Source organism: Phaethon aethereus, assembly GCF_964289735.1.
Source record: "Phaethon aethereus genome assembly, chromosome: 7".
Taxonomy (NCBI): Eukaryota; Metazoa; Chordata; class Aves; order Phaethontiformes; family Phaethontidae; genus Phaethon; species Phaethon aethereus.
The window spans coordinates 1,345,511-1,633,868 of record NC_138583.1 but is presented as its reverse complement, the minus strand read 5'-3'; the positions used below and the strand labels follow the sequence as shown (position 1 = coordinate 1,633,868).

The window sequence follows — 288,358 nt, the reverse complement described above, 5'->3', positions numbered from 1 at the left end:
ACAGGATTCGAGGTGCGGCCTCACCAGTGCCCAGTACAGGGGCACGATCCCTGCCCTGCTCCTGCTGGCCACACTAGTGCTGATACAGGCCAGGAAGCTGCTGGCCTTCTGATGAGGCACTCTTGCTGGATTATTAAAGAACCATTGTCCTCAAACCTAAAGGCTTTCATCAATATGTTTCACAGTTCCTTTCTAAAATACTGCCCCAGTATTTATAACATCTCCACCCCCCAGTACAACCGCATAATTAAAAGTTCACAGTTTTGTGGGGTGTGTTACTGGATTAGTTAAACAGAAAAAGGCAATTTACTTTCACAGGCTTCCTGTCCTTCCCAGGTGATAATTTTTGATCACTCTCAAGGCCTCCCTTCTCACTAAGAGAAGAAAGGAATGCTTTATCTTGCATGTTTGGTTTCGGTTTGGCTCAGATGGAGAGATTTCTTCCAAAGCAAACACTCCTGCAGCGTCACAGGGTGTATATATACACAGACACTCGCCAGAGGAGAAGGAGAAAGAAATGCAGCCCTTCTGTAGATATCCAGTTACATTAGGAAAGACGTAAGCAGCGGAGAATATGAGACAGAAATAAGGTCTTTATTTTTCTACATGCATAACGTTGATTCAGACACTAAAGCCAGGTTGAATGATTCAAACAAATACTGCATCCATCCAGTAATGGGTAATTTCTCACATATTCCTGGCTTTTGCTAGAAGACATGCTATTTCTGCTCAGCAAAGACTGCCATCCCGGCAGTTCACACACGTTTTCGCATGTCCAGCTAAACTTCAGGAAAGCCACCTGCACTCACACACCTGAAGCTATGTATGCAGATATCGAAGTGCCTGCGAGGCATCGTGGGGAAAGCTCTCATGCCCTTTTCTGGGAACTCGGCACCCTTGGGTGCCTCACCATAGGGCCCACACGCAGCACAGGGAACGGGCAGGGAGTCTGCCTGCACTTGCACGGCTACAGTCCTGTGATCACAGAGACATGGTGGGGTAAGTCACACAACCAGATGAGCATCTGGATGCACACAGGCTCTTTAGGAAGGTCAGGACAGGTCCTCATGGGGACTTTCACCACCTTGATACCTGCTGGAGGAATAACACAGCATGACAGAAGCAATCAAGAAGGTTTCTGGAGTGCATCGATGACGATGACATTTTCCTAACACAGTTGATCGAGAAGCCCACAAGGAGGGATGCTCTGCTGAACATACAAAGAAAAAAGAAAAACAAGAAATAGTCATCCTTCTCATCAGGGATGCGAAGGTGGGGGCAGCCTTGGCTGCAGTGACCATGAGATAGTGGAGCTCAGGACCCTGAGAGGAAGCAGCTGGGAAAAAAAAGGGGTCCAGAAGAGCTGGCTGATATTAAAGGGTCACCTCCTTCAAGGTGATGAACAGTCCATCCCAACAAGCCTGTAATCAAGCTGAGGTGGCAGGATGCTACATGGAGGAGCAAGGAGCTCCGGACCAAACCCAAGTGCAAACAACATGCAGCAGAAGGGGGGCAGGTGACCCAGGAGGAATCCAGGAACAGTGTCTGATCACAAAGGGATGGGGTTAAGAGAACCAAAGCCCATCTGGAGTTGAATCTGACAAGGGATGTGAAGGGCAACTGTTAACACCAACCTTCGGGAATTGCAGGCTTCTGAGACTACAGGGGAAGTTCAGAGCAAGGAAGACACACTCGGTGGAAGAGAATCAGGTTAGGGAACAGTAAACAGACTGGATGTACACCCCTCCATGGGACTGGATGGGATGGAACCACAAGTGCTGAGGGAGCTGGCTGATGTCATTGCAAGGCCACAGTCGATCATCTTTGAATAGTCATGGCAACTGGGAGAGGTTCCTGATGACTGGAGGAAAGCAAATGTCACCCCTGTCTTCAGGAAGGGCAAGGGAATGGATCTGGGGAACTACAGGCCAGTCAGCCTCACTTCATCCCTGGGAAAGAGCAGCTAATTCTGGAAACCATTTCCATGAAGGATGAGAAGGTGATCAGGAGTAGTCAGCATAGAGTTATGAAGGGGAAAAACCATGCTTCACAAGCTTGACCTCCTCCTGTGATGAAGCAACTGGCTTGGTGGATGAGAGGAGTGCAGAGCATGTTGTCTGTCTTGACTTTAGTAAGAATTTCAACACAGTCTCATCCACAGACAAGATGGCAAAGTATGGACTAGATAAGCGGGCAGGGAGGTGGACTGAAAACTGTCTGAAGGGCCAGGCTCAGAGGGTGGTCATCAGTGGCACAAAGTCAAGTTGGAGGCGAGACGCTAGTGGTCTGCTCATGGGTTGATATGAGAGAAATATTGTTTAACCTCTTCATTAATGACCTGGATGATGTGCAGACTGTGCCCTCAGCAAGTCTGCTGATTACACAAAACTAGGAGGAGTGGCCAATACACCAGACGGTCACATTGCCACTTGGCTGAACTTTGACAGGCTGGAACAAAGGGCAGACAGGAACCTCATGGTGTTCAAACAAAGGCAAAGTCCTTCACCTGAGGAAGAATGACCCCAAGTACAGGCTGAGGGCTGATGGACTGGAAAGCAGCTTTGCAAAGAAGGACCTGTGGTTCTGGGTGGCAACAAGCTACCGTGCCACCAGCATCCTTGGCTGCACTGGGAGGTGTGCTGCCAGCAGGTTGAGGGAGGTGATCCTTCCCCTCTGTTCAGCACTGGTGAGATCACACCTGGAGCGCTGGGTCCAGTTCTGGGCTTCTCACTGCAAAAGAGACATGGACACATTGGAGAGAGTCCAGCAAAGGGCCACTAAGATGGCTAAGGGACTGGAACATCTCTCCTATGAGGAATAGCCAAGAGAGTTGGGGCTATTCAGCTGGAGAAGAGAAGGCTCAGGGGGGATTTTAATCAATGTATACAAGTGCCTGAAGGGACGGTGCAAAGAGGAAGGAGCCAGGCTCTTCTCAGTGTTTCCCAGTGACAGGATAAGATGGCCCAAACTGAAACATACTGGACCATAAGAAAAAAAATGTTTTACTGTGAGGATGGTTGAACACTGCACCAGGTTGCTCAGAAACGTTTTAGAGTCTCCATCCTTGGAGATATTCAAAGCCCAACTGGACATGGTCCTGGGCAGCCAGCTCTAAGTGACCCTGCTTGACCACGGCAGGCTGGACAAGATGACCTCCAGAGGTCCCCACCAACTTCAACCAGCCTGTGATTCTGTGATGTATTGGGTTTGTGTGGCAGGGTTTTGGTAGCGGAGGGGGTTGAAGGGGTTGCTTCTGCGAGAAGCTGCTACAAGCTTCCTCTATGTCCAATGGAGCCAATGCCAGCCGGCTCCAAGAGGGACCCGCCGCTGGCCAAGGCCGAGCCCATCAGCGACGGTGGCAGCGCCTCTGGGAGAACAGAGTTAAGAAGGGGGAAAAAAAACCCCAGCTCACAGCATGTGCAGCCGGAGAGAGGAGTGAGAAGATGTGAAAACAACTTTACAGACACCAAGGTCGGTGAAGGAGGGACAGGAGGGGCTCCAGGCACCAGAGCAGAGGGTCCCCGGCAGCCCCTGGGGAAGCCCCTGGGGAGGCTGGCTGTGCCCCTGTGGCCATGGAGCTCCACGGGGGAACAGATCTCCACCTGCACCCGGGGCGGCCCCACGCCGGGGCAGGGGGATGCCCAAAGGAGGCCATGACCCCGTGGGCAGCCCGCGCTGGGGCCGGCTCCTGGCAGGCCCTGTGGCCCCGTGGGGAGAGAGAGGAGCCCCGGCTGGAGCAGGTTTGCTGGCAGGACCTGGGACCCTGCGGTGTCCCACACTGGAGCAGCCTGTTCCTGAAGGACGGCACCTGTGGGGGGACCCGGGCTGGAGCAGCTTGTGAAGAACTGCAGCCCGTGGGAAGGACTCGTGCCGGAGAAGTCCATGGAGCACTGTCTCCTGTGGGAGGGACCCCATGCCAGAGCAGGGCAGAGGGTGAGGAGTCCTCCCCTGAGGAGGAAGGAGCGGCAGAGACAACCTGTGATGAACTGACCACAACCCCCATTCCCTGTCCCCCTGCGCTGCTCGGAAATCAGGAGAGAAGTTGAGCCTGGGAAGAAGGGAGGGATGGGGGGAAGGTGTTTAAAGATTTGGTTTTAGTTCTCGTTATCCTACTCTGATTTGATTGGTAACAAATTAAACTAATTTCCCCAAGTCGAGTCTGTTTTGCCTGTGTTGGTAATTGCTGACTGATCTCTCCCTGTCCTTATCTTGACCCATAAGCTTTGTTGTATTTTTCTCCACCCTGCCCAGCTCAGGAGGGCAGTGATAGAGCAGCTTTGGTGGGCACCTGGTCTCTAGCCAAGGTCAACCCACCACATGTGATCATTGTGCCAGTTGATGTGTGCACTCAAGATATCGTTCATGATAAACACAAGTATTCGGAAGCATCATCTCAGTCCTGTCTAAGGTACCACCCATGGCAGAAACCCACAATGTCACTGTGTTGACAGATCACATACTAGCTCAGCAGGAAACAACTAACACATGCCATATCTCACTCTTGAGGCTGAGATTCAGTTTCCAGTACTTGCTAGCTCACCTTTGCTACAGTTTGGCTCAAACACTGCTTTCTCAATGTGACACAGGGGTCAGAGACTGGGAACTTCAACAGACCAGTCAGGAGGTGTTTCATCAGACTGCCTGGTATCATCAGATCCCTTAAATGTCTATTACAGTCTCCATCTCCCTCAAGTTTTGCCCTTCCCCCCTTTTTCTTAACACCACATTTTTGATGAATGCTTTAAAAAAACCTGTCAGCTCCACAAATGCTCTGTATCACCTCTCAAAACCAGAGGATGATTCTCCTGTTTTATAAGAAAGCAAGAGTCTGACATGGATACCCTCTAGGTTTACTAGCTAAAAATCTTCATTGACTTGGCAGGTACTTCGCTGCTGTAAGAGAACAGAAGTCGTAAAGATTTTGATTTTAAGTCCAAGAGCTAAACTAAAGTTGCAATTTCTTTAAATCTCCAACATTTCCTGTTCCCACAGCAGGAGGTGACAAAGAGAGGCCAGTGGGGGTCATAAGTAATAGAGCTGATCCTATCTACTGAGATTTCATCCTGAAAAGAAGCTCGGGAACAGGAAAGTCTCCATGGGGAATTCAGCATTTTGTACAAAAGCTCAAGATAAAAACATGTTTCTATCCAACTGTTAGCGCACTTGTCTTGACTGGTTCTCAGTTTAGCACACCTCCTCCTCCTTTTCCTCTCTGCAAATAGAGCGAGCACACCAGGGGCTGAGCAGGGAGAAGGAGAGCACAGCTGAGATCTACCATGACAGCTGTCACATTTGTGGCCAGAGCACTTGCGGTCTCTTCACCCAGCAAAGAAAGGCAGCACTACAATTTTCAAACTGACTTGCTGCATGTGTTTGTTCACAGGGATTTAAAGGCCATCCACAATTCTGGCTTCTTGCCATGGGTATTTTGCAACGTTAGCCTTGTGTCATCAAGTCCAGTGCCGAGACCCACTGAGCGGCCCAGGTTGCAAGAGACTTCTGGGGGTTGGCTAGTCCATCCCCGGCTCCAAGCTGGGCTAGCTCTGAAGCGAGGTCAAAGGTACATCTTCTGGTAGGGTCTACCACTCTAAGCAACACCGTGTTTCATACTGGAGCTAGAGAAGGTTTTTAGGGACTATTCCATTTGTAGCTGCCAAGCTAGGTTTCAGCATAATGCAAAACAGATGCACAAAGAGACAGCCCTGAAACAATATAAATTGGCTGCACTGATCTCCTTGTCTTAATGAGGGCACAGACTCTCAGCTCACCTACAGTTTTGTCTTTAGAAATCCCACAGCTGTGAACATGAAAATTAGACCACCGTCTCAAAACATCAAAGCAACTCATCCTAGTGAGGCTAAGGAGTCAGCTTCTTTGCACTTGCAGCACTCTTAGCACACAAGAAACTCCATTTATATGGTACTTTTCTCTTGGGTGGTATAAGCTACTGTTTCATATTGAACTAAAACTGATAAAGCAGAACCAACTAAACACAGAAATAACTACATAATCCTCTCTGGACTTGCAAGGAAAAGAGAAGCTGCTAATTACAGCCTACCATCTCCTCACTGACATAAAAGCATTAACAACTCTGCCTTTATAACGCACAACAGCACTGGTGTTTCATTAAATCCGGGATTTTAGTTGTCGCAAAAGGAACTGGAGTGGCAGCACCCCCAAACTCTATCTCCCTTGCAAAATAGTGAAGACGGGCTGTCCTCCGTAATAAAACTGCTCTTGGTTACTCCCAGTCAATTAATCTGCTGCTTAATCTCACCATTAGTGGCCACCACCACTAGGAAGCCACCCAATTTAGGCTGTAGGCAATGGAAAGAAGCCTCAGAGAGGGACTGCTTTGTATTCGCAATACTGCCATGAGCTGCTTTCATGAACAGCAGCATATTTTCTTGCCTGAAGGCTGGTAACACCGAGCCTCTACATTTGTATTAAATCTTTTTGATACTCTTGGCACTCTATTTCGGCAAAGAGTAGCTCAGATTATTTCTAAGGAGTACCATGCAGCAGGTTTCAAGGCTATTTACTGATCAAAGCAGACCCTTGGGCCCAGCCGGAAAGGTTTTGTACATGCTAACCTGCTTACAAAGCCAGTTGCCTTCCACAGTAATAGAGTGGCTCCTCTACAAGAGTCAAACTCAAGCCGTGAGATGCCAGCAGACTGCATCTGGCATTCAGAGGCTGCAGCTGCTCTGCAAAACCAACTGGGATGTCCAGCACATTACCGGTTTGCCACATCCACCCCAAGTTTCAGGGGTATTGTAGGTATTAGAGAAAAAAAAAAAACAAAAACATAGGTGCACACACACACACACAGAGCCAGGATGCCAGCCTGCCCCAAAGAAGCAGATCTGTGATACCCAGGCTCCAGCTAAGGCAGCTACAACCTGTCCCCCCATGTGTATTTTCTGAGCGGTCCTAAATCAGAAAAGCATAAACTCATGCCCAGGGAACATCCTTATACCAACACTGAGTGCATGAATAATGAACAACGTAAAACCCAGATAGCACAGCCAGCCTTTTCTTTATACATTCACCCAACAGGATCCTTGCTATAGTTTTGGATCATTCATCTAGTGACAAAAATAACTGCGTTACTTCCCTTAAATACACCATGCAACAGGACAGCATGACTAAGGCGGACACAGTAGCTTTTTCTCCTGGGTAAGAAAAGTTACAGGACTTTCTGTGATCAATGGTGTTATAAACTCAAGAAGATTTTGGCAGAATAGACCCACATTATTTATGAATTGCTCGCAATATCAAGATGTTCACCATAAGCCTCAGTAAGTCACTGCACTGCTCAGTGTCTCTTTAAGGGCATAACTATTTGTTAACACAGCAGAAGACTGTATTTGCTACACCACTAAGTAAAAGAAAACTCAAGTTTCCACAGCCACCACGCATCTCTCAAATAAAATGGTAAAAAAAAAGTGCAAAAAGGTAAAAAGATCTGCTGTGTTCTCTGGTGCCATGCTGAGGAGCTGTGCTTACTCAGTTTGTCTCCAGCATCCAAAAACGGACCATGGTTTTCCAGGGCTTTCAGTGCTAAATGAAAGCTGACTGCAGAAAAGTCACTGGTAGATGTTTATTTGGGGTTGCCATTCTAATTTTAACCTCTGTACATTCTTAGGGCCAATTAAAAAAAAAAAGAGATGAAAACCCAAAAGACCAAATAATCCATGTGCGGATTCTCTCCTGCCTGGGCTATTCCAAAAGTAATTCTGAGTTTCAGGGATTTTTTAAATTTTTTTTTTTTTAATCACTTTAACTTCTTGTACTGGAAGCATTAAATTACACCGCAACATCGGACCAGACTGTGCAAGAAAGCAAGTCCCTTAGAAAGGAAGGAGACATGGATTCCAATGGGAAATACTGGTGAAGTACTTGCACTGGAAACTCTTATTTTAATCCATAGTGGGGAACAGAAACACCTATTTCTTTGCCTTTCCACGTTGAAGGCTGCGGGACTCTAGGAATACAGAGGAGTACCCCACACCAGTACACTCTGTATAAGCTTTTCTGCATAAATACCTCCAGGCTCATACGACCTCTGTCAGTCCCCACAGAGCTGTTTCATCCATCCAAACTCTCAGTAAGTGTTCAAATTCCTTCTTCTCAAGCCTTAATTGCATCTTCATGCATCAAAACCAAACAGACTACTGTGGTTCAACAATAATTCTCCTGCCCAGGCCCACTCCTAGCAGCAGAAGAGACCATAAAAATCTTAACAGATGCAACTGCTCCAGCCCTGCCCTGTGCAGACCAGACTGGCCAATGTTCATAGCCACAGCTTCAGGACAGACTCTTTGTGCAGCTGGCAATACCTGCAGATGCTCATCACGGTGGTATGTGAGGTGTTGTTACCATGGAGTAGAACTAGTGCAAGATCTCCAGGTAGAAGCACAGATGCCTGAGAAGCAAGATATAGGTCTACTGGACAGCAGATGTGTTCTTCTTTATTTTCTTTCCCATAAAGGTAATTCCTTAGGTGCAACCCAGACATCCCAGGGGTGGGTTTTGGACAGTTACGAGGCCAACAGGGGAAAAAAAAAAACCAACCAAACAACAAAACACAAGAAAACTGTCCAGTCCCTGAGGTAAGCAGGTGTCTGCAAGGATACGCTTCACTTGCAGATAGTACCATGCTGTTGCCAGAAGGCTTTCCCCAGTAATCCTGACCACATTGGCACTTACCTTTATTCCTTGGCCAACCATGTCCAAAAAAACCCAGTGAGAAGCAGTATTCCTGAGTCTCACAACTCTGGCACTCTTGCTTGTACTATAGCCTACAGTCTTCCCTTCTTCCAAATGATCATCAGTCCAAGTAACAAGCCCTTAATTTAGCTTCCCTCTCCACCCCTACAAGCTCACCACAGACTTATGGGGTCCCATAAGCTGAGTGATACGTCTTTCTATACTTTCTGTGGTCTGACTCTTCAGTTTGAGCTAGACATGCTGCCTCTTATACTAGCTACTACTTGTTTTGTTCTACCTGCTACGTGAACAGGCATTTCCTTGTAAAATAAAAGCTAAATTCCCCTATTGTAAGTCTGCAGGGTGCGCATGAAGGCAAAGCGACAGCAGAGGATGCCCATGCAAGAGCTTGCCTTTCCCCTTGACCTACAGCTCAGAAAAGAGACGGTTCTCTGGGGGAATCATCCCTGCCTGTTTGGCCCCAAAGAAGTCCTCTCCTTATCTCACTCCAAAAGGTGACTGGCAGCCCTCTGCCTTTCTAGTCCAGTCACCCTACACCATCTCTCCCCTGGCTACGTTCAAGACCTTGAACAGTGCGCAGGGACAAGACAAGAAGTATGGGAGCCTACAGATCCTTAGGGGATCTCTGCACAGCCTAGACTCAACTACGGCAACACCACAGATGTACTCAGAGGCAAATCTACGGGACCAGCCGATCGAATACAGTGGTACCCATGACTTGGACATCTCAAAACCCAAAGGCACCGTGCATTATTCCCAATTTCACAGCTGCTCCCAGCACCCACAGTGGCACTACCGTAGGAAACCATCTCACAAGATGCTAATGCTGGGGCTGACAGAGCTGACCCCTCTGCCCTGGGGGTTTCCCTCTGACACAATATTTCCTAAACAAGGGAAGAGACCATGACAATTCTCCCTGGAGAATTGCGCAGGCCGAGCACAGTACCTACAGACCTCATTTCCTATCTGTGCTGGTGTAAGAGCTTGTCTTCTCTCTGTGTCAGAGCTATAGTTTGGTTACCGAGGACACAGTTTGGTTTGTTTTGAGGGTTCCCCCCCCTTGTTGTTTTTGTTGTTGTTGTTGTTTTTAAACCATAAACCTACAAACCAAAAATAAAAAGCTACGGCAAAGATCTTCACAACACAGCAAAAACTTAAGTACCTCATCGATACAAAAGCACTTTCTCAGATAGTAATTCAAAACCTCAACAGTACCAATGAAGTGCAATAATAGAATCTTTAAATGAGCCTAGGTTGTTAGATGCAATGCCAGTTAAAAATTACCTACATGACAAGTTGCAGTTGTTTGTTGGGGAAAAAAGTGCCACCTGCTCACAACATTTCAGATTCAGTTCCTCACTTGAATTCAAGATCCCTGTATTACTTGAATTTGCCACATATCACAGTCCTCCTCTCCCCAGCTTCAACTTTTCTAACTATCACTGCAACCTCTGGTTTCCTCAGGTGAGCACCTTGTTTCCATACAACAGGTCTAACACTTTTTAGCAGTGGCATATTAGTATTTTGCCTAAGGTAATATAGAGGAAATTGCTTACTGTTAACCATTTCAAGCAACTCTTAGTCAGCAGTTTAGTGTGTAAAAGCAATTGCAGGCTGATAAGCATGAGCAGCAGGAAACACTGGAGGTGAAAGGCACAGATGGGTCAGGCTTTCGTTGGGGAAAAGAAGTTTGACTTGTAAGGTAGCTGATAGTTTTTAATCTTATCCAGATGAAGGTAAAATCCAATTATTTTATCTACCTATTAAATATTCCACACTCAAAATTACTAAAATGTCAAACATCTGGTTACAGGGTGGCCATCCTCTGACATCGAACCCATGTCCACACAAATATTCCCATCTTCAAAGGATGTTAACCGACCTTCTTCTGAACTTAGGTACCATTTTCTGTCCTCAAAGGCAATCTTGCTCTTATTTGTTTTAATAATATTTAGTTGTGGAATTTAAACTTGTAACCTTTCTTTTGACACTTGTTTTTGTTTCCACCACAGTCACTGGCTGCATACAGTTTATATTATTTACATTACAGCAGCTTTCCACATGTATTACTCTATTCCTTCAGCACACTGCAAGTTCAGCCCTTTTTCTTTAGCACGATTCCTCCTCCTTTACCGCCATGGAAGCCTGGCCTGCTTGGGAAGGGCTCCTGAGCTCTCTCTGCTTCCAGCTAGCATTTGCCAGGTCAACATCACCATCCAAACGAGAACAAAACACACACCAAAAAGCGCATGGACTAGTTTTTGATACTGACTGGGCTACAAATCTACCGCCAGCAGATTCTACTGAACAAATCCTTAATTTTACCTTTTTTTTTTTTTTAAGAAGTCTTTAGCAAAAGCAGGTGTTTGTTCAGGAGATATGCTCAGAGACATGCACAAATGCACTCTCAAAATAAAATAGTTCTCACACACGCTGTCATCCTCAGAAGGGTATATCATTTCTTTATACCCCCAAGTCAAAGCTACTGCAATCAGTAACTAAAAGACGGGGCAAGTGCTTTTTCTGCCTAAGCAATTTATGCTTAAATAATCATAATCTATGCAGAAAATGCAGGGAAAAGAGTCAAGTATGACTTCATAAACTCCTGCTGATTCCTGTTGTAAACAGGCTTGCTTTTTTCCTGCAATTACAGAAGAGGGATTTTTTTTCCCCCACCACTTTCAGTTGCCACAAGCAGCCTATTGTTTGGATTTAACCATGCAGCACTCCTGATGCAAACACAGCTCACGTTGGCACGCCAGACTGCACATAACTAAAAATTGAACAGAAGGCAATTCAGTCCCATTACAGTAAGAACAGTGCTTTGTACTAAATACCTGTCTGGACCAAACAGAGACATACCCTGCTTTGGCACAGCTACAGAGGCGACGGAGCCCATGCATACCAGAGAAGTCTTGCAATGCTTCCAAATATCCAGGTGCCTGTACAGATGTTGTATATCAGGCGGCAGCTTAACAGCCTGTCAAGAGCGAACATCATGCAGATCAACTGCCCCAAATCCAGGAAGCCAAAAATTGCTTAAGACTATATCTCTACGCCTCCCCGCACAGAACCGCCACGGTCACATCCTCTCTCGTTGTCCAACTGATCTTTGAATTTTTTTTTGACACCAAAATGAGTCACATCTGTGCAGCGGTACCTTAACCCTGAAAACTCCTGCTCTGTCCCTCCACTAAGGGAACTGAAATGCTGTAAGCTCGCTCGTAGCTGTGGCAACAGCAAGTGTAAATCTTGCCATGCTGCGAAACTTCACCAACTCCCCTCCAGCACCGTAAGCTACATGTGAGAAAAACCACCCTTTCCCCACCAAGAACAAATCGGGTTTCTGAAAGCTGTTCCTTCCCCTAAAGCAAAAATGAAATTGGCAGGGCAAAGTTTAGCCAGACTGACAGTGCTTTAGCAGGATTTGCACTCGCTGTGCTTTAAGGCACTTGGAAAAGGGGCCCGGAAGAGTTTGGAAACAGCGTGCAAAAGAAGAGGTTCAAGGGCTCTCACGTACAGCTGCACAGGCTATACAGGAGCTACTGAGTTTGCAGCCTTGAGCTTCAGACTGACCAAATCATACCACTGCTGCTTTAATACAATAAAGTTAGTGGTGGATATTTAGGCATAGAAGAGAAAATGGGTTTAAGTGTCAGGTTTTTAAAAAATAATCAGATTTCTAAAGAATATCAGCATAGCTGAATGCAAAGATATGATCTCCCAAGAGCTCTTCTCAGGAGATATATCAGATATTTCTAATTAAGAGGCAGCCAGTAACTGCATATAACAATCAAAGGGTAAAAAACAACCAGAGGGGGCGGAGAGGAGGAACAAAAAAAAAAAAAAAAAGCAAGCACTACCTAACAAGTTTCCAGCAGCAAAGCCTGTGTGAACAGTAATACCTGAATTGCAAATTTAGCTTTGGTGAGAATTTTACCTCCAAGACCAACAGATGCTTGCAGGATATCCTGTTTTGGAAAAACTTCTCAGAAAAGCTTCAATATTCTGAATGGCAAACAGAGAGTAAAAGCCCCAACCAATGCTTCCTGCGTGTTGAAAATTAGGGTGGGGAGCTTCTAGTTTTCTGGGTTTGGTGGGAGTGTTGGTTTTGGTTTGGAACGGGGGTTGTTTGCATGTGTTTTGTTGTTTTGGGTGTTTGTTTTTAAAGGACAGTGTAGGTTACCATGTGCAAATACTTTTAGAGAGTAAAAACACTTACATCCTAACCTTCACCTATTTGTGAGCAAAGCAAATCTAACCTCACAGTCAGGTTATTCTAGCTGGTAGCAAAGCAAATGAGCTAAAAACAAGGGAAAGGGAGCGTTACCATGGGATACCAAGATGCGTCACTTCTCTTGGCTCTGTTGGCACCACGTGACATCTCAGCCCTGAGTGTAGAACTCAGCAGATGGGACAGGAAAAAAAAAAAAATGTAGAAAGGTCTCTAGATTATAGCAAAGTTTAGGCTTTTAAATCCAATTTGCTAAGTGATTATGGCTATGGAAACACAGGCAAACGATATTTTTCTATAAACCAAACTATTCATCTATACAGCTATTGCCACTGTGCAATTAAATGTATGTTTTCCCTTCCAACAGTTATCATCTACACTTTTTTGGTTCCTTACACTAAATTTAGTCCAGGCACGTTCACCCTTGCTACCTTCAGTAAGAACTATCACTCGCCTTTCAGAGGCAGCAAAGCGGGTCAGTAGTTTCCACCATGCTCACAAATACAGAAGCAGCCACTTCGCAGCAATAGATACAAGCCGTCAGAGTTCAAGAGAGATCAGAAGAGGGATAAATCAGTTTGAATGTACTCTCAAAGTTATCATGAAGGTCACCAAATCCGTGCTTTGGGATAGAGCCCACTGAACCAAGACTCTTGCCCCTTGCACAGGCAGCGCGCGAGCTGACCCCACCACATGCTTACCTATACTTTCATTCTCACCCCACTCGTCCAGTATAAATTTTAAACATCTCCTGCTCAGAGTCCTTCTTCTCTACACAAAATAATAGAGCAGGTCAACGTTTGACATTCCCCCCACTGCCGCCTTTTACAGCTGCCAATTTCTTTCTGGCATGTCAAAACAGCTCTGAATCAAAGGACATTATTCCACCTCCATCCTCCTCCACCTCCCAGAGCCTCCTAACACCTACACGCTGCCGAGTGCCAAAATCTCCACGGAAATTTGGTCCTTTCATATGCCAGCCAAGCAAACCACCTCTCTGTAGTAAAAACTGACGTACAGTGTAAGAAACCACCACCTTCCAAGCAGCCCCAGCAACTTCCATGGTGCAATCCCAGAGTTTCAGCTCTACTCAAACACTATGTCACGCTGAAAATCGAGCTTGCAGGGAAATACTGAAGCCCGTCTGTCTCCAGTGCATCATGGTAACCGGATCATTACCCCAGGCACCGGCTGGCAGGCTGCCCCTCCAGCCTCCCCAGCTATTAGCACTCTCCTGTTGGCTCCAGATTGCAAAATTTTGGTAAAGTAACACGGCAAATCATCCAAGACAACTGCTGCTATAATCTGCTCTTAAACACCGACTTTTTATCACCTGAATAATTTGCTACTATGCGCCTGTTTCCCATTAGCTACCAAAAATATCAAATAATCCAGAAGCCAAGAAATCCCACATTTAATCTGCTACTCCAGCTTGTAGCCCCTGCATTAGCACACATCTATCCGACATGGCATTTGAAAACAGCTAAGCAGTATTTAATACCTACTTACAAAATGAAGTTTCACATTTCTGCAGCAAGTTTAAGACAGATGGTGTTACCTTCTTCAAAACATTGCTTCAGTAACTGTTCCCTGAGCCAGGAAACGCTGTCCTTAGCCCTGGCTAGCTTTTATCCAGCCTGCTTTGAACCTCTAACCTTTCAGCAACACCCTGCAGCAGGGAATACCGTGGCATAACTGTGCACCACAAAGAAAAACATTACTGAAAGAAAAACTTTCCCTTGTTATAAGCTTGTTGCTTCCTTGTTTTATTTGACACTATTTTTTTGAATGGGGAGGGCCTGGGTGCAGTCATCCTCTGCTCACGCTTTGCATAGCATTCCTCTTCTCACTTTCTCCGTTCACAATTATTTCTTCACCACACTGAAAAGTCAAGGTTTATTTACCTCCTTTTATAGAACAGCTGCTCTGTGCCTTTGACTACCTTCATAATCCTTTTTCTTTTTGGAGATGGAGGGCAAGCTGGCATTCAAGAAACAGGGAAATCATGGAGAATGATTTTTTTTTTTCTTTACAGTAACTTGTTGTTTCTCTACCTCTTCATTAATAACATTCATTCATTTACTATTTTGACTTTACAGCTATTTTCGGCATATGGATCTCCAAATTCAGGAAGAAAAGCTTCCCAAGAGCAGAACAAAACCCAAACCTAATAACGTTTTTGCATCATGCCAGTGTTGCACGAACAAGCATTAGGTTCAGGCACAGGAAAGGGCCTGGAAAGTGCAGTTTCCAAAACTTCATTTCAACCAGAGCAGCAGAGCAAGGCATTAATCACATCCCTGGCTGTGCATGAAGAAGCCATCTTCCATCCTCTCGCTTCCTTCTGCTAAAGCGCCCACCCTCTGCCGCGCAGGCACAACTCAGGACCCCCCTGCTTCTATCCTACGCCCCAACCCAGGGCTCTCCATGCTTTTGCAAAGCACTCCCAACCCGGCGGGCACCCCCAGCCCCTCTTTTCTGCGCAGAGAGGCGGATCAGCATCCCACCCTCCTCGCACGTACCGTTGGCCCCTGCTCTGCACTGCTGCTCGGGCTTGCTCCAAGGGCCGCTCAGCACACAACACATCGGCTGGCACCTCGTCGCAGCAAGTCCTGGAGAAGGAGCAAAAGCACCAGTGCTCTGCAGGTGCTGAAGCCAAAAGAGCAGGAAGGAAGGGGGCAGGGGGGAGAAGGGAGCACGGATCTCACGTTCAGAGCTGGCAAGCCTAAACGGAGTGCCCACGGGCTCCGTATAAAACAGGTAGAACGTGCATATCAAGCTGCTTGTGCTTTGTAAAAAAAAAAAAATATATATATATACACACACACACACACACACACACTTTGGTCACCTGTATTTATTATTTCCTGATGCAGTACCAGCAAAATGACCTCTACTGAGGCACACAGGAAAAAAAACCCCAAAATAGTAATGTGGGCATTGGAACAGGCTGCCCAGGGAGGTGGTGGAGTCGCCATCTCTGGAAGTGTTCAAAAAACGTGTGGATGTGGCGCTTCAGGACATGGTTTAGGGGACATGGTGGTGCTGGATTAATGGTTGGACTTGATGATCTTAAAGGTCCTTTCCAACCTAGTGATTCTGTGATTCTGTGAAATCACTGCTTTTTCATTAGTAACCAAATTGCTGCTTTACAGCTTCATTGACCTTGTGCCACATACCACATTCCTTACCTCACCTATGCTCAGCGCACACTCATTTCCTCTTTTCATGTGGAAACAGAGTACTCAACACTTTCTGTGTCATTAATAATCACGGTATACCAAGGGGCTGAGCTGTATCCCGAAAATCCTGCCAGGCACACAGACTTTTTTCCCCAGTTTTCAGCACCTCAAACTCCTCCCAATACAGCAAAACAGTATTGTCATCCTGTGAAGTGTCCATTTTCACTTCATCCCAAATAAGCACAGACAAGCGGATACTGGCTGAATTTATGAATTTTCCACCTAAAACTAAAGAATCAGTGCAGAAACGTTACAAAATCCTTAGGCGGGCATTTTACTGACAAACAATGGGATTACAAATGCAGAGAGAAAGAAATTCAGATTTGGCACAACTTTTGCAGGGACAATACATCTTGCACAAGCATGAAGCAGCAGGACGCAGACGAAAATTTGCGGTTTATGTAAGTTCACTTAAAGAAACAGTATTCTAAGCTTTTAGAGTTACCCCTTGCAAGGCTGTGGGGTAAAAATAATGCTCTTCCTTGGGACAACCTCCCAAGTAGCCCTACAGCACAGTTTTGGATGCTGGTTGGAATAGACAGGAAAGACAGATTAATTTTGCTTGTGATAACTGGGCTTTCACTCAAGTGAACATCCAGCACCCCACCTTGAGAAGAAGGAGAATGAACAGGTCCAGAAACAGACTTTATTGGGTACTCCACCTGGAATTTCAGGTTTCAAAAGAGTTCTCGTTTGTAAAATTCAAATTATATGAATGTGGTCTGTGAAACAGCACTCCTTTGCTGGAGGCTACTCCTCAGGCATTCAGGTTGTCAGATGCTCTGCTCCCTCCTTTTTCCAGCAAGCCACTCCTTTCTAGACCATTTCTCCATCCAGTTTCCACGCTGTACAGGGACACCCTCCTGCCCACCCAGTATGCACTCCTGAACAGAGACACGTGCCGACTGGCGTGAGATTTTGACATGTAGATCTTACAACAAAGCATCAAATCTTGCAACATCTGAGTAGCCTTGTCCAAACATTCATCAAATGGATCGCCATCCTGAAAGGACTCGGCTGTTTCACGATACCCAACGTAAATCTTTTGGTGCAAGCTTCTGTGCTGCCTCTTTCTGAACAGTAAAACTTCAGCTGTCAGCATCATCTTCCTCCAACGTCCACGTCTCTCTCTCCAGGTCAAATCAAGCCAAACGGGAGTGAGGGACAGGAAAAGTAATAAGCCAAGGTGGGGATTAAATGATGTGCAATGGTTCTCCAAAGCAACAGACAGAAGAGCTGGGGATGGCAGGGTGTTACTGCATTGTCACTCACCCTCCACTCCCCCTTGAAACTCTCCCTTACCCTGAATTCCTCCTGTGCACTCTTTCCGTTCCAAGCTCAGCTCAACTCACGTTTTCATCTTATCTTCTGGGCCTTCCTACTGCCATCGCAGAGACTCAGAGAGATGACTGAAAATCCAGTAAAACTATACCGTGCTTGTTTTTTTCCCCTCCAGAGGAAGACAAAATTTGCAGAAAACTGACCGTTATGCTAGAAGCTGCAGAGAGGAGCTCCCTTTCCTTACCTTAACCCCAACATACGTGGTGCCTAATGTTGCAGGAGCAACAGGCTGACAGCTCCGTCCCAGGCCAGCAGTGGTATTTTGCACCATGCTCAGAGGGAAGCACTTCTCATTAAACACTGTTTTTAGGACAAGCGTACACCATGTCAAACTGCACAGCACGCAAGCTATGCCAATTTAAGACTGCCCAACTCACAGCACTGCAGGTATCACATTGTCACAAGACAATCAGTGCTGGAGCTCTTGAATTAACAAGTTGCGACAGCAACCCAAATGATCTGCGTTCGGTTCCCCTGGAAGTTTAAGATGACAACCCCAAAAATCATTAATTTAAGAGCTAAAGTTTTGATTGGGGTCTGGACTAGTAGTTAGCAGTACTCACGGCACAGGGGAAAGAGGCTCAGAATACAGTTTTCTAACTAAGGCACTGCTTTACAGTGGAGAAATACAAATAATGACTATCTGCTATTGCCCCCTTGACTTCTGCCTAGGCAATTCTGCATGCAAACAGTGGTGCATTTGAGTTGTGAAGCTGAGTACACAACATTATTTCCCTCTACACACAGAAATTAGCTCACTTTCATACTGGCTGCTTTGCCTGTGTAAATAAGAGCTAAAATACTGCCTTTTATATGTTCTGTAAAACTAAATCCTGCAGAATGTAGCCAAGTAAGAGTCACAAAATTTTTAAGCTCTTTATCCTTGTGGTATACTCCTTTATTTCATAATTCTATCATAGCATTCACCGTAGCTAACATCATTAAAATTTGATGAGGGAGCCGTCTATTCATTATAAAACCTTTCTCGACAGAATGCTTTGGGAAAATCTTGAGGGGGTGGGCACAAAATCAGTGTATTTTCATGCACCAGTTGCAATTTTGTGTTTATAATATTTGTGAACAAGTATCTTAGGATACTGCAAGTAACTTACCTGTGCTCTAAAACCAGAGCAAGTCAATGCACTTAAAGAAACTGGCCTTGGCTCAATGACATTACCACCTTGCTAACAAATCTGAAACCTAACTGGTAAGTGATGCTTCAGAGCTAGCAGTGATTTAAGGACAGAGCTGTCCTTCTGCTTTGATAGACCTGCCCACAGTATTAGTCCCCCCTTAGGGGTTACGAACGGAGAGCTCACATGTTGGCTTTGAGCAAGCTGACATCCTCACAAAGCACAAAAAGAACCTTGTGCTGAGTATCACTGGAGTATAAGAAAAATCATTTAGAGAAATAGCAGCTACGACAAGCTACTTGCATTATCTCCTTTGTAAACAGCTTTTAAACTGCCAGGTACGGCTAAGATTAAGGAGCAGCTGGAGATGAGAAGAGACATCCTCATAACTGCTGACAGGTAAGTCTATTTGAGCTTCAGCACAAGCGTTTGAAGACGAAAGAGCACGGTGAGGATGCTGAAAGACAACTGACAGCTTGAGGAATACACACCCGTTTTCAAGTAATTTCTGTGATGTAAGGGAATATTTACGATCACAGCATTCACTGGGAATTAGATCATCCATTTAGCAGCAAGTTTGCCGGATCAGCTGTCTGGGGACTTTAAAGAGGATGAGCAAAATCTGTAGAGCATTGCAAAACTGGAGTCAGTGCCTTTGTATTCTTGGTATTCAGCTGCCTTCCTGGAGAAACTTCACAAAAGACTAAAACACAGGGGTAACAAACAAAACAAAACATCAAGAGGAAGAGCAAGTCAAGTGCTTACAATTGATTTCAGGAGAGACACATGCTGTCTGTGCTGACTGCTACATCCAGACCTGTTAGACTACATCTGCCTTGTCGACACTGCTCAATTTCGCATCTGCTGCTGGCTTCACTTAAATGCTTTTCATGCAAGGTTATTATTTTTGGAGCAGACAGAGTTTGACGAACCAGTACTATGGCAGGGCGGTTATACTATCAGACGTACATCGTCCAGATCTTTGGCAAAGGGCAGACACAAGTAGCCGCATCGGGCCGAGGAGGGCATCAGTTAATTCGGGTCGGCGACAGCATTCATGAAGCATCTGAAGCAACCTTGTAAGCACAGTTAACGTATCCTAATAATAAAAACGGCACTTGTGCAAAGCCTGTTCCTTACCTTTACTGTTGCCCTTCAAGATGTGCCGTATAGCTCAGGGAGCTCCCAAGGCTATATTTACACGAGCTTTCCAATAAACTATTAGTAAAGCTTGGAGAATTTAGTGATACGTCAATGTCTGAAGATGGCTGCAACGAAGCTCCACAATGCAGAAGAGGGCAGAGAGGAACCTAAAGGTAGGAGCATGCTCTAGACAAGATGATATTTAAGTCTGCGTAGATGTAGCTTGGACACACACATGATTTGAACAGTTGGGACAGCCACAGAGGACTCTGGTGACAGAGCAGGCATCCTCCAGTGGGACTATAAAACCCCTCAGCATTTTAATAGCAAATGTTCTACCCATCCTTTGCTACATATTTATCACCATGGAGCAAAATATATTACGTATAACCTTTTGTCTTCCTAAGTAGTACATGGAAATCTATGAAAATAGTTGCTGACAGCCTTTCAGCCATACATTGGAAATGGAGACAGCAGAGGAAGGGGGAGCACAGGCCAGAAAAAAACCCCACCTTTTTGTTTTAACGCATCTTGAAAACAAATCTATGGAAATAGAGAAAAACATTTAACGAATTAACTGAAACAAAGCATCTTGTGCAAGAATCCAAATAACCATATCATCTGTGGAATAATAAAACTGCAAAACCGTGGAGTAATTTTAAAGAACTACACCTATCATTAAAATAATGAAAGAAGTAGTCAATACTTATTCAATAAGAGAAAGCTATTTAATAGGGTCCAATTCAACGTGAGAACAGAGCCTGTTGGATGCATCTAACAACTGAAGGTGGGGGAAAACAACCAATTAATAATGCAGCTTCCCAAAAGGCACAAAAACCAGAAGTATCACCATCAGTGTCTGTGTCTCCTGGGTTACAAACCAAGAGAATGTGCAGGTTCATGAAATGCTTCAGCACCGTTGGAATACAGGTTTGCTGAATGCAAAGAAACCAGATATAAAGCAGAGCACAAAACAAGATTAGAGATGAGCAAGATGGCATTCCCTTCGTGAATCCAAATACACAAGACATTTTGAATGATTTCCAGCATGACTTCAGCACAAAATAACATTTGCACTTCAACATAACAGATGCAGTTAAAACATCAACTAAGAGCTACGGGAACAGTCATGCACAGCAGCCCTGAGTTTACCATCAGCTGCTTCAAAGGAAGCGAAAAGAGTTGCAAAAGAGCCATGCCATACTTCAAAGCAGTAACCACCTTTCAGATAAAGACTAAAAGCATGTATGTGCACTTTTCAAGCACTTGAACCCAAGTAGAGCATGCTGGTCACTATCAAAAGTTTTGGTATTTGCTAGGTGCCTGGTCCCATCCTCAGATGTCTCAGGTAGATGATGTGTCACTTGAAAGGAGCTGGGATGGCATTAGCCATCAAACCCCAACTGAAACCTCACGTATACCAGAGTCAAGTAGTAAAAATTAAGCCAGGAGCACAAGCAAAGAGGATAGAAAGCAAGACAGAAAACTCTTTTTGTCTTTGAACACATGCAAGAACTGGTGAGCACACCCTTACGGGAAATCCTATTACTTAGGCCTGTAAGGTATGAATCAATCTCAAAGTAAGTCAGAGCCAGCCTCAGGACAAAGGAACAGTCATCTGCTCATTCAGCTGACACACAAATCCAGCAAAGGAAGATTCCCTCTTTGGATTAAGGATTAATCAGCAGCAGGTACAGCCTATTTTCATTAACTGTAGCCATTTGCTGCTAGCACATCCTTAGTCTTTTCCAAGAAACAGAGAAGCAGCTACGTGTCTGAGGGAAAATGAATTAGGAGACAAGAGTGAAACTATTGACAGCAACCTGCTTTATGCTACCCACTTACCAAGAACCAGCCAAGCTATTTAATAAGCAGCAATGGCTAGGAAATCTACCCAAGTCAAATCTGATCGATTCGAACAAACTGAGCAGAGGGAACATACAATATCTGCTCCAAAATCCAATTAAATCTTCAGGTTGCATAAGTGCCTCAGGGTGTTACGCCACCGCTTCTCCTTGGACTCCTCACTCCCCTCTTGGTATACAATTGCTCCATTAACATGGGAGAAAGCAGCAGCAGCAGCGGCACATCAGACCATAGGCTGGATTCAGGTACTCCCAGGGGATTCACTCTTCATTCTCCTCACTTCTCAAACACAACCTGCGGACTTTGTGTTTGTACCAAAACCACCTATGCAGATCCTGCAACATCCACTTGCCATTCCCACTTCTACAGGGCAGTTCTGATGCGTGCAGTTCACGTGCATCTGGAAAAAGTCAGGAGGGAGGTTAGTAGGGGGGGTGAAACAGGAGCTGAGAAGGATGCCCACCCAGAGAGAGAAGGTAAAAGCAGCAGCAGGTTGGCCAGGCGTTGCTGTAAAAGGTGTTGCCTGTTGTGTGCAGAAGGTGAAAATAGGCAGTGCTTACACAGCAGACGCCAGGCTTTCACCTGCCACGTCACCTCTTCAGTCATCAGTAACTGCAAGCTCAGGTGTTCCTAGCAGCAAAGGTATTACTTAAAAAGTCAATGTCACAATGAACTCATGTCCTACAGAGGAAACCGAAAAACTCTAAATTCACATTCAGTTACATACTTGATTAATGAATTTCCCCAAAAGTGCTTTTACATGTACAAGACAACACCCGGAAACCAGTTACCACTGTTAATGGCTATTATCTCCCATGCACTTGACATTTCACAGGGTGGTGGTTTGTTGGGATTTTGGGCTTTTTTTGGAGGTGTTTTTTGTTTGGGGTTGTTCGTTGTTTTTTTTTTTTTTTAAACATCTGCTCTAGCCAGATTTAATTGGGAAAATCCGATGGCTGAAAATCTTGGTGCCTGTTAAACTACTGAGTAGTCTGCACTGGAATTTCATTTTAAACATTCCAAGCCCTTGCTGTATTCATACACATTTTTATTTCTGAAGAAACAACTTAAGCAAAGATATTTTCAAAAGATATCACATACTGAGGCTCTGTTCCCATGGAGTTAAATTTGGTAGGTATAAGCATACCTGACAGTAACAAGCTTAAACAAAAAGCATTAAGAGATACAGAAACTGAGTTCCAGCCATAAACCACTGCTTCACACTGCACTATCTGCTTTAAATAGTCACTGTCACAGTGTGATTATACAGCAATCATTGTTTTGCTGTCCAAGTCCAGCGAGCTGCCATGGTCAGAACCATTAAGTGCTATATAAAAGTAATGTCAGGTTTCTCCTCCAAAGCCACTGAAGTTTAAATTTAAAAGAGAATTCAGCAAGCAGCTATATTAAGCACATACAGCGCCAAGCTGGAGGATGAGTATATTTATATAACAAAAGGCTTCCTGGATTATTTTAAGGCTCCAGTTCTGCAAAGCTAACAATTGAGGAAAGGGATGTTTCCCCTTTATTTAACAAAGCAATACTCATACTAAGAAGAACGGGAAAAGCACCATTGAAGAGACAGCAGTATCTTAATATCCCACTGTGTTAGATCCCTAGATTTCAGCAACAAGTTATCCATGTGCTTTGTGACCCCACGGGTTTTGAACGTACATTGCCATATACTGAGACAAATACACCAAAAATACAGAGGTCCCAGATACCAAGGCATCTGCAAGTAGTATCTTCACATAAATTACAAGGTATGCCACATTACCCAACAGTATTTGGTTTGAATCTTTTTTATTTAGCATGGAACAAAGCAGCCTTGCACCTCTTGTACTGTACCTGTTGATGTCCAACCCCTATTAAATCTGCATTAAGCTTTAAGTAATAGATTACTACATTATTCATCGCATCTGTGTATTGAACTGAGGGGAAACAAAAGTTGAATCAATACGGTGACATGAGCTTCTGGTGTCTGGTAAAAGTGTCTTCCACTCTTACTAATTATATAGGAAGGAAGGTGGGGAAAGTAGGAATTTTTCACTACTTATGAAAACAAGCCTAGGTATTACAGTTTGTCCAGAACAACTGTCACATAGATGCCAGCTTTCAGAAAGCAGCAACCGCAAAATTAAAACCTGCTCGTAAAAATTCACCTCACATGCGACACAAAAAAAACAACCAACCAAACAAACAAAAAAATCAGTTCCCTCAATTTCAGCAGCATTGATGTTTAGTTACAGTATTTTTCTCATTATTTCTAATTACTGATGGTATTTCTTACAGTATCTGTGGAAGTGCTACTCAATGCCTTAATTATGCAACACTTGAGATTTAGAGGCATGCAGTACTGTGACGTCTGTAGGAGAGGGGCTAGAACCAACTCTCCCAAAACCATTTGCTCGGGGCACCCGCAGGAAGAATTACAACTGCATTAGGAAGAATCACAGCTGAAAGCTGCTTTTCTGCTCTGTCCCTCACCACAGCCTCTCAGAATCAGCCACTCTAGTCTCACTGGTATTAAAAAAACATTTTGAGAAAAAGGCAGCAGCTTTCCCAACTAAGAACGGAAGGCACGTAAGGCTTGGTTCATTCAATGTGCTAGTCACTCAGGTGACACACAAACAAGTAACAGTTTTAAAAACACACTCTTTCTCAAAGCTCTATGCCCAATAGCTCCACTTTTATTTTCTGATTCTCATGACACCTCCCCCTCTAGCTCTTAAATCAGTCATGCAGCTTTCCAGCACAGATCAAACCCAACAAAACCACAAAAATCTTAAAATATGCCTTTCAGCAAAAACTCGCACAGCTTCAAAAGATTATTAAAAGACAAAAACATAACTACAAGCAGCAAGAAAGGGCATACGCCCCATTTATTTTCTCTTTGCAGGCCATTCATCTAAGTCAAAGCCAGATCTGGGAAGAGAAACCAGGTACTCCAGCCATCAGTCTGGTTGTCTACCATATCAATCCAGTTTCAACGGCCAGAAGGGCAAAGATTTACTTCCAAGTAGGGTTTTTGGAGCATTTATACACAACCTACATTTTCTCAAGTTTTGCTCTTAGTTATTCTTATCGGGAAGCAGGAGAAAGGAACCGATCTAAGTGATCTTTCAGTTGCCCTTTCTTAAGATTATACAATTTATACTGGAGTTAGACTGTTTGTGTAAATTTTTTTTTTCTTGAACAAAGAGTATGCCAGGCTGGCTTAAGCAACATCTAAGCTAACAGAAAATGAGGGGAATCATCATATTCTCTAAGCCATGCTTTTAAATTAAAACCTCACTTAAAAAAAACAGCCAGTACAGGTGCCAAAAGAAACAGTGCCACGCAACTGTAGGACAGTAAGTCAGATGATGCAAATACACAAGTGAGGATCATTGCTGCCAGTCCCAAACACTGCCATTGGCACACACGCAAAAAATTAACGCAAAGCAAAATGGGTATCTGCCTGTGCAATCCAAAACAAGAACTTGCCCAAATTCAGGTCACATTTAGTGTCACATTAGGTCACATTTAGTGACCTGAATTTTACAGTAAACAAAGTATTGAAAAAACGTACCACTCCAAAACATGTATGCTCGAAAATGCGAAATTTATTTACTTACCTGAAATTGCTTTTCTACCCAGAGCACTTGGTTCATCAGATTAGAAGCTCACTACAAATGAGAGTTGAAGCTCAGAAGACCTGCTGCTGGCTGCTTCTCATGTAGTCGTAAGAGTCACTATGAACAAAACAAAAGAAAACTAATTACATACTAAGAAGCAGAGCTAACAGCACAGAAGAAGTTTTTAATAGAAATTGTTAGAAGTTATTACAATGTGAAGATGACCTCAAGTTCTACCAATAGCTGGGATATACAGTAAAGACAGTGCTAACAGGGACAGGTGTATTTTAAAGAGTGTTTCCCGAAGGACGCAGAAGAGAGAAGATCCCTGCGTCCAAATAAGGCGTATAGGCAGCTTTCACTGGATCTGAAGGAGGCCTGGAGTGCTTCTTCATCCACTTTGTGGCATTCCACGGAGACCAGATCTGCTACTCCCCACATGCACCAGCCTTCCTGCAGGAGCGTATCTTGGACACACGCTCATTTTCCTCCCAGCCTGCACCAGGCAAGGATGGTTTGGGTGAGACTGTCACCGCCCAGAACAACGTGCGAAACGGAGCTGCTAGAAATGGGCCACTGACCCCCTGATTTGGTCCAGGGGCACCACAGACCTGAAGCCATCTACTCCAAATGTCATGGGAATATTAGTGTTTCACCCTTGAAAGCCATACCTAGTTCCAGTGATACCCAGAGCACTTTTTCTTTAACTAGAAGAGCAATCAGGCAGGACAACTCTTGGGACACACATTGCCACTTGGAGCACAAACTAAAGAAATAATTCTTGAAATTTGCTTTGAAGGGAGCTGGTAAAGTCACCCAGGCTCTGAACCAGGCACCACACAAGATAACGTGTTTTGCTGACAAATAAGCTGATGCAAGGGCAGTGAAAGAAGAAGACTGAAAGCCTTCTCTGCTAGTCTTCAAGACAACCAAGATCATTTATGAGAAAGAGGAAGCACTTGCACCAAAGAAAGAAACAAAATGTAAAAATCAAAATACGTGTCACCAAAATCCTCAAGTGGCAGCACCCAGGTAACAGGCTTCTCTCCATCCCTGTTATCTAAATTTTGCACAGCCAAACGTTAGAGCCAGCAGCGGTAGACAAACCACTCAGCCCCATGGCTGGGAAGCAAATACACACTTCATCCAAGCCCCCAGGTTTCAAGGAAGACAAAACCGGGAAGGGGGGAATTTGGAAGAGAATCAGCCCCCTTTTGCATGGGGCTCTGCAGAGCTATTTCAGTTAAACTTTTGGATACGGAAAAGCCAGATGGTCTCCCTGCTCCATTCACATTAGTTAGAAAACTGCAATTCATACATTTCCATTCAAATACTAGTTGGGGGTGGGGGGAATCAAATTCTTCTTGTTGAAGCAAAACCAAATCCAAATAACTGACTACCAGGAAGCAAGCAGCCTGCGGCACGGCAATTCTACTTTCTTGGACTCCTTTTTAGCTATGTTTAGGATTATTTGGAAATTTGCTTTTGGGTTTTACACTGCATTCTTGCCTCATCCTCAAGATTAATCCATCAAAGTGCTTCGGGGAGGGTGCCATCAGCACCCTCCACTATCCGAACACCTACACTAAGCACCCACTAGCCCAACCTCCAGCAGCCAGAAGACTCCTCTCTGTAACAGGCTGGAAGTTAAATGGCTTTTGTCCATCCGGATACAGCCATGGCGCGCTGCCAGCGGCAGAGCTGCTCAGTAAAAGCCTTGCCATCCTGCCCTGTTTGCTGTAGGATTGTAGCAATAAGAGCCAGTGTTTACAAAATGTAAGCGAAATTATCCATCCCATGAACACCCACCAGCATGTCTTGAGTTAAGGAGGAAGGCCCTGTTTCCATGAGTAACTGCACTCTTATCTGGTAACAACAGCCACCCGCTCAAACACATCATACCCTCTCTGCTCGCAGGTACTCGCTCATCTGCCAAGTTTTAGGAAGCCCCAAAAGCCGTCCATCTGCTGAGAGCAGCACCTGAGAGAACCGCGAGAAAGCCAGCCTGCCGTACCCCTCCCCGCATCCAGAGGGAAAGCTCCGACCTCTGCGTACCCACTCTTCTAGGAAGGATGGTTCCCCCCAATCCAAGAGACAACGGAGCGGCACTCAAACGTAAACACATGTTTTTGATGGGCAAGTCATGAATCAGCATGTGCCGCTGAGCGCCACGAGCGCTCCCAAGATGTTTGATACTGGTTGTAGCCTCTTACTCTCCGGTAAAAAACCATACAAACCCTGTAAGGACACGTTTTCTGCCACATACAGAATATTTCTGAGCCAGTTACAAGAAAGTAAAAGCAATTCACAGCGGCAGTTAGTTTCGCTTGCTACCAAAGTTACACTGACAGCAGAACTGTATGGCAAGGTTTGATTAGAGCTCCTTCCTATCTTTCTTGTGGCACACACGGCACTTCATTGTGGTTTTTTTTTAAACTCTAACATTCGTTATATGCTTTTCAGAAAATAAAAGGTCTATCTTACCTAAATCAATTAGCCTGTATGTCGAACTCCTCCATCCTCCGCTCCTTCCCCCAGAGGAAGACCCTTCGAATGTGGCACAGAGGTGGCTTCGGCTCTGCCGGGGTACTGGCTGCCAAGTTCAGGCCCCACTTCCCTTAAACTGCACGTTAGTATCTTTATGGAAGTAGTTCAGTTTCTGGAGTTGCTAAGCAATAGCGAGCCCTAACAGCACGAGAGAAACCCACTTCTATTTTAGCATATAACATGACAACGTTCAGCTCTGTGATACCACTTGCTCCAACATCCGCAGGATTTCTTTAATGCAGAAGCGCCAGCTGAGAAGCAGTTCTGATGGTTTTGATGCTACGAAGGTTAATGTCTGAAGTTACTTGCCAGTCTTGTTCTCCGTATCACAAGATGGCAAAGAACTACCAGTCATTGTCAACAGCACCCAAAGACCCTCTAGAGCATCACTAGCTTATTCAGAACTTTACAACACCTGATCTAATAAATTGCAACCAGCACAGCCTTGAGTTTAGGACAGGCTTAGAGTTGAAGCTGCATCTCTGACTACTGCATTTAAATAGATTACAGCTTGCAGAAACCTGCAGCATTTCCAGAAAGAGCAAATAATTTCTTTTATTAATAATTCAGATGTTTTTCAGGCGAATGCTACCATCCTTATTATCCATGCAGAATTATAAGCGAACCAACAGTCCACATGGTTCAGGAGAGCAAGTGCCCACATCTAAGTACTAAGGGACACTTTTTGAGACTTTACAGAAGTAAAAATGTCTCCTTGTGCTGTACATCAGCTGTGCCTGCAAAGCACAGACATGAAGCTCTGGAGTTGAGAGTCTTACTCTTTTCCTTCTCCCTGAACACTGCTGCAAGCAGTACTGTTGCAAAAGGAACAAGAGTAGGCTGTTGTCTTACTTTCTTATCCAACATAAACAGCAAGGATCAGGAATGTCTGCAAAGGCTGGATTAACCGGCTACTGACTGCTACTCAGAAAAGGCACCTCAATGATTAGAGCAGCATTTTCATTTTACACCCTAGTACAGGAAAGCAGGCGTATTTCCACATTTCACTGGCATGTTTGCTTCTCATTTGCCCAACACACTAAAGTACTCCTTAAAAAAATATGCTGGAGAAATTCAGCTTGAAGAGATCCCTTGCATGAGTCCACCAGCCCAGTATGCTTGTGGATTAAAGAAGTCAAATTAATTGATTTAAAAGACAACGTAACGGGTTTTCAGAGAATGTTTGGCTAATGTCTAAGATGTCATTTTAATCCTCCTCACAGTTAATTCTTTGAACATAGGAAGCCAGTAAAATTTGTGATGCAGTTCTCACACAGAAAACATCTCCAAAGGCATGCTAATCACTGAACTATTTCGCAAATTGCTCCCCATCTACAGTTGTTTGCCTCTGCACTCTTCCCATGGAGACAATAAAATCATCCAACTAATTGTAAAGTAGCACTCACTCCCAATGAAAGGGTATGTAAGAAAAGAATGATCCTCATTTGTTTCATGTAGACAGATCTGCAGTAGGGAACCGTTATCTAAATACTCCTCCCCCCACTCCCAGCTTCATGCTATTATATTTTAGGGTAACTTCCATTTTTGTCTTTAATTGTAAAAAAGGCAGAATATTTTTAGCTCCCATTTCCATTTTAGGAAGATTTAGAGATAATTCCCCCCTGCCAGACACACTGCATTTTTAATCAGTGCTTGGTGAAGGCACTAAGGGAGGCAGCCCAGAAACATCCCCTTCATCTTTCTTGTACGGAAAGATGGTGGCAAAACAGCTAGCACGCTGCAAACTCATTCCTAGCGTCCCAAAGGCCAGAGAAAACTGTTGTTATCATGACCAACAGCAACATAATTATGTGAATTAGCAAGATTTAGTCAGGGGATTACCTCTGTTTAGTTCCTCCAGTGTCCCAGCAACTTGAATGGGGGACTAGAAACAAAACTGAGGGGAGGAAGCTCAGAAGACTTCAGTGACAAGTGACAAATGCTGTTTGCAGCAAGCACACTTTCGTCGCTATTAACATTTGCACTTTTAGCAAAGAAGTACACAACTGTGCTCAGTCTCACATCTTAGACATCTGTGTACTTTCTGCACTAGTCTGTACAAAGTTAACCAATATGCCACCAGGTCTTCATTTCCATTTTATGCTGTAAAAAAGGTGAAGTATAATTTTTGCAAGTGTGGGGAAAAAAAAGACTGCATGAGCACCAGTTAAGACAACAAACTTTTGAGGTCTCTTACTAAGTAACTATGGCAGAGAGGAGGAGATACAACAAAGGGGGAATCCACTTCCAGTAAGAAACAAGCCGAACCAAAGCTCCCTTTGCCTCTTGCCTGGATTTACTTTTAGGTCATGTCATCAGGAGGTCTAACACTTGACTACACAACAAATAGCAATCCCATTAGCAGGAGATGGTCTCTCTCCCTCTTTGCCAGGACACAGAGAAGTGACTTGGTACATACTGATATTTTCAACTGTCCCTACAGGGTGAGATGCTCAAAATTTCCTAGATTCACCTGAAAACACTTTGAAGATAAAAAGCTAAAGATTAGGTAATTCTAAAAAAGCAAGTTATTACTAGGTTAGAAAACATCAATAAAATGAAACACACTGCAACTAACTCATAGTTAGGTAACTTTCACAATATTCACAGTCGAATCTATCTAGATAATTTCCCCAGGTTATAAAAACCCAAGGTCTGATTATTTAGACAGATCATATTTTCTGGATCAATATTCGAAAGGAAGTTTCCACTACATACAGGTCCCACTAGCAGTCCACTTAGTGCACATATACATTATTAGGACTTTCTTGAAAGCCTCAGCTTTGATTATCATCTCAAGGCATACTGTTATAACATCTCTCTGAATACAGTGCTGTCTGCTGCAACATTTGCTTCTGAAACACGTGCTCCTGGTTTACTGGCAAACCCACCAAGGGCTCCCTCAACATACGATCAGTAAACCTACTCATAAAACGTCATGTGCCTCTTCCCAAAAAGCAACTAGGAAATGACAAGCCTTCCTTTTAGCCCGTGACCTTTCGTACAACGTACCTTGTGAGTTCATTATGCAAACACGTTAGTGGTAAGGAATTCAGGGTACGACCAGCGTTACGGACATTGCAGCTGCTCTTTGAACAGACAATAACACACATGAAGTTTCCCATCTTCTGCCACTTCAAATTGCTTATTATTACTGCTTATTTTTACCAGTCAAACTGGTGTTTGGCATCTCACAGATCATCTTCCATTGGCTGGACCTATTCTGGCTTTACAGGAGCTGGAGGAGAATGGGATGAAAGCCGATGACTCCATGACAAGCATGGTCTACATAAGGGGATGGAGACAGGAACGGTTCAACTTGCAAGCAACATCACACATCAGAATTCACACTATATTTAAATACATAACTTCACATCCAAAAGCCTTACTGTCAAGTTATCTACTGACTAGGAAACAAACCACAGCACTTTAAACTTGGCTCTTCCCATTTTGCAAGTGCTTTGAAACAACAGGCCCTTAGACATCTTCCACCTTTGCAAACATCTTTAAGAAGTAATAGCTGATACAAAGCTATTACAAAGAGAGTAATCGGAATAACTGATTTGGCAAAAGGAGGTGCACCCTTCATTGACCAGAGAGTTGAGAAATTGTATTTCTCATGCTTAAGATTTTTCGGCCTCTCACATGAGAACAATTACTATGAGTATGAGACTTCACTAGTCAGAATATGGTTCTTGCAGCATAGTGGTGATGATGGCATGGGAAGAAGGGGAGACTGGAATGGATGCTGGTATGCTTACATGCAGATCTCGACAGGAGGATGGCCAGAACGGAGAGACAGGGTCATTTACAGACTGTGCAGTCTGGAGAGATTAAGGCAAATAAGCAGGGCACAAAACCGGATCCACTGGGTGTTTTTTCAGCTCCAGCAGGGTTAAGAGCATTAGTTCAGAATAGCTTCTGGAACATGATCCTCCGCTGGTGACTGAATGTCTCCTTTGTCAGCCGCCCTGTGTCACAGGCACGCAGCAGCTCACCCTGGCCTCGCTGCTCCTCCGAGGACACACGGTGCATTGCATGGAGTGCATCAAATTGGAGAAGTACCAGTGGGTGCCGATGGTTCTCCTGGCCAGGGAGGTCAGGGGATCCTTAGCAGGACAGCTGGAGAGATGTGCTGCCAAGTTTTGTGTTCACTGATAAAGCTTTGCAAGTAAGCTAAAAACTACCTGCTTCATGAAGCACACCAAGACCTCCACTGAAGTGGAAAAAAAAAAACCCCAAACACGTTCTCTGCTCATCTGGAAAATACACTCAAAATGTGCCCAAGCAGTTCTCCCTACATTACCACCACAGTTAAAGATCTTCTGAGTATACAAAAATGTGCTGTTAGCAACACTGAAACTTATAAAGGAGGCTTCTGTAAGCCTCTTTAAGCTCTTAAAATAACATTCAATACTTTGTATGTGGGTCTTTTCTAAACAGAAGATTTGCAAGGTAATTACATTGATATCAGAACAGCAAACATGGGCACACAAGCAATGCTTGGGCAGCTATCCCATTTTAACCTCCTTTTCAATTCACCTTACTGCCCCGGAAAACTTAGTGGAAGAAAGGCTGTAAAATGGAAAAACAGAAGGTATTGTTCCCACAGCACCTCTGGGCTGAAGCCAGCACACCCAAGATCAGGGGCTACTTTTTGCAGAGATTCCCTTCGGTGCTGCCATCACACAACTAAAAGGAGTTGGCATTTGCCTCCACTATTACAACCCTCAAGTTAGCCACCCCAAGCTTCAGGGTTTTTATTTTCACGATATCCTCATGCAACAACAACAACAAAAACAACCACCAAACCCTCAAAGGTCTTCTGCTACATCAGCTGAATCAACGTGCAAGAGCAGCCCTAGGTCAGCCAAGGCGCTGTCTGAGGCTTTGACTATCAGCTCCAGGAGTTTCCTGAGCCTGTATTTAGTAACCCTCAGGGAATCTCTCACCCAAATACTTGCCCAGCTTCCCCCACCCCGAATTTGATCCCATTTAAACTCTTTGTGTCCGTAACATTCTCTGGCAAGGAGTCCGACACGTCTGTCACTGTGCAGAGGGGAGTCTATGTGCCGCCGCCTGCTCCTTGGGATTCCAGTTACTGCTGCATCCCGCCTCCCACACAGATGGGGTGGAAAGAAATCCTAGTTTCTGGCTTCCAGGCTACTTATGGATTAAAGCAGGTATGTTTACACTACTACCTAACTTTTAAGTTGTCACAAGCTGTTGGGTTCCCTCCCTCAGCTCTGTCTCGTAAACAGAAGCCAGGTTACAACTCACAGGTTGAGAACACTCTTCTCCTCTCTAATAACATGTGGGAGACATTTTACGGTAATTTTTTTTCTGAAACAACAAATACCAAAAACGTCCCTTTCCTCTGAGAGAAAAATTATACAGAAACAGACTTTATCTCAATAGGTTACTCCATGATTCCTAAGATGACATACTAAGATTTTCAAGCACTAAAAGTGGCAGAACAACTGAATTTTACATTCTTCCATGAGGCATCACCTCTGGCAAAGCAAAAGTATCTCAGTATCCCAAAAAGCTGATTACTTTGGCCTCTAATGCCGCTAGCAATGTTCAACAAATGCCAACAACATACTTAATATTTCCTTTAGGATTAAAACAGCCTACAGAATAACAGGACAGGGCAGCAACCACCCCAACAGATGACAGAGCTGAGCACGGCACTGCCTAAATGACAACGCCACTGGCTAAGAGCAGGAGAACGCACATCTGTGGGTGTCAGTGCTATACCATACCAACCAGATGCACTTACTGATGCATTTCTGCCATCACTTGTGGTCTGTTTTTCTACAGCGAAACCTGATCGGGCTGGTGTTAAGCCAGCACTCCTCAAACATTTCTAGCTGCTCCTGCTTACTACGCAGCAATATTCAGTGGCAATTTTGGGGAGAAAAACTACTGTAAATTGTTCCATAAAGAAAAATTAATCTGGTTATGGGTACCAGTAATTTTTCATACAATAAACGGCTTGGAGTGCAATATGCTGATCAAAATTAACATTTAGATATGAAACTTTGCCCCACTCCATCCCACTCCTGGCCCTCAACTATGTTAGAGGCCCTTGTTCACACTGCAACGTTCACGATGGCTGCATTCCACTCCAAGGATAAAGGTTGCCTGTAAGCGGTTTATGTAGTATGTGAAATGCTTTGTTTATCCAAAAATATTTTAGCTCCGAGAAACATGAAAGCAAGACACAGATTTCAGCATTTGCACAGTAAAGAACTGCAACTCCTACAGACATTGCCAGGAACGCTCTTCCTTAAAGCTTTACAGCTATAAAAGACTATTTTGCTAAAGCAAAAATACAAACAAAAAGCAAAGTGTAATGCTCTTCGTAATATGCTGAAAAGGGTTCTTACAGCAAGGCTGAGAACAAGCAGAGGACAAAGCAAGGGTGCCATTTCACTCTTGCTCACTTTGTTCAGAGTGGATCATTGTATTAATCAGTAGGAAAAACCTGATGGTGCAGCAGGGCAAACCAAAACTTATGGGGTCTTCCCCAGTATAGTGGTTTTCCAGAGCCTGCTTAAAAGTAAAGGGAGCTTCCCTGCAGCCTGGTCTGCAATTTAACTTGTGGTAGTGAAATCCAGCTAGCCATCTGGATCATCTACTACACTAAGTCTTACTATAGTCATACACACCTTAAAAATAAACAACAGCATAATTAACGTGCTTTGGCCAGAGTTTTAAGACAAGACAAATTAATCACATCGCTCACCAGCGACAAAAGCATGACAGTTGACGGGAGATTTTCAAACAACAATCACAATTCAGCACAACCCAATTATCCCAAGGGTACAGAACTGGAAGACAGGAATACTAAAAATGTTATTGTTCAAAAGCAGCAAAGAAGCATCTCCTTTTCCAGCTCAAAGCTCTTCTCATTTAAAGACATGCTGTAAACATGCTGTCAACATATTTGACTCCTGATCCCGGTTTTAGTAGAGCAGCAAAGGCTAAATCAGATGTGCTGTACCCTCTTGCTAAGGCCAGGATACACAGCTTGCGGAAATAAACCCCAAAACAAAAACAAAAAGAGAGGGCAGGGGACAGTTATCTCCAGCCCCACTATACTGGTTCTGTAGTAGTTATTGATTAGTGCATTTTTATGTACGGTCTCCTTATTTAACTCTGCAAGCTGCCCATCCCAGAGCTCCAGGTGCATGCTTTTCTTGCGTTGTGGTTTCGTTGTTTGCCCCTGCCAGGGAATTCCCAACCACAAGCTCGTTCTGCACCAGTTTCTCGCTTCCATAAACTGCCTCATTAATCAATGGACTTACCTCAAGTTGCATTACAAACGCAGAATTAATCAAATCTAAACAGAAAAAAAAGTTAAGCTTTTAAAACAGTGATCTGGCAGGTAAGGAAAGTTTTCCTGCTCTGTTAACTTCACTACATGCAGGCTTACTGCAAGGTAACACTACTGCTTTTACATTTTTATGGTAAAAAATACTAGGAGACCTATACAGCACTGGGGCAATGAAGGAGCAAGCTTTGATATTACCAGAAATGTATGTGCAGAAAAATAAGCCCTACAGTTTGATAAGCCATTTCCTTCTAAGGTACTAAACTCATGGACCTTCACATAGGTGTTACTCATACTCCTTACAAGCTAGAATTTGTCTGGCATCAGAGACCTCAGACAAATAGGAACTGCAAGTAGTGAAACCCAGACAACCCAATACACCAAAAAAAACCCCAGAGAAAGTAAGTTGGAATAAACTTTGGTCAACAGGGTGGTTACCCTCCAAGAGGTTAACTTCAGTCCTACAGGATTGTTTTTCAAGCCTTGTCTTGTGCAACACTTAAAATATAACAACACTAGACAAGGCACAAGAGTTTAAGCAAAAGCTAGTAAGTTTATTATGGGTCCCTGATGAGACCCCTGGCACTAGCCTGCAGAAACAACGACAGCTTCTATGTGAGAACACAGATAATTTCATCTCGCTCTAAAAAGCCAAAGGGTGCATTATTGCTTAGTATTGAACAAGTTGCAAGACCAAGAGCACATCACAACCACCACATGACATAAAATCAAACAGATTTCATTTTCCAGCTTTTTCTTACACCAGGGAGAAAAGTAGTTAACAGCAGGTATATTAAGTGCCAAAATGAGCTGGTTTGCTTAGATGCAACACACAAAACCAAAAAAACTGCAAAAACTGCAGTACTTCCTGAGGTACGAACAACAAAAGCAGCAAGTCACACAAGATTTTAAAGTCTTAGTTCAAGGGAAAACAAAACAACAAAAAAAGGAAAAAAACTGTACTCCACCTTTGAAAGCACAGGAGGGGCAAAAACACAGGTTTCTCACATACCAAAAGGAACACACAGCACCTCCAGGTTTCACAAGACCCCTGCAATTTTTAAAAAATGAGATCTCTTTTTTCTTTCTCCAAAGACACATGCTTTACAAACCTGCTGGCTCATTCTGAAACGCATGTAAGTAGGTGTGCAAACAGCACCTGTGCTGTAGCAAGTTTCAAGCGTGTCAAACTAAAAGCCATAGAGATTTTAGTCTTTGCTGCCAGTCAGTACAAAGAGCAATAGGCAAAGCTGCCTTGTACTGTTGAAGTTACGTGTCAACACTAAAGTAGACAATGAGGTTGGAATATAGGAGCAACCCTCAACCTCCCTGTCCACTCAAATTCTTCTCCAAACACTTGTAAAATGACACAGCTATCCTGGTTTGTCCAATTAAGTCATTGGTCTACCACAGACAGACCAAACAGCCACTACCAGTGCCCTACCAGTGGTTTAAATTAGTGGCATAACTGTTCATCACTGCCTCACCAAGAGACCTTTTCAAGTCACTGCAGAACATGGTAGCATAGAAAATAAATCAATTCCCTTCACTTTCAGAGATTTACAAGGGTTATTCTCACCTCGGAGAAATTATAATAACCTTTGCCTTCTTCAACCCCTCTTTTTTTCTTTTTTTTCTTTATTTGGGGTCTGAATTAATTACAGGCCAGAGAGTGGATGAGCATTAGCTCAGTCTCAGTCGCGCGATGAACGGTCTGCACCGCTCTGACCTAGACAGATTTCATTGACCAGAAAGCCTCTCAGCACACAGTGAAAGCACTGGTGTGATGGTAATGAAAGCTGAAATCTGTCGTGCTACCTCATTTCCCATTCCTCTGCACAACACATTTTATTTTTAGGTTATATCATCTGATGCAGGAGGGAAAGAAAGGATGGGCACAGGCATAACAGCTGAAAACAAACTTGGAAACGAGTTCTGCCAAGAACGAGATATTTCCATTTCACCTTTAGTTACATTAGCTACACCTTCAACTCGCATTCAGCATTTCTGAAGTCACGGTGGCAAGATTTATACTGTCACACTGATGTCACCTTCACATGTGGTTTCCCTGCAGTCACAAGCTGCTTACAAAGAGCCTGTCACTATTCTTGCGAAGTAGATCAAATGCTGCTTTTTTGCCTGCTGCTTAGTAAGGAAACAATACGATTGAACAAGCTGGGTTGGGTACGAAGGAGGAAGACACAGGGGATATTGAGCAGGTGACTCCTGAGTGGTGGTCCAGCAAGGAAATCTCCTGTATGAGAATTTAAGAGTTAGCCAAGCTCTTTTATAACTGCAAGTTGCATGAGCCAAAGGCAGTAACAAAACTTGGCTCTGGGGAGAATCCAAAGGTCAGAAAGAGGGAGGTACAGAAGCATGCAATGCAGAACAGATCCCCGTTTTAAGCTCACAGAACATCTAGATACATGGACAAAGCGATCCTCAAGCTGTGGCCTGCTCCCTTCTTACACACAATGCTTCCTACAGCTAAGGAGTTTCTCACGTCACTGCAAAAGTACACCACAGGTATGTATCAAAGCAACAGAGCTACATAGTGAGACTCGGGCAGCAAGTTCTGCATAAGGGATGAAAGCAAAGCTAAGAAAAAAAGAAGAAAATTGGCTAATATCAAGCACACCTTTTCCTGAAGCAGCTTCTCTTGATAGAGAGCTGACTTTCACCTCAGGCAGCTAGTGACAAAGGGATGCACACCCAGAAGTACAAGCAGAGCCTCTAACAACCTGAAGCTCTGCTGCAGTTCCTTTCTCCCCTCTTTCACAGTGAGGCTTTTTCTTTTTTAAACTTACCACCCTCATACCCACTTAATATCAGGGGTTAAGTGGAGCTGAAGTGAGACAGCATATCTGCTATTACACTAGAATTGTCTTACATGTTCCCTTTTGCTAATTCTGTTGGTGCCATAGTTATCAATGGGAAGTAGGAGAAAGCTGGAAGGCAGATCTGTTCACCAGAGCAGCATGATACAGGTAATGGCATGGTAATTCAATACATACTTGCCCTCTGGGAGTATTAAATTCCACGTCCGGGTCTGCGGAGGAGCTTGGTGACCCGGCTGAGGTGCATCCTGCTCCCAAGTTTCACAAACTGTGGCTGTTTCTCCAGTCTCTGGAAGCCAAGCAAGCAGAGGATCTGCTATCAGAATGCTGGAAGTAGTTTATTCCCTCGTGGCTGTAAAAACAGAGCAGTTCAGCAGCAGCCATACTGACAATACACCATGCTCAGAGGAGCCACGGACCTCAGACTCCCAGCGAGGCTTTGCTGTCACCTGCCACACACACCAAATTCAGCAGAAAATTCTTTTTCCTGCCTTGATCTCCTGGGAAGAGAGATTCATTTATTCTTTCCTTGCAGTGGCCAGAAGAGAGACCTGCACATATATGCACCGAGGGCAATGAATTCAAGCTGGATTTGCACTTGACTAATTCACTGCAAGTAAAAAGTAAAGTTACAAGATGATATCTGGAAGAATGACAGGGATGCTTTAATTAGTCTACAAAGCAGTGTATAAGAGTGGCTGATGGGCAACAATTACTGTGTGTTAAAAATCAATACATCCCTAGTCTGACGCAAATGATATGTAAACCTCAGTAAGAGTGCTTTTGAAGTGGACTTACACACATTAACAAGTGGCAGATGACCTGCTAGGGAGCAGGGGGGAGTTGAGGGGTCACCTCTGTCGGAGGGCAGCACATGTGTCCATCAATAAAGCAACTCAGGTTTGCCTGCAACAAAGTACAGCTGAGCCCTAAGGAAGGGGAAAAAAAATAAAAAGATTTTGAAACTTCCAGCCACAAAAGTTATTCCAGCTCTCAAAGGTTCCCATAGGTCGCAGCAGAAATTTGTTTCACATACTTGAAGTTTTCTACCCTCTACCTTGACCTAAAAGCCATCAACTTGGGAATGGAATTTTCTGGACCACGCCCCTCTCAAGCTACAGTAATCGCTTTTTAATCTTGTTTCTTCTGGGCATTAAAAAGCATTTCTGCACTGCTGCAACATCCCTCCTATACAGTTAAATAAATGGTAAGAGATGGTTACCTCCCAGGCTGCAGCGAAATGATGATCAGTATTCATTTAGTAACTCCATATTAAAAAAAAAGATATACTTTCAATGTTTGCTGCTGTGTTTGTTAGGCCTCTGCCTTCAAGGCAGAGCAAAGCCCTTTAGGACAAGCAAACCTGGACCAGCACTTATAAAAGCAACTGACAGAGACAGACTTTAAGGCTCCTGTGTAGATATTTGGCACCTCGCAAACCCTCAGCTATTCTGCAGCAGGCTGTCTTTCCCAGAGGCAAGAGTTCAATACGGAGAATTGTCACCAATGGAACTAACGAATACACACTTTGAGTTTAAATACATAAAGATTCTGGTCTACCTTTGACCACTTCCAAAGAGGAGCCACACAAGAAGAGATCTGACAGCCCTTCCGCTGCACACACCAAATGCGCAGGGCTGGGGAAGGCAGAGCACAACCCGCTCTTTTGGATGGAGGAACTGCCATGCCACAGTCTCGCATCACCAACGTTATTTTAAAAGCCTCAGGCCCCAAAGTCAGGAGTATGACCAGCCCAGTTTTGACCTGCATGAGCAACTCTCCCTGGTGCCTCATCTGTTAGTCCTCATCATCTCCCCATTTTCACTATGCCACCTCAGTGTTGTTACACTTTGTTTTGAAGAGTTTTACCGTGGTTTCAGTATTTCAGCAAGAGCTGCATTCCCTTCTCCTTCTGACAGTTTCTGTGGTGAACTTCGATACCGTATCCAGTTACCAAACTGTGTTTTTTAAAAGATGAGCAAGTTCCCTGAAGAAACCACAGTACTTGATTGGAGAGGGAGTGGGGGGATTCCCTGCTGTGGTCTGCTCCTGCTAAAAATACTAATAGCCAGGAATCTGAAAACTGCATCTGCACAGATGGGAGGGATTAATAATCTCTTCCAAACAAGTTTGTCAATAAGGAAAACATCACTGGCTTTTGCACTAACTTCCCCTTTTGAGAGGCCATCTCCTATAACGCATCTGTTACTGAAGTTTTCCGTTAGCTTCATGAATGCCAAACAGCCTCTTCCAGTTTTAACAGTTAATCAAATGATTTATGAAAGGTGCAAAAACGCTAAATTGGCAGGAAAGAGAAAAAACTGAGCTCCAGCAATGTATTTGCTAATTTGACCTGAACAAAACAACATATTTTCTCTAAAAAATAATGGAAAAAAGGGGGAAACTTGAGCTACATCTTTCTCAAAAGGGAAAAGCGCTGCTGAAACTGCAGGGAAATCTTGTGCTTGGCAGCAAGGAGTCACTGTTAGTAGGGAGGACCTTCCCTCATATGCACAGAAGATCCCACGATGACTTGTTCAAATGGGTAACAGTAACCTAACATGAAAAAGAGCGCTGGTACCATAAAAACATCGAAATCACGACATTAAACAAACCCATTTGAAAATGGCTGTTTCTGCCCATTTCTGTTGAGCAGCCCAACAGGACTTTAACCCACCAGTCCGGCTTTACAGGATTTGTTTTTGGAGTTGCCCACTTTCAGTTCCCAATGTAAGCAAGAAATTTATGCGCCAGCTGCACCCAGGCCCTTAGAAACATCAGTAGTACAACATATTCCACTTTTTCAGTGAAAGAAATCTTTATACTGCAGCCTTAACAAGCTGGTTGACCTCGGATCTGTCAAAAGCTTGTTTTTTGGATCCACCTCCCCCCAAGCACAGGCCCCAAAACTAGACATAGCTCAGGGTCAGGAGCAGGAATCTGTTCCACCCCTGTAACAGCCATCTGCAAAGTCTTGGGGCTAGCCAAGCAACTGCTAATTCACCCTTAATTGCTGGAGTGGGATCATCCCCTCCGCAGGGAGAGAGGGGAGGGAGCCCTGCACAGCCAGGAATTGCAGCCAACTCTCCGTCCCCTGCCCTGCCCTGCCCTCGGGGGATGCTTATCCCCGACTCCAGCCTCACGCATACATTTGCTGGTAAAAGCCCATCTGCTTGAAACCCATAAATTGTGATCCTGCTTGCGGTTCTGGATGTAAACATGCACAGGTCGATCTCTTGCAGAGATCACAACACAGTGGCACGTATGACCTCGGTGGGAGCATAACTGGGATGCCTTCACTTACTAAGTCTTATTCTGGCTCATCACAGCTTGATGAAAAAAAAAAATCCAAACATGCACACTTGCAACAAGGAGGATGAGGATCCTCCCTCCTCTCCCTTGCAGCTCTGCACACTGTATGTTAGTTGTTAAAGGAAGGGGCGGTTAACCGCAGCAAAGCATCCTCCCATGGTCCCCCACAACTCCCCGCTTAGAGGGGTTTTTGCTGAACAGCCCGGAGGAAGAGTGAGAAACAACCCGGGTGGCACAACTAAAGGGTTTACTGTGATAGGCTCAACTGCTGAGCTGGTAGCTGCAAAAGGGGTATCTGAAGTGCCAAAAACACGAGCAGATTCTGCTCTCATCAGATGTAGCCGTGGGTCTCTCTATGTAGGATTAAAGATGGATTGACACACGTTGCAAAAGCAGTTTCATTAAGGAAAACAAGGAAACTTTCTGTATAAACTATAATACAAAAGAAAAATCAAGACAGACCCTAAATTTCTCATGTTGACTTTACCAAGCCAGGCTTTGTTTAGCACATTCAAAAAACAGCCCTCAGTTTAGGCTGGATCAGCTGGACATTTTACCAGTTGTTACAATCTACACCAACATGTTCATCCCCTCCCTGCAACTGCTAGGAAATTAATTGCATGTGAGCGTGAAAAGAGAATGCGAGTTTGACACCACTTGCCAGAACAATATTCCTACACCTGTGGTATATAAACACCACACACAAACCCAGTGACTGATCTAGCAACGTCAGCTGTTGTTTAAATATCAAGCTCCCCTTCCCTTCTCACCTTACCAGAAGCCACCTCTCAGGGACATCTATGAGCCAGGGGGAAGGTGGTGGCAGCAGAGGTCTCAGAGGACATGACAGGGCCTTGAGAAGGTGGGGACGGACAGGAGGAGGTGGAAGGTGTGAAGGAACGGTGAGAAGACCAGCCCAGGAAGGCCAGAAGGACTGCTCGAAGAGGTGATTTGAAACCGTATGATTTCAGCTGCATTCCTGAGCCTTGTACAAACCTCCACGGACTTTGATGCCAAGTACCACCGCAACTGGTAGGTTTAATTTGGGAATACTTGCAAAGTCATGCTGAGAATACTTCTGTTAAACACTGTGTTTAAAAACGTGTCGCTTCAGTGCATATATACCGCATATCAACACTTACACTTGAGGAATAAGTTAAGTACGCAGCTTTGTGAGTACGTAAGAAAGTCTCCAGATGAGGGAACAGCTCTCCCGGCAGAGTTAACATTGACATTTTTCTAAGCCACTGGAGGAACAGTGCTGCCCTCACCCTGCAAATGTAAATCATAGCAATAAAAATACCAACTGAAAAAAGACAGGTGCTTTGTTCAGGACAATCTAACATGCCCTGTACAAGAGAATGTGGCTTCCAAGAGGCTGACTAGAGCTGTTCATTTAAAAAAAAAAAAAAAAGTACAGCACAAATAAAGTATGTGGGTTATTATTAAGCATACAGCAAGTCATTTCACATAAATGACCAGAGAGTAATCCACCTCTGCTTTATAAAAAAGGAAATGTTTTTAAAGCAGTCCTTGAAAGAAAACAAATCCTTAAATCCAGAAGAGGATAATACTGCCTCCAGAGAAGCCAATGAAGAGACTGTTCCTCTTTTTATTTATTTTAATTCTTCCCCCCATTTTTAAAGCTGTAAATACAGAAAGATCAGCATGTTCAAATACTTCGGACATTTCACTTTGCAGTGTCTGTGGAAGTAAACAGACTATTCCTTCCTTCTAGCTGAAGTTTCTGTTGCCTCTTTTAGCAACATTAAGAGCAAAGACAAAAGGATGCAAGAACTATACACAGCTGCACACCTGTGAGCTCTGACCCTAAATTTTAGGCTGATTTCATACTTTTTTTGTGTCTAGAATAAACACCAAGGCAACACCCTCACACGCATACACACACACTTTACCTAAAATACTGAGAAGTGGCTCTGTAAGCAAAGAAGTCCCTTCCTAAAGGGTAGAGCACTCAAAGCTGCTACAGCAACAATGTAGTAGTATCAATGTCTTAGTTGTACCATACTAATAGTGAGGGCATCAAAAACACCCCCGTGGCATCTTCCCTGTGCCCTGCTCCTTTGCTTCCTCCCGTCACCACATCCTTTCCCAGGGATTTCCCCTTCATGGCAGCTCCGCTCGCTTCAGCCCCTTCTGCTGGAGGGAGAAGGTGGTGCTCCACCAGCACCTCACCATGTCCAGTGCCGGGGCACGGAGGCTGTGCAGTCTCTCATCCCACAAGGAAGAGATCTCGCAGCCCCACACCATGCTGCACTAGCACTAAGGCACTGCTCCAGCACCCCAAAAACCTACCAGGCCCAGGCAGAGAGACTCAGTGGCACTTGAGCACTTCTTTCTGACAGTGGCGAGTTGCACTAAGTGAACACAGCACAGCGCGTTTATGAGAGCTACACTAAAACGCACCCGCGAGCATCACATCTATCCCCATTCGGCAAAGTGCTGGGAAACAAGCAAGCTCAGGCATTTCCAGCTGTCTTCACAGGTCCTGTCACTGTGCTCACCATCAGCAAGTGCTTTAGTTGCCACCTTTTACAAAGCAATACCTGCTTCAGTTTAGCCTACTACAGACCCACAATTGCCTCTCATGGTGTGTTCAAAAAAAAAAAAAGTCAACACCACATCGGTCACAAACAATTCACTGCAGAAGTTACTCCACTTCAGTGGCACAGAGATTGCCATTAGTATTTTGCATGACCCAGACCTGGAAGAAAAGAAGTCAGTTACTACAACACTAGCGAGGGTGGAAAACGCGTGGCACGATCCCACATGCTGACATTCACCGCATTGCTGTTTCCCTCTCAGTAAGGTCCTACTCTGCCAGGTAAACCAAAATGTGTTTCTCCAAAATCTCCTGGGACACCCTGGAGAAACTGGGCAGATAAAGAGAAAGGGGGGGAAAAAAAATTAAACAAAAAAGTCACCTCTAGGACAGCCATGAATTAATGCAGCCCCAAAAGCTCATTTTGAACAGATGTACCTGAACCTCTGGTTTCTCTGGGAACTGAATCTGCAGTCTCTCAACCTAAAAGCAGGAATTTAGTGATAGCGATCAGAGCTTACAGCTCCAAGGCATTCACACCTCACCTGGGTCCCAGGGTGGGAAGCCTCCACCTGCCACAAGCCACTCTGCCACCGCAACCACCAGCTCAGAGAGTAATGCACCAGTGAAAACCAGTCTCCCTCACTCTTAAGAAATTCAAGCAGTTCATCTCCAGTGAACACATCAAAAAGATTTGCATTGCTACTTAAACGAAAACTCATATAATAAATCATCTAGGATCCTTTAGAAAGTAGCATGCCACCCTTATTAGCATTTGCATGCACAATTAAATACCATGCAATTAGTCAAAGTCTTAATGATCACATGTATGCACGAACTTACACAAGAGATGCGACTGAACTGTGTGCCCCAACTACGTCTGAGTAACCCAGACTATGAGGTGCAGTTACTTTTTCTGATGTTCAAAAAGGGGTAAGGTGTATTTATTCGATTGTGCATTTCTATACCCAGCTACTTTGAAATCACTTCACCCTCTAAGGTCGAACTATGCACATTGCATCTGGAAACACAAGGCAATTACAAGCAGTAGCACCCTACCTAAGAAAGATATAAAGGCTTCACTTGGATTCGTTTTTCTTGCGACCTGCATCATTCTCACACAGTGCAAAAATCGTCTTTCCAAACCTATTTGTGCTTTAAAGTGTTCAGATACAGTTTATTAATTACATTTATTAAGTCAAGACTATAGATTCATTTTTCTTGAAATCAGGTAAACCACCTCAAATATGACTTGGCTTTTCATGATTATCAAGCTGGTTTGGCTTTTTAATTTGCTATGATGACTTTTGCACGCGCAGTGAGACCAGACCTGGGAACCATCACCTTGAAAAGGTTGGAGCTTCAGTGTCCCCACAGCCACATATAACAGGAACACATGTACAACCCCATTCTCAACAGTGTCGGGATGTCTTTGCACAAATACGAAGATCGTACACCGTATCACATCATTTACCTGCTGAAAGTACAGCTAGACAGAGGCAGGCAAAGCATTATCCACTTCACAATTTTTGTGAAGATTATGGCAGAAGGACCAAACACTGACTGGGTTATATCCAATCTGCAAATAAACACAAGTAATTAATTTAGTAGCATGGTATCGCATCTTGCAGGCTGAATTTCAACACATATATTACAGTGGAACCACTTGAAGGAACAGACCAATTCCCTATGATTTCTAGCATAAAGTCTGCTTTCAGGGTACAATCATGAAAAGACCAAAAAAGATAGTTCTGAACATGGAAACAAGATCTCCAGGTCATTAACGAATAAAATACAAAACAATTTATGAAGCTGACGAACGTTTTTGTAGAGTAGACAGTTATTGTAGAGTGGACAATTATTTTAAATATTTGCTCATATCCAACTACAAATGGACAGTATTACGGCACTATTACCAGTGCGAGAGAGATTACAAAGTTAATGCAAACAATCTACTTTTAAGCTCTAAGTACTTTGTGCGATATTAGCAAAGAAGTCTAATGGGAAGAATCATAAAAGGATTTTAAAGATTGGCAGCCGCTCATTAAAATGGCCAAGAAAGTTCCCTGTAGGCAATTATAAAGTGATGCTGGTCAATTCACTCGTGCCATGATGAACTGCGAGTTAAGCAGCGCATTCAGAAGTTAAGATCTTTAAGGAGTAACTGGTAATTCATTGAAAACGTCGGCTCAGCTGGGCAGGCACAGAGAAGAAAACAGCTAGCAGCCTTTTCTATTGCATAAATCTGCTGCACCCATATCTTAAGTATCATCTGTATCTCAGGTTCTTCCCTCTCCTCTACTCCCATCCCACCTTGGCATCAAGAAACACTGAATAAAGCTTGCAGGTTGGACAGTCTCTATGCATGAGGTGGGAACCTCCTCCCCAAAGCCCCCATTAGGTTCTTACAGCAACAGATCGCCTTCCTTGGAAATTTTCAAAACCCAACTGGACCCTGAAAAACCTGACATGCCTTTGAGGTTAGTCTTGCTCCGAGCAGAAGGCTGGGGTAGAGACTCCCACAAGTCCCTTCTAACATAAATTTGTCTGTGATTGTCACCTCCACAAATATTCTCATTGCCATTTACACTTACTGAATTCTCAGCTAAACTCTGGCATTCCCTCTCAAATTCCCTCCCATCTCCCTCTTGGAGACAAGACACGTGGCTATGTGGGTCTGTGTCTTCTCAGCATAGATACTTGTTTTCTTGCAAGCATTCCCAAAGAAATTCTGAACAAAGTATCAGAATGCAAATAATCCGCTTCACACACTTAGGGCCTTGTTTTTGTTTTTAAAATGTCCTTTGATAAACCATCGATTTACATTTCGAAAGGGAGAAATACTGAAATAGGAAATTGCACATGCATGAAAACAAAGGCAATATCTGACAAGTCATTTAGTTAACTTGCGGATAATTGCTCATTACTGCAAAATAAGGCTTTTGCACTGTTTCATGAAGAGTAGATAAGAAACCCTAGCCTGTTACTAAGTATTGCTTTTGGCAAATGTGAGCTGCTCCTAGCACAGCAAGTCTCCATACTACCATGTTTCCCTTAAATGCATATCTTGGCACCCCAAAAGTACTGGTGGAAGCAGAACATGTCCTGTCAAGACATTTAGTAGGATCCTTCACGTGCTTGCATTCACCCTTTTCTGTCCATTCTTGCGTTGTTCACAGTGCTGCTTTGAACACCATCTACCCCCACGCTGCCCCTGCTCAGCACCCTGCCCCGCAATCACCCAACTTTAGCATTTTGAGAAGAACATGCACATTCCTCTTCCTTCCTCTAAGTCTTGTTTACTTAACTATTAGACTAAAAATGTATTCCCTAGACACTCAAAGTCCACAACCATTGGCACTTCATATTCTTCATGCCCTCTGGAAGCAGCAAAGCTCACCCTGAGCTCCCCGCTGCCCGATTTGCCTGCTGGCACTAGGTTTTCACTCCCATGTAAAGCAAGCGGACCTTGAGCCCTGATGCACCACCACTAGCCAAGCTGGCTAACAGCACCTGCGCTGAAGGTGGCCACCGGCCTTGGAGTTACTTCATCAGTGAACGGCGAGCGTGCTCTGAGAACTCTACACCATTCGCATAGCCAAGGAAATATTTTTGCCATAATTGCCCTCGAGGCACTTGCAAGGTCTTTTTCATCATCATAACAGCAGGAGTAATTTTTAAACCTTTCACATGGCTTTAAATTAACTTCTCTGACAAAGTTTTCCAGAGCGATATAATTCAACTACATAAAACTCTATGCAGAAGAGCAGGGGTGCAACAAAGACAAAGTACAGACTTCAGAGCAGAAGAGAAACTACAGCTCGATGTAGATGGAGCGGTTTCATTAGGGTGTAGATTCAAAGCCATTCCTATGCAGTTACTGAAGTGCTACTCAAGCCTTCCTACCAAGCAAAAATCCATTCTGTGTACAAATAGGGCTTTTACAGCTTGGCACAGTGCTCGACTCCGGAGTCAAACTTTTCAATGCCTGGTAAATTTTTACTTGAAAGTGGCAGGAGAGCTCATGCCAGAAGCTCACATGAAATGCCAGCTCAGTGGCAGAAGGTCAAAGCATGGTATCAAGAGATTTTATGGAAGTGTTTCAAGACAAACTTCTTAAAAGCATTGTGCTGTCTAGGGAGGCACAGATTTATACTGCTAGGAAAGCCTAGTAACAATCTTTATGACTCCTTTCCTATCAAGGGTAATACCTTTAACACTCTACCTTATGAAAAGCACAGCAGTAGAGTCTCCTGTAGGTGGTGAGAGCTGTTTCTGTGTCTATTTAATCCTTGGTTATCTTGCTGAAGTCAAGAATAAAAAAGTATTAACTACCAGAATTTTTGCGCAGACTGTCCTGTACAAAAAAACCCCAAACATCCAAACAAACCCCAAACCAAAAACAACAAACCATCAGGTGCAAAAGGTGCTATTTCATGCATAAAAACCCCAGAAGTCAGACCCATGGACAACTGAAGCAAGCACAACAGAGTTTAAAGACCAACGGCCCAAACGATTACCCTTTCTCGACTGGTACCTAAAACTGTGGCTGCAGGAGAAGGAGAAATTTAATTTGAACTGAAAGGCTGTATCTTCTCTACCATTTTTATAGAAGTATTTAAGTTAGTGTCAACAATGACCCTGAACAGATGTCAAGCATGAAGACTTTCAACATACCGGATTTTGTGAGCTGTCACCACATCATAATTAAAAAAGAGACAGTAAAGCCCCATTGAAACCTGATCTGTCCACTCAGGGTCTCCCCTTGCATCTACACAAATGCAGTTAGATTCACTTGTAACAGCAAATTTGCAAACGCTTATATACTCTCCCATTAAAGCATTTCAATTGTCTGAATCTGCCATCTTAACAAATTCAAGTATAAGACTTTAAATTCAATTAGCACAAATCTCAGCTCTCTCAACATTAAATTTGCAAGTGACATTTAATGGCATTCAACACACACGAAGCTAAGCTAATGCACAAATGGACCAGCAAGAAAAATTGTAAGACTCTCCAAAACATGATGCTCTTTTTTTACTGAAGAAAATTAAAGGTGTAGGCTGCACTGGACAGGAAGAGATGACATCTATTAAAAATCCTTCTTAAACCAAGGCTGCAAAAGCTCTCCTCTCCAGATACACCACAGAGCTACGTCTGCACATATGAGAGCAAAGAAGAAAAGTGGCTGCTTTATTCAGTAAGATCTCCTTCCAGACTGCTGGGTTTTGGGGGCAATATACCTAATGTAAGGCTGTTTCAGTTCTTAAGACAGGAATTACAACCTCTCCTGCCATTTTTACTTCTGTTTCCTCCTACCTCTTTCTGATGAAGGCTTAGGCAACGCAGCCCCACGCACCACCGTTCCCCGGACCCAACACCAACTGATGCTCATGGGAGCACTACATTTTGCAAGCCCCATCCCAGCTGGCTGATAAGGATGCAGCGCTGCACCCCAAGAAGCCATCCCAGCGAGCACGCCTGAGGAATTCTGCTACCCTGCCTCCCTGCTGCACACCCGCGCCTCACCCAGCTCAGTAAGAAAGCTGCCAGTTCTCACACAGCTGTGATTAGAAAAACCCAAAGCTACTGGACCTCAGGGATTCCTTTAAGTGGCAGTATGCTTTGTCTTAACTTCTTTAAAAAAAGCAAGCTACCTCCAGAAAGCTTCAAAACCAGGGAGACAGAAGGCAGACCACACTGGGAAGGCCAACAGAAAAAACATATTCAGACTCATGGTTGAGGAGAGGGAGATTTGTTTGTTTAATCAAATTGGCACAAGCAAAACCTACGGTTAGCGAAGATGCTTTCACAGTAAAGATTTATTAGTGGTTTTGTTTGAATGTGGATACCTGAGCAGCACCACACAAGCCGACAAAGGAAGCATCAACAAGACATGTTCTGCTCCACGCAAGTCTTGCTCCTCTGATTTGGGTAAGTGAACTGTAAAACCAGCAACAGCAACAACTACATTTTAAAAGCTGCATTTCTTTAAGAGACACATTACATTCTCCTACATTAGATTTTCTTTTCTCTGAACAGCTCTTGGTCAAGAGCTATCAGAACAAAACTCAGGTGGTACTTTCAAGGATTTTTTTCAAGGATTTTTTTTTTTTCCTCACCTACATTAACATGCTTGATAAGACCAAAAACAATACAAACATTTTAAAGATGTTTAAATATTCACTTACATTAATGAACCAGTTATACCTAGTAGCGTATTAGGATGGATGTTCTTTTCATCAACAAAAATCATGCCCATGTAAGCTGCATCAAACACTGTCTCTGCCAAGTAGATTTTTTCACGAGCATAAAATGTATTTGGGATGAAAGTATCACAAAATGCCAGTAGGTTTCATGCTTTCTTCAGTCTTCTGCATTTCCCCCAGGCTTTGGGGGGGTGGCAGGGTGGGAGAGGACTTAATTATTACCTTGAATGATGCCACACACTTTGGGAATTCAAACTGTGTTAAAAGCTGGAGTTTCCAATCCACAGACAGGAATCAGGCAGAACATCAGCCTTTGGAAGGCTGCCTGCTCCTACCTGCATGCTGGTGTCCCGGGTGCAAAAAGTCTCCGATGACACCAAAATCCTTCAGAAAACACTGACAGTACATGGGAGCTTGGTTCATGACCCGCAGATTCTAAAATAACCTCTCCAAACTCAGGTTTTTGAGCTCACCTCTACTTCAGAGCATTTTTTTATCCCACATACAGTTGTTTTTGATGTCTTGTACTTGAATTATGACTGAAATAGCATTCAGGTGCTCTGCTGTGTCCAAAGAACAGTTTGGACCTACCTCGCTGTGAAGCCTTAAAAATCCTTCCTGCACAACACGCATCTCTGGGAACCACACCGTGAGAGAAGGATCTCATGGCATGTTCAACAAAACCAGCATTCACAGCTACGTGCCAATCTCCTAGTTAATTTTTTGATGGTGCTATACAGATTTTTTTTTTTTTCTCTCCATACAGTCTCTTCCTGACATGCTGAAGAACAAGATTCTGGATTATTTTTGCCTAATCATTTTTTTACATGATGTCCTGTTGCCCCAATTAAAAAGCCTTTAATTCAGCAGCCGTTCCTTATGGCCAGACTGAAATTGCTATTAAATCTGAGTAAGTCCCAAGCCACCCATATTTAGCACACCAATTAACCAACGTTGAAGAACACACAGCGTCAGCCACCAGGACATGGGAAGAATTTTTAAGTTGCCATCGCTGATGGCACGTGCATTCTTCCTCCACATGTTCAGTTCAAGAGAACTCAATAATTATTTAATTAAAAGCAGCACCTATTCAAGCTTGACGAGCACCAAGAGAAGTAATGATATACATGGAGAATAGGTATACAAAAGGTGCTATTAACAAGCCACTGCCTTTTAAGGATACTGTTAACTTTGAGTAGTCAAGCGGTATTCATTAATACCTCCAAGTCCTGAAAACGATCTGCGTACTTCAATTTATTAAATTTAGAAGTGACCCAAGTCTTCATTAAAACTTAGTTAAACATGTGGAGACACATTTTCTCTAGGCTGATAAGTGAAAGACAAAAGAAGGTGATAAATGATTCGGGAATCACAGTTTGTTACACAGACCACAAACACAGTTTAAAGGCATCTGAGCTAAATTTAATTCTGCTCTACATGCACAAACCTCGGAAATCAAGGCAATGTCTCTGAACTTAAAGGGGGTTTATTACCTTTATTGTAAAAGTAGCATTTATCTTTCATCTGCCACCAACAGAGCTTGATTGCATTCTCTTTCCAAACACTAACCACCTTCACAAAGCTGAAGCAATTCCAATGCCCACCAAAATACTACATGAAATAAAATGGAAGTGCACATTACTCCAGTGCAAGATCCACCTCCCAAACAAATAAGCGTAGTCAAGCCCAAATCCATTCAGATCAACAGCAGAGCTTCCACTGACTTGAACTATCAGGCATCATGTCTGTATTTTGCACTGGTTCACACAGGGGCATGAAAGCCAACAAAAATCATTTTCATCCATGCGGGGCCTGAAGTGGCAGAACATAGTCTGAAGGAATCGCTACAAAACCTGTCGTCACACCGCGATGCGCCGATGCTGCCACCAGCCAAAGTGACACGAGGATGTTCATCGACATCCCATTTCCAGTTCTGCTAGGAGAGGCTGCCTGCATCAGCAAGCTTCATCAGCACCACATCAATATGGCAGAGCTCCCATTTTTTACAAATAATACTGTTTTCTCTTTCTTTCCATCCTTGCCTTGCGTTTTTACCGTGCCCCAAGGCATCAGGGCCTTCTTTAATGAGGTTTTCACACAAGACAGAATAAATTAGAAACCTTGATCAAAACAGGGCCTCCAGCAGGAACACAGTAAAAAAACAGCCACATGCGTTCTACACCCCCAAAAATCCAAACAATCCAGCCCGTCAATCAGCAACCAATGTCACAAGCAAACTGGGAGCACACCCACCTGCCGGGATGCCAATGATGGCGAGGCCTCTCCTTCTCGCCCCCCGTTCTGCCTTGCAGCCTCTTCATCCCCGAGACCCTCGGGCCGCTGTCACCCAGCAAACCTCAGACCCAGGGAGGCAGCACAGCCCTAACGCCACCGCCCTCGAAGCCGTTGGGACCAGACAGGTCCTCTCCCGCTTGCAGCGGGTGGCTCCAGCTTCTTTTGGAGCAGGAAGCAGCCTGCCTTCGCACCCCAGCAAGCTGAGGGGACCAGGCAACCCGCGGGCTGCAGTGGGGCCAGGCCTGGGCTGAGGGCACTGGGGATCCCCAGCGCCGAGGGGGCCGCAGCCCCCCGAGCTGAGGGGGCCAGGGATCCCCAGGGCTGAGGGGGCCGCAGCCCCCCGAGCTGAGGGGGACAAGGCTCCCCGGGGCTGAGGGGCCCAGATACCCCCGAGCTGAGGGGCCCAGAGCTCCCTCAGGCCCGTCGGGCTGAGGGAACCGCAGCCCCCCCGAGTCCCCAGCGCTGAGGGGACCGGAGCCCTTCCCGAGGCTGAGGGGGCCTGGACAGCCCCCACGGATCCCTCGGGGCTGCGAGGGCCGCCGCCAGGCTGAGGGGCCGGAACCCCCGAGCCGCGGCCCAGCCCCGCGGCTACACGGCCCCGCCTCGGGCGGCGGCGGCCGCGGCCCCGTCCCCGCTGTCACCCGCCGCCCCGTCCCGCCGCCGCACCCGGGCCTGCGCCCGGCCCCACCGCCCGGCCCCGCGCTGAGGCGGCGGCGCGACTCGCTGCTCACCGTGCGGCGCGGAGCCCCGCGACGGGTCGGGTCGGGACGGCGCGGCCGCCGGGCAGGCGGATCCCCTGGGCGGCGGCGGCGGCCCCGTGTCCCGTGCGGCGGCGGCGGCGGGGCGGGGCAGGCGGCACCGCGCGTCACGTGACCGCCGTGTCATCCCGCGCCGCCATCTTGTGCGCGGCGGCCCGGGGTCGGGGCCCGGTTCTGTCAGGGAGCACCGCTGGCAAAAGCCGTTTTTCCTGCGGGATTTATCTCCCCTCGCTGCTCGGCTAAAGCCCGGGACACGGGGGTGGGTCACCTGCCGCCGTGAAAACCACTATTTTTGCTTAAAGTAAGCTACCCGGAGGCTTTGAGTGCATGTAGCCAAAAAAGAATAGAGAAAATCTGTCATCAGCGTAACGTACTCCGAGCAGATGAGGTGTAGCAGGGTGTGAGAAGTTCTCGTGCCAAGTCTGGCCGGCATCGTGACAGAGCTGGGCCAGACGCGGCCTCGTCCTCCGGGAGGTGAGGCACCGCTCCGCACGGCATGAGGGAACGTTCCTTTCCCCAGGGAAAATGCAGTCCGGGGCTGGTCCTCGCCTGAGAACTGCAAGACCTGAGGGTGCGGTGTTGGAGCAAACCCTGGCATCTGCTTTTATTTCGGTCTCCAGGGGCTGTTTCTGGCTGTTGGACTTCTGCTTCTGTTGTAACATCAACAGCTCTGGAAACACGAGAAGTCAGTGGTTATTAATACAATCCTATTTAAAATAAAATCCCAGCACAGTTTAGCTTGGAAGCAATCTCTGGGCATCATCTCCAGGTAACAAGAGGATAAAATTTAGTTTCATGAAGACTAATGACACCTCATGTCCGATTTCAAACCTTGCACTTCACAAATTGTGCCTTGTTAATACCAAAAAAAGTTGGGTTTTTTTCTATCCAAAAAGGTCAAAAGCATTGTGCGGTGCCCAGAGCGGCAGCGGCGATACCCACGTGTGCTGAGCCTGGTTTCCTGTGGGTCTGTTCCCCAGCGTGGGAAGATCTGCAAGGTCTGATTAAAACTTTTCCCGTATTTCAGGCATTTGTTATCTCTCCAAGGCAGTTGCTAGCCAGCAGATTGTGGAGATAGCAGAGCCATACCACATCCAGCTGCCCCTCTCCCAGGCAGCAGGAGGATGAAAACACACATGGGAGGGACTGGATGCACTGGTATGTCACAGTAACATTGAGCAAGAGACAGTTTTTGCTGATCTTGGCACATAAACATACAGAAATGTAAAAAAACCCCAACCTTATGACTTATCCTAATCAACGAGTGATTGCAGACATTACCCAAGCAAAATCAAAATTAAGCTTGGATAAATAGTAATTTATGCACTGGGACAGGTGATGCACAATGGTCTCCTGGTCCTCTGTAAATAAATACCAATACTGCAATTTCTTATAATGTCATTTAGCCATTCAGAGGGAAAATTTTCGGTGTAATAAAACTCACACCTAGAGCCAGTGTGAAAGTTACATTTTGAGATCTGCCTTGACCTGCAGCTCGACACTTTTTCATCAATGCTGATGAAGAGGAAACAAAGTTTGTTTGACCTCAGGGTCCAGGCAACAGCTTTCACCCTGTGCAAACCACTTAGTAGTTAGGAAGGGAAAGGCAGGTGGAAGAGGATGACTTAGGAGAAGGGTGCTGAGGAAATTCAACATGAGATTTCGCCTGACTTTCCTCCCAGGCAAATAATTTAGACCTCAGCTTTTAAGTAGCTGTCTGTGCCCAGCACCCATGGGCAAAATGTAAATGCATTTTCTTCATCTGAAAAGGAAAACAGAGTCTAAGCATTGTATCAGCTGCTATTTCACCACTCTTTCTTGACATCTCCTGGATGTCGTTGTGGAAATGAGAAATGCAGGTGCTGTGTTGGGTCACCCAGTGTTTTGCTGAGCCAGTTAATGCAGGCAGAGAAGTTTCTGCACGCAAACGGAGAGGACCAGAATCCTCCAGAGCTGAGCCAGAACTCCTTGATCTTCTCCCTTACACCAAAAAAGCATCTCTGAGCTAACAAAATGCTACCCTGAACAAGGTGTCTTCAGAGAGGTCAAACCCCACATGTATCACCAGCGCAGCTTGGAAATGATTCTCTCCTGCATCCTTCCAGGCAGGTCCTTTCTTCCCCCTCGCCCTTCTTGCCATGACCTTGCTTTTAATCCAGTCACTGCATCTTTTTTGGGATTCATCACTGAAGCCAAAGCAGGCCTTGACAGCTTCAATTCTTTCATCCCTGAAGAGGGATTTATTTGTGAGTATATTTAATACGGGCCACTTGGTTCTGTTTTTTTCCCAGGTTGACCAGGCTTAAAATCTAATTTTTGCTGAAGCTTTGCAAAGCTGGCTTTCGTGAACGTGGACACACCAGGAGGGGTTTAGGAATAGGGAATAGATCTGATCACTGCTCCCTGCCTCATTCATCCCTGCTTCTTTTCTCCTTGGAAAACAGGAAAGCTGACGGCAAAGGTGGAGGGGGACTGTCATTTCTTGCGACCCCGCCCTACTAATGCTATAATAGGATTAATGTCGCTGACACTTCCCCCAGGGTAATCGTATAATAAATTCCCTCAAGGAATTTGTTCCCCTAGTATGGGCATTTTCCAGGAAATAATATGGACCTGAAGGCTGTGGAAATTGATTGCCGGGGAGCCTGACCTCCCTGTTGGGAATCACAAAGGGCTGTCTGAGAAGCTTAGAAATAGCTGTCCCGAGTTGCTGCCTGGGCTTAATCCTGGCTGAGCCACTTGTGTTCCTGAAAACAACCTTTCCTGACGGGCTACAGCCAGTCCCAAAGCGCCGAGGGTGGTGAGACATTGTGCCGGCACCAGATAACATCATTTCGGGGGGCTCCATTGTGGGACGGAGGTGCCCTTGCGGGAGCAGGAGGGGACGACCCACAGCTCTGCTCAGCTGGGGTTTTTTCCTGCCAGTGCTTTGATTTAATTGATGAATCAAAATTGATGTACACATGAATGAATCAACAGTGAAATGCTAATAGATCACTATTGTTAATAATCATTAGGCATTGATCAATAATTAATAATTTAATGATATTCAATTTGAAGAGATCTTTTTATTTAGATGCAATACATTTACTGTTAGCACATTAATACTTTATTAATGAACTAATAGTGAGCTACCTTAATTAAGATTTCAATAACCTTCTTCTCACACTCACTACAAGTACCTCTTTCGGTATGGCAATGACCGTATAGCCAGTGTATTCATTTATGAAATCACTGGATACCATATGACATAATTTACTCACTGGTTGTATTTATGACATCACTTGACATCAGCTGTCATCATTTATGTAGGTTGCATCATTTCAGTGGGTTGCGTCAGCTATTTAGTGGTTTTATCCATGACATCATTTAAAATTAAATGGCATCGTCGACTCAGTGCCTTCATGATATCATTTTGGTATCATTTTGACACCATATGACATCATTTATTCAGTAACTTATGCTAACCCTGACATTAGATGGAGTTGCACTGTCCATGACATTTTAAAATAGAAATAGGAGCGGCAGAAGCATTCATTGCTCCGAATTTGTACAGCGCATCGCAGTGTCCTGAGGGGCTTTGTCCCTGTCCCCTGATGGTGTTAAGGACAACAGTAGCTGCAGCAGAGCAAAAAATGAGAATTAAATACATCATGAATGGAGTCAAGCAGAGGGCACGTTGAATTCACGTGGCATGGTTTTAAGAAACTACAGAGCAGGGCTCTTAACTGCATTATAAATGGTAAAAGAGAGCAAAATACCTATTTCCAAAGGATGCAGTAGATTCCAATTCAGCTATTTTATTATTCAAGCAAGTGATTAATGGTGAGATGGCATCATCTTCTCAGATCAGCAGCGATACAATCCAGCGATCTGTTGCAGACAAACAGCATTATAAATGCAAGATTGTAGAGTTTTCCTCCTTGTTCATTTCAGATCATTAGAAAAATGTGTAAACTCATTTCTTTAATTAATCTGGTTTTAATGGCTGATTGCTCCTCATTAAAACAGCACGTGTCTTTGGGGGAAAATGCGTCAAAATTTGAAATAAAAGGAGATACGCTAAACAGAGGCAGGGCAATAGCAAGGATTTCCCCCATTTAAATAGAAGAAGAAAGAAAAATGAAAAAGAGGTGTGAAAGACAGTAAAAGGAGGAAGAAAAGACAATTCAGAGGAGACAACAAGCCAACAGTTATCAAGAGAGGACCGGCGGGGTTTTCCAGAGGCCAGCTGTGCTCAGCTCAGGGCTGTCACTGACTTGCCCAGAGCATCCCGCGTGCGAGTGGATCGTCCCGGCTGGCCTGGGCCGCTGCTCTCCCCAGGTCTGGGGACCGGACGTGTGCGTGGGCTTCAGGAGCAGCAATAGGAGAGCCCATGGCACCACCATTTCATCCCTTCAATGAAAAGAGTGACAGGGCATCCCGTAAAAATGGCTGGGGAGTAAAAGCTGCAGCTTGGGCTTGCCACCATGCAGACATGGGTGGGAGACGATGAGTAGCTGTGGGGCTGGGAGTGGGATGGAGCTGATGGTACTATGTCTCCCACCATGGATATCGCCACTCCTGGCCCCTTCAGCCAGCGACACGCTTCTCACTAGCATCCTGGGGCGACCCCGTGCCACAGCACATGACAACCACAGGAGGATATTCTCCTCCCTATTTCCATCGCCGCTAATGGGATTTGCTGCTCTTGTTAGATAAAAAAGGTGTTTTCAGGCAGCAGTGTGTTTCCTGAGAACGGTGACTCCCAGGCTTTTTGTATCCCTCACGCCCTTTTCTCCATTATCTTCAGCTCCGACGCGCTGTGGTGCCTCCTCTTTCAAGGAGCGAGCGCCTGCTCCCGACGAGGCTTGTCGAAACCCGCAGCGCTTTCCCACGTTGTCCATCGCTTCTCACCAGAACAGTCCACAGTGCCAGTTTATGGAGCGAATTGGTTTAGCCGTGCTTTGCGCCGGGAGGATTTTAACGCCAGCGCTGGCATGAGCGTTTCATCCCTCTCGCGGAGTCGAAAAGGAGGAGCGTGGGTGATGGAGGGTACTGTGCTACCCTCCCTCTGAGGGTAGCGAGTGATACAAGGAGACAGATACAGCAGCATTACAACAGCAGCTCAACAGGGCCATTTTGTCTGTGCTCTGGCAGGCTGTGGCAGGATTTTTGATCTGATTTGCTTTGAAACTCTTACCAAAACTGCACCTCACATGCTGCAGCCCATGATTTTTCCCATGATGCTAAAAAACTTTTTTTTTCCAAGACCCCTAACATTAATTGTAAATAAATAAACATAAAAGTGGATTTGAATCATTGCTGTGTTGCATGGCTCTGCTTGCCGATTACCTTGTAAAACCTATGCTTATCCCTGAAAGCGTAAATTGTATTTTTCTATACACACACACATTAGCAGGGCTCAGCTGAGCCTGGACTGGAGCTGACCCACTCCAAACCAGCACCGTCGTATCTTCTCCCTGCAGACAGTGCCTGCATGCTCAGGCAGGTCCGGCAGCACAGGGCTCTATAGCAGCCTCAGAAATGTTAATTACAGAATGGTTAAAACTTGATTACCTCAACCAGGCTGTGGGCAGGAGTTAGAAGAAGAAAACCTTGCTCTGCGAAATCAGCAGCACTGAGGTGGGATTTCACAGGGGCAGTGACACGGCTGTGTCTTTGCAGAGATTCGGGGAGCTCCCACTAGCTTTCAAAAGAGAAGATTACCTTGTGGATGCTCCTTGTATTCACTTTGCCAGCAGGCTTATTCTCAGAGCAGCATGCTAAAATCCTGGGAGAATGGGAGGAAATGGCTTTGCAAGTGCTCAAGGTGGAATTTGCAGTATGGCAGAGGCTGGGAAGAGGCAGATTTCTTGAGGCAAAGCGGTATCACAGTTAGTGTCATGGTTTCCATCTCCAGGAAAGCCGGGCTCCATCACACATAACAGTGACTTGGGGAGACAAATGCCATAACTCCAAATGTCCCTCCCTTCCTTCTTCTTCCCCCGGCTCTATGTGCTGAGCATGACGCCATATGGTACGGGATATCCCTTTGGGCAATGGGGGTCAGCTGTCCCAGCTGTGTCCCCTCCCAGCTGCCCGTGCGCCCCTAGCAGGCCCGCATGGGAAGCTGGACAGTCCTTGACTGCTCAGCAACAACTGAAAACATCAGCACGTTTTCAACATTTTTTCATCCCAAATCCAAAACATAGCCTCGTACTAGCTTCTATGAAGAAAACTAACTCTATCCCAGCTGAAACCAGGACAGTATCCACCCCTTATTCCATACCATTTACATCACTCTCAGGTACCACACTATCCAAAACAACCTCATTAACCAACCCCCCTTCCCATCCTTGGATATAATATACAGATATTATTTTATTCCCTTAGTCTATGGACCACCCCTGTGAAAGATCTGTAAAATGTCCATGAAATGTCCATTGAGTTCATCTAGTCCATGACTTTGGGCTCCATCTCTTACAGCAGTCACTCAACACAGGAGAGATGGTGCATTGTGTGGAGTTATTGGGCACTAAAGCCAGCTCAGGTCAGGTCACTGCTGTAAGGCTCCTCTATTGGTTCGGGTGGTTCCTGCTATAGTAATTCCTACAACATGCAACTCAAATCATGGGTTAAAACAATTTAAAGGTGTTTCCATTACAGTCTCCACCCCTGGCCCCTCTGGACCACGTCATAGGGTTTAACATTGCAATGAACTCCTCCCCTTGCCCTGCTCAGGCTTGGACTTATCCCCAGACTGCAGTCCCGTCCATGAGCCACAGTCTCTCCAGGGGCATATCTGCTGCAGCACAGACTTATCCACAGTCACTCTGAGGTGCACCTGCTCCAAAACAACCGCCTCCTCCATGGGCCACAATGACTTCAGAGATATACCTGCTCCAGCACGGCCTTACCCACAGCCACAGTCCCTTAAGAAGTAAACCTGTTCCAACATAGCCTTACCCATGGCTCCATTCCCTCCAGGGACGTACCTGCTCTGTCATGGGCTTACCCATGGCCACAAGTTTGAGGTGCTCCAACATGACCTCATATGGAGCCACTGATGCTTCAAGGTGTACGTGCTGCAACATGGACTTATCCACAGCCACAGATGCTTTGAGATGTACCTTCTCCAGCATGGACTGCTCCTTGTGCCACAATCCCATCAGAGGTACACCTGCTGTGGCACAGACACAAGCATGGCCACAGATGCTTCAAGATATACCTGCTCTGGCATGGGCTTATGCACGGCCACAGACGCTTTGGGGTGTCCTGCTCCCACATGGACTCATCCACAGGTCACAGTCCTTTCGACTCAAGCTCACGGTGGACTTCCAGCCTGTCCAGTACAGCAGCAGAGAAGGAGCAGCGATGCCCCAGCCATCTGCCAGCCCAGGCGCATCGCCGCGGCTGTTATCAAAGTGTTCCCAGGCCCAGCAGAGCCAGACGACCAGCAGTACAGCAGCATGGCAGCAGCGAAAGCAAAAAGCAGCCACTAACGAGCACTAGACTCTAATGTGCAGTAAAGAAAGCAAACCCATGGCAAGCACAGGAGCCTGCCAGCTAATAGCTAAACAGCAATAACAGCTATAAATTCGATCTAGCACATTCCAATCAAATCTGTTGTTATCTCGAACCCTTCGTGCCCCACGTTGGGCACCAAAAAGGACTGTTGTGGTTCAACCCCAGCCAGCCACTAAGCCCCACGCAGCCACTGGCACGCTCCCCCCGGTGGGATGGGGGAGAGAATCGGAAGAGTGAAAGTGAGAAAACTCGTGGGCTGAGATAAAGACAGTTTAACAGGGAAAGCAAAAGCCACACACACGAGCAAAGCAAAACACGGAATCTATTCACCACTCCCCCTGGGCAGGCAGGGGTTCAACCATCTCCAGGAAAGCCGGGCTCCATCACACGTAATGATGACTTGGGAAGACAAACACCATTGATCCAGACATCCCCCCTTTCCTCCTTTTTCCCCCACCTTTATGTGCTGAGCATGACGTCATATGGTACAGGATGTCCCTTTGGGCAGTGGGGGTCAGCTGTCCCAGCTGTGTCCCCTCCCAGCTGCCCATGCACCCCAGCCTCCTCTCTGGCAGGCCAGCACGAGAAGCTGAACAGTCCTTGACTGCTCGGCAACAACTGAAAACATCAGCACGTTATCAACATTATTTTCATCCCAAATCCAAAACACAGCCTAGCTTCTATGAAGAAAATTAACTTTATCCCAGCTGAAACCAGGACAGTTACATTGAAGGAAGACGAATGGGGACTGGGTGCTTCACAGATGCAGAAGTGGTGAAATTCCTGCCGCATCCCACCATAGTCATTCAGTAATTCCCTGGCTCCAACTGCTAGGAGTAGTTCCCAGCCAGCATGGAGCTCTGCGCTCTCCAGCAAGTCCTGGAGATGGTTACCTCAAAACTGATATCCCACCATGGGGCCAGATGTGCTGTCACAGGCTGGAGGTACCCTGGGGTGAGGGTCTCTGGCCCAGCCCCGCTCCCAGCAGGGCCAAGGCCACAGCAGCAGCAGGACACTGGTGTTCGTGTCCGAGTGAGTCGGGGCACTCGTGGGGATTGGGATCCTCCACTGCTCCCACGGGGACGGGCTGTTTCCTTGGGGCCGGCCGGGGTTTCCCGTGCTGCAGCTTGTGCTGGTGCCTCTGGGGCTCTCGCTGTGCCCCTCTGAGCACAGCCCGGCCCCGGCGCCTCCGGGACCTCTTTGGGCAGGGGGAGATGCTGTCGGATCATCACCTCCTCATCTCCAGCTGATCAAGACCAGCTCCTCCAGCCTCTCCTTGCATGCCCTGGCCCCCACCCACCACTGCCGAGGTGTCCCCAGGCTTGCTCTGCTCTGGAGATCCCTTGGAGCCCCAAACCGGTGCCGGTGCCCAGACGTGGCCTCCCCAGCGCAAAGCAGAAGGGCATGCTCCCCTCCTTGATCTGCCCTCCGGCCTGTGTCAGGTTGAAAAACGGGATGATGTCTCCAGATCATCTTCAAGTCACCTCATTTGGACACCCCAAAAAACATGACTGGAGTGAAACTGTGCACAGGTACAGGGCTGTCCACCTGTGTGGGCCACTGAGCTCCGGACCGTGTCACCTCCATGGTCTCTGAAGAGCAGGAGCAAAACAATACCTGGAGGCTCCTAGTCAAGCTCTCGTGTGGTTTTCCGCTGAGCCCAGAGACGTTGTGGTCACGTAGCAGTGGCTCTCCTTCCTGCTCAGTCCCAAGACCCGATCCTGGAGGCTTTTTACCCTGTATTTATCCTTCACCTGACATGATTTTGGGAATTGCCATTTCCAAAATGGTTTGGGGATTTTGTCCTCCTGTGCTGCTGGCACGCCCAGAGAGGGCAGACGTTTCTTCCTCACGCTGGATTTTCTCAGTTTTCCCTGTAGGGGCAGCACTTGCCTTTCAAGCCAGTCTAAAGGAAGAAAAAGATCTATTTAAAAACCAATTCCTGTTCCTAGTGAATGCAGCTCTGATAACAGGACTAACATCAGCATCAGCCTGTACTAAGTGGGTTTAGTAGTTATTTCTTTTTAATGTTCAACTCACTGCCTAAAGCTGCTTAGTGATTTGTGTCTTGCGTCGCCATGCGAGCTCTATTCCTCTAATTAGAATAAGGTCTATAAATTAAGCCTCCTTTTATGCTAATAATAATAATAAAAAAGATATTATGATTGTCCTGATCGAGTATGGGCAATAGTCTTGCCCTTGACTTGGAGATCCCTGGAACTCCTTTCCCAGCACCGCTGCTGTCATGCCACAGGCCAGGGAAATTAAGGATACATTTAAAACAGAACAAATCTCTGTCCAGATCCCCTCGTACCTTTCAGGGAAACACCAGATCCTCTCATAAAACAGACAGAGGTCTTTTACCAACTTGATAAACACATAAAATCGGAGAAATCTATAGGGCACCAGGTTCTCCATGTGAGGACGAGCATCTAACATTATTCCAGCCTCAGTACTAATACAGCTTTCACTGTAACAGCCTGCAGGTACAATAATCTGATGCTGCGTTTAGGCAAGGGAGAAGCGAGGAGGTGAGGAGAGACGCTGATGCTGAGGCTCTCATTTCGATGGCAAATTTTGGTAACTTGAAGATTTAAAACCAAAATCCAAGTGGAGCTAGCATTACTTGAGTAGGAATGGAATATAGTATAAACCGTATAAAACTCAGAACCGTATAACCTCCTCGCTACTGCCAAGCGTGGGAGAGAGCCTAACGCCTTCGAGGTGACTACAAAATGTGTCAGTGTAAAAAAATGATATGCTTCTGCTAAAGGAAGGAAAGGCAACCTCAAAGCGCATTTGTCCTATCGGTGGTTCAGATATTATTGCGGCTGAGGCCTCCCTCCCTTGCTCGCGCTGCGAGTGCCTTTCAGAGGAGACGATGGCAGAGGTTTTGAGGGAAGAACGCAGGAAGTGGAGCAGCTCCCATCAAATTCAACAGTAGTTTTGTCCCGCAGCGCCGGTCAGACGTGTCAATCCTATTAGCAGTATTATTCACGGGTCACGGCACAAGGGCTGAGAGTTGAATGTGTTTGTTCTGCAAATTAGACTAATATTGTGAAGACCGTAAAAGAGGATATGTAACATACGTGGCCTCTTGCTGGTATCTAAGATCACAGCTTATTATGTTTCCTTGAAATTACATTAGCTCAGGTCTAATTTTATGGTAATTTACGGCTAGGAAAGACTTCAATTTCATTAATGGCCACCACCTTTTTAACATTTAATAAATCATAAATCATAGCAAAAAATTTTTGCTCTTGATTTGGAATGAAACGGCTGGAACAAAATTAAATCTGAAGCCCTTTGAGTCAGCCAAGGCATGGGCTTGCTCCTGAAAGGTGCTGTGACACCCAGGTAGCCTGGCAGCTGGCAGAGCCAGAGGCTGCACCGAGTTTTTGGGTAAAAATGCAGATCATGGAGATGGCATCGCGAGAGGTCACCTAAAGCTCAGCTCTGAAGAGGTCAACACATCAGCCCCGTCCTAAAACAAGCTGTGGGCGCCTTAAACGCCTCTCGTTAGATGGGCTGTGGACATCAGTGCTGCACTGCTGGCTGGGGGACAGAGTCGGAGCCAGGGAATGTCACACAGCTCTACCAAAGGCCACCACCAGTGCGGCAGCTTCGCTGTTAGACCTCCTGGGGATCGTTTTCTTTGCTGCACTCACTTTCACGGTGACTTTGCTGTCGTGACACGCTCCAGTTGTGCAATTATCTCCGCAGCAGTAATTTCCATGCTTCACCATCACTGGGCATGACATCACTACTGTACGTGCACCCTTGGTGCAACAAGGATACATCAGGTACGATGAGTAAGCGCCAGCGAATAGCTCATCTGGCATCACCCACCGTCCCATGTCCCTCAGAGCTCAGCCTCGTACACCAAGTGTTGCAAACATCCTTCGACGCCTGCTTAAATATACAGCAGTAGTAACGCAGGGCTAAGTATTAAGCTGAGTGCTAAAACATGGGAAAGCTGTTTTTAACTGAGTGTGGTGTGGTATTTTTGATGCAGGAAGGATCAAAGCAAGTAAATGTTGCGAGAATAATTCATATTGGGTACGTACATGAATACAGATGTGATTTGGATGGCACGCATAGGATGTTTAGAAATGGAAATTCATGACTATTAGAGAGAAGCTTAGGGTCTTTAATCAGTAAGACTGTATTAGCATAACAGAGTTAATTGCAATAAAGATGCTGATTAAAGAACATATTTCTCCACCTAAGACCTGCTACCTACCATACGCAAAAACATCAGTGGACCATATCCTGCCTCTGATTTGCTGAACCCTTCTCCTTCTCGCTGAGTCAAGAAGAGAAAAGATGGGTTTGCCTCCTGTAAGGCTGGCCCTGAGCTGCATATCTTTTCCTTGGTCTCGGAGCGGGAGGAACGCAGGCTGCCCTTTGCGCTTGCTCGGCTTCCTGCTCCTGTGTGAGCATCCTTGCACTGAGACCAGAGGCTAAAGCCCCAGGTGAAAATGCGCAGCTCTTCTGGATAATGTGATGAAACTCCGGTGGGAGGAAATAGGAGGGTTTGGCCCTGCTGTTACTGGGTTGTGCCCAATCCCAGGGACAGCCTAGATTAACACCTGCACGTCTTCTTTTACCGAGCTGTAGAAACAGTGGCATCTCGTAGGGCAACAGCGACCAGCCGCAAGCGCAAGGGAGGGAACAGCCACAGGGCTGTAACTGAGACCAGGGACGCTGCTGTCCCTGCTAACCTTCTCCACTCCAAATCCACAATGTCACAAGTTTAAATTTGCAGCAAGTTCTGCTTGAGCCGCTGTTACCACAGAGTATTCTTGATACAGCATTTGCAAAAGTATCACTAGTGTTTATACTCTGCAAAGATACATTGCTTTGGGCCATGTGCTGCAGTCAGGGCATTATTGCTTATATCCCTGCAAAATATCCAAGGATCAAACAATTCATTCTAGATTATTCAAGATTTGGACCAAGATTTGAAGCCGTCTCTTTCATAGGATCATGGTGTCACCACAGTGCTGGACCTCTTGTGGTCCCTAATCCAAGGTACCTACACTAGGTACATATAAAACTGCATCTCTTCCTTGACCTGGATAGAAAGCCTCGCTGGGAGCTCAACATGCTGTTTCTTTCCTTTCGCTGCCACTTGAAGCCTTTCCTGGATGTTGTCTGAGATGGTCCTTGTATCCTTCTTCGCCTGATGCTCAGACCACAGCCGTGCTCCAAGGATGCAGCTGCCGTCAGGCTGGTTGCCCTCCTCTGTGCCCCAGAGCCGCTCTTTACAATTGGAGAGAACAAAGACACCTCAAGATAATTCGCTTTATTTAACTGTAATTTGTCCTGAAATTGTTGACTTGGGAAGATAGTTGGGTTCACGTTCTGGCCAAGCACTCCTGTGATGTTTCCTAGTCACGATGCTCCCTCTCAACCGACTCACACAGTTCAGTCTTAGCTCATCTCCTCGGAAACAGTGGCCCATAACTGTAGCCTTTCTTCTGGCAATGACCACAGATTTTTCAGGGTTGGTCTGCTTTGCTTTCAGTTCGAGTACAAGGACTTCAGTACTGGCGCTCTCATCATGGGGCTAGCTGCCCTCATCTTTTTCTGGGCTCTCCCACAAACCTCCTATATAACCTTTAGAAGACAGCTTAGAATAGATCCCAAGCTCCTCCCTTTGGAGACCAGAGCTCTGTATGGATACGGTGGCCATCTCCATGGAGAGCAGAGAACAAGCTGAAGCAATTTTGCTGACTCCTAATGTCTCCCTTCTGTCTCAAGAAATACCTCTTTTTGTTTGTTTCTAAATCATTTGAAAACAGGTATTTAGAACGGACTATTCGTCTTCCCTGGGTGACGCAAGCGTGTCTAGTTCATATAGGAATGGCCATATGTGGTCAGACATGAAGTCCCGTATGTCTCCACCAGTGTGTACGGAGCACAAAGCTGCTGCAGCGAGACTTTCCCGGTGCCGTGCTCAGTGCCACCGGGCTTCTCACAGGTTCTCTTTGTGTTTAACAGCCTGTGATCATTTTCAGCTAAAAATAACGTGCTCTAAGGTCTTGGAAGAATTAGCTGGCCTTCCTACACCAAGAAGAAGCGCCGACTTTCAATGTCAGTTCAAAGTTACTCTCGGTAATGAATTAGCCCTTGTTCAGACCACGCGTACTTTAATGGGTTCCTTGACTCTGCCTGCCTTGCTCACGGCTGCTTCAGGAGCCAAATGCCAATATCTGCTCAGGAGTCAAACACAGAGTGCTTTCATCTGGGAAAAGAAAACCTATCAACATTGCCAAATGATCCAAGAGGAGATCTCCAACCTTGGCTGGCGTAATGAAAGCTTTTGGAAAGCGTGTCTTTGTTGTACAGAATACGTAGGGGCTTAAAATCGTAACGATGTGATAGTTTCAAATGCAACCATCATTCCTCCTTATTAAATAAACAACTCATAAGAAAATACTTGTTCAACAGCAGGAAGATTTATAATGGGCACAGAAGCTACAAAAGGATATTCAGGCTGCCATCAGCAGCTTTGGTATGACCAGAAAAGCCCAGGGGGGATCTTTAAACACACAGACCCAAGTATTTTGTTCTGTGTCTACTTAAATCAGAGTAAAAATACACTGAGAACAGAGGGAGCAGATTGGCTTTTAAAATTTTCCATGAGATAAACAACAGCTTTTGCTAAGTACAACTGACTGAATTTTACCTTATGAAAAGTTTAAAGGTAGTTTTGGAGTTCAGAGGTGGTGTAAGGATGGCATAAGCCACTGTTTCAAATGAGCCTGTTTTGCAAACTTGCTCAGCAAAAATAGGCAACATCTGTTTGTAGTAAGACAGTCTGCTTCAACCTCAAAGTTTAGCTGGAATTCCTCAGGCCAAAATTATAGGGGAGCAAAACCAGAGGTTTTATGAAAGGAACAAGCTGCAACCTTTTAATGGAAGAGGGAATATTTTACAGCTAGCAACAAGATCCAAGTGTCACCTTTTTTTTATTTTAATCTTATTCCAACCCCATGATTTCCCAAAAATAGACTCACTCGCCAGGAACGTCACGTTCATCTTGATTCAGCTAATGATATTTATACTTTTACATTGGATGGGATTAATTTTCCTGTCCTGTTAATGCAGCATGTGATTATTACATATCTTTAAATGCATGCATAGACTTATATTTTCTGTGTCAGAAAGGAAAGCAACCGGCATTTTAAATTACTGAATGATAATTATAGATGGCTGTTTTTCATAAAGATTAAGGAATTCCTTTCAATATGAAAATGGTTATAAGACTCCACTTCATACTAAGTCAATCCACAAGTGAATTTATTCAAGAGTCACGGGTTGTGGGTCTATTGAAGAACATTTTCCGCCCCTCAAAGGCATATGTAGTGAATGTGTGTAACTTCATATCATGGAGTAAAGGTATTGAAACATCCCACATGATGGTTTTCGGTACTAATACCTTGTACAACTAATGCTACGGCTCAGATCTATCCAAATTTCAATAAGGCTCATTTCACATCCACATCTAAAGAAGTGCAGTCAGTGACTGATCAAAAGGGGATCCAATGACAAGCACTGAAGCAAAGTAAATTATTATCCTGCATTTTAAGTAAAAGGTTTTACAAAATCAATATGCAGCCATGTGCCATTGACATATCAAATGCAAAAAAAAATTAATTCCAACAAGGGAAGACTGCCAAGCAGAAAAGATTTTATCCTGACATGAGTGAAGAAAACACAGACATTTAATCAGGGTAAATGTCAAGAAAGCCAAAACAAGTAAGAACTCCTGTTCTGCACAGCACTATTTTCCCAGTCATAAAAGCAGTGACCTAAAGATGAGACCCTGCTGCTTATGAAACTCTGAAGCCTGACTTCAAGCCTCCTGAATGGGCTGGCTCGCTGCCTTCAACAAAACCGCAAGAGATCTCATAATCCCCCAAAGAAAGCAAGATGAAAAATGCTTGAATTTGACCATGTCACCAAGCAGCGCTGCCCCACGTACAGCTTGTTTCTGTATAAGAGCGTCCACCAAGATTCGCTTCCTCAAATATGTCAACAACAACGAAGAAAAACTTGCCCGGACCACTGTTTTTGCCTAGCATGCAGCGTCTGAGGAAGAGTAACACCCCCTCCAGTTTCGCTTCAAAAGCAGCTTTCCCCTCTCCGAGGCGTGGGGTTGCACCGGTCCCTCTTTCACGGGCTGTTTGCGGGTTTACCTGGGCGCCCCCGGGGTGGAGGGGCCGGCCCCGGGGCTGCTCCCTGCGCCGGGGGAAGGTGTGCTTCCCCCCTCGTCGCGCCGCCCGTCGCCGCCAGGAAAGGCTCGGCTCTGACCTCTCTGTCACCGAACGAGACTCTGCAGACACGCAGGAGTCTGGAGAGCATTTTCTAGATTAATTCTTTTTTTTTTTTTCTTTTGAGTGGATTATTCATACACATACAAAGAAAATAAGATGATTTTCGTAGCTGTTCGCTTTCAGCGCAAGACTCGAGGCATTCACGAAGCAGGACATGGTAGCACCGTTTCTCTACCCGCCCCCCGGCCCGTGCCGGAGGCACTGTTATTGTCCTGTGCAGCACTTTTCAACCTTGTGAAAAGAAGGGTAAATGAATTTACCTTAATGAATGGTAAATCCAGCCTACAGCTCCCTTTTCCTTTATCCAAGCTAAAAGCGTTACTGACACGAACTGATTTTGAGGGCCAAGCAGACAAAAGTTTTAATTTGTTACCACAGACTTCAATGGGGAAGTTAAGGATTTTCCAGACAAAAGATTAAGACTCGGCTAACTCCAGATGAATGCCTCTTTCTGTTCATTTTCCTTTTGTGTTGCAGCTGCTAATGGTGCTGAGAGAAAGACCCCGACGACCGGCGTGGCAGTTCATTCCTGTTATTGAAATCTGTGCTCTGAAATGCAGGGAGGATCAGCTGAGCTCTGGGCAAAGCTGCAAAGCAAATCAACATCTTTCCTCTGAAAGCTCTGTTTGCCATCAGCCTCAGCCTGGTTTTGGGTGGAGCAAAACGTTTCCAAATACATACACGGATTATATGGTTTGTTTGCAACCTGGAGAACATGAAAACCACTGAATATGCAAGAGCTAAAACTAAACAGTGAACGCGGAAAACAGATTTGCAGTCAGTTTGAGTGTGAGCTGGGAAACAAGCGTGGATCTTGCCCACATTTCAGGGCAAGTTCAGATCTTGCTTTGAATATGAGACCCACCAAATCAAAATAAACCCTCTGTTCATTTCAGTGGGCTTCTGTGCTGGATACAGCCCCAAGTAACAAAGATCACCAAACCGGAGAGGTCCCGGGGAGGCCCTGGCGATGGTAGGCAGATGCCAGGGCATACGAGGAGAGGCTGGAGGAGCTGGGATGCTCAGCTGGAGACCAAGAGGCAAAGGGGGATCCAACAGCATCTCTCCCTGCCCAAAGGGGACCTGGAGGTTTCCTGGCCAGCCCTAAGGAAACACAGAAGATTTGTTTATTATTCTGCAGCTCACAAAGGCTCTTTTCTCTTTCTAGCCATTCAGAGGCTGATTTTATCATATCTACTAATGGTACATATACTTTTGGGAGGACTAGTGGCATAAAGTCTAGCAAAATGCTGTTTATAAGAAATCATCAAGAATAAACCATGTGCACTGAAAGAAGGGTGTGTGAAAGAAAAGACTCTTTTGAAAAAAATTGCTTCTTGGTTAAAATGGGGTCTGGTACCTTCATAAACAAAGATGTACAGGCTCAGAACTCCTCCCAGCTGGATTTAGATTGTAGGAAGACGGTGCAGACCTCATCTTGCAGCCACTGGTGCAGACTTTACGACGGTCTCCAGGATGTTTCTCAGTTTTCACAAAAAAGCCTCTCCTTGCAGTCTTTGGGCTGGAGCCCACCACCCCACCACCTCTGTGGCCTCTGCTGGGCCCTCTCCAGTTTGCGGAGGTCCCTCTTGTACGGGGGCCCTGAGCCTGGGGACACTATCTAGATGTGGCCTCACCAGTGTCAAGGAAAGGGGAATAACCACTCCCTGTGATTTGCTGGTTATGTTCCTGCTAATGGGAGCCCATCTAGAAATATAATGACCACTTAGTTGCTCAGTCTATTTAATTTTAGCCCATCCACCAGATTTATCGACAACTGGTATGGACAACTGGTATGGGCTGCCCTTGCTACCATAACTGTGATGTAGCTTTGACACAGCTGCAGACTTTGGGGAGGACAGAACATCTGTCTTCATTTTAGCACTGAAGGGATGTAGGAGTTAATTCTTGATACTTGCTTCTCCTCCTATGTGGGGATATTGGAAAGTACAATAATCTCTCTGGCTTCTTAATGCTTCTCCATCTCTCAAGTCTAGATGAGAAGACAGCTAAGCTTCACATAACAGGACAGTGAAAAGCACATTGAGTTGTGTTCACTGTGTGCTCTCAGCAGTGAGTGGTTATCTCCCATGGAAAAATAAAAGTGACAAAGTTAACTAGTCCAGATAAGAAAGAAATTTTGAATGGAACTTAAACTGCCTCCAAACTCCTTGGAGTCCCTAGGAAATATCTGTAAAACAGCCTCTTACATCCATTAGCAGATAAAAGTTACCGTGGCCTAGGTGTTTTCTATGTTTTCTAATGATAATGTGGGTGATTGACACTTTTTTAAAGAAAAGAAAATTTCTGAACAGCAATAGAAAATGTAGAAGGAATTGAAAAGCAGTATCATAAGGATAATTTACTGCCTTAGGATTGGGAGGAATGTTACCGGACAACATTTTATTTACTGAATCTATTAATAAGGTGGCTTGGTCATGAAGGAAATCTGTCTTAGATGATTGTTGTAATTTTAGAAAGCTGCTGACCAGCCATGACTGTACATCTGCTGAATAAATTGGCAAACTGCCCCCTTTCCTTGTTCTTCATCCTGAATGATTTAACGAGATGTGGCTTTGAATGCAGTGCAGTACAGTTGGATTCGTTTCATGCCAACTCCTGACGCTGAATTTTTCTGAAGCTCTTTCAGAGTTTTTCTGTCCCTCTTTTCATGCGGAGATGGATGGCACTGGTCAGGGGAGGTCACGCTATCAGCTTTGTCACTACAATCCCTGTTGTCTTGGGCAAGAAGCTTGGCTGTAAAGGCGTGCTGTGGGCTCAAAGTTCTGGTCGCAAGCAGAGTAGAACAGGGCTCAGAACCGAAGCATCCTGTCTCACCGAGCTCAGTATCTGCCGTCAGAGGCAGGTAAACCACCTCACTCCTCTCACCGAGCTTGGTAAATTTATCTTGATCAGCTAGGTCATTTAGTCTTACCGGTGGAAGGCTGTTCCCAAAGCTGCCCTTTCCAGATTAGAAACCTCCTAGCATCCAGCCCACGTTTGTTCCTGTCCGGTTTGCACCCATCTGCGTGACCTCTCGTAAGACGTGCACCACCCCAGCAGCACCTCTGTGCAGCTTCTGCTCTTGGGCGAATGTGACTGTGGATGGCCAGCGCTGTGTACGCAGCTTCCCAGATGCGATCGCAGCAATACCCGCTGTGGGTAGTGTTAATCTCACCCTATCTCTCCTGATAATGTCTCTTCCGACCGGACTTTAACTCATATTTGCCGTTACGTGACCACGCCGCACGGACAGCTCACAGTTGCCCAGAGATCAGCCGGTCTGTTCAAGCTTTTCTCTTCCTTTGTTATTTTGAGCTGATGGGGAGTTTGCAGTTGTTTGCCACAAGAGCACAATTTCAGCTCATCTGCGCCTGGTCGTTGTCTGTACTTGGGTGACTGCCAAGCTTTCAGCTGTTAGCAAACTTCACTATTATGGCCTTCTTTTGGCCATCCAAGCCCAAACCCAGCCTGACAGAACCATAAAAAAAGGTCGCCTCTGGATTAATTATTACACTTGCCAATTCTTTCATGATTCACTGTTCTAGCTAGTCCCTTGCCTTGAGCATATTACAATCTTTGAGCTTTTTTTCTGCCTTCTATTTGGTGAAAATACAACCCAGAAGTTTACCTTTTCCATATATAAGCACACATCCACATTGTGTTGTTTCTCTCTTCCTCATTATTTATGTGGAAAAAGAAACAGTTGTTATTTATTTTTACTCTTGGAAAACCCAGTTTGGCTGGATTTTGAGGGTTTCTGAATTTATCTATGTGTTTTTCAACTTCCAAGCCGTTCCACGGCCTGAGTGTGTTTGCTGTGTGGGATCACGCTGCTCAAGAACTGGAAGGGCTTGACATGCTCCGGAAAGACACGCCACATAATTATGGGGTTGTCATGCTAATGGAGTTGCCCACACAGGGTGAAGCACACTGCAAGACCAGAAACCCTGCTTGCAAAGAGGTCAAAGGTCAAACCACTTGCGATCCCCAAAGGTTTCTATATTTTCTGGGAGAATAAGCCACGTGACACACAGCCTCAATTATGACATAGCTGTGCTGATGAGGCTGTTTAAACAATGGCACGCCAGGAGGGAGAGACCTGAGCCGTGATCCCAGGCATGTTGTAGCACTGAGGGTTTCCAAGGGGGCCATGTTCCTCATACATGACCAAATGGGACCGAAGTCCCAAGTGCTGGGTGGCCAACTGAAAAAGCAGTGGTGGAAGGCCACAAGAGCAGAGACGTAAACACAGTTATGGAGATGTAGTTGTACTCAGGGTTAGACGAGGTCAAGGATGACTGTGGCTCCACCCTAATTGTAAGCCATTTAAACAAACTGGCCAGATGGAAAAGCAGGCCGGGGGAGCTTGCCAAAAGACTCGGACCCCACCCTCAGGGAGATCACATGAAGCAGCTCTACAGCAGCCACCCTTCGCAATGGGAGGGACTGGAAGGGTGATCTCCAGACCAAGCAGCCCCGCCATAGACCTCCCACTGACAACTGTTGACAAGCTGCTGTGCTGCAAGTCCCAAACAGGAATGACATGCAAGTCAGATAGCAACCAAAAGTATTAGGAGATGGTTCCTCTCTCTCCATTAGGAAAGAAGGAATGAGATCCAAACACAACCCTTTCTGGTTCTCCGATTGCTAACCAAAATGTGGCATCAGAGAGGGAAAACACCATTGCTTTTCATATTAGTGACAAATACGTTTCTGCTCACATCCGCAGAAGACAAAGGACGCACCGAAAGAATAGAAAGTACCTCTGAAGAGCCTACACTTCAAAAGCAAGCAGCAAGGATCTGGCAGGGCCCCCAGATAAAAGCGATTTTGCACCTAGGGTACAAAAACATGCATCTAAAGTGAGTGCCACTCTGCTGGCATGGCTTTGCACTGGAGAGCAGAGATGTGATGCCAACTGACAGAGGTTCAACAGCCCGGGTTTCTGGATGCCACCATATCGCCCAGCAGCAGCAGCACCTCAGCTTTGCTTGCTGAGCACAAACACAAGCAGCTGCATGTGAGCCAGTGAAGTTCACAGGGAAGAGGGTCACCCTCCTTACAGGAGAAATAAAAGCAGCTCAGTTACTATTGACATTACAGAGTGCATAAGGAACTCCCAAAGCTAATGTGCTGCTGCATTATCTCTGAGCGTGAAGGCATGGCCCAAAAGCAGGCTGAGTTGGCCCAAAAGCAGGCCGAGTTGCTCCAAGCCCACACCCTCTGCCTCCTCTGAGTCTCCAGCACACCACCTCCCTCACCTTTCTGACCAGCTCTTTTATGCCAGATCAAACTCACCATCAGCTCATCTTTACCCTGCCCCATGCCTCCTGCCCAGGCCAAGAGCCAGAACAGTAACACATCTTATGTAGATCTTCATACCTGGGCTGCCGTCTCTGCCTTGGCTAGGCTGAGCCTAGCCCCAGCCTGCAGCCTCTCCACTGCTGCCGAAAGCCAACGACAGCATGTCTGCAGGGTTCATCCGGTTAAATAAGATAGAATTGGGTTGTCTGGAGTATGCAGTGCCTTTGTATCTTGTTGGTTTTGCTTTCTGCATTCAAAAGTTGAAATTTACTTATTTACAGAGAAGAAATAACACCAAATGAATAGAGGATGAGAGCTTTCAGCTCTGAGCTACCCCTGCTGAAGCTATGCAGACCTTATTCTGAAGATGGCAACCAATGATGAGGCCAGGGTGTCCAAACAGCACCACTCTGATGTTTCCTACATCCCTGTTGCTTTGGGACTGTGAAGCACAAAGGCTGACAAGAACTTCTCTTACTTCTCCTAAAACCATGGCTGGCCATCAGATAATAACTGGCTGGCAGCCAGCAGCAGGAGATCCTTGCCCGGAGATCTGTTCCTTGAAAGTAATGAAAATGAAAGGGCAGGTTGCATGAGAAAAAAAGCAGAACACAAAATTAGAGGTCAACACTTTTTCCTCCCTGGACCATGTAATTAATATCATTGTTTTAAGAGCTAGAACCGCTCCTCACTTCTACAGCTGCAGGCAGTGAATTCTGTACTATTTGAATGCTCAGACTTACAACAGGAGCAGTTTCTTTTCTCCTGAAAAGACCAGCTAATAACACACACTCAGCTGCGGACATATTAAAATATGTTTTCCCTGCCCTTCGACTGCTAAAGAAATATATTGCCATTAATGGTAAGGACAGGCTATCAAGGCACTGAGGAACAGGAAGGCTTTATAAGAAAAAAGGTGTTTCCAGAAGAGGTTAGTGCATTAGCTTTCTCAGTTGCATTTCAAATATAGCTTGGTTTGGCAATTAATGCACCTCTAAGGGAAATCCATAGAAGCAGCAGAAATAAGGAAATTGTGCAGGACAGTTCTTTGAACCAGATTTGGCTGCACTGTAAGAGAACAAAAAAAAAGCTAGTGAATGAAAATGTGACTTATGAATTAACCACCCCCAGCATCACCATAGTTGAAGATGGAAAGAAACAAAAAAGATAAAGGAGAACAAAAGAGAGAACAATTTGATATGGTCCCATTTGGAGCAGGCTTGTTTGTAATTAGTTTTGGCTTCTAATTTAAACATGAAGAAGACACAACAAGGACCAAAAAAGGACATCACAAAGGTGATATGACACGTGGAAGGTGAAAATGGCAACTTGGCTGCTATGTAAATGCTTTCTCTAGAGTTTTGGGGTATGAACTGGAGCCATTCTCCAGAGAGAAGATAATGCCCTATGTGAGGAAAAGCTTTGAAGGAGGAAAAGTGGTATTTTCAGAACCCAGACGCTGCACTTGACTAAGTGGCATCAGGCAGGTTGGCATCGACCCAATTTCTAACTCGGCCTGTTTTTCTCTGAGACATCATGGAGTAATGACGTACACATACCTCAATGTACGCTGCGTAGGCGCTACGCGTCCGAGTCATCTCGCCTGTCTTTATTTCTGAAGGTGACAAACATCCTGCGCAGAAATTCTGAAAAGAGCCCAACTTCAGGTGCAACCATGCGAATAATGCAACATTTTCAGCAGAAAGCAGTACTCAAAAATTTCCTGTGTGACCAGAGACCACAAAGGCCTCTATGGACTCAGACTCCATCAAATATGAAACATGTTGTAAAAGCAGGTCTTTCTCTTAATGTTTTCAAAAACATACTAAGAACTGGAAATAATTAGAGGTGACTCCTCACAGAATGGTATGTTATTGATGAGATTTTTCCCTGTTTTAACAGATATATTCTAGAAATCCTTTGAAAGCCACATGAAATACATAACTGAAAAATTTAATGTGATATGGTAGGATGTGACAATTTAATGTGATGTGATAGCAGCAAGTAAGGGATCACAGTGGGGGGTAACTGTCTTCACTTGACAATTCAGGACATAAAATTCCCTTTCTAGAACGGAAACTGTGATCACAAATCATTTTTTATTTAACTACCTTTTAAATTTACATTTTGAAAATCTGAGGATTTACAATCTCTAATGAAAAACTCTGAGTTCTCTTTTTCTCTCTCACACACATAAGCTCATGTGCACACTGCTGTAACATGCAAAGTCATTTTCCTACTAAACCCAATTACAGATTCTTTACAATGAATGAATAATTATGTAGAAGATGGAATTTATAATTTTTCTTGGTATTTTACAAAATACCCTCAATAGGTTTCAAAACAACCTAAGACAGTATTTACTGAAAACTGCACTGTAGGTAGTTTCATGCTGCTTTTATTACAAAAAATGATATGCTAGAAATGACTTGTGGTTAGATATGCCTAATATAAACTCAAGAAGATCATATGAAATGATGATGGAGTAGTTGCATTTTTTCCCCTCTGGTCCTCTTTTCAAACTGAAATCCGCATTACTTATCTGCACTGGTCTTGAAATGCTTACTTACAAATTTAATCCAGCCTTGTAAAATTGGAAAGCTCCCAGGAATAATTTTTGAGGAACCATTTACTAGAAAAAGAGCTGTACTAGACAAATGATCAAAACAGTTTTGTCTTTGTCACTGGTTTTGAATTACCACTGTTTTATAGTACAGTGTCCTTTTTTTTTTTGACAGTGACTAACTAGTCATTAGTCATTAGCCTCACCTTCTTGCACAAAATTGTATTTTCCATGTTTAACCTAAGCCCTTTTCAGCACAGCTCCAGTGAAATGCATATGCAATCATTAAGAGTTTGTTTACCTGCTTAATGTGCCAGCAATTAAAATGAGGCGCAGTGGGTGTTCCATCTCTCCACTGGGGAGATTGTCTTCTGAATCACCATGGGATTGCTCCTCCTTCTTTCAGATCCTTTAGTGTAGCTTTAAAAAAGCAGCAGGGTCTTGGTGATTGATACACACAACGATAGAAACTGGTACGAAGAACAGTAGTGTAAAGTCACCTTGTGCATGAAAACACTCCCTGGAATATTTTAAATACAAAATAAAAGTCTAGGAACTTTTAGGAATCCTGTGCAGAACTGGAAATACACTGTTAAGTTTGTATATGTTTGTTTTGTGTCCTGACAGAGAATCAGACTTTGTTCCTCTTTCCTGAAGTTACCATTTTGAATACTTCTGATCTCTAAAGGAGAGATGGAAATCTAACTTAGGTTATGAGTGCCAAACCTGTCTGCCTCTCAGCACTGTACTTGTTTGGTACTCACCTACAACCTGCCTCGAGATCCCGGTGCAGGAAGAGCTGCACGCTGGGCAAGGCTCAGCCAAAGAGGCCCCGACTGGCGACAGCAACAGTCAAGTACTTTGTGATGAGATGCGGCTGAAACAGAAGCCCCAAAAGAACAACTGAGTGCATTACCTCTCAAGTGAGATTAATTTGTTGACAGCTGACATACTTGCTGCTAGGTATTAAAAGCTCACGAATCCAATCCCTTAATAGTTGCATCTCTATGAAACATACAGAACAAAATCCTCACTGTCAACAATTTTTGCTATATACTCTAAAAGTCTCCATTATGCTTGGTAAGAAGTAACTTTTCACACTACAGAGGGTTGAGACAAATCCTTCAACAACTATTTCCTTTCCCAAAGCCACCGGGAAACATGGCAAGCAGCCCTGCACAAAATCACTGGGAGACAGCTAAGTCACACCACTCTGCTTTAACGCAGGGAGCCCATAACTTAGCCCAGAAGTTTTAAAACACTTAGTTATTACTATACTTTTCTTTCCCCTTTCTCTCTCAGCTTTACAGGCTTTGCCTGCCCTGACTGTTTAAGCATCAGCATGTCATCGCATTAACACTTTGTTTTGGTTATTGATGAGGTGGAAGACAGGCGAGATGCTTACTTTCCAACAGAATTTCACTAGTTGACTAAATATAGCATGAAAAATCTATTTATTCTGTGAAAATTCTCAACTGTGTAAGCAATAGTGTGACTGTGTAGGCAGGGAATAAAGTACCTGAGTTTTCTGTGTATAAAGCATAGGTCTCTCCCAGGATGTGCTGTGGGCCAAAAGCTAAACCCCTTTCCTGAGACTTGAGATGTTTTTGTTAACCTCAAGCCTTGTTTCTGCCACAAATAACTCAGTTTCCTCGGCTACAAGCTGACACCTATTTAGTAGTGAGGGATTTCTTTAAAAACTTCTTGAAAAAGTATCATCAGCAGTGGGGGACGTTTTGCTTACACTTTTGCCCAAGCAGTTTTACAACCCGATGCGTCACTGGCGTGGTCAGGCTTTTCCATGGGATGCCTCTTTTTATTCTTTGCTTTTCTAAGCCTTCCTAAGCTTTTCTGGATAGGTCATTACAATTGCTGCCATGCCATCCCACCAGCAATGCCAGCGGGATGTGAGGATTATAACCGGCACCGGTGGCTCTCTGTTCTCCGCTCCTGGCTGGATGCGCCGCAGGCTGCAAACTTCACATACCCAGCTCGTTCCGACTTTTCCACAGATGCGTATTTCCACCTGAATCCGCTCCTGTTGGAAGTGTATAAGCAGTGTTAAAAAACCGTAATGCCCCACACTGCCCGTGATCTGCGGTGCCATCCCAGGCAGCAGCGACCCACACACCACCCCTCCCAGCCCAACACTAACCTGTACTTTGAGCAGAATTCAACACCTTTTGGTCAAAAAGATCCAAAAATGCCCTTAAAAGCCATTTTTTGCCTTCACCTGCCCAATCCATCGGCCGGTGTGGAGGAGGACACAGGCCCATGGTTGGAAGTGAAGCCTTGCCGCGGTGGGGAGGCGGATTGGTGGCTTTAGCGTCGTGAGGGGCCCTCAATGGGTCAAAAAGGTGGGTTTTTTTCCCCACCAGGGTGCAGCCAGGCCTGAGGAGAGCCGCTCCCCTCAGGGCCTTCACCGCCCCTCCGCCTTGCCCGGGGCCGTCCCCTGGCCCAGCTCCAAGCCGCGGGGTTGGAGGCACGGAGGCACAAGCTCCCCTCACAGCCTCCGCCTCGCCCGGGGCCGTCCCCCCGCCCAGCTCCGACCCGCCTGGTTCGAGGCGCGGCCCCTGAAGCGAGGCGAGGCGGCTCCGCTCCGCCTCTTCCTGCGGGACCCGCGCAGTTTGCCGCCATGGCGCCGGGTCGGGTGGCCGCTGCGTTCCCCTCCGCCGCCCTCCTCCCGCTACTGCTGGCGGCGGTCAGCGCGGGATTGAGCGGCTATTTCGGCACCAAGTCCCGTTACGAGGAGGTGAACCCGTACCTGGTGCAGGATCCGCTGTCGCTGGGTCCCGCCGCGGCTGGGTCGCGGCTGCCCGCCGCCTGCGCGCCGCTGCAGCTCCGTGCCGTGCTCCGCCACGGCACCCGCTACCCCACGGCCGGGCAGATCCGCCGCCTTGGCGAGCTGCACGCCCGCCTCCTCCGCCGTCCCGCCGCCGCCGCGGCAGCCTGCCCTGCCGCCGCCGACCTGGCCGCCTGGCAGATGTGGTATGAGGAGAGCCTCGACGGGCGGCTGGCGCCGCAGGGCCGGCGCGACATGGAGCACCTGGCCCGCCGCTTGGCCGCCCGCTTCCCCGCCCTCTTCGCCGCCCGCCGCCGCCTGGTGCTGGCCAGCAGCTCCAAGCACCGCTGCCTGCAGAGCGGCGCCGCCTTCCGCCGCGGGCTCGGGCCTTCCCTCAGCCTCGGCAGCGACGGTAAGCGCGGACCCCCATTCCCTTCCTCGAGGGACCCCCGGCTCTCCCGGAGGGGCTGAGGGAGCCCCGCGCCTTCCCTGAGGGGCAGAGGGAACTCCGGCGCTCCCGGAGGAAGCCCCACAGACTGTGGAGGGGCTGAGGGACCCCCGGTGCTCCCTGAGGGAGCTCCATACACCTGGGAGGGCTGAGGGACCTCCAGTGCTCCCAGAGGAGCTGAGGGACCCCCGGCGCTCCCTGAGGGAGTACCACACACTCCCGGGCGCTGAGGGAGTCCCGGTGCTTCCTGAGGGAGCACCCCACACTCCGATGGGCTGAGGGACCCCCGGCGCTCCCTGAAGGATCTCCATACACCTCGGAGGGGCTGAGGGACCCCCGGTGCTCCCAGAGGAGCTGAGGGACCCCTCATGCTCCCTGAGGGAGCCCCACACACTCCAGAGCGGCTGAGGGAGCCCTGCGCTGTCCTGGGGCTGTGGGAAGCCGTGAGGCCAGTCCCATATCTCCCACACCTGAGGAGGTCCGGCACCCCACGCCCTTCTCCGTTAGGGACGCTGCCGTGGCAGGACTGTCTCCAGGAGGGTGTCAGGGTGGTGGGGCCCCGCTGCCCCTGGGCACAGCGATGCTTCCCGTGGCTGCACCCCTGAGGCCTGCCTTTGCTTTCAGAGGTGGAGGTTGAAGTTAACGATTCCTTGATGCGGTTTTTCGACCACTGCGCCAAGTTTGTTGCCTTGGTGGAAGACAACGAGGGGGCAATGTGCCAGGTGAATGCCTTCAAAGAGGGGCCGGAGATGAGGGAGGTCTTGGAGAAGGTGGCGCGTGCCTTGTGTTTGCCGGTGGAGGATCTGAACGCAGGTAATGAATGCCTGTTACGGGTGGCTTCGGCTCGGGTCTGGCTGAAAACAACTTCCAAGATGCCGTGTAGTTATGCAGAGTAGGTAATTTAAAACACACTGTAAATTGGAGGCGCAGTCTCTAATTAAATGTGTGAGGCTATAAACATATATTGGTGCTGCAGTAATGAATGCTTGTTAGTCGGGGGTCAGAAAGAAGGCAATGTTTGAAAGTATCTTTCCTACAGATGAAATTAACTTTACCTTTGTTTGGAGGGATACAAATGTTTTACTCTTTTAATTCTCCTTTGTCAAGTAGGTGTAGCTTTTGTAAAACCTGTTACAATTCAAATGCACAAATAACCTCAGGAAAAGGTGGATCTCTATGTCCATATTGTAACTTCACTTGTCCAGAAGAGAAGCGCCAGGTTTCCCTGCGTGGTCAAGCGGTAGGAGAGCCCCCCAAATAGGTGTTGCTGTTGTTTTCAGCATGTACCCAAAGCCTCTATCCCAAAGTTGCAGCGTGCTGCTGTTCAGCTCAGCCACGAATGTGGAGGGTGAGTAGTGGTAGTCGAAGACTGCTCTGCGTTGGACAGGCACACCTTCCACGTATTGCCTCTTCTGTCCTTTGTGGTGATGAGGATGCACTGGTGATCGATGCCTGTATCATGTACAGCAGCAGACGTGCAGCATTTGATGTGAAATGCTCTCCTTTTCCCCTCATAGCAATGTAATGTGAAAAGCTTGCAGTCTAAAATCTGGATTCTGCGTGATAATTCTGTTGAAAGCTGTTTGTTTTCAGTGCTTGGGCTTTGGACTGGTGATTACCTATTGGATTACATTGTTTGCATTGCTAATTTGTAATTGCGTTTCATTTTAGAGGCAAGTTGTGAGAAAGTTGCTACTTGTGTGGCAGTGGTTTATCTTTTGCTTGTTTGTTGGATTCATTGCAGATCTTGTTCAAGTGGCTTTTCTCACCTGCTCGTATGAGTTGGCTATAAAAAATGTGACCTCCCCATGGTGTTCGCTCTTCAGTGAAGAAGATGCCAAGGTAGGTGCTAAATGGGAGAGGTATTTGAGAAGCCTTCAGATACAACTTTTGACTGCGCAAGGAATTATAAGTTGTGTGCCCCTTATTCTTCAATCTAGTGAGGCACTTTGGTTTGCAAAGAGCACGGGATTAATCACACAGCAAGACTGAAATACCCTTTTTCATTCAGACTTAAATACTGGTGGAGTCTTGATTTGTCCTGACTAAAATAGTCTTTTCCTATTGTGCTTAATTCATATAATGCTTTTATTTCTGTAACATCAGAAATGCTCTGGACAGCTTTGTTTTGCATATGATAATCATATGATAAAATGCCTTGATTCCAGAGGTTTTTAAATGAGGTCTTGTAGGCCCTCTAAAACTCTTCTTTTTTTAAATGGTTTTGGGGACTGTCAGATCTCTAAACCTAATGCCTGTTAATAAGATTGGTAGAACCCAGCTAAATGAGACTTAGGTTGGTTTCTCTACTTTGAGAAAGTACCTGATGTACCTTTTGAAGGGATCAAGAGAGATAGGGGTTAAGAGTGATGTTATTTAGTTGGCACACCAAGATGTTTTCGGTCAGGGCCCCCCGAGGCTCTCGAGGAAACTTTGCACCCCTGGGAGAGAGGGGAGGCCTCCACAGATAGGTGGTTAGCTGAAGGGTAGGCAATGGAGTTAGGAGTAAATGCTCTCCCCTCAGGGGAGGAGGGTCACCATGGACTTCTGAGACCTGTGCTGTTCAATATTCTTATAAATAACTTCAGCAGTGAGGCGGGACAGCTTCCCAATTATCTGGGATTACTTGGGATAGTAAGAATGTGGGGTGTTGGGGAGGCTTTGCAGAGGGACCCTGTGAGAGTGGGTTACACAGCAATATGGTAGCAGATGGTGTTCGCTGCGAAGTGATGCGTGTGGGATAAGAAGTTGAAACCTCATGTACGAGGTGGCCAACTCTCAGATCCGTTGTGCCACTGAGAAGTGAAATTCTGATGGCATAGATCTGTGAAAATGTTGGGTCAGCTACAGTAAAATTAATGAACAAAAACTAAAAACCCTACCTTAATGCTAGGAATTGTAAGAAAAGGAACAGAGAACAAGGAGAGCATCGTGTGCTCTGACATAAGTCCAAGACACAGTTCTGTCTTTGAGATATGCACACATCTCTAGCGTGTAGGAACAGACCAACTCTGTTAAAGGTATGGGATTGCTTCCATCTGAAGAAGGATTAACTGAGCTAAGGATCTTTGACCTTCATAAGGCAAAATCAGAAATGCTAAAGAAGTGGTGGATAATGATTGTCTTGTCACGTGCAGTACCTAATGGGTACCAAATGAAGCTAGCAGCAGGCATGTTCACAACAAACTGTTTGGGTTTTTTACACAGTGTGTAGCCAAGCTGCAGGAGACTGTTAAGGCTAAAATTTGATGTGTTCAGAGGAGAGACTGGGTTATTGTGGGAGAGAAGCCACTGAACTCTACTAAATTTGTAGAAAACCACCTTAGGGCTCAAAGCTGAAAACTCCTGGCGTCTGGAGAAGTGTGCCCACTGTTTTCCCTGGGCCTGATTATGAGCATGACTGGAGACAACATGCTTAATTTGGTGTCTCTTTGGTCTGATCTATTACGTCTGGTTTTATGCTCAAGTGGTTTGAACTGGAGCTTTGATATTTGGGGTTGATTTTTGTGTGCCAAAAAATTGTTGGTTTTGTGTAGTGTGTGGTAGCATCATTGCTCCAGGTTGTGGGTTTTTTATTTTCCCTTAGTGCAATAAAAAAACTTGTGAACTCCATAACTTTAGGTACTGGAATACCTGAATGACCTGAAGCAATACTGGAAGAGAGGATATGGCTATGACATCAATAGTCGCTCCAGCTGCATTTTATTCCAGGATATCTTCCAGCATTTGGACAAAGCGGTGGAAGAGAGCAAAAGGTAAATAGAAAGGCTCTTGTGCTTTGCCTGCAAGCTTTCTGTGGTCAATCCTGAGTTGGATTTAATGTGAATAGAAGTTAAGTACTTTACTTCCAAACTTAACAATGTTAGGAGAGTTTGAGCTAGAATTTTAATGGAGAGAATCTAATTTTTAATAGAGCAGTATTACTGTAAAGAGAATATTTTTTTTTTTCTTCCGTTGATGCTCTTGTGCCCAGCTAATGTATTTCTGTCTTTAACTTACTTATCCACACAGGCCTTCAAGGGATAGCCAGCTGCTGTGTCTGGTAATGGTGTTCTCTTCCTGCACAGTTTGAGAAGAGGCTATTGAGTTAAAACAATGAGCGTTTTGTTTAAAATGTCCTTGTTAAAAATAATTTGTGGTGAAAATGGAAGACTGTAGGTTGAAGGAATCCTCATGATATATTCTGTTACCTGGTTACTTAAGCACTTTGGCGTGGCAGTCTGTCTTTCTCCATGTGTTTGATACGAGTATTTTGCATTATTAAAGCTTTCAGATTAAAGGTGTTGAAATCTAGTTATGGAAAAACAATTATTACAGATCAATTCAAACACTTACTGACTGTAGGCCAGAACGGCCTGTTGCAGGATCCAAGAGGCCGGAGTTGTGACAGGAAACCAGCCTTGTAACAAGCCCGCTTGGTTGTAACTACGGAGCAGTGGATTTGAGGAGATGTATTTGGGGCCCTGTAAGAACAGGAAAAAGACACTTCTGTCCTGATGTTGTTGTAAATACCTTAATTTGTTGCATGAATCCAAAGACAGTGGTTCAACCAGCCAGTCTGAGAACTCTGTCTAGGATCTTTAGTTTCACATCCTTATTCTTGTACAGCAAAGCTGTAGTTTGGGAACAACGCTGTAGCTGTGGGACGATATTAGGCCGTAGACTTGACGATACAATAACCAGGTGTCTTCAAAGGACGGTGGTCTGATTAAGTGGTTTGTCTTCATTATAGCCATGATTTGACAAATCATTTTGTGTCACTGGAAGAACAATAGTGTGGTGCTCCATCTGCTGAGTTGTGCGATCCTCGAAACTGCCTTTATAGTGTCATGGACGTAACCATGCCTTATATTTCCTTAAAAGAAGGAAGATGAGATGAGATGCCTGTGCTGGTCTTGTCTATTGTTTACTCCTGTGAGCTGGTATCAGTCAGCAGTTGTGATTCAGTATCTGTTTGGTATTGATCTTGTCTCATGTGAATTGGTATGATGGGGAGAAGCAAAATAGGAATGAAACTGGGATCTGTTGTGGTGTGGAGAAAACAAAGATTTCAGTTACAGGTTGGGATGTTTGTATCGCAGAACTACCTGCCTTTGCTTTCATGTGCTTGTAATCTATTTTTTTGAGAGCTGCTTTAGGCTTAAATGCAATGCATTCATATGAGGGATTAATTTACAACCTGTGTGCATGCTCCTCATGCAAACTGAGGAATTAGAAATTCATAGTTTAGTTCTCAGTCACATAAATTGATACCTTAGCAGGTAAGTGTGGGAATGTTTATAAAAAGTACACAAAGTCAAGGATATGATTGTAAGATTGTATAGATAGTGTGCCATTAAATACTTGATAGAAACTAATTTACAAGTAACTTTAACTTATAACCAGCAAATTCAGCTTTGGTGTTGATACATAAATGTTAGTTACATGTGGTGGATGGTCTTGCATTCCTAGCATCCATTTATTTCTATATTCAATATATTAAAGCAGATCTAGCTAACACCCAGCAGAATTATATTAATGGCATTTACATTTCAGAAACAAAAGCATGGCTCATGGTTGTTTGAGGCTGTGTGTATTTTTTTTTTTTAACATGATAACTTGTTGGAAACCTTTTTTCTTTTTAGTTGGCAGACTGAAATTAGAAGTAGCATTCACATTGGAGGAGCGATTAAGTTGATTATAGCAGGGAAGACAGCAAAGAAATTTTGCTCTTTTAAAAGTCTGCTGACTGAGGATCCAAGCTGGATGTTAACAGTGGTAGAAGAACTGTGTAGTAAGTCAGTTGAAGCATAATTCTCAAACACTGGGTTGGCTTTTTTGCTGTCCTTTAGTGTGGGATGCAGAGGGATATTGTGTGCTCGTCACTGGAGCTCTGAGTGACGCAGGAATATTGAGGTTGTGTTTAATACATGACATGGTTTCTTTAATCTACAGTGGAGTTATCACTAGGTAAACAGTACAAGTACTGTTTATCTTAATTACTTTTGGGATTCAGCTGGAAAATCAGGCTGACATGTCTGGTTTTAACAGAGTGTAGTCTTAGTACACGAGAAAGTAAATGTGTTGAAAATTTGCCTTTGAGATGTACATGTAGACTTTCCCAACACTTGCATCCAGATTAGTGCCTTGGTCCTGCGCTAGCGATTTGTGTGAGTCCAGGAAAGGGGGCTGTACAGGGTTGGAAATGAGAGCTGAGGATGGGAACGTATGGGACTCTGCAGCATTGCGTGGCAGTGACGGTCAGCAGCCTTTCTGATTCTTACCTGTGCTGTGCACCAGCCAACACGAAGGAGGCATCTCTGTTCATTTTGCCATGAACGGGTTAAAACCTGGCAGCTGCAAATGTGAAATAAGTTTGGCTTTGGGGAAGAGTTGCTGTGAATGAAATGTGGGCTGAAGGAAAGGCTGGGATAGTGACCCTTCTACAGCCAAGCTGGCTGAAGAAATTGTGCTGCCAAATGATCACTCTGGTGTCTGGTAACTTAAGGCATGTGTAGGAGCTGGTGATACCTCTCGCTTTGGTAGTGGTAGCATCAAAGCAGTGGTTATGCTAGATCACTGGTTAAATAAACTTCACTGCATCCTTTCCTCCACCTACGAGAGAGCTAAATGAAAAACACGTTAGGGCGCAGGTCAGTAACACCCAGCTGTGAACAGATGGACAGGCACGCTGCTGTGATTTCCCCTGTCATGTCCTGTGTCTGTCTCTATGAACGGAGAAAGTAACAACTGGGAAATGAGAAGATCAGGAAGAAGTGATGGTTGAACTTGATGATCCTAAAGGTCGTTTCCAACCTTAATGATTCTACGATTCTGTAAGTGCAGGTTAACAGAAAAGCAGACAAGCAAGGCCCTTAAGACCCCTCTGTCCTGAAATCTGAAAAATAACTTCTAATTGTAGGTTGACTGATGTAATGAGAGTGATCAATTTTGTTTCATTTTAGTGTTATTTACTCTTTGAACAGCGACAGCCTTTCAGTCCTTAAATTATATGCAGTGGTTGCAGCTGTGTGTCTCAATTGTGTATAAGATATCCCTGTGTGTTTAATAATAATAAAAGAAAAAAGCTGTAGTTGAAAAAAAAATCTATATCTGTGATTCTGATTTAATGAGAACTAGATCAGCAGTTGCTAAATTACAAGGTGGAGCAAGCTCCTTGGTGACCAGCAGGTGTTAGAGAGGCAGAGTATTAAAGGGCTGAGATAACTTCATCCTGTCTTTCAGCTTTGGCTGCAGAAGTTCAGCTGCGATCTCTGGGGTTCCGTGTTGTGTTGCAGCCACAGAGGGAAGCAGGTAGTGAGTTTATGTGTGCATGTAAAGGATTGGGACCCTAAAAACCTTGCAAAATTCAAAGCTGGGTGAGCGGTCTGTTTAGTCTGCATCATCCTAAATGGGAACTCAAAACTTCCCTTGTGCAAAAGGAGCGTGTCACTCCATCCCACAACGTAAGGTGGCAGTCTTAAAGCACTGAAAACGTGAGTGTAATATGACTCTGGTAGCCCAGTGCGCTTAAGAATATGTAGAAATCTGGCACTGCGATGTATTGGGACAGCTTGTGTCTCGTGATCTAGAGAGTGGAGGTGCAGCTAATGCTTTTTCATGTAGGGCAAGAGACTTATCCTGGATCCAGTGGCAATAGGAGAGTACAGATGAAAACAAGAAACCATACAAATAAAAAAATATGCCTGTGTTAATAGCAGTAAAAAATGTTTTGTTGTGCCTACGTGTGTACATCAGTGTCTTTTTTTTTTTATGGTATTGTGCAACGGGTTAAATACTTCTGCAGCAGTTTGTTATTCAGAAAATGAACCTTTGTGATGATGACATGTCTTTTAGAAGAATGTTGTAGAATGTAGAAGAATATTAGGAAAAATTTCATTACAGAGAGAGTGGTCAAGCATTGGAACAGGCTGCCCAGGGAGGTGGTGGAGTCACCATTACTGGAAGTGTTCAAAAAACGTGTGGACGTGGCACTTCGGGATATGGTTTAATGGGCATGGTGGTGTTGGGTTAACGGTTGGACTTGATCTTGAAAGTCTTTTCCAACCTTCCAATGATCTGTGATTCTGTTGTTTCAATTTAGCAATATTTAACGTTGATTTATAACTGGCTGTTTGCTTTAAAAATTTAAAACCAGCAAATTTACTTTTGGAGCATTATCGTTGCTCTAAGATCTCCTTTCTTTCTGGAAAGCTTAGACTGGGCTATCGAACAGTAGAAAGGGGAGCATTTCTGTTCCAGCAAGAAGCTGAGGGATCTGGATTATCTGTTCTGCTCCAGGCTTGGCAATGCAGAACAGTGTTGGCAATGCTGCATTTTTGTAGCATACTTTAAGTATTTATATTCAATAGCTCTGCCCTGCTTTCATTCCCAGTTACAGCTGAATTAAAAAGAGAAACTTTGCTTTTATTGCAGCCCTGTTTGTTCCATTAAGTGATTCTTGACCTTGCAATCGTGATTGCTCAATGAACTTAGTTGCCTTGTTAAAGCTCACTGTTCTTTCTTCTGGGGAAATAACTTCTGCTGATGAGTCTATCCTTAAGAAAATGAAGAAGGTGGTAATAAATACCTGTTGCTAATTAGTCCCACCTTCAATTTGCAGTGCGAAAGTTTCACGTGTTTTTAGGATCTTTCATCATGTGAATTCCAAGAGAATTCCTGGCTTAAACTAGCAGTAGTCTCCTCTGTGTAGGTCTTGCTGTACAGCAAGATGGTTTTGAAGGCTGTGAAAGGGATTTTCACTGTATGATTGCTCTGGTCAGCTGTCCCCATCCAGACAGCTGGTGGAGAGATGTTGGAATATCTATTCAGAAACTTGGGGGTGATGTTGAATTTATTGATAGTTGTAGCAGTGACCACTGTTAGCACACCTATGCATGGACCCTCTTCTTCTGCACCCTCAGTAGCAATGAAGTATAAATGTCTAATAAAGGCTAATTCTTCATTAGAAAGCATCTACTCCTTGACACCTTACCACAGTCCCAATGGGCCCTTCAGGACCACATTTCTCCATACCTTCTTACCGGTCTGTAAGGAAGTGTCATGGTCACATTTCTAGGGAGCAGTTGGGGGCCAGGACTCGTCTCTTCCATACAAATTTTCTTAATTACAAAAAAACCCAAATTGTATCACAAGAGTTGAATATAAAATTAAACCAGGTGATTTGTTGTACTGAAATGGCATACTTGGGCAGTTGTCTTCATCCATAAATAACTTTATTTTTGTGAAGACGAAAGAATTGAATTTTTCCCATGCCTTCCTGCTGTGGATAGTTGGATAGCCAGACTCTGTATTTTCTATGTGGCAAAGAAGCTAATGGGGAAATGCTCTTCACTAAACTGTTGGGTTTTCTCTCCACTGGAGCCCAGGGCTTGCTAAAAGTGTTCCTGCTCTTCATTGTATTGCTAAAACTGCCAGGTAGCAATGCATATGTGCACGTTCGCTTGCTGTTGTGCTACTATGGAGGAATTCTTGAAAGGCTACTTTTACCAGTCAGCATTTGTTTAAACAGTTAGAAAGTGTCCAATTTCCCAAAGCTGTGGTATTTAGAGAAGCTTCAACATCAGGATGTAGAGGAGCAATCAATGAGTATCACCTGAGCTCAGTAGAAGCATTGAGTTCTCTGTGGCTCATATGGGCTACGGCTAGTGACCAAAACCTGTTATGATTGGGTTTTTAATCCCATCTGGTGGAAAACCTATGATTTCCTACCATCATCCCCCATGGTGCTGATGGTGGGAATGACCTCAGACCTGATGGGCCTCCACCCCTCCCCAAGAAGCACATCTGGCCTGTGTGTTGCAGGGGACTGCCAGCTCAACCCCGTTGCTCACTGGCTTCTCGCCTCCTTGGGAGACTTGGGAGGAGAAAGGGGAAACGCTGCGGTTGCAGGAGGAAGCCCCTGTTGCTGCAGTGTAGGGTATGGATCTGCAGGAAAACTGTACATAGAAGGGATAAAGATGTGCATTGCTTCTCAGCTTCAGGTTTCTCTGAGATGCCCAGGTGAGCCTTACATCTGGGATCTGCGAGAGCTCTTCTGTCAACAGGAACTGGGTGTGTTGGTGAGAAATCCATGTATTTTGGTAGTTAATGCAATATGAAGCTGGTAATCTTATTAAAAACAAAACAAACCCCCCAAAATCAAACCTTAACAGCTACATACTTGGGCAGGGGTGAATTTGAATTTTCAAATTCAAATTTGTTGAACATTGGTTCAACAAACCACATGTGGTTGTGGCACACTTTATGGATATTGGCTATTCATTAAGGCTGTTTTATAGTTTTTTCTTCTAGCTTCAAATATCTAACAAGTTTGCCTTTCTTGCTCATGAAAGAGAGTATGAAATACCTGTTATTACTGGTACTGTCCAAATGGATTACCGTAAGGCTCTTGAAATCGGGAAGTTTGCATTGTGCAGCTATCTCAATATTTAAAGCATGTGGCTAATGATTGAAAATATGAACCTAGTTGCACATACACGTTGCAAAATATTTGGTGGTTTCCTCTGAGAGTAAGCAAGTTCAAGGTATTTAAAAAAAAAAAAAAATAATTTTTTTAATTTGAATGCAGTTCAAGATCAAGCGAAGGTGATCTTTGTAGTTATACCAGACTAAGCCATAAGGTAAACAGCTTACTTTGCCAATTTATTTGTAGCTTTTATTTTTCCATGTAATTTGCCTTTCCCTTTGCAGGTCAGTTCGCAACACAGTTGATAACCTTTCTGTAGTCATTTAGTGCTGTGCCCTGATCGCTCCTTTCGAGTCATAGTTCCAATACAAAGGAATTCAATATATGATGCAAAAATAATTAACTGTTCAAAACTTTTTTTGGTAGTACGTGCAAAGGGAAGAGAGCAAAAAGCTTCCAGGTATGCAGTGGAAGTGATATAGCTGGATTTTAAAAAAACCCCTTTTGCTCAGATCCAAATTGTTTGGTCATTTCTTGTAATAATACTCTTTGGTTGCTGCTGGGATCCCACGTTTACACAGTGCAGGTTCTTGGCTCTGGGTGCATCAGTCATTTCAGGATGTCCTGCGTCCCATGGTGGGAGTTGTCAACCAATGTGTTCGATCACCGGCCGAGTAGCAGAGGAGCTCCAGAGGAGAACCGAGGCTGTGATACAGAGAGATGTAACTTACATTATTCGAAGGGCAGGGCAGTTTGTAGCCAGAAGCGTGCTACATGGGCTTACTTGGAGGTGTGAAGCGGCGCTGGCAGAGCCAGGTCGGAGGTGTTGGTACTGTGCTCCCTGGAGGGTCCATTTCTCAAGAGAGCATGGAGGTGTGGGTGGCTCTGTGTGGGGCCACGTCAGGGTTGTCCCCACTGTGTCCCCTGGCTCTTTGGGGCACTGGGAGAGCCTGTGACGAAAGCTTCTGGACTAAGTGCTTGCCACCCCATCTGCTAATTGCATAGTGATATATAACTTATAAAAAAAAATAAAATTGCCTGACTTTAGTGTATCTGTTCACAGAGGAGAACAGGTGGTGTGCGTGAGATGGGTAAACTGATACCTGTAGTAAGATGTTAATGTATTGACAGAACAACGTGCCAGCTGTACAGGTCAATAGAGCACACAGTTTACATTAGTATACCCGAAAAATATGCAGGCCATGACTTCATTTCCAGGAAACCAGAGACATGGGATGACTTCTGCCAATGAACTGTAAATGTCTCAAACCGTATTGTATGGTTGGTTTTGATAGCTACATCTTTGAAATATGTTGATTAAAGGGTGCTTTTGGTGAAACCAGGTAGAGACATGAGATTCTCCATAGGTCCTTGTAGCACGTTCAGCAGCGTCCCTGTGTCTGCATTTCAGAATTGTGTGTGTTTGCCGACTTCTTTCAGATATCTGCGCGGTCCGGGGGACCTCCTCTGGGAATGTGTCTTTTCATCCATCTGCCTAGAACTAGATGCTTGAAGTGTTGCTTGTGCCTCTCACACCTCCCAGAACGTACTTGATCTCACATTAATTACCTAATACTTGCTTGCTCAGGATTGCTCTGAAAAGATGTCTCATCAACTTTTATGGAGTCATGTCCTTTTATCTAAGGAATTAAAAACCCAAGCAAAACAATACCTAGGCAACTAACACACAAATGAGCTGATAGAAACAATTTCACCTTGGGCAGGAAGGGTTTGACACGTGGCGTGATCCTCTTGATTTGGTTTTGGCTCGTCATGATGGTTCAACATTTAGCATCAGCACGATGCTGCTGCAGTAACACGTTTAATCTCTGAGGTCTATAAGAGTGGGAGAGGTGGGATCATTCAGAAAAGAACCTTTGGAACTGCAGAAGCTCTGAAGTGAAATGCAATGAAGCCTAGTTAGCTTTGGGTGATTAACTCCTGCGGGACTAGATAAGAGCTATTGCCTTTTAATCGGGGTTTTAAATGAGTTTTGCATAGTCTTGTCAGCTATTCAAGTTTGCTTTTGCCAATAGCGAGCTCATCTATGTCCTTGTTGGCGAAGAAGAAAATTTTTACCTTGTCAGTATTTGTGGTGGTATTGTGTTGTGTTGGTACTGATTCTGGAAATGAATGAGCACAGCTGTCTTCTGTTCTGCTCTTTAAGGTAGAAGTTTTGACACCTGAGCACTTAATACTGTTTGACAGATTTTTACTTTTTTTTTCCCCTTCTTCTCACTGGTGATAACACTCTGAGCAACACCACTGTTAAGTATTTCTGCTGCCCTCCGAGTCCCATCGCTGCCACTGCATTCCTTGATCTTTGCTGTTTCCTTGTGTAGATCTAGGGGTTCTTCAGCTGTTTTTTTCCCAGAAATAAATCACAGGGGGAGGTGGGAGGGATGGAGAATTCATCCCATAGCTGAAAGTGGAGGGTTTTGAGTCCATTGTCCTGGCTTTCGTACTGGGGAGAAAAAAGATAGAACGCTTGCTTGTTTAACAGTTGTTAAAACTTACCTCTTTGAAGCTGCTGGAGGGATTTTTACATGAGGTTTGAAGGTTGGCTGGTTAAGCTTTGCTATCCCAGTATCTCCCTAGGAGTTGCGTTATCTCGAGCTGAAAGTCACATTGGTGCTTAGGAATTAAACTTTGTCTAAAGGAAGGTTCACTTCTTCTATACCTAAAGTGATATATCGGTAGTCATAGAGTAGGAACGATCTACTGTTGAGGATGGGTGAGCTGATGCAGAAGATGCAGCGTTAAACCTGAGTCTGCTGAGATTAAGGAGAACTAGAATTTGCCTGAATGATAAATCCTGTGTCCATAGGTGCCTTTTTTTTCCCACGGTGAGACTTAGCTTTTGGGGTTGTGCTGATGAATTGTTCAGCAACTTCTTCATTTTCAGCTGTGGTGAGATTTACTTAGAGGGTTACAGCGTGGATGGTTCAGCAGGTGAAGTAGACATATCTCTTCAGTGAACCCTGCTCATGTTCTGCCTACTGACAGTCACTTCTGCCTGTTTGGAAGTGCCCCATAAAATGGATATGAAACCAATCGCCAGCAATCACTTTCAGACAAGCTCTTTCTGTTTTATGGCAAAGTTTTATGCACAGTCTCTTCATCTCCCTTTAAAGTTGGAAATGAGATTTATTTTTCCTGCTGATCAGTGTGCTTTCCCAAGTAATTTACTACTAAATAAAAATGAGGAAAAAAGAAGTGAAGTACCATTAGCAGTTTCCAGACTGTGATGTTGAGAACTTCGATGCTTCCATGTGATGCTGAGTCATTAATCGATTGTAAAGAAGATTGTGTGGAAACCTCAGGCCTTCCATTTAATATTTTATTAGCCTGTGCTACTGTTCTGAATTTATCAGTGTTTTGTGGATTATGCTTTGCGTTCCTGTCTTTATCAGAAATGTAGGGGCAGTAGTAACCTTTGCCTGGATACATGCTCTGAAGAGGCAATCTTCTGTGATTTCCTTGTAATTAAAAATATTACTGTTGCTGTTTTAACCTTGATGGTGATTTTTATGTTTGTTATTAGATGATAGGTAACCACATCTGAACTGGAGTCATGACCTCAGAGACTGAACAGGGAGTGCTTGAGTAGTCTTAGAAATCAGATATCCAGCGCTGGCGAGAAACTAAGTATACTCTGATAAAGAGGCTATTGAAAACTCAGGATTGTATCGTATAAGGAAATGATACAATTCTAATCCTTGTTAAAATAATACAGTGGGATAGCTGTGAGTGGGAGAGGTTTGTTTTGTCTCCCAAGGTGGTTTGTCAGCATGAGGATTTCATGAGACTAAAGCAGGTGAAATAATAACTCAAGTTACAGTGAGAATGAGCGCCTTGTTTATTCCCTCTTCTGTCTTCATGAGATGTTCCTTCCTTGTTCTGTCAAACTTCTGTCTGTGTGTATATGCTATAATCTGTTTCCTGTTTTTGAAACATACGTCTTTCTGGGTTTTTTTAAACTAAGAAGTTAAACATATTTTTTGTGATTTACTTCCATTTCAAAATTCCTGCTAGCATCAGCTGGAAAGTAAAGCCAAACCTTGCTGTAAAGCCAGTATGTTACTTTTTTTTTTTTCCCCTTAGCATCCCTGAAACCTTGTTTTTTTGGGGAGGTGGGTGTGTGAAATCCACTCCCTGTGGAGTGAATAATGCCTATATAACACCTGTTTTGGAGACTTCAGCAGCATATTTGCATTACTAGCTTCCTTGCCTAGTAAACTGTAAAATGACAGACTACCACGTTTGGAAGCAGGCATGTGTATAAGGGCGTGCAGCTGGGACGAACTGAAGGTGTGCTGAGTTGCTAGAGTGGGGTGACACTCCCCCAAGAGTGCTAAAAGAACTTCAGTGAAATAGCCAAAATAATAGCTGGTGTGTGTTGGTTTTGGCCAGAAAGCTTGTGGAGGCTGGCAGGTGTGATGATTTAAAAACAAATAATTAAATAAAGGAAAAATGCAAAAAGCAGCTCCAGTAGAGAATCAGAATTACAGTCTAGTAGAAATAACGACTGGGACTAGCATTGGTAAGCACCTTGATGAATATGATGTACCAGAGAAGTGTCAGTATAGCTCTTGGAAAGAAAAGCGTAGTTCTTGGAGCTCTTGGGAAGGATCAGCAAGTGCACAGATAGGATGACCTGGAAGACACAGTCATGATTTCCAAACATCTTTCAACAGGTTTCCTTATCAAAAGAAATCAAGCAGCCGGGGTTAAGAGGGGAGGTCCTTACATGGTTAAAAAATGAATAAAAATACAAAAAATGGAGGGTAGGGGTAGCTGGCTGATTTTCCTAGCAGAGACAGATCACTAGTGGAGAGACATCTGCAATGATCTGGGCTGCTCAGCGTGTTGTAAATGACTGGGAAAAAGAGGTGAGAAGTTAAGTGGCATTGCAAATGCAGCACTTTTGTTCAAGGTAAGTAAGATAAATTGTGTCTACTAGGAGGAACATAAAAGGACCTTGTGAGACTAACTGCGCTTGAAAATTGCAGATCTGTGAAGTAATCCACCTGGTAAAAATGATCTTATTGTCATCTGTCAGGTAGAATCTGGGATAACTCAGCTCAGGAGTTGACTTCTGAGGTTGTTATAGTTGTCTGGAAGTATCTCAAACTTCTGTAAGCTAACTAGAAAAGGTATTAAATGCTGTGAATTAAGAAAACGGAGAGCATCAATGGGTGCAGCATGGATTTACGATGTAGTTTACTGTCTTGAGTATTGTGCATTTCTAATATTCTGATCTAAAAGGATATTTGGAAAAATTGTGCAATGACTAAGGTAGGATTTCTCAACTTCGATGCAAAGTTGTAAGTAGAAAGGATTAAATGGTACAAATAGAAAAAAAATAAGCAGTGTGTGAAGCTGTGCAACTCCTTGCCAAAGGGTGTTGTGCATGCTAGAAACATACGTGGGTTTAAGGAGAGATTTGACCAAGGAAAGATTCATTGAGAGGTCCTACATTAGATATAGAAGCCACATTGGCTCAGGAGACCTCTGAGCTGGAAATTGTAGGAGGTCAAAGGAATAGCCTTCTGTCTTCTGTAGGCATATGTGTTTTTGCTGCTGTTCCTGTTTGTTGACTGACAGAAGGGATGTGACTGTGTCCTAAAACCTGAGGATACTTCCCTGAAGGTATGTGTGGAGGGGGAGGATAGAAATGAACTAGTCAAATGAGAAAGAGGAGGGAACAAAGAATGGAAGGGGAAGAGAAAGGGGTTGAAGGATCCAAAAACTTTACAATTTTGAAATGAAGGAAGGGGTCATAAGTAACAAGAGGAGAAATGTAGGCAGAACCAGTGATTTTGGAGATGCTGGAAGAATGTACACCTCTTGGTGCAGCAAAGGCATGGATGGAAAAAAATGTAACATCCTCCATACAGAACCTTTCTGTGGTTTTAATGCTTCTTTTGAACAGGAAACAGAGGCAGGTTTCTGATAGTGTGTGTTTTTTTTTTTTAAGTGATGTTTTGCCTAAGGGGAGAGTGTGTGCATGTATGTGCATACAAGTCTAAGGAGTGTAGTCAGAAGAGCTGGAGGCTCACCAGGGAGCAGAGCAGTACAAGGTGTGTTTCAGGTTGCACAAACACCATGGCCACATCGAGCTGGCCGTACAGAGCCCATCCTGTGCCTGTACTGAATTCCTGCTTATCTGATCAAAGTTCGAATCTACGGACAGGTCCCTCAGTTAACCATTTTTTCAGTTGCTTCAGACTTCGGGTTCAAGCGGAGGAAACGCCTCCTTTTCAGGCCAATCAAGATGTGTCTTACCTGTGGGTGGACTTTACTGGCAGCTGGAGTATTGCCAAAACATCACTTCTTGTCTCATGAAAGCTAAATGTGTATTTACATGTTCTAGAACAAGTGACCTGGGCTTCCCACTTGGAGGTGGTCCCAAAAAGCCATCATGCTTCTCTGGTGCAAGGGACAGATTTTCATCTTGGCTGATGCTTCTTGGTGCAGCAAGCCAGCTCTTACCTTTCCTTTGGTTGAACAATGTGTCACCTTTTGTTGCACAAACTGTCTTCGTTTCAGGCTTTGTTCCTGGTGTGAACCAGTGGCTTCATTTGCTCACCTGTGTGCTGAGGGAGTATAATCTTTTTGACTAGTTGATATTCTTGAGAATTAGTAATAGCAGCAGTCCTGCTTATAATTTGGCTAATAAAATGCAGAGGGACAACTGGTTTCCTCCAACAGCTGGATCACTGTCTTCAGACCAAACTTTGGTGAATGCTGATGTACCTTCTAGACAGCAGAACTGTACTATAGGGGGAAAAAAAATAAAAAGGCAGTATTTTGCTATCAAAGCATGATTCTTATTCGCAGTTAAAAGCATTGGTGGTCATAGAGGTAGGCAAGCAACACTGCTTGAAATCCTGCACTGGTGGTATGCAGAGAGGGAAGCAGTTGATGTGTTAAATCAGTAATTTGTTTGCCTGTGCAGGCAATGATGTGGTTGTAGTTAGGTCAGAGGGTAGTAAGGGATTACTGTAGTTTCCTAATGTGGCAATAAGTTTGTACTTAGACTTAGTTTTCATCTTAAAACTGAATGGTCGCTGTCCTTTATTATGGCAGTTGGAAAAGGTTTTTGATCTTCAAATCTGGCAAAATTAATGCTGAAAACTTTAAAACTTTGCAGGTCTAAAATGATGATAATGTGGGGACTTCTCTTTGCTGCACTTTGGATTAATTTAGGCAGAAGCTCGTTAAAAAGACTTCTAAAAATTCTGTGTCATTTGAAGTATTTAGAATAGCTAAAGAAAAGCGGTATGTTTTAATAATAAACCATTGATTTTTGTGAAGTGGATTGTGTCCTGGGTGATCTCACTTAATAGTTCGTTATGCTTTGTCATTCAGGTACTTTTTGCATCTTCCAGGGAGCAACAAAAAAAAATTACTAACTCCAATCAATTCTATTAAGCACAGCTCAGCATCCTGGGAAAAGCTGTTCTATTTTAGCTGTAGGTTTGTACTAAAGAAAATCTGTGAAACTTGTAGTAAAAATTTTATTTGGTTTAAAAAAAACCCCAACAACAAAAAAAACAGTCTCAGGGAGTTTTTCCAAACACAGCCCATGATGGGAGAATGTCTATACATATTTGCAATGGATCTGCATTACAGAAATTATGAGTTACTGCAGTGTCCTTGAGCCTTCCCACGTGCTGACAGTGGAAGGAGATGCTGTCGCGTCTGATGAAGGGCTTGACTTGGTTTGGATGTTAACAAAGCCTTGCAGGTGTCTTGGGGATTTGCTGTCCTCCTTTCAAATTCCTGATGGGAGCAGGCAATGCTATTTAAGCCTTATATTTAATCCAAACCCAGTATATTAACTGTAGCGTGGTCACTGGATCTTCCCACACCTGGAAACCTGTGACCAGGTTCACACAGGGAGCCTGAGAGATGTACTGAGTGTATGGCTGCACACCGTTAATCTGTTTCTCGCTTTTGTTTACCATATTTATGTTAGGCTCTAGCTGTAGCCTAACCACACTTACTACAACTTCTTACATTATGTGTAAGAGCCAATACCTTAAATTGGGACAAAATTTAGGAAGCTTGGATGCTTTAAAAAAAGTCTGTAACATACTGACATTCCCAACAAGCAGATTTTTATCGGGCATTGGAGTAGAACAAGTTCAAAGTCTACTTCTCCAAGCCTTTGTTGCTGACAGCTGTGCAATATGTTGGTACATTTGTTTTAAAGCACAGGCTCTTGCTCATCCTCTGCGCTTTTTTCTTTTTTAGTTCAAAACCCATTTCTTCACCTCTGATTGTACAAGTTGGACATGCAGAGACACTTCAGCCACTGCTTGCCCTTATGGGTTTCTTCAAAGATGACGAACCGCTCAAGGCAAACAATTACGTCAGGCAAATGCATCGGAAATTTCGCAGTGGCCGGATTGTGCCTTATGCAGCCAACCTGGTATTTGTGCTTTACCACTGTGATCAAGTGAAATCCTCTGAAGAAGAGTATCAAGTGCAGATGCTGTTGAATGAAAAACTGATGTCGTTTCATCACTCGAACGAAACAGTCTCTACGTACGCGGACCTCAAGGACTATTACAAGGACATCCTGGAAAACTGCCACTTCCAAGAGGAGTGTGAATTAGCAAAAGTTAATATTACCGCTGTCGATGAACTTTGAGGGAATGAAGCGGAGTGGGTGTTCTGCAAAATGATCTCGGTTCTGTTTGACAGATGTTGTGAACAAGCACTTTTGATTTGCTGCTGCTGTGACTTTCTAAACTTGCAGATTTGATGGGTTATCTCAGTTAGCTCAATGCACTGTTTATTTATTAGATAAGCAGAATTACAAAAACAAATGCTGTAACAGGGATGTTGCTGAGCGTTTGTAACAAATAACGTGACGCAAGATGAAGCGTACCTCTATGCTTATATGTACAAATAAGTAATTTCATTGGTCATTCCTCTTATGAGTGTGCCGTAGAAGGATTTAAGAGCTGAGGCAACTTCTATTTTATTGGAGCTGAAGGTGGTTGGACTGATTCAGTATTTCTTTGTGCTGCCTGTTTTGCTAGCTACTGTTTCACTATGGCAGGTATGAATTCAAACCTGTGAGCTTTTTTGCTCCTTGTCCTGAGCCTCTAGGAGGGAGAGGGTACATAGTCTTTCTTCACCGCTTCCCAACATCTGCCTGGACAGCACCATGCAAACATCTCTTTCTTGGGCATTTAAAGCAGGAGGAGTTGCGGTGTTCCTGCATGCATTATCTGCCTGAAAAAGGTCCAGGATTTAAAATTCTTAAAGTCATCATCAACCCATACCACATAGCAAGTTAGTCTCCAGGGTAAGTAAATGATCTTTAAAAAGGAGTTTAAAAAAAAAAAAAAAAAGTGGGGGAATGGGAAGTAACCACTCTTCCTTTAAGGTGCTCTGGGAGATGCAGCAGTTCTTTAAGTAATCTGGTGTTTCCTTTGACTTGACACCATCAATTTCTTGTGTTAAGTGTTTGGGCTAAGGCATGCATGTTAGGCTTTGCTACAAGAGTGAACATCTTGGTCCAGTTCAGGTGCTGACAGTTTTCCTAGCAGCTCTAGTTGGAAGAGACCTCTGCAGGTCTCCAGTCCAGCCTCCTGCTTGAAATGAGATTGCTGCTAGCTCTAAATCCAGGCAGGTTTTGGACTGTAGAAGGTGTCTGGCTGAGACTTGACTTCTGCTACCTTTAAGGCACCAAATGTGGTGTCGCTTACATAGGCCTTATGCATTTGATGTGCTGCCTTGTTTGTGAGATGAAGCTGGTTTTAAAGAAATGGATTGTGTACAAGTACCGGTGATCTTTTAAAGCAGCTGCACTTAAAGTAGGTTTACTTGCTACAGAAAATTGGAAAGTATTTTAGAGCTCTGCAGCATGGCAGAAAAAAGAAGAAAAAGAAGATAATTGTCCAGAAATGTCTGAAATGCAGTGTCAGATAAAAATTCCTTCATTGCCCAGAAGGGAATGGCAGTGTGAACAAGTAGTCCCAAAGCAAATGAGGGTGTGGATTTATGGTGCTGGTAGCTCCTGAAGCGTGTGCTCACTCCCTGTGCGTACTCCAGAGCTCACCCTGTAAAGTGAGACATAGTTTTGCTGTGTTTACTGGGGAGGGGGTGAAAAGGTTGGTATGAGCGATTACCACAGAGTATCAGGTGCAGTAGAAACATTTGCCTCAGGGTAACTTCTCTTTGTAGCCTCATCTTCAGAACTGGGAACTTAACTGCTGCAAAACCAGAAAGCCAAACTGCCTCAAAGTTGGGGAGTTAAACTTAGAGTATTTTTTAATTTTTATTTTTCTTGAGAACTTAGGCTTCTGTCACTTTTATCTTGTTTTTTAATATGGCTTGTGTAAAAGCACTTAAGGTTTATATACCTGTAAGTTAAGGACCAACTGAAAGCCTGTTTTTTACTGTTATACTCTGAGTTAAGGGCTCTTCCTACACTGGGACGTAGGGCCCATTAATGCACTGATTTCTTTGGAGACCGTGGTTCTGATCACTGAAGATATTGATTAAGACTGGTGGATATTTCAGCATTCATGTCATGGTGAAATACATGTCATGGTGAAATACATGTCATGGTGAAATACATGTCATGGTGAAATACATGTCATGGTGAAATACATGTCATGGTGAAATACATGTCATGGTGAAATACATGTCATTGTGAAATACTGTGTTAGCTCTGCAGATCTTTTTCTGAAACTGTTTGGGCCCCTCACTACAAGAAGGATGTTGAGGTGCTGGAGCGTGTCCAGAGAAGGGCAACGAAGATGGTGAAGGGTCTGGAGCACAAGTCTTGTGAGGAGCGGCTGAGGGAACTGGGGTTGTTCAGTCTGGAGAAGAGGAGGCTGAGAGGAGACCTTATCGCTCTCTACAACTACCTGAAAGGGGGTTGTGGCGACGAGGGTGTTGGTCTCTTCTCCCAAGTAACTAGTGATAGGACGAGAGGAAATGGCCTCCAGTTGCGCCAGGGGAGGTTTAGATTGGATATTAGGAAAAATTTCTTCACTGAGAGAGTGGTCAGGCATTGGAACAGGCTGCCCAGGGAGGTGGTGGAGTCACCATCTCTGGAAGTGTTCAAAAAACGTGTGGATGTGGCGCTTCAGGACATGGTTTAGGGGACATGGTGGCGCTGGATTAATGGTTGGACTTGATGATCTTGAAGGTCCTTTCCAACCTAGTGATTCTGTGATTCTGTGTGATGGTTAGGGAGGAGTATCAATCCTGAATCAAATGTAGGCATATAGGTCAGGGTTAATTGTCAGCACCAGCATACGACTTTTACTGCTTTATCAACTTTGCATGCCTGCCTCTTTTTTTTTTTTTTAACATGATCCTATCTTGAGACTAAGTCAACTGATCATAAATACTGTGACAGATGCCTGTTATGAACTTTATTGCAACATTTGAGGCAAGCTACAAAGAAATGAACCTTTGTGTAAAGGCAGTTAAGTTTGGTAAATAAAAGATACAAAGGTGAGAAAATCCACCTTTGAACAAATATTTTTTTTTTTCTGTGAGTCAGTCATCCTGTGATGATTCATGACTTGAGCAGAAGGGATGAAAGCCTGACCATTGGAGATGAATGGAGGACTTCAGTTTGTCAGAAATATAATGACTTTAAGACATCATGTTTGTTTAAAAGATACTTCCTTCCTTATGGAGGAGGAATACGTTGCACTTGACTGCTTTTTTGATCATGTGCCAGATGAGGTGGAAGAAGCAAAAAAATTCTTTCTACCGTGAAGTATCATTTACTTCTGCATTGCCAAGTTGATTGTATGCTTCTGTGCAAAGGGCTTCAAGGATGACTCTTCAGAGCCTGTTTCCTATTTTGCCTTGGAGTACAGGTCCATCATACCTCCAGCATAACAGATATATCTTCAGTGGCTGCCAGCAATTAACTGAAAAGGCAAATGTGCTATTTGGTTTCTGATATGTTTTTAAAGGATGCGTTGACTCACTCCTTTGGCAGAATTAGAGCGTGAATGTGGAAACTGTGCACAATTGTAGCAATAGAAGTGTTTGGGTGTGTAAATGTTCTAGGTGCTTGTTCATGTGACTGATTCTTGCCATTAGGCAGGTGACTTCAGTTATGACCCTTTTATTTAGTAAATACATAAATTTGTTTATATACTAAAAAGGAAAACTAAAATGGATCAAAATATTTCCATAAAGTTGGGCACTAGCTCAGTGAGCAGGATTTGAACAGGCTGCCGTATCTCATGGTGTTACAGATTACCACATCCTGAAAGTTCTGCAAGAAAAATAATGCTTTCTCTTCCTTCATGTGGCTCTGGACAAAACAACTCATCTCATTCTGTAACTTCTCTCCCACTGGAAGCTTTCATTGATGAAAAATAACAACAATGTTCCTGGATGCTGGCCTTAACAAAATAAAATACATTTAAAATGTATTTAAATGCCTAAAGCTTAACTAATCTTTTCCACCTAGTAAGTACTGTTGCTGTAATTCTGGTTAGCATTGAGCTGTCAAATCGCTGGACACAATGTGAATTTGTAATAATATGGTACTAACTGGATGAATTTTGAGAACTTGTTTTGGATTTTTAGTGCTGTGAAATAAAACTGCACGCTTTCTTCGTATCTTTTATGAGCAGTAATAATGAGATGATCTTTAGTGTCATGGCTATGTGCTGCTTCAAAATACATTTGGTAGGTTGCTATTACTTGCATTGGTGTCTCTGATTATTCTCAGTCGTCAAGCTGCTTGGTGATTAATATAAAATGCCTTAATTAGGTTTTTATACTCTTACATTTTGAGGTTAAGTGAAAATTTACTCTTGTTTCCAGGAGCCTGGGGTTTAAAAACAGCAATAGCTTCCTGACAAGGTGCTTGCAGATACTACTACAGTATGTAAAATGTCTGGAAATGTCCTGTGTTTTGAAGTGGAGTGAGGGTTACACACACATTTTTGTGCAGCCCAGAATCTGCTGCAGTGTTATTTTTCTAAACATTATCATTCTCTCAAGAGACTGACACCGTTGATTTGATAAAGAATTAGAAACATACATAATACAATACTTTCTAAGATGTCATTTCTTGCAGGTATTTAGCAATACAGCCTTGTTATTGAGTATCCATTAGCTACTAAGTTTATTAATTCTCTGATTACCTGTACATAAAAAATTAAGCTTTGCCTGCAGCATGCTCAGGTGCTGAGGATGCACTGCTTTTTTAAGTGTGCTGGGACTGGATTGGCATCATCTTTGATCAAGGCTGTTTCTTCCTTTTCAGAAGTGTGAGTCTGTAAGACAGTTTGAAATAAACAAAGCAGCATCAATTGTTTTCTAAAACAAACACCACCCCCCCCCCCGACTGTATAGTTACAGGAAAAGGAGTGAAATGTCTCTAAAATTAAGCTACCAAACCCAGGTATAACCGTCTAGGGGAAGAACATGACCACCACCATCCCTTCCCCCCACCTTTTTTTAGGTGCATAATATATTAAATGGTCATTTTGTTAGTTGCCTAACTTTTAACTAAATAGTTGTAGTCTATATAGCTACAGTTATATTACTTAACTAAATAGTTACAGACTAGTTCTCCTGATCGTCAGAGTCATTTCAAACCTGGCCATCCTAAGGACTGACCATACTGGATTGGAGAGAAGCTCTCTTGTGTCCTCCACAGTCTCTGAAGGGTGGTCAGTTATGGGCCATCAGAAGAAGAACGATACACAAATGCCACCAGAAGCATTGGTAAGCCCACCAAAGAGTGGTGCTGGGAGCGGGTGAGCCAGGGAGAGCTCGTAACTTCAAAATTTCTGGGGAGATTTTTTTTCCCCCACCCTTCCTCCTATGAATTTGTTGTCTTGATGCCAGATGCGCTTTTGTCATCCGTGTCATTGTGTCATGGTGAGGCCATGATTTGCTTTTGTGCATGGTGTAGTGGGCTTCTTTGTTTTAAAAGTCCTTTTTTTTTTTTGCATTGCTTTGACTGATGGGTGTGTGGGTGCCACCTTCAAATTCGTCTTCATCATGGAGACTCAGCAACTCCTGTCTATCCAGCTCAGCTGATGAGTGCTGTTTTTCTGCCTGGTTTCTCAGGATTTGTGGTTCCAGTAAGTAGAAAACTATTTCTAAATTGCTTTGTTTCTGGTGTTGATAAAGTTTTTGAAGAGGGTTTCATTGACTCTGAAATATATGCCAGGTCAGAGCCTAGGTTCTGCTTCCAGATCTGATAGAGGCAGATGTTTGTAAAGGCTGTATGGCTTTTTTCCGCTCCCTTGTTTGCTTCCAGAAGTGGAAAATGAAGATTATGTATAGATTAACCTGCATTTGCAGCTTTTTTTTTTCCTACTTACTTCAATACTGTAAAAAGATATTTTTACTTAAGACAGGGGAGGTGGGGAGGTTCAGGCTGACAGCATGTGGCCTTTATGGTGGTGGATTTATTTTTTCTTTTTTTTTTTTAAACAATTTCTTTGAAAACAGGTTTAAAGCAAGCATTGTTTTTCTGACATTCTGTTGAAAAGTTTCAGCACACCTCTTACTGTGTTTTATTAACAAAACCCAAATAATTGGTGCTCAGGGAAGGGACTATTGTTGAAGGACTAGGATAGAAGGAGCTAGCGGAATTATTATTATTAAATTATTATTAAATTTTATTTATTTAGGGATCAGAAAACCTCTGCAGACGTTTCCCACACTCGTGACCTGTAGCTCTCAAACGCTTCACTGGATGCAATAACAAATCCTGAACCCCTTACAGAAACAGAAGGTGCCCAGCTGACCCTGGGAAGCAAAGTATGCACCCCAGAAAGAGGAACCAGGTTGGATCAGGCTGAAGGTCCTTTTGGCTGGTGACCTCTGGCCTTTGGTAGGATGTGGTGCCTAAGCAAACGCATAGGGATAGAGCAAATACGTCCCTATATGCTCCCGATTACCGGCCACTTGTGACTACAGGGTTTTTTTGAATTAAGGAAAGTGGGTTTGTGTTTAGCTTTATATATAGCTCTTAATGAATTTCTCTTCCACACGGTTCTCCTGTTGCTTTCCGAACCCAAAGGCTTAGATTGCGATGTGGCGGATGCTAGAGCTCAGCTGTAGGCTTCGTGAAGGTTCAGCTCCTTTCGTTTTATTTGAGCCTGTCACCTGCTAGACGGGAAATTCAGTCACGTTTCTAGGAGCCGTGATTTTAAAACCAGTAATAGCTTTCTGACATACTCAGCTGGGTTAGTTACCATATGCAAATGCTAAAGCTTGGCATGTACTCTGGAGCAGTTCAGTCATTTTGTGTGATACAGATCTTGTTTCAGTACTGTGTTTTGCTGAACACCAGCAGCTCATCTTGATTTCTTGGAGCAGAGGAGTTAAACACTTGATCTCTTTTCATCCTGCCTGTACTACTTATGGCATGTATTTGCTTTTCCCTGGATGCCGGAGGCTCATTTTGCTTATTTCTTCCTTGTGCTGAAATCATTCTGATCTTCTAGTTGTTATCTAGTTGTTATATTTTTGGCTTGGTATTACCCTGTGCCTATAAATCGATTTATTGGACCACCCTTACACACAGTATTCAAGGTGAGGGTGCACCATTGACTTGAAAAGGGGCGAAATGATGATTCTTGTTAAATTCTCTAGATTTTCATTTCACACTTCCCTCCCCCCCCCCCCCCCCAAATGGCATTCCATTTCTTCCCTTGATAGGCGGTGAGCATCAGGCTGGTGTGTGTGGAGCTCTTCACTGGTACCTCTGTCTCACTCCTGACAGTAGTTAGAAGTATCATCAACCAATGTTCTACGGTTGTTTCTCAAAGACAGCACTGTCCTCCATGTGTAATGTATTCCTTCTTGCTGTTAGAAGTTATTTATTGCTCTCTGAGTATTTGGTTATGCAAAATTACCTGTGAAAATTGGAACAGATTTGTATTCTACTGTTTATGAATTTACAATATCCTGTATTTTTAATTGTGGTAATGTTTAATGAATAATCAGTTCATTAAAATAAATTTAGGAGAGATGAATGGTAGAGGGAATATTTTTAAACAATCAGTTGCACAGCTTCAAAGCATGGCTTTATAGGAAAATAAGGTAGAAAGGAGTTTTTGAGAGGTCATCTACTCCACCCTCCTGCCCTTTATGGCATCCTCTATCCTGCTGATGGTTTGTCAAGGGCGTTTGTTATTCTTGTCTATCGTTCAGCACATCTGCTACGTGGTGCCAGCTGCAAATTCAGTAAGCACTGATTTTTATTCCCCCCCCCCCATATATTGAACAGTGCTGTACTCAGATCCTGGTAGGACTCTGCTGGATACCTTTTCCAGCTGGAGGGTGAAGTATCCTCTATGTCTGGTCTTCCAAGTTCTGTATCTGGCTTTCTTTGCCTTTTATGTGTGTAGGCATCACTAGCCATGTCATCTGAAAGAGCAGCCCAGAGCTTTTCCAGCCCTTGTTGTAGTCTGGCATCCCCAGGTTTTATTTCTGCTGTAGAACAAAACTGACTTGTTTGCAGTGTGATTGGCATTGGGCAGCGTTGCAAGCTGTTACTGTGCCGGCTTCTTCATGCCTACAAAGAGTTTGAGTTTGATCGTTCGTTCTGTTACTTTTCTGGAAATGACAATCAAGCAGTGTTATCTGTAATCACCATTTCCTCTTACAGAGGAGATAGATTGGCCAGATAGTTACAGCCAAAGCACAGGGAGATGGCTCTTAATCCTCTCTGGTCACTCTGTTTTGCTTATTTACTGTAATGCTTTTAATTAGGTGTATTTTATTTAATGCATTTGAAGCATTACCACTCAGTTTACAGAACTGAATGACGACTCTTAGTCAGATGGACAATGTGCTGTTCTAAGAGACACGTCACAATTGTCCTGACGTTGCAGGGAAAGAGATGCCATAGGCTGTCACGTGTCCTCCGCAGCCACTGTTTCACGGAATGTCTTTCACAACCGTATCCAGCTATTGATTTAAAAAAAACCCCAAACCCTAAGCTGCTAGTTCCTGGTATATCTGCCAAAAGAGAGATTTGAAAACCTTTGTGTTTTGATTTCCAGCCTATAACTCTCTACTTGGCCTTTGTGTCCCAATTCTGCCTTCAAAACATATGCTCATTGACCCGCCTGGCACCTTTGGAGATGCCACTTGCATCTCATTTCAGTCTTTGCTTTGCCAGATCTGATAAGTCGATCCCTCTTAATCTCTCCTCCTGACTCTTCTCACCTGACTTACTTCTGTGTACTGGCTCTTGTTTCACTTCAGTTCTTTTGAACTTAAATGACCACAATTGTACTTGGTTTTCCAGATGAGATCTTAAAAAATGGCTCGCTGGCAGTGAGATTTCCCTTACCTTCCCTCTCGGGAAGGTTAATCATTATGCAAGTGAGATTTTTATATTTATTTGGCTGGTTGAGGGCTGTTTTCTGTGGCGCTGTGGAGGTTTTGTGCTCTGGCTCCCATCTTCTGCTACAGAACACTTTCACCAGGTGTCACAGGTCATTTCTTGTGCATGGATTTGCGTATAACAAATTTGTTTATATTATAGAGAGTGTTACTAATTATATTCTGCATTTCTCTATTTGCCTTGCGCTGCTGTATAAAACCCAGTGCCTGGGGCCTTGCGCTTCCAGCCCTCTCAAGCATGAAGCATATGCAAAGTCCTGCTGTGGCTCGGCTTTGCAGAAAAAAGCCTTTGGGGTTCGGATTTCATTTCACATAACCCAGAATTATAGGGCTGTTCTTCAGCCCTCATGAGCCTTTGTGCGGCAAAGAATGGCATGTTTTTCCTCTGTAGGGAATAATGCACGCTCTGCCGTGAATCCACCAGCTGGGAGGTTTGGGTTTGCAGCTAAGCTCCCCAGGGATTGATTATCCACTGCCTCAACAGCTAATATCAGAAGGTTCCCCCTTTGCCTTTCTTCTTCTGGGGCTGAGGTCAGGCGAGATGGATACTCCTGTGTTGCCCCACAGCAGATCTCTCCGTTCTCTGTCTCCGTGCTTTCTGCTTGTAAAACCTCGCTGTGCAAAATCAGTGGTGGATGTCGCTCCCAGTGTGGCATGGCCTGACTGTCCTGCGCCCGTGTTCCCTATGTCCCTGCTCAGACAGGAAGGAGGTGGTAAATCAAACCAGGTTCTTGATAAGTTAAAGTTGTCTTTTTTTTTTTTTTCTTTCCCCAGAAGGTGCTGCATCTGCTGCTTCAAACCAGCTTTCGTCATGGGGCTCGAGATGGGTATAAAAGCCAAATCTGGAGATGGTGCTTTGAGCCACAGGCTACCACCTGAATGAGGCAAGACAAAATTAACTGCAGAGGCTCATGTGACCTACTTCTTAAACTCTCACGTGCAGCCTTCAGACCAGAAAACTAAACAGGAGAAGACAGCTTTCATGGTAAATGAGAAATTGTTTCCATCCAGTATGACAATAGAGAGCTTTCAGGTGGTTTTTAACTGTATCGTGGTTATTGGGGCCACTTAGTTTGCTGTAGGATGAATGCCAACTGATATCTGATCCCACTGAAAGTTAAAGGGCTGTTAACCCATTTTGAGAAAGAGGCTTTTTTTTACGTCCCGAGGTTCTTCCCAAGCAGTTCAATCTGACTGAGCAAGTTACCTTTTTGCTGCCAGGTGCCCCCAGTGCCCCAAACTCAGTTTTCTTTGATGATGACATAAAACAGTAGCTCAAGGCCAGCACAAAAAGACCTCAGCTGGGTTGCTGTGGAAGTCCAGTGGCTGTGCATGACGTTGGACTTGGGGTGAGGAAAGGTTACTGGAGGGGGGTGAGAAAGAAAGTTTTCCTTCAAGTCAGAGAAGCACAATGGGAGGGTGGCTAAATGGATGTATATGCTTCATAAAAGCTGAGCAGAGAGTGGCCTTTGCGTAGGAGGAGGATGGACAGTCCCCTTCAGATGGGCTGAGGGCTGAGCCAACATCTCCACAGAAGCCTGTGGAAACTCAGGTGGAAGGATGAGGGAAGCAGCACAGGTCGCATAATTGCAACAAAGCAGGATGAAAAAATAAACAAAATTATCTCCTTTGTCCATCTCCCTTTCTTATACTGACAGCAAGGGTTGCTGGGCTCGGTCAGCAGGGTAACTCCAGGTGAAGTGCTCTGCTGAAGCCCAAATAGAACTGAACGCTCAGCGCAGGAAAGCTGTTGTTCAGTCAAGTCTCGGTTTCTTTTCAGCAAGCAGAACGTGCCTTATAGTTGTTGCTTTGGTTCAGTGCACTGTATTCTTTTAACTTTTAATGGCTTTTTAAAGGTGGGCTGTGAGGGAGGGGAGAGCGAATCATTGAAGCATACCTTGAGGAGGTACATGGTCAGTCTAATGCCACCTAAGACTTACAAATGCAGGTCCCTCCACTACCTAAGTATGCCCTGTTTTGGGAATTGAGCTGATGTGAACCACCAAAGTGCTAGTGTCATCTGCCTTTTGGCTGGATGTGGGGTGAGCTAACACAAAACTGTGTGTTGAGACGTACCCACGGCCCTTTTATGAAATGTCCTGGTAGAACGTCGGTTCTGCTGGGCCCGGCCACTACAAAATAAGGTGTTCAATATGTCTCTTCTCCCTCATAACGGCTGCCAGGAGCCACGTGGTTGTTTGGTCAGCTCCACTGGGTTGCAAGTGCTGAAGATGTGCTTGTTCTCATTGCTCTTTGCTTGTTCCTCTGTTCCAGTGATTCAAGTTCATGTTTGAAGTTCATGGGAGGAGATACCACTTGCTGTTCCTTTGCCAAGGGACTCCTAGTACACAGTTGGCAATGTGGGCTTGGACATTTTTGTAGTGACTTGAAGGAAATGGCTAAGAAGAAAAGAAACATTATTTTCTGGTATTTCCTTGTATGCAATATGCATTTTCAAAGACACTACTTATCATGTAGAAAATCAGAGTGTTTGGATAATGTACCCAACATGTTTCACAACTAGTAAATAATGACACCCTGATTTCTTTTTTAAAGCTTATCACCTACAATTAAGGATGGCTTTTCTAGGAGAATGGTAAAAAGACTTCTCTACCTTATTCTAAAAATTACAAACCTGAGATACAAGTTCACCAAACCTTGCAAAAGTTTTCCTTAATGAGGTTTCCTGTAGGAATGGTCATTTGTCTTGGTGGCAGCATATGACTGTCTTGGTTAGATAGTTTGCCTGGTAACCTGTGTAACAAATTACACTAGGAAACAGCACGGAGAAAAAGTGCTAAAACTCGGTAGTGTATTGCAGATCCTAAAACATCTGTCCTTGCATAGGTGCAAATACAGATGAAAATGGGTGAACAACAAAGCCAGTGAATACAGTGGGGCTGTTACTGCGCGGGCTGAAAAAGTGCTTGGTGCTAGAGAGAGCTTATGTTCATAACTGCCCAGAGTCTGCAGAACAGAGGGAGTGATGGGTAGGAACTGCTCTCATGCAGTGCTCGTTTCTTTGCAAGAGGATTAGGATGAACTTAAACTTCAAAATGATGTGATAGGATCCAACTTTGCTACCCAGCTGTGCTTGTCCAGCTGTAACATTACCTGGCCCTAGAAAGGTTGGGTTTCCTTGGCCCTTCCTTAACCTCTATTGACTCTCCTTTGATAGTGACTGCTTTGGTGACAGTTTTATCTACAAAGGTATCAGGCTGGCCCTCTTACGTCTTTTTCTGTGCTGACCTGCTTTTGGAAGAAGACATATGTGGCTTTTAATCTCCTCAGCTGAGTTCCCAGATTGCAGCAGTCTGCAGGGAAAGTGAGTCTGTGAAAATGAGCCTTTGGGTTTTTTTCGGGAACAGAGATCTTTATTCCAGTATTGTAAAGGGGACAAGGTAGGGATATGGGCCAAAGTCTGAGAGAGGGACAAGCCGTCACATAGGGCAAAGGCAACGGATCTATAGCAGAAAATTACACACAATAAATAAATATCTTTACTGCAATAAGACACACCACAAAAAGATATGAACCTTTGCCTTGCTTCCAAAAAGATTTGTAAAGTTGGTTGTTACTAATTCATCATTCAAGGTAAGTGCAAAGAAAATAGTGCACTTCAAAGAGTAGAGCAAACTGCAGCGTCAAAGACTTGCCTCGGCAGAGCTCCTCCATGTTTGGATCTACAAGCTGCCCTGACCAGCTGTGGAAAGTCAGCCAGACAGAAATTGCTGGCTATTTCTGCTGCCATTTTCCTGTCAAATATTCCTTTCCTTGTAGTAAATCATCCAAGCCCCGGTAGGGATGTATTTTATACTTGTCTTGCTGAGATCCAACCGGAAGATGAGGCAGTGCCAGCAGCCTTCAGGCAAATAAAAGCCCTTTCGGTTCTCATTCTGCGTTTGCCCAATGGCTTTTTGCTCCATCACCTGCAAACATCTCTGCGTTGTGTTTTCAGAACCCCAACCTGCGTGTCTGTGTCCCGAGATGGACACCAGCTCCTCTGCTCAGAAAGCAGATCATCTCTGTGCATGGTACAGCACAGCATCCGCGCTGGGACATCGAGCCATTCGGATTGTGGTTTGAAGCCTCACATCTGCCCTGAGTGGGTGATGGCTTGGGTTTGTAATGCAGTTTGAATTGCCTGCTCCTTGGAGTGAAATCCTTTGCTGTCGTGGTTGCATCACTGGTTGTTGCTCTTGTAGCTGTGGCGTACAAACACAAGGAGAGCGTGCGGTCTGTCTGCAAAGCGGACCTGAGATTGCTCTGGCCTCTGCAGGGCTGGCAGAGAAATCTCTAAGGCACTGTAGGTTTTTAAAGACAGGCAAAGGAAAAAATAGGAATAAGGGAAAAAATAAGAAATAAGAATAGAGGGTTGAGTGAGAAAAAATCAAGGACCCCTGTCAGAATTTAGAAATCTGGGTGTTGAGTGGTCCTCACAGGATAGGGCAAATGTTTGTACCTGCTCTAAAAAGGGGAGTGAAAGAAGCAGCTGTGTGATTGTACATTTTTCATTATTACCATTTCCCTAATGATTATTATGGGGATTTGCTACATATGGGCTTGCTGTGTAGGGATGTCATCCCAACGGCTGGACCAGTTGCACTGGAACCTTCAGAGCTGTCAGTTACAGACCGGAGGGTGTGTAGGAAAGTACGAGCCTGATGGCGAGCACTAGTGGTGGTGTCACTGAGGCACAATGGTGAAAAAAACCGCCTGGAAATCCCAGATCTGGGTTGTTCAAGGTGAGCTCTGAAGCTCTGTGAGAAGTGGGTAGGTGGATAGAGGGCAGTGCATGTGGCCATCAGTGGGAATTGTGTGGAGCATGAAGGTAGCTGTGCAATTGTCATTAGAGGCAGAGACAGTTGTGCAGATAGCAGCTCGTTAAAAGCTCTCTCCTCACCCTTGTCCTGCTATGTGGTGGTGAGCTACAGAAGGATGCAAAGATGTTTGAGAACTTAAGCTGAAGTTTAATCTATCTCCTGCTTTGGTGATCAGAAGACACTGATTACTATTATATTCTTCTTCTCTTCTCCCTCCCATCTTTATTCTAAAATGAGAGCAGTGTTTTGTTTTCCTGACTTCTGGATGGTGCTTTAAAGATGCAAAGACCAAGTTGGTGCAAAGCTTGTTCATGGTTTGGGCTTATTTCTCTCCTTGTGAAATCTTGGTAAACTGGTTTTGAACTTACAGTTTCTGGCTGGCTGTAGCAGTCCCCAACAGCAGTGAGTGTTTCCAATGCGGGAGGTTTCTGTGGCTGATATGTTGTCACTTCTGGAGGTTTTGTTTATCTCCAACAGCTTTCCAAAAGTTGGGGCTGATCCCACATATTTGAATTATAGAACAGGGAGAAGAAAAAATAATGTTTCCTGCTCTCATTAAAAGGCCTACTTGCTTATGCCAGCAGTTGGTGCCCTACTGGCCTGTACCTCTGGTGCTTCCAACATACTGTTCTTCGCTTTTGTAGTTTGTAAAACTTTCTGATTTGATGTTTCATGAGTGAGATTTTTAGGGCTGCAGACCCAGACTTGACTTATACACAGGATTCAGAAGTATTTGTGAAAAGCCACGGGTGAAAGGTGAGGTAGATAAGCTGGAACTGCTTGTTGGGGCAGTTCAGTATCGGAGCTGGTATCTTTGCAGGCTGATGCCAAAGGTATTACATATGTTAATTTGTGGAATATTTAATTTTCAGAGGTACCGATCTTAACGCATTCGGTATTCGATGAGTAGAATTTGTTAGACTCCTGGTGACTGAAGGATGCTCCATTAACTGGGGTGACAGCCTCCCCTGGGGCTTTGTTGTCTGCATAAGACCAAAAGCTGCTGAGCCTGGGTCTGCCTTTCTTAGATGTTTCTCCACTGATTTCCCCCGTGGGCACCCTCCTGAGAGCTGTCTTTAGGCTGTTTGTCCTCTGTAGGATCTCTTCCTCCCTGCTTGCAGGTGGTGAGTGAACTTGCAGAGCAATGCTGTGGCGGCTCTGGACTGGAGGAGCATGGAAGTGCAGGCGCTTTGCTGACCACGTAGGAAAACGTCATCCAAGCAAAGCTGGAGAAGCTGAGAAGAAACAGTGCTGAAGGTCACAGCTTTGTCTCCACCACTTGAAAAACTAAGCAAGGCCCTGAAGCGGAAGCCTTCATCTGCAGGTTCCCCAATGCTAGGAAAGCAAATAAAACAGAGCAGAGGCAGTCTAGTAGTGGAGTAGTTTGAGTGCAGGGAGGATCGCTGACCTGGCATAGCCGTGGCATGCAGGAGAGCTTGGCTTCCATGGCACACAAATTCAAGCTTGGCCACCCTTCGTGCGTCCTCCACCCTTTGCTCCTGCTTTGCCAAATGCACAGCGCAGAGCAGGTGGGAGCTGTGGAGGGAATGGTGTCACTAATAACATTGCAGCTCATTGTTGGGCTCCTTCTCCTGAGGTTGTGATGTTGGTTTGGGCGATGCTTTTCTAGCTAGATGTCAGCAAGGTAAGGGAATTCGTGTAAGGATTTAAGAGTACATAGCTGTGCAAAATCAGGGACTGTGACCTCCCCTTTTGTCTCTTTCACGTGGGAGAACACTGCAAAGGACACCCTTCTCCTTCCATGACTCTTGCCCAAAGGCTGCTGTGGTCGTTCTGGGGTTGATACTATCCTGTGAGCAAAAAGGATGTGGCCTGTCTTAATTTCCACCTCTGCGGCCTTGCAGGTGGGCAGGGGGCTGCACATGCCGTTTCGTTGTTGAACTTGAACTAGGTGTGGCCAGGTGGGTATTGAGGAAACCATCAGTCATGCCTGGCTTGCAAGCATTCACGTGAGTCTTGGCACTTTGGGGTAATTTCTTGGGTTATGCTGGGATGGGATTTTTGATCAGGAAGGTGCTGCCGTGGGTTTTGACCTGGGAAGATGGCTGTAGCAAACAGCTCACAAGCAGCTGCTCACCGGGCCTGTTTGGTGGAGTTATATATAGATTTTGCTCTCTGTGGGTCCTGTTAGTGGAAGAGTAGGTTGCACAATGGGCTCTTAAGAAAGCTTTTTGTCTGGAGATTTATTGCCTCTTTGAGATCTGGGTGTCAGGGAAATACAGACTTTCCAAGGGAGTGCTTAATAATCCCCGTTCTGTGTGCAGAAGGGCAGATACCTGGGGCATAACTTTCCCCTGTCCCTCCCAGTAAGGTGAGGAACAAAAGTCCCTGATCCTGTATGCAAAGCAAGAATACCTGCAAATAAAAATACTACCTGTAACGCTTTAGCATATGTAATAGGGCCTGAAAGTTGTCAGATCATTCCTGAAGCTGCTTTTTACCGAGCAGGGAGGCTGCTCAAGTGCCCTTTTTTTCCATCTGGAGAGATTTTGACCCCCTGCCTGCTTTGCTGTGGTGCTGCTTCTCTCCCCAGCAGCAGCAGGCTGAGGCTCTTACAGCTTGTTAAATAGCCCAAGAAGTTCTTTAATGAAAATTAATTGAGTGTTGCTAATTTGCATGTCTCTTGAGGTAGGCAACTAGATTTCTGCTTTTTTTGCTTTATTTCTGATCGTTTCATCAATTACTTCCTTGAAAAGCACACGCAAATTAAAACTTGAGGCAATAGCCGTATATACTTAATTATTAGAATTTAATGTTACAGAAGTTCATACCACTTTCCGTATTCTGCTTGGGGAAAATAGAGGAGAAAAAAACCTTTATCTTTTATATACAAAATGTTTCGTATTTTCTGAGATTCTCAGGCAGGTTATGAGCAGTCAATTTAATTCCTAGAAGGGAGATAACTGTGTTGAAGTACGAAATTAAGAATGACGCAACAAAAAGAGATAACGTTGATTCGTTTTCTGTCTCACTGATAGAAATCTAGGGGAAACATGGGGGTGTTACATGCTCTCAATGCTGTTTTTTCTGTTATGTAGTAACACAAGTTTTCTGTCTTTCCACTGACCTTTCTACTGTTAATTTTTAATGAGAAAGAACTGTTTTTCCTTCAAAAATGTCCTCACTGGAACTAGTTGCATATCAGGCCAGAATGGTTTATAGTGGTCTGTGGTTACAGAAACCCATCTTTCTGCCTTTTCTTTTACACAGACCCCTTCTTGCTGCTTCTCTTTCTTCAGTAAATGTATTCCCCTGCTTGCTTTGGTCTGTCGGGCATGTTTTTAACAATTTTTCTTTACTGAAGATACTGAAAGGGAAGGTAACATGGTGAGGCTGTAAAGATATGAATTTAAAATTCATCCCACAGAAGGAGAACATAAAATGTTTTTATCCAATTAAACAAAAAACCCCTAAAAATAATACTTAGAGAAATTAAGATGCATAATTAACTCATCAGAGATAATAACAGGCTCTCCTATGCTCCTGTAGAGCAGAGCCACAAATACAATGATAACTATGGCTAATCTGTAATCACCTGTATTTTCCCTTGAGATTTTACATACTTTTCCTGCCAGGTCAACACTGATTTGATCAGTTCTGAATCTCTCACATTAACAAATTTACCCAAATTCGTGCGCACATATAAAATGAGATGCTGACTCTGGGTGCTCTGATTTGGGCACGGCATACAGTCGCTTCTGAGCAACAGCTAAACAGATGAAGCAGCCTTGGATAATGCTTGGATGCCACTGTGTTTGCGGGAAAGCGTAGGAGCTCGTGCCATTTTGCCGTGCACCCCTGGGTTTTTGGTCATTTAACGTGTCCTTCTACTGCTGCCCTCCAGGGAACAAGGTGTAGCCTTGTGTCCTGGCTAGGCAAGGTTGTGGGAGGGTTCCTTGTACCAGGATGTGCTTTTCCAATGGACACTCTGTTCGGGCTTGTTTGCCTGTTCTTCCAACCATGCTATATTGTTTTTCTGGCAGGAACTTAATCTACAGCTGGACAATCGTGAAAAAAAACAGTCTAAGGAAAGGCTCAAAATGAGAGATGCTAAAAAGTGACCCTGGCATTATGTAGCTGTGTTAATCCCAAATGTAATACCATGGATTTAACTGGAATTACACTGGGGATTAGTTCAGCTGATAGCTGATCGCCCTGTAATAGCTGCCTGGCTTGAGGAGTTGGTTGAGCAGGTGCTGCTTGTCTCCTTCCAGCCCCATTCCTTCACCTCCACATCATCCCTGCTCCTCCTTCCCCACACTGGGTTCCTCCCCCAGCAAGACCTCATTCGAGGAACCCCATTTATTCCCCTGTCTTTACTTTCATCTCTCCCTTGGGATTTCCCATTTTCTGTTTTAAGGGTCCTCCTCCCACTTATGTCAGGGAGCTTTGCAAAATCCCACCTTTTTTTTTTTTTTCTTTCTTTTCCACCACAGGGCTTCATTCAGGGCACCAGCATTTTAAACTCGTCTGGAACGAAGGGCAGAGATGAAATAGGACTATTTTTTCGGTGAAGGACATGCATGACTGCTGGTGATTGTGTGATGAACAGGTACCAGGAGATGCCCACAACTCCCATGCTCAAAGCAGGCTCTTCATATGGGCCTTAGAGAGAGCGCTTGCTCTTCTGGGCATCATTAGAAGTGAGTTATCTCCTCCTCGAGGAGAGGCAGCACTGTTTGCATAGCTGTCCTCATCGCCCTGGGCTAGATTCATGGATAGACAGGTAGGGATCAGGAGGAAGTGGTCAGAGTGGTCAGTGCTGGATCGGGCCGTGCATCCCCAGACGCACACAAATAACACGATGTGCAGAATGGCATGCCCACAGGGAACACTTCTTCCTTCGTCGCTGGCTCATGGGCCATCCCAAGGATGTAGCGTGGCTTCCCTCCATGACGATGTTGCCTGTCCTCCCGTTCAGCAACGTTCTGGGATTTGAGCTTTTCCAACGGTGGAAAATGGAGGATTTTGGGCATGGGCTTCTCTTTCCCTCACATGCTGAGCTTTATGTGCTGGTGGACTCCTGTGTGTTTCTTTCTAACCTTTTTGGCATTTTGGCCAAAGGGTCGGCATTCAGCCTACAATACTGCTTGGTTTTTAGACATTAATACTATCTTCTGGAGGTGATTTTTTTCTGCCTTGTTTTGTGTGGGATCCTGTTCCTCCTCTCCTTCCTTGAACACAGGTGTGGCTCCTGGCCGGGAGCAGGCCCTGTCCTTACCTGGATGATGGCTTTGACCCTAGAGCGGCGGCTGGGCCTGATGCCCCTGTTTTGGTGGTGAAACGGGCCTTTCCCCGCTGCGTGCCCCGACGGGGGGAAGCCAGCTTGCCTGCCGGCTGTCTGTCTGCAGGCAGGATGCCACAGCTGAGCCCCAAGTCCTTCATTTTAAGGGAATTTTAGACTGGCATCGTTAAGCCAGCGCGCTGGAGGGTTCCGTCGCGGTGTGTTACCCGCTCGGGCGCCAGTGGTGAGGGGGTGCTTGAGGGGCGCCGGACCCCGCACCGCCATGAGGCATGCCCGCCTCAGCGCCCCTCGCCTCAGCGCCCCTCGCCTCAGAGCCCCTCGCCTCAGCGCCCCTCGCCGGGCCCTTGCTCCCCGCCCGGGGGCTGCCGGCTTCCCCTCGCCGCGGGCCGGGGCGGAGGAGGAGGCGGGGGCGGGGGCGGGCGCAGGGCGAGAGGGGCCGGCCCAGGGACGCGCTACGTGTCGCGGGAGCCCTTATAGCCCCGGCCCGGCGCGGCCCGGCTCCGCCGCCCGTCACCATGTCGAGCCGGCAGGAGACGGTAGGGCAGGGCCGGGCCGCGCCGCGGGGCGGGCGGGCGGGGGCCGGGGCCGAGGGGGCTGTGAGGCGCGGCTGGCTCCCCCGGGAAACCCCGCTCCTTAGAGCCCTGGCGTCGCCGCTCTCCCCGCGGGCGCGGGGGCCGGCAGCCGGGCCGGCAGCGCCGGGGAGCTGCGGGCTGCCCTGGCGCCCGATGGTCGAGCCCCGCCGGTCACACCGGCGGCTAGCGGGCGCCTTCAGCTCAACGCCGGCACCAGACCCGGCGTTCTCCTCTTGGGGCACGGCCACCACCTCCCGGGAGGAGGTGAAAGCCACCACGGTAGGGTAGCTGGTAGGGTAGTGCTGGGTGCTGGGGGTGACCGCTCTCGTTGCGGCACGTCGGTGCAAACGCGTGGGCGAGCTGCGCGTCCAGCGAGCGCCTGGGCAAGGGCCTGGCTCGTCCCGCAGGTTGGTCAACGCATCCCTCCACCGGCATCCAGCAGATACGCCGTCCCGCATGTGCCCCGCATGGCTGTGCCAAAAGCTGCCGAGTTCGCGGCTCGCCACGCTGGCGCTCGCGGAGAGCGGCCACCCCTGCGGCCTCCCGGGCGAGGCCGAAGGTTGAGGCAGCGGGAAGGCTGGGCCACTGCCTCGCTCACGGCTTTTCGGGTGTCCTCTGCCCGCGTCCCGCCTGCGGGAGAAGCGGGTGAGACAGCCGCCGTCGCTGCCGATCGGCTTTCAGCGCTGCTGCAGAGCCAGGTTTTAAAAACGATAAAACACACAGCAAAGAAAAATAATAATAGCCGGAGTGTAATTCAGTTAGAAATTAAAGTTGCAATTCACGGTCATGGCCAGAAATAGTTTACCACTTGCCGGCTGCCCTCCCTTCTTGGATTTGGGATGCGAGATCTGGGTCCCTCTGACTGCACATACGTTTTCCAGGTTTTAAATCAGCACCGTAAGAAATCTTGACATAAGTCTTTCGGGCTGCTTTTGCTGCTTGATTTTTATTTTTTTAATTTTTTTTTACCTCGTCTTAAATTTTTCAGATGGATTTAATGCATTTCGAACACACTGGTAATCTGTCTGGGTAGGAATGCAACCAAAACCACACGTAACAAAGCACGCCTGTGCGGCAGGGTGTTCTTGGAAACGCGAAAACCTGTGGTTTAGGGATTATTTCAGGGAGGGGAGGTGCAAGACATGAGCCGTGTATGGGAGTTTTGTTTATTGCTGTGACAGGAGAGAGGCATTACTGAACTTCCAGAATAATCCCTCTCCTTTGCCTCCACCCTGGCCTTTATAAGCAAGATTGTGGCTGACCTTTGTACTGTGACTGTCAAAACAGATGCTATCTGGTTGACAGTTGTAGGCGTATTTTCATGTGCTTATCTGCCAGGTATGTGATAGAATGAGAAAAGGCATGATTTCACTAATTGCGAGAGGTTTTGGTAATTATGATGAAACAGCGATGATATCCCATTTAGTGAGCCTGCTGGTCTGTCGCCAGGGAGATGTGTCGCACAGAGCATAGATGAAGTTCTCGCTCCTAACGGGGTCTCGGCGCCTCTGTGGTTTCAGCCGTCTCAAGTGGACATCGAAGGTACGGGATAAGGCACTTCCCTTTGATAGGGGTCCCTTGATCGGCACGACTATTTGCATACGCACGCGGATGATTGCGTTCAGTCTCAGTGCAATTACACGGTGTGGTTCAGGAGGGTTGAGGCATTGGCAGCGCGTCAGAGGTTTTGCCTAACGAAGGAGCAGGCGACAACGTGCGCCCACAGCTAGCAGCCTAAGTGTTGTAGCTCAGAGGTGTTTTAACGTGGCGGAGGTGAATTTTTCATGACACCTTTTGTAGCTGCAACAGCCAAGGTGGGTCCACTGGAAAATGAAGATGGGATGAACAGAATAATTTGCCCTACTGAGATCCTCATTAGTACAGCAGCTTGTCTCTCTTGTCCCTTACTTAATCCCTGTTTGCATTCACCCAGTAACATGGATCCTTATTACTCGTAAAAATCCTTATTACTAATAAAATCTAATTAAAATAATTAAAATAATTTTAAAAAGAAGTTTTTACCACTTCTTCATAGTGTGGGTGATGTGTTGTTAATCTTTGTCCTGCAGACAAGGTTTTGTGAGGCTGGATGTTTCCAGCATTATTCACTGTCCGAGAATACGTCAAAAATGGGTTTTGCAGGCGATGTTGATTAGCTGTCAGCTTTTGAAAGGCACGGTAGCGCTAGCTGTTGCGAGACGGACTGGCTGTGTTGTTTGACTATGCTCCTCATTTTGAAAATTGAAGAATTATTAAGCCCAAGATTTGAAACCCAAATTTAGCCAGAATGCTCTCTGGAGTTAGAGGCTAGTTCGGGGAGTTTTAATTGCGCACCCGTTTATTGATACAAGCCTAGAGTAAGATACAAAGAAGAAAACTTAATTTTTTTTTTACGTCTGCTTGTATCATCCTTAAAAATGAACAAGGCACCTTAATTCTGCTGAAGACCCAAGACTCGGTGTGCAGGAATTGCTCTTTTGCTGGTTAGTACGGAAATGCTCTCTTCGTTTCTGCTCATGACATTGCAAGAGGCATGAAGTTCTCTACATGCCAGGCAGTGTCCTTCTGTTCAAAGACCTCATTGACAGAAAGCATTTATTTCTGACCAGTTTCAGGACTGGTTTTTTGAGGAGAATGGTCTTTAACGATGACCTTAAAGACTTAATGTTCCTTACACAGGCCTCCTGTGTGCCCCAGCGGCGAAATCCTGCTCTGGGGAGTAAGCGCGCCGTAAAGCACTCGCAGTCTAGCGTGGAGCTGTGGGACTGCCCTTGTTTATTGTGTGGGCTCTTGCACAGCGCGGCATTCAGGGCTGAGCTGTTCTTTTAGCCCCATCGAAATAGCAGCTTGTTCTCCCCACACCTGCGGCGTCGCTGGTATTTCCGCACTCGGTACCTCTTCCTGCCGAGCAGCGTTTTCATAACGAGCAGGAGGGTACAGATGGTGCGGTGTTCTCCGGGGAAACAGCTTGTCATGGAGCCCAAAGCCACGGGCACGGCCCTGCCCTGGAAGAGCTGGCCCCTCGCCCGGGTGGCCGGCCGCGTGGCTTGCATGTCCCCGTGGTGTGTGGAAAATGCCACGCAACGGATCTCATGAGGTGTTCAGAGCTGGCTGCCAGAGCCCTGCCCCAGCAGCGGGCGGACGTCGTGCTTGCCGGCTGCTTCCAGTGGGTTTCTCCTCACAGGGGCTTAGGGGAGATTGAAAGCCCAGTACTGCAACTGCCTTTCTCAGGGTAAGTGTTACAGCTTTGTCATCTGTCTGGTCTTGTGACAGTGCCTCCAGGAAGCTGAATGGCGTGGTGCACGGCATCCCTTGCTTTTACCGAGATGCTGTTTCCATAGCCTGGTGGATCACAAAGCTGTACCTTCTGATAGTTCAGTTTTGCTTGTGTAGGGCTTACGTGCACGGTCGCAAATTATGTGGTCTTTTTTAAAGATAAATTAACATGTAAAAATAATGTAAATTTTTTTTTATTACTTATTTAAAGAGAAGGAAAAAACCCACAAGATCAGATGACAGCCCTGAGGAGATATGAACAGGCTTAGTTTCTTTGGCTAAAAACTGTTCTCATGTTGAAGAAACTGTAGCCACAGGGCAGAGTTCAGATGGACTCAGTGATATCACAGGCTATGCGGTAACATATGTACAGCTTCATCCGTTTAATTGCAAAGGAATGTAAAATAAAAAGTTTATTAGAAAAAAACAAGCCGTGTGTTCATCTCCTCGCATGCTTACTCTTTACTATTGCCTTGAACATAAAGAACAAAACATCTTTAAGGATGTTTATGTTCAAAGCAGTTCTGGGTAGCTCATCACAGCGACGCTTGCACAGACGACAGTGCAGCAGGCAGCAGAGCCCTGATTTCAGGGAATTAGCGTGGCTTGGTCTGGGTTGAATTACTCACGACAGTGTTTCTGATGTTTTATCCAGCAATTCAGAAGTCTTGGGTTTACAGCCGTGATTTATTTTGTGAAACGCAGTGCCTAACTCATTGCACTGTGACAGTGAAAGGTGATTGTTTTCTAGTTGCTCATCGTGTGCTTAGCGTTTCTTCTTTTATTTTCTATTGCTTTTTTTGCTTTGTATCTCTTTACTTTGAATATCAGAGAAAGGTCAGCAGATTAACTATCTCGATAGGCTGTTAGTTTGACTTCCGTTGTTTCCTGTAGCTCTCCCCCCTTTTCTCCCTATTTCGTTTTGAAGTCCTTTGCTATTAAAAAGTTACCTTTCCAGACTGTTGCCCTCACCTTGCCATTTCATTCACTTGCGCTGTTTTGCGGGGCTGCCAGTGTGCCAGATCTGTGTTTATTAACCACACTCTGCTCTGTAAGGGCAGGGATGTTAAATTTGAGGTATTTCAGGGAAGAAAAGCCAGAAAAAGTGGCAGGCTCTTAAATATGAATGTCTCTCTCTTTCCATGGTTTCAGGGAGGCTGAGCCCTCGAGGGAGTGGAGAACAAAATAATCAGCTTGGTGCAGTCCAGCCCTAGAAGCTGCAAGCTGGCGACTTTGGTGGACCTTCCCCAAGTGCAGGAAGGCTTCTCTGGTGTCCCCTGGTAGTTCCAAGGCAGCAGGAGCAGCAGGGTATGTTTTCCAGGAGACTGCAGGGACAGAGCATCTCTCAGGGCTGTAGAAGGGTGTGCATCTGGAAAAGTGGATGGCTTTTTCTGCTGGGGTGGGTGGTTCCTGCCTGAACCCCCCTTCCTTCTAAGGGGAGAGGCAGGTAGGTCAGACCTGATCCCTGCCAGGTGTGCTTGGAGCAAAAGCAAAAGACTTTTTTTTTGCTTTCCCAACAGGACTAGTGGCTCTTCGGGATGTCTCTTCACCGCTGCTGCTGGTGGTGGTTGGCATGGTGGGTGCCATCTGGGGTGGTGGCCGGGCACCTAAACCTGAGCGTAATTTGTCCAGCTCTGAGTCAAAGCGCTTTGAGTCAGCACGTTGTTTCCTTCCCTGCTGCTGGACTCCTGCATAGAGATTCCAGCCTCCTCTCGTTTTCAGGTTGTACTGATTAAGTCACGGCCAGTTACAAATCTGTGCCGAAACCCGTAACTCAGGCATAGGTTTCCATCCATGTTCTCCTTGGGCAGCCTCTACAAGTGGTTTTAGGCAAGACAGCGAATGATTTTGAAGACCCCATGCTACACAGACATGTGTGCTGCAGCTGCAGCTTAAGCTTTAGGCCACGAGGATTTTGTTTTTGTGGAGGCTGTTCAAAAGCAGTACTGGCATACTTGCTCTTTTTTTTTTTTTTTTTTAACTGGGCTGACGTTGATCCTGGAGGGTGTCTTTAAACAGCCTTTAAAAATGAAAAGACCTTGCCTACCTGAAACCAGGTGTTTTAGATAAACTTGCAGCTGTACGCACCCATAAAAGATAAGTGGCATGCAGGGCCCGTTTTAATGCTCCTAATGATATGTCCTGCCTTGAACTTGTACTTTGGTCGCAGTGCTCGTACACTTTGGTATCTTAAAAGTCCATTAAGAGAAACACCATGTAATTCAAGTTACTGTTTATTAATTTACTATTATCATGAGTGGGGTGACTAATGGTTATCTCTAATTTAGCTCTGAATCATAGCTGTAGTAAGTGAGAAATAGTTCCTTAATGGTCTTGCAGCTTAATAATTTCTGAGTGAAAATTTACTTGGAGTGTATCATTAACAAAAGGAGGGATGCCAAAAAGCCTGGTCAAGGCATTTGGCGTGGGTGTGCGTCACGAAATGGGGTGCTGGGAAGTTAGGATTTTGCCCGCAGGGCTGGTAGCTCATTGCTAGTGCTGCCTCCCTTCCCTCGCAGAGCGGTCCTTTTTCATTTACTTACAGCTTGGCTCAGTTACAACTATGTGTGTCAAAAGTTGTATCTACTGAGCGGGTGCCAAAATGTGTTGGCCTGTTTGGAGAGCAGAGCTTGAGAAAGGAGCCGGTTTGCATAAATTTTATTTTATTTTATTTTTTTTACGTGCCTTCTCTTTAGATGCAGCGCTTTGGGGTTTGTTGTCATGAGCCTTTTTGTGCTCTTTGGAAAATGACCATTTGTACCTACATTTCCAAGACTTTCTGACCTTGAGGTTTTCATGGCCTGTCTGGCAGCACAAAATGGTTTCTTCAGTCTCAAACCATTTTTCAGCTTTCCATTGTGGTGCGAAAAAGTGTGTTGCGCGGGAGGTCATTTTTCAGGTCTGCCCAGCCCTTCTGACGGGAAGATCATTTGTTTGTGTTGCCAATGGATGTGGAAAGGGGGGAAAAAACTTTCCGGTCAGAGAAGGTGACTGCTGGTGCAGGGGGCTGAGTTGCATGCTTGGGACTCTTGGCATGATGCTAGATGAGGCACCTTAACCATGGCTGGGGCAGCTCATTGCATCTGCCCCCATCTTTGCAAAGCGGGTCTGAGACCACGGGGATGGATGTGAGCAGCATCGAGCTTCTTGGAGGTGCAGCCTGAAGTCCAGGGGAGCTGCTCTTCAAACACATGTCATTTTTATAGGGCTTAAATATTACAGGAGCTCAAATCGTCTTCTGCTCTTTGCCTTACTCTCTGCTACTTTTCTGTGGCTATAAAATTGGGGATGATGCCACCCTCAGAGAGATGCTGGGAGTTTGCATGAACTCTGAGGGACCAAGTAACAATAATCCCTAAGGAAAATGCATAACTGTCCTTCGACCAGCCTTTGAGTGGCATGTAATGACTAAGACCTGTGCCTACACCTGGTTAAGGGAGGGGTGAGGGAAATGGTGAAGAGCCGCTTGTTCAAGAAGAGTACAGCGTTCTTGGTGCTGACTTAAGCAAGGGTCTAGGTAACCCTGTATCTGCTCACATAATTAAAAGCCTATCTTGCAGCTTGTATGGGTCAGATGCACAGGTAGATGGGGCAGGAAACCTTCATCCTGGTGTCTCTGAACTTGAGCCCTCAACTTGGACTTGGCTCATGCAGCTTGTTGTGTAGGGTAGCACGTTCAATGGTATGATGATGAAAACAAGCCCGCCGTCAGCCAGCAGGAATACCGAGGGGCCTGAGGAGGTATTGAGTGAGGGGAAGGTCTGTTTGGCCCTGTCTGTAGTTTCCAGCAGCAGCCAAGAGTGGGAGCCAGGAAAGAGTTTAAGGTTGGGACGCCATAGTGCATTTTCCCAGCTTCCATTGATTTACAACGTGAGATACCCGAGGTCATGCCTTTCTTCCTGATAGCCCTTGATGAACTTTCCTTCCATGAATTCATCTTAATGATTTTTTTTTCCAGCCAAATGAACTTTCAGTCTGCCTAGCAGAGTTCACCTATTTAACCATGTCCTGTGTGGTGGTTCTGGCTGAGTTTCCCCACAGTCCTTCCTGCTCCTGCTTTTGTACTTTGCAAACCTTAAAAAAAATCACCGAGGTGGAGAGAGGTCTCCTGTTGCCTGCTGGCAACCATTGACCATTGCAAAGCCAAGCGCTTGGGGTTTAAGACAACAGGTTCAAGACTGCGTGCCCATCCCAGGTGCGGAATGAGGCAGGGAGAGGCAGCATGTGGCTGCGATGCTGAGCCCCCACCAGCCTGGGCTCGTGTCCAGCTTTATTCTTTCAGCAGGCTGCCACGATGTCCTGTAGAGAAGTGATGCAAGATGATTAGTTCTCTTATGGAAGTCTCTCTCTCTCTCTCTCTCTCAAAACCTGGTGAAACTGCTTGAAATGCAGATCCTCTGTAGCTCCCACTGCTTACGAAATCACTAGAGCTTCTCAAAAGGTACAGAATTTCTTTCCTGAGAGGGATATGATGGACATGTTAAAAACAGGTATCTTGTCCCCATATCGTTTAGCTCCAAGATGGGCTTGGTTCCACCTGGGCTAGCTTATGGGGGTGGAAGGAGATTCTGCTTTCTTACTTCGCAGAAGATGGAGCTGGTGTCCCACCTGCCTGCTCATAGCCATGGTTAGATGTCGGCCTCCAAGTTTGAAAACCTGTTGCAAACTGAGTTAATAGGGACACAAAACTGCTGAATGTGGCTCGCTGTGTTTTTTGTTTAGAGCAATGCCACCATGCCAGTTCAGCTTTTAAAGGTATGTTAGTGACGATCTTGGTTTGTTGAACTAATTTCTGGAGCTCTCAAAGGGAACAGTTTTGATGAAATGGGATATCTCTCTGACACGTTGGCTCCTGACATTTGCTGGAGGACCCCCTGGGTAAGCCGGTGCTGTGTGGCATCTCTGAACAGCAGAGCTTGTGTGTTTGATTGTATCTTACAACTGAACAAAATTTAGCTCAGCTGACAATCTCCTGACACTATACTGGAAGTTTTTCTTTGTACGGTACTTGGTTCAGGAGTCCTGGCTGGCTGTCTTGCTTGTATTAAGGGGTAGAGTACCTGCCTTGCCACAGTCAGAGACGGGACGTGTACGGTGGTTTATTTACCATAGAGAGCCACAACCCATTAATTAAATTCCTAAATCTCATATGTAAGAAGAGAAATGTTTACATGTACGTACAATTCCTCTCTGGAAATTTTTTTGATACTGAATTTAATGTGTAGTCAAAATACGTACCCTTGTCCTCCTTTCCTCTTGTCCCCGAAACCTGAGGGACTGATACTCAGTTCACTATTTCCGTAACCTGGTATTTGTCTCCCAAAGAAGATACAGAAGCATGGCTGTGTGTAACAGGTAGCTTTTCCTGGTCGGGGAGCGGTGGTGTGCTGCTCTCTTTTGGTGCAGCATTTCTCACACCGATGCCGTTGCACCATGCAGAGCAGCTCAGCTGGCTGTCAGTCTGGGCTCTGTGCGCCACCGAGCACTGGCTTTGCTGGTGGAGGTCACTGGGCTACACCATCTCTGCGTTTTTTAACTAGTCACCTACCTTCTGGTCACATAATTCCCTTCTTTTTGCTTTTCTTGGAGGTTAAATAGATGTGCTTGATTGCTTTCTGTGGGTGTTCAATCCCAAAACTTATCCACACTGCAGTGAGAACATCATTTATGTTCCCTCTTTTTGCAAGATAACTGGTTTTTGCATTGTCGGTGGTGCCGCGGTCTTGGCGTGATCCAGAGCAGCCTTGTAACAGACCCCAGGCATCAAAGCAAAGCAGTTTTCCTTTTGCAATGTCAAACCTATTGTTTGCAAAATGAGCATGAGCCAAATTGCTGAAACGGGCTCATCTAGGGGGGGTAATTTAGTAGAAATGCTCTGAATATAAAAAATAGGGCAACCATGGAAGGATTTCTTGTTTAAATTGTTATTTTTGTCAGCAGCTGACAAAAATTTGTTTGTCAAATATTTGTTGCCCATGCAGCTGTCCCTTGTGATTTCTGGAATGAAGACGGGAAGATTGTTTTTATAACATCTGTCCTGGCCTTGCAAATTCGTCCTGAAAATGCAGGAGCAAAGGATGACTCACTAGTTCATGCGTTGAGGAAATTGGAGTAGTGGCATCATCTAATTCAGAGATAAAGAAACACCTGATCTGGGTGCCTTCAGAGAGGCAGATTTTGATGCCCAACCTGCTGGTTTAAGTCACACGGTCTAGAAATCAACATCTGGTTTGCAAGGTGATTGGAATGTGAGCTCATACACTGAGCCTGGTTTGGGGTTGGGTTTTTTGGTTTTGGTTTTTCTTGCCAGGGTTGTATAAAACTTGATTATGGCAACCCAAACCATGCAAATTTATACCCAAAAAAATATTTTAGCTTATATTTAATACATTAAGTCTTGCTAAGGGCTCAAAAGTTCCTGTGGGTTAATTAAAAAAAAAAACACTTTAGCTAAGACCACCTTGAAAGCCTTGTGTGTTAGTGATGTTTGGCATCTCCAACCGTCTGTCTCCAAGCTGAAAGACTGCTTGTTTCGGGTAACTGGGATGTCTCTGCTGTTCTCCTTAAGATTTCTGTGTTACGTTCCTGGCAGGGGAGAGGGGCCGAGGCAGCGATGCCAAAAGGAACAAGCGTCAAAGGTGGAGGGTGCCAAGGAGCAAGTGAGGTCTGCTGTGGTTTAGTCAGAGCGTTGAATGAAGAAAGGGAGCCCAGTTCAGCATCCTCCCTGGTGTGAGGGAATGCTGGCAACCCCAGCCCCGAAACCTCTGCAGGGTATGTGGTGACACATTGCTGTGTTACTCAGCTAAGTCTAAAAAGAGAACAACATTATTTCAGCTCACGTACGGGTGGTGGGAGAGGAGATGAGTCCTGCATGCAGGCAAGAGGGGGGACAATGGCACGGAAAGCAGGAAGGTGGGTGGTATGGTAACGTGTTGGGTGTTTGAGAAGTCCGACCTCCCTGTCTGGAGCTCCGGGCCAAGCTCCGTGTCGTGATGCTGGAATCCTGGGAGGTGAAATGGGCAAAATTTCCAGGGTAACTCCATCTTGGTGGAGTTTTCCCATGGGAAAGAGTGGAGCTGATTTTGAAGCATTAACTGCCTTAGTCCATTCAGTGAATGAAACTCAAGTTTGGGAAGGGTCTATGGGTTTAGGGTTACAAGAGCTAAAGAGGGACTTCAGAGACTCTGAGGTTTCTCCATTGGTTTTCAGTATGATTGTAATCAAATCTTTGCTTCCACAAGCAAAACCCCCCTCTTCCCTCTCTTCCTCCTTTTCTTTTGAGTGTAATGGTTTCACTTTTCTGCAGCAAACGACTCTCTTACAGAAGGTTTTCCCCCCGTGTTGGTGATGGACACTTTATCTTCTCCATGATGTCAGCTCACCCATTTGTAAGAGCAGCCATGGGAATTACGCTGATAGGAGAAAATAATTTTTTAAGGAAAAGTCCCACAAACTTAAATTTTATGCATCAAATTCAACTGATATGACAAAACTTTTTTTTTTTTTTTTTAGTAAGATGGCAGGATTTGGGAGGGGATTTTAAACAGTAAGTTACATCAGTCTCTGGAGGCTTAAGCAGGTGTTTGAAGTCAAACTTGAAAGCTTGCTTGATCATTTTATCATTTTAAAAGCCTATTTTACCATTTGCAAATATGATCAGCTGAAAACATTTTGAAAGCCTCCATGGAGAGATATCCAGGCTGCAGTACCAAAATAGGGTGTGTATTAAATGCTTGACTGGAAGAAAATGAATCATATTCCTAATGATGTGAGATAGCCCTATAAATAACAATGCAGCTGGGGGAGTCCTGACCCCAGCCTCGCTGTTGGGTCAGGGTTTCCCCGGGACCGCGAGCGCTGCCAGCTGGATGCTGACCGTGTTCGTACGAGGCTGGCCCTCCTGCTAAGTGAGCCGGACGTGTGACTAACGTGCCCTTAATAGCACTGCGCTACAGGAGCGTTTCTGCGCTGGCACCGTTTTTGGGCTGATCTCTGCTGCGTTTTCAGGAGGGAGTCCCTCTCCGGAGCAGGACGTTGCTGCAGCCTGCCACGAGCTGTGGCTCTTGGACAGCTTCCAAGCTGTGCAAGCTACAGCAGGCAGAGGTACTCCGGCGGCGGGGAATTAAGGGCACGGTAAGGACATTGGTTTAGACCCTATCGGCCATCGCGACGACCAGCACCGCTTTCTAATGACAAGTCTTTCCTCCTGCAGCACTGGAGAGCTCTGCCTTCTATGGATGGCTGAGCAAGGGTTGGCCTGAGGATGTCGTTTGTGCTTAGGGGATCTCTTGAATGTCCTGCTCAGCTCCTGTCCTTCCTCCTTTGTTTCTACCCCTCAGCTGGTTGGAACACTCCGTTCTTGCCCTGGTCCCATTCATTATGCAGCTGTGTGGATGCTGGATGAAGAAATAGGTAGATGGGGGCAGGAGGAGATGCTGCCTTGTGTCCTAAGGTTCCAGAGCTTGTACATACTTGAATTTGTAGTGGAAGACAGCAAATCATCCATGTAATTCATTGAGACGACCTAAATGTTGTTCGTGTAGTGCATTTTCTGTTAATTGTGTAGTGGCTCTGCTCCTAACAAATGTCAGCCATGGTTGGGAGAGGTCACCCAGATATGGTGCATTTAGCTCTCAGGTGAGAGAAGATGCTCCCTGATAGCACCTCTCCTGTGGGTAGTCACGCACAATCTTCCCTTCATGTGGGCAAGCACAGCTGCTCCCTTTCAGGGCCAAATACTTAAGGAAGACCTGAGGTTACTTTTTCAGACACCATGAGTTGAGCAGTGGTAGCTCTCTGAGCAGAGGACACTGGTTCCTGATTTCCAACAGGTCTGTGGTACGGTGGACTCTCTTGTTTCAGAGGCCCCCATCTCTTTATTCAGGAGGAGCACTAAGGAAAAGCCTCCTGCCTCTGCCTGCAACCTGCTTTCACAAAGCTGGGGAGCATCTTGCTCTGCCAGGGTGGTGGCCAAAAAAACCTCATTCCTTTTGGAAGCTGGGCCAGGAAACACTTAGCAGGTGACTTAGTCACGCCCGATCTTAAAGATGCCCGAGATCCTGGTGTCTCCCAGTTTGTCAGCCTCATGGAAAGGTTCAGTAGGAGGGAAGGCCAAAAGCAGAGCTAGGATTTGGCTTCTTGGTCTGCTGCAGCCTCGGCACAAGGTTTGAAGCCATGTCTTTATTTTTTTCTCATTTCCTGGATGAGGTAAGCCAGGGTGGGCTGAGGAATGAGATCATGCAGACGTGGCCAAACAGCAGATTTCCAAGGAAAGGAGAAGAGTGTGGCAATGTCCTGCTTATCCATCTGGCTGGCAGAAGCTGCATGGCTCTTCTTTGGAGGTGCTGCCAGGTCATTTATTGCCTTGCTTGGAGCCTTGTTTGGGGCTGAATTGTAAGTAGGAAGTTCCTCTCCCAAACCTCACTTCTTTGATCTAGGCTATTTGCAAGAAATGCTTACCAGTGTCCCTAAATTGGCCCTGCTGAGGGCCTAATATTCAGGTGCAAACGTGTTGTGGTGATGATTGGATTATCTCTTTTAAATCTTTGGTTTATGATGACAAGCTTAAAACCATGAGGATAAAATCAGTAGGACAGCCCCACATCTGATTAAACTCCATCCACTGCTTCTCTCTGCCTCTCCATGGTCTTGCAGTATATGCTCTTTCTCGATTAAATCTCGCCATGGTTTGCTCTTGGGCCGCTGATGCTTATTTTTGGTGGTGCCTTTGCCCTGTTTGATGTGCTTCAGCTCCAGCTTCCCCAGCCGTGTCCCAGCTGGTGGATGATTAGGTGTGAAGTTAGTGTTTCCTGCCCAGTCCTGGCGAAGCAAGCTCCCAGCCCAGCCATCCGCCACGTGCTCGCATTTCTCTCTGCCTTTTTTCACTCTCAGTGTAGCCGGCGACGAGAATTTGGGTTGGCGTGTGGCATGCAATTGTGCAGGGTTAGGAAGAGTTCACCGGCAAGATTATTAATATAGCAGAAAAAGCAGAGGGATTTGGTACTGCTGGGAGTTCCCGGCAGATAGCAGAGGTCTGACAGCGTTGCTGAATTGCAAAAATGCCCTCAGTGATTCTTTCCCAAGCCCTAAAAGATGCCAGCGTGCAAAATAAAAGCTCTGAGATGCTTGCACAGTGCAGATTTACAGCACAGCAACATGTACTTTTAACATAACAATCTCCTTACGTCAGCCACGTAGGAATGTGTTAGCTCCCGCATCTTCCCAAGGCACGGATGTTATCGTAGTTCATCTCCTGCAGGACAGATCCAGCAGACCAACAGTTTGCAAGAGCAAGTGTGCAGCTGGAGTTCCTACGGATGCAGAGGGCCTGAAGGAGAGATTTGAAGCGTGCAGGTTCATTTCTCCATGCAGAAATATCAGTCTTGTCTGTTGTGGTTTGCAAACAAATTGCAAAATACCTGCTTTCTGTTCTCCGGAGTGCTGCACTTGAGGGGTGTGTAATCCCCAGGCCTGCGTTCTGCTGCAGCACAGGAGGTCTCGCTCGGGGCTGGGGGGTGGCCAGCTCTGGGGAAGGTGAGTTTGGGCACTCGGGCTTTGCTGAGGGGCCTTGGCCAGGTGACAGTAATTTCAGAGCGGTGCCAGAGCTCAACCGGGAGTAAACACAGCAGAAACACACCCGTGCCTCTTGGGAGAAGGGATTATTTTTGGCTGCTGGGACTTCTGCGTGCGCTCATTTAGTCTCGCTGCCGAAGCCTGAACCCCTGGAGATGGGTGCAAATTAAACCTCAGTGGTGCTGTCTCACCGTTGCAAGCTCAAAATGTTCGAACAGGCTTTGGACAACCCCTTGCAAAAAAGACAGAACAAAACACAAAACCCAAATCTTGAGCTACTTACCTTTTACTTTTCTGAGTGACCAGGATGTGTTGGGCTCGCTCACTTTTTCAAGCTCAGGTCTAGAGAGGTTTTGGGTTTTTGTTTTGCTGTGGTACCCAGGCTCTGTGTTTTAGACAGCGTCTTGTCTGTCCACTACACTCCAACCCCCAAGTAATTCATTTTATCCTTTGAAACAACTGCAGAAGGGGGAAGCGATGTCAGGGACCCACTCTGGTGGCTGCGGCAACGAGAACGGGAAGCCCCGAAAACCTTTGTAGCCCCGGACTTCCCGCCAAGTCGTATGGTGGTGGCTCAGGGTGGGCATTGGCCACCTCGGGCCAGTTCTGGAGGACCGCTTCTCCCTCCCAGAGCCTCTTCCAGTGCAATCTCACAGTCGTGGCACCGACGTTGAGGCTTACTGAGTGTTAGCCTCGGAGGCGAGATTTATGGCCATTATTATGATTATTTTGGACACAGCTACTCTTACCCGTATGTTAAAACGTTCTGGAGTGGGGTAGCTGGTTGGTGTGCCTGCAGGCGATTGCAGTTGGCATGTTTGCAGGCCTGAAGAGGCCTAATTTTGGAGACTCTCACTAAAATTAAATTGAAAATGGGCATGAAATTCTTGAGTATAAATCGCAGTGGTGGGAGATTGGTGTCTGCTGGGATGCTGGCCTCTGAAAGATAATAAAAACAGGTGAGGAAAGGAGGGTAATTTTTCTCTCCTGTTGCAGAATAATTTTTACCCAGATTTCTGTGCAAGCAGAGTCCTCTGCATACAAAGTACCAGGTCTCCAATGAATGCTTATGCCTTTGCTGAATCGTGTTAATGGCCCAGCAAGCCGGGGGGGCGGGGAAATCAGGCTATTTTGCTAACACATTTAAAAGTGACCTTTTACTTCATTGTCTCTCCCATTCCTCTCTTTTTTTTTTTTTTTTCCTTGCCAGAATCTTTTTCTTGGACAAATGAAAGATGATCACTTCCCTGCTGTGTCTTCAGGCGTAGAAATATTTATATAGCAAGATGTAAATCATGGGAAAGCCCTGACCCGCTCTTGTACTCGTGGTACAAAATGGGTAAATCTACGTTCGTGAAGAATCCGGCTGGGGAGAAAATATTTATATCCTCTCTCCCTCTCAAGACTTTTCCCTTGGCTGCCTCAGTTGGAAACATAATCCTCACAATTAATAACATCTTGTAGATATTTAATATGCAAAAAGTCTTTGTCAAAGTCTGTTGCTGGAGCTGCAGGGCGCAGACAGGCTTTTTTAGTCTGCGTTCCAGCGGGGAGGCTGGGGTGGCTCTGCCCGCAGCAGTTTGACCTTAGGAAGCAGCAAAATTCAGACCTCGGGCTCAGCATCACGCTGGTCCCTCGCTTGCACCGGGAAGTGCACGCGTACACGTTAGGTGTTGTTTTCTCTGCCTCCCATCCCACCATCTTCCCTGGCCGGGTCCCAGTCTCGCTCAGCTCAGCCCTGCTATGTCGCCGTTTCTTGCCCCAGCTGCAATTATTAGCAGCCGTGTTATGTTAAACACAGCAAGTAAATTAGCACCTTAAGTTGCTTTTGTTTTGCAAGCGTAATTAAAATAATAGTCGAGCCTGCCTGTGTTTTCAAACGCCAAAGAGGCAGGGAGTGTGCTGCCTGTGTCTCTGCGTGGACTCCGTGTCCTCCCCTGCCCGCCTGCGGGTGTATCGGTCACCTGGCAGCGCTCCTGCGGCAAAGCAAGCTGCCTTCTGCCGCTGCCGGCAGCGGCGGGCACAACGCCGCTGCCACCAGAAGGGCTCTGAGCGGGGGCAAATACTGTCTTCAAAAAATGAGCACGTGCTGTTCAGACAAAAATCCAACTTACGCCAAAGGCAGCTCTTTTCTTCGCCGTTTTCCCTTGTGTACCAAATTGCCAAAGTTTGCTGCAATGGCTTATGCAGATTTTTAATGAATTTGTGTTTCTCTCCTTTATATTAGTCCCAGCTGAGATTTTCTTTTGCAGAGAGCAATGAGATAACAAAAGTGTTTTGTTTTGCTTTGTTTTTATCAGGGATCAACCAATGTGGTTTACCAAGCCCATCATGTCAGCAGGAGTAAGAGAGGACAAGTTGTCGGTACCAGGGGTGGATTTCGCGGCTGCACGGTTTGGCTAACAGGTATTTTCATCTGGGTGTGAAAGCGTGGCTTCACGTGTGAAACCCACTTGCATACATGAGTATGGCTTGGAGGTGAGGATTTGGGATCCGCAGGAAACGTCAGCGTACCTTGTGAACTGGGAATTGCAAAACATTTACATGCGGAAAACACCGACGTGCGGTGCTGGCACAGCAAGATACTCTCCCTGGCAGCTGCTGCCCGTAACTAATGTTTTTATGAATTTCACAGCTGTTATCAGGCTCCTTTGAACACGTCAGAAGCCCTAAGGGTCACACTTGTTGTTCTCAAGTGTGTGGCTGAGGAAGCCTTGGCTCAAATCCAGCCAGTCCTTGGCAGTAAAACATGCCCGGGGTTGTCCAAAACAGCATGCGGATGTTTTCATTCTGGGTTGTTGGGAAGTTTATTGGGACACCTAAGTTTACTGTTTTTAAAGTGAACTCATGAGCAACACAACAAGGCAGTCATCCTGTCTGAAGAACAAATACTCCCAGTCAGCGAGTCGCAGTGGAAGCGATTCCTTGCGCAGCCATTGCGCGTTTCTTATGCTATTTCTCATTTTGTCCGCCTTCCAATGTGTTGCCCTTCTCTTCTGCTTTGAAAGACAACTCATTGTTTGGGGATTAGGGGCTGCTAAAAAGGACAATTGCATTTATTTTGCTCAGCTAATATTTACACAACTCTATCTTTTGCAGCTTGTCCAGTTGTTTCTTTGCTTGTTAAATATTGGTATTTTCTTTGACTGCCGGAAGATGTTGAAAGATGTATTTGGAAGAGTTTATAAAGCCATTCTGATTTGCCTTCATATCAGATTTTGTGCTAGATGTTGGATTAAAACACATTTCTGTTTTGTCCTCCTCTTTAATTTTGAAAAGGTGGACGATGCCTAATCTGCTTTAATGTCATTTCTGAAGCCAAAAAACCCATCCGAGACAATTGCCTTCTTTTTCGAATATCACTCAAAGATCCTCTCTGAAAGGTTGTAGCTTCTGTGACTGACGATTATTCTTTGAAACAGACAGTGGTCTCCTAACTCTCTGTCAGTTTAACTTTAAGAGACTATATGGAAGGACATTTCATTGCATGGACTATGTGTATTAAAATGGAAGGGCATTTGAATGCCCTACACTGCCAGCTCAGGAGAGCTATCAGTCTGTTGTACTACAAAAAAACGAAGGCACAGCCAGCAGAATTCATCTCTGCCCAGCCAGATTTCCTCTCCAGCACAAACATGGCTGTTCTGCATCAGACCAAATGTCCACCTTGCCCAGGGTCTTGTCTCCCTGAGTGGTAAATAGCAGATGTCATGCAAAGGGTATATAAACAGGTGAGCAGATGATGCTATCTTCATAGGAGATTCTCCAAGGCTAAGTGTTTCCTGAGACAGGTGTGGTGTTTGGAGGTGTTATCTCTCCTAAGTCAAGGTCCTCTTCAGATGGAAGGAGTTTTCAACACATGGATCCCCAGTCAAGGGAAAGGAGGAGTTTAGTGCTCCAGGTGCACTTGCTGCTTTCAGTAGCAAGTGCTTTTTGTGCAAGTGGATGGAGCTGGGATGGGAAGGGGAAACCTCATTTTGGATTGTCTTTCTGGCTGATGACTCCAGGAGATTGCGGGCAGCAGATGATGTGCTGCTTGTCTACACAACTGTCCTGCTCCTGCTCACTCGGATCTGTGGGTGCTGCTTCTGCAGAAGGAGGTGTCCGTGGGACAATTGCTGCTGCTGGAGCCTGTCCCACCACACACAGTTGTGGCAAGAACCTGTCCTTGGGTTCAGCCTGGGACAGCATTTGGCTGTCATAGGGGGAACAGTAGGAGGAAGAGGAAGATGCTGAGAGACTCGCAGCCAACAGCATCCTTTCGGGCTTCCCCTACTTACTGGTACCTATTTGTCCCACCACGGCCCAGCAAGAGATGCTTTTGCAACACTGCTGGGTGGTACCCCTCCAGATGTTAGGATATAGCAGCTTTTCTCATGGCATTAATGCCACCCTTTCAATAAGAGGAGGGTTAGCCAAGGCTCTGTCATGGTAACCGTGTGCTAAAAAGATGAATCCAACTTCCCTACCTCATTCCTTCCTTAAAGCAACTTCAGACAAGAAGGGGTTTCGTTGCCAGTGTCCCAGGAGGTATTGCGTTACACTGTCATTTTCACTCTTTTGACCTCAAAGCTAAACCTCACTTTTCTGTCTCCAACAGGCCTTTCTGGAGCTGGCAAGACAACCATTGGCTTTGCTCTGGAAGAGTACTTGGTCTCTCATGGCATCCCTTGCTATTCTCTGGATGGCGATAATGTTCGGCACGGCTTGAATAAAAACCTGGGTTTCTCGGCTGGGGACCGCGAAGAGAACATCCGCCGCATCGCAGAGGTGGCCAGGCTGTTTGCTGATGCTGGGCTTGTCTGCATAACTAGTTTCATTTCTCCTTTCGCAAAGGTAAACTCGCTGCATCATATTCTGCTCTTTTCAGGGCAGCCTTGGTCTCATGGTTGTTCTTAGGGAAGAGAGATTTACGTGGAGGATTTCCTATATATTTGCCATCAGGTGCTTCTTTTGACTTTTTCTCTGTTCTTTTGTAAAACACCACCGATACCCAGAACTACATGCGCTCAGTACAGATTTCTGGAGAGCGGTTTGACGTGACCTCTTTGAATATATTCAATATTACAAATTGATCAAAAGCTAAGAGAAGTTTAAAAACTCCTTACAGAAGCTCCTACTATTAACTCATTAGGAGGCAGAAAAGAAGCACAGAAGGAATAGCCTGTCATAGTGTTATCACTACTCTGTCTGAAGAAGTATTGATTGTGTTTTTATGCTTCCTGAGAATACCAAGTAGCTGCTGATGCAAGCAGTTCCTTTTTTTTTTTGACACAGGGCAGGTAATTATTCACATTCTAAAGTTCTGCTGTCCTGCTTAACAAAGAGATGTTCTTGATATTTTGGAAAACAGATCAAAGTTGTAGATTTTTAATTTTTTTTTTGAAGTATCTTCAAAGAAAAGAGGGGAAGGAAGATGAAAACCCCTTATTAGAATTATCATAAATGCAGTAAATCTATACCAGAGACAAATTTACCTGTGTGAATTACAGGGCACGTCATGTAGTAGGAAGGCGCTTGCTGCAATACGGACACATGAAATTTTCTTGTCTGTCTTCTAACAGGATCGTCAAAATGCACGGAAAATTCATGAGGCAGCTGGACTTCCTTTCTTTGAAATCTTTGTAGATGCTCCTCTAAATATTTGTGAAAGCAGAGATGTGAAGGGCCTGTACAAAAAGGCAAGAGCTGGAGAGATCAAAGGTATGGAAGAGGGAGCTCTTATTTTGCCTTTTGTGTTGGATAGCTTGTCGTTGTGGCTCTGCACGTAGAGGTGTGTTACTAAAGGCTCTTTGTAGCGCACAAGAGTATCCTGTTTCCCTAATTTTGCTGTCACAAGTGTCACTTGTAGTACCCAGTATGGTTGAATGCTCACTGGTTGTTTGTACAGCTTTGTTGGCTCTAGGGCACAGAGTATCACATTAAATAAATTTAGTTTGGGTTTAATTGTCCATAGGATTCACGGGGATTGACTCAGAGTATGAGAAGCCCGAATCTCCTGAACTAGTGTTGAAAACAAATGTTGCATCGGTGTCCGAATGTATTCAGCAGGTCGTGGAGCTCCTCCAATCGCAAGTAGGTAATTTGTATGCCACCGCTGCCAGCACCTTGTAAACCTGCTTTTGGATACTGAGTTTTTGGTGTGCATTTAAAAACCAGCATTATTTACAATTGCTGTCTCTCTCTCTCTCTTTCAGAACATCGTGCCCCATGGCTCAATTAAGGATGTTCTTGAGCTGTTTGTACCTGAAAATAAACTCAATAGTGTCCAAGCTGAAGCAGAGATGCTGCCGTCCGTAGAGATCACTAAGGTACCATGTTTCGTGGATGCTGCGCTGCAGTTCACTCGTTTAGCTGCTTGAAGGGTAGAAGCTTCAACGGGGATGTTGCTGGAGGGGGCTGTGTTCCTCTGACGGCTGTATGCTTCTGTGGCTGTGGTTTCTGGCAAGCTGAAGTGTGGTCCTGACCTTCAGCCGTTGTCTGCCGTGTCTCCACCCCGCGCTGTCTGCCTCCTTTGTTGCGTTAGTACAGCCCTGCAAGCAGTTGTGCTATGAAAGCACATGAGTCTGGCTTAAAAAAAGCACCAAACTAGCCCCCCATGGTTATGAATGGCCCCTCCATGGTCCCCCTTTATGAATGTCCTATATTTGAAGCAAAACAAATGAGAGTGCTGTTGCAGCAGAAGGGAAGGAGAAGCAACCTCTGAGCGTGACCTGGTGACAGGAGTGCTGTCTGGGTTTGTTTTGCAGCTGGATCTGCAGTGGGTGCAGGTGCTGAGCGAAGGCTGGGCCACTCCGCTGACCGGCTTCATGCGCGAGGCGGAGTACTTGCAAGTGATCCATTTTGGCACCCTGCTGAATGGTACGAATCCCCACGCTTTGCGTTAACGCTGGCTGGCAAGCCGCGGCGGGACTTGATGCTTACCCTGCGGTTGTCTCGGCACGCAGCCGTGTGGAGAAGCTTAATGCTCGGCCGTGTTGTCCTCCTTCTTTCCTCTTGCGTGTTAAATGTGAGGGCTCGTAAAGGACTGTGGGGGCCAGGGAGCTGTGCACCGACATGCACCAGAGCGCACGAGAGGTGTCAGAGTTCGCCGTGCTGTGGCCAAGGCTCTGGCTTACAGCTTTGACATCTCGCATGTTGCTGATCAAACATTTTGGTAGCCATTGTGTAGGTCTTTTCATGCTTGTTATACCGGGGTAAATAAAGATGCAAACACAAAGCTAAGCAAGCAGGGAGGATGCCAGGCTGAATTCAAGCTGGGAGAAGGCAGCTGTTCCTTAGAAACAGGAGCAGAGCCGATTTCACTTCCCCCGTTTTCCTTCTTATCTGTTACCATAACTTGAAATAATTCATATTTACTTATTCATTAGCAGCACGTTCGAGGTGCTTCGTCCCTGAAGGGAGAGTATTCAGGCAGTGATCGTCTACAGCTGAGACCGGGGCCATAGATATTTCTGTCCCGCTTCCCAGCTGTAGATGCCGTCGCTGTGACTTCACATGCACACAGGGCCCTCACTTTGGGTTTTGTAGACCTGATAGCGACCTCTGGCCTTGGGGATTTGGGATCTTAGTGAGCGAGTCCCTTTGAGTCTTGCCCTCCTTCTAGAGGATCCCATGGTTGCGCAGGACAGTGACTTGCTGCTGCTGTTAGGATTTGGGCACCATGCAGCAGATGCAGAGCTCAGGACTGCTTGCTTTTGGACCAGAGGAGTGTCTGTGTGGGGGCTTCTGCTTTCAGACATGTCATAGCCTTATCCCTACCAACTAGAGTGCAAACAGTGTTCAAAAGCACCCTGATCTGTGGTCTGTGAGCTGCCTGTTGTGCCTGATGAGGTCACAGAGGTGCCCCGTAATCACTACCTTGCTCCAGAGCACCACACTTTGCACCGGAGGCTTGTCTCAGCAAACGTCCGTTTTTGGGGCACTCCCTCAAACTTGTCAGCATCACTGAGCACAGCTCCTCCAGGGTCCGCAGGCTTATGGTCAGAATTTGCAGAGCTCCGCAGGGTCAGGGACAAAGCCCAGGACACCTGCTTTTAGTGGGGGATGAGCTCTGCAGAGCAAGGTCTTTGCAGTAGGGAGCATCAGCATCAGACCCTGGTCCACCTTGTCTCCATGGAGGTCTCCAAACTCAACATCTGTGTGGTCAGGCCTAGATCAGGCCTGCAGGGTGACATCTGGGCAGGAAGGAGAACATCCCTGGTTTGCTTGGATGAGCTTTAGGAAACGGTGGAGGGTTTCCATCTCATGGTGCCGAGGCTGGAATGCATGTTGCCGAAGAGAGGTTTGCGCCTGGTCTTTCTGGAGTCATTGATCCAGCCCTTTTGCTCTGGGATGCAGGTGATTTTTGGCAGCTCCAGCTGTGCCTGGAAGGGCTGCGATCCATTTTGGTGGACTTGTGCAAGTTAGTGCTCCTCTTGCTCAGACTTTGAGCAGTAAATCCCACCTTGAGACTACCAGCAGGTGCGTGGATGAGGTGCTTTGTGTAGAGGCATGATGGCCACCAGAAAGAAAGGTGGACCTGCACGTCGTAGGGCAGCAGGAGCTCCACCGAGTCTCCAGCGCTCTGCCCTCCGCACCAGCGACGTGTGCCTCTGTCAGGACTGGGCCACAACGAAAGCGTAGGTGTGTTGTACATCGCTCCCGGCCAGCGCGACCCGTCTTGGACGGGTGAGCGCTGGAGAGGCTGGGGCAGCGCCGTGGAGGACCGCGGCTGCGCCAGCAGGCACCCTGCCTGTGGTTAGGTGCTGCTTGCTGGAGGTTTTAAATAAGCGGCTTTGGTTCTTAAAACGGCTACTGTAACTGGTGCCTGTGAGTGTTAATTATCTTAATTGTGTTTGTATTCTCCAGGAGGGAATTACTCTGTAGCCGATATGTATATAACTGTTCTTAGGTTGTGCAGAAATCACTTCAATTTATTTTTTTTTGCTATAAAGTAATTTTTTTTAATTAAAAAAAAGAAAATTATTAAGATTAGGCACAACCACAGCCTGTTTATGATTCAGCTGCTTACAAGGTGGTATGACACACCTTGTATCCTACCGACCAGTTTTCACCAAAATCCCGAGTTGTGTAATTTTGTAATTACCTTCGCTGGAGTGGTTCCCCCCGCCCCCTTCATTTTTTTAACTCTGCATCTTCCATTTGGGAATGGAGCGTGAGATCCTCAGCTTCAGCATCATTTGTTGGTTTCATAATCCGGCTTTTTCCACGCTGACTTTATTGACTGATTGCTGGTTAATATAATTTAAATGTATAAAGTTGGTATTGATTGTCTCCCATGTGACTGTAGTTACGATTATTCATGAAGATGCTTGAAAATTCCTGTCTGGCAGACAAATGATACCTAGTCATGAATTAAAAGTAAATGCAAACATTTTAATAAAGACTTTTAAAAAAAATCTACATCATAGTCAAAATCATCAAATTAAGACTCTCAAAAGTCCAAAATTATTTCAGTGATTGAATCAGTGATTTGTTCATTCTTGTTTGTGAATGGAAGTCCATGCGAGAGACTGATTCTTCTGTATTAGTACCTGGATATCCAAGGAGAAATGGGAGGACCTTAGTGGAGAACCGGGAAATAGGGGGAGTAGGAATAAAACCAACATGACTTTGAGGTATTTGGGGACAACACTGAAATTAGAAACTACACATGCAAATGTGGACTTGCTTTTACCACACAGAAAATAGATTAATAATGGAGTCTGCAGAGGTATAGAGGAAGAAGAGTAATTATAGAGATAGCCAGAAAAAAACAAAGAAACACAGCAAAGCGTGACGGTGTTTTCCCTGTTGGAAGAGGCAGTTCAGCAGGTGTGCAGGGAATGAGATACCCCAGGGAACACCAAGCCAGAGCTGTCTTAACAGAGGCTGTTCTCCTGGCAGAGGAGGTAGGGGTTATACTCAGGGTTGCACTTTCCAAGTATGCTTAAATTTTTCAGAGAGACTTTACAACCAGCTAACTGGAGGAGAACCGATCTTTCCAGGGGGACAGAGGGTCCAGAAAGTATTGAAATGCTCCAGGTGTCTTCTGAGACATCTCTGGCTCCAAGATAAGGAGGTTTTGTATTCCACCACCATAGCTATTTATTAACAGTGCAGAAAAAAATGGAGCAGTGAATAAATTTACATGACTGATGGTGAATCCCCGAGCTAGTCCTGGAAGATTTGGCTCTCCAAAGGGAGAACGTGTGCCCCTGAAAGCCTCTGTTTACGTAGTACGCAAGGCCAGAGGACGTTAAAATCCTCCCTCTCTCTTGCCAGACGGCGTTGTCAACCTGAGCATCCCCATCGTGCTGCCGATCTCCACGGAGGACAAGGAGCGGCTGGAGGGCTGCGAGGCGCTGGCGCTCAGCTACGCGGGGCGGCGGGTGGCGGTCCTGAAGAGCCCCGAGTACTTCGAGCACAGGAAGGAGGAGCGCTGCGCCCGCGTCTGGGGCACCACCTGCGCGAAGCACCCGCACATCAAAGTAAGTTTGTCCCCGTGCTGCTCTGGGGAACCTGGCTGGGATGGGAGGTGCGGGCGAGGGCTGGAGAACCCAACCTTTCCAAAGTTTTGAGGTCTGTGGGTGTCCTGTTTGCTGTCCGAGCCCAGCTCCTCTCTGGGAGCCATCATGTGCCAAGCAGGCAGGACTGACTTTTTAGGCCCGTGAGTCAATGCTGCACTTGCTGCTTAACAAGAGCATCAGATCGTAAGCGCAAGGTGAAAGGGAAAGTGAGCATGCTGCTGAGGAGCTGCTCCTTTCATTCACTCGTCTGCCTACATCCAAACGTTTTTAGCATGACCACCTACTTAGCCCCCAGAATTTTCCTGCACTTGGCCTGTGACGATCTCAGTGATGCTGCCAAACCCTAATGCTGCAGGTCACTGACTCGTGCTCCTTTAAGCTACTCAATTTGGCTGTTTCGTACAGGCAGCCAACAAGGGTGTTTATATTTTTACAGCTTATCTCTTCCCACTTACTCTCGGGCAGTACAAAGAACATCATCCCTTAGAAAGGGAGAGCTCCAGGTTACACAGAGTGACTTGAGCTGCCTGCTTAAAAAGACTAAAGCTGTGTTAATTCTTTTCCCTTTCCCTACCTAAATCCCTCTTTCCCTGCCTAAAATTACTCTTTTAACTATTCAGCAGCAGTTGCTCGCCTTGCAACAGGCTTATTCCTCCTGCATATTCCCAGGAGGAAAGAGCAAAGAGTGAGGCGGAGGAAGGTCTTGTGCCATTACTTGTAGACCCCCAGCTGCCAGAGAGGAGTCCAGCACCCAGCTGGGTGCAGTGGTAGGGGCTCGGTGGCTGATGCCTCGCTTCATGGGGTTGCGCTGCTCGTGATGGTCAGTTCACATGGTCAGTGTAAGAACGTTTTCAAAGGAGACTGGGAAAGGGAAGAGGAGGTATTTTGCTATCCCCTCCGTAATGCACGTGTGCATAATTCACAGATGGTGATGGAGAGTGGAGACTGGCTGGTTGGTGGAGACCTCCTCGTGCTGGAGAAGATCAAATGGAATGATGGGCTGGACCAGTACCGCCTGACGCCACTCGCTCTCAAGCAGAAGTTCAGAGAAATGAACGCTGGTGAGTGCCCTGGGTTAGAACCGGTGCCGCGGCTTTTTTCGCCCTACCTGGCGCTGGGAGATTTCTGTGATCTGTGATTACTTGCTCTCAAACTCACAGCACTTGCCAGATTGCTTCTGCATGCTCCGAAAATGGGACTATTCAGGTAGGGCGAGCAGTAAGAGGGACGCATGGCATGGCACAAAAAGTGGCGCGGCGTCTCCTTGGTTAGGGACGGTGCTTGCAGTGGGCTGCGTCCTCAATGGGTGTCTCCAAGCGTGGGACTGGAAAGCATCGAGCGTCCTTGCTTGTGTCCTCCCTGGCAGGTCGGAGCCTCTTTTTCTGCACCCTGGGCATTTAAAGCCCTGTGCTGAAGCGCTTGGCCTTCACACATGGGGGACAGGACAGGTGTCTTCTCCCAGGTGTCTGTCCCAGCAGACTGGCAGGTGTCGGACACCTACCCTCACTTTGGGGAGAGAGCATTGGCCTTCCTGAAGGTGCCATCGAGCTTGAGGAGGTGGCACATCACGTAAGAAGTCAGGGAACTTCGTGGAGGTGTCCAGTGGCATCTAAAAACATTGTAGGAGAGCTGATAGGACTGAAATTGGCCCCCAAAGGGAGGATGTGCAATGAAAATAAACTTGTCAGAGTGATGAAGAGACACTGTACGTATATGAAACACTCGGGTATTTAAGGTCTCGCTCATGTGAAGATAGGGCACACATCTTATGAAATACATATCTTATGACTGTGTTGAAATGTATAGTGTGTAAATGAAGTCCGATGGTCAGCACAGTGACCCTCTGAATCTTTCCCTTTTAGATGCTGTCTTTGCATTTCAGCTGCGCAACCCTGTCCACAATGGGCATGCCCTGCTCATGCAGGACACGCAGCGCCAGCTTTTGGAGAGGGGTTACAAAAACCCCGTGCTTCTCCTGCACCCACTGGGAGGATGGACCAAAGATGACGATGTTCCGCTGGAGTGGCGGATGAAGCAGCATGCAGCAGTGTTGGAGGAGCAAGTCCTGGACCCCAAGTCGACCATCGTTGCCATCTTCCCCGCTCCCATGCTCTATGCTGGCCCCACGGAGGTAATGTAGCCGTTGGCTGCTCACTGCGACAAGGCGTGAAGCCTGTCCGTGGGAATGCCGGCTGCCAGGCTGCCTGCGCAGCTCCAGAAAGCCGCAGGGCAGGGAGTCAGTAGCTGGTGCCCTGCTGTTAGCTCCCTTGGTGGTTCTCCTGCAGCTTGCTGTGGCAGCCGTCTCGCAGCAGAGCTCGGCTCCGTGGTCTTTCACAAGCTGTGTGGAGAGCTGGGGAGAAAGGGGCTAGAAGCAGACTTCACCGCTGTGACCATTTTCAGTTGAGCAGGAACACTCGTTGGTTTTCTCCTGGTGGTTTCCTTTCTGTCCCTAAATTGGTGGGATGAAAGCAGCAGACACTGAACCTCCCCCGAAGGAGGAAGGAGGGGGATACATGGGCAGCTCTTGCCTGTGCAGGGCTGGTGGGCACTGTCTTTGCACGTTCAGAAAGCAAACCGCTACTTCCATTCGCTGCCAAATTAGAAGACGACCAGTTCCCTTGAAATACAGATCTTTGGGAGAACTGTGATGTTGCATCAGGTCCACGCAGTGGAAGACAAGCCTTATTGCTATGACAAACTGCAGCAAGGCTGTTGACGCGTCTCCTTCCTTCCTTCCTTCCTTCCTGTGTGTGGATCGCCAGGATCTCGTCTGCAGCCTGGGGCAGGCGGCTCAGTTGCTGCTCAGCCCTCAGCCAGTGCTCCTGGCGTCTCTCCTTTGCAGGTGCAGTGGCACTGCCGAGCTCGCATGATTGCCGGGGCCAATTTCTACATTGTGGGGCGTGACCCTGCAGGCATGCCTCACCCCGAGACCAAGAAGGACCTCTATGAGCCCACGCAGGGAGGGAAGGTCCTCAGCATGGCGCCAGGCCTGACCTCGGTGGAAATCCTCCCCTTCCGGGTGGCTGCTTACAATAAATTGAAAAGGGCCATGGATTTTTATGACCCGAAAAGGTAACGCAGGCAGCAGCGTCGCTGTTTCTTCAGCCTGCACGGCGCGTGCGGTTTGCGATCACGTCTGGCTTGCAGCTTGCCAGGGGAGAGCGAAAAGCAGTCGTCATTGGAGAGGAATGGGGGAAGAACCTATGAAAGCCACCGGCTTTCCCCCTCAAGAGCTGACACCAGGTCAAGGGTGGGTCACAGGAAACTAAAGACGCGCCTTTGTAGCTGCCGGGGAGGATAAGAAACACGGTCTGGGGACTGAGTGGGAGTAGAAATACAGCCTCTCGTGGCTGGCGAAGTGCGTTACATGCAACTCCAGCTCCTCTCAAAAGAGCAACCCTGTCGCTGCCGATCGCAAACCTAAGCGTGAAGCCACGGTCGGGTGCTGCCAGCGCCGGGGGGGTTCTGACCGCGCGCTTGGCACGGTGGAGGAGCTGCGCTGGGGACGACTCGGGCCGGTTGTGCTTATTTCACCCCTGTCTCTGTTTTGCCGCAGGCACGACGATTTTGACTTCATCTCAGGAACACGCATGAGGAAGCTTGCTCGCGAAGGTGAAAACCCACCAGATGGCTTCATGGCACCCAAAGCTTGGAAAGTCCTAACCGAGTACTACCAGTCGCTGGAAAAAAAGAATTAGCGCTACTCCTCCTCCCTAGGAATTCTTGTATTAAGAGTGAGCAATGATTGATTGATTCCCTATGACAGATCAGTTACTTGGCATTTCCAATGCTCTGACTGTACCTGGGTCAGAGTGTTTTTTACTAATCAGAAATACTTTGAGCCTGGTCCTTCTCCCCTTGAAGCTGCCAGGAGCATCCCCACGGAGCTGGAAGGGGAGGGTGACGGGCCCTTCGTTCCAGCTGAGCACGGCTGTGGGAAGCCCGGCACAGCCTCTGGACGGGCCAGCTGGATCATTTTGGTGCCGCCAGGGCCACGCACCAGCCCCTGGTGCAGAACTGGGACCTCAGCATCAGGATAAAAACGTGCCTGTCCTCTGCGTGGAGCAGAAATGAAGAAGTGCCTTTCCGCTACCCCTTGCCCAGCGCTGCCCCAGGAGGCAGGAGCAGCCACTGAAGCGAGGAGTGGTTGCTGCTGCCAGGGTGGGAGAGGGAAATGGGCACTTGATGCTTGGATCCAGTCACTGCGCTCCGGGTTTGTGCCTTAGACAATTTTTGCTAACAAACAGCAGGTTTTTTTTAACGCCTTTTTTTAAAAACAATTTTCTTTAATCAGCCTTGACCGTCACCAGTTCCTTGTGCCCGAGTTTGTTGGTCACTGTTCCTCCTTGCTTCCTTCGGTCAAAACAAAACCTGGGCTGAGGGTTACTGGTGCTCCCAGTTCAGCTTTCCACAGGGACTCTGCGGTGGTGATCCCTGCGCTCGCAGTCTGCTGGGCCCACGGGTGGGGGAAGCTGTCCTGGGAGGCACCGTAAAGCCCGGGAGCTCTCTGAGAAAGCTCCAGACAGCAGGCAGAAACCTGGCATGCTGTTCATGTGCTTTTTGTGGGTATCCTCCCCCCTGGCAGGATTGGATCCCCCTTTCCTCTGCCCGCCCCCCTCCCACTAGAAGAAAGGCCGAATTAAAGGCAAAACAGCAAAGTCGCAGTGCAAGGTGGGTCGGAGCAGCTGTACCTGGGCAAGAGATGGCTCAAGCACCTGCCCTCCTCCATACCCATACCCTGTGTGGGTACAGGTGACCTGATTTTATTTGGTATCTGTGGGATGGTGACGCTGGCTCCGGCTGGGGGATGGCCAGAGGACGGCAGAAAAGCCCCCAGGTCACCCCCAGCCACATGGGGTGCTGCTGGGGCTGAACCAAGAGCCGGTGGCTGGTGCTTGCTCCCAGCTCTGGCTGGTGGAACGTTACTGCAGACCTCGTCTTCTTCCGCACCCCGACGTGGACTTTGCTGCGGCGCACGAGGCTTTCCCGCTGACTCGCAGATCTCGCGGTGACCTGCGATGGGGCTGAGTGACTCGACACCGAAACTTTGCCTGGCCCCATCTGCGTCTCGCCCTGAGCGCATTTGGCCGGGACCGGTGCCCATCTCAGTGGTGGTTGAGGTTTGAGCACAACGCCCTGCGTGGCTGGGAGCCCCTCAGCCTCCTGCCTGCCCCTGCCTGTGCCTCTGTGCCCTGCCTGCGGTCAGCGGTGGCTTTCCCAGGGAAAAGGCTGATCCTGTGGCCGCTGCGCTCAGGCGTGGGGTTTTCAGGGTGGGAGGAGAGCTGTGGACTTGTTAGTTACTGCAACAACCTGAACTGATGATTTTTGTACTCGTCCTTTTTTAGTAGACGCCCTAGGACTGGTCAGAATGTGTTTCAAATGAAATGGAAATGGCATTTTCCTCCTCTTCAGTTTTAATCACAAATGGATCTATGCTCTGTAAAAACAGTTGTGCTTCTGCTTATAACTTAGGCTAGTGAGCTACATCTCAAGCGAAAACCCATTTTGCTATGGCCATGGTACAGGATCTGAGACTACGTATGAGACAGATTGGGAATATTTTGGCAAAAAGGTTTTTTTCATTTGTCAACTGTTTTGGGGTTTGTTTTTGTAATTTTTTTTAAGTATTCTGAGCAAAGAGCCCACAGCTGTATTATACCTCAAGAAGAATGCTGCAAGGTCTATAGCAGTAGCTGGAAGCACACTAGCACTGGTGCCTTTTATACTCGGGCCCTCTGGCAGGGACCTGGGAGATAAGAGCAATACTCCCACTTACAGTTGCGATATTTGTCATTTTTAAGTAGTGAAATAGTGCTGTTGCCACTTACCATAAAATAATGGGTTAAAAAAAAACCTGCCATAAATCCAAATGGTTACAGCAAAACACAAATGTTGTATTATCCTTTTAAAATAGCGTAGTGAACTGATTACCTCTGATTATAAAATAAGAGTATGTGGACTAGTTGTTTTTTTTAAAGTGTATTTATTAAAGACATGAGACTGGAATTTGTACCTCAACCGATTCATCTCATGATTTAATATATTCTGAACTTGATACTCTGCTACAAAACACTCACTTTTAGTACAAATAAATATTTATAAGTAAGTGTAACTAGCTCTCACTTTGTAATTTTTGGGGGGAAAATTACCACCCTGTGGTTCATCTGGGGCTGCGACAGCTCCGTAGCCCTAGGAGCCCCACCGGGTCCCAGCCTTGCAGGCACGGTGCCTGGCGTAGGGTGAGGCTGACCATGGAGCCCGTGTCTTTTTGGAAACCTCAACTAATTTGCCTTCTTCCGTGCGGGCTGTGTGGTGTTGAGCAAGTCACAGGTGACGAGCGTGGCAACTGCCCCATCTTCTGCTGCCCTGCCGTGCTGTTCAGCCAGCCCCCGTGCAGCCCCACGCTAAAGCCCCGCAGACACGGCCGTCGCTCGCTGTCTTCCCAACGGCCCTGCTGCGGCCGGGCTCGCAGGGCGCAGCAGCCCGTGCTTCCCCGCGTGGGCAGAGACAAGGGGAGAGCGTGTGGCCCTGCCAGTTTCCGTCCTGTGGGGCTGGAGGCCCCTGGCCGCCGGCTGGCACCCGCCCCTGCTCCCAGCACCCTTGCCCGCAGCCCCGGGCTCCCGAGCACCAGCCAGGGGAAAAGGCGCCCACCCAAGCTGGTCTCCTAAAAAGGAAAAAAAGGTGTATTTACAAAATTCAAGCGTGGACACAGTGGTGAAGGTTACAGAAAACAGAACAACAAAACTGCAGAGCAAACAAACTGCACATTTATTTACCTGTTAAAGACTACGCCAAAGGTTTCTGTTTGCGCTGCAGTATCGGACTGGCACCATCAGCTGCTTTACAGCCCGGGGACAATTTGGGTACGGGCTGTACTGTACACACAGCCTACCCATGACTGCTATGGCTGCTGGGAACGTCTATGCCTCTTCCTGCCAGAGGATTCGACCTTTAAACCCCAAGAAAGCCCCGTTTCACATGAAACTTTGCATTACAACTCAACTCGGAGCTCAGTACTGGAGCCTGGATCAGCCTCAGCCCACGCCTGTGAAACGACGCTCGGTTTGAGCAGCTGGCCCCAGAGCCGCAGCAGAGGGCTCGGGCTTGCCCCCGCTTTAGCGAGAGGCAGGATCCAGTGGCGAGGAGCCTGGACCAAAGCCCTGGAGACGTGGCATTAAAGCAGCCACGTTCCTGCATGATGAACCGTGCCGCTTCCCCAGCCTGCTGGGAGGGTCTGTGCTTTCACAGGGACGCCGGAAGCGGCAGCAGGAGTGGCAAGTACGGAAAAGTCCTTGGAAAAGTGGAAATTGCACTCCAGGCATGGGAACTGTCCTCGGGGGCAATTAGAAATAACCCCTTGTGCCTAAAGCCTGCAGTGCTGCATTACGGGCAAGATCCAGCCAGCACACGAACAGCCAGGTTTTCAGAGAAACATGGAAAAAGGGAGAGCGGAGCTCAGCAGTGAGGAGAATGCCCCCAGCATCTGCCAACAGTCAAGGGTTTGTTCCTGTTCCCGTGCACTCCCTTTGACATTTAAACTCGCTCAGGGACACGCTTTACCCTGACTCTGTTAGAAGCAAGTCAGATGGCATTCTTCAGCTGCCCGTACCAGATCTTTACCAAGTAGGAAGCTCCCTGAAAACAGGACCGAGGCGCAGGATGGCACACGAGCTGTGTTACTGCACCGGCCTGACATGTTTCTGGTGTAACAGCTACTGCCAGGGCCTGGGAGAACCTCAGTGTCGGAGCAGGCACGGAAAAGAAACCGAAGAGCTGGAGAACTGCATTTGGCCCACACGTAACTCAAACCTTCCAAGAAAACAGCTTCCAGTAACAGCAGCATTCTTTGCATGTTTAATTTTAAGGCTAGTCCTTGCACCGGGGCTCTCCCAGCGCTAGCACTGGCTTACATCGCTGCTTTCTGCCCCATCACTCACGTGACTTGTGGCATCCCGCAGCCCCATCTTTCTAGATTTCCATAGCCCAGGAGTTCTGGTATGTGCCGTTTCCCTACATCCTTCTGTCAGCACAATACACATTTACCATCAACCTCTTTTCCCCTGTATCAAAAAGCAAAGTAACTATTAAATTATTAAAAAAACCCCATGTTTGGTACCGAAGGAGATTAAATTGGGTCAAACTAAGACCTACTGCAGCTGGTGCATTACACAGCCCGTGTGCCAGAGAAAAGGACACCAGGGAGAAAGCTGTGCTTAAGGGGAACTGTCATCAGCACCCGATGCTGCCCCACGGCTGGCTAAGGCTGTCATTTATTTTACTTCACCGCACATTTTGTTTTACATCATTATCTTGCTTTCATTGCTGACCTTCCCGTGACAGCCAGCAGTGCTGTGATGCAGTGCACCACACCGGGGGTTTGAACAATTTCAGTTACACATTTGTGTTGAATTAATGCACAATTCGTAGTGGTATAAGAAGAAAAAATCAAGTTATTGGAAACCGACTGACAGTAACTTTACCAAAACACTTTTGCCACTTACATTTTTAACCCTTTGCCTTTATCACTACATAACATTACATGGATTTACTAAAACTGTTACCAGCAAGTACAGCAGAACATTGTTAAACCACATTTATAAAGCTAAAACCCATTCCCTTCTCTCCCATGTCACAGATCAGAGCACGTGACAGAGCAAAACATCACCAAACCTGCGCCTCAGAGCAGGTACTTCATGGTACAATGCCACAGTGCAGCAGTGGGTCTTCCACAGGAGATTAAAATAGCAGCAAGCCCTCATTACAATGCATAATAGATCAGAAAGCCACAATTTCAGAGAGCTTATAGTATCTGGGGCTTCATGAAAGGCCAGTGAAGATTCTACTCTAATTACTTGCATCAAGGGAAAAATAAAAATAAAACCAGCATTCATTTAAAAAGCCTCAAAAAGCAGAATTCATACAAAATGAAAAGTATTCGAACATTTTTACAGTAGTTTACTACCTTTACTAAATGGCACCAGATTTCAAGTGGTCATGTGAAAGAAAAAAAAAAAATCAGTAACATTTCACATTTTGCCTGAACGTTATTCTAGAAGCAGAATTTCTATCTTTGTATTTGCTGCTAAAAGGAAGAAGTAAATGTGAACTGAGTATCGACGAATCTTTAATCTATACATCTTCTCATTTGGTTTGACTCAGTAAGTAGAAAAGATTTTCCATACTCAAGTTATCTACAGATTATGTCTATATATAAAAAAATGTGTGGATATATACATTTAATACATACACACACACTCATACGTATATACACAAACTGGTAATGGATCCTCTCCTCTCCACCGCAGTGACCTGCTGAACCCCTGCACCGCGTCAGAACCCGCTTTAAGGCTGCACAGGGTATCCATTATGGGACAAGACACAGGCAGTTGCTCTTGGTCTGGGCTATAATTGTTCCACCTCATGATCTATTGTTACACTTCTAGTTGTGCATGACGAGATTTCAATAACTTAGAATTTGTTGTATAAAAACAATTCCAGAAACAGAACTCCCTTACTCAAGGAAGATCCCCGCTCCCACCCCCAACATTGTTTTTGCTAACTGATTACAGAAGTCAAACTAAATCACATCAGAAACCGCAAACACACTCTTTTGTCTTAATCTAAACTAACGTGCATCAGAACATTCTGCAGCGTGGCGTCCTTCGATTTTCTCATCTTCTCAATTGCCCTGTGGAGATCCTGCTGCTGCACAGGCCGAATTTCATCTTCGTCATGACTTCAAAAGAAAGAGAGAAAGAAAAAAAAGCAAGATAATTATTCAGGTGCTGTGTAACAGCTATGCAAACGATGAGAAGTAATCGCTGGAAGTAGCAGCTCTGTCATGGATCCAGCATTACACTGGAAACACGCCTCTGTCCACGCACGTATTACCTGCAAGTATGGGAGATAATCAGAGGAACATCACAGCAAGCGGAGTTAGGCATGTGCAAGAGTGTTACCAGCATTTAAGCCTGGTAATACAGCACAGTAATATGACTCTCTTGTTAGTTCATGCCACCTCCAGCTTGACACCTTGGAACAAATACTCTTATTTTCATAGTCAAAATGAATGGAGGTAACTTATTTGTTGGGTTTTTTCATTGTATAGTGGCAATTTGTCAGGAAAAAAAAGAGAACCTCCTGCTTTCTCCTGTGAATCAAGCAAGGTTTTTCAAACTTCCATAAATTTGCAATTCAAATCAGAAAATACAAACTAATAATTGAGCAGCATGTAGCACCCAACCCCAGAGCATTCAAAATTGCTGTTCAGTTATCATAAGAGACAGAATAAAGGCACATACGTCTCTTCTTCACAGGCGGAATTAACATATTCCCTGACACAGAGGAGTGCTGCATCCCGGCACATTTCTTTCAGGTCACTGCCCGAGAAGCCATCAGTCTCTTTAGCAACTTCGAGGAGATCTACACGCCTGTCCACCTGTCCAAAAACAAGAGGTAAGAGCATGAAAACTGAAGTCTTTTTTCTACACAGACAAGAAACAGTCACCTCTAAGTATTTTTACCTGCCCTAAGAACATCTTTTTCAGTCTTGACTTTTTTTTTTTTGAGAGCTAAAAGCAAGTTATTTCATTAACTTATAGTTTGAACCCTCCAAGTAGTTAATTTAATGAAATGAAACTGATGCTTCACCTAACAAAACTCTGTAGCTGATGGGAAAAAGAGAATGAACAGGCAACTGAAAGCGCACCACCATATTGGTACATTCTGTTACTGACAAAGCTCCTATGTGGTTTTGGAAGCCTACTGGGTGGCAAAAACTGGATCACAGAAATATCAACCCATTTTCCCAAATTCCCACATAAGTTTCCTGCAACAGCACTGCTTTTTTTGGTAAAGGGCTCAATCAGACCCTGCGTGCAGGGTAATTGTCTACAGATCTCTTTATCTGTAGACACAGAACACTACCCAGCGCACCACCCTTCACAGCCAAAGACTCTTTTTTTTTTTTTTAATACATTATTTGAAAGAGTACATTTTGTTTTCATAAACATTTCCTTTGACCAGTAATGCAGCAAGGCTGGAAAACGTTCCCGTTACATTTACATTGTGTTGTTGCCACCCATCAGTGCAAAATACGAACTTCAAAAGCAGTTGTTCACTACATCAGCAATTCGGTTGTTTGTTGAGTTACTGAACAACTGCTCCTACTTTATACAACCATGAAATGGGGAACTGTGAGGCAAAATAACGTGCCTAACTCCACACACTGGATCAGAGGCTGAACTCATTCCAGCCAGGACCCCATGTTTATTCAGACTGTTCACAGAACCTCTGGTAACAGCCCCTTCTGGCACATTTCCCAATGCATCAGTATTTTATTTTCAAACAGCTGAAGCCAAACTAGTCTAATAAAAGGCTGAACTGAAGAGGTGACTTCTAAGAGGGAAACTATTCTGTGGTCATGAAGGTAAAGTCCCAGTTGTAGTCTTTGCTGCTTCCAGCTACCCCTTCAACCCATGTACTCCCCAGGATAACCCAAGAACACGCCGACATCCACCAAGCACTTTTCCAATTCCCCACCATCCCTCCCACTCTCCTTGAAGGACAAGGGTTACAGTCATACTCTCCTGTTGGCTCAGATCTTGAGTTTGTAGTTGAGCCCCAGCTGCCTGACCTACAACGTTGCACGCAGCACTCTGGTTTGGGTCTGGAGCAAGCCATCTGGCTCTCCAGGCATGGAAATTAAGGCAAAAGCAGCAGCTGGCTTACACCGAAGTGCCTCCTACAGACACTACAGTTTGGCTGCCTTGAAGTGCTTTGCTTAAGAGTGCGATCCTGCACACAAATACTGAAGTCAGTAACAGTCAGCTGTCGATATGCAATGCATTTGCTCAGTGTGGGCCTGAAGGCCATCAAGAATTGAACAGAGCAGTGCAGCTGGCTAAGAATAAATAGAAAACGGCATGTTGTGTAGCAGGCATGAACAAGGATTTCCCTTTGAGTGAGAAAAGAAGAAAAAAGATTTTCAGACAGGCAGGGAAAACGGAGGACATGACTACACATGTCATGTGAAGGACTGCAGGAAGTTTGTCAACATGGCTGAAAATAAGCTGGGCTTTGAGAGATCCAATTCTTCCTCCTATGGGATAACAATACAGGCTGATTTTTTTCTCCCCTGAAAAACGTTATTTGTCTGGCTGTGATTCACTGCCAGGTGCTTGATATACCTTGCCTTCTTTCAGGTCCATATTCAGGAGCTGATCTAGGTTTTTGCTGAAGGCTTTAAGGCCAAGGTGCTGCAACTCCCAGGCCCAGCTGCAGATGCAAAGGAGCCACAAAGCCCACTTGCGTGCAAGGACTGGGTGGCTGCAGATACTCAGGGAGCCTGTATAGAGGTCTATTATCTGGCATACCTCCCTAACAGCTCCTGAAGAGACATTTGAGTCTGAAATCACCACTGGCAAGAGATGCTTTAGTTTGAGAATTCCTGCAAACAGGTCAGCTCTTCCTCCACAACTCCTTTGGCATTTCGTAGCAGTTCCATTTTCACGTCTATGTCTAGTATTTTGTGAAAAAGCCAACCTATATTCTAATCCCATACAAACAATCCAAAATGACCATTTGCAAAGCAGTGGAGCTCCCCAATACCTCAGCCATTTGCAATAAGCTGTGATTTTTAGGCCTCTTAAAAAATGTAAGTTGATGTTACTAATGAATGATATTTTTTAGGATAGACCTCAACCAAGAGACACTTTGCAACATTAACTTCAAGACAATTAGTGCTGCAGGCTAAATTTGGCAGGAACCTCCGATAACACGGGTCCCGTATGCTGCCAACAGACACTACCAGATGTGCTCACACCTACCCCTTCCCCTCACCTTGGAATGCAGATAGCAACATGAACACCATACAATATTAGTAACAACATCTATAGTAGTTTTCCTCTAAAGGAAATAGGAACTATGGATGAAAGTGCAAAAAGCAGCACTGTCAAAAAATGTCATTCCTCCTTTCTTGACTTGAGCCAATAGACTGCATGGAGTTAAAAAAAAAAAAAAAAAATCAGTATTTCTTCTCCCTGCTTCATGATGTCTTGAAATTTCTTTCACTGATCAAAGTGATTTCCAAACAAGATTCACCTTCATCATCTTTAGGGAGACAAATATATTATCTTGTTATGTAACAAGAAAATGGAGACAGAGAAATTAAGTAATTTTCTTCAGATGGTGATTCACCACAGAATCCAAGCCTGCTGCTCTGACTGAGGCTCATGCTTAAACCAGGAGGCAACTCTACTGCTTTAATTTAACACCACATCTAAACCCACAAAAGATTCCTAAATTATAATCAGAAATATCCTGGTAGATAACCTCTACCTTTCTCCAAGGCAGTCAATTATAAAACGTGTTTTCTACAACTCCAGAGCTTGCACTCATGAAAACAAGTAATACAGGAAACTAACCATTAGAAGAAGTCTACTTACGTTTTCATTTTTCAAAATTAGCTTCAAGATTGCTTCTCTTTGTTTCAGAGCCTTAAACAAAAGAGACTAAAGTTATGAGAGTACAAAAATGAACATATCTAACACCTATCTCAATTTCGCACAGTGTGGGTTTTCAGTGACACAAGCTGACCCCTCAAGTGGGAGATGTGATACACACTAAGGAAAACTATCTGATGGCAAATCACTCAGCAAAATGAGATCTAGGGTACTCAGACTCCAGGAGCACATGAAACTAAACATTTGAGCATACACATTTACATTAACTACAGGGAAGGAGAAAATACACTGACATTTAGTCTTACTTTGCACTAAGTGAAAGCAGCTGCCTCCTAAGATTTCCCATTATCTTTAACAGAGGGCAGGCGCTCTAGATCTAGAGGATGCCTTCCATACTTTGCTAAATCAGACGAAGAGGATAAATTTTTTTTTTTTTAAGCTGAATAGTTCTACAGATGATGCTTAGGAAATTTTAAGCAATATAATTCCCATACTGTGATAATGTTACTGAAAGAAACAGTTAAGTCCTGAGCATATCCTTAATAGAATGTGAAACACAGGCAGCAAAGAGACTCTTTTTTTGCATCTCCCAAAATCAAAACTTATCCTAAATTCACTTTTGTTGTTAAAAAGGGAAAAACCTACCCCATAGATACTCTGGCAGCTGAACAGTTGATCCTCTGTCTCAAAAAATACTTCTTCCATTTCCCCCTGCCTTGCAGATAACTTCTTATGAGCAATTTTGGGCATTTTAATCTCAAAGTTAGTTATAAAATCTGCGAGGCTTTAGCTACTCAGCAGCCATACTACCTGTGCACACTTCCAATCCACAGCACATAAATTATCTTGGCCCTCAATAAAAGAGCTGTAACCAATCTTGGTTGTATCACAAAGTACCACAGGCAAGAAGAAGCGGCAAGTCTGCGAGATGGCTGAAGTGGGGTAAGGCAAGTTAGGTGCCCGCGCTCTACATGACACCTCCCGTTCTAATTCTGATCCTGGGAGAGGGAGCCAGCCCCTGTAATATCCCGAGGCACTGCTGCCTGCAGATAATTCACCCTTCTAATGATGGATCTCAATAGAAAGACATGATAAAGTACTAAAATACACATCCTTGCCCCTTACTAATTCAAGGAAAACTTGCAGATGAGTCAGGTGCCTGCTCATAGGGTTTCATACATAGCAGAAAAGCAGTTACTAGGTTATGAAGGCTTTGTTTCGAAAAGTATCCACCCACAAGGAGTGAAAGCCAGTTCAAACAAGATGGGTCTGGGAACACGACTACTCTCTTGCACAATCAAGAAGAGTTCTCCTCCTCCAGTTTTGTCTCTATGTCTATGCAAAAAATTAATAATGAAGGGTATTTCTGTAGCCAGAAGGGAATACAGACAACCACGACTGAAGTCTTTATAATATTGATATCAAACTGTCTTGTGATATCGCTAAGTGTTTGAAGGTGACTAAAATACCTTGAAAAGGATGGCAACAGCAAAATTTATAGTAAGGGTAACTGTGTTGTGGCTGGCATAATTGACAAAGACCTTAATTACTGTCTGTTTGGCATAAAACATCAGTGGAATAAAAAGAGTTTTCCAGATTGCTTGTAGTGCCTGACTATGGAAAGGCTCGAGAAGAATGTAGGCTTTGGTATGTGGATTTCATTCCCTCTTCTCTCCTCGAGAACTAAATACTGTGTATCGGGAAGGTATAAATGGTAGTCAGTATGTACCTGCTTCTTGACACTATCTGACCTGGGTGCCACTCTCCCCGTAGGCAAGTGTGTGCAGTCACTTCTGTGCTTTTTGTGGTTGTTTTCAACTAGAACTAAGCTCTTTGCAGAGTGCAGCATCTAAGCCACTTCACTCTTACAGATGAAGAAAATGGGTGGGAAGCTCTCAGAGCACATGGAGCTGTTTCAGATAGAACACCCAAGGAATCAAGATTTCTGTGAGAAACTTCACCTTAAAAAGCAAAGTTACATATGTGTTCCTGAAAAACTAAAAGCAGATCAAAATAATACAGTATTTCTTTGAAATAAACAAAACCAGAGACGTGCATTTCCTGGCTGATAAAGGCACCTGCTTGTAGCTCAGCCACTAGGCACATTGTTCAGGCAAACCTGGCAAGACTTACAGGTTGGTTGATGTGAAACCGGGTCGGCATTCTTCTCATGATTGCAGAGTCAAGATCCTGAGGACGGTTGGTGGCTCCCATCACTATTACCTGTACACACCAAGAGAAAAAACTAGTCAACCTGAAACCAGCTTTTGAAAACATCGCTGTATTGGAGTTTCAAAACCAAACACGTGACTCTTCCACTCTTGATCAAGAACATCAACATTTAAAGAAGTTACATAAGGTTTCCTGGTGATTTCAGCAAATGGATTTAAACAGGCAGCTTAAAAGAGCACTGGTACCACAGAGTACCATCTGGCTGGAGATTTTTCACAGCAGTCTGAAGCCTTCTGAGCCCAATCTCACAGCTCAAACGCTAAGCAGTAACCCAAAACCTCTGCTTGTAAGTCTTGCTGATGTCTCTTTAGTTCGTGGTGGTCTGGAAGGAACTTGAAAGGATACGTTTTAGTAAGGTATAAAAAGTGTGGCATTTTTGTGCTGTGTTTTAAAAAAGAAAGGCAATCAGTTCACCAGGACAACAAAACTGGCAGCTTTTGCATGTACTAAAATGTTGTTTCTTTTTTTTAAGCATTCAGAAAAGCACTAGAAGTCAGTAAGAACCTATATGCACTGGTATACTGTAACGGCAGCACATTAGATTGTATAAGCCAAGTTCAATAGAAGGAGAGTATTTACCCCATTTGGCTGCACTCCAGTTATTAGTTTAAGAACAAATTTACTTACCATTCACATCAGCCTTGTTTTCTCATTTGTTATTGTAAGTTATGTACATTGCAAACATCCAGTCACAAAAGTGAAAAATGTCAGGGAAATTAATCTCCTACCCATACAGTTTCCTGACATGGTTCTGGTCTTTTGCCTGGGATCACTGTTTCGCAGCCAGCCCTGGCAGCTCCAGCAGCCCCTGGCCAGGCTGGCTTGTACGTCCCGGAGCAGAGTCACCCTGCCACCTAGAGGTTTAATTATACGGTGGCAAATTGCTACGCGTGGAAAAAGCCAAAAGGCGCATTTTTCTCCCAGGCTCCTGCAGCCTTCACCTTCTAGGAAGCGTTAGGCGTGCCAGCGCTTTGCGCTTGCCTCCGTGCCAAACGCAAGCCACTGTTTGGCTGAGCTACGTCTTGCAAAGAGGCATCGCTGTACCCACGCTGTGCTTCCCTGGCCCAACGCTGGACCCGAAGTGCTACGGCAGCTGAGAGGCCTTCCCAAAAATCATAGAATCACAGAGTGGTCTGGGTGGGAAGGGACCTTTACAGGTCATTTAGTCCAACCCTCTGCAGCAAGCAGGGGCATCTTCAACTAGAGCAGCGTGCTCAGAGCCCCGTCCAACCTGACCTGGGATGTTTCCAGGGATGGGGCATCAACCACCTCTCTGGGCAACCTGGGCCAGGGTTTCACCATCCTTGTCAAAAATTTCTTCCGTGTATCTAGTCTGAATCTACCCTCTTCTAGGTTAAAACCTGTCCTGGTTTCAGCTGGGTTAGAGTTAATTTTCTTCCTAGTAGCTGGTATAGTGCTGTGTTTTGGATTGGGGATGAAAATAATGTTGATAACGTGCTGATGTTTTCAGTTGTTGTTGAGCAGTCAAGGACTGTCCAGTTTCCCATGCGGGCCTGCCAGAGAGGAGGCTGGGGGGCACGGGAAGCTGGGAGGGGACACAGCCAGGACAGCTGACCCCCACTGCCCAAAGGGATATTCCATACCATACAGCGTCGTACTGAACGTATGAACTGGGGGAGTTGCCTGGGGGAGGCCACTGCTCAAGAACTGGCTGCACATCGGTCGGCGGGTGGTGAGCAATTGCACTGTGCATCACTTGTTTCGTACACCCTTTTACCATTACTATTTCCGCCCCCCCCCCCTTCCTGTCCTATTAAACTGTCTTTATCTCAACCCATAAATTTTACTTATTCTTTTCCCCCCAATTCTCTCCCCCATCCCACTGGAGCAGGGGGGGAGTGAGCAAAGGGCTGTGTGGTGTTTACCTGCCTGCCAGGTTAAACCACAAAAAACAACATTACCCCTTGTCCTGTCGCTACAGGCCCTGCTAAAGAGTCTGTCCCCATCTTTTCTGTAAGCCCCCTCCCAGCCCTGGCAGCTGCAGTGAGGTCTCCCCAGAGCCTTCTCTGCTCCAGGCTGAGCCCCCCCAGCTCTCCCAGCCTGTCCTCCCAGCAGAGCTGTTCCAGCCCTCGGAGCGTTGCTGGGGCCTCCTCTGGCCCCGCTCCAGCAGGTCTGTGTATGCAGGTTCTGTGAACATGGGACCCCCCCCAGGGCACAAATGTGGCTGTACGGGGCTTCCAGACTTAAACTGTCCCTTCAAGCAGCACAGCTCTGTTTTCCAGGCACTGTGCCCCCAAGTTCCTGTCGGGCTCAAGACTATATCCTCGGCAGGTTTAGCCGAAAGCTGAACATGCTTTTCAGGTGCAATCAACACAGGAACAAATAACATTCATCGCAACACATTTTCTACTAGCATTTGGAATTTTCATTACTGTAACAAAAGCCAAATTTAATCCTTATTCAAAGGAAATTTGTTTGGCAAGAATCAGACAAGCAACCCAAAGCTCCCACGTAAACATTTGTAATTAACAAAAGAGCCCAGCAAGCTGGTTGTCAAAAACTGAGACAATGCAAATGTCAAAGCTGTCACTTAAAAAACACTTCCTGAATTACAATGACTTCTCAGGGAGGAGCCTGAAATACGGTATTGAAACAAGACATTGCTGCTGAAAAACCTCCCAGAAACCTGATCAACCCCTGCAGTGTCTCCAGCCAGTGGTTTGCATTGCATTTTACTTCAGTGGGTCCCCACCCTGCAGAGGCAGACGAGGAAAGGACAAGAGTACCTTGTTCAGGCTCTGCACACTCAACTCTAGACATGGGTAAGACCACAGATTGTCTTACTGCAGGGAATGAACAACTTGACTTGCTCCAAGAAGTTGTTGGTATATTGGGAGAAAAGATATAAATTCAAACACTGGAAGAAAAGTGTGCTCGCAAGATCACATTAGCTTCCAGTTAAGCGTTCATACCATTGGCCTCTTTTAATGGTAAGCAAACACTCTGCTTTAAAGCTCCTCAGTATATATATTCACTGTGTTCAAATCAGTTTAAAAAACAAAAATTAACCAAAAAAAATCTTTAGCACAAACTTGAGAGAAGAGAAAAAGCAGATTTTACAACAAAAGAACTAATGGAGGTCAGAGCATCAGAACCCATTCACAGAAAAATACAGACTAGAAAGGCTGAAAAATTTAAAATTGGAGAATAATCAGCCTTTTTAAAGTCCTTAAAAAGATTGCTCCAGGCAACAGTTCAGAAACATACCAAGCAGGCTTTCATCTATGCTACATTCAAGTGATTTATTTCATAAGTGGTTTTGTTTGTTTGTTTTTACAGCATCAGCCTCTTCGCCCCCCCCCACTCACCCCTCCAAAATACAATACTTCTGTTGAGATTATGGGAGGGGAACAAGAAGCATACAGGAATAATGGGATGGAAGCTCAGCTCTATTACAATTTGGCTTTTGATAACATCAACTTATCTACCCTTTCAGATTAACTCCAGAGTCTAGTGCTTGTCTAATGCTAGTGTAATGCTTTTCTGGAAACAAACCAAGCAACCTGCAACTGGGATGAATCTTTCTCAGATCTTTCAATAGCTTTCCTGAAATCAAAGTTTCCTTTCACCTAAAGAAAACATTGTTGACAAAAAGTTTTTCAAAACAGTTTAAAAATTCCCAATTTTGACAGCTCAAACTATACAGCTATATTATCGAGACTTAAAACACTTCTGAAAATAACACCTCTTAATTAAAATCAAAATACCCACAGAAACAGTCTTCTCAAGAAGAAAAATGATCTATTAATATAACTCATCTCATTCCCATAATATACTGGTCATCACTAACACTGACAGGTAAAGAAACTCTTTTGGCAATTATTACTACATACGATCTGCTACTCTTCCCAAATGGCTCGACACACAATAACTGAGAGGGAAGAATCACGTTACTTTTCTCGTCACCCTTTGTACTTACTTGGCAGTTATAATCAGTGTCCAGTCCATCCCACAGACTCATGAACTGAGCTTTCATCATAGCTGTAGCTTCATGGTCAGAACTCGATCGACTTCGTAAGAAGGAGTCTGTATTAAAGGATTCAGTAAAGCAGTTTATTTTCAATCCTGCCATGGAAACTATGCTGTTTGATTTCTCATGTGCAGACTTGTGCTATTCTCTACCGTATAAATACATTTTTAATAAACATTGTCAACAAATGAAACACTTCTTACAATGAAGAATACAAAAGTGAAATCTCACTATATTTGAAAGCACATCTTTTAAACTACATTACACGAGTATGTACCTATCGCATGAGATTGTCCCAAATCTTGTGCTGCCAATTTTCACTTTCCTGAATTCATGGAAAGTGTAACGTTCATCTTAATGTCTCATGCAGAGATGGAAGCATTCAGAGTCTGGTAAGCTAGAAGACACCAAAGCACAGGAGAACAGCAAGCTGCAGGACTGACGTAAAGTAAGGTATATACTTTGTTATGCAGAGCTCTAACTCTGCTAGTGGTTGCCTAAAGAATTTCCAACAGCTGGAAGAACACCACATTTTTTCACACCTATACAAAAGGATAAAAAGCAGCTTAAGAATGTAGCCCCTGCATAAACCTAAACTGTGGAGAGGGTAAAAGCTTTGTCAGGCTCTGTTTCTGCAAACTGTACAACTCACTCTAGGAAGCGCCAGTGCTATGAGACACAGAGCAATTTTAACCGAACTGCTCAAGTTCACAGGGACTCAAACACTAATGTGACAAGTCCAAATGTGCTGAACAACTGGCAGCTTTGCTGTCTTCCTAGCTAAACTTCCCCACCTACTTCTTCAGCCGTATTAAACTGTTATTCCTGAGCTCTCCTAAACCTTTATTTTATTTTCCATTACGTGCCCTCACGGCAGAAGCATTGAAGTGTGTCTGGTGTTGGGTTTCCTGGATAAGTAGTTCCCTTGACAGAAGAAAAAGCTTTCCTCTTAAACCACCTTAGCCCAACCAAAAAAAAGCAGCAACTTGTTCTACTTGTAATTTCCTCCACTAACACGAGAAAGAAATACACTGTTTGTCCTAATTTGCCATCATTACTTTGCAATACTATTTATATTACTAAACCTTGCTCCATTATCACTCTTTTTAAGGCACAGATGACAGCAGATCAATATACCCATCAACTTGAACCTAGAGTTTAATGTCATTCTGCTATAGTTACTTACAAAAAAAAAAAAAGATAGATTTTTACCTATTTCATCAATAAAAATGATGGACGGTTGGAGTTTTATAGCAAGGGAGAAGACAGCAGCAGCCAGTTTTTGAGACTCTCCATACCATTTGTCCGTCAGTGTTGAAGGCTGGAGGTTAATAAATCGACAACCTGCTTCCTTTGCTGTAGCTTTGGCGATCAGTGTTTTGCCACAACCAGGAGGGCCATAGAGAAGTACTCCTGAAAAAGTAACGACATTAATGCTCTCTGGTCGCTGTACAGAAAACATGCTTTGGTATGACAGATCAGATAGCGTCCAGGCTTCTATTTTATCCAAGTTTTGAAAGATAAGAAACCAAGTTACACGCTATTCCATCAAAACAAATATAGAGTTATTTAAAATATCCTTATTATAAAATTAAAGCTAAGAATATCTAAAAATGGGTATGGTGAAATTGAAGGGAGACGTTTGTCTGAAAGATGACTTTTATTACTATGATTATAAAGGTTACATAAAACTAAAACCCTATTTATTTCCTGTAAGCCTTTGACAGGCCTTGTTTATAGCCAGTTTCAGCCTTGCTAATAAAACTTAGCACAGAAAGGGCAGAAAAAAAAAGTGCCCACAAACATTTTAAAGACATTACCCACAATTATATATGACATCTCATATTATTTTTAAACTTGTCATAGTGAAAGAATTCACAGTAGTGTTTTTCTAACATAGTTGTAAAGAAAATAATTTAAAGAAAAAAAAAGTCAAACAAGCCTGAAATACAGAGAATTACTATGTTTTTTTTCTGTTTCTGTGACTGATGACCACAAACATAATTACTCTGAAGGAATGACTTCCTATTAACACACGGTGCAACCCACTAATAAGACTGGGGAGCTTGCCCTGTATGGAAAGTCTGCTTTAAAAAGATAAATAAAAAATAATTTTTTCCTTCAACTTATTAGATCATGACATTAAAGCAATTTTCCAGACAGTTTCAATTTGTGACTTAACAGAAAGTAGCCTGGAAAAACTAATCTAAAAGTGCCTCATTTTCCATCCCTTAGGACATGAAACTGAGATGGTCACAGATACAGGCAGTAACTCATAGTTTTCAGCGAATTTTCAGAAGACAATATTGCAGAGAACAGAGCAGTAAAGATAAACTTTGGCATTTTGGCCAACATTTTAGGTTCAAATTCTGCTAGTTTGCAATAACACGCAGCAAATATGGCTGTAAGCACTCCAGCGGAGAGAGTCCAACTTTTGGTTTACTGTTGGAAAGTTAATTTGTCACTTGCTTAGTTTCCTTACTGCCTCAATACGGTGCAGCTCAACTCCAGCGAAAATTAAAGGGTCTCCAGAATAAAAATGGGATCTCTGCCTCTTTGAATGACTGGACTTTCTAGGACTAAAACAGGGAGATGTCTGCAAGACTAGCTTACATTGACATCTCATGTTTATGACTTATGTTTCTATGACACCGTAGAAATATTAACCAAGCATACAAAGTTGCACAGCAGAGTTATAGCTCACCTCTGCCAAAGGATGGGGTATAAGAAGAAAACAAATAGACAATTTAGGCAGTTAAAAATGCAGGCTACATAGACTAGTGCACCAAAATGTAGCATCAGAAACTAAAAAGCAATTATCCCTTCATTATGAAGATGAAACTTATTCACTAGAACTTGATTTCATGGCAAGAGAGGAGGAAAAACCTGAGGGTTTTCCCTGGCATCAGTCCTGATGGTTGCACTTTGGACTGGCAACCCACTTCCTCTTTCCTTTCTGGGTAATTTTTTTTCCTTTTTTTTTTTTTTTAATACCAACATATAAATCTGTAACATTTCCTTCCTACCTTTTGGTGGCTGTAAGAGCCTGGAATTCTCAAACAAATATTTCTTCTTGATGGGCAAAATGACAGTGTCTTTCAAATCTGTAATAACATCATCTAAGCCTGCAATATCACTCCAGGTTACCTAATATGGAAAAACAGCATTAGAAATGATCATCGTAGTCCCTGCTAACAAAAAATATCCACAAGCTTCAAAGTAGTGCAAGGCCTCAAAAATAAAAAATGCAAGTGATTAAAAAAACCTCTGCTCTCAAAAATGCAATTTTAGTTTTAAATTACAGAAATATTTTATATGTATTTCCATAGCTACATATATATAACAAATAATGTAATCCAAAGTCAAAAATCAAGATCTTCCATGTCTGAAGTGCTTTCATCAGAGCAACATGGAAAACAGTTTCTTACATGCATGCTAAGTGGGTCTACGAGATGTGCAGCAATACTCATTTCGTATTCAGTAAGCTTGACATTCTTCACTCCAATTTGCTTCATTAGTTTTTCAGCCTGGGGGAGATAAAACACCAAGAAAATCAGAGAAAGAAATTGAACGCTTACTTCAAAAATTAGTTTTTAAGGGACTGCTATTTGGAGTCTGAAAAGCTCCTCCAAAAGTCACATATGAAAAGAGGTTAAATCTTTCTGAAGAAGAAGGTTCTGCTATTTCCTAATGACGTGTTGTCACTTGAGTCAAACTAAGTCATATGTCTCAGTTGCCATCAAGTAAGTGTCACACCAGCCCTCCCACTCCCAAAATCCACAAGTCATACACTATGGCCTGAAAGGCAACCAAAATAAACATTAAAACACGGAGTCTGCTGTTTCAGAACAGGTCTGCAGACACACAGGTAACCTCAATAACAAAATCATTCCCATAATCTCTCCAGGAGTTTCCAAAGCCAATATAGGTATGTTACACTCAAAAAAATCCCGTTAGTCCTTATAAACTTCGTACAGGATTCAGATGAAAAGCCTGAAACTTGTTATTAAATAGAATTCTAGAGTTCCTTCACGTGCTTAATTATCTTAATTCACAACACTGCAAATAATACACACACAGCATGCCCCCCCAACCTCCACAGCACTGTATCAATGAAAGATTAATAGATTTAAAAAAAAAAGAAAAGATAATTCACAGAAGCCAGCTAATTTTTTCTATGTATTCAATGTTTTCTTTTTCCCAATTTAAAAGGAAAAGTCATTTGTTATGTCAACACGCTTTCACAATTCAGTTTCTCTTTATACTCAAACTTGCGGTTAAATCTGACATGCTTTTGCGATATTGCAACCTCTTATATAATAGCTGGCACTAGCACAGATTGTGAAAGCTGATTTTTAAAGTGGGGCCAATTTTTTAACTAACAATTTCATTAAAGAAGAAAAGCCACACAAAACAGAATTAGGTTGCTCAAAACTGCTGTTTGAATCTGTGAAATTTGTTTCAGACAGAAAACAAACACAAGTTGTGACATTTCCTTCAATACTTTCCAAAGGAAACGTTTAACTTTTGGTTCTGAAACGCACCTAAATCTTTTACCAGAGTGTTAACTTCCATAAATCATTCTAGTTCAACATAAGGAATGAGGCTTTTCACTTTTTTCTCCCCTTTCCAGGGCATTTTGACTGCTACTGGAGGTGGGGGGGAGAAGAGAGGGAGAGCGACAAAGTACAAGCTATTCTTAAAAAACGCATTTGGACAGCAGTGTTCCTCTTTGTCATGAGTAACTATAGTCCCTGCCTCTGCCATTAAGTCACCAAAAAGCAGCAGAAAATTAAGTTATTTCTGCTCAAGGTTTTAAAAAGCAACCAACAGACTGATGAGAGCATTATTTAACGTGACTGCTGCTTAGCAAAGTTGTCGGAAGCAGAAACGGCAACAGGACCACACGCTTGCAGATAATTAGAGACAACATCACACTCCAGTTCAACAGTTTTTCCACCACTTCAAGCTAGAAATTTTAACATGTTATAAAATGAAAACACTAACAGCCTGGATCCTCAGATTTACTAAAAAATAATTCTAGTTTTTTTGATTATTCCATGAGCTGTTGTCGATTAATTCGTTGGCTATTGCAAGTCCAGTTTTCAGTTAGTGGATTTGTCTGTCTGAACAGTAATGTACAAGACAGCATTTCACAGAAATATTTATGAGTAAAATCCTACCTGTTTCTGAGCTTCTACTTTTTGCTTTCTGGTTGGATCAATGGCATCAACCATCCATTTAATGGTAAAATATGTTACAGCACCAAATATGGTTAAACGAAAAATTAATCCGACCACTTCATTCCGGCTCAGGGGACGTGAGAATGCTTCAGCATGGACCATTTTGCCTCTCAACACTGAATGTAAAAAAACGCAGGGGCAGACAGAAAGAAATAAAATTAAAGCTGAGAAAACATCTGCCTCACATTTAAACCACATTTTATAAAAACTATTTCCCATGCGCACAGTCAGCATAAAGCTTACCATGAATTTATAATGAAACATCTCAACAATAGCACAACCCCAACATATAAAACTGCGTAAGATTAAAATGTGCAGCGCTGAGTATAACAATGGTTTCATTTCTACTTTCAGTAAGCAGAGAAGAAATGGCAGTGACAATTTGAGGCCTTACTTCTTGATTGACTACATGCAAAAAGGTCCTGATTTCACTCCTCCCTCAAGACACCTGAATTCTTTTTCTAATATACAATACCCTAATAAAGTAAAAGTAAAGATCACTTTATTTCAGTGCCAAGATTACATTCCCTTAATGGAATTACTGACTTAAATGACTAACACTTTGTGACTGTTATTGACCCAAGAATGCTAAGTCATGGAGACAAAGATTACATTATTTAAACAGGGACTACTTTTCCCTGAGAGGAAGTTTAAAGGAAAGGCACCCAACTGCCATATTAAGGAGCGATCGACAGCTTGTATTTGAAGAAAATGAGGTTAAGACCTGGAGCCTGCACCTAGCAGAATAATATATTTTGAGTTATTAATATCCCTGGAAAACGGAAAATGCTGGATGTGGCACACAGCTATCAAGGGAAAAGGCTGGCTGCTGTACGACACAAACCCAGAAAGTACAGCACTGGGAGCGTGCTGCAGAGAGGGAAAAATCTCTTCCTAAAACATTGAAAAATTACTTATGAAGTCGGGGTCGTCTTTTCCTAATCTATTTTCCCCTCAAGTGGCAGTGTTTCGTTTGAGAATCCCCAACGCTCGCCTTGTTCACTGCCCAATTTTCCTACTACAAGGGCAAAATCAGTGGCAATTCCTTTGGCAGCTTCCAACACTCCTTGGCTGGTCTCCAAACTGAGCTGTCAGCCAGGGAAAAGCCGGACTACCTACAGCCAAGATATCCTTGAATTCCCCCTTGCTTGGCTAGCGGTCGCGTTATGTCGACCGTGTATTCAACCCAAGGCGATGCCATACCATAGATTCTGTTTACAAGGATTCAGCAGATTAGAATTAAGAGCAGCACTGCAACATGCTTACCAAAAAAACATCAATGGCTCGCTGCTATATTCCAGTGCAGATGCCTAAAATAGTTCTGGGTTTTTTAACTCTTCATTCGCTGTTTAGAAATTTAAAAATCAAGGCTGTTGCTGCGCATACCTGCTTGGAACTCAAATGAAATTTGTCTGCTTAGGCATCTAAGCAAGTAATACAGATCTAGGATATTCTTAATGTTTCCTTACCCTGATTTATTAAAATAAAAGGGATTTATATTCAGTGAACCAGGAAAAAAGCTTCCAAAAAAGCCCCACAACCCAATGAAAAAAACCCACTTCTTATGCAATCCTTGCCCTGAATACCGATTGTAAGAAAAATGCTTTAATAGGAGAGAATTTTAAGCGTAACCTTTCCAAACGAAGTACTGCTTACCCTGCACGAATTTTAGCTTTTATTTTCTAGGCAGATCGCCGAGATAACGAGAAGGACAGTAACCGCACAGCAAACCTTAGGTCCGTACGGCTACCACTGCATTTTGTTTTCGCTCTGCCTACCTTGCCAACGCTTCAAACACTCAAACAGAAAGCAAAAGGAGAAGCGGTGCTGGTTCCCCTTCTGCTACCACGGCGCGGCCGGAAAGCTCAGTCACGGGTGGGAAACTCCCGCCTCTCCCCGGGCCCTCGGGCCAGAGCTACCGCTTCCCTCTCAAGGACTCCCCCTTACCCCCACGCAGCCCCTGCGACCGCCGGGGGGGCTCAGAGCGGGGGGCCGGTTCCCCGCCAGGCCGCCGGGACCGGAGCTGACGGGAGGGAAGGTGCAAGGCCGCCCCGCCGAGCCAAGCCGTGCCGGCAGCGGGGCGCACCGCGCCGCCTGGCCTCTCGGGCCGCCCGCTGGGCCCCAGCGCGGGCAGGAGCGGGCTTCGGGGAGCCCCCGGCCCCGCCGAGGACCCGGCGGCGGCCGCCCGCGGCTCAGCTATGGCGGCGCGGGGCGGCGAGGGGGAGGCGGCACCGGTGAGGGCCGGGCCAGACCAGCCGCCCGTGACCTTCCCGCTGCCCGGCAGGTGCCGGCGCGGCGGCGGGCGGCCGCTCGCTCTCCCACCGTGTCACTCACCACTCGGGATGGTGTCTCAGACAGGCGCGCGGCGGGTCACGGCGCGGAGGCGGCCGCACGGGCGGAGGAAAGCAGCGGCGGCGGCAGCAGCAACACGGGCCCTCACTCGGCAGCGGCGCGTCCCGCACTTAGCCGCTCCGGCCGGCTCCCGCCGCCCCGCACGAAGGTTCCGCCCGCCCGGCCCGGCACCGGCCCTCAGCCCGCCGGGACCGGAGCCCCCGCTCCCCGGGCCCCTCCCCGGCGGCACAGAGCCTGGCCCTGCACGGCGTCGAGCCTGCCCCGGCACCCGCCTCCTAATAAACACGGGCCATCCCCTCTGTGAAGCAGCGACATTTCAGAAGTTAATAGCTCAAGTCTGGAAAATGCGGTGTTTGGCAGATTCTGGATGCTACAGGGATCTGCCCGAAGTGGAAATCACCGAAATTTAAGAATTCATCAGTCGTTTACTAAGAGATATTCAGGTGATAGTTTTCCAGTTTCAACTTGTAATGAAAACAGTAACTTCACTCTCTCTCTATATAGTAACCGAAAAACGTCCAGAAAAAGGTTAAAATAAGGGGATCTCTGCAATAAGTGTAATTAACCCAAAGTTTTGGCAACTTGTCTTCTACCCTTCTGCTCTTGTGTCAAGGCCACTGAAATTTTAAAGCCTTTCAGACCTAGCTTTGCTCTGGCGAGAGCGCCTTACCACTGTGTTTTATTCTTACCTGCTGTTCATATGTTGTCAGCGGGCTTCCTAACAAAATTCAGCCCGCTCGCTTGGGATCCTAATTTGTTCGTCAAGAGCGGTTACTTTTTTATACAACACTAGTTTTATAATGGGCCATTACTGAACATGACCCCTTGCACACGAACACAGATACTTCAGCGACCACCAAGGAGCCTACTGAACTCCTGGGGGCCATCACAGACAAGAACCCGCAGAGCAGACCCGCCACTGCTGCTGCTCTGTGGTTTCTCCGCCATACCCACTCCACCAACACCGCCTCAAGTAGAGAACGTGACGCCGAACTTCCTCCCCGCAGCCGATCCAGCTTGTGCCGAAACCCAGGCGCGCTCTCCAGCGACACGAGTGGGATGTCATCCACCCCACCAGTGTCCGTCCAACATTGCGTCAGTGGTGCGTGGTGTTTCCGGCATTAAATCCACGTGCAAAAAAATACTCACATTCTCAAAGGATTGTGATTTTAGCAAAGTACTATTCCATCAGTTTTGTTTCAGTTCCATTTATTGGATTAATACGCACCAACCCCCCAATTAAAATTTTTTTTTTAAACAACTTTTGCTGCTTCATCAGTATTGACAAATTATTATTCCCTTTTATTGCTCTGTGTGCTACAGCTCTTCCAAATAAAAAGTGTATTTGATCAGAAAATAAATGTATCAATGTCTAAATGCACCCATTGATTTACAGAAGGCCTTCCTTTTCTCCTGCTCCTCCAGTCTTTGATGGTAAATAAGATTATAATCTACAGAGTTTGTTTTTTTTTTTTTCAATCTATACAGAATATGCGAACAGTTTCTCTTCTATGTTTTAAAAATGAACTAGATATAATCAGTGATGCTGGAAGCTTTTGCTATTAATTTGAGGCTTACGCTCGTTCTTGCAATCACCCGTTTTGAATAGAAAAAGGACAATCAATCATTTCACTGTCTGCGTTTCTTGCACTAGGAAAAGGCTATTGTCTTCAAATTACCATTACCATAGGAAAATATTTAGGATCCTTCTATTTTTTCTCCCACTCTTAAAAAAGTGACATCTGTTTTGCTGCAGTTAAGGAGAAATTCAAACACACACACACAAGTAATAAAAGCTTGAAACCTATGTTTTGTCACTGCTTTTTGACAGCGTGGCGGTAACCTTTGAAAGAAATCCTCTGCTGAAAAACTTAAAAGAAGCCAACGAGGGTTGGGCTGAAGATGAGGTTGATGCAGAATGCATAAACTGGATTGGGTCCTAATTTCTCAAAATACCGATGAAAATTTCTTGAACAAGCATTTCTTAAATATAGTGAGAAACATCAAATTCATCCTGCTTTCCTAGAGTCTCAAAACTTTTACATTGCTGAAGGCTCCACGTAGGACTTAACTCATTCTAGAAGCTGATCCTACAAAGGTCTCCATGAAGTTTACATCCCTCCGATACCTCTGGAGCTTTCCCTGTTTGCGCGGAGCTGGCTGCGGTGAGGTGTTGCTTTGCCTTTGCTTGTGCTGTCTGCACCGGGCTGATCAGGAGCTGGAGGAACGAGGAGAGACTACCACCCTACGGCTGACTGACCGTTTCTTTCCAGTGTTGATGTGAATTGGGCCTTAGTTTTCAATTTGTATCTTCTAGTAAAAGTATCTGTCTGCAAGAGCAATGTACTGGAAATCATGGGTTTAGACTGGGGAAAAAACCCCCATCTTTGTGGCAGCTGCTGTAGCGCTTGGCTACTTTGGATCATGGAGTATGCTTCCTACTTATGGACAGACCTAGAAAGTGGTAAATGAGTTGAAACTCATTTGGCATACTTTTTTATCAATTTTGGTTTTGCAGCTGTGAAAAAGAGAACATTTTGCTGGTTTTTTTGATTGATATTCAAAAATGAGATTGCAAATTTCCCCCCAAATTCAAAAATTTGAAATCGAATGTATGGATGACTTGGACTCTAGGAGATTGTAGCTCATGAATACAGCACTAGAAGGGCACCGGAAAGACCTAGCATAGTTGGAAAACTCATTAGAGAAGGTAAGGTGATGTACTGTTTTGCCTTTGACTGCTGGGTGCTTTGCTATGAAACATGTTATTTTTGGTGAACTTTTCTCCAGTCAGTGCAGGCTGACCTGAGCTTTGCCAGTGGCCTGAACAGGAGCAACATGGGAAAGGAGTGGTTATATTAAAATCAGAAGGGTCTGTGGTGGTTGGCAGTAGAAAGGGGGTTTGCAAGACACAGGGAACAACAAAACACAAAGAGAGAGAATAGGGTTGAAATGAGATAAATCGAAAACAAGGCCAAGTGTATGGAAAGAACAAAATGAGAGATGGGAAAGTAAAGAACAAGCTGGAGGAAACGGGGTACCTAGGAACAGCTTCCTAGTTGGGCAAATGCATGTAGTGGTTTTTCCCCAGAAGACTCTTCCGAGCTTCACCAACTTGCACATCAAAGACTTCCCAAGTCAGAGGATGTGTTGTATTTTGTAGCCAATTTTTTCATTAATTTCTGTGCTCTCTCCTTAAATACTTTGGGAATCTGTGGCATTTTGTAGCCAAGCCCCACAATTTAACGTCACACCACCACACTAACTACCTCTATATCGTTTTAAGCCTGTCACCAGCTGGTTTCATCTGGAACCCCTACATTTTATACTTAAGAAATAGCAAAGCAAGCAGTCCCTGAGCAACCTCTTCAGTAACTTAGTATTTTATAGACCTCAAGCTAACTTTTTAAAGTGGGTCCTCAACTGTAGGCAGAGTTGAAGATGGAGGCACAGCATGAATATTAATGGTGGCATAATTACCTTTCTTTATCCTACAGATTGTTTGCATCCTGCAGTTTGGATCATGAGATTTCAGCAGTGGTTGTTGTTGCAAAGATATTTACTGCGTGGTGTGATGAAAATCTGCCCCAGGCCTTGCTGACACAATGGTCACCAATATATACCTCCTGCTCAGCCTGCTTTTTAGCCTTGGTCTTACTTAGAATTGGGAATCTAGCAAAAGGACTTTCCATTAAGCCATATGAACTTCCTAGCAACATATATGTAGCTGGATGTTAGAAAGAGAGGGACAGTCTTAGAACTTAATTGAGGCCTTTCAGAAATGTTTTCAAAGACAGTCTTGATTTGCTAGCCACATCTGTATTTGTCTATGGATAAGCTCTGAGCCCAGGACCTAAAAGTAGGTTTCATGGGTTCATTTCATACATTTGAAGTTTGAGAAAGGGACGGTACGATCTTACTGCACACACACAAGTTGATCCCAAAATAACTATGAGCTGCCAATGCGATCATGAAAACAAGGCCCTGAGAGGTCTTCGGAGCAATGTTCCTAGCAGAGTTTGGAAGGGATTAATACCATTGTCCTTGGCGCTGGCAAGATACCCTCAGGAACACTGCATGCCATTCTGGTCATCTCTATTGAAGATAAATAAATAATAGCGAAACTGGAACAGAAAGTCGCTGCTGAGATGAGGGAGAGTGGAAGGTTAGGGGAGTGCAGCTAGCTTAGCGCAGTCAGATGATGGCTAAGAGGGACATTTCTGCCTGGAAGCGCATAAAGGGTAAAAAGGGTAAATGCTATGGAGTAGGAGCTATTTAAGGCCAATGCTGGCATAAGAATAAATGGATACAAACCAGTCACAAATATATTTAGCATGAAAATCAGAAGAAGGTTCTGGGAACAGCTTTCCAGTGGGAATAATGGTGGCAAAAGATCTTAACATGAAACTTGATACATTTATGAAAGGAATTCTATAATATAGCATTTGCAAAAGCTGAAGGCTGCAGCAACCCAGGGAATCCCTCCACCTTATGTTCCAGTTTATTTTGAGCCTTTAAAGGCAAAGCATAGCATTTCACCCTCTCATTCCTCTTCCTGCTCCAGCCATCTGCAGATGGACTTCTGCACCTCTCTTAAAAGCTGTTTAAAGATCGAACAAGATGCTGAACTTATCTTGCACTTTTGAATTCCTATTTGCTGTTCCTCAGAAAGGAAAAGGAAAGTTTTGTAAATTATTGCCTGATTTGTATATGCAAAAATTGATATTTAATAAATCTTTTCATATGCAGAGTACTATGTTTGATCCAATTTTTCCTACTTGCCAGACTTGCTTATTGACCAATTTCCCATAGCATCCAACCAATATGCAAGTGAGTGCCATTTTTCTTCAAGTTGCGCTGCTCAAACATATTTGATAGCCATTCCCTGGGTAATGCAATTACTAAGTGAACCACAGAAAAAATTCCTGCTTGTGTTCCTGCGAGCGCCATCTTCACTGCGGTCTGATAGGTCTAGCAAGATACAAAACCTCTTTGGCAAGGTGTCTTTCCCTGCCAGCCTTAAAAACATTTGAGGTAGGCTTAGGAATTAAGCCCAGGATCTGTTCTTTAGGGAGATACCTGCCTGGTTTATGTCATCTGCTTTTCATGGAGAGAAGGGAAGAAGGGGTGCGTGGGTTCAACTCTTCCTATCGGGCTGGTCCCTTCTACGGTGTCTCTTTAACAGTTGTATAGGAAGTGGCTTCATTTTCCTTTTGTTTCTGTTCCTCACAGATTTTTTGAGATGTCCATCACCCCTTAATAACAAACTGCCTTCTCACTCCCTTTAAGTAGGCTTCCTTTGACGGTATGTTATCATTGACTTCCCGGGGATATCCCTCACATTACTTACTGTCCAACAAGAGAATGACATGAAGATCGTGTATTTGAGAAAGGCAAATTTACAACTTTATTTCCCTAATAACCCCGTTTTTTCAAATGTATTATCTGACAAGCTCTCTCTTGATCCCTTAGCAGTTGGGGCAGATGCTGATCTCCAGCAGACTCCATTCCTGATGATTTTACAGAAGTCATACATTCCAAGCTGCCTTAAAATTTTGTTCTGTATGACCTCAGTAAGACAATATTTCACCTGTCTGCACACAAAAGGAAAAAAAATCACACACAAAACCCCAAAATCAGCCCTACCAATCTACAAGAAAGATGGAAGCTGATAACCGAGACTGCAGCCAGTGTTCATATTCAGCAGCTCAGGCTGTGACAGGCTACCTGATGGTCATTTTCCTTCAAATCATTAACACCGGCAATTCCAAAAGACTTCAAGCAGTTTTTAAAAGGCTGATTTGGAGATTCAGAGGCAGCACTTTCCCTCCTCCTTCCACGTCAGGGTCGTTGTAATCAATGGGGGAAGGACAGAAAGCTCCACGAAAACAGCGTGGCCACGACCGGTGATCCAGCCGGCGTGACCCAGGGGGGCACTTTCACGTCCCTACCCTCCTGCTCGGTTGCCGGGGGCCCCGGCGGGCGCCGGAGGCAGCAGGAGGCCCGCACCCCCGCTCCCCTCCGGGCCTGGGCGGCTGCAGGGGGCGGTAGGTGCTCGCATACCGCGGCGGGCGGGCGGGCAACGGCTCCGAGCCAGCCCGGATCGCTCGGCCTTTAGGCCAAACCGCACAACGGCGGCCCGGGGGCTGTGAAGGACGAGGCCCCTAGCGCCAGGCTGACCCCCGCCTCTCCCCGCCGGGCTCAGGGCCACACTGTGCCCGTTACCCCCACAAACCTCGCCGGTTACAGCTCGCCCGGTCACCTGGCCGGGGCGGCCGCAGCCGCTGTGGCACCTACCCGCGCTACGGGGCGGCCTGACTAGAGAGGAGGCGGAGGGGGGAAGCCCCGTCCTCTCGCCCGTCGCGGGCCCCGAGCGCCGGCAGGCCGCGGGACCACAAAGGGGCCCGGCTCCCGCTCCGCTCGGGACTCGGGCAGGCTCCTGCGGGCCGGCCCAGTACCGGCAGGAGAGGGGAAACCAGCCCGAGCCCGCTCCGCTCCTCACCTCACCTCACGGCCCGGACCGGCCACTTCCGCCCGCGGGGGGAGGGGCCGCCGCGAGCGCCGCGGGCCGCCCACGTGACCGGTCGCAGCACCGCAGCTCGGCACGGCGACAGCAGCGGCGTCTCCCTGCGCCGCCCGTATCCCTCCGCCCGTAGCCTCCTCGTTGCCGCGGGGCGGCGGAAGCCGGGGAGTGCGGCGCGGCGAGGGGCGGGGGGCCGGCGGGCGGGAGCGAGGGAGACGACGGGGCAGCGGGGCGGGGCGGCGGCTCGGCGCTTCGTCGGGGACTACTTTCTCGGGGCGGCGGAGGCGGCGGAGGGGGCGGGGCGGTGCTGCCTCCCCTCTCGGAAGCTGCAGCCATGATGGGAGTCTAGCGCTGGCGCGGCGCTGCTGGGCGCGGAGCAGGCCGGGGGGGATGAGCCAGGCCGCGCCGCCGGCCCGCACGCCCTGAGGAGCCGCCGCCGCCGCCCCGCCGCGGAGCGCCGGCCCGCCCGCCCGCCCGGCGGCGCGGCCCCACCGCGCGGCTCCGGGCCCGCCGCCGCTACCGCCGCCGCCGCCCCGGGCGGGGAGCGGAGCGGGGCGGAGCGGGGCCGGGCCGGGGGGGCGCCTCGCGCCGCTGTCACCATTGCTGGGGCCCGGAGCGCCGGAGAGCTGCTCTCTCCGCCTCCGCCTCGCTCGCCTCAAAGACGGCGGCGGCGGCGGCACTCTCAGGGACTCGGCCCGGCTCCGGACCCTCTCTGCTCGGCCGCCGCCGCCGCTGCTCCCGCCCCGCTCGGCGCAGCGGCGGCAGGAGGAGGAGGAGGAGGGGGCAGCCGCCGCCGCCGGGAGCCGCCGCCGCCGCCGCGGGGGGAGGCGGGCCCGCCTGGGGCTGAGCCGCCGGCGCAGCAGGCCCCGCGCCCGGGGCCGCCCGGCGGCCGCCGGCCCACCGCTGCCTCCCGGCCCCGCGCTCCGCCGCTGCCGTCCGGCCCCTGCGCGCTGTCCCGGAGCGGCCCCCGGCTGCCAGACATGACCGCCATCATCAAAGAGATCGTCAGCAGGAACAAAAGGCGATACCAGGAGGATGGCTTCGACCTGGACCTGACCTGTATCCTGCCGCCGGGGACGGGGCCCGGCACCGGGCGCTGCACGTACAGCTATTGCATCAGACCTGCGCGGCGGTTACCTAACGCGCTTCCCCGGTGCCGCTCCGCCGGGAGGCCGGCGGCTGCCGCCGGGGCTCGCCCGGGCCGCCGCGCCCTCCCCTGCCGCCGCCTCGGCCTCCTTTTGTCCGGGCGGCCGCCGAGATTAACGGGGAGCTCCGTGATGGCGAGGATTAACGTTGGCGTTCCTCGGCGACTGCGGCCGGCCTTGCGTGCGGCCCCCGCCGCGGCGCGGGGGTGCTGTCCCCCCCCGGGCCGGGGTGCTGTCCCTGCCTGCTCCGGAGCAGCGTGGGTCTGCCGCTTATCTCTGGCTGTGTTGATTTTTCGGCTCGCATAGCAAATACGCCTGTCCCGCTGTGACTCACGTCCAGGCACTTTTTTTTTTTAATTTAGTTACTCGTCTTGAATTGCAAATATAATCGTGGCAGGCCTATCGCTTTACTCGGCTCGGCTCAGTCTGCGCGGCAGGAGATGCAAAGCCTGTGTCCTCTGCCCTGATTTTCATACATTCAGTAAGGCAGAGCTCCTGCTTGCTTGCCGTGCGATGCAGCAAGGCTCTCGATGACAAGAGGTGGCAATCGCTTCTTCTAAATTAAAAAATACCTGTTTTTCCTAATCCAATGCATGAGCTGCGCTTTGGCGTAATCTCGGATACGGTAAACACGAGGATGCATTACAAACGAGAGCGCATTGGGCCTCGTTGAGGAGGATTGTGAGGAGTGTAGTTCTGGAATATGTAATTCGTATGCAGTTACGACTAATGGGTCAAACCATAGAGAAGCATCACTAGTGCATAGTTTTGGTGGCCTTTCAAGCATATGTGCTGTAGCGGTGGCAGGCAGATGTTAGCTTTGAATGCCTTGCAGAGTTAATGGTATGTAAGGGCTGCACTGTGGGCATGGTCTTTGTGGTGAAGAAAGATCATGACTGTTTGAGAGGCTTTGGTGCAAGAACCTCACTTAAAAGTTGGAACTGTCCTAGGAAAAATGAATATCAACACTAGTATACGGAGCTATACATAGTCCTATAGAGAGGGTGCTTCCTGTTCTGCAGCAGGATTGGGGTGAAATTCATTGGGTTTTAGAGCAATTACACTCATGTCATAGCAAGTGCTACAAATCTGTTTCTTGAGTGGGATCAAAACCAGTAACGGTTATAACTAGTGCAGAGCTTGTGCTGTTGCATTGAGTCTTGACCTGAAATGTTGGTGGCTTTAAAATGGCCTGAAAGGTTCTTGACTTTAGCAGGTGGCTACTGAGCTTTTCATTGAAAAGCAGCAGCTCTAGTACATAATTCCTGCTTTCTGTTTGTGGTGGTGATAAAATAGAATTTTAGGCTTGCGTTTTTTAAATGTCTGCGCTTGGCTGTTCCGTTGGCGTATGACTAGGGCAGCTGTAACGCTGACATAGGCCAGCGCAGCACTTACTGCTGACCTAACGACAGAAGTCTGAGGTAGATTTTTTTTTTTTTGATGCTCTGAGCGATGGGTTTGCCGGGAGCTTTGGAGTCATGGAAGGAGTTAAGTGGTGGCAAAACCATGAGGTTTCAGCTTCACAGTTGAAGACTTTTGGTGTTTCAGATGTCTTTGCCCGGATGTGCCATTGGTAGGGAGAGGTTTTTTTTGACCCAAACAGATCTTTTTAACTAGTCATCTGCTTCTGGCTAGAAAATTGGTGAATGTTGAACCTGGATTTTCTTGCTCAAGCTTGCTAGTGTGATATGCCAAATAGAGTTTATTGCTTATTCTTTACATTTTCTCTTGTTAATTTTATTCTTAGAATTTTGCATTAGAAGTAGGCCACTGAACACTGGGCTTAGGCTAGTTTTTCTAAAAGGAGTATCTGACTGCAATTCTGTAACAAAATTTATAGAAAAGGTGGGTTTTTTCATGATTGCAGAAATATCTTTGGAAGAAGCTTATACGCAGTCCTTTTTTTTGTAGCTGCACATTTTGAACAGATAATTAATGAATGAAGACTGCTGCCTGTACAGTATAATGGCTTTGCTTGAAGGCTGATGTTGCTGCAGAAGTGAAAGTTTAATTTTTTATCACTTTGTGCAGGCTTCTTGGAGACGTTCTTTTTGCCGGACTTTGATGGAATTGTTGCTCATCATAACTAGTAGCTGGAAAATAACCTATTTATTTCTTACACGTGTAGACAGAGGACTGAGCTGGGAGTTAGCTCTCCAACCATGCGATGTTAGATGAAGAAAGAGAAAACTGGAAACCTAAGTGAGCTATTTTGGAAGGCATGTGTGCACGGTAGGAGGACCAGGATTTAAGTTCTCAAAGGTACTTCTTACTGTGTGCTGGAGCTTAACATTTTGAGAAGAACAAGGCACCGGCTGTATGTCTGCTGTTGGTTAGCTTTGGTTCCCTGCACACCCATATCTACAGGAATGTCCTCTGTTACAGATTACTGGTTATTTCAGGGTAGCTGCTTCTGTCAAGCTAAAAGAGAAAGATCAACACGGGTAGGATAGGCCAGTGATTTGGGCATTTAGACGGGATATGGGAAATGGAGGTGTGAATTCCTCCTGCGGTAAATGTTTCTGTACAAGTAGTTCAGTGGTGGTGGCGGCTCCAGGATGCTCAGTAGCTGGTGATTACTACATTGGCTTTGGAAGGTGGAGAATAAAATGAATCTACAGTGAATCCAGGTGAGGTGCCTGATCTCCAGCCTATATTCTGTGGGCTGTCTTCTCTTCTACTCATCTTTGAGGGAGGGATCGTGTTTCTGTGTGCCAGGTGGACAAAGACTTGCAGTCTTTATATTTTGGTCATGGCTGATTCTCCCAAGGCATTGCAGGGTACACCTGAGTGCCAAAAGGCAGGCTGGGCTGGGCACTGGAGTGCCAAAGTCCCCTTCAAGGACCTTGGTTTTTTTTTTTCCTTCTCTGTTGGGCTGTGTCAAATCATTTTAAAACTGGTGCTGATGTATGTATGTACAGTGCATCATGCTTGGGACTCTCGGTTCCTGACGAGTTGCTAAGAATTCTTCTTCCATGGATAACGTAGGATTTTAGGAAAGGGAAATAGCAACTTCTCAAAATCAGTAGCTTTAGATATGCAATATGAGAATAGTCCTGTGTGCTGATTATGAAACCAGTGTCTTTAAAAAACATATTGACAATACTTTTCATCTAATCAGGTGTTCTTTTCTCTCTGAACAACTTTTTATGTGCTGCTTGGAAAGAAGATATTTTGAAATTAGAAGAGGAAAGGGTTTTAAAGGTGGAGACATCAACCAGCTTTTTAATACTTTATTTCAGATATTGTATTTATTCCTGGTTTATTTGGGTTTCTATTTCATTTCTATAATACTGGATACCTTTCGGTGCAAATGGGTGAGAAGGAAAGTTTGGATTCATGGCTTGCTTTTAAGATGGCTGCATTTCTTTATGATGCAATGACCAGTATATTTCCTGAGGTACTATAATCTTTGGTTATTTCTGAAATTGTGCAGCTTGTCTGTTGACCATTTTACTGCAGGGAGTGGTGAAGAGAGGATGCTTGCATGCAAGTCTTGCACATTGCATTGATTGCCTGTGTCTTAAGAGGTCTGTGTGTAACTGAGTTTAGCAAGTGGCTTAACTATTTCAAACTAAAGTGAAAAAAATCATATATCAGCTTCTTGTGCTCATTATAGCTTTGGCTACAGTTTGGCTTGTGTTTCCTGGCGTTCTGAAAATGGCCATCCAGCCTGAGCATAGGATAGACCATGCCTACCCTGATGCTTAATTGAAGCATGTGTAGCTCATGACCTACATAGTCATACAAACTGCAGCAATATTCAGTAAAGATTAGATGTTGGGTGCAGTTTATTTACACATCTCACATGTAGTTTGTCTCATATAATGAAAGGCAGAGCATGCTAAAATTGAAAGTGGAAGCTTCTTATAATATCATATTGCGTTATACTATTTGCAGTCCTAAAGCTCTTTGCATTTTTAATGAAATCTTAAATTATGTGACTTCACTCAAAGTGGCTCAGCTTCCAGTAAAAAAATGAATTAGTGGCATGAGGTACATATAAAAATAGAGCCCAAGTTGGAAATGCCATTCGTTTAAAATATTTGGTTTCATTTTGAAATTGAAGTTTGTTAGATGTTTTGTAACAAGTTTTTCTTGCACTCAAGCACAGTAAGGGCTGGTAAGGGTTTAGAAGAAACTAGAAGAAACCAACTGGCAACGCATTTTATTGGTGGAAAAGTATTTCTTTGTTCTGTAGTAAACCATATTACTTAGCAGTGTTAAGAGCCCGACAGACTTGTTTTCCTTCTGGAGCCTGGGATGATCTTGCGTTTTGGACAAGAAAATTAGTGCCAGTTTTGCTCTGAACTCATCTAAGAAGTCTGAATAGACAGCAGTAAAATGGTATTGGTTGGGGACTTCTCGGAGTTTGATTGAGTTACGTGGTTGCTGTAGGATGTATTTGATCCTGGGAAAACTGATCTTTCTGCACTTATCAAGGGTAAAGATTTTTGAATTGTCCAGGTGGAGAAAGCAAGGTGGTAATAGATGCAACTGTGTTCATGCATTTTCTCTTCTGGGGTTGGAGATGTGCTGGATCACTTACTTTTCCTCACAACCTAAAAAAAAGCCCTTTGACATACTGGCATAGTACGTGCATATTTGTGGATAGAGTTGTTTGGCAGGTGAAGCCTACACACAAAACCCCCACCATTCCAGCAAGTGCTCTGTTGTGCAACCCTCACTGCATCCATTCAAAGTAACCCCAGCTCCTTTATGCCCTATTTTTTGACTTCAGTTGCTCAGAAAGGGACTCAAAAGATGCTTGACAAATCACAGCTCATCTCTTTGCGCTTGCTTAAATGTTATGCAGGCTTCCTAGTGAACTACTTGATCTTGCATCATCAGAAATTTTTAATCAATGTGCAGTGTTGCTGGAGACTGTTTGCACAAGCTGAGCACGGAGTTAAAAAATAACTACCTGTGCACACTTCTAAATCGACTAAAGCTGCAGGCTGATTCTTGGTTTCATGTAGCTCTGCTGTTGAAGTGATGGCTCTGTGTTCTCCTGGTGGGTTGACCCTGGCTGGATGCCCGGTGCCCACCAAAGCTGCTCTATCACTCCCCTCAGCCATACAAGGGATAATGAAGGGCTCATGGGTTGAGATAAGGACAGGGAGAGATCATTCACCAATTACCAACACAGGCAAACCAGACTCGACTTGGGGGAATTAGTTTAATTTGTAACCAATCAAATCAGAGTAGGATAATGAGAACTAAAACCAAATCTTAAAACACCTTCCCCCCACCCCTCCCTTCTTCCCAGGCTCAACTTCTCTCCCGATTTCTCTTTCCCCCCCGCAAGCGGCGCAGGGGGACGGGGAATGGGGGTTGTGGTCAGTTCATCACAGGTTGTCTCTGCCGCTCCTTCCTCCTCAGGGGGAGGACTCCTCACGCTCTGCCCTGCTCCGGCGTGGGCCCTCCCCGGGTGAGGGTGGAGATCTCCCCCGTGGAGCTCCATGGCCGCAGGGGCACAGCCGGCCTCCCCGGGGGCTTCCCCGGGGACTGCCGGGGACCCTCTGCTCCGGCGCCTGGAGCCCCTCCTGCCCTGAGCTGGGGGCTGCAGGGCTGCTCCCCTCATGCATTTTCATTCCTCTCTCCAGCTGCAGTTGCTGTTGTGCCTTCTTCCCCCCTTCTTAACTCTGTTCCCTAGAGGTGCTGCCACCCTCGCGGATGGGCTCGGCCTTGGCCAGTGGTGGGTCCGTCTTGGAGCCGGCTGGCGTTGGCTCTGTCGGCCACAGGGGAAGCTTCTGGCAGCTTCTCTCGGAAGCCATCCCTGTCGCCCCCCCTGCTACCAAAACCTGGCCAGGCAAACCCAATACAGTTCTTTCAAGGTGAGGAAAGAAATGAGTACAGCTAATGTGGACACTTTATTAAATTTTCTTATATGGTGACCTTTTGGGAAAAACACAACTGAAGCTAATCTTCACTGAAATCTGTTTGTAAGCTTGGTTAATTCAGAATATCCAAAACTTTACCGTTAAACTTTGAGGGTAATGCTGAATCAAGTGTAAACTTTAATAGGACTGGTACTGGTTTTGAGCATTTTTATTACTTTTTTTTTTTTTTTTTTAGAAAAACCCAAGTTCATCTTCATTATCTCTTACAATAAGACTGATGAGGTGTTGGCACTTGAGGTGGTTGGGAAATTATCTTTGTTGAGGCTCGTCAGTGACTTTGGTGAGGGCTGTTAGGTCAGTGTTGAGGACTCCTGAAAATCCCACCTGTTAAGCTCCTGGCTTAGCTCTCGGTGTAATTGGCTGGCCATGTGTCAACACTGGGTCCAACTTGAGTCTTGAAGAAGGTTAATGAATTTTGAAAGTGCATCTTTCTAGGAACTTGTGCTGATCAGGAAGGCCTTTCTGTCCTCAAGATAATTACATGTGACTTCCACTGACTGCATGGGACGGTTACAGCATATTTAGGGAAAGGATCTAGCCTTGAGTGTGGAGCTTATGCAGCACTTGAAATCGCTATTATTGCCATGGTATAATACAAGTGGAAAGATTAGTTGGCTCTTGATGGCTGCTAGGCTGGTGATCAGCAGATATCTGTGGAACAAAAATGTGTTTTTTCCTGTGCTATCCAGTGCTACACTTATATCTCATTTAAGAACCTTTTTTTTTTTCCCTACCAAAAGGTTTTGAAGTACAGTGACTGCTGTAGAGAAAGCTAGTATTTGCTAAATGACCTGTTAAAACATTGTGTAGAGGAGTACAGAATTTTCTAATTTTCTTCCAGAAGAGAGGTGACTGTATTTTCCATTTTCTTCCTTGTAGGATGCTTTGGACACCTAAATCCTCTTTATTGTGGAAGCAATGGATATAATTTGTTCACTAATAATATGACTGAAAGAATGTGTTTTATTAACACATTACGTTAAAAACCCCTGTCCTAAAAAACATAAAGCCATGCCAAAATTAAACTTCAGAATGTAATAACTACAAAATTGAGATTTTATATATAAAGTTTCTGTCTACAGAGTTGCTTTTGCCAGTTGTGAATCTCTGAATAGTTTCTTAAATGAAATTATATTTTTAATGGATTAATGTTGTTGCCACATTAATACTGCATAAGCTGACAAATTATACCTGTGGTACCTTAGCCTAGAGTCTTCCCTTACAACGTGTTTAAACAAGAAAGTGGTTCTTGTATAATGATTTAAGGGACAATGGTTGTGTTCTGACAAACTAGAAGAAAAGGGAGGGAATACGCAGTTGAGCTGTCAAATCCCTTAATTACATTACAGACCAAAGTTGCTGTCATTAGTCATAACTAACTCCCTTTGAAAGCCCACCTCCTTTCTAGTTCGAGTACCCAGCAAGTAATCTGGAACTCGGAGCTACGCGTGATTTTGATTCATTTACTGTGCCTAATGTAGGGTGGATATTGAAGGTTAATTATTGCATAGCTTTTTCAGTGGGGGTAAATGGGATATAGCCTGGAGTTGTGAGTAGTGATTGCTGGATATGCCTGATGCCTCATCTTAAATACTAGGGTAGTTGTATACTTCTTTGGTTTGGCACTTCTGTGAAGGTTTTTGGGATTAAAGCTGTGCACGTTTGTGCGTTCATATGAGTTTTTGGGTTGGTGATTTCAGACTGTAGGAAGGGAATTTTATTTGAAAATACGGAAACGTTCGTAAGTGTCCCTGTAGAGCAGGATCTCTTCTGAAACACGAATGCTTTGTGGGTGGTTGATTCTACTTCGGGTTCAGAGATTGCTGTTAGTTTTTGAATGTATCTTAGTCTCAGATTGATATTTCAGATGTAAACAAATCCTTGTTCCAGTTTCTAATTCAAGCTAGCATCCTCTTTGCTTTGATCGTCATCTGCCTCATTTACCATCTCGCCTCTGAGATCCTGAATAAAAGTAGTTTTGTAGAATGGAAGTAAATAATCGTGCAATTAGGCCGTGTATCATGCTGCATAAATCTAGGTTATCTTAATAATGATTTTTAGGCAATGTAGCTAAAGTAGTGGGCTCCGTGATTCAAAAGGTAATTGATTGTGCAGCTAAAAAATTAAATTCAACTGCTCTGTTTGGGGTGATGATTCTTGCAAAAGCTGGCATTGTTCCCTCTAAAGATGAAGTCCCAGCTTCACAGCCCCAACGTGCAGCAGTGCATAAAAAATGCTTAATACCCATTTTTTTGTAGTGAAGGGCTTAAGAAATGTTTTTATAAACTTAATTCTGCCTTTGTGGAGCTGTAGTATAGTAGCTTTTAATTGCATAATGAATTTTCTTAGAGGCCTCTGCTTAATTCATTGCATTGCCTGGGTATGTATCGGGCTAGAATTGAAGTAGTTGTGTATTTTCTGTTCTTTAATTTCTTGTGTGAGTGAGTTAGAGAAGTAATGTCCTTCTTTTGCATTGACACTTAGAGGAGGAAAATGCTAGATCGCATTAGAATGAAAATAATATTATCTACTCAGGGCTTGTTGGTTGAGAAATGGTTTTATTAGGATGACCTTTTGTCTTGTTTTGCCACTTACCTTTATCTTCTCTTGGCTTACTACCCTCTCCCCCCGAAAATTAAGGGTACATAATACAAATCCTAGTTTTTGTAGCTTACGTTTTATAAAGCTTTTTAGTGTGACATATTTGTCCTCCAGCCTGATAGCTATGTTAGATTCCCTTGTCTCTGAAAGTTTTGGATGTCCTTTCAGACTTGCAAAAATTTGAGACTGAGCCATTTTTCACTTCCTGTCAGTAAATATCAAAGTAGTGAGTCTCTGTGCTGACTTCTTTTTACTGAATAAAATTCTTGTATTTTTCTGTGGGCGTTTGGGGTTAGGATATGCTTAAGTACACGTCACTGCTTCTTTAAAGGAGATTCTGCAAAGCATGGTAGTGTGCTGGGAACACGTACAAGGGAGATCCCGTACTCTGTCTTGCAAAAGTTCATGCTGAATTTGCTTCATGGGTTAAAATAGGTAAATTTGTCACTTTGGAAATCTCAAACTGAGATGTGACAGTCAAGCTTCTCATGTACATTGCCTCCTACTGAGAAGATCCACTCAGTGAATGTGTTACCTTGAGGATGGCTGCTCAGCCTCACACGTAGAGTTGTCTTTTGCCATTGGCGCAGCTCTTGGCCTCGAGCCGCTGTGTGTTGCTGCGGGTAGTTGGGATACCAGGGTACCTAAGATAAGATGGGATGTGGCTTCTTCCAAAGCGTGAGCAGAAACAAAAAGTCTTAAGTAGACCTCTGCATGTTTTCACCTAGAAACTTCTTGGGATTGTAGGGTTTTGTTCAGTGCTGTAGATCTGGACTTGAAGTAGGAGTTGAAGCCTGATCTTTGACTCCTCAGCTGAAGAGCTTTTTCTATCAAATTTTATATGAATAATGTAGTGTGCTGTTGCATCATTTGTTATGCTCCTGTTGCTCTTGGCTTTTTCTTAATGGGAAGGGTAGCTTTTTTTGTGCCCTGTAATACTGTCAGCTATTTTAGAGGGATTTGCAGCTCTTCGCAACAAGCTCATGTTTCCTTTACTATCTGCATGCTTTCCTACCTTTATTTGTGATTCCAAACCATGTTGAAATGGAAGTTTAAGGTATCTCTTAGTCTTTGTCAGAACAAGCTCTTCTGTGGAGAAGACATCATCTTTTCATGCTTCTCTGTTACCATTGTTTTGTATTTATGCTGTGAGGTTTATGAGGTTGATACCATGTTTTGCAAAAAAAATTGGTGCCTGCTTATTATGTAGATTATGTGTGGGTTTTTTCCAATCTTCTTGACCCTATTAGCTGTTCAGCAAAGCCTCCATATGGCTGAGAGCTCCAGGACACATTTCATACGCCTCACAGATGAAGGGAGAGACTCTTGCTCTGGGAATACTTCCCAAATGCAGTATAGTAAGCAGGTCCAAAAGCCCTGCTATGGGATGGAAGTGAGTTGAGGATGTAGCTGGTTCCCGAGACAACCTGGCAGTATCAACTTCAAGCATCTTCTGATTTACTACTTTGCGCTGCGGGAATTTGAGTTCCCCTCCAGACCTGTTGTCAGGCCCATGACCTCGTCTGGACAGGTTTGCCTCCTGCATACAAAGGAGCTGCAGTTTTGTTGTTCTTCGTCTAGGTTGCTGTGTTTAAATTAGAAGCTGAAAGATGAAAAAATAAAAAAAAAAAGAAGAGAAGAAGGGAAAAAAAAGGGTTGTAGTTGAAATACTGAGCATTAAGGGGTTAAACACATTTCTTCTAAATCATAAAATGTTTCTCTGAGCCACATCTGAGTTGGTCTCTTTTCTTGTTCTTTAAGGCACAGATGGTAGAGTTGGCAAGTGCAGCTGGCTGGCTACAAGGAATCCTCCTTTGCTCTGAAGAACTTTCTTCCTGTTCATTTCCTCTATACTTCCTGATTATCCAGACCGAGAGAAAAATAGTAAACTTGCTTTGCGTTTCATGCTGGCTAATGGAAATGCTGCATGTTAAAAAAAAAAAAAAAGGTATGCATGTGTACAGGCTAAACAGTATATATGCTAGGAAACTTTTCTAGATTTGGCTGGGTATATTTTCTTATGTCTGTTTTTTTTTTTAGGGATACTGTCAAAAAAACGGCACTAATAAGAGCTTGGCCATTTGTCAGGACTTTAAAATCTGTTTGAGGACGGAGTGTGGACACTTCTCGTAACACTCTCCCCATAGCTTCAGGCTGTCAAGCTGTTGAACAGCAAGAACGTTTTTTTTCTTGCCGTTGCTATACAGACTTGTTTAAGCTGGAGTTAAAGGGCTTGAGGTTAGCACGCTAACATTTCATAGCTGGTAGGGCCAGATGTGCCACTAGATCACATTGCATGGTTACTGAAGTCAGAGTTCCTGAAAATTGCAGACAAATTGAGACAACAAAGCAACTTTCGGAGACTTCGCAGTCACATTGTTCCTCTGCTCTTCGGTGTTGCTATCAAATGGGACTTAGCAGTTGACAGCTGGGCCACCTCATGCTAGAGGCTGGTTTCCTTTGCATGGTGGCTCTCCGCAGCCAGGAGGGTGATGGGTGATGCATAGTGGAGCAAAACTGACAGCAGCTTGTGTGCGAATGAGGAGTGGGCTGTTCAGGAGCAGATTAAAGCAGGTACATACCTTGCTTGCCTGAACTGGAAGTGGAAATTTGCATTCCTGGCAGTTGTGAAGCTTTTTTTCAGGCCATAGATTCACTGATTTAAATCTGTTCTTTGTTAAATAAGATTCATATTTGGAAGCTGGAGACCGAGGGTTGGGAAAAATGGACTGTTGTCCTTTTATTTGCAGGTGTCAGGTTCAAGATTTGCAGTAAGTTTTTAGCTCCAAAGCATGACTTGAACAGTGACCATCATTCACAGCTTCAGGAACACTCAGCTTGTTTTAAATTTCCTTTTTAAAGAAAGATGAAGTCTAATGCCTGGTAGGTCTTCCTGAACCCTTTGATTGTAAAGGGCTAATAGTTTTAAAGTTGTTTTTTATTTGTGTTTTGATTTAAAGTCTGTCCTCAGTGCTGGGTTTAAAAAGTAAAGCTATATGTAAATTCTTAAGCACTGCATGCTCTAGCATGCTTATAGAATAGGAAGATTAGGTCATTTGCTCTCTGTTTTTCTGTTATAGCTGCCTTCATGAGTGGAACGAGAATAAGGGATTAAGTATTTTGTTTGAAACAGGACTTCATGAAATTACTTAGAAATTCTAATGACTCATGTTCTAGATGTTAATTGAGAATGTTTGATCAGTGCAGGAAAAGCTATAGCTGGCTATTTTTGCAACTTTCTTGTGGCTGTATAAGAGCTTAAGAATGGGCAAATATTTCGGTATGCTTTTTTGGCCACCTTCCATTATTAGGAGAAAGGCTGAATTTGTGAGCAGAATCGGTTACAGGACCAACATGAGTAATTTGCTTTAAATCAGTATGTGTCTGTACGTATAATTTAAAGCATATACTGCATATTCTTTAATTTGATCTTGGCATAATGTGAATATATAGACAGCTATTTTTGAAAGTGATTATAACTGCTGATTTGCATAATGATACAGGCTTTTTCTCATAGAAACTGGAAAGACTATCATCTTTAGCATGTGGGAATGATTTCAGGCTTTAAGAGCAGTGTTTTGTTAAATCTACGAACAGCATTAGAGCAAAGGCGTTTCTGAAGTGGCATGTGGATTATTTGCTTTAGTATGTCTTCAATACTGATGAAGCATCGCTTTTTCATTGTGGCATTTGGTAACTTAGCAAATTATTGGATGCTTTCATTTTAAGGTTCCTTGGGTATAGCATAGCATTGTCTTTGTTCATTTGAAAGCTGAAGTTTTGTAGTTAGTAAGAAGTATGAACGTGAGTAGAAGATGGCATTTTAGTGTTTTGCTGTTGTGTATCATGAGTTTCTCTCACGTATTTTTTATTATGCTTGCTAACTAAAATCCTAGCCTCCATGTTTACAAGATTGAGAAAGGAATGAATGCTTTAAAAACTTTGAAACCATTCCTGGGAATGGGTTTCTTGGGGAAAGAGCTACTTTGGCAAAATGTGGCAGGGTTTATTTTATGTTTAGTGTTTTGGTTTGGTGTTTTTTTTTGAAAGACCATTTCAAATTTAGGAAGCTGCGACAGTTCGGTTCACTTTGTTTTGCATGTGTTGTAGAACTGCCTCAATAAATGGCTGAGGCTTTTTCCATTTTCATTTGCCTGTTTCAAAACAAAAAAAAGCTTGGAATTGATAACGAACTTGTTGTATGTTTTAAATCATCAGTTCTTCCAGATTTCTAAAATTATCGGTATCATTACCGATTTTGTGATGACTCAGAATTCTTGCTTTGAATATAAGCCCAGCTTCCAAGCTCCTTTGTAAGAAGTCTCGTCTTGGTAGTGAATATCTTAAATTAACATTGATTTCCAAAGCTGAAATTAACTGAGGTGTGGAAAGCAGTGTCTCTGAACTGTTGAGCATGGCTGGTGATAGCAGAACTTGCTTAAGATGATGCTTAGTGGACTGTTGCTCCCCTAACTGGTTCAGCTCCGTACCCTTCCATGCAGCTATCAGAGGCTGTCCCTGAGTGGAGGACTGTTTCGTTCCCCAGCATCAGGAAAAAAGCAAGCTAGTACTGATGCAGTAACAGCCAGCCCCTTCACTTGCTGCAGATCTTGGGGTATCTTTTCACAGGAGAGGAAAGGGTGGAAGAGCTTGGGTTTTATGGCAGCTTTTTCAATTACATGACGAAACTGCTATTTCTGCTCAGATGTTTGGATCATCTGTGCAAACAGCAACAGCACTTCCACTCTGTTCTTCCATCTTGCGTTGCTCCTTAAAGCAAAAGGCATTCTTCAGTTGCTTGAACCAACAAAAGAGTTTCAAAGCAACATGCTGCTTCAGCATGCTTGTCAGAAGTATATATTAAAATGACATAAAACGATCTTCACCAGCAATATGAATGCGTTTGTCATAGTTGTCGCTTGCTTTCATTCGGTGCAGGTGAAGCCTGCAGCCTTGCATGCGTGCCGTGGATGGGTATAGTTTGCTTGCTGAGGCTGGTGTCCTTTAACGCCAGATCTGTTGCAGGCAGAAGCGTGAGTCAGCAGTGGTGTGTGAATTGCATTCCAGTCCAGTACTTTGAGATAATAAGTAAGGTACTCCAGGATGCTTATATTTAGGTGGGGGAGAAATTGGCTTGCCTATTTAAAAAACAATCATGCTTTTCTAAAAACAGTGTTGTCCTGTGTTGTTGTGTGTGTGTCCGTCCCCCCCCCCCCCCCCGCCTTGGATGTTTGTTTTTTGGCAACTTCAGTTTTTGTGCTGTCAGGTTGCAAAACCCCAGAGCATACAGCACTTTTATTGAATCAGCATCAGTAAGTTGATTCATACTCTTCCCCCCTACCCTGCCTTTGAGTGTTTTTTCATTTTCTTTACTTACTGGCATATTGTGGAACACCTTTTTGCAATACCAGCTCTCGGTTTTAAAATGCAGCTGTAATGATGGATGGTTTAGCTTAAGCATTCAATTCTACTGGCTTGCTCCTGTTTAAAAGAATAAATGCATGCAAGCTGTGCAGGTACTGCTTGTGCATCGCCCTTGAGGAGCGAGGGCGGGGAGAGCAGTCACATGAGATGCAGGAGCCAAAAGGGGATTGCACTTTCCAAAAGACCGCCCCGGTTATTTTGGAACTTTTTATCTCTCTCTGCCTGCATGTTTTCAGGCTTTGGTGTTTGGAGAAGTCTGTGAGCCTGCAAACTTGGAAACGCTGTTGTTAAGATGTTCTGTTCCCTTCGCTTGGGATGTCTGTCTGCTTCACTTCCATCTTGCACCAGCTGGGAATCCTGGAAAGTATCTTATTTCTTAGCCTCTTGGAGAGGAAAAGCCAACAGCAGAAGAAAAGCATCTGAACATAAACTGCAGGCGGAAATGTGTGAAAAAAATGTGTAGTAAAGCTCACGGTTGTGAGTAGAAATTTGAGCAAGTTACACGGTAATTTGGTGAAGTCTGGACATCTGTTTCATGGGTGATACTATAGTTGAAATTGAGTTTTGTTTTGTGTCAAAATTAATTTCTTTTACCCCTGTTGCTAGCATGAATACTTGTCTTCTATGGAGAAGTGCTGTGGAAAGCAGGCTAATGTACTGGATTATTTTGCTATGGTAATTTTTATAGCCCTGCTGCTCAGAGCAGGACGTAAAAGGAGGTGCTTTTAAGTATAAATGCTAGAACTGGCAGTAGGTAGAAATCAGGTTGAAATCGAGAACGAGGAGGGAGTGATGGGGTGTGCTAGCTGAAAGGTAATTCACTGTTAATAGGCATGGAGCAGGTGCACGTGATTTACAACCAGTTTCTTCTGCTTATGGCAAGTATTAACTGCTGAAATAGTAAATACATTGCTAATTATATAGAGCCTTTTGTTAATTTAACAGAGAGGTGTGGACTGTTTGTGAGGTAAGATATGTTCAGAGTGAAGTTCAAAGTTTAAGACTTATGTGACTTGATAGTATCTGAAGTTATCACAAGCTCTGAAAGTTCAGCAACTTATTTTTTTTTTTTTCCCAAGATAAACTTTTTTTAGGATTTGGGTAAGTACAGAATAAATTGGAAACCAGACATGAACCCCTTTCAGTGTCTGTATTTAAGGCAGCTACAGATATTTATTTGTATTTCTCAAAAACTTTCGTATTTTTCTCATTGTCTGCATAAATCATCTTTTGAATAGTCCAAGCAGACCAATATCTATTAATACTTGGATTACAACATAGTAAATACTAATTCTTTTTTTGAGAATAGAAAACATTATTTCCATGTATTCAGTTCTTAATGTTTTCCTTAAGTCTTCTAGTTAACTATGTAAATGCGGAACTTGGTCCATGCTGCTTCCCTGTGAGTACTTAAGCTTGTGGCAATTCTTCAAGGATGGAGTAAAGTAGTTTGTATCCTACTTCAGGCTTTTCTTTGTGTAGAGGTAGCTTGGAAGCTGCTGCAATGTCTTCCATTCTGATGACTACTCTTTGGAGCTTTGTTATATTTTAACCATAAAAATAAAAATTATTCTTAAAATTGTGGAATAATGTAGGGACCTCTGGAAATCACCTGTTTCAGCCCCCTTGTTTAAAGCAGGGCCAGCTTCAAACATACCATGCTTTGTTCTTACTCCTGCTAAAAATAGTTTGAGGAGGAGTATGTTAATGCGGTAGGGTATGGTCTGTTTTCGAGCTCCTAGTTTCATTTCTGTTTTGCTTTTCAGTGAAGCTTCTTCACTAGACTATAATTTCTAATAATGTTTAAAACTTGGGAGTACTTTCTTTTCTTAACTTCTATTTAAAAAAAAAAATCCATATCTCACTACACCACCAGGAAAACAAATACCAGTAATTTTCTAACAATTTGTTGTGAATTCATTACTACATTGGCTCTAGATGTAACGTTACAATTTTCTTATTTGGCCTTTTTCCTTAGCACTAACAAAAAAAAATTGTTTTTGCTAAGAGGTACTTTTTCGGAGTTCTTTATCTCAGGTTGCTTTTGGCAAGTGAATTACATGTAGTTCAGAATAAGAATCTAGAATATTTTTGCAGAAATAGGGAATTGTTTTTTAATAAACAAGATATATAATCCTTTGCAGATCTGTAAATTCCCATCTATTGCAATATCTTAACATTTAGGCTTCAGAGCTACTTTAGCAGCTGCTATGGTGGTCTGTTGCATAGAAATCATGGAAGGTGATAAAAATGTTAGTGTTTGTGTGGCCTTGCCAGGGCTTGCATGCCTGAAATGCACTTTTCTGTTTGTTTTGCTGTTTTGTGTGGTATACCTGTTTTGGGTTCACTGGGGACATGAGCATGGGTTTTAATTTGGAAAAATCTTGCAATTTAGTCGCAGAAGACCATTTTAATAGTTTGACATTGGATTTAATACGGCACTCAAACTGTAGAGGAAGACCAGTATGTAGCATCTGTGTGATTCTGGTGAGATAATGTATGATGTACGTGGATTACTTGAGTCTGCTTTTCTAGTGGATTGCCTTCCTAATGGATGTTAACCATCAGCTGCCCAATAGCATAGACATCTAACATTATCTGTTTGAGATGTAAGGAAATTTCTGTTATAGTGGCTGTGGTCAAAGTACTGTGTTTTCAAAACTTTCCCTCCTGATTTCCCCCCACACCACCTTTTTGTAAGGTTTTTTTTTTTTTGGTTTGGGGTTTTTTGGTTTTGGTTTTTTTTTTTTTTTTAAAGATGGCTTATTACTGCACATACAAAGCTGAACTGTTTGCATATGGGAGTCGGAGTTGTTGCTCTGACTTCAATACAGTTAAATGTTGATTAATGTCCATTTAATGCCCTTGTAGAAATTTTGTATGCTTTACAAACGTTTCCATAACTTGCATATTCAGATATTTATCCAAACATAATTGCTATGGGTTTTCCTGCGGAGAGGCTTGAAGGAGTATACCGGAACAACATTGATGATGTAGTAAGGTAAGGCTTTATTTTTCTTAACTTATTGTTGTAAATCTTAGGTATCCTTTTCTGTACTCCTGTTCTGCTAAGGAAAGGATGTGTGTTCAGACTTGTAGAAATGGCAAGATTTTTGCATCTCGTATATGTTGCCTTACTTGCTTTCCTGAAAATTGTTGGAAGCAACAAAAATGGTATTTTCAAGAATTTAAGGCCAGGCTGCTGTTCTCTGTTGATCTCAAATGCATGTAATTTGATTTTTAGTGTCAAAAACTGATTTCAGTAAATTGCGTTGTAGTAAAAGGAGGTTCTTTGCTTTTTGAAAGATGTTAGTCCATGTGTCTGTTCACGGTGTTGAGAGTTTCCTCAGATGGCTGATGGCATTTCAGAGTATGTTTGCCCATATCCTTTCTTCAATCAATAAATGAAGTGCTTGATATGTTAATTTTGAGTTAAAGTAGTAAATATAGGTAACTTATCTCTAAAGGCTTTTACATCTGGCTGTCTTCAATAATTGTGGATGAAGAGAAAAATCAGCTAATATTATTGCTGGTGATGCTTTGTAGCACATTTTGTAAAATAAAAAAAACCCAACCCAACCTACAGGTTGTCATTTTTAACATCAAAAAAAGTTATCTACTGTGAACTGCTGGATACAACTGTGGAAGGTGTACTTAGTGTTTTAGGAACAGTGTTGTAATTTTAGTTGACACCCTACCTGGAGAACGTAGTGTGAGAGGTTGCAGCAGCTGCCAGATGTTAGTGTTCTTAGGATCCCAAGTTCTGGTTTTTAAGTCATGTGTGATGCTTTTGAGGTCTTGGGCATTTGAGGTCATAAGTTACTGAACTTATGAACTTTCTCTCTCTCCAAGAGACTTGATGTTTGGGGATGGGGGGATAATGCAGTAAGGGGTGTGGTTATGCAGCGAAGTTAGCAGTAGGTGTATCTGGGCAAGAAGGTGCTGCTCACAGGTTTAAGATGCCACAGAAAGTTTCTCATAGTTGTTGGCAGGCAGAATTAGCACTGCTTGAATTTCACTGGTAATTGTTTGCATCCAGGTTTGTACAGAAATGAGTTGAGACAGCTCCTCAGTTCCCACACTGGGAGGAATCGTAACCCTCAACTGAGACTTGGTCGTCTGGAGGCAGCGACTTCCCCATGCAGCTGCAGTTAGCTTCAGATGAGTTGGAGGGGGTTTCGTTTTTGCATATTTAACCATCGTGACGAAGTTCACTATCCACGAATAGCACTGAAAATGCCAGAAGCTTGCAGAAATGACCTTGTTCTGTCATGCAGTAGTGAGAAGTCGTCACTTTTCCAGAGCTGGTCGTATCAGTAAGGTTCAGCGTAGCAATCTGTAAATACTCTTGCAGAGTGTGTATTTCTCTCCTAGAATTGTTAAGAGGCATGAAGTTGTGTTTTCTAATCGTATCATTGCACACAGCTTGCACAAAAGAAAAAGCTTTTGCTGTGGTTTTGGGACAGTTAAGGGCTATCCCACAAACTCAAACTATCTAGCCATCTTTCTTTACCAGCAGTCAGAGCCACTGTTTCATTAAGTTGATGTGAGCATTGCATCTGCTGTGTGAAGTATGTGGTCCCTGATGGACTCCACCTTTGCAAGTTGTAGGATAGGGACAAAGGCTGGACTTGGAATAAATGACATGGGAATAATCCGAATAAATAATAATAGGCAGTACTCTTTGAAGACTCTCTTCCATTCACAGCATTGATTTCAGTTGCTTCTGTATGAAGGAAAATACGTTTTAGTGGTTAAGTATGTAGATATGTGTAAATTAGCCTTTTGAAAGGGGATGACTATATAATTATTAAGTTGTCCATAAACACTCTGATCAAAAGGAGTAGTGATCACCTAAGAGTGTAATCAACCAAATTAAGATACGGAGAGATGTAAATTAAGTGGCTGTAGGGAACTGGATGCTAAAGTAGCATTAGGTTTATTGCCCCCTATTTTTAAATGAGAGTAACGCACAAAATGTGATCATGAAGCATTCTGCATGTTGCAATCAGCAGGTTCTCATCTGCCTCTGTCTTTTTATTGTGGAATTTTTTTTCCAAGAGCTTTTTATGCAGAAATTCAGCGTGTTTGAGCTCTGGAGCAATTGGTATTGAGCCAGGATATGCCAGTGGGCTTTTACTGAATAGCTGCTATCCTGACAAATGTAATGCTAATACTGTATGAGAAGTACAGCATGGACTTACGCATGTCTCCTGTGACTGATGCTTTTGAGAGGTTTTGGATGGAATTATGTCCTTAGAAAAATACTTGCATGAAAGCTTATACTTAGCTTTGTGGATATTACTGGCAGAAGCGGTGTCAACTGTCCTTGCTCTTCAGTGTGTTTTAAACAAGCAGGGACATCTCCTGGAACAAATCTCCATGTCCACCATCTTCCTTAATCTCTCGAAGTCTGCCAACAGGGGCACCAGTGGGAGTCATGACATATTTTTGCCGGTGAAATTGGAATCTTACACTCAATGCTGCACAAGGAGCGTTCACATCTGTTCTTATTTGAATGCATCGGTTTAACCACAGAGTTCTTCTAGGTTCTTCTGGAATATTATGACTGATAACCAGAGCTTGTTTTTGCTTGAGCTTTCCAGGATTTTAGCAGCTAGTGTTTCTTTTCAATTTGAACAGCATGTTCTGTCATGGCTAATTAAATTCCTTCTGGCTGATGTGCAGATACACACTGTTGATGATGTTAAGTGTAAACATTTGTATGTTATTTCTTGAACATTGCCAGGTGACACATCATATATAATCACAGCAATTTTGATGAATCATGTTTGCAGTTTGGCTCTCCCAAGTATGGGAAGTTTTTGTTACAAAGTGAGCATGAAAATGAAATGAGTGTGAAGAATTATAGTGGTCTTCTTTTCCCCCCCTCCCCCTTCTGAATCCAGAGCATCATTGGGCACTGTCCTCAGACTTCAGTGGCAAATAACGACCATTGAAAAAAAAAGGTATTAAAAGAAATGATTCTGGCTGTTCTAACTGGAATACAAAAGTTATTTAACTGCTTTTTTCATTGGAAATACCACTGTGGCAAAATATTTTGCGCAGATGATTAAAATGGAAGTAAGCATTTACAGATACCTTGTGTAATCAATACTTTCTGCTTTAAAAATAAACAAACCTTCCTTGGCTTAATATACTGATGTGCAGGTATCTTAGAAATCAGTGCAGATTGGTCCACACAATAAATACTTCAGTTGCAGGTCAAATCTTGGTCTCCTCAGCTGCATAAGTAGTCTTATTCATAGTACTGGATTACTTGTATGAATGAGGTTTGCAATGCACTCCCACCTTGACTTTGAGGCAGTGCGGTGCCCGCTGAGGCCTGGAATGCACTGCTTTAAGGATGCTGCAAATTAAGGTCACCATTACTGCAATGTATATTAATACCTGCCTTTTTTTTTTTTCCTATTTAAGGTTTTTGGATTCAAAGCATAAAAACCATTACAAGATATACAATCTGTAAGTATGCTCTTATAGATGTATTTTCCCAAATAATGAGTTCTAAAAATGGCTTATGAGTGAAAGTGGCTTGTTTCTGTACTGAAGCAGAGCTAGAGATGTTTTGCACATTTCTTAAAACAATTAAGCCTGATTGAGAGCACTGTTACTTCATTTAGTGGAGCTGAGTGAGGTTAAATGAAATGCTGGTGTGTATTCATATTACTTGAATGCTTTTAAATGACTTGGCAGCTAGCCCATCTGGAGCTTGTACCATGTGATTAAAAAGTGAAAAGTAATTCACAGCAGGCTTTCTGTTAATGTATTAATGTCCGCAGTGAAGAATCTGCCAAATTAATGTTTTCCTGGTTTTTTTAGTTTTTTTTTAAACTGAACTGCATTGGTACCCACATCCTGTTTGCTTCCTCACTATTCTTGATTGTCCCTGTTTATTACTTTGAAAAAAACTATTGCAGCCATTGGTAGTGCAATGGTTTCTGCTTTTTGTAAGTGTAATGTTTTCCTCTGAAGATTTACTTTTGCAGAAAGCTGTTCTTGTTACAGAAGGGATTTTGTTGTTATTGTTTCTTGATCATCTTTATATGTTAGCTTAGGCTAATTTTACATGTATAAATTATTTTGTAATGTCAGCTGATGTTGAAAAGTAGGTATTGCTTTTCCTACCCCTCATTTTTTCCCAGAAATCCAAGTTGAAGACTTACTGGCTCTCTGAGCTGCTAAGGCTTTTTTTTTTTTTTTTTTAAATTAATATGTTTCTAAATATCTGCAATAATGGAAGAATTACTGTAGTATAGAAGTCCAGACAATGCATTACATTGTAATCTGTTAGTCATTAAAAATAACTATTTAAATATGCCTCTAAATTAGTTGAAGGATTATGCATTAAGCAACTGTTTCTTGATGTTGGAATGAAGTTATACTAGAAGCTGAGAAATTGTATACTGGTTATTGAAGCTGTCTAAAGCCTGGGGTAGGATGGGACAGACAAAGATATGTATATAAAACATGGATTAAAATAAAGTCATTGGACACCATTCACCCAGTTCAGTAAGAAAATTATTTTCTCCAGCTTAGAAGCTCTCCAAATGTTAGCCTTTTAATAAGCACTGTCTTGATGGCACTTATGGGTGGAAAGGACAGTGCTTCCTAGAATAGCTAATCGCTCCTTCTGCGTGTAGGTGCAGCTCTCTAAAGAGGTAACTTTCTGGGTATCTTCCTTTTGAAGTCTCTTGGAGCTCAGCACTAGAGGTCCATATCATGTAAAATCTGTGGTTTTATTAGACCCCCCTGAAACCTCCTGAGAGCTTCTGCTTGGTTTGGGGAGCAAAGCAGAACGGGACAGATAGAACTTAATTTCCTCCTGCTTCTTGGGGCTGAGTTCAGCTGTCAGCTTCTGTGAAGTGTGGCTCTGGTATCACTTAGCAGATCAGGGTTTGCTGAGCAGCCTCGTACTGAGCTGCTTGTTTTGAACTCGCTCAAGAGGTGACAGGTAAAAACAATAGGTTGCTGGCTGTTAATTTCTAGACTTGGTCAGAAAGTAAAAGTTTAGTAACACTTCTGTGCGTCTTAGCAAGTAGCTCCTCAGGGAGGTGGTGCTTGAAAAGTTTCCACTTTGCTGTGTAGTAGCAACCTCATTTTACTTTAGAAAAAAGCAAAAACCAGTCCCCCAACCCTACATAGGAACAACTTTAAAGTTTTTAAGTGAGAAGAGCTGTGATGAGACAAATGCTTTTGACGTTTACCTTGCTGATAGGTGTCTTTTCAGTTGTGGAATGAACTTGTTCAGGTGTGTCAAAGGTTTTTGTCTTCAAGTTCTTCATGTAAGTTTTAACTTCGCAGTTTCTGGTGCAAGAACCCTCCCATCGATTTGCCTTGTTGCTAACTTCAAAACAATCACAGGTGAAACTTCCTAAAATTACTGTATTTACCCTCAGATAAAAACTTTTTCAGGAGAAAATGTCCTTTTACAGTGCATGGGTTTTTCTTTCTCCCCAAAACGTGGATCAGTTGCAAATGAAGATTGAAGTGATTACTGCACAACTTGGAAAGCATAGCTTTTAAACTGTGTGTCTCTGACTAGAGATGCCAGGTTATCTCTTTATCTTTATGCAGGCAAAATTTATACACATGTTAAGTACATAAATGACATTAGTCAAATTGTTGTAACGTTTGGTTGTGAGATGGGAAGAAATTGCAGCCTTCAGGTATATTGGAGAACAGTATCTCTTTAGATTAAGCTGATCCTTTGTAAATAATCGACTATTGTCTGTTTAAAAGAAGGAGGTGGGAGTTCAGAGAAGTTGTGTGATTATATTCGGAATTAATTAAAACACTGTCATGGGGTTTGAGTTCCCTTATGGTAGCTGTTATTTGAAGTTGATAATAATGTGTGTATTGAGCAGTTTTATTTGAAAGGATTTAGAGAGATTTTTTTAACTGATGCTTAAACAATGTCGGTTATGCCTCATCCTTGCATCTTGGCTTTTAACATCCCAGTGAATGTCTGAGCAATCAATTTCGTTTTGTTTTATGTTTGTGTTTCATTTTCTCATGTGTTTCTTTAGCCCTTTGCTATTTCTTCAGTAGTATTCTTTATTTTAATGTGTTCTTCCATTTCCATCTCCTAACTTCACGTACTGCAGAATTGTTACCTCCCCTATTGTAATAAATCTCCATCTTCTCCAGTGTATTTCTTTCAACTGTCCTACAGGCACATAGTTAAAGGAAGGAGCTGTAATGACCAATGTGGATTTTATGTGCATACTTTCTGTACCTCTTTGTACATGGGGTGGGGCTTTGGCATAGGCTGCCATCTTTTCGATAGCCAATAGTCCTGTTGTCAGTGGGATCATGGTTATGACCAGAAAGGTGCCTGGCTGGCAGCACTTGGGGTCTGGATTGTTTTAAACTCGCTTTGATCTTAAGGTAAGATTATAAGAACCATGCCAACCTGCTCCCCACTCCCCCCACCCCCCCCCCCCAAAAAAAAAAAGTTCGGGTTTTGTCTGGAGATCTGGCTGTATTACAGGTCTAATCTACAGGTTTTAAAAAAAACACAAATGCATTTGAAATGCTAAGCAATGGGAGCATCCCCCAAAGTCTGTGTCGGTGGGACCTCTGCTGCAGATACACATGGGTTTTGCATAATGAAATGGGAGTGTATTTTGTACAGCTGTGTCTGGAGCTCTGCATTTCTTGTGTACAGCTCCCATAAGAGGGCATAGAGTGACATGGCTATGTTCTGTGCTCAGTTTCTGTCCTTGGTGTCAACAAATCCATTATTTATCCTTTATGGTATTCTACTTGATACTCTCTCTAACTTCAATATTTGAAGACTTTTTCCCCATATGTGGATTTTTTTATGTTTTGAAGACTTTAATCTCTTATTACCCCTTTGAACTGGGTGTTTCTTTAAAAGGAAGAAGGAAACTTGCCTGGATAAGATTCTTTGTGTTAACTGCTTTACTTCCTAGCCGGATCAACTTCCAAAGTTCAGATGCTGGCTAGCTTGTAACAGGCCTTGCCCAGCACAGCTGATGGCTGCACCAGGCATGGTGACTCCATCATGGGTGTACACAGAATCATAGAATGGTTTGGGTTGGAAGGGACCTTTAAAGGCCGTCTAGTCCAACCCCCTGGTCTAGCTGACATCTTCAACTACAGCAGGTTGCTCAGAGCCCCGTCTGGTCTGACCTAGGATGTTTCCAGGGATGGGGCATCTACCACCTCTCTGGGCAACCTGGGCCAGGGTTTCACATACTGCGACTAACTTTTCTTCTCAAATGCTCGAGTGCAGATAATGTTTTTTTGAGTCCCATCTGCCAGCTTAACCTGCACTGTATCACTTCTGACCGAGAGAAAGTGTCAGCAATGCGATCAGAGCTGTAAAAACTGCCAGACTTTTCCCTAGCAGAGGCTAGAGGTGAGAAGGTTCTGGAATTCAGAGAAAGGGAAGCACTGAGTGCATGTGCAACACCAGCAGACCTGCCTCTGTCCCTGCCTCTGGTGTATGAGTCTCGTGGACAAAACTCAGTGCGGCACATGTGAGGCTCCAGTTATGTGCAACAGTCACACAAGTAGGAGCCTGAAAGTTTGCGTGTCTGAAAGTGTCAAGTAAGTGCCATATGGCTCCAAAGGCTGCAGTCATAACATACGTATTAAGGAAAGATAAGTTCATACCAGTCCTGAAACTGGTGTGCGTATTTGAACCCTATGCAGAGTACAGATTATAATCAGAACAGAAGATCTAAATGTTTTGTCTACTGAAATGACTCCCAATCATTGTGTTTCAACCTGGAGTCCTGTTTTGAGGCAGGATTCTTCTCATTTTCTGAACTGCATTTTCACTTGCATCATGTAGGGGCACATCATTTTGCCTGCAGAGAGCAACTCCAAGGAAAATTACAGAAGGCATCCACTTCTTGCCTTCTTTCCCCTTAACACCCAACAGCTGATGTAGCTTGTTCCCTTACAGCATGCTCGTTTGGCTCCATTGAAGCCTTACTGATTGGATTGTTTATATCTGGTTACTGATTGTCCCTAGGCAAGTCAACCTGCAAGACTAATACAGTGTGGTTCGCTGCACTACTAGCTAGCTAGAGTGGGTCTCTTACGGAGTGGTGAGATAGACTTTGATGCAACTCCAAAGTCTTCAGAAATATGCCATTTTCCAGGATCTGTGAGGGGAAAACTGGCTGACTGGCCTTTTGGGTTTTTCTGAGTTCACCTAATTTCAAGACCACATGCCAGGTTGGAGAGTAGCGTCGCAATCTCTGCTTGATACAAGTGATCTCTTATAATATTCAGTGGTGCTTTCAGTAGCCTGCGGTGGTCGTTTTGTGGAGGAAGAATGCTTTCTTAGGTTGCAGCACCCGAGGGTCCTTGAAATGTCCTTGTGATCCCAGTCACCCCTAGCACCCATATTGTTGTGGAGCCATCTTGATGTGTTTGAGTTTGGAGTCAATTGGATGAAGGTCATAGCCATCTACTCTGTGTGGGAGCATAATGCTGCTCAAGTGGCTGGAGCGGTTAATACTACAGTGTTAAAAAGTAATGCTGTATTTTATTACTTGCTTGAATGTCTCCATTCAGAGTCAGACTGACTAAAACATATACCAATGGACTACAGTTACCATAGAGTAAATAATTGTTTTTCAGTAAAATAATTGATGTTTTAGTGAGCAACTTTATGCATCTGCAACAAAACAATTTTTCTGTGTGTAACCTCTAGCTATCATTTTAAATCATAAAGGTGATGGGTGTACATGATTTTTCCCATATGTTAATCTGTATGTTCCAAGGTGTGACAGATGTTGGGAGTGGCTCAGACTTGTCTTTAACTCTTGTCTATTTTTCTTTTTTAGATGTGCTGAAAGACATTATGACACCGCCAAATTTAACTGCAGAGGTACATTTTACTGTCTAGTGTGTTATTCTCTTTAAACTTCAGTGTTTTTGAATGAAGGTATAAAGGAGGAGCTGATGAATAGTAATGTAGGAGACTTGGGCAGAAGGAATGATGTCAGATTGCTTTGAGTCATTGAAGAAACTTGCTATATTCTTGACGCTTTCAAAAAACGTGTTCCTGACACTTAACTAGATCAAGATCTAATAAGGCAATCAGAAGTCTACTGTTGCAAAAATTTGTGCAGAATGGGTTTTATGGAAGTTTCTGTTCAATTCAGTGTGCAAACTTACTGTAAAATTTAGATGTGAAGCTTAGAAGGCTGGTTTTTATGCAGAAGCATCACTTAGAATAAAAGTGGAGAACACCTTAAGCCACTGTCACTATTCATATAAAAACTTTTTGAAGATCTGGAACAAACCTTCAGTTGCTTTAAAAAAAAAAAAAAAAATTAATTCACACATGATGCCTCTTTGAGATGAGTTGGTTCTTAGACACTTTGCAGAACTACCAGAAGCAGTGGGGAAACTTTTAGGGTCTCCTTTTGATCAGACTCATGGGTGAGTGGAAACTGATGTACTCATTTTGTCAGTATTAACTCCTCAGGTAATAAATAAATAAATAAATGCAGATTTACCTTTATTCATTGTGCAGAGGAACATCTCTGTGCACAGTAGTAGAGCTTGTAGTTCCTCTTCATGCAGTTCTTCAGAATGGCTGGGTAGATAAGGAGTACGTGTCTTTGTTGTTAATTGTAGGAGATTAATAAATTTTGGCCTTACTGGCTTATACTACATCATAGCAAGGGCTCAACTTTTTCTTTTATAATTATTATTTTAAACCATCCTTCTAGTTGTAAAGAGGATATTTAGAATGTGAGCAAAATGTAATTGGTTGCTTTAATGTCTGAATATAGAAGGACTGAAATTGTCATGTTGAAGTCATCTTCACTTCTTATTTGCTTTTACAATATTGAATGACATTGTCCTGAAACCTCATGCAATACATACAAGCCAGAAAAATATTGTAAGGTCTGCTTGAGCAGTACTTTGGGTAAGAGGAGAAAAGGCATAAATGAACAGGATGTGCTTCTAATACGTCCAGAACGTATGCTTGCTCTAATTTATGCTTTTTATTACAGGAGTGCTCAGATCCCTTCAATGTCAATCCCAGCCCAAAATATTTCTGACGGCACCTTTCGCAGACAACACTGTTGTAGGGAACTACATGTTGCATTTTTTTTCTTTTCATCCCTGAATTAGTTTCCTTAGATAACCAGATTGTTGACACAGGACTTCCCGTAGGAGAGGAGCAACACTTCTACTCTAAAATCTTCTGAAGTGAATTAATTTCAAAGGGAACTTCTTATTTGTACACTTAGCATGAAACACGATAGTAGTTCATTATTCAACTTGGATGCTCTTGCATCAAATTCAAAACCAAACATTGAAAGTTCTTCATGTTCTTTGGATGCCAGCTATCTGTCTAGGGTTTTTGCAGTTTCTGAAGTATTTCCATGCTGGAAATAGCCTTCTGCTTTGCCACAGGCTTTCCTCTTTATTTTTTTTTTTGCTTCTTTATGTGCTATGGGAATTTTCTTGGAACATCTAGGAGCTTGGAGAGAGTAATCAGAACCGTTCTCCATGCTGTGTGCTTCAGTGTTAGGAACCAGATTCCGTGGAGGATCTGTACCTCTCAAGGACCAGCTCAAGACAGTGCAGCTTAATTTTTCCTAAGGTTGCTTTCTGACTGTTAATCCCTCTGCACCATCACAGGGCACCCACTTCATCTGCTCCTCATTCCATCTTTGAAGAAAATACTGCAAGGTTTGCCTTTGATCTGAAATCTTGGAGAGCATCTTCAGCATGCTGTTACTGCTTGGGATTTTTCATGCTGTTCTTTCAGGACTACTTTGTCTCTCTCTTTCACAGGAACCTTACTTGATGTAGTTGAGATAGACTCAGAGTTGTACAGACAAATTTGCAGCATCTCCTAACAGCTTTGCTTCTTAGAGATTTCTAAATAAATTCCTCCTTTCATTTATGTCTGCTGCAAAAAGTGACATCTCTGTAAGTTCACATAAAATGATCATTTGGGGAGTCTTTGTATCTTCCGTGTGGAAGAATTTACTGGTGTGTGTTCATGTTCGTTAACCTTTGCTGCTTCTTTAGCAAAGATTATTCACTTTATCGGGCTTCCCTATTTGGTCTTCTGGGAGACTTAAGTGGGCGGTCTGTACTGCGAGTGAATAAACTGTCCTTGCAGATCCCTCCAAAAGGCTTCAGACTCGTGCTACAGTAATTTAGCAGTTCCATAACTTCATCCCTCACTTCTGCTCTTTAAGTCCTTAGGGATTCATCAAAAGGAGCCTTGCTTGTGTGACAAGAGAGTAGTACTTATGAAATGAATACAAACGCTTGCCTAAAAATGAAATGTATTCATTATTAGACCAGAAAAGGAAATGGTGTTTCTAGCTGAGAATTTTTAAGTGAACCAGAGTTGTATTTATAAGATCCCAAATCTGTTGGTTGAGATTTGGGGTGCACTTTAAGGTGCTGTTCTCCTGACAAAACTAGTACAGCTCTATTTAATTCTGCCAGTCAGCATGTGTCATCTTATCTGAGGTGTTAAGAGGTTTGGGTACTTGTCTCTGCTTATTGCTTATTATTTGCTTTCTTAAGTTTTCTTTCATTTCCTGCATGCTCGCTTGAAATTCTTTCCATCTCTAGATGGAAAAAAAGTGCTTGTGTGCATATATATATCCATATAAGAAAAAGGACAACTTTATTCAGTGGTTTGACTTCAAAACCCATAAGTATTGCAAGTGCCTTACATGAGATCCATTTTTTGATTACCATTTTTCAATATGAAAATTGTAGGGTTTTGTTTCAAAACCCCTTTGAGCAAATTCTGAGTTTGTTCCCAACATAGACCCAACTGTGCTCAGAACTTTTCAGCAGAATTCCTATTGTCTGATCAGTGACTGAGATCTTGCCCTGTTTTCTCTTAGGAGGTGGTGTAATTATTGCTAGAGTAATGTATTTTTGCAAGGTTGTTCTATGTGCACTTTTAAATTCTAGAAAATTTGTGATGCAAGATACAGAGTTTGTACCACTCATTTCAGTAGCGGTGTGAAATAGTTTCTTCATGTTGCAGGATGTTTGCTTATGTATTAGTAATACAGAGTAATACTAATATGTGTTAGTAATACAGAGAAATGCCTGCAATGCATATAATATGTAGTACATTGCTGAATAATATTGGAATTTTAAAAATTTATGTATCTATAAGGAAGATAGGGGTTTATTTGTAAAGTTAATTTCCTGTATGCTTGTCACAAAGTTGACCTGTCTAGTTGAGCTTGCTGTAATTTCATTTTGAGATTTTGATAAATTACTTCTTTTCATTGCAGTTGCACAGTACCCTTTTGAAGACCATAACCCACCGCAGCTAGAGCTTATCAAACCTTTTTGTGAAGATCTTGACCAATGGCTAAGTGAAGACGACAATCACGTTGCAGCAATCCACTGTAAAGCTGGAAAGGGACGAACTGGTGTAATGATATGTGCATATTTGTTGCATCGAGGCAAGTTTTTAAAAGCTCAAGAAGCCCTAGATTTCTATGGGGAAGTAAGGACCAGAGACAAGAAGGTGAGCTATTTTCTGTTCTTCTGTTCTCCTATCTGTATCTTTATGCTTTTCCTGCTTGAGGTCATTTGAGTAGTCAAGCCCTTTAAGAAATACTTTCCATCAGTTATGATATCTGCTTTGATTTAGCTTTAACGTTATTGGATCAGTGCATTTATTCTAAATGAAAAAGCTTTCCTAAGCAGCATTAGCAATTAGTCACAACACTAAAACAGTCTGTTTTTTCCATCTCCTGTTCAAGAAGATCTAGACAGTTTAGTTTAAATAGACTTTTAAATAGCATTCTGCTGTGTGTTGCATCAAATGGGTGGTTCATGAGTGAACTTTCTCATTCAGCATTTTCAGCCCAAATAAGAGGATTATTCTAGCTTGCCTGAATGGATGAGTTATTCATCTCCTCAGGCTCTCTTATCTTCTGTGGTGGCGTTTGGAGATGCATAGTCATTACAGTGTGTGTTACAGTTGAATATCCCTACTGGAAGAGTCTGTTGTTGGATGCCCCTTTTCAATAAAAGGGTAGTTAAGCCCAGACATTGGCTGCCTCAGAGCCTGCTTCATGAGGTGCTGCCATTTAGTTTCTTGTACTTCTCCTGAGGAGAAATGGGAGGATCTCATTTCAGAGAAATAATGTTCATGGCTACAAGAGCTTTCTGTTAATACCTTGTCAGTGGTACAGACAGACTTAGCATTAAGTATATGTTGGACCTTTCTGGCATGGTTATGCCTTATTAATGGGAATTCACCCTCCTTATTTGAAATCTCCTCCAAATACAATAAGGTGTGAATTGCAAGGTCACATCAGCAAGCTTCCCTGCTCATCTTCCATCATTTTCTTGTGTATGTTGGTAGACCAGCCTGGGGGGGATCATCCCAGCAGGCCAGTTTCAGCCTACTCAAGTGCAGAGCTTTCTGTGTTCCTATAATATTTGCATAAAGTATTAATTTCACAGAATGTAGACCTCTAATAAGCAAAGTTTCATGTTTGAAGGCTCTTGAGAGCCGAAGTGTCACATAAGGAATTTTAGAATGTAGCTGTTAATTCATTGGAAGGAGCAAGTAACTTCTTACTTTGCTCTCTTTACAAGTTTTGCCCTCTTACACGGAACTGTTATTCCATGTAACGCTGAGAACATAGTTGTGGTGTAATACTAGAGCAGAGATGGTGTCAAGGTTTCTCATCAAAACTTGGCAGCTTTTGGTAAGAATGTATGATAGTGAATAAGAATGAGCTGTGTGATGAATAAACAGTGTAGATTAGTCCTGCTAATAAAGATTATCTAAAGAGCTGGATAAAATACCATGAAAACTGCAAAACTTAACAAATACATGGTGAAGCATGTAGTACCTCAGTTTCCTTTTTGTAAAAAGAGGGTAGTGTTTCTGCGTGTTTAGTGTGTTGAGGGTAAGGTCAGTTAGGCGTTCATCAGTACCCCAGTGGTACCTCTGCCATGTTTGAGATAACAGAGAACTTAATAAAAAGGAATAGTGAGAGCTGTGTTTAGCTTCACTGTAAATACTGTCTGTAACCAGCAACTTTGTTTTGGTTTTGATGACTCTACTGGAAGAGTTGGTTGGGTTTTTTTTAATTATTTTTCTCCCCAGATCCACTTGAGCATGGTTATCTTTATGTGGATGGGGGGCAGCATCTGATTCGCATAATACTTAAAGTAGTGTTTATAAACAGGTATTCCAGTGGCCCATATTTTGGTGTTATATGTCAAGTGCTGCTTTCTGATTTGACACTTCACCACACCTTTATGTAACTGACTTCCTGAACTCAAAGTAAATGAGGCATCAAAAGAGCTGTTTGCACCTAGGGGCAAGAAAATGTTGAGGGGTTTTGTGTTTGGTGGTTGGGGTGGGTTTTTTTTGTTGCTGGACCAACAGATGTATGATGAAGGAAAACTAGATTGAATTAGGTACCAAATTTTCTTAGTTTCAGGCAAGCACAATGTGCGCACTTTGTATGTCGTTGCTCAGAACAGTGTAGCTAGAACTGTTGTTGCCATTAATGTGCATGATAAGGGGATTCTCAAGAGGGTTTTGTCCATGCCGGCAGGAAGTGTGAGTCTCATTGCAAGAGGAAGTATGACTAACTGGTCGAGAGAACAACCTCGAGTACTTCTCTAGCAAGCTTTTCCCAAGTGCCGGCTGGGCGAAGCAGCTTCATGGAGGCCTTTGCAACATTGTGAGAGTTGTTGTAGATGAGGCTGACAGTTGCTAGATAGTCTGCTAATGTACTGTTGTCCTGGGAAAGGTAGTGGGGAATAAGACATTGCAGAACAGAGTAAAAGTCTGTCTCTGACCAAAAGCTGTTGGTTGGTTTGGTTTTCTTTTTTCTTTATAAGCTGCCTCTTTTGACTTCGGTAACTCATCATATTGGGGGGTACTTTTTCAGAAGAAGGGCATGATGAAGATGAGAAAGTACTGGCTAAATGATTGTATCTATCAGTCACCACCACTGTAGTAGAACAGGACTGATTTTTGTTTTCCCTTTGATCCAAGGAAGACAAACTGTTTCCTGAAATTGGATAAAGAACTGTAATTGTCCAGCCTGTTTTCAGAGCTGGGGGAGAAGTAAACCCCCCAAAAAAGTCTTCTAAAAAAGCTGCTGCTTCCACTACTTGAAATGGTTAGCTTATCGCCTGTTTTTTCCTTAAGATGGACATTGAAATACTACTGTGATGACGAAGACTGACAACTTAACCTTCCTACAGCTGGAAAAAGTATTTGTTTTTTCCTGCTTCTGCCTTGAAGGGTTTTATGGTGAGGATTAGACTCGGAAAGAAGCGTAGTCTACTCAACAAGTAGGTGTCATCTGGGAACAGCTATTCAAGTGCTTGAGCTGGAGATGGTCCATTCAGGAGGATTCTTAGACCATCATACTGTCATACTTTTAGGGATGGCTTCTAATAGTGGTGTAACAGAACAGGAAATGGAAAACAATTATTTTGTCCAAGGAATTCTCAGAATTACTCTGAGCAGGGTAGATATCCAATGTCTGATGTGTCAGAGCTATCAGCTGCGATGTCCATTTGTTAATGTACTCGGCTGAAAACCTCTGCTAAACCTAATGCTGTAAGCCTGGTCTGAGGCTGCAGTTTTAGCTTTACTCTCACAGTAGGGCGTGTTAGTAAAGTGAAGGTGGGAATATTACTTCCAAAAACGTTTGTTCTTCATAATGCTGCCCATCCTACATTGAGAGGAGAACCAGGAACAGCACCTGATCATTTTTGTGATGTCTACACAGCTCGACAGTGCCCAGTGACACTCTGGCATAGGGACTAGAGAAGCTTATCTAATGTCCATTTTTAGCGGTGGTAGATGGGAAATGTAAGATTCTTAAGAAGAAAATACTTAAACTGCTTCCTTGTTCTTTATTCTTCTTGAGTAAAAAAGTAAGCGGGGGTTGATTGCACCTCTCAGAATATTAGCTTGTTATGAAAGTGTTCTACTTGAAATCAGACCTTTGGAAAATAGAGAACTTTCTGTTCTGCTTCAGTGTGGCTGGTTCTTAGGATCTTGGGGTAATGGCTATGTGGCTGGGGAGTAAAAATCTCTGACAGGAGGGATAAAACTGTCCACTTGGCTGAGAACTGGTTTTGTTTTTAGATCGACTATCACTTTATATAGCCATGAACGTGACAGTGTTCCCTTCGTTTTAGTCCCAGCCCTGGTTGTTCTGATGAGGTGTGCTGGGGTTTCTCCATGAGGCACGTCCTCTATGGCATGAAGGAAGCTATGAGCAGAGGAGGATGCGTTTTCCTTACCTGCATGGTTTTCTTCTGATTGGCAGCATTGGCAGATTACTGATGGTTTGCTTTGAGGCTAGGATTTTCTCAGTCATGAAGCTCAGATCCCAGGAAAGCAAACTTCAAAGCTCACTTAAGAAATTAGTCTGATAACTATGGAGATGACATCTGAACCAAAAACATGGTCAGTGTAGAAGGCTACTTAAGAAGGTCATTGTACAAGTGCTGTAGGAAGAAGGTCTTTTGTGTCGTTTAGAAACAACTGAGGTGGTAAGGAGTCATGATTATCAATTTTTTTTAAATAATGGCAGGAAGTGAATATTTTCATGTTTGCAGAATAGCTGCTTACTAAATTAAAAGTACTCTGGCCACTCTTAGCTTATGGCTGTTGTAAGTTGATGCAGGTAACTAGAACTAACAGTTTATAGAAATAACTGTGGTCCACATTTTGTGACCAAAATGCTCATAGACTCATATATGAAAACCTTTTGTTTATCTCCAGTTTATTGCAATTTCACATTCAGTTTTAATATTAAAGTTTACTTACCGATGCTGTTGCAAGTATATAGTATGTGTTGTTACAAACCATGTAATGCATTTTCTAGGAAATTAAGTTATTTTTCATCTTTATCACTTTTGCTTGAAATTATTAGCTATGAGAGCTTTAAAACTATTCCCTTACTTGAAGTGTAAGTTGATTTAAAATCAGTAATAAAAACATTCTTTGGTTATATGTTCTCAAAGCAAGTGTTTACTTCAGAGTTGTAATTCAACTGAGAAGTCCTTCATTTAACAGTTTGGGCTATTGGGCCTGTATTAATATAAGTTTCCAGTTTTGTTTTTTGTGAAAACATTTTAGAAGGGTATTTTGTAATAGAAGGTAGCATCAGTCTCAAGTACAGTGATACTAGCAAGCAAAATTAGAATCTTTTGACTCAAACTGCTGTCGAAATGTAATTCCTGTATTGGTGCTTAAAAGGCACCTCCTGCTTAACATCTGACACTCCTGACCCCAAAAAATACCAGCAGCATGAAACCATCCTTTACATGAACCTCAGGGTGTCCAAGGTGCTTGTTTTTAAGCTATGAAAAATTGCATTCTTTGCCTCATCGCTTGAGAGGGATGTTTGGAGATACATACTAAAGTAACTGGAAGACTGATGTCCTGCTTGTTCCATGCTGGGGACCAGTCAGAAATTAATTTCGTAGTGCTAGATAATGTGTGCAAACAGCTTCCTCCTAAATGCTCTGCAGGACAAGTGCAAGAGATGCAGACCCGTGCCAAGGGAGAAGAGGGGCTGTCTTTGAATGGTTTGGAGGTAGATTGTGTCTTTGCTAGTCCTTAAGGTGCCCAGGATGGTCCACAGTGAAGAAACTGCTGAGGGTCGTCACAAGTTAACTGTGCTAAAAACCTGCATGGCTGGGTCTCTGCGCAGTGTCGAAAGCAGTACAGCGCTCCCCTGCTTTCTAGGTACAGCCAGCTTAGATGCTTTACTCTGTGTGCTGGTCTCCAGTGTAGCTGCTGGATGGATCAGGATGGTTTATTCCAAGTACTTTAGCTGCCTTTTCATTTGTGGTTTATGTGTGTTTAATTGTATTCTGAGGTAATAGGCAGGAACCCTGTTAGTGATGCTATTAAATGGTCTTGATGGTTTTTGACGTCTGTTTTCTCTCTCTTTAGGGAGTGACAATTCCCAGTCAGAGACGCTACGTGTACTACTATAGCTACCTGTTAAAGAATCACCTGGATTACAGACCAGTGGCACTGCTGTTTCACAAGATGATGTTTGAAACAATTCCCATGTTCAGCAGCGGAACTTGCAGTAAGTACCCAGCACCCTATTAACCTCCATTAGCTCATGTAAGGAAGTGCGTCGCCCTTTGTTTGAACTTGGTTTGGTTATGTGACTGTTACCATTGTTACGTGATGCGAAGAGCTGCGCACCTTGATGGAGAAGATCATACTTAAACATGTCACGTTCCAAAATCTGCTGGGTTAGTGTGGTTTATCCACTAGCATCCTCCTAGGTGTAGTAAGTTGAGGTCTGTAAGGACTTGTATGGTTGTTTCACTGCAGTTTTAAATTTGGAATTATTTAATGGTCTGAAGGTAAGTGATGTCATATATATGTTTGGATATTTGCTCCTTACTTTTATAAACTTCTATATACTTTTTTAAAAAGCCTTTTTTTTAATATAGCAACTCTTGGGAAACATGAATTGCTGAAAAACATTTGCTTAATGGCTTGTTGGCTTCAAATGCAGCAACATCATTCTTTCCCATGGTGTTTAAAAACAAAAAATCAGTTCAACTGGGTAAATACCTAATTAACTCTGGAAAAAACTTTCCTTTATATGGAGGCTTATAAAGTATTAATACACCTGTAAACGATTAATCTGCTTTGCTGATACACAGTGTGTTAGTAAGGAACAGCAGATTCCTTGAAACTTTGAGGTATAAATACTCCCTTCTGTGGGCTGCGTTACAGGGCAGTAACTGCCTAGTGTTGCGTGTTCATTTTTTGTTAGTGGAAAAAGTCTTTCTAATGGTTTTGCTATGGGGATTACTGCAATGTGTAATTAATTCCAGTGCCTCCTGTGGCTTTGATTAAAATTGCACTATTAATATTGTAAGACACTACCTGAACATGTAATGCACGTAAGAAACGATCAAGCAACTTGTCAGGCGACCTGTATTTACAGGAGGAGGAAGGGAGGAGCCTCTGCCAAAAAACCTCTGCCTCTAGGGTAGAGGTGTGGAGGTTACAGATTTTTGCAATTACCACTTATTTAATGTTTTGGATAAACTGTGCTACACTTGCGAAATCAAGCTGCAAGTATGAATTGCTCGCGTGAGCAATTGTTCACTTGTTTGTCCATACCAGGCTGTTTGCGTGCTATTTTCACAGTAGGATGTTGGCATAAACAAAAGATTTGCTAAGCACCTGAGAAGGTGGAGTAATTATCAACTCAGCATCTTTGTGTACTGCAATATTTTACATTTCTGTGGAGTTTTCAGTGGTGGGGGTTTTTTTTATGTGAAACCAATGGTCTGTGTTATTTCTTTAGTCGTGTTATCTACTGCGATGGTAGTAACTTTACTGACACGTGAGAACTTTAAATCTGAATTCCTTGTTATCTTTGTTCTGTTTTAAAGTCACTGACCGAGCAGTCTCGTGCCTCTCAGGCAAAATGAAGGGATGACAGGGTTACATGTCTCTGAGGATTTGACGGAGATAAGTAGCTAGGCCGTTCAGGAGATAGTGTGGGTATGCTCCTACGGACTTCCACAGCTCTGCAGGGGTGGCTTCAGGGCAGCTACAGACTCTACGGCAGGGTGTTGTCTAGAGAGCAGTCTGCATCTGATACTAACAGAGAAGTCGGGAGCAATTGCAGAAAGACTTCTTCAGATAAGTTGCATTTAATATTTCTGGCTTTCATGCTGGTGTGTGGCAACTTCCAAAGAAAATCTGTTTAGGCTGCACCAAAAACCCCTCATAATTTCAGCTCTTACCCCTGCAGATTGAATTTGGAAAGTTACGCCATGGCTGGCACTTTTTTGGTGATGGTGATTTACAGGACAGACTTACGGTCTGTGTCTGTATCTGTATAGTCTGTCAGTGCTGGTTGGCTTGTGTATTAATGTTAAATTTTGTCCTTGTTTTTGTTTATAGAGCAGTTCTGTTTGTGTAAGAGTAGAAATGAGTTTATGCTGACATGACTGCCCACTCTGCAATTCAAAGAGAGAGAGAATAAACCCCCCTTGCTACATCCATATGATGATGAGAGATCCATAGAGATGAGAGGCAATGTGCAAGGAAAAGTCAAGAAGTTGTCACTCCATATAGTAATTTCTTATTATATTAAAAAGAAACAGCAACTTTCTAGGAACCCTATGGTTGCCTGAGAGTAGTGCTACAAAGGAGAGAAATCTGTTAGGTTGCTTCCAGTGATACCTAGCAAGTTTGATGCTGAGCAGTGCTTTAACTCTTAATAAGTATTTATTTAACTTCCAAAATACCGTAGCTCATGACTGTGATTCTGATACTAATACTGCACTTTTTGACACTTTTAAGACATTTCTTATGAAGTGACACTCTGTTTTACCATGCAGATCCTCAGTTTGTGGTGTACCAGCTAAAGGTAAAGATATTCACCTCCCCTTCAGGACCCTCAAGACGTGAAGACAAGTATATGTACTTTGAATTCCCTCAACCTTTGCCGGTATGCGGTGATATCAAAGTGGAATTTTTCCACAAACAGAACAAGATGTTGAAAAAGGTTGGTTTTCTGGCTTTTCTGGAAAATGTTGAGCCAATCCTGATGCAGGGCTTGTATGTTGGTTATTCTTCAGTGATGTGTAATCACAGTATTTAATTCTTTGATGTCTAGTTTTCCCAAGGAGAGAACCTACCACAAAATGAAAGCTGGATATTTTGAGAATTGGTGAGATTAAGTACAAAGGTTGGGTAAAAATTATACTGGCTGTGTATTGCAGTCGTTTGGGTAGTAGTGAGTAATCTAATTGAGGAAGAAACATTCTCATTCTAAAAATAGACTTGCATACTGAGCAAGTTAACTCCAGCTGTTTTCTTCACTAAATTTTCCTACGATTTGAGGAGGCACAGAAGATCCTGGCTGTGTGCTATCGGCTAACTTCTACCTATCAAATTTGGTTGAATTTCTGAGATAAACTAGTTCCTATGCACTTTGTAAAAGTATCTTGCAATCTATTCAGCCATCTCTCAGTTCCCAGCTGCAATGCTTTGATATTAGATGTTTAGAGAATTCACTCGAACTGCAAAAAATTGTAGGAAAAAAAACCAAAACCCTAGAATTTATTTTGACTCCAAAGTCAGTGAGTTCTTAAAGGTGAATGCCCCGTCACTGGGTTTCATTAATTCTGGTGCTTGTGGAGCTAGTTTGCATCTACCAAAGCGAAAGGTGAGGATGAGACCACGTTGATTAAAGGCTACCTTTATATCTACTAGTTAAAATTCTTTATGAATAGTTGTTTGCTGTTTAATGGATGCTCTAAAACGTAAGAGCATTCTTTGAGTGAATCCTGTGTACAGGCAAAGTGTGAAAGTAAGTAAGTACTAGAGTGGATTGGGAGACAAACGTAAGTGATAACAGTCTCTTACAACTGTGTGTAGGTTGTACTTATTAGATGTGTGTGTAAATCCACATGCACACTGTTTTGTGGACTTGTTCAGTTACAAGGTATTGTTAACAAGTTTAATGGTGTAATTTCACTAGCTGGAAATGTTGTGTTTTGCTGTTGAAGCGTGGATGTCTGCAAAAGTTTTTAAACTGTTTCTTTTAGGACTATTTTCCTCTGCCTGTTCAATGAGATGCTTTAGTTGGTCAATGTGGCTGTATACAATATAGAGAACTGTAAAAGAAAGCATTTTAAAAGTAGCCTTTCTACTTTAAGTCAACATTAAAAATGTTGACATTTAAAACTGCAATGTACAGCAGCCAGTTTCGAGAATGGACTTTGAGGAGCACCCAGATAAGTACTGTGGGCTAGACATGAGGGATGCAGAGAGGAGATGGAACAAAACCCAAACACCTGAGCCAGCGTCCTGTTCTATCCAGTCTCTGTCATATCTTAACTGTGAATTTGTCCTTTCTTTACCACCTTCAGTAACACATGTATTGTGAACAGACTTTGTAGGAAGCATTGTGCTGCAGTGCCCCCCACTTAGTAAATCCCCAAAATAACAGTGCACAGCTCAGATGCCCAATCTTGGCTCTGTAGCACTAGGAACAACTCCTGTATTTGTTTTACCTCTATAAGAGAGCACTGAGAGCCAGTGACAGCATAAACTAGAGCTCCTTGTTATCACATACGGTTTCTGTAGTATAAATTCGGCTTTGAAGAGTGTGTAAAATTGTCTGCAGATTACTACGCTGTAGTTTCATTTCATAGTGTCATAGCAGCCATGGTTTCATTTCTTAGGAATCTCTTTGTAGTTTGAGTAGCTGGTTGATTTTTCTTTTTGTCTATTCTCACCAAGTACCTTAACTCTTCAGGTTCTGTGGATTATAGATAGTGCAGATGTGCTCCTTTTCTCAGTATTTTTGGACTGCTAGAGCCAAGAAATGCTGAGATGGTGAAAGCTCTTCTTTCCACATAGGCAAGCTTTTCTGAGAGATAGAAACCGTCCCTTCACCAGACAGAAGTCTTTTGTAAAGAAACCACCTTGATAATATGCCTCAAAGATCTGTTGAATCTAGTGTCTAATTGCCCTCAACCTTGTGTAAGAATGGAGGCCAGAAGAAAGTAGGTGTATGGTGTTACACAGTTCTGGTAAGACCACCTCTGTTAGCCCTACTGTAAATGCAGACACAGATTGAGGGCATCTGGGACTGGGTCCATGGATCCTCTTGTATGTAAGCATGTTGTAGTCTGTTTTATGAAACCACTGCTGAGGTCTTCATATTGAGAGCTAGCGAAATACTCCATCTCTGACGTTTGCTTTGGCACTAGAGGAGATCTATCCGCATAGTCCTTTTAACAACCTGTTATGTAAAGTGACTAAGATGGGAATAGGGCAAAGGTGAATATTTGTGGCAGAAAACCTACCTTGGCGCAAAGTTGAACACATTTCTCTGTATAAGCGTTTCACATCTGTGCCTGTTCCTTTTCTAGATAAGCAGAGTCTGTGCAGTTTATACTCAAAACCCCAAAAGATAGGGCCTTCCACTGTGGAGACTTGTCACATTTTGGAGAAGATCACCTCTATGCAGTGATGCCCTAATTAATGAAGAACAGCATAATTAGGAGTAACAGGATCTTACCTTTCAGAGATTCTGGTTTATTCATGCATGTTTATGAAAGCTGGAATTACAGGTCTGTTGCCTGTCACTGGTTCTTGCTCTTCCAAGGTTTTCTGTTAGCAGATTTATAGTTAGCTGCTAAACAAGTTTCCTTGCACACACTTAAAGGCATCACATATCTGCCAGTCTGCATTTTAACTTTCTATAGAAACCTAATCAAAACACTAGTAATACTAATTAAAACAATATTTCTCAATCCATTCTGGGCCTCAGGCTGGAGAACGACTATGTCTTGTCTCTGGAGATAAAGGAAACTTCTGTGTCCTCCTGCTGGGTCTGGTTTGTTGTTTGATAATGCTGATCTCAGCTGCAGTGCTCCAGATTTGCGCACCTGTACTTGCTTTCAAATTTCTTCATACTCTGAAGTAGTATTGTCTGCAGAGCTGTCTAGCATGGAGGGTCTTCCTCAATTTGACCAAGCTTTTTCTTGGATAAAATTATTGTGCATGAAACAAAACAAGCTTGCGTGACCAAGTGACTTCAAGCACCTAGCATTGCAGTGTCAATGTGAAATTTAAAGCAGTCAAATGTCCTGTCTTTTTTAATGGCAAAACTTAATTTAAGTAAATTCATCGAGAGCTGACCTCAGCCAAAGGATTATTGGTGCTGGTGAGATGATGTTGGTAAGAGGGGTGACAACTTTGAAAAAGTTGCCATTTCAGCTCTTCCATAATGTCTGCCACCTGGCATCAGTTAATAAGTACACAGCTTCTGGTCTTTTCTTGTCTAATAAAGTTGTTTAGTTTATTCTTGGACCATTTCTTAAGTATGATGTAGCTATTTCCTTACAAGAATGAAATACATGCTCATATGAGAACAAAACGGCTCAAGTACAGTTATGTATGAATTTTTCATGGATAGAAGTTAGTAATTTGAGGGGTTTTTGAACATGTTTGTTTTGTTTCTTTGACGTGTAGCTTGGCTGTTCTTCCATCTCAGACTGCTGCTGTAGTCTCTCTAGGTTTGCTTCCATGTATCTGTGTGAAGCCTTTTTCTTGCTGAATCCAGTTATTGATGTTGACATGATAGTCTTAAAGTGTTTCAGAGTATCCTTGCATCACTTGGTTCAATGAGAGTATGTGTAAAAATAATACAGAAGATATCATAATCTTTCTGCCTGCAGAGCCTAGGGGTAAAGGAGACCTTTTTCAGGAGTCCTCCCAGTACAGATGAGAGTGAAACGTTGGTGTGGGGTTTTCTTGTAAGGGTCACTGCTGTTTTATACCCAGACTCTAGTGTAGGCAGGGCTGACAGCATTGTTTGAGCTGTTGGGTATGCCATTTCATCTCTTGAGTCTGTATAGATGTGAAGTTCTGCTACGCAGTTCAAGAGGACTTTGGGTGATTGCTGTTTAGCAAACATTGAAGGATGAACTCTGAAAATGTCAGAAGACTTGAACTGTTGGTCCGAAAATAGTACAAGAAGTTCCACCAGCCATGACTACCGGAAGGCTGTGAGGCCAGCATGGAACAGGTTGAAACATGTTCTCCATCTTCTGATTGCTGGATAGCATCTCCAAAACCCCTAGCTGGTGCTGCAAAGTGATTGTAAGTGCCTGTAGATCTCACTGCAAAATTGAACTCTCAGGAGGCTATGGGAGCTCCTAGTTGATGGCTTAAATGATCTTGGATTTGGATCTCAGTCTGCAGTTAGAGGCAGATATCAGCTCTAGAGGGAGGTTTATTTTTCTGTCAGTTTGAGAACTGAAAAACTGGACAAGGTAGAGATAAATATTGTATGTTAAAATAGTGTGATTCAATCAGCTTCTGTCTCAAGTGTCTGATACAGCCCAGTAGATTTTATGATACAGATTTGGTTATGGGAAGAAATACATTGGCGATTTTTTTTTTTTTAAGGCAGATTCCTGTGATGTAACTGGAAGTGAAGCAAAACACATTAAAAAAAAAAGCCTCTAGCTAATACTTGTTTTCAGAAGCCTATTCATTAAATTGTGTTCCTGTGAGTGCTTGATCTGGTATTCCGATTTGCTATATAAAGCCCAAGTTCAGTTCATGCCTTGATTTTTAAAATTTCTATCTTTGGCCCATATTAACTGAGCTTTCTTCGTTGTCTCCCATGAAATATCTTGGAGCCTGACACTCTAGCTGAAGCTGGCTGAATCCTCACTTTGAATAACGAGTTTTGTTTTTCAGTGAAAGCAGTGACACAGTTATCAGCCTTAAGAGCTAATTCCAAAAACCATGACCAAGTCTTCCCTCAATTTGAGTGGCTGTGCCATGTTCCAGTACCGGTGAACTTAGGTTATTAAGCTAATTAAGTTAGTGTAGTGGGAAAGGAAGGAAAATAACTTGATGCTTTAAAAAGCTGGAGGGAGATAAAAGGGTGAATGACCAGCTCAGCCAAGTTGTATTGTTTAGTTTGAGTCCCTGAAGACCTCTGTAAATTTATCCCAAGGAAAACAGATTAAAAGATGTCTAGTGAGAAGTTTGTCATCTGTCTTGTCTTCTCCAGGCTCTATCAGTAAAGCTGAGTCCCTGCAGTTGCTTGTTCAGGCAGGTCCTTAAGTGCCAAGTAAATCCTTCCTGGTTCTGCTCTACCTGATGAAGTTTAAGATGAGGCATGACAAGACCATGCCTTCTGCTGGCATTAGTTTACATCCAGTGGCCTTGTTTGCTTTGGCACTGCTTTCCACCAAAGCTGCTTCAGCCCTGTTGGTATAAGCCACTTTCCGTCTGCTGCAGCGTGTTCATTGGCTTTGTCCTCTCCTCTGCTGATCTCACTGGAGGTGTCATGGGTGGCACTGACGACCAGCTCCAAAGTGCATTGCTGCTTCTGCATTGTGGTCCCAAAGAAGGATGAAGTGTAGTAGTAGGATCTCCCTTAACTGTGGTCATGGTGTGGAAATGCACTTCCTTGTCTAAATCCTCATTGGAAGGATGGCATCTTCACCAATGGTGAGACTGCAGGTGGCATATCTTACCTGCTTATGGAGCCGTTGGGTGCTGGCAATATCAGCTCAGGCTCTCCTTTTCCCACTGTTTATAGCAGACAGCACCTGGACTCCAAATCCTCTCCTGTTCTGTTGCTGGAAAGCTGATGCTATTAGTTGTTTCTGTTTTGACCGGAACCGGTCTTTTGGTTTGAGCTGGAGTAGCCATCTCGTCTCCTTGGAGGACTATGTATCTGTTGAGGGACTCATCATCTGGGCATAGGAGGAGCCTGTACCAGGTTACCCTGAAGATGTATTCATGAGGATTTTGCCTGCTGCTACTTTCTTCATGAGGTATCAGCAGGCAGGCTGATGACTCGTTGGACCATTACAGAAGAATAAACCCTCTTGCCCAGGATGTTCGTCCTCTACTTCCAGATCCTGGAGTGGGCATTTTTAAGACTGTTTCTGAGGTAGTGTTAATGAAGAAGAGGGTGCTAAGTGTATGAGCAGTTTGGGCCTGGCAAGAGCCTACAGACTGTTGCGTTGTGTGGATGGATTCCAACAAGGCTTCTTCATAGATGTGAATGGCTTGAAGGGACTTGGTGGCAGTGGCAAACATCTGTTAGTCTCCCAAGACAACTGTAATTACAGCATGTTTATTTGGTAGATTAGCTTGATTCCCAAAGGTACTGGAGAGGCATGCATTGAAGTGGATAACTTAACTACCAGAAGTGTTTCTGACTGAATTATTTAACTTTTGTCTTTGCCGTTGCATTTCCTTACAGGTTTGGGGGTCTCTTGGGTGCTTACAGAAATGCACACAAGCTGGAAGTGGTTTTGTGTGCTTTACCTAAAATGCTGAAAATGGGTCTACTGACCTTTGGTAGAGAAGGCAGGTAGTAGTAGTTTCATCAGACACTTCAGAACTCCCAGTATTGGTGTGCTTATGTGTTTTTATTAATTTGTGAGGAAGAAGAGTATGAGTTAAGCAGTAGTCCAGCCCTTCCCCCCCCTCTTCTCCTTGGCCCAGGAAAATGTGATATTTTGCTCGTTCCAAATTGCCTTCAGCAGGGAGGCACGCTCATATGATACACACTAGAACCACTTCTGTTCCACCTCTGATTACACCCCCTACTTACCAGCAGAGGTGAATAGCTCTGACTAGAAAGATGGGGCAGGAGATAGATTTTCCAATAAGAAATTGGAATTAGATCTCTCTGGTAAACCAAAATATGTAAATTAACTCAGATGGTTTGTATTCTGGTCCTGTATAATATCAAGGAATGATAGATTCTGCTATGTGCTAGCTTTGTCACTCCTGTGGCTTTAACAGAAATGCAGAAATACTGACTATTGTGGGAAGACTGTCCATTTGCATTTTGGATTTTTTGCCTGAAAACTCAAATCAGAGTAAAATAGAAGGTTTCATTCGTAAAGAGGAAGGAATGTAAAAAGGAACTGTATCTCAATTTCAAATGGAGAAGTGCTTAACGTGCTATTCAGGACCAATCTGCTAAAAGTATTTGATCTTGGAAACACCAGCTCTTGACTGACAAAAATATGGCAAATGATGGAGAACTACAACAAGAGCACTCCGTGCATTCTACGGAATTATTTAGCTGAGAGCTTAAAGGTGAAGTTCCTGGGCATGTCCTCTTCAGAGATTTTCTAGCCAAGAGCAGAACAGTGCTGCTTGTTCAGATGCACATACAGAGATAGACACAACAACCCTGCTAGTCATAATGATAAGCAAGTAATATACTGGCAGATATCAACTAGTCCTTCAGTGCCTTTTTAAAATAACTGATACACTTACATTTTGCCTCTTTGTACAGGTATATCTGTACGGTGTTATAGTGGATAATCTAACTTGTACCTTTCCAACTGTTGATGGTCATCTGTCAAGTTCTACTTAGGTTGAATATACTTAAACTGTCAGTGCCTCATCTTCTCATTAAAGACTCCCTGTTGAGTAGGATAGCAGACGCTTTCAAAATCTGACTGTCTCTGTACTGGTCAGCAAATATCTGACTGGTAGAAATGATCTCTGTAAAGCAGTGATGAATCCACTACAATAGGAGTCCAGTATTTGTAGGGTGGTTTTGCTCAATCACAGCTATTTTTGTATAAAAATAAAGCAAAGCATTCTGTTATGTGGGAAGCTATGGAGGAGGATGTTCCCTATTGATAAATACTACTCACCTAAGCTGGTTCACACAGGTTGTCTGTTGGGTTTGGCTACTGCTTGGCAAGGTACAAGCAAAAAGATCTCTTTATGCCTGGTGATTACAAGTTTAACACTTGTTTAATTTATTGTCATCTGCTTTTTTTTGTAGGTATGATAGATTGTTTTAAAACCAACTTTCAATAAGGAGTGACTTTTGAAAGCTTAACTGGTTAAAATTGAGTTTGATTAATGCAGAGTTTTGCATATTGTCGAGGACAGTTGGTGAAAATGTCTTTGCATGCAATGTAACCAATGATGTACTGTTGTCCCAACAAGTTTTATCTGATACTACCAATTTGTTTTTGACCAGATGATGATACTAGTTTAATGTGCCACTAGTGAATACTAAAGCAAGCTTGTTCTTTGTGTTCTTCCTCCCCCAGGACAAAATGTTTCACTTTTGGGTAAATACATTCTTCATAGGACTGGATGAAAATTCAGACAAAGTAGAAAATGGAAGTCTAGTTGCAGATCAGGAACTTGATGGTATTTTCAGTACAGAGCGCTCAGATAATGATAAGGAATATTTAATCCTTACATTAACAAAAAACGATCTAGACAAAGCAAATAAAGACAAAGCCAACAGATATTTCTCTCCAAACTTCAAGGTCAGTATATATTATGTGTAAACAAAGCTGAAAAGCTGCATGACGTTATCTGATTTGTCTGTCTTGCGTTATGGAAGAACCATTTGAAACTGCTGTCTGTGTAGAAGTTGAATTCATGTATTAGTATTGCCACCACTTAGCAAAGCCTCTAGCTTTGTAAGTTTTTCTGCTTTTTTGGGAAGATGTTGAGAGACTGGGAGTAAAGGCTTTGGGTGGTTTCAGGTATTTGTCAAAGCAGTTAGAGATGAGTAGTAGGAGACCCAGAGACCCAGGTAGCATCTTTCCCATACCAGCTGCAGTGCCATGAGCTCTGAGCTTTACACAGTAAAGTTGATTTACAGACTTGCCTGCTTCACAGGAATACCTTAACCTGTGAGTTTAGCTTTGAGGAATATTAGCTGTTGCCAGCACTGCCTTTAAAAATTAAAAAGGCATTTTTAAGAATTTTATCACTTTCTAACTTCCTTATAGAATACCACTTAGAACCCAGCAGTGCTTGTTTGAAGGTAATGGTCATAGTTGCTTGTTGGAATGTCGCTTGGATCAGACTTCTAACACACACACACACACACACACATCACCAGTTATAGAGTGTTTTGTTCTTCCCTATACACTCTTATTACAATATCTTTTTGTGCTCGCAGAGGTCTACAAGGTAGGACAGTCAAAAAGCTTAGTGTGGCATGGCCTGCTGCAGTGGTATGTCTTGCTGCTATAACTCGAGTACCAGTGGTTGGTGCAGATATGCAGAATTCCTTCATCAGGGCATGAAAAAACCTGCTGCTTTGCCAGTTCTTTATTTTGTCAGGGGTAGTAGTGCGAGGCTGGCTAACCTCAAAAGAGCTTTCTTTTATTTCCTTCTTTGCAGAGTAGAGAGAGGAGCACTCGTGTGATTCAGTGTAGCGAAAGGATCCATGCTGTTAGAAATTGAATTGTTGCTTGTGCTCAGTTAAAGTCCAGGTTCCTTTTTTAAATGTTGTTTTTTCCTTTCCCAGGTGAAGCTATTTTTCACAAAAACAGTAGAAGAGCCATCAAATCCAGAGGCTAGCAGTTCAACTTCTGTAACACCAGATGTTAGTGACAATGAACCTGATCATTATAGATACTCTGACACCACTGACTCTGATCCAGAGAATGAACCTTTTGATGAAGATCAGCATACGCAGATTACAAAAGTCTGAATATTTTTTTTATTGGAGATAAAAAAAACAAAAAACCAACCATGAAGAGTGGCAAACTTGAATAAACTGAAAAAAGGACCTTTTTAAACGGCAGAAGGACATAGTGTCAGATTACCAATTATAGGAACAATTCTTTCCTGACCAATCTTGTTTTGCCCTATAAATCTACAGGGTTTGACACTTGTCCAGTTGGAGAAAAAAACAAACCAACAAAAGTTACGTAGCTCTGATATGTATATACCTTTTTGTGTCAAAAGGACATTAAAACTTCAATTAGGAACTATAAACATGGCACTTTCCCATTTTATTCCAGTTTTATAAAAGTGGAGACAGACCTAATGTGTATACGTAGGAATTTTTCCTTTTGTGTTCTGTCACCAAACAAAGTTTCGAAAATATACAGGTTCACATCCTGCCCCTTTTTTTGCACTTGTGTGGCAACAGAAAAGTCTGCAGTTGGCTAAGAGATGTTTCTAGAAGGTTTTACTACATTCTAATGCATGTTTTTGGATGGGGGATGGAAAGTAATGCTCAGAAAGGAATATAGTCCGCTGGAGCTTGGCCTGTGTACCATATCCGGCTATTTACATGCACCTTTCTTTAGCATGCTACCATAATTCATCCTGGACAGTTGAAGAGTCGCCGCTTGTCACTGCTTGTTGTTTGTGCATTTTATTTTTTTAAGTGTAATGGTGCTAGAAAAGGCAGCTAGAGGGAGTGATTCTGTATAGGGGTACAGGAATGAACCTTCACAACATCATAAAGACCCACAAATGAAGGGAGAAAAATTATTGGGGTCACAGAAAGGAAACACAGCAACAATGACTTAACCATACAAATGTGGAGGCTATCAACTAAAATATGGGCTTGAAACAAATTGTTACAATATTTGACAATGATTTATTAATTTTTTTTCTGAATTGTAATGGCTGCTCCGTCTCCTGTGTAATCAAGGCCAGTGCTAAAAGTCAGATACTATTAGTGCATACATCAGTCAACATCTTACATATATTAGTTTTTCAATCATATTCCTGCTGTGAATACTTCATGTGCTGCCTTGCAAGCTTTTTTCTCATTAATATAAACGTATTTTGTAATGGTGCACGGGAAATTTCAATTGGAGATTCTCCAGGTTAGTGTTTGTTTTGAAGATTTGTGATGCATTTATTCAATCAAACCTCTGTCAGCTGTTCCACCCCTTTGACCTTACACATTCTATTACAATGAGTTTTGCAGTTTTGCACACTTTTTAAAAAAATGTCATTAACTGTTAGGGAATTTTACTTGAATACTCAGTACCTACAATGTTTTAAAAACAGACATTACACATGATATAGAGGAAACCAGTGTTGCAGTAAATTCTCAGCACTGTGTGTACATGAATATGTGTACTTTTTAAAAGTAGAGCTTGTCCCAAATATATTGTTTGCTATTAAAAAAACCAAAAAAATCAAACCAAACCACCCAACAAATTAGATTTCGAAACTGGCGGTGTTGTATTATTTGTTCATAGGGATATAGCCAGGAGTAGGGCTTGAGATTCACTTTCGCTATAGAATTGACATGCCCAGACTGCAGGTGACTTAAGGGTACAACTACTATTGCATACAAATGCAATTTGTAGCTGACAAAATTGTTATCTGTAAAGCACGCCATGAATAGCTGTCCCCAAATTGACACTTTTTAAAAGATGTAATATGCCCCCCCCGCCTTTTAATTAACTTATTGGTGCTGACATTGAAGTTCATTAGCTGTGTTCTTGCCTAAATAACAACTGTGTATGGAATTTGTAAGGGCCCTGTACAACAAGCATTAATGGTAAGAATTTGAATGAGACAAGGCAGGACTTCCAGTAATTACTATTGGTAAACAAAGGTATAAAGTGCTTTTTTTTTTTGTATTTGTTGGTCAATTTTGCTCATCAGATTCATGATTCTAAGTTCTAACAAAGCTGATAAGTATTTTCTGACTTATAGGTTTAATTAGACTTTAGTAGCTTAATGGATCAAGATTGGTGTTCCAGCGCTCATTATTCCCACTGTTAGTGACGAGCAGGAGGTGGTTACCTTGGGACGTGACGTTTAACTCCTACCCTTCGAATCATGTTTCACCTTGTCTGTTTTTTAACAGTTGAAAGTTGTGTTGGCTAATAAACAAAAACGTTCATGCTTTAAAAGTATTCGGATATTGACACTGCTGCATGTCCCACTTTGGATAATAAAAATTGGATTGGTGCGGTTCCGGTATGTAACGCTGAGGGCCGGATTGGAAATCATGACACGATGGGCTTTTGCACTGTTATTTTTCCTTTGGAATGTGAAGGTTGGAATGAGGGTTTTGATTTTTTTCTTTTTTGAATGTTTCGATGTCTTTGAGAAGCCTTGCTTACATTTTATGGTGTAGTCATTGGAAATGGAAAAATGGCATTATATATATATATTATATATATAAATATATATTATACGTACTCTCCTATACTTTATTTCAGTTACCACCCCCATAGAAGTTGACAAGAATTACTATGACTGAAAGGTTTTTGAGTCCTTATTAAAACTTTATTTATGACAGTATTCATAATTAGCTTGAACTGCATTCTGTAGGTAATCTTTCCTTGAGTTTCTGGACTGTATGCTTAAACCTTTTTGGATGTGCAGCAGCTTACATGTCTGAAACTACTTGAAGGCATCACTTCGGTAAGAGCTTACTGTTAGGCCCTGAAGCATCCCCTAGTCATTGGTAGCCCCACTCAAAATACTTGCCACAGCTGTTAAAGGGCAGTTGTATAAATAGCATCCGGACTCCTTCCTGTGGCACACATTGTAAACTGAAGTGGAGTTTACATGCAGCATCAAATGTTTCAGCTTTCAACAAAAAAAGAAAAAATAAATAGGATGCTAGTGTGCAAGTTCCATGTTTAGTCATAGCAAATGTGTGCAATATGTTAACGATGCCTGTGGTTGCCACGAAGTGCCTCGTTTACCTTTTAAATACCGTTAGAAAGTGTCATGCATGCAGATGGATGGGGTGGAACTGTGCACTAAAAGGGGCTCCAACTGCAGTGTTTGGCAGAGCTGCCTTTCTCTGCCAGTTCAAATTTTCAGTCTGTTTTCATATAGCATATATATATATATAGATACTAAAAGGAAAAAAAAAAAAATCAGTCTGTTAAGCAGCCTTACTCTGATTCAGCCTCTTCAAATACTATTGTGCTGTGCAACAGTGGCTCTGTGTGTAACGCTATGCACTGAGAATACACAAAAACCAAGTATGACATGTACAGGATAATGCCTCATACAAATCAGATGTCCGTTTGTTATTGTGTTTAACAACCCTTTATCTCTTAGTGTTAAAACTCCACTTAAAACTGATTAAAGTCTCATTCTTGTCACTGTGTGGGTGTTTTATTGAAGTATTTTGAGTATGGAAATGGTCAGCTAAAATATTTTGCTTGTAAGCTGTGAAATTTTGAGCATGAGCATTTGAGCCAAGGATGGTCCTCGTGCGTCAAGGGATTTTAAGGGAACTTAATACCCTTTCATGTTGAGAAGCTTTAAACAAGCGTAGGCATTGGAAGTGCAGATTGTGTGCAGGGAGATCAAACCCTTTACCGTGGTGCTGTCACGGTGAGCTGCAGGACTGCTTTCCTGGGGAGCTAAACCATTCTTAGTCTCCAAGTAAGAGAACTCTTTCCAAAATGCACGTGAACCTTATTTTTAATGGCGACTGGTGCATCTCCAGCAAAATGAGATGCGAGTCCAACCTGAGAGGCCTTTTCCTAAAGTAGCTTTACATTGGCAAGGGGGTGCGTTTTTCCCCAGTGGAAAAAGCATGCTCAACATCGATCGATTCTGTGGCTTGGGGTGTCTGCTGTTCTTGTTGCTCAACTGTTTCCAAGCTAGACTTCAAACTGGCATGTTACTTAACGTATGTGGTGTTCCCCTTTTGTGCTAGGGCTGCCCTTGGAGCCTCCAGGAAAGCGAGACCGATAGCTCAGCCTCTGTTTCTAGTGATGGCGAGGAACCAGGGTGCCATTCTGCACCCCGTGAGTCCTGCGGACGCTGAGTTGGGTTGCTTTGGGTAACTCTTGTTGTTCCTTCTTCCTTCCTCCTGGCGTTAATGTCAGCCCTGTATCACATCTGGCTGAGCATCTCCAAAAAATGTGTGTATCGAGTAGAGGTTTGCTGCTGTGGCCCCATCTGCTCTTTGGTGGTAAGATGAGTGGAAAGTAGTTTTGGTGCTTTATGGGGATGGAGTGTTTGCCAGATGTGTCTGGCCCTTTCAGGTGAATGACACTGTTAAGGGCATTACACCATTTTAATGCAGGCCGTACTACCCAATCTGTTAATACACATTCCTTTTTTTGGGTAAGCTTGTTTTTCATCCAGAAAGTGGAAGTAGAGTGGGAAGGTGTAGAAAGAAAGGATGAGAAGCTTTAAGGAAAGTAGTCTGGACACTGTTCAGTATGTTGGGTAGCTTCTGTAAATGCATAGATCTATATATATGAAGGGACTCTAGTCTGAAGACTGGTGAAAAGCGCTGTTGCAATGTGGATAGTGTTGTATTTGACTTTACGGCTGCGCGTACGAGTGCTCTGGTGACTAACGTGGTGACTGCACTTCCCAAGGATGGTGCTGGGTGCCTGCACAGGGGTGCTCCCGGGTGCTCCATCCCGACACCTGCAGTTTCCGTGTCCTCCTCTGAGCACCTCTCCTGCTGAAAGCTTCAGCGCGGGTGCCCTTGGTGAGCTTCTGGTGAGCTGCTGGTGAGCTCTGGTGCCGGCAGCAAATAGCAACTCGGTTTGTGCCGGTCTCTTTTTAGACAGCCGTGAAGTGATTGTTAATAATTAATTGCATCTTTTTTTAAAACTGCAGCCAGAATTATAAATTAACGCTCTTTTAAGAAGGAATTATGTTGGTAGCAGACTCTTTTAAAACACTTTTTTTTTTTTTTAAGCAGTTGGTTGGTATTTTGGTTATGAACTGAGCGATGACGTCCACTTGTGACGATGTTTCTATATTGGTCTAGCCAGATGCCCCAAGGTGACGTGCTGCTGTGATCCCTGGCCCCTTGCCGTGGGGAGGTGACGGTGCCCGTGTTCGGGGTGCTGCGGGAGCTGGGAGGCACAGCCAGGTGCGGTCGGACCCCCGTGAGGGGTGGACGAGAAAAAAAGCCCGCCGAACCAGCCCTATGGGTTGAGACTATTGATACAAAGGGAGGGCAGGTCACGTAATGAGCTGGCTCAATTTTTTTTTTTTTTTTTTTGGTCTTCTCAAATTGCTTGCTACTTTTGCTGCTTTGGTTTCTTCTCAACCTTATTCTTTGGTATCTTCTCAAACCCCCCCTCTTTCCGTGTCTGTCCTTGCTTGTTCTGGTTCTTCTGTCATACAACTGCAAGCGTCTTGTGCTAGGCAGATGAGAAAATCCATTTATTTTAAACTCACGTGTCTACCAAAATATAAACCCCATACTTTTTTTTTTTTTGCCTTTTTGGTATCTCTTGCTCCCTGTGCTTTGAGACTTTTTCTGGTTGGGCATTTTTATGTTGTTTCGTTATTTTTCTGTGTGTTTCTTCTCATTTTCTGCTTTTCTTCTGTGCTTTCAAACTTTTTAGCCACTGGTATCTTTGTAATTCTTTTTACAGGTTATTCTTTTCTGCCTGTTTCTTTCTTCCTTTTTTTTTAATACAAAGCTTTAGTCTGAAGGCATAGCAAAGACTATCGCTATGTCTTTTAGGTTGCTTTTCTTACAAAAAATAGCTCTGAAAAATGCCAGGGTTGCGCAAATTCAGCCAATGCATCTGCCTCGGTGAGCTGCTGCTGCGCTGAATGAACCTGCACGCGCTTATTCAGCCTAACGGGAACGATGAGCGCGTGTACTTGACTTGCGATGAGCGACCTGTGCAAAAGAAATTGTTAATTAACTGCTGGCCTGTGTTTTCCAGCCGTGAATGTTTCTGTGTGGGTTGTACCGACTACAGTAAAATAGAAGAGGGTTTTAGTGGTGTTTTTTTATTTTTTAAGGATTCTAGTGCTTGATAACTTACCTCGTGTCCCATAGCTAACTCCAGATGGTGAAAATAGGTGGCAGTTTGCCTTCGTGAGGCATCCTTTTCCTGCTTCAGAAACTGTTCATGTAGGAGTTTTAAGATGATAAAAAATGATATTTTAGAGGCTGAAGTTTGTACTTTATAAAATACCCTTTGTATAATTCAGGCTGCTTAAGGCGCTCCTTTTTTTTTTGGCCTTCAACAAGCTAGCATTAGTATTGGGATTATGTGGGGTTTGGAAGATGAAGGGGATGAAAGCAGGTGGGACATGCTGGATTAAGAAATTTGAGTGGGCTGGACAGATATCAGGGGTGCCCCATCCTCCGTAACATTTTTACGGTAGAAGGAAAATGGCATAAGAAAATGGTAAGGATTCTGTAATGGAAATATATGTATGAATGAATTAAACGGGAAGAATCCTGGAAGTGTTCCAGGACAGGCTGGATGGGGCTTTGAGCAACCTGGTCTAGTGAAAGGTGTCCCTGCCCATGGCGGGGGTTTTGGAACCAGGTGATCTTTAAGGTCCCTTCCAACCCAAACCATTCTATGATTTTATGAAATGAATGAGTTTTGAGGATAAGAAGGCAATGTCTTTGATGCAAAGCAGGATTTGGTAATCGGAGAGAGAAACCTTGTGGGTGGAGGCACAGAACTTGTGAGAAAAGGGGTGATGGTGCATGTTTAGGTTTGCTGAAGTGTTGCAAAGATGGTAAAACAGTTGATGAGAGGTGTCTGAGAGGCATCTGGAGGGCTGAGTTTAAGCAGAAAATGAATTTGAGGGGTTGGCTTTAGGGATCACTTGCTTTAAGGTGTTGGAAGCTATGGAAATGGCAGCTATAGACTGTACGTAGGACTGCAACCATCTTAGGAAAATGTTGGTATTTGTGTGGGAGGATGGTGAAGAGCTCATGTGAAGATCACGCAGCAGTGAAAGTAGACTGATAGCATCCACTCGCAAGCGAAAAGGAGAGTTATTTCCCTTCTCTGAATATTAGCACTTGAGAGGGACACGGCTTTTTCACAAGGCTTCTCGAAATCCAAATATACAGTAAAGTAGCTCTGGCCCGTGTCTTGACCGTCTGAAGGTTCAGTATTGCTCAGATCTGACTTACAGATGGGCTACTGGTGCAAACCAACTTGTAGCTGAGATGTGTTGGAGAGGGCTGAGGGCCTGATGGCATCCCAGATAAACGGCAGCCCCATTGGAAGGGGAAAGGGCTGGAAGCAGATGGGAGCCACTGAACTGAGAAATAATAAAAAGCAGAAGAGGAAGGAGGAGCTTCTGCCAGGTTGGGATTATTTTAACTGCAGAGGGGTGTCCATCCTCTTGGCTCTCAGCTTAGCTCTCTTGTGTAGAAAGGAAGGAAAAGCTTTGTACAAGAGCACAAGCTCAAATCCTGTGTGTTTGTGCCCTGCTTCATGAACCTGGAAAGCTGCTTCTTGGAATGTGTCTCCAGGATGATGTCCTCACCTCTTCCTGTTGAGCATAGAGGGATGACACCTGGTGCCATACAGGTTGCTTTCCTTGAGTGGAAAGTATTTTGCTGCTTGATTATTTCTTCATGTTCTGCTAGCTTTCTCTCACCATTTGGCTTCTGAGGTCTTCTCCCAAGGCCTCCTTTTGAACTACGTGCTCCTTGCGAGAGTTGCGTCCTCTCACTAGTGGCACTCCAACATCTCTTCATGCCCTGGAGACTCCTCTGCACCCCAGAATGATAGCCCTTTCCCAAACCTTCAATGAGAACTTAAGCTCTGAATCTTGTTGCTTGTGTGCACTGAAAAGATACCCTCTGACTGGTGCTGCCAAGTCAACCCTGAGCATCCCTTGTGCTGATTTACCTTGTGGAAATGTGTTCCTTGGGAGGTATCTCTTGTTCTTGCTTAGCAGTTGGCACATGTCCAGAGTGACACAGGTCTTGGGCCTCTGAGCTGGCTCTGTAGTTCCCTGGTGAAGGCTTGCTCCTGAGCATGGCACATCCAGTACCATGGGGAGTTTGCCTGCAACTTTTTGCTGCTTCTCTTTCACTTCTGCTCCTTGTGCTGGAGGCACCAGGCTTTGGGTCTGGGAGATAGTGCTGTGAACTGTCCTCTGACTCCTGCTTTCTTCATAAGTTCAGTCAATAGTCTCCTGCTTTGAGTCCGTCCGAGGTGTCTCTGTTCATCAGAGGCTGTTTGCTGGTTGCCAGCTTCTTGACTCATCCTCCCTTGAAGCAGGTGAAGGGATGGCCCCCAAGAGTAAAGTCCATGTGTCCTTGTCTGGTTGGGTCTGTGCTGCAGCACTCCAGGGGATGCCCTTGCTTCCCCTGAAGGTTGAAGCAAAGAAGGAAGATGCTGCAAGGAACAAGCTTTGCTGCCTTCATCTCTGCAGCTCCAACTGGCAAACTTAGATTCCAGGAGAGTAAGATCTGGAGATCTTATTGTAGCGGAATAGGGTAAGATCTGCCAAACTTTTGTGTTCACATAGGATAAAACCCTGCCTGTTTGAGAAAAATACTGGCTTTGGCAGAGCATCTCTTGACTAGTATCTGGAAGGCGATTTGATGCTGGTGGTGGAAGTATGAATTTATGCCGGCCTGTTAATGTTGCCCTGTGGTGCCCAGTTGCTACGTTAACCAAGCAGGGAGAAGCATATCCTCACTGCTTTGCGGCGAAGGACTGAAACTGGGGATGTTAGCCACTGTGAACAAGATCAACTTCTCTGCACTTAATTTGCCCGGCTTCTCTGCTGTTTCTGTGGATGACGGCAAGATTACAGCACAGCAAGTCAGGACCCGTGCATTTGTGTCATTGGTGAAGGTCCCAACCTGTTATCATGAGCTTAGCTGGGGGTTGCTTGCTCAGCTTGTGTACTTTGCAGTGATTTTCCCTCCCCACTTAGCCTCGTGCCTCTTCTTCCCTATCCTCATAGTAAAAAAAATTTGGAGTAGGAAATTTTGATTACTTTGGTTCAGAGCAGTGCAAGAGCACGACTTCAGGCTCCTCTGGGGAGATCGGGCTTGTTTGTTAAGGATTTCGCAACACCAGGAGGTGGATGGGTGGATGCAGTCTTGCGCACATGCACTCGCTGCGATGGTTATTGCGTTTGATGCTCACAGCCGGCTCTTGCCGAGCAGGTGGGAAGATGCGACACAAGGAGGTGGATGTGCCCTGAAGCCGCTTTCGTTGGCCAAAGAGGGGCTGTGTAAAGCAACACGGCTGGGAAAGGAAATTAGTTTGGGGTCTATTAAGCATAAGAGAGTCTTCTGAGAGCAGTTTGGGACCCTGTACCAGTAACTGCACCTTCGTCTAGATGCTGTGGCATGAGCTGGCCAAGAAGAACTTTCTAAAAATCAAGTTACCTCTTAGTATTAAGATGTTCAAGGTGTGGTTTTGATGTCTTAGTGGCCACAACCTGGTGTTCTCGTTTCGGTACTTGTCTCTTTTGAAGAGTGCATTTTTTTTAGTGAAGTTCATGACCTCCTTTTTGGATGAAATGCTGTGCCCTGTTCATCTGGTGCATGTCTATAGCTGAACTTTTTATAAAATCAGCCCACGTCCTGCAGCAGTTGCACAGGAGCTGGTTTGGTCTTGCACAGTTTCAGACCCAGAACAGTAGCCAACAGGTCGGCTATTTCTCCGGTGCTTTCGGTTTGATGCTCTGCTCTCACTTAATACCTGCAGCTTTGGGTGATGTATCTCCGTAACACTGCTAGTAAGATGACTCATGGCAGAAGTGGGCCCGCTGCTACTTGTCACTTCCATTTGACAAAACCATTGGTGTTTGCACATCTGTGTGTTGGGCTGGGGCGATTTATTTCAAATCGTGCATATTCATGTACAGCAGAGCTTGTGAAGTGCTGTCCAATTCCTCTCTCGCCTCTTTCCACATGGAGCATTTTCTTAATGAAGAATTAGGAGACCTTAGGGACCAGATGCAACTCAGTGATGGAAATAGTTGCACAACAGCGTGTTTGATTAATGCCTTCTGACTTTCCCAAAAAATGTAAGTCCTTCAGACAAAGCAAGCTTGGCTTAACTGCAGGGTGAACGGGGAGGCAAGAGGAGAGGGAGAAGCAAGGTGAGATGTTTGGACAAGGAGGTGGAAGGGAGATGAATGTCCACATAACTGAATACCTGAAGAAAAACCTGAAACACAAGAATTAAATAGCCCATTGCCAACTACTTACTTTGGATGGTTGGTTTTGGGTATTTTTGGGGTTTTTTTTAGCTCAGCATCTTGCTGCAAAGCCTTAGAAGTATAAGAATAACAGTTTTGAATGTACATCTGTGTATCCGTACAATCATTTGGGTTTCTGGCTTATTGAAATGGGTGTCCTGCCTCTGTGGCTGGAGGTGACTGTTCAGGGATGAGTAAGAACCGGGTATGCACATACGAGACCAGCCTGTAACCAGAAACAGCTGGTGGCCAGGGACTTTCAGAGCCTGAAGTGGTTTGTCTACTTAGCAACCTTCAATACGTTCATTTTCAAAGCACAGGTCCAGTTTTCTCTCCATTTGATGTATAGACTCTTTGCATCCACCACACCTTTGGACCAGGGGTGTCACAGGTCCTATGACCTTTTGGGTGAAGTGAGGGAACATCTTCTTAACTTCCGTTGATCGCTCCTAGTCCTTGTGTTGGAAAAGACAGTGGAAGGTCAGTCCTTCCTCCTTCTCCCTGTGGCACTTGTCATTTTGCAGATCTCTAGCAAAGACATCTCTTCTCCAGGCTGAAGACTTCTAGTCTGAACTTCGCACAGTACTTCCAGAAGAAAGACATCTCCAAAGTTTTATGCCGTGGCAAAAGCATCCTTTCAGGAGCGATTTGCACAGCGACTGTATTTCACCTTGTCACTTAACGTGCAGCTGTGACTACTGGACCTGTGCAGAGTTTGCATTCCCAAGAGATCGTGCAGGTTTGCGTCATCCTCGTTGTGACTTGCGGGGGGATGTAGTTAGCGGCAGAGTAGTGACGGTTTGGTGGGGAGACGGGTGCGAATGGTTTTCCCTGGGGGGTTTATGTGGCAGAAGTCCTGCACGTGCAGATGCCGTAGGTCCATGGGCCGCTGCATGTGCCCCAGCTGCCTGTGAACGCAGCCAATGCGGTATTACTGCTAAAATGCTTTTTCTATCTGTCTGCGTGTTGAATTTAAAATCGTAAGATCAAAGTCAGCAGTTTCTATCTCAAGCACGTGTTTCCTTTTTTTTTTTTTAATTGAAGCCCATTAAGTAGTTTAATTGGGAGATGGTTGCTCTTGAGTAAGCGTTTTGAATTAATGAGCTGGTTTAGCAGTGCTTATGCCTAATAATGCTTTTTTTTATTGCGTGTCAGAGTCTGCCCTCACCTGTGTTTTCCCTCTTTGCTGCATCTGTGAGATGACCCAGGCTTTTATTCCTAGTAAGCCTTTGCTTGCTCGGGGCCGTCGGGTCTTGCTGCCCTCCTACCAGCGCTTTGGCACTGTGCAGGCGGCTGGGAAAGGGTTAATTCCCCCTTCAGGGGTGTTTTCCCCATGCGTGCTTAAATAAGGGTGGTGGTAGTGCTGTGCGCTCGGTTGCTGGGGCTCAGCTGAAGCCCCAGCGGGGATTTTACAGCCGCTCGGCGGCTCCACGTCCGTATGGGTGCCCAGCATCTTGCAGACGTGGCGCGCACAAGCATCACCCAGCTACAGCCTCTGGGCGCTTCGGTCTCGCCAGGGTTGCAGCTTTGGGGTTTTTTTTTGTGTTCCATTTGCTGCCAAAAGTTGACTCTTTATCTTATCTGTGGTCTTTCACCACGAGCTGATGTGGTCCCTGCTCTGATTTCTGCTGCGCCGCGCGGTGCGTCGGACCCACCGTGCTTGGTGTGGGTTGCAGGGCTGCTGCAGAACACCTGCGCCCTCAGAAAGTCTGTTTTCCTTTAGCCTTTCTCCCTCCTTCGCTGCAGAAACAAATAGAAGTAGAGCCGCTTTGTGCGATGCGTGCACTAGCTGCGGCTCTTGCTTTCCTTGTGTTGATACTGATCTCTTTAGGGCTGGAAAAAACAACCGTAATCCTGTGATCTGACCTCCGCAGGCTCCCTCAGTTGGAGCCATATCCTCAGGTTGAGCTATAGCATCTTTTTAAAGATTTCCCCCCACCCCCTCGCCTGCAAAATATGCTGATATTGGGCCATTCCAGCCTGGAAGTGGCAGACATTTGGCTTCCATCTGAGGACTTCTATCGCTGGAGGCTGCATCCAGCACCTATGGACCTCAACCAGTGTAAACCGCGTGCCCATCCATAGTACATCGTAAATCCATCGTAAATGCCAGCAGCCTGGCGCGCTCCTCCGTGGATGTGGCCGCCCGGCACAGGGTTTGTCCTTCCTGGCGCAGCAGCAGAGGCCAAATGGCGAAACCACTTACAACTCCTGCTGCTACAAGGTGCTGATCTCCTGTCATGGGTGCTTGCTCCCAAGGGGTGGTTTCCTCTTGACTTTCTCGTCTCTCTCCTTCCAGCTTTTCCTTCTTTTCTGATTTAGCTGGATTCCTGGTAGTGCAGAATTATTTTTATTTTATTGCATTGGATCCTAAATAAGGGGCTTGAGCTGAATTTTTTTTTTTTCATCCGACAGGCAAATGTCTTTGCCAGTACATCCCTGACACTCACCACAAGTGCAAGGAATGGGAAAGTCTAAAACTCATCAGCTTTGCACCGGACTTGTGCGTGCTTGGGCTTTGCCCGCTGTTGCGCAGGGATCTGTTGGTTTTTTGAGTTCAATGTGGAATAACCTAACCCTTGTATGCCCCACAGGTGGAAGTACCTTTCTCACAGCTCTGTCCGGGGTTGGGTATGGGTCAAAACAGCAGGAGATGGTTACCACCTTATCTAGGTGGTATCTTCCTCCTCCAAACTGTCAAGAAGTTGTTTGTAAGGTGAGGTGCTGGTGGTTTTCCACTCCCATGAAAAATCAGAGGATTAAAAATTCCCAGGCTTTTTCTATATTGGGACAACCAAAGGAAACATGAGATGTTTTCAGGCTTTGGCATCCTTTTAGACTAGATATAAGGAAGAAATTTTTCACAAGGAGAGTGATGAACCACTGGCACAGGTTGCCCAGAGAGGTGGCAGATGCCCCATCCCTGGAAACATCCCAGCTCAGGTTGGATGGGGCTCTGAGCAACCTGGTGGAGTTGAAGATGTCCCTGCTCGCTGCAGGGGATTGGACTAGATGGCCTTGAAAGGTCCCTTCTGACCCAAAGATTCCATGATTCTATGATCCTCTCACGGATGCTACAGATGGAGCATCCTGTGTGCAATGGCGTGGGGATGCTGGTGCCTTGGGTTAACCCTTGGTCTTGTGTTGGGTGTAACTGAGACTGAAACCTGATGTTTTGCCTCTGTAGCCTGGTGCAGCACTCTGCTGCGGAGCTTTTCCTCTGCTCCTGCCCTTCTTTCCTCCCGACATGCTGTTGTGGACCCCACCACTTGCACAGTGAATCACCCATTCAAATAGATGTTTTCCCATGAAAAAATGTTGCCAAGTCGATGACTTTTTTTTTCCCCACCAAAAAACCCATCATGGGCTGGAAATATTTCTCACTGGTTCCATTTAATAGCTATGAGCTTCCAGGCTGTGCTGTAAAATCTGCCCACAAGTCTATTTAATAGAATAGGAATTTTTTTTTCTTCCCTCCTGTAAATGGATCAAGAGGGTGCTTTCACCTCCAAATGACCCTGGGCAGAGGGCTCCTAATACTATTTTTATTCCGAAATTTGCTCACATGAGGAAGGACCAGGATGTGCCAGCAGGCAGAGCAACGTCTCCATGGCCAAAGAGCTGGAAGCCGATGCCGTAGGAGATTATCCAGGAATTAAATTGAACAGAGCGGCCAGAAGGGAGCTGATGCTGCTTGAAATCACAGGGGCTTATCCACGCACGTCTGCTTGACCAACATCGAGGTCTCATGTTAAAGGGTGCTGATTTGCCGTACCTGCTTGATCTCTGGGGATGAGACGGCGACCAAAACCGGGCATCAGGGACCTCTCAAACACACCCTGCCTGGCCTGGGCTAGAGGCTTGTGTTCGTTTACCCACCCAGCGGTCCAGAAAGTTTTTCCTTTCTCAAAGACATGTTGTTTGAGCTATTTGTCTATGACGCAGTGTCGAAGGACCCGAGTGTTTTAGCTTCAAATGCCAATCATTTAGTTGTCAGTGTGCCATGTGCTGCTGGCTCAGGTTTTCTGGCCCGTATTTGATTAATGAAGTCACCAGTAAAATTCCTGAGCATCCAGGTCCGCTTCAAGGCGGTCGGGGACTTAAGCATAGCTGAAGGCCGATGAAGCTCGGCATTCGCCGTTCCTTTTGCTCTCAGAAAAGAGCCTGAAGGCTCCCGAAGTACTCCAGGTGTCTTTGAAAATGGAGCTCCCTGTTTGCCTTGATGTAACCAAAACCCATGTTGCTAAACAGATTCAATTAAACAGAGACCATCTCCAGGGCAAATTCAAATTTGGTGATTTGTGATTAATTAGAATGCTTTCAGTTGGAAGGGACCTACAATGATCAAATTAGGGATTAGGCTCCCTGAAAATTTCCCTGAACTTCTCCCCTGTACGAACTTGTCTTCAATTGAGCATGTTTCACAACTAGATATAATTTTATTCACTGTTATATATATATAATCACTATTTTATCTAACTTATGCATACAGCCATGTGAAACACTGCATATTTTCTAATGGGAAATAAAAAATGTAGACCTTGCCAAAAATATCAGTGTTGATTATTGTGCATAGTGATGGCAGGATAAGGACAATGCTCTAAACAGCATCAGATTTTATTTGGGAGACACTTCCTCTTTTAAAAAAAAAATAATTTAGAAAATCCCTCTGGAGAGCAGCAATACTTTCTCACGGAGCAAGATGCGGAAACAGGCGCGTCACTTCTGATTTTACTCTGCATAATGGGTAAAAGAGGGATACTGAATGCTTTCCCGCATCAGAGGACACCGGAGCAGCATTGGGATGTCGCAGACTGTGCTGGTGTCTGTTAGACGTCTTCTGACCAACGCTGTTTGTCTGAATTCCCAGGAATGCTGCTGCTTCTTCAGAGCGGAAAAATGTTCTATTTTTGGCTGTGGCAATTTTTTTTTTTTTTCTGGGAAAAAAAGTTTTAAACAAAGCATGGCAAGGGTTCGTGTGCGTGTAGGTCGTAATAGTGTGTAACGGGGATGGAGCGAGGCTTCACAAATAAGCTTCAGGCAGATACATGAGGAAGCTATTAATGCTCTACTTGCGATTTAAGGCTAAGAAAATGCATCGCTAAGTGGATGATCATGGAGACCTTGGCGTGCTGGAGCGAAGGCAGACTTGAATATGTGGGAAAATATCTCTTTGACCAGAAAAAGATCAAAACAAATGGGTAAATAAACATAGAAGCATATGTCTCAAGACCAAAAAAACTGAGATATGTGGTGGATCATAAACCCAGCATCATTTAGGAGCCTGAGGAAGCCCTGGATGAGCAAAGAGCCAGCAATGGGGCCGAATCGAAAAAAAGCCATTTTGGGGTGGCAGCTCAGGGCTGGAGGTGGCTCCAGCTGTCGCTGCAGTTCCTGGTGGTGGTGTTGGCTGGTGGTGGGGCTGCTCATGCCCTCCCACCCAGCCTGTGGCATTTCGCCGGCGAAGGTGACCTGCTCTGAGGCGGCAGAGGGGTGTTGCATGCTTCCAAAATAGCCAACAGTTTGTTCTTATTGCAGGTTATTGATCAAAAGGTTGGTTGTGTGTGGCGTTCTCTGGGTGAAGAAGTGTCTCCTCGTGTCCCGCCTGACCCTGGGGATGGTGATCCAGGGCTGCGGCCCCTCGTGTCGCCTGCTGCTTCCGTTCCCGGTTTGGCTCCATCCATCCCTGCCCACGCCACAGTTGGGAGCTGCTCGCAGGTGTTTACCTTGCAAACCCCAGATTGCGCTCGCACAGCGTTAACCTTTGCAGGTAAAACGGCGTTAGACACCGAAGGTAACGTTACTAGGAAGGACCAGACCGGCTCGTCTGCTTCTAGGTGATGGCCTAGAGATTGACTCGACTTTTTTTGCTGGCTCCTTCTCCTGTGATAGGTGATGCCGTGTGTTAGAAGTGGTTTATGACCATAGCCTTTTTTTACCTCCTTTTAAAACAAAACCAGCAACTGGAGAATCTCAAATGTCTTCGGAGTCAGCGACGAAAGAGCCCTAAACTGCTTTCCTTTAGAAACTGCCCTGCAAAAACTCTGGTTAGAGTTCTCTCTGAAATACTTTGAAGTAGTACTAAAGCAGGAAGTTAATTAGAGCTGCTTTGATATCTTACAGCATGTTTTAACAGCTGCTTTGGTGGCAGCTCCAACAGTAAGAGCTAGCGTGGTTTAGTGCATGCCCCTGAGAGCCTGCGTCGCTCCTACCAAAACGCCTCTGCGTGTCACGGCCACGACCAGTTGTTTTCTTTCCTAAGAGCTCAAACTCTCTTGCACGGGGACTTGGGAAAATAAAATGGCCAAAGCTCATTGGACTGCTCCTTTTTGTAATTTTTTAAAAAGCAATAATAATAATAATAATAATAATAATCCCCTGATGCTGTGGTGTTGCAGCCACAGTCGAAAATGTCCCTGTTTCTCACTTCTGTTTTCAGTTGGTTTTCTCCCAAGTTCTCCAGCAGGCTAACATTTTCCATGGCTTGTTTGCATTTAAATGACTTCTCTGGATATTTTAAAATTAAATCATTGCAGTGAAGAAGCTTGAGCTGTCTTTTGGTGAAGAACCTCTATATAGCCCAAAAGCAAAGGTTTTGACCCTCTTGGTCCACCTCTTGGAGGAAAACCCTCATGCTTGTTGGCAAACATGAATTGAAATCTTATGTTGTGATGATTAATGGTTGGATTTGGGCAATGTGCTCTGTCATGGAAAAAAAATTGACTCTTCTGAAGTTTTTCCTCACTGCAGCTCTAACTTTTATCCTTCTTTCTTGTCTTTTGACTGATCTTTTAAACTAATCTTATGACCTGATTTTTATGTTTGTTTTAATTTTGATTGACCGAGTGATGCTTTGGAGTCGCACGCTACACATCGAATCCTGCTCTTAGTCTTATTCCTTGAAGCCCAGCTCCATGTCACACGAGGAGGAAGATGCGGAGAAACCACATACGTTATTTCATGCACGTGCGCGAATCCTCGTATCGCCTCTCTGTTGTGCTTCTTCCCCTCCCGTGGTTTTCAGGTGAAACGAGAACACAGGCTTAAGGCTGGAGAAGCAGCCTTAGGCAACAGGTCCCAGGTCAGCCCTTCTGCCCTACCAGGTGGCTTCTCACTATGACTGCATCCGTCCGGGCAGCGTGACAGTCTTTGTCGTCAACGTAATGGAAAGGGCTGCACCTTTTCCTAGAACAGCGATTGCTTCAGAGGCAGCGTTTTACCCTGCTGTGGGAGTTCAGGCTCACAGAGTGGCTCCCCCACCGCTTTTACCCGCCGTTCCCTTGGTCGTATTCTGCCCACGTTGGGTCGATCTTAAGCGAGGTCAACGTCTGGGTATAGAGTTTAAAAAAATAAATACGATTTTGTCGACTGTGGAGGGTAAAATAAATAAAACTAAGAAAAAAAAAAAAGGGGGGGGGAGCTACAGCTGGTATACCTGTAACCTACCTCTTTTGGCTTAATGCATGTGTACCCAAAACGGGGGAAAACGCAGATATCGGTCACGCAGGCGGACCGAAAGCAAGGACTAGCTTAATCATGGGAGGGGGGAGATGTCCGGGCTCTTTCATTACTCTTTGCTCCTCCCTTTTCGGCTTTGTGGGAGCTTTTAGGAAAACGTCTGGCCGGGGCTGAGCTGTAAACGCAGGGGCAGGTCAACGGAGGCCGCGAACCTGCGGGGCTCCGCCGAGGCCAGCCCGGCCGACGGCAGCAGCAGGATCCGGCTTTGCGGAACGCGCGGTCGTGCCTGGGGAGGGCGAGCGGCCTCGGCGCCTTTCGGCTGGGGGCGAAGCTGGGGCTCGGGTCTCCCCAAAGCTCCGTCGCGCCGCCCACGCATCCCCGCGTTCTCCGCGCGGATCCGCGTTGCCGCTGCTCGGCCTCGGCCCCCGGCCCGCCCGCCCTCCGCAGTGACTCCGGCACCGCCTGCTCCGCCCGCCAGCGGCCCCCGGCCCCCGCCGGTGCCGCCGCTGCCTCACAGCCCTTCCCTCCCCCGAGCCGCTCTCGCTGGAGCCGGGGTTGCCTTTCAGCCCCTTCCCCTTTGAACGGCACCCGGGCAATGCCCCCCCCCCAGCAGCGGTAGCGCCGGGAGGCGCTCGGCGGCGGCCTCGGCTTCCCCGGGGCCGCCCGGCCCCGCGGGGACCCCCCGCCCGGCTGCGGGACGCGGCCTGCGGTTATTCCCGAAGCCGTAAATACTTGCCCCTAATTTAAAGCGTGCTGAAGCCGGGGCGTGCGGCTGTTGTTAATTACGTTTTGGAAATCAAGCGCTAGTGAGCGATCGGTTTGGTTAGGCACAGTAACCAAACGGATGATTAGGCAAGGTTTTCCGGAGGAATGTGGTACCTTTCTCTGCTGTCTGATACAGGGCTGCTCGTGGAACAGATGCTTCTTTCCAGGGCGAAAATTGGTGCTTTTCTCGCAAGAGCCCACGGAGCCTGCTACGGATGACTCCGGCTGGATGGGCTCCAGCCGACGCGATACGGGGTACAGGGGGGGGAAAGAGCGAGAAGACTAAATACCTTGTAGCTGATCACCTGGTAAAAGTCACCACTGCTGCTTCTGCAGTCTTTGAACTTGCTATTTATTACTATTAATTATCAATTCTCTTTGTTGTCCTATTTGTATTTTGCAGGAATCTTCTCTGGTTTTTCCTGTCATGGAAAACTAATGTCTGTTACAGTTCATGAAGCGCTTACTTGCCTTTTTGGAAAGAAAGGGAAGTTGTTAAAGTGTAACTGTGCTTTTTTTTTACATAAATGATCTCCTGCAACTTTAAAAATATTTTTTTCACCCAGTGCCCCAGACCTGTGACCCTTTAGATCTCTAGAAATCCAGTTGTATTCAAATGTTTTTTAAATTAGCAAGGAGCCCCGGCACGCTCCCCGCGAGGGCTCGCGGGTCTGTGGACGTTGGCCGCAGGCGGCCCTGGCTGAGGTTCACCCGTCTCCCGCTCGGGGCCGTCACCCCCCATCTCTCTCTAAAGCAGAGGTGCTGTTGGTCGTTGCTGCTTTTCTCATCATTTGCACCCGAGCCCGGTGGCGAGGAGGGAGGGATGCAGCAGCTGCGTCCGCATCTTGTAGCTCCCCATCTTCCACTGTCAACACTAAGATGTCCGTGCGTTGTCCATCGCTACAAGACGGATGTGTAGGTGAGGAGGTGCCGTCTCGTGGAGAAGACGGAGCCCGTCAAATAAGGGAACCGCTCCTGTGGGAAGTGATGCACCTGGGAGAGCCCGGGTTTGTGGGACGTCAGCTGCTCTCCTACTGATCGGACGTGTTCGGTTGGTTTAATGCAGGATGTGGCTGCATTAGACTATCTCCAGAAAAGGAGACTAAGAGGAAGCCATGCCTCCACGTAGCACAGCATCGTGATGTGGAGGCAAACTGAAGCACCTGAGAAGGTGAAGGAATAATCTGGTGGAGGAGAGAGGATGGGGCTCAGGATCAGAGAGTAACTTAGGTCAGAAGAGCCGTCTGGGGGGCTCTAGTCCAACCTTTACCCAACGCCATGCTAGCTGTGAAGTGACTTCGTACCAATGCTGCTAGCTTCTGCATGCAAATGGAATTACTGAAATCAGGTGGGATGCCTTCCCTGGGATGTCAGACCACTGATTTCAAAGACCTGCTTAAAAAGGTTCTTGGCCTTCAGGATCCTTCCTCTTGCAAATGGTGTCTGTCACCGAGCCATTGAAAATGTGGACAGGGAGGGGAAAAATCTTCCTGAATGCCTGCAGGTCAATGTCCTTCCAGGGAAAAAAAAAAAAAAAAAAAAAGAGGGAATAATAGTGTTTGGCTCACACACGAGAACAAACACAAAACCTCCCTGACTGCCTAAATTGCCATCTGCACTGGAGGGAAAGGGAAGACCGTGTTTACCATGGCAGGCCTGAGGGTGATGTAGGCTGTCAGACTTATAAAATATTCTTGGAATTGCTAGACGTTATAGACGGTAATTCCACCTCGGAAAGTCTCCTGGTGCAAATGAAATCTATTAAAGATCAGTTCGACACAAAATGAAACTGGGCATCAGTGTGGGAAATTACCTGCTGTTTGGTCCCAGTTTATGGGGTCTTGCTCAAGGATGTTTTACTAGATGCTCCAAAGCTTGTAACCTGGTAAGGAAGGCTGGGCTGGCAAAAAAGCCAGGTTGGCATAGCGGGGAAATCAAGACAGCTTGACTTCCATTCAAAGTGGAAACCAAACCAAGCCTTGAAACAGCCTGCAAGAGATGGAAATAGCAAACAGAGCGCCATGGACGTCAGTGACATATTAGGAGTTTTTCAAAACTGGCAAGGAAGTAAAAGTAAATGAGAAGACATTTTGGGACAGTCTGATTCAAAGGAGAAGACAAATGCCACCATCTCCCCTTCCTGCTGCCAGTGTCACCACTGGGAAGTCTGAGTCTTCAGGTAGGTAGAGTTGGCTCACAGTGGATGAGGTTAAATGGTTGGGGTTAGACCTTGGAAGATAAATTACATTGAGGAAAAATTGGCCAGGAAGGCGTTAGAGGTTCTTTAAGTCATAAAAATCTCCCTTGGTACCCCATGCTAGTGGGGGAGAGGCATGGTGGGCAAGCACTTATGCCCTACCATGCCACTATTTGAATGAAAAACAGCCAAGATAATGCCTTTGGCTTTTGGATAAGTGACTCCTGACAGCTTTGAAGAAGCCTGAGGCGCTCTGAGAGCTGCTGAGAGCTACCGAGAGCTACAGAAACCCACTACTGAGATGGTGGCAGCTCCCAGAGAGGCTGCAGGAAGACAACTCAAGCCATTGCAAAGATGCAGGTTGACCTAAGCACTGCCAGCAGTGAGGAGGGATAATGTAATTAATACCACTTGGTGGGCAATCAGGGGAAAACACCTAGTTCAGCCTTTTCTGCTGACGACTGGAAAGTTTTAAACATTGAATCTCATGCAGATGAGATACGTTTGGCTCCCATAAAGACATTATATTTGTCCTGCAAGACAGACTGAATGGGAGACATCTAAACATGTACATGGGATGCATTAACAGGGTTAAAACTGGCTGATGAGTCTGGCCATCCCTCTAATTGAAAATAATTGGAGGGTGTGATCCCCATAGAGAGGGCCTGGCCTGGGTTGATTCTTGGCCATGTGCTATTTTTTATTAAAAAAAAAAAATATTAAAAATTTTGGTGTTATTTGCATTACACTTTGTGCTGCTCTGTGGGGGAAAAGCCTTGCCAGCATCTTTTTTTCATGTTTATATGAACTTTCATGCTGATGAGCTTTTTCCAGCGCTGGCGCCGGTCCTGCGGCAGAAGTGCCATTTGGTGACAGCACCGGGGTTGGCCGGGCTGCGTCCAGCCCTGCGTTGCACAACGGCCGTGGGCCCTCGGCTGCTGCTCAGGCTCCCAGTCCCGATACACGACTTGTTCTCGGGTCCTTGCACCGGTGGTTGTTGTTATTGCTTCTTTTTTACCTCGCTTTGGCAAAGGACTACTTCGGAAGGACCAATAAAAAAGAAAAATCTTTACGGAAGTGGTCACGTAAATAAGAGGTTGCACGCGAATAAAATTAAGATAGCTCTTGGAAAAGCCAAGTAATGCAGAATTTGGGTAAATCCTGCTGAAGCTGCCTGATTTGTTTGCTGCCACTGCTAAGGCCGGCTGCAGAGCTGAATAACAGCCTTGGGAGCAAGCCAACCAGATGCTATTCTTAAAGTAAAAAGGAAAAAAAAAAAAGCAGGCACGCCAGGATCCGACATCTGCTGGTGGCCTCGGCGGCGCAGGCTGAGGCTGCAGCATGGCGGGGACTAAAGCAGGGGCTGCGGCTCTCTGCTCTCTGCAGGTACCACCTCAGCTGCCAAAACCTCTCGAGAAACCTCTCGCGTGGCAAACCCTGGTGTCCAGCCACCTCCTGCCACCTACAGAGGGAGGGACGTCGTAGACGGCAGGAGGGTGCTGCTGGGTCTTTGCTTCTGGGACTGTAAATCAGCACCGATGATGGGGAATTAAAGGGAAAAAGCCCGTATGGAGGGATGGATGGCCTCATCTGAACTTCCAAATGATGGTTGTTTAGGCCAAAGTCCCACTCGCACGTCAACTTTAAATGGACACTGAACAGGCATATTTGGGTAGACCAAGAGCTTGATGACTGTTCTGAGGAAAAAAAAAAAAGCAGGATCTGCCATGACATCAGCCTGGATAAAGTTTAGTGATGGAAAACCTTGGGTAGGGAGACACCCTTGGAGGTCCCTAGGGCCAACATTGCAGCTACAGCAGGTTGCTGGGGGCTATGTCCAGGTGAGTCGGGACGTTCCCGAGGATGGAGATCCCCCACTGCTTGGGGACCCATCCTAGGGATACCCCACTCACACAGGGAATATCGCTCTTTCCTATGCAGTGCTTAATGCACCCAGGTAATACAGCAAGAAGCACGATTAAAGTCAACACTTAAATTTCTGGTTTATATTCCATGAAGTGTCTAGAAGTCTTGCTGAAATCTGGTCTCCCTTTGAAAAATCAAATGCTGCTCATAGAGTGACAGAGTGTGACCCTGTTGCACTGTGATTCCCTAAGAGCAACCAAACCACTAATGATGGACATGTGGTTATTTTTGGATGTGGAGTTCCTATTACTTGGTTTGTTTTCAGTTTTTCTTGGGCGAGTTTGGCCATGGACATGTGTGTGTGGGGGTTTTCTGGATTTGATAACAGGGACTGAATTGGGACACTCAAAACATCAGTGTGGTTTGCTACTGACTCAACAGACTTGAAAAGTTTTGTCGCAGAGGGAATTTGGGGGAAGATAAAGGTTTGCCTTTCAAATGTAGCTGTGATAGGAGATGAAAAGCAATGAAGAGCCGCAAGCATACAGGGAAAAAACCCAAAATATGCAGAAAATTTATAGTAAATCATGGTCTGGCTGCAGAATTATTTCCTTGCTTGCTAAATTCTGGAGCGACTCAGCCCTCTTGTTTGGTTTTGGCACTGAGGGTGCAGACTGAACTTGCTCTCCAGGAGGCTAGCAGGTCTAAACCCGACTCAGATGCTTCCAGAAAGAGTTTGTCTTTAGAGGCGAAGCTGATCCCACTTCATAAAGACACGCTGTGACCATGTGGATAGCCCAGAGGAGAGACGGCAAAGGAGGAATATGCTTATATGACAAATTTGAAGCATGAGATCTATATGGCAGGCAGGGAATGGAAAAAAGGGATGGGGAGCTGGTGGAAGGAGACCAATTGTGGAGGGGACCTGGGGTCCGAAGGGGTGGTGAGCTGGTCCAGAGGCAGTGGTGAAGGTCAGCCCTGTCCAGGGCTGCGCTGGCCAAAGCGTGTGCAGCAGGTCTGGGGAAGGCATGATGGGATCCACACCCGGATACTGGGAACGGTTTGGTTCCCCCAGTACAAGAGAGGCATCTCCAAACGAGCGAGTTTGGCGTGGGGCCCCATCGAGACTTCAGCAGGGAAAGCAGCCCAAGGTTTTCTTTCAAGGGAAGAGTAAATGGTTTTTTTTTTTTCTTTTTAAGGTAGCAGGCACAGTATTTTGAAATGGGCGTAAGGAAGTCCTCCCTGCAATACATATTTCTCTTCCACAAAATCCAGGGAACCTGTATATGTTTTCTTTTTTTTTTTTTTTTTTGGTATGTCTTCCAGAGGTGACTGCAAGCATTTGTGCACAGCTGCAAAGCGAGATGCTGCATGCGGGCTGACTCAAAGCACGGAGGTTTGAATGACTGATTTTATTTAGAAAGTTTCAAATCCACTTACTTTCCAACTGTGCTGGTTGTGCTCATTTATTAACTTCCTTCTCCACCTAATTTACTGTGTGTCAGATGTTCACACCCAGGAAATGTGTGCTTGCATAACTGAAACTTTTGCAACTTGAATGTGCAGTGGTAAATTTGGCTTCTATTTTTTTGTTTTGTTTTGTTTTGTTTTAAATTGTGCTTTGCAGCCTCCACTGCGTGTGCAAATCTATAGTAATAGCGTGCTGTTAATGCTTATGCTGAGTAAAACAGACCCACTCTCTTCCTCCGACAGGTGATAAAAGCTCTGAGAAACAGCTCTGTATAGTGTGGGAATTGGCTGGGTTGTTTTTGGGGGAAGGCGGGGGGGGAACCAAAGCACTTCGAGCAAAAACGCAAAGCAACGACAAGAAGCCGGGCTGCAGAGATAAGAGCCAAGTCTGCTCCGGTTTTGATTCTTGAATTCACTTGTTTCCTTCGGGTGACCAGCGTCGTCTAAATACCACACATAAGTACCCGTGGGGCAGGGTCTTGCCACGTACCCGTAACTTCGGTACGAGGGTTTCGTCGTGCGGAGGGTGCAAGCGAAGGAGCAACGTGTGTTGCGTGCTGTGGAAGCAGCGCTGGTTTGGGTTTTTAGTTCGCAGCTAGCGCTTTCCAGGGCCTGACTGCCCTTGCTCCGGTGTGCGGGAGCAGGGATCTAATCCCCCCGGGGACCTACGCCCTCCGCAGGGATCCGATCCCCCTCTTCCCAGCCTTGCCCCGCACTCTCCCAGCTCCTCACGCTCCGCAGCCCGGGCTCTGCGGCAGCGACACGTTATGCGTTGGCACACGTCATCTCCCCCACGCAGCCAGCCGAGCTGTGGGGTCTCGGGAGATGACGATTGCACCGATGGTGCCGAGCTGTTTGGTTTTTGGTTTGTCGCAGCATGACGTACCCCAGACCCTCAGCGCTGCCCATGCAGACTTCAGGCCGTGAAGAGTCTTGTCTGGGCATTCCGACTTGAGACGAACATTACTTGTCATGGCATGTAAGTGGGGAGACCTTAATTTCGAGCGAATAAACGTGGGTTTTTAGTGCAAGCCCCGTACGCTGGAGGGTAAGGGGGCTCTGCTTCCACCTCTTGGTGAAGCGGGAGAACAGCCACAAGAGCCACAGCAGCCGGTCGAGCAGATGCTCACCTGGAGACCTTGAGCTGCCCACGGCGAAGGGGCAAAGGTGGGCACAGACCTCAGAGTCCCGGCACAGGTCATCCCAGAGACCCCAGGGATCTTTGTCCCCCCTTGCTGCTTAAAATGCCACAGCTGCCCTGGTGCTTTGGCAGGAGCAGACTCCAGCTGATGGGGAGGTTGCCCAAGTCCATCTCGGGGCTCCCAGGCTGGCGTTTGCTGTCGCCCAAGTGGGATCGGGAAGTTGTAGGCGAAGGTATCGTTTGCCTGTGGGTTTAAGGAAAGAAGAAATGCCCTGTTCACACTGTGGGAGCTGCAGAGGGCCACCAGGCGGGACAACCTCTGCTCCAGAGTTAGCGCGAGGAGCATCAACCGCTCTTCTTACGAAGACCTGATGTTGCATTGTCGTGGGGAGTGTATGGAGAGACAGGCTACTTGAATGATGCTACGAGACTGACAGTGTGGTTTCCTACTGGATCCTCTCTAATCCAGGGAGCGGAGCAGGTGCTCCACTGCGGACCTAACTAATTTTGAGACAGCTACAGTTCTTGCACACTGTAAGAGCAAAATTATTTTGAGATTAAACATACATATCTGAGGTGTTACTTAGAGCATGCGATTCACTGCTTTTTGGTTGATTGCAATCTCAAAAGCATAGATGCATATAAAGATATGAGGTGAGACAGGTTAAGATTGCAATCTAGTGAGGTGATGAAATGTGTGCAGTGATGAGAGAGTTACACGGGCTTTACTGGCTTCTGTATTTAATAGTTGTACAGACGCAGCTTTCCTCAGAGGGAAGCACTGACTTGCAAGAATCCTTCTTTTCAGTAAGCAAAGCTGCTATAACAAAATTAGGCACTGCTACAAGCAGGCTTGTATCTACCATACGGTCACACATGCTGTCATTGCCTCATCTTTAGAAAACCATGTGATGTTCTGTATTGACCCCCTGAACACTGAATTGTGATGAATTGCGGTCCTAAATTTGCAGTAACACATCATAGATGGTTCAGTATCAGTACTGTGCTTAGAGAACAGTGCGAGTGTTGCCTGCATATGTAGCGTGCTGAAGACCTTATCTGAAAACCACAAGACAGAACAGCTCTGAAACAAAATTTGTGCCCTGGCCAAAAATGTGGAAATAAGAGCTCATCAGACCTTCACTTAGGATGTTCAGGGTGCAACGCTGTGTTTGCTGCACGATGACTAAATGCCAAGGCTCAGCGGCGGAATCAGAAACACAATTTATAACCTGGGTTGCATGACAGCAAATTACTGGTGGTGGGTAAAGCTCCTCCATCGCCAGGGAAAAACGTGCCCCGAAACAGCAAGGCGACCAGTGAGAAAACAATTATTTGGTGTAAGTGGTTTCCGAAGCAGAAGATTCAGAGCCTGGTGGGATCGATGGCACTTTGCAGATGACAGGAGAGCCTAAGGGATTGCAGAAGCGGGGTCACAAGCTTGGAAGTGAAACTGGAAGTAGGATCACCAGTGAAAAGGGTGTGGGAACTTCTGCTCTGCAGTTGGTGGTGGTGGTCAGAGCCCTCCCAATGTGCAAACCCCCTCAAAGGGAATGTCTCCACCACCAGTTACCTTGCCAAATTCAATAACTTAGATGTAACCGCAAGCCTCAAGAAGGGGGATCTCAGGCTGGGAAGAAGAGGAAAGAGTTATACCCCAGATCAGGTAGTAAACCAAAGGTGGAAAATGTAGGTTCAAGTCCATGAGCTGAATTATAGCGGGAATTTAAGTCCGTGTGTCCTCCCAGAAGGCTTCTAAGCACCAGGCTGCTGCTTATTCCTACAGACTTCTATGAGAAGCTTCAGTTTTAATAAATGAAAATTTTTCCAGGGACAACATTTTGTTGTGAAAAATCCTCAAAAGAATCTGGAATCAAACCAACCAAAGGCTTGGTAAGAAAAGGCGTGTATTATTTCCAGCATGGGGGGACTTCTTACAAGAATTCAGTGAGTTGTTCTTGCGTGAGAGTTTGTTAGCCTGTGGCCATGCTCTAACCACAGAGGTCTTCTGGGCCCTTATTCCTGCAGATAGACTAGTCTCCTGGCTAGCATGGAGATTTATGAACTGCTCTTGTCCCCCTCACCATGAGGGTTTCAGAAATAACCCATGCGTTGTCCAAGTTCTCATGCTTTCAGCATTTCTTGGGAGGGAGAAAATGACCGCTCCCTCCAAAGAAATCTCAACTCTTGCTGATGCTATCTAGCATTTTCACATTGCCGTCATTTCTCAAGCTCATTTTGTGGTCCTGCGCAAGCATGCATCGGGGCATCTGGGTTTTGGTACACCACAGACATCACCTGCTTCTGAACTGCCACTAACTTGAGGAAGGTGTCTAAAATGCAAAGGACCTAAAGAGCTGGAAAGGAAAAGCATGTTACTTAGAAATCAGGGGGAGCTGCCCATTTTCCTTTTGGGTGAAGAACAGGGATTTTCAGAATTTGGTCTGGATGTGGTTGGGTGGTGTTAGAAGCTGGGCTTTGGTCCCAGGGGAAATCAGCTTTGAGCTAATCAAAGCCTTCATGTTTATTTTATCCATTTATTAATTTTTAACTTCCCCCCACCCCATCCTTTTCTTTCTGTTTGATAGAAGTTTCTTTTCGACTTCCTTTGGTGTCCATAGCAGAAAGAACAGCCTTTACAGCAGCTGCCAAGGGAGTGAGACGTGCAGCTGAGGGAACACAGTGTCCTTCCTGCGGCGTAAATCTTGGCTCCCGTGGTGCTTGCCTCAGGTGGCTACATGTGTGGCGTAGGTGCCACGGATGACTCACAGATGACTGCAATACTTGAGACTTCTTACAAGGGGTTGATCTGAGGTGAAGAGAGAGAGGAAGAAGAAATCTTACAAGACTCTGTGGACTGGTTCTTCGAGGGTGATGTAGAAGTCATTTGCCTGTGAAGTTCTCCCTCTGGAAAAGCTTAGCCTTACAGCAAAGTATTCTCAGGAGGAGTTCTAAACTTGTGAAAGCCAAGATGACCAACACATCTAGCAAACTGGACATTTCCTGATGTGTGTTTGAATGCAACCAAAGACTTTATTTAATTTAATGTGCCAAACTGCTGTGAAAACTCCTGCAAAACTAGAATTAACCTTGTGTATCCAGGCCATCCTACAGCTGCTTCTACAGGAATTTATTTAGATCTACGGGAGCCCTACCTTCAATCTTGACCTGTCCTCTCTTTCCCATATCTCTTTTGGAGGACCAGAAGGGCTTCAGAAGAGCTGGCCATGGTTCCTGTAGTTGTTAGTATTATTCCCACCTTGTTTCAGAAGTGCAGCTTGCCCATTCTCCTGCCCTGGTGCAATTGGAAAGGGTGATGGATTCAAGAAATGTCAAAATGATGCACATTTGGTATCAAATACAATTTTCAGCCCTTACTGCTTGTCACCAGCCCAGACATGTAAGCGTGGTTGTAATCACATGGGTGCTACAACAGATGAGACAAAGGCTTAAGACTAATAACAACGGATGAGGAGAAGGCTGAGGTACTCGACAACTCCTTTGCCTCAGTCTTCACTGGCACTCTCTCTTCCCACACTTCTCAAGTGGATAGACTGCAAGACAGGGACTGGAGGAGCAAAGTCCCTCCAACTGTAAGAGACGATCAGGTTCGAGACCACCTGAGGAACCTGAACATGCACAAGTCTCTGGGATCTGATGAGATGCTTCCCAGAGGCCTGAGGGAATTGGCTGATGTAGTTGCCAAGCCACTCTTCATGATATTGGAAAAGTCCTGGCAGTCAGGGGAAGTCCCCGGTGACTGGAAAAAGGGAAACATTGCACCCAGTTTTAAAAAGGGTAGCAAGGAGGACCCTGGGAACTACTGACCTGTCAGCCTCACCTCTGTGCGTGGGAAGATCATGGAACAGATCCTCCTAGAAGCTATGCTAAGGCACATGGAGGACAAGAAGGTGATTCAAAGAAGCCAGCATGGCTTCACCAAGGGCAAGTCCTGCCTGACCAACTTAGTGGCCTTCTATGATGGAGTGACCACATCAGTGGACAAGGAGAGAGCTACCAGTGTCATCTATCTGGACTTCTGTAAGGCCTTTGACACGGTCCCCCCCAACATCCTTCTCTCTAAATTGGAGAGATATGGATTTGAGGGGTGGATTGTTGGGTGGATGGTCACATCCAGAGGGTAGTGGTCAATGGCTCAAGGTCCAGATGGAGATCGGTGATGAGCAGTGTCCCTCAGGGGTCTGTACTAGGACCAGGACTCTTTAATATCTTCATCAGTGGCACAGACAGTGGGATTGAGGGCACCCTCAGCAAGTTTGCAGGTGTCACCAAGCTGAGTGGTGCGGTTGACACACCTAAGGGACGGGATGCCATCCAGAGGGACCTGGGCAAGCTCGAGGAATGGGCCCCTGTGAACCTCATGACGTTCAACAAGGCCAAGTGCAGGGTCCTGCCCCTGGGTCAGGGCAACCCCTGGTATCAGCACAGGCTGGGGTTGAAGGCGTGGAGAGCAGCCCTGCTGAGAAGGACCTGCAGGTGCTGGTGGATGGAAAGCTGGACATGAGCCGGCAACGTGCGCTCGCAGCCCAGAAGCCAACTGTGTCCTGGGCTGCCCCCAAAGCCGCGTGGCCAGCAGGGCGAGGGAGGGGGTTCTGCCCCTCTGCCCCGCTCCGGGGAGACCCCCCTGCAGTGCTGCGTCCAGCTCTGGAGCCCTCGGCACAGGAGAGACACGGACCTGCTGGAGCGGGGCCAGAGGAGGCCCCAGCAACGCTCCGAGGGCTGGAACAGCTCTGCTGGGAGGACAGGCTGGGAGAGCTGGGGGGGCTCAGCCTGGAGCAGAGAAGGCTCCGGGGAGACCTTCCTGCAGCTGCCAGGGCTGAGAGGGGCTGAGGAGAAAGATGGGGATGGACTTTTTAGCAGGGCCTGTAGCGACAGGACAAGGGGCGATGATTTTAAACTAAAATGGTGTAGATTTAGGCTAGATCTAAGGAAGAAATGTTTCACAATGAGGGTGTTAAAACCCTGGCCCAGGTTGCCCAGAGAGGTGGTCGATGCCCCATCCCTGCAAACATCCCAGGTCAGGTTGGACGGGGCTCTGAGCAACCTAATCCAGTTGAAGATGTCCCTGCTCACTGCAGGGGGTTGGACTAGATGGCCTTGAAAGGTCCCTTCCAACCCAAGCTGTTCTATGGTTCTATGACATTGGTGGTATTATTTAACCTGATGTCAGCAATACTAAGCTGTCGATGGGCAATCCATGTGTCCATTTGGAAAACCTGTGGAAAGAAAATGACACAGAAGCTCAAGATTCCCCTATGTCCTGGGAGAAAAGCTTTGGAGATGCCAGAGGTTCTCAAGTAGACCTGTGTGTCTTGAGGTCTAAAATTCACATCTGTCTTTAGTGGCTTGGATCTAACCTTAACGTAAACAACTGCTTTGGCGTGTTACACTAAGGCTCTATCTGGATGGTGTTGCAATGTCCTTTGGGCTGTGGGAGAAGACAATGCTTGGAATATGCATGTTCGAGCAAGCTCAATGCAGCTTGCCTTTGCTGGAACCTGACTTCCTTCCCTGGACAAAGCCAGAGCTTTGTGGACTCTAATAACGTGGCAGCTAACCAACTTGGCATATAGAAACGAGAAGGGTGTGTCCCTGTTCCAGCTGCATAAAAATGTCAGAGTGTGTGGAGAGTAGATGAAGGTAGAAGGAAGACCTAGTTTATTTTATTTCCTTCAAAGTACATTGTGTTTCTTGTTGCTGAGAATGATTTCATAATTGCAAGCATATGGTGAACATTTCTGGGTAACAGTAGAGAGTTGAGGTCTGAGCCTCTGGCATTCAGGGGGGCAAATCTCGTGGCAAAATTTTTTAACATTTTAACACAAGGAGCAAATAGAATAGACGTTGGTTATGCTTATTGGCGTGGCTCATTTCTTGGGTGAATTTATCCCAACCTGTCCTCTGGCAGACACTGCGGTCACTTCTGCTCTTGTGGTCGGGTGCCATGGAGCTGGTATGCGATGGGTCTTCATCACTGCCAGCCATGTGATGACCTGGCTGGCCCACAGTGGTCTCAAAGAACAAAACTAGTCCAGCATGGGCTGTTCTTTGTTTTCCAGCTTTTTGACATGCTCAGGGTCATGTTTTTGAGCAGTACCCTGTGGCCATGTGGACTAGATGTTTCCTTCTGACAGCAAGAATTGAGACTGGGGTAACTACTGGTTTTCAGGAGCAGAGACTTTAAAACAAATCATCAGAAGTTACAAAACTCGTAAAACTGAGAGTTCATGTTTTACTTGTTACTGTTGTTCCAAATGTAAAATCGGAGATCGCTTCAACATCATTGTCACAGTGCTCTTCCCCATGAGGAAAAAATGCCTTTGGTCTGCTGGGAATGGCAAACAATGCTGGCAAAAGGAAAGTCAACAAGGCTAAAATCAAAATGCTTGTATTTATAATTGCTTTTACCATGGTCCCTGGAAAGCTCCCATTGCAGATGCGGGGTCTTGTAGGGTTAGGTGCTATGCAGAAATAGAACAGAGCTTAATCCTAGTCCCCAAAGGGTTTGAGCTATGTGGGACTCGTCCACTGGCCAGATTGACACCGACACACTTGGAGACCATGTCGCAGACATACTGTTTTTAATTGAAAAAAATAAAATTATAGACATCTTTTTCAATTGCAAATTCAATTTCTTCCATCTTGTCAACGGCTCTTGGATGGCCACTGCGGAAGGATCCCTTTGGTGAGACAAAAAGGCTACAAAAATAACAAAAATGAACGTCTGCAGCTGAAGAGCTTGACTGAGACTTGAAAAGTTTGCTTTGGGTGGGAGCCAGGTCCTGCTGAGGTCTGCAGGAGTTTTGCTCTTGGCCTTGGTGGGGCCAAGCTTTCACCCTTGGAGATCATGTCCTGAGGAAGAATTTAGTCTAAAATTATTTTCAAAACTTGTATTGTTTGACTCACCTCCAAGCATTTTTTCGAGACTAAGTGGCTTTGTGTTTCTGATTGACTCAGATTGCTCCCCTTAGCATCTTCCAGGGTTGAGCTCTCAATGAAGGGCCAAGCACAAGGGAGGATCAGATGTGAACAAGCATGCTGCTGGGTTCCTAAACCAACAGCTTCTTTAATAGTGTGAGCATAAGGACTTCTTGGGTGTCTGCTTAAGCCATGTATTTTTGGTGGGAGATGTACCTTGGAGCCCTAGTACATGAGAGATCCCCACCGTGGTCATGGCCAGGATCTGGTGCATGGCATCTTTGGGAGATCCTTCCCTCCCTTCTGCAGATGTCATGTCAAGCAACTTTTTGAAAGAGGAAAAGAGAAATAGTAAAAAGCATTTTGATTCCTGCTGCACGTGCATGCTCTTCTTGATTATTTTCCCCTCCTTTCTCAGAACATGGTGTCAGGAAAAGCAACTTGTTCAGTTCACAGCTCTAGAACCCCTGGAGATGGAAGGCTGGGTTTTTCTCTTGGTGTTAAGACCTGCTCTAGTACCACGCTTAAGCAGTACATAATTATCAAGATTTAAGGTTTGCTTCCTGAAGTCAATTGGTTCCATAGCAGACCCTGACAAATTAATATTTTTTTTTTTTTTACTGAAAGGGAGTGTGAAAACATTTTAACACGTTCCTTTTTGAAAGCCTTGAAAACTCTTTAAGAAATAAATCTATAATGTATATTCTCTGTTCTTTTGCACTTGAAGTTGTCTAGCACAGAGTGCATGATTTAGACCTGAAAAAAATATTAATCTGTGAATCGGTGACTGCAATACGGGGCTATTATCAAGAGGCTCCTTTAAATGTCTGCTGAGCCATGCTGTCTAAAAAGTGTGTGTGTGTAGGAATAAGAAGAATAAAAGGAAATCTGAGAAATGTGGGGGTGTTTATTTTTAGAAAAATAATTTCTTTTTGCTAGGAGAACTTTTATTTTCTCTGCTCTAAAATAAAGCAATGATATGGTCCTGCTGTGCCTCAGGCTGTCTGCTTAAAATAAAGGAAGGGCTAAAAAGACGGACCATCTGGAAGCCTGTGCAGAAGGAGAGTGCCAGTGCAGTTTGACATGGAAGAGCATCCTTTGGACATGTTTTTGAACACCGGTCAATCCACTGAGGCTTTTTTTGGTTTGTTTCTTTTTGTGTGTGTGTTGAGTTGATGGCAACTTCTCAGAGGCTTTTGCTTCATGTCCTAGTCCTGGTTGCTTCCTTCCTATGTCCTTACAGGCTGAACGGGAATGCTGGGACACGGTATTTCTCCCTCGAAGCTGCTTACCTCCTTCTGCTATGACTAGCACCAAAGCTACGCCTGCGGAGAGCAGACGGTGAAGAAAATGCCTTTTCTCTTGGGTTTGGGGTTCTGCCTTGGGCTGGTTTCCTGCCTAAGCGGGCCGGCGCTTTGCGTAGCTGGTTTCGGCGTTGTGACGAGTGCCGGTTGCGCTTCCCCCGTTGTGCAGGGGTGATGGACGGTCTCGCCCTCGCCTTCCCTCCCGCCCCGTTGGGGGGCTGGCGGTGGGAACCGCTGTGGCTGCTGCTTTTCCCAAGCTTTTGGGCCAAAACTGCTGCCACGGGTGGGGATTCCCCTGGGTCAATGGTCTCCAAACCTTTTTGATGGTGCAGCCCTACCTGCAAAAAATCTTTGCGCACGCACCTCCAACATATGCATGTATAGTTATTGATCAATTATATACGTGCGCTACGTATGCTAACGTTTCTTCCTGCAGCCCAGTGGACCACCTTGCACTTCGGAGATCGACGCTTTAGGTGACGAAAGCGTAAGGGGAGCCAGAGGCTGGTAGCACAGGTTGGGCCAGATCTCTTCTTTACCAGGGCACAGTAACGTCTTCCTCCTCTTCCCGTTTTTTTTTGAGAGGCCTGGCTCCTGTGACACCAAAGCACAGGGTGGAAAGTTTTCCATTTTGTTGGATTTTTCAGGACTTACGCGTTACTCGGCAGGCTTTGCTTCGATACAGCCTCTGAGATGAGCAGAAATTTGGCCCTGCTCCTGGGAAAAGGGACGAATTCCCAGCACGTGCGCATTCCCCTTCTTGGCTTGTGTGCTCAGGTGTTCAAGTCCCAGCCCTACATGTGGTGACGCATATTTGACTTGACCTGCACGTTCAACTTAGCCCCTGCGAGGTGCTCTGTCGCTCGCGACTGAAGGACTGCTCAGGCATAAGGGTTTAGAGCCTCATGGTCCCAAGGCCATCCGTAGAGAAACAAGGCAGACCTTTTGTTTTAACAAATGTTAGGGAAATCTGATTTTTTTTTTTTCTTTTTGGTGGAAATTTTTATGACGCAAGCAAGATCAACTCCACCTCCTAAAAGAAATTCTCAATGCTCCATGCAATCTCCATGAGGAGATGATCCTTGGTTTTTTAGAGGGTGGTGGAGAGAGACATTGGAACGCTGGTGCAGCTTTTCCAAAAGGACAAGTGTAGGCAATTTTCCTCCTCTCGACGTGGCCCCCGCAGAAAGCGCTGAAGGACTAAAGGACATCACAACGTTGTGGACATTTGTGCCATTAGCTGCTGTTGCTTTCGTAAGCCGTGTGTACAGCTGCGTTCTTTTTATAGTGCCGCATATGGCACTATCATAATTGAATTTTTCATAATAATTGATCTGACCTGTATCATTCTGTTCGCTTCAGCAGAGCTAATTCAAACAGATTGAGATTAGGACTAAAAATACGGTCCGGTAGGCACAGGAACCATAAAGAGCCTGACTTCACAGTAATGATGATGCACAATCTGTTTTGCCCGGTCTGCCTCGTACTATTTATACGTAGCATGTGGCCAAGGCTGATACCAGTTTTGTTTCCATGTGTGTCTTCCATAAGGTGCGATACGGGGGGAGCAGGGGGCTGCCTCTGTCCACATTGACATCGTCGTTCCCTCCAGCGAGGCCAGGAGGGAACACAGGTCTAGGACTCTGTGGTTGGTGACGTTCTCCATGTTGTACTGCAAGCGTGGACGTGAGGGACTGGAGCTGCAATGCCCCGGCTCTGGACAGCGGGATGCTAAAGGCTCTCGTATCATCTGCTTCGCTTCATACAGCCAACTACAGAAATATCAACGAAGAAAAAAAAGCTGGAATTGGAGAGCTGAGTCTGGCCTTGTATTTAGAGAAAAAAGAAACCCCTTTTGTGATCTCTGAATCTCCCCTGGCTGTAGCCAGCGCTTGGCTCTTTGGTTCAGACTGTCAAACGAAGAAACGGCGATGGTGGGCTGCGGGCAACCAAGAACATTAGAAACTGTCCTACAAGATTAGGAAGCTGCAAAAATGAGCTGCAGCTACTTTCTCTTCCAGTGCTCTCAGCTGCAGCTGAGAATCTAGACCCGACTTTATTTTTGGCAAGGGGGAAAAAATAAATCTCCTTTGATACTGTGCAAAAAATGAAAGTAAATGTTGAGCCCTTCGCCTTGAGCAAGGATCTCTTCTGCTGTATAGGAGCAGCATTTTAGAGCTGAAATCCACTTGCTTTGATCGCTGATGGGAAAAAAAAAAGACATAAAAGGGGTTTATTGTGAAATAATGGATTTGATCCTTAGTAATCCTTTCTTTGGGATTAAACTTGGAATATTATTTTTGTGATCTCTGGAATTAGACTATGCTGGCATAACAAACCAAAGCATGTGAGTTTCACTGCAGGATGAGGTTGAGCCGTGAATAGAGCCGAGTGAATTACTTGCACAGAACAAAGCAGCTGATGAATTTACAGTTCTATTTTTGATTATGCAAGATCTACAGGCAAGCATAAAAACAGCAAAAAAAAAAACCCCGCCCCAAACACAACCCAAAGCAGAAAAGACCCCAGACCTTCTCTTCTTTGTAGCTGAAAGCACATCCGAGCTGTTGGGGTCTCTGAGGACTATTGGCTAGAGCTTCTTTTTTGAGTATTTTCTGCTTATGGGAATTGCAAGTTGTATCTGCTCCTGTTGGTATGACCATGGACATGAGACATAAAAGCTCGGTGCAAGCTTGCTTGGTGTAGATACTTGTGTATGGCCACAATGCTTTCCAGAGAGATCTGGCAAGCCTGAGTTTCTCTGCCCAAACGGTGCCCACATTCACAAGCCTTCGGTCTCGCAACAAGTGGCTAATTTGGCCCGATACGTGCTGAGAAGTCTTCCTGAGCAGTTCATTTATGGGCGTATTAAACAAAATAGGTACAAAATGTGCTGTGAAACCTTGGAATGCAACTTTGAGGTCCCAAATCTTTCACCAAAAGCTACTCCAAAGAATAGCTACTCTCAGTTTCCCTGCCAAATTTGAACTGTCCGCACTCGAGGTGGGGCATAGATGGCTTTTAAACAGGGGGGGAACGTTCTTCTGTGTTATGCTTTGAAACAGGTGATCTTTGAAAAAAAAAAAACCCCACCAAAAGCTGTAGGGCAGAGAGCAAGCTATGGAAAGGGAAAAGTATTTATTGCCTGCCCCATTCCTGGTTTTGCTGTTGGACTCACAACCTCACTTCTGGTTGCAAAGGTCACTTCTGCCATCAAACTTTGATCAGGCTCACAACCTCGCCCTAACCTTGGGAGCTGCCATCCTGGGGTGGCATAAAAAGCGAGGGTGAAGAAGAAGCAAGGAAATAAGCCCTGGAAACCCCCTTGGGAGCAGGGGACACACTGGTCCGATGCCCCGCGCCAGCCGCAGCTCCAGGGCCGTTGCACTGCTGCATTGCTAGCAGTCCCTCTTTTGGGAGCCATGGAGTGCCCAAGCCAAATGAGAAGCACCTCAAGCATTACCTTTTCTGAAAAAGCGTTACCTCCTTAAAGCACTGGGGGTGGGATTGCTATGCTGGCTCTCCAGATTTGGGAAACTCATAGAGTGCTTGAATTTCCATTAAAACTTCTGCTGAGGATCCCTACCAAAAAAACCCCACTTGTAAGGACTTCTTGAAACTGGGCAAGGCATGCCATGTAATCCCCTAGGAAGCAGCCAATGACTACAGTCCATTTTCCAAAGGTGAAACAGTCTTGTGTTTCCTTCGGGGGATAAAAAATATGTTAATCCTTTCCATTTTTGGTTCACAGAGAGCGAGCTACTTTTCCTAGCAGCGACGTATATTGAAGGGTTACAAGCGGTGCATGAGGAGCTTGGAATAAATCCTGCTTGGCTGATGTTCAGAAGCTTTTCTTGAGTACACTGTGTCTGATTATGGCTGCTGACAGCCTTGTGCACAGCGTACAGCAGACACCACTCCAGTAGAGCACCGTTGCGTGCCACCTGGCCAAACCCTGGGTGTCAACTACTGAGATTCACAGACTGGCCACGAAAGTTTTTCCCCTTGAAACACTTAAGAAATAGCAGGAGGGACGAGTCAGATATACATCCTCCTGCTCTGGGGTGGGTGTGTTCGTGCATGAGTCCTGTCGGCTGCGATTTTTGCAGAGCTGGTAGATTTGCTTGGATGTACCGCTGATGGGGGGGTGCCCAGCGGGACCCCCAGACAATCGTTACCACCCTTCAGGGTGCTCTGGACCTGTCTGTGCACCACTCTGCTTTCATCTGTTCCGTTTGCAATGCCTGATGCTGCTTCCTTCCCTCCAGCGACACTGGGGAACATTACCCAAACTTCCAATTTTTCTACTCTAAAACTTCGCTGTTGAATATTCCCTGGCCCTTCCTCATTCCCCGTGCCTTCTCCTCCTACCTCCCACGCCTGCCCTTGGACAGAGCGCACCCTCAGCAGCTTTGCAGACGATGCAGAACTCGGGGGGAGTGGCTGATGTGCTGAAGAGCAGAGCATTGGTCCAGAGGGACCCGGAGAAACTTGGGGATTCGGCCAACAGAAACTTCCTGAAGCTCAGCAGCGAGACGTGCAAAGTCAGTCGGTCCTGCATCGGGCGCGGGAAAACCCCGTTGCATAGATCCAGGCTGGAAAGTGGCTGAGCAGCTGTCCTGGAAAGGACCCAGGGGTGACAATGGATGCTGTGTTGAATATGACCCAAGGTGTGCTGTCACTGCAAAGAAGACGAATCACACCCTGGGCTACCTTAGGTGCAGCAGGGGCAGGGGATCAAAGGATGTTGTTATCCCCTCTATTCAGTCCCAGGGAGGTCACGTCTGGATGTTGTGTCCAATCTTGGGCATCACCCACAGAGGTGCAGCTTGGAGTAAATCTGCAGAGCTCTCTGCCGGAAGATGCCAAAAGTGCTGATGGTTCCCATGGGCTCAAAAAGAAAGAGGTTGCAACCACAGAAGACAGGTCTGCTGAGAATACATCCATAGAAGAAAAGTCTGTGTGGAAAACTGCTAATTATATTGATACCACCTCTAATTCGGTGAAGGACCCGACTCCAAACTGCTGGAGCCTGGTAGAGCTTTCTGGGGATGTATAGCTACACGCTTGTGCTGTTCTTGAGTAATAGGTACCTGTTAGTCACGCTGTTAAAGGCATGATAAGGGTACGGGGTTGAGCTGCAGCGATTGTTTTGTTCTTCTGCATCTTCCTTGGAAGGCTTCTTCAGTGAGGAGGGTGGCAGATGGACACAAATGTGCCCAGGTTTGGAGAAAACTCAGAGGAGCTGCTGGAGGTGGAGCTTGGGATGTGCAGGAAAAACAGGATAGAGGTTTTTTGCCCCATGCCCAGACCTCACACTTGGCAGGGTTGGGAGAAGAGCGGCCTTGAAGAGCTTCCTTCAAGATCTCTCCCCTTGGATCTCCTTGGAAGTCAAACTCTGTCTTGGTGGGTGTGGATATGATTTGTTCCTCCTGGTCCCCTGGCTCAGTAGAGAACAGCGTGACCCTTGTGTCTGGAGGCATCCTCAGGTTGGTTTTGTTGCCTATTCTCTTGTGGTCCTGTCTTGGTTAAACCTACAGCCTTTTGTGCTTTTCCCTCAAAGATGCCAGTGCAAAACCAGCCTTCCTGGAGCGTCACCCTGCCTCTGGGGAATTTCTTTCTCTTCAGATGCCAGAGCCAGGTTTCTTCTTCTTGTCCCACCTTGTGTTTCTTTTCTGAAATAGCATCTACTATCACTGGCAAAAACGTAAATGTGCCAGGGACAACATTTTTCTTTTGCTAAACAGACCCAGTGCTCCTTCACAAAATTTGATCCCTAACCCGAGTAAGAGGCCTGCCACCAGTGCCCCTTAAATTAGCATGCTCGGAGGAAAGGTTTTGGAAGATAGCACAATTTGGCTGATATCAGCAAGAGAAATGCGTGTTGACTTTACTGGGAAGTCTCTGTTACCACAGTCTTGCTAACTTTTTCTTTCTTTCAACCATCCGAATTTGCTTCAGAGACATGGGCACCGACTCTGCAAGCTGATCTTGTGACCAGAGGTGAGAGGATCGGAGAGCAGGAGGGGCTTGTCTCAGGGGCAGGTCTCAGGTGGAGGTCACAGAGAAAAAGCGTTGGGTACTTTCCTGCCCATCAACCTTTTTTTTTTTTTCCCCTTTTGGTAGTGGGTGGAGGTTCTCGAAGATAAATGCAGCTTACTTATTTAGAGAATTCTTGTTTAAACAAAAAAAGAAAAGGAACAGGGGGAAAAAGCAAACCACAAGTACTGCCTTCTAAATGTCTGTGTTATCCAATATTTGGAAGTTTGGGGCCTGAAAGTCAGGGATGGAGCCACTAGTTTCCATTAGCAGTCACAGCTTGACAAATGAACGCACACGCTAATGGCTGAGTAACTCTGTGGCGGTGCCAAACTTGCCTTGTGCGCTGTATTGTATCCACGGAGATTTATTTTTTTTTCAACCTTCATTTATTTTCTAGATTTGGACTCTTTGATCCAAAATTCCTGAACAGCAGAGTGCTGATGCTTGGGAAGTTCGCTGGAGCTGATGAATTAGTAGCTACCTGCACTAGGGATTTGTGCCAATATAAGTTACACCTGGAACGAAGGATCAGCAGCTCATGGTTTGGGATGTCTGAAGACCATACAACATCTGTTTTTTGCCAAGGGAGTCGCTCACCCCACCCTTGCCTTGAACTCAGGCAGTACTAGTAGAGGAAAAGCACACTCATCTGTTGGGGAGGGTCATATGGGTTTCAGATTTTGGTGAACTTCTTCCAGCTTCCCAGCCTGGCATTCCACTTCTATAGTACATGTTTTTCCGTGGAGCTTGTGTTCGGCATATCACAGGTGACAACCTAGTGGTACAACAGATGTGACTTACAGTCCATCCTGATCTTTGCGTGAGGGAAAAGGGCACCATAATTAGAGAACCTGGGTCTCTACCTGGTAGAAGGAGACAACAGTGGCGTTTGCAAACCATGTCATGTTTTGCTTATGTTGTCTGAATACCTGTGCGTGTCATTTCTGAGTGGCTGGGGAAGAAGTTAGTCTAGGTACCGTTTATGTCAAGAGACAAAAGGTATGTACCCATGCTAGGCCCCATGTTGGTGCCTTAGCACACCAGCGTGCACAGCCCTTCCCTGGACACAGGACCTCGAGAGGAGCCTCTCGTTTGCAGCGGGTGCCGAACACCCAACCGGTGAGAGCACGCACAGGTGGAGCTCTTCAAGCTCACGTTTAATGTCAGGTTTCTCGTGGTAAGCACGCCCAAGAATGAACATAGAGAAGATGAGAAAAACAGGGCAGAATCTTGATATGGATGGTGGTGGTATAAAAGAACATAGAAACCATGAAATGGTTTCTGTTCAAATTCAGAAAAAACAAATCTGGTAAAATACCCACTGCTGTTGAGAAAAGCTTAGCAAAGAGATTTCCGGGGTAACTGCTTTCCTGAAACACAAGGGCATTACTCCTGCTTTGTTTCAAAGCAATTGTGCTGTAAAACAAAAATCAAAATCCAGTTTAGCTTTTTGGCTTGTCAGTGCATGTAGCGAAGTTCATGCAAGGGGAATGAGCCCCCCGCGCCCTTCCTGAGGATCTGCTGCCCTCTCTGGGTGCCTCTTCCCTGCTCCTGCCCGTGCCGCGGTCGGGGGCTATTCTCAGACCTCCCCAGACTCCCCATGGCCATACCCAACAATCCCAGCTCCCTCTCATCAACATGTGGGTTGAGTGCTCCAAGCCCTAAGCAGTTTGGTAGAAGATTATCTTCTGCAATCTTTCTGCCACCTCCGTTTCTGCTCCGCAGAATCAATACCTGACTCACCTAATGCAAACATACATATTTCGTTATGCCACCGCTCACTAGCTCCAGGCCTACTAGCGAGAAGACATCCACGAGATGCACATGCATTTGATCGCTTGATTTTTCTTGGGAGCAAAGGAGAGCTTCCCTTTACTGCAATGGAGCCCACGCTCCCCAGGCCCACGCAGCTCAGGAGGTGCAATATTTTTCACCCCATGGGCAGGGTGGTCTTCTAGCTGTAGTCATGCAAATTCTCTGTCATGTTTCAGCAATGCCCCGTGCACCAGCGGTGAGGAGCTGCCAGGCTGGCATCTCATTTCTGCATGCCAGCCACGCTAACTGTGGTTAGCTGCACAGACACTCAGTGTTGTCCCTCAAATTTACCGTTTATCACAAGTAAGATTTCAAGCACTTCCAGATAATTGTGGTTTCTTGCCTGTCTAGGTGGTGTTTCAGCCAACCGTGTTGTGGAGAAAGACACCGTGTTTTGAAACTGGCTAAGTCTGGCTCGTCCTCTGATCTGTGGTTCTCGGAAACCCTTTTGATCGCTCCCTTCGCTCTGCCTGACAGACACAACGTTAGCTGCTGTGCTTCATGAATTGCAGTTGGTGATTGCTGCTGAACTTGTCTGCTTTTCTCTCTTTCTATTTTAAGTGCATCCTGCTTAAGCGTATTCTTACGGGTGCTTCACTTACCTCCAACCAGCCCCCGGCCCCTCTCCTTTCTTTGGGACTCCCTGATGTTCATCTGTTTTCCTTCTCAAGTTCTAAGCTGGGTTGAAGGAGTCATGTACATGCGCTTGGCTGGGCTCCAGATATTGCCTCTTTCCTGATGAAGAGGTTAAAGATAAAACCAAAACATCCCAAACAACACAAGAAACAGTTGACTATGAGCTCTCCTAGGGCCTCACCAAACTTGGGAACCACAGGACATCCAGGCACACATCCAAGGCAGTGAGACTGATACGATTTTTCAGGCCCATGGTTTTGTCCCCATGCCATGTGGTTTGTAGTTTACACTGAGGTCTCAAAACTTTTTTCCCCCTTTTGAAGAACAGAGAAGATGCTGACCTGTGCTTCATCTGAGTGGCCGTTGACTTCTCTTTCTTTGGAAGCATAGCATGCTATGTTATCAGTTCAGGCAAGCTAGTTCCTTTCATTTGATTACAGATTTAGTCCCAGACAGTTCCTTGCTCAGTATTTACTCCGCGCAAGTAAGCCTGAGGTGGTATTAAGGAGAGGAACAGACTGTGGGTTTGAGGCCTGCTGTCATAACTTGCTTTTTCACTTCCCAGCAGATGTCCAAGTCACTTGGATGTCTGTGAGACATTTCCATGTGCTCTCATGTTCACACTGGTGTCTCCAGATTTCTGGGTAGGAGATGCTGAGGCACAGGAGAAAGGATTGGAGGTGGCCTTGAGTCAAAGTGAGCAGAGCTGGGATCTTGACACTAAGTACTCTGGGCTGGGAAGAAGAATTGCCAGTGCCATCATGAGTACTGGACTTTGAGTCGTGGTGGAAGCATTTCTCACGGTGCTCTGAAAAAGGCAAAAGCTAAAGGCCTCAACTACTGCAAAATTCACATCCCAAACACAGCAACCTCTGCTTGCTTTACCTGCAGAAGCGAACCAGCGGTGGTTTGGTTCTCTGAATATCAGTCAGAGTCTTCTTCCTCACTAACTGCATTTACTGCTCATTTATCCTGCTGAACATCCAGTTTGTAGAAAGGTTTGGAGAAGGGGTAGTGGGAAGGCGGCACTCAACTTGATAGAGACACAAGAAGACTTTTTCGGTTGGGGAAAAACGAGAACACCCCCTTGCCCTCCTCCAACCATCTTTCCCCAACAGGGATTCCTCCTCCTCTCCTTGTGTGCTTCAGCTTCAGTGCATGAAAACTGATCCTTTCTACCTTCCTAAAGCTTGCTCAGAGCGTGGCTGTGAGTTTGACACTGCATCACCATGAGCAACTGTCCCTGAACTCAGGGGAAGACCAGATAGACTCTCCTGTCCCTCATCCAGTGGATACTCATCATACAGGTTGGGTAACCACAATAAATCAGGCAGTCCCCTTGGAGTTCCTCTGTATGTGCAAACTCAGGGGTGAGGGTTTGCATCTGGAGGTCTTCCCCACTGTAGATGTGATGTCAGTTTTGAAGTTAGCCCTAGCTTGCAGGAAAGGGACGGCAGGGTTTTGCCAAGAGAGCACAAGCTGTCTGCTAGGGCTAAACTTTGAGACACTTTCTGTGTGTGTAGGGTGGGCTCGTTGCTTCCTGACAGCAATGGAGAGGTGCCGATGGGAATAGCTATACTTTCAGAGACGTATGCGTTTGGGCTATTTGTGGACACACCCTTGCTGAAACCAACCTGCTTCTTGTGGTTTTAGCTCTTGCAAAATATTGAGAACTGAAATCTAGCGAAAGACTTCTTTTTGTTTCCAAAGAAGCCTTTATCTTTGGCCTTTATTTCTACCTTCACTTGTTTGGCCTCCAGGCTCCTCCCGCAGGAGACAACTGTTGCTTGGACCAAATGCAGAGATGACTGCTTGCTGAAAGGAGGAGGAAGAGCAGAAAAATCTCAGTGTTGCTCAAGGAATAATGACACTTCAGCATCGTTATTAGATCTGCATTGTTTTCAGTATCAAAGCTCTGTTTCCCTTTCACTAGATCCAGGACAAATAAAATACTATGAGCTGTATGCAGTTGCTTTGCATTCTTTCCATTCTTTTTTTTTTTTTCTTCATTGTAAGTCAGAGTGCTGAGGTTCTTGGAGAGGCTGGAAAGAGGAGAGTGCCGAATTTCCACGGGCACACAGAGTACCAGCATCTGGACAGAGTTATAACAAGCAAAAGTTATACGTAGCGTTTATGGTTTTGAAAAATCTCAGCTTCTTGACCATATGAGGCATTCACAGATTCTGTAAGGGAGAAAAAAGGCTCAGTTTTTTAATTAAAAATGATTGTCTGATAGATGAATAGAAACAGACCAACAGCTGGAAACCTGTCATCAACGTTATCAGCTCTGCTGGCTGGAGTGAAGCTCAATGCATCAGGTATGTGGACATGTGTCCCAGGTCCATATATGCCATCTCACGTTTCACCTGCTCTAGAAATTACAGGAAAATATGTGTCATTTTGGTGACAGGAGAGAAGCAAAAGCACAGGGACGAAAGGATGAACCTTGCTGGTGGATCTGCATTAACTCCTTTCCAGCTCAGAGTGGAAGAAGGTCCTAGAGGTCCATGCCTAGGTCATTGGTCTTGCTGGGAGCACTGAGACTTTGTCTGCAAAACTGGATTCAAGCTACAACTGGAGATGCCATTGCCATCAGCTAAAAGGAAGGGCACTTTTGCTTTCCAAAGGAAAGGTCCAGTTGCATCCAGGGAAAGAGATTTACGGCACAAACCAAAGTTGTCTTAATCCTGTGGTTTTTCATTCACCATCTCTGAGCAGATCTACTAGTGGGTCAGGTCCAAGGTATCTGTGTGACTTTGACTGGTGTGATTGATATGGATAAAGATAAATTATGTCGTGAAATGATCAACCTCCTCTCTTATACGTCATCGTTGCAGAGCAAGGTGCATCAGCTCAGGCAGCAAGAGCCACGGCCAGTTCCCATCTTCTCTGTCATTTTTGTCCTCTTGCTGCATATACCACCAGCGAGATGCCACTGCTGTTTTACCCATGTTGCATTTCTTCTGCTGTTTGGTGTGAAGGTGGCTGGTCTGGTTTTGTCTAGAGAGACAAGACTATCCTATTCCCTTCACTGTTGGAAGTGGTCCATTTGTCCGTTTCAATGGTCCATTTCAAAATATCCTTTATTTTTTTTCACATTGCTTATCTGAGTTGGTGAAGTGTTGAATATTACCCTGTTTTCAGTAGAGTTATGTCTGGTGGGTTCTACTCTGGAAACATCCAAATGGAATTTTTTTTTCGTTAAAAATGGCCTAAGAGAAACTGAGTGTGGGCACTGTCCCCACCAACACAACAGTGCCTGTCCTGATCCTTTGCATGTCTCAAAGCACAGATACCACATCTAAAGGGAATATAAGGAAGCCAAAAAACCCTCTCAGGAAGACAACATGGCCATAAGCCAAGGGGGTTCTTATTTTAGTCTCAGAGCCATGTTTACCATCAGCTGAAGAAAACCCAGGGGAAGAAAACAGGTTCTGACATGGGATGTACGGACTGCAGAGCAAACCGGTGAGAGGTCCGGTCTGTAAGATCCATCTCTCAATTATAAAAAAATACCACGGCTGATGGTGTCAGGCTGCAAAATGGCATCAGCTTCTGCAGCGCCATCGGGGCAGCCAGCAGCCGGGTGGAGACCTTGGCCAGTCTCCGCCGGCTTCTGGGGAAACTGGAGCTGCGCCTGCCGACTTCAAGGTGTGTATTAATGATTGATATTGAAAATCCTCCACAATAAGTAGCAGGTGGTGGAAAGCGTTTCTTCATTCTCGCAAGCTGTTACTGCCGCATATGTATTTTATGAAGCATGGGAACCCAAAAAGCTTAAGTTTAGTTTCCATTACTCATTATTTTAGTTTTACATAGTCATTTTTCTTGCCTAAATGGAGCAGGCTTCTGCTTAATGTTGTGCGATAGACCTAATTTCTTCCTGTGGCCCGCTCACCTTGGAGGCAAGGTCACAGCTTGCTGATCTAGCAAGCCCTGATTTTTCTTTTCCCCACCCCCGATCACACAAAATAGTTTCTCAAACATACCTGCGTCATGACCTCAATTTTGATAATCAGTGTGATTAAAGAAATAGTTTTCACAGAGAGAAAGCAGCAGCTATGGGGAGGTTCCGCTCTTTTCAGCCCCGCTAGCGCAGGAACAGAACAAACCACAACCTGCAAAGCACTGCAGGCAACCCGTGGTGTGATGCAGAGCCCTCAGCCGATGAAATGCAAGAATATAATGGTGGGATAATGGCACAATAGAAGTAAAACTATTCATTTCTAAATGAGCACCTTCCTCTGGGCTGCAGTGGAAGGAACATCTACCTGCCAGGGGATTCTTGGCATTAAAACAAGCGCTAAGGGATGTTTCTCTGCATGGAGGTGATATCTGAACTCATTGATATTCAAATGGTTTTGGGTCCAATTCTGTTTGCATTTTGTGGAAAAAAAAAAAAAAAAATCTTGTTGAAAGAATAAAAACCAAACAGTGGCCTCTAGGAGGCTGAAGCACCACTCTGTGTGAATCTTCAGGGCTCAACAGGAGTCAATAGTTTTGTGTATGTCAATGCGTAGCAGCTGAGCACCTGTGCCAGAAACGTTCCTACATTCCCCTGCCTCGTTGACATATGTTGGTCATGCGTTATGCCTATCTCTAGCTTATGCAACCAGGGCCATGCTAAAGCGTAAAGATTGAAATGTTCTTTAGGCTTTGTATTACAAAAGTTCATAGCAGCCCCTGTCCATCACACCTGAAGAGCAAGGAAGTCTTGCCAAAGAGACGCCTCATGGGCGATCTCATCAGGGCGCTTTGCGCGCAGCTAGGCAAGGCTGGAGTCTTCTCCCTTGCTGCAGTCAGCCCCTCTCCTCCTGCTTACTGGGGGGAGTGAAGACAACAAAGCCACCTCCATGGCTGCAGGTCCTCTCCTCCCTTGTTGAGTCTCCTTGCTCTGCTGCATGATCCTCCATGCTAAGTAGTGCTTTTCTCTGCTGAGCTCACTCTTCTGCCCTCCCCAAAGACTTTGTGCTGTTCTCATGGCTTCAGGACATGGTTTAGGGGACATGGTGGCGCTGGATTAATGGTTGGACTTGATGATCTTGAAGGTCCTTTCCAACCTAGTGATTCTGTGATTCTGTATCAACTTCTGATCCAGTCTTGGCTACTGCCTTGCAGAGGACTTGAGAGATCCTGCTGCTGCCTCTGCTCCAAACTTTGGATGAAGTGTGAGACCTGAGCTTTAGGTCTTCTTGCAGCTAGTGAAGGTGTCCTCCTACCCTGGAGCAGGTTATGACCATGTGGCCTTGGAGCCCTTCTGGAAACTTCTAGTGTGGCTGTACCTTGGAGCATTGGTGCATTTGTCTTTGAAGGGTGCTGTAAAGCCAGTGTCTTCAGGACCTGCCATAGAGTCTCACCACAGGCAGTTTTTTTTAAGTACAAAGAAGTCCTCTCTGGACTCTCTGTCTGTCCAAACCTGCAGCAAAGTCCTTGGAGGTGGCACCTTCTGCACCTGTTGGCCCAGGGTTTCTGTGTGAGTTGTGGGTTATGATGGCATTAGCTCTGCCAAGCTCCTCCAGCACTACCTCAACACCGCCCTCTCGATTTGCACTGGTGGGTTGGCATAGGGCACTCACCTTCCCCTGTCTCAGCTTCTGGCCCTGGGGAGGCTGCTTGGTGGGGCACCAAAGGCTGGGAGTGAAGTATGTTACTGCCTTCACGTTTTTTTCACCTGGTTTTGACACCTGACTTTGGTGGAGAGGATTTTGCCCTCATTCCTGAGGGCTTCCCACCTTTGTCAGTTCCCATGGATGTAGTTTGATGGACTTCCCAAGGAGATGTAGATATCTGCTTACTGCAAAAGGGGCATCTTCTGTGTGTGTTTGGATCAAGGGTGGACAAAATCCTCAGTTCTTCAAGGGACATTCAGGACAGTTTGCATAAAATTGGCACCTCCTGTAATGCCACAGAGGGAAGCAATGTCTCTAACCCTTCCTTCCCTCTTTCTTTGCCTCTACAGCTCTTTGCCAGAGATCTGCTGCCTCAATTTCACAGTGGCAGTCCTGCAGTTCATACTCAATATTTGCAAGTTTGTGCTGTCCCTGTGGTCCTTGGGGTGCAGCTTGTGCATGAGAGACTGTTTTGTGCTCCTGAGTCTGCAGGACTGGTTTCCACCTGGCCACCAGATATGCCCATCAGTATCATCGCTGGCTCTTGACTAGCTGACTGTTCATGATCCCATCTGGCTCATGGGTGTCCTGGAGATGATGGCAATAAGCTGTAACTATCTTGGATACAGGGTCTTGCTGCTTCCTTACCTTGATGGCCGGTGAGTGGCAGGACCATGCAAGACTAAGAGGTTTTGGGCAACTGGGCAATGCTCACTGTCATCTTCATCTCATTCTTGTGAGATTGACAGAGGTCACAGGAGCAATCACCAGTTCCCACGAAAAGATGATTCTTGGTCTGAGAGATAATGGTGTTGATGTCTTAAAATTGAGGCCAAGTCCACTTATCCTCAGGAAAATCCTGTGGGCACAAGCTTCTCAGAGGTCCTCAAATCTTATTTCTCCCATTAAAGCTCACTTGACATAAAGCAACATGGTGAGAAAGTTCTTGGGCAAGTTCCCCAAAACCTGTAGTGCTTGTGTGAAAACATCATGCAGGTATGAATGCATCCATTCCCATGGCACAGGGAGGTGGAGTGGAAATGTAAGATGCATAGTCATAATCTTCCTAGGTTTAGGAAGGAGGGTAGGAGGGTCCTATCACTACAGGCCCTGCTAAACAGTCTGTCCCCATCTTTCCTGTAAGGCCCCTCTCAGCCCTGGCAGCTGCAGGAAGGTCTCCCCGGAGCCTTCTCTGCTCCAGGCTGAGCCCCCCCAGCTCTCCCAGCCTGTCCTCCCAGCAGAGCTGTTCCAGCCCTCGGAGCATTGCTGGGGCCTCCTCTGGCCCCGCTCCAGCAGGTCCATGTCTCTCCTGTGCCGAGGACTCCAGAGCTGGCCGCAGCACTGCAGGGGGGTCTCCCCAGAGCGGGGCAGAGGGGCAGAACCCCCTCCTCGCCCTGCTGGCCACGCGGCTTTGGGGGCAGCCCGGGACACGGGTGGCTTCTGGGCTGCAAGCGCTCGTTGCTGGCTCGTGTCCAGCTTTTCACCCACCAGGACCCACAAGTCCTTCTCCATGGGGCTGCTCTCCATCCCTTCACCCCCAGCCTGTGCTGATACTGGGGGCTGCCCCAATCCAGGTGTAGGACCCTGCACTTGGCCTTGTTGAACCTCATGAGGTTCACACGGCCCAATTCCTTGAACTTGCCCAGGACCCTCTGGATGGCATCCCGTCCCTCAGGCGTGTCGACCACACCACTCAGCTTGGTGTCACCTGCAAACTTGCTGAGGGTGCCCTCGATTCACTGTCTGTGCCACTGATGAAGATATTAAAGAGTCCTGGTCCCAGTATGGACCCCTGAGGGACACTGCTCATCACCGTTCTCCATCTGGACCTTGAGCCATTGACCACTACCCTCCGGATGTGACCATCCACCAAACAGTCCAGGCCTTACAGAAGTCCAGAGAGATGGCATCAGTAGCTCTTTTCTTGTCCACTGATGTGGATGTCCACTCCATCATAGAAGGCCACTAGGTTGGTCAGGTTATATATATATATATATATATATCTTTCTCTATATCTATGTTACTTTACAGATTTGTTCAGGCCAGTGTTTCAGAGCATGCTCTCTTCCCTCTAAATAGTTTCATAGAGTGGTGTCCACTGTAGGAATCTGTGGTTATAACTGAATTAGAGGTCGCTTATAAATAACGTAAGCATCAAGGTGAGTGACATTATTTGGAAAAAAGTAATTAAACTGTCCTGATGAGGAGGTCCAATCCACAGGCTGAAGAAGAGTCAGGTCCTGCTGCAGCTTTCTGCCCGTTTCCAGACAGGTCTCTCCCTCCCTCCTGGTACTGGCCTCCCAGCACATCCCCCATGGCCAAATTCCTAGGCAAGCCAGCAGTCCCCAGGCGGGTGCTCCCATGGCAGTGAGGGACTGCAAAATTCACATCCATGAAGTGCACTGGCCCAAGGTCTCTGACTTGCCATATTAAACCTCTGGCTAGTCCCCATCCAAGCCAGTAGACCCACAGAAATGATGGCCAATGTTGGTGCCAGTAGAAGGAGGCAGTAGAAAGAAATGTTCATCCACTTCTTGCCACATGCCACAACATTAACACAACCCATACGTCCGTACATGAAAAAGAAATAATATCTTATGTGAACCAGCTGTCCCTCAACAGGGACCAGCCTTGGCGCTTTCACGTTGTTTTAAATTTTTTAAGTAAGTAAGTGGGGTGTAAGGTTCATTAAGAAATCCCTGTAACAGCTCTTTGAAGTAGGGGCAGCTGGGCTGAATCCTTCCTCTTCCTCCAGCTGTCCAAGCCCCCGCAGCAGGGCGGGTGGGACTGGATGCAGGACTTTATGGCTTATGGGGAAAGAGGATGTCGCAAAATGGATGGGTGCCCCACCAAAGGGAAGAGGGTTTCCTGGGCTGGCACACGTGGCTGGCAGGAGGCGAGTGAATCTGTGATGAAGCCACCGGCGATGTCAGGACCGCCTGGGACCTCAAAAATTTTGAGCAGAGCTCAAGCTGAACAGGTTTTTTCTGTGCTGTGTTTGCTTTTTATTGGATTTTCAAAAAAACTCTCTGCAAAAATGCCTTTCCTTGAGCATGGAGCAGTGGCTAATAAATGAAAAAGTTCTAGGATTTCAGTTTCCATTTGCTGAACTTCAGCATCTTCCCAGGCATGCTTCCAGAAACACACAAGAATAGAGTGGTTAAACCCAGAGAGGCTACCACAAATGTCTCACTGTCCAATACTGGGTACGAGGACATATCCACTTCAGCACACTAGCTATCAAATACTGGCTTAATCTCTCCAGATAGATTGATGCTTCTTCAGTTGTTTTAGTCTTAACAGGTTTATAGCTGTCTGAGGGACAGAGATCAAACTGCCCTGATGTAAAATAGAAGGAATCCTACACAAATGAGGATATTTACCTTATCTCCATTTTAGCTCATGAACTAGGGTAAAGACCTGGCTCGTTGCCTTGATGAAAAGACAAACCAAATTATTTCCTTGTCATTGCAGATTTTTGGAGCTCCAGGCTCATTCTTCAGGACTTAGGCAATGTTCAACAGACAGCTGGAGGTGCCCCCTTTTCCACTCCCAGGTGTGGAAAGACCATGCCGTGCCCGGGGACACGAGGAGATCCTGGTGTCAGTGAGGATGTAGCTCAGTGAGGATGTGTTTCTAGAGAGATTTGGTATTTGGGGCTGGACTCTGCTTGGAGGGGCACGGCGAAAACCCAAGCTGCAGCGTGGGAAGCCCCTCATTACCGAAATCCAGGCTTTTCAACACAGTCATTAGCAACCTGGAAAAGAGGAATTTTGCTGGTGATGTTCTGTTTTGCAGAATGGTAAAGCTGAGGGACAACAGGGAAGAACTGCAGATTCATTAACTGGGTACAAAGTGACGAAGGGAAAATAACCCAAATGCCACGTATGAGATGATGGGCTCTGGCTGATGATGAGCGCTCCAGAATGAGATCCTAACGTTTTGATGGGTGGTCCCATGAAAGCACCAGTCCATTGCTCAGGAGCATCAAAAAAGCCAAAAGACCATAGGGAGCTACCAGCAAAGGAAAAGAGAACATCATGATGCTGCAGCACAGATCCACCATGCTCCTGTGTCTTGGATGCTGGGTACAGTTCTAGTCTTCTCATCTCTGAAGGAATACAACAGGGCTGGGGAAACTTCAGGGAGGATGAAAGGTCTGGAATGGTGTCTGTAGGAGGGACTGGATGAGCCAGATGTGTCCGGTTGTACATGACCTGTCCTGCTATAAAAAATTAGAGGGCATCAGATGGCACTAACTTCAGCTGGAGGTCGGTGCAGGATGGACAAGAGGAGGGTGGTTGCTCTCAGGACATGTTTCCCCTGCAGGGTCTCCTGGTGCATGATTTTGGGGATGTGAGGATTTTTTGTGAGTTTAAAAGGGCGATGAACAAGTTCACGAATGAGGAATTCGTTTCAGGGTACTGAGCGCTTCCTGACTGACCTATTTCATAAAATCCCTGAGCAGCAAAGTACCAGAAGCTGTGAGAGCACCCAGGTGAAATTTGCCTGCATGTTTTTCTTATTTTTACGCCCTTCCCCAGGTTTTTGTCCAGAGTTCAAGACAGGACCCTGGTCTTAGTGGATTTGTGCCAATACAGCCATTTCCATGTTCTTCTGACACAGGAAATTAGAGAGAGGTTCCCTTGCGAAGATGGATGTCATGAGCAAGATGTCGTGCATGAGTGGTTTCTGCTTTACATCCTGATTCAAGCTAAACATCTAATGATGAAGCCCAGAGTTCAGAGATTGAAGGATGGAAAAATAAACCCCCCAAATTTGTGTGAAAGTGTAAAAATGCATTCTGTTTCAGAAAACTTGTGTTCTTAGGTTTCTGAGTAAAAGAACTACAGGATATCTCACAATCCAATCATTCATGAACTGAATCGGTAAGCAATATTGACAAGATAAAAGCTGCTTGCATGAAAATGCTGAATAAGCAAAGATATGTGTGCAGTTTACAATGTGTTCATGGCTTTTTTTTGCCAGCAGAAAAGGGTCTCAGTCTTCTAGGTGATTCACTTGCTGCCATTTGGCTCCACTTCAGAGGTGAGGGTTTCAGAATTACTCACAGCCCCATGCTAACGAATCGGAAGTCGTGTAATGCTATTGAAGTATCTCACAGTTTTGCCCCCTTTGAGCCCACAAGAGGTACTTGAGCAGATGACTTAAAAATGAGACCTTGCCACTCTTTTTTTTCCCCAACTTGACGCAAGTTTCATTCCAGTTTTGTGCAAGTCCTTGTTTTAGACATACTGGTTTGCTCATGGCTGATACTAACAAAGACTTAACAAAACAGTCTCAGTGCTTCACTGCAAAGAGACAAGTGGGTTTAATTATTGATGATACGGTGCTCTTAGTCATTACCCAAGAATTACAAAGACTTTTCCATAATACCAGAGCCTCTCTTTTCTAATCCAACTCATACAAGAAAGGAAGAGGCTTTGGTGCAGAGTGTTTGGGTCATGGGGCATGGTCTGGCAGAGATGGGACAAGGTGGAGTGAGAGGGCTCAAACTTCTAACAAGTGCAATCCTCTTTTGACTCCTCTATAGGTGCTTTTTCCTCCCCTACCTTGACTTCTTCCCCAAGGAAGAGAGGTGGTAAATGAGAAGGACATATATTTGCTGGTGAGAGATGGGAAAAAGCAATAGTTCTGTCCTGGAGGAACTGGACTGCCGTTGCCCTGATGGTGTGAAAGCTTGCAGCTAGAAACTTGTCACTGCCTTACTGCAGAGGTCAAACCCAAGAGTACTGGTTGCTGTTCAAACCCGAAAGTATTAAAAACACCCCTCTAAGAGATCTTACACTCAGAGGGGACACGGGGGTGTCTGTCCAGCTCTGCAAGGATCGGAAAACTTGAACCAGAGAGCTGAGATCCAGCTCTGCACTGCGCCTGAGCAGCCAAAGCGCAGCATTGCAACCTCATCGATGAGGTACAGTTCCAGCGGGGTAAAACAGTGGAAAACCACTGAGTTTAAATTGCTCTAATTGCACAGAATATTTTCCTCAGTGTGTTTTTAGTTTGTCTTTTCCCTATGTACCTATCTAGCTATGAATTTTACAATCTTGAAATACCTAAAGCCATTCTAAGTATTGCTAGTTTTGTGTGATCTTCAACATTTCCAACACAAGCTCAATACACATTTGCTGTTGGGGTTGCATTTACATGTACGTGAGCACCGTATCTTTTCTGAAACTGGAATCTGACACAAGAGAACAAAAGAAAAAAACCCAAAGCTTTGATCAAACCGTATCTCTAAAACACTTGTAAAGGGAAAGTTTGGAAGCCAGACAAAATTATTTGTTGCTGTGCCAGATACAGTTGTTTTTAAAGCCCGCAGATGTATTCCTTTTTCTTCCATGGGTCTCATTAAAAAGCTACGTGCAGCCTGGATGGACGTTTTTCTAACGGTGTAAAGCTTTGCCCACCAAGTGCTCCAGCGGAGAGGTCACCGGAGACACTACAGTGGGGATCCTGCTGCAATAGGTTCCTCAGCCCCGCGGTGCTGGGAGCTGTAGTAGTAAATACACGGAGGCACCTAGTTCAGTCTAGATGGATTTACGAGGTGACTGTGACTGTGAAGCCACCCGGGGCTTCCCTGCCAAGCCCAATTCTGCTTCCAGGGGTGCAGGCTGAGCCCCAAGGTGTATTGCATGAATGCACAACCCTGGTGCTTCTCTCCTGAAGTGGGGAGGTGTGGTGACAGCAAAGCAGGCACATCCAGGTTTCCTCCAATTGACCTGGGCTTCACCAGCAGTGAACGTGAGGCTTAAGGGTGGGTTGAACAAGTCAGCTGCCCCTCGGCACCTGCCATCTCTGGGCTACCATGGGGCACAACTTCTAGGTCACAGCATGGATGTTATAGCTGCTCTTCATGCCATCTTCACGGATGGTGCCTCCTGGTCAGATCTGGCCAGAGCTCTCCAAGGCGATGCGAGGCTCATCTTCGCTACAGGTTGCTGTTCTCAGTGTTGGAGCCATCTCTTGGGGGTTAGTGAGGAGGAAGAGTGGCTCTTGCAAGGAATCATGGGTTCCTCCAAGAGCCCTGGCTTTGTCCCATGTAGGACCACTGGTGACAGCTTCCCTGGTCCCTGTGTTTTATGCTGGGGGGAGGCTTGGCTTATTTTTCTCCACTTTTCAACTACACAGACACCTTTGTTTGCTCCATGGAGCCTACGTGGCCTAACAAATATTTTTATTAATACTCATCAGCAAAAATATAAACAGATACTGAGTTATATCCACAGGCTCAGTTCTGATTATTTGACCTTTAGTTTCTATTGACAACAGCAAAGTAAACAATTTCTGTAGCGACTCAACGCTGATTTCAGCCAGGAATAAACAAGAACATGTGATGCACACAGTGAGCTCTAAGTTATTAAACCAGACATAAAGCCATCGAAACTGGCAGCTGCACTAAAAGTGTTGATGCCAGTGGAGCAATGATTTGCAAAAATGTTGCTCTTTGCTCATCTTGCATGCAGAGATGGGTTTGATCAGCATGGATCTGCCCAGTGGTATAGACTTGAGCCAAAGTGAACTTGAGATAGGCATCTTCCCTCCTGACCGTTGGTCAGGTCAGGTTTTCAGATGAGCCCTGAGCCAGCAGCTCCTTTTAGGAGTATAAATGGGCAGTGAAGTTTCTGGGACGCTTGTGAAGGTACCTTGTAGGTACTTATGTAGTTGGGTATTATCTTCATCTGAAAACTTGGCCAGCCCCTAGCAGCTCATGTTTCTGAGACTGTCACCTACAAGCTCTTAGGCCAAGGTAACACTGGTAGATGCACTGAGGACACATCCTAATGACCAGAGGGCATCTCTAACACTGCAAAACAGAAGGTGCAAGGAGAACTTTCTAAATAGCTTTGTTCTGGAGGATGCCCGTTGGGTTTTGGTGCCTCTTACGGCATTTCAATTCCATGGAGTGGCTCGTTTGGGATCTAGGAGTGGGTCCTTGGCCTCCCATCTGAATTGGCTGTGTTTGCTGTGCATTTCTGCAACCCACCAAACCCTCCCACCAAGCCCAGCTCAGAGCGTTTTGGTCATAGTAGCTGAATGATGACTGTAATGTAGATCTGTGCAACAAGCCAAGTCTTAGAGAAGGATGTCCTTCTTGCCAGATCAAAGTGAGTCTATGAATGCATTGTTAGGAGGGGCAAAATAGAGCATGCTCATACCTGTAAAGTATTCTTCCAAACTAGAAAGCACTTGGCATGACTGAAGGTTAACTCTTGACCTAATGAAGTAAGTATTTTAAATTTAAATCTCAAAAATAAAACAGAAAAACCCAAGGTCTGGATTCTTGAGGGACTTACATGTCTGCTATACTTCAAAAACTTACCTAAACTGCACATGTACGTAAATTCACAAGTTTATAGCCCAAATTACTGGTGTCTGCACAAGAGTGGCAACTATAGCTGCAAGACAAAGCAGTGCTCTCTGCAAAGCTGGCTTTCAGCTTGTATGAGAAATGCGAAGGGGGAGAGACCTGACTCTGGAGGTTGTGGTGAAGAAACCCCGGCACTAAGTTCAGATCCTTCAGCAGGTAAGTGCAAAACACTTGTTAAAACACTGAGCAAGCCACCATCCTTGTGCTGGCCAGTTGTGGTGGTCCACTTTTTGATCTCAGGCGGCACTTTCCAGTTTACAGTTTGAGTCTGGGCCGTGGGACTTGTTTAGTTATCTGCTATCCTAAGACAGCAATGTTTGCAATACTTCACAGTTTTCCTACAATAAACAGCCGCTTCTAATGCTGGAATGAAAAGAAAGATTTGCGGGAGGTGAAGTTTGGAAGCTCAGAGCTCATCTGCCAACACCACCCATGGAGAGCCCAGTCCCTATGAACCCTCATCCTCGAGACTAATTAGCCCTAAAAGGAGGTATAGTGGTAACAAACTGAAGAACAAGAAGCAAGTTGGGTCCTTGCTCTGGCCTCAGAGTGGCCTCTCCAGAAGCACCTCATCCAAGTGGCATTACACAGATCTTCTGGTAGGGAGCTCTTCAATGCACAACGGGTGCAAGCTCCTCCTGATGGTCACCTCCTGTGGGATCTGCCCCTCCCTTGGTTGAAATGAGGCATGCTGTAGCATCTGGCTGATAGACCGCCAGCCTGGGCTGAAGCACTCAAGGGCTGTGTCCCAGGTATGGTCAGAGATGCCCTGTGATCTCTGTGAGCTGTCTGAAAAAAGCCCTCATTTTCGTTGAGTCAAAGCCGTTCATTTCCACTCGTGGCATCGGAAGAGCAAGCCCCCTCTGCTCTTTTTCTTTTTGAGATGAAATAATCAATATTGGCTTTTAAAGAGTCACTGTTGGGGCTAATTCGTTGCCCAGCTGCACAGGCATCTCTTTCTGAGTTGATGCCCCCTCGAGCTTATTCCACATATTTTTTTCAGCTGCCTTTTTGGGCTGCAAGAGACAATTTCTGACATGCAAAATAGTGTTTTGGTCCAACACAAGCCCTGGTTTAAGCTGGAAGCGTTTGCTGAAATATCATTGGTAGTGAGAAAGGAAAACCCCAAACAAAAAAGTGGAAGCAACATAAAGATATCCCCAAAAATGACCCAGCAAAATCACTTCCAGAGGCAGTTCACAGCATGGGGTGCAAGTCACAGGGCAGGGTTGTTTTTCTACCTTGAGACAGTGTTAGTGCAGCTTGGTTTCAGGGTGTTATTTAGGACTGATCAGAAATTTTCCAGTGGAAGCTTTTTGCACGAAATAAAAAATAAAATTGCAATCTGATGAACTTGAAACAATTTTCAGGGAGAACATCTCAGCAGATCTTACGCTGGAGCAACGCATGCCTTCCCAGCCAGCCTAGCAGTCGGGTTTCCACCAGATGCCCCCAAACCCTCTCCACCCTCTGGGATGCCAGCAGGTGAGAGTGATTCTGCTCCCCAGTTTTGGAGCAAAACTGGGTGAACCAGTGATCAGAAAGGCCAGAGAAAGAGCTAGGAGAATGGCTAGGAAATGAGGTCTTGACTTTGCCAGGGTGGGCAAAGGTACCCACCACTAGCGGCAACAGTCTCAAGGGATGCTGTGGTCCATATTTCACACCGTGCCTCAAGGCTTCAAAAAGGATATATTGCAGGATTTCTCCTCTAAAAAAAAATTTAAAGAATTAAACCAAGCAAAGAAAATCAGCAGTTTTGTCTTTTCTGCCTAATTCGGGCCAAGTGTGTGTTCAGAAAGTCAGAAGTTTCTGTAACTGGAGCTTGGTGTCCTATCGGGCTCTGCTATTAACTTCCCCATGGTCACGGGGAAAGACAAATACATTTTTTTTTTTTCAAATTGGTTTATTTTTAGAGAAAGCCCATGTGCAAACTCAGAGATATTCTTTGACAACCATCTATTTCCCTTTTGGTGGAAGGGACCCGGGTGGGTCTCTACGCCAAACCCCAGGCTCCAGCACTGGGCCTGGGCGGCCGCGGTGTGGCTGCTCTCCCCTGAGGAGCCTCCCCTCCATCCCTGTCCCTGCCATGGCCGGGGGCTGCTCTCAGACTCCCCCTGAGCCTCCCCACGGACAGATTCAACAAGCCCAGCTGTGTGTTTCGAGGTGCTGTTGGTGAGTATTTAATCATGCCTGAGCTGAGACTGGGCAGAATTCATCTCATCTTGATGGTTTTGTGGAGATGTGTTTTCTTCTGGATGCTGCAGTCAAATACAGCCAGACTGGACACAGAGCAGCAGTCGGTGCTTCTGGTTGTTTTGCGTTTTGATGCAGAGGTTTCTCGGGAATAAATCTCGGGAGACCTGCTTACTTGTCCTGCTTTCTTTACCATCACATTGACCTGTCTTGTCAAGCTCCTGAGACCGTTCCTTGGTCCCTTATGCTCAACCAGTAACTAAAATCTGCCCTTCCTTTCCCACAGGCTACTGTAAAATAGTTGATAAAGTGACATATCTCTAGACCTGTGCAAGAACAATGAGCCTGGGCTCTGCTTGGTAGGTCTTCCATGGAAAATTTCCCCCAGCATATTCAGTGGCAGGACAGTGAGAGGGATGTTACCTTTTCATGGCTGGCTGGAGCTCTCCAAGGGTCTCCAATCCCCCTAATGCTGTACAAGGAGGCTTGAAATTCAGGAGAGGTGGGTGTTGGCTGTGACACCCCTGAACCAGGCTCTTCTCTCCAAACCCATCTCTAAGCGTGCACTCAAGGATTTGCTGTCATTTCCCTTAGCAGGGAGTGGGGTAATCCACAAGTTTGAGGGTTATTTATTTATCTAGATAAATGCCTCCTGAGAGCAGACACCTTCCCCCCAAAACCGCCTGCCATCTGCTTTGGGTGAGACTGGAATGTCCCAGGCATTTGCACAAGACTCGTGGAGGGGCAGCTGGTGGAAGAGCAGGGGAAGAAGCGTGGTCATGCCTCTGTGGAGGAATAAATGAGGAAAGCCAAAGTTTGTTGTGGTGGAAGACCATGGCTGCTCGTAGTTATTCATATCTTTCATTTTCAACACAGAAAGGGTATAACCTGTGGTGCCTCTGCCATGGGCATCTCCAGGAAGGAGAGCTGCCCGAGCCAAACCAGCCTTTGCCATGACTCAAAACCAGGAAGGGTAGTGTCAAAACTCAGCGATCTGTGGCCAGGAAAGGGCTTGGGTGGGTTTTAGTTGGCTTTTAGCCTGTTTGGATGCTGTTACCTCTTTCTTTGGGCTTTCTCCCTCTCCGTGGGGGGAACATTTCTGCTCCCTCTCCCACCCAACCCATCTCTCCTTAAAACACAGCTCTGTGATTTCATGCAGAGCAGGGTAGTAAAACCCCAGATGCCATTGCTTTATAACCAGATAGGACAACGTTAATAATTCTCAACTAGTCCAAAGAAACCTCAAACACCAAAGAACCTGCAACAAAAGTGAATGTCTTTGAAGACTGTGCAAAAAGCCGCGTCTTCAGTATAATGACTGCTATTAGCAAAGAATAATACGCACATCTGAGTTTAATGTTCTTAAATCTGAACTGGGCATGACTAATTAAGTAGACAATTCGATGCCTGGTATAGTCGAAGGGTTACGGTAGCCACATGCGCTGCACTGACCTTTTGGAAGTTGCGAACTGGCTGGCTCTCCCATCCCTCCCCCACGGGCTGGGACAGTTGTAAACATCCCTGTAATAATGAGGCAATTGTAATATCCTATTTATTTTCCATTAAGAACCAGCCTGGCGCAGGCTTTGGTGGCCCGAGGGGCTGGGCAAGCAAAGCCCGTCCATGCGCTCCTGCCACGACCCGGCCGCGGCTCGCCCTTGTACCCGTGCGAGTACATTGCACGTGGAGAAATGCTTCTCTCGCCGTGCCCCTCTGAGCAGAGTCCAGCCCTGGCATCTCCAGGACCCCTTCTGCGAGATGAAAATAGCAACCCTATTCCCTCCTCGCCTCTCACCAGCTCTTCCCATCCCAGATTTTCCCCTGGGTGCAGGAGCGGAGGGTAGGGAGGGGAGCAGGAAGTTGCTGACGCGTGTGGTTGGATTTCAGTTTGAACGCTGTCCAGAAAGGAGCACCAAATATTAGTAAACAGATCAGGAGACATTTCCGTGTTTGGCGATAATGCCGCTTTTCCATGGCAGCAATCTCCAGTGGTTTTTCCACTAAAGAAAAAGACCCACTCGGTTGCTTTGCTTAAACCGGAGCAGCTCAGACCCTGGACCCCTTTCAGATCCCGACCTTCAAACTCAGGTGTCTCCTCCTGGGGGCATGTGCTGCAGCTCCTGATTTCGTGCATGGAGCCAAGTCCCGCAGACCAGAGGGTGCGCAGGCTCGTACGTGCCCGTGGGATTACAGGACCCTGCTGCCATGTCCAGCATCTCTGTAATGATCCGGGCTGAAAAGGAAGGAATCACAGAATCACTAGGTTGGAAAGGACCTTCAAGATCATCAAGTCCAACCGGATCGAGACAGTTGGCCTATTTTGCTTCTCAAAAGAAGATTATGGAGTGGTTTTCCTTGCCACGCATTAAAGAGGGAATTATTGCATACCCATGGGCTCTTTAGGGCAATGAAAAAAGGCCTATCGCGTCCAGGTGGTTCAAGATGCAGTCAGTCACGTTGGAAAAAGAGCCAGGAGTGAATCAAGCACTGAAGCCGACAACCGAACGAACTCCTTGTTTTACCATTTCTTGACATCCTCAGGTCAAGCCTGGCAACCCCTCTGGCTGAATGCAAACTGCTCATCTGGCAATATCTGGGGGAAATATAATGTCCCGTGATTTCAGAGGACTGAACTGATGGTTCCTTCTGGCACTGTGCCACAAACCCTATGTTTCTGCTCTCTTCACTGTGACTTCCACTCAACAAGGTCAAATTGAGTCCCTTGGATAAGAAGCATGTGGTCACAGACTGGTTTTGGAAAGAAGACCTCATTTTGTGCACAACAGCTCCCACCACAGGTGTTCATGGATGTTGATGTGGATGGAGGTGCCACCAGCATCAAGAAGAATAACTGAGAGGACAAGGGTCAAAAATGAGGCCTGTGAGGAGAAAACAATTTCTGATGAGACAGTCTCTATATTGGACAAAATGCCTGCCTGGTCCACAGCCAACAGCAACCCTAAAAGCGAAGAAGGAGGAAAAAGAAACAGAATTTGCCTGATTTCATGTTAAACTTCATGAGATGGTGTGAGAAACCATATGACCTAATAGTCCTGCTTGACTTGAAACATCTCAGCTTAGTTTAGCATAGCTAATTAGCATGGCTAAGGCTTAGCATAGCGAACTCTAATTTCAACACACTCCCCAAACCGCTAACTTACTTACACAGCACTTGATATGCTGACAGTAACTGGCGTGGGCCAGAGGAGTGCCGCTCAAGGCAAAATTCATGTTTGGGTAAACTCTGAGAGCTGGACCACTCCGGGTGTCCAAGTCACTGTGGCTACGTGTCCTCTGCATGCACATCAGCTGGGGGATTTGAGGTCAGAGAGCAGCAAAGTGACATGTTCCATAGGTAGCGCAGTGTTTGGTCATCAGCTCAGAGCAGCACATCGGATTGGGGACTGCAAGTCAAGAGGCAGAAGGCAGCAAATAACAGTGTTTTCCGAGGAATTAGTTTACTGAAATAAACATCTGACCTTACCAAAGCAAAAGCCACAGATCTTCTAGTGGCTGGAGGATGTGGGTGGCACTTCCAAGGGCTACTTGGCACTGAAGGAGTCGCTGGCTCTTTTTCAAGATCCACCCCCAGACTACTGAGGTTACTGGAGGGCTTTCTATTACCCCGGCTATTGAAGGTGCTCCCTTCTTTTTGGTTGTAAACATTTCACCTGACAGTGTAGCTACAGTCGAAAAGCTTTTGGTTAAGCCTGCAGATAGATCATAGAATCATTGAATCTTTGGGTTGGAGGGGACTATTAAGGTCTTCTAGTCCAACCCCCGTGCCGTGAGCAGGGACATCTTCAACTAGAGCAGGTTGCACAGAGCCCCATCCAACCTGCCCTGGGATGTTTCCAGGGATGGGGCATCCACCACCTCTCTGGGCAACCTGGGCCAGGGTTTTACACCCTCATGGTGAAACATTTCTTCCTTAGGTCTGGTTGAAATCCCACCCAAGAACAACCATGCTGCGCAAAGGGAAGGATCTCTGCAACACAGTAACCTGACAGGCATATGTGCCAGCAGGAGCCTTGATCAGCAGGATAGTAGTAGTAGTAGTAGTAGTAGTAGTCGTAGTAGTAGTTGTAGTAGTAATAATAATAATAATAATAATAATAATAATAATAATAATAGCACACTGCAGTTAGTAGTAGCACCTTTGCGGTTGTTGCAGAGACCTCTGGGCTGGAGCGGGGGGTTCAGTTTCGTTGACCAATGGACAACATGAGAAGTGCAATGCACCCAGCTTCCAAAGGGAAAGCCTCGGCTCCTCACACACCAGCAGCCAAGATGTCTGGAAGAAAGATTTTTAAACCGGCACGCGTGGTATCACTATGTTGAAGGATTTTTACTGTACAGTCTTCTCTCCGTGCCTACGTGCACCATCGACACCAATTGCCCTGCAGAAGCGTGCAGGTAGGATCTGCTTCCTTGACGACAGTTACTTTTCTGGTGTATTTTCAGGTGGTCTTACCCCAGACTGCCAGGCTGGGTGGTATTTTATTTCTCCAGAAGGAGGGGAAGGGAGCTAATAAAGGATATGTGCAAGCCAAAAAATGCCACCCCAGCTGGTGTGAGGACAAGTTGCACCGGCTGTGCCACCCACACCCTCCTGTGGCACCGTGACACCCACGATGTGCCATTCCTCCGGCTTTGCCACCAGGTGTACCTGATCGGTGGTGGTTTTAAATGCCATCAACGCTGCCTACAGTAATTAACAAATGACATATCCATTTGGGAACTAGGGTCTCCAGTGAGATGCCACCACACAAATGACCTTCTGCTTTTGCTGTTTCAATCTCCTTCCTACACCTTTGTCCTGCCTTTTCGGGTTTATAAAGATAAGGGGTTTTGGGCACAGGGAAACTCCTGGAAATACAACTTTTCCCCCGGACACAGCTCCTTTCTACTGCTCAGGAGACTGGGTCCCATCCCGCAGGAGGCCCTTACTGAGCGTGGGATTGCCCCCGTAGCCACCTTGCCCACCTTACGCATTGGCCAATGCATCCGGATGCCATGTTGTGCCTTCTGCGGGGCTGGTCTCCGGCTCCCATTCACCCAGCGAAAGTGCCGGTGTGTTTGGATGAGGTTTGCAAATATTTTCTAGCCGTCCACTCCGCATGTCAGGCTCACACGCAGCAAACGAAACTGTGCTGAGGCGTAGATGGAGCCTGAATCTTTTGCTGGCAATGGCCAACCGGGAATAAGAGTTCCTTCTTTATAGCAGATGTGTAGCTCAAAGTTCACCATAAGTGCACTCACGTCGGGAGCAGAGCGTGTATTGTTCCGCAAGAAGGCTAAGCTCAGTCCTTCAAAAGACTATGGAACAACTGATTTCATTATTTGAAGAACAGAGTAAGAGAGAAAGCGCCAAAATTAACCCTCTGGTTGCTCCCTGGGAGCAGGGATTTCTTTAACACCCTTGAGTTAAATGCCTGTGCTCACGGATGCATCCAGAAAATCCGCCATACAGTGCCC

General features: G+C 45.1%; 4 protein-coding genes across 5 annotated transcripts; 3 read left to right on the top strand and 1 right to left on the bottom strand.

Moving 5' to 3' along the window:
- The first annotated feature begins 79,509 nt into the window (after window positions 1–79,509).
- On the top strand, window positions 79,510–99,278 carry MINPP1 (multiple inositol-polyphosphate phosphatase 1). Its single transcript, XM_082002204.1, has 5 exons — window positions 79,510–80,087; window positions 80,748–80,936; window positions 81,868–81,965; window positions 83,745–83,878; window positions 98,794–99,278. The coding sequence occupies exons 1-5, from the start codon at window positions 79,529–79,531 to the stop codon at window positions 99,191–99,193; spliced, it is 1,380 nt and encodes a 459-aa protein (XP_081858330.1). The 5' UTR covers window positions 79,510–79,528; the 3' UTR covers window positions 99,194–99,278.
- A 19,449-nt stretch (window positions 99,279–118,727) lies between these two features.
- PAPSS2 (3'-phosphoadenosine 5'-phosphosulfate synthase 2) lies at window positions 118,728–146,631 on the top strand (the record flags this gene model as incomplete). Its single annotated transcript, XM_082001940.1, has 12 exons — window positions 118,728–118,853; window positions 134,723–134,828; window positions 137,023–137,258; window positions 137,987–138,125; window positions 138,379–138,497; window positions 138,620–138,733; window positions 139,172–139,283; window positions 142,689–142,894; window positions 143,859–143,994; window positions 144,796–145,064; window positions 145,776–146,005; window positions 146,490–146,631. 12 exons carry the CDS (start codon window positions 118,728–118,730, stop codon window positions 146,629–146,631), a joined length of 1,935 nt encoding a protein of 644 aa, XP_081858066.1.
- Window positions 146,632–152,548: 5,917 nt separating this feature from the next.
- ATAD1 (ATPase family AAA domain containing 1) lies at window positions 152,549–167,973 on the bottom strand (the record flags this gene model as incomplete). Of its 2 annotated transcripts, XM_082002515.1 has the most annotated exons (9): window positions 152,549–152,669; window positions 153,235–153,371; window positions 156,379–156,429; window positions 158,530–158,619; window positions 162,569–162,675; window positions 163,832–164,032; window positions 165,646–165,766; window positions 166,048–166,146; window positions 167,803–167,973. In XM_082002515.1, the coding sequence occupies 9 exons, from the start codon at window positions 167,962–167,964 to the stop codon at window positions 152,549–152,551; spliced, it is 1,089 nt and encodes a 362-aa protein (XP_081858641.1). The 2 variants fall into 2 exon arrangements, with proteins under 2 accessions (XP_081858641.1, XP_081858640.1); XM_082002514.1 differs by lacking the exon at window positions 158,530–158,619 and having other exon boundaries at window positions 167,803–167,964.
- Window positions 167,974–177,711: 9,738 nt separating this feature from the next.
- PTEN (phosphatase and tensin homolog) lies at window positions 177,712–224,851 on the top strand (the record flags this gene model as incomplete). Its single annotated transcript, XM_082002544.1, has 9 exons — window positions 177,712–177,796; window positions 194,727–194,811; window positions 198,249–198,293; window positions 203,657–203,700; window positions 207,110–207,348; window positions 212,779–212,920; window positions 215,211–215,377; window positions 223,446–223,670; window positions 224,666–224,851. Exons 1-9 carry the CDS (start codon window positions 177,718–177,720, stop codon window positions 224,849–224,851), a joined length of 1,212 nt encoding a protein of 403 aa, XP_081858670.1. The 5' UTR covers window positions 177,712–177,717.
- Window positions 224,852–288,358: the final 63,507 nt, after the last annotated feature.

Coding starts and splice junctions, on each gene's coding strand:
- MINPP1 (XM_082002204.1), top strand. CDS start 79,529: ATGGCGCCGGGTCGGGTGGCCGCTGCGTTCCCCTCCGCCGCCCTCCTC. Junction 80,937..81,867: donor GGTGGAGGATCTGAACGCAG/GTAATGAATGCC, acceptor GATTCATTGCAG/ATCTTGTTCAAGTGGCTTTT. Junction 83,879..98,793: donor GCGGTGGAAGAGAGCAAAAG/GTAAATAGAAAG, acceptor TTTCTTTTTTAG/TTCAAAACCCATTTCTTCAC.